This window comes from Brienomyrus brachyistius, unplaced genomic scaffold, assembly GCF_023856365.1.
Source record: "Brienomyrus brachyistius isolate T26 unplaced genomic scaffold, BBRACH_0.4 scaffold27, whole genome shotgun sequence".
Taxonomy (NCBI): Eukaryota; Metazoa; Chordata; class Actinopteri; order Osteoglossiformes; family Mormyridae; genus Brienomyrus; species Brienomyrus brachyistius.
Genome location: NW_026042306.1, coordinates 382953 through 671310, shown reverse-complemented (window position 1 = coordinate 671310; position 288358 = coordinate 382953). Strand labels below are relative to the sequence as shown.

Sequence of the window (288358 nt, the reverse complement as noted above, 5' to 3'; positions counted from 1 at the left end):
ACGCTTTCTTTAACGTGAAACATTTAAAGGCTCATTCTGTTTTGTCGACATTCTTAATTTTATTCAAGTAGCCTCTAATCACCTTACACTTGTTCTATTTTACTGTAGAGTATTTTAAAACAATGTCACTGTAATGTCACAACAACAACAACAACAACAAATTTATTTTTATATAGCGCATTATCACAACATTACATTGTCTCAAAGCGCTTTACAGTATCCTCACCCAAAGCCCCCAGTGAGTAAGCCATAGGCTACAGTGGCAAGGAAAAACTCCCTAGAAGGAAGAAACCTTGAGAGGGACCAGACTCAAAGGGGAAGTCCATCCTCCAGGGGCCGGCAGGGATAGTCAGTCACCACATGTCAAAGCTAACAAGGTAACATGATTGTATCAGCGGAACAAAAAGCCGTCGCCTGGATATGTATAGACAGATCATGTATTGTTCAGCAAATCGACCGCATTATGAAATCTATTTGTATTTAGACAAATATATTGGGAATGAAGTGTCGCGTTTTAAGAGGCAGACATTGAGGCCGAATTTAAGTTGGTCACAAATGTATTTTTCTTCTGCAGCTAGAAACGTCGTCTGAGCCTGATTTTAACTGGCATGTCGGTGTGGGATTCTTATAGTAGAAGTTATGTGAATTGCGGTACTCTGAAATTAAGTGATATGTGTATTAGAATCGTGAAGTGTCATCTTCCTTTTGTTTTAGGTTCCCCCTGGGCATTTTTATGAACTGTATTGCAATATCAGACAGTGTGTCATGAATTTCTGAAGGCATGTTATATATGACCGTTTCTTGGATACGTCTCTTGTACAGTAGTTGCAGTTTGTCAGGACAAGACTGTTTGCCTAATGTGACATGGTGAACAAGTCCTGTGATTAAAGCATGTCTGCTGCTTAAAACATTGTGTTGTATGCTGAAGGTTTCTTGCCGGTACACGTTGAATTACCGTTCCATTAGAATATTCAAGTGTTATTTTTAAATCATTTAATGAAATAGGTATTTATCTCATCATTGATGATGACCGTGGTCCACCTGTATGACAAGTAACCTGTCCCGGACAGAGGTTTCTTCAAGGCCTGTTGTAGGAACCCCATGGTGTAGCATTATGAGAAAGTATACAGGGAGTAGTACAAATGAGCAGTCGCCCTGCCCCTCTTTTACTCATTTTGGATGCTTAAATTACTAAATTGTGTCTTTAATGCTATTCTGTATGATTCTATGGTCTGAGTGAGTCTCCAGTACTACACGAATGGTAAACTTAAAAACTCTACTTCTCTTAGCTTAATAATATTTTCTTTCTTGAGTTGAATTAGTTTGTGTCTAATTTTCATTTTATTGATTTTCTGCACACTTGGATTATTTATTTGCCCCCCTTGTCTTAAAGGCTAGAGGGGGTCCGTGCTTGTGACCTGGCAATTATTTTCGGTGTTTGTCACTAAACTTGCAATATAAAATTTGAAGACAGGTCTGTGACCTGTGCTTGCAACAAAAAACGTCTAAGTGGTAGTAGGCGAAGCACAGCGCTGCCTATACTTTCTGAAAAGGCTAATCTTTTATGGCACAGGCAGGAAAAAGGTGATGATCCACTAGCAGCTCCAAGAGAGAAAATGGGGTTTATTAAAGAAAAACAGAGCACCCTGGGGTAAAATACTAAGCAAAAAGACCGCGAGGGGTCCGAAACAAGCTGGGAGAAATAAGAATGAACTAAAGAAATCATTAAGTAACACAACTAAGGAACTGGGCTAAACAGAGAGCAGGACTAAAAAAACCAAGCACACAGTTCACAACTAACACTGACCACGGACAGACGGACGGACGAACGAATGAATGTGCGTGCACGCGCACACATACATACATACAAACGCACACCCACTGCCACCCCAGTCTTGTCTCTTAACGCACGCGCTTAGGCCTTTTTGGAAAAAACATTAATCACCGCAACCAGATACTTTAACCCATCGCTGTACGTCACCAGCCCTTGCATGTCGCATAAATCGGCCTGCCCCTTTAAAATTGTATTACACATATATACAGTTTTAAAAAAATACTATCGAGGTAGTTTAAAATTGTATTACACATATATACAGTTTAAAAAATACTATTGAGGTAGTTTAAAATTGTATTACACATGTATTTTGTCAAAGATACAGTTTAAAAATACTAAATACAAAGAAATACTAATAAAAAGTGGGTATCAGAGTTTGGCTGTCTATGCAAGACAGTTATACTTTACATAAACTGGCTAAAAAGAATTTCCCCAGGAACAGAGTGTTTGTACCGACAACCATGTGTCAGTGTTAGTTGTGAACTGTGCGCTTGGTTTTTTTAGTCCTGCTCTCTGTTTAGCCCAGTTCCTTAGTTGTGTTACTTAATGATTTCTTTAGTTCATTCTTATTTCTCCTAGCTTGTTTCGGACCCCTCGCGGTCTTTTTGCTTAGTATTTTACCCCAGGGTGCTCTGTTTTTCTTTAATAAACCCCATTTTCGTCTTGGAGCTGCTAGTGGATCATCACCTTTTTCCTGCCTGTGCCATAAAAGATTAGCCTTTTCAGAAAGTATAGGCAGCGCTGTGCTTCGCCTACTACCACTTAGACGTTTTTTGTTGCAAGCACAGGTCACAGACCTGTCTTCAAATTTTATATTGCAAGTTTAGTGACAAACACCGAAAATAATTGCCAGGTCACAAGCACGGACCCCCTCTAGCCTTTAAGACAAGGGGGGCAAATAAATAATCCAAGTGTGCAGAAAATCAATAAAATGAAAATTAGACACAAACTAATTCAACTCAAGAAAGAAAATATTATTAAGCTAAGAGAAGTAGAGTTTTTAAGTTTACCATTCATGTAGTACTGGAGACTCACTCAGACCATAGAATCATACAGAATAGCATTAAAGACACAATTTAGTAATTTAAGCATCCAAAATGAGTAAAAGAGGGGCAGGGCGACTGCTCATTTGTACTACTCCCTGTATACTTTCTCATAATGCTACACCATGGGGTTCCTACAACAGGCCTTGAAGAAACCTCTGTCCGGGACAGGTTACTTGTCATACAGGTGGACCACAGTCATCATCAATGATGAGATAAATACCTATTTCATTAAATGATTTAAAAATAACACTTGAATATTCTAATGGAACGGTAATTCAACGTGTACCGGCAAGAAACCTTCAGCATACAACACAATGTTTTAAGCAGCAGACATGCTTTAATCACAGGACTTGTTCACCATGTCACATTAGGCAAACAGTCTTGTCCTGACAAACTGCAACTACTGTACAAGAGACGTATCCAAGAAACGGTCATATATAACATGCCTTCAGAAATTCATGACACACTGTCTGATATTGCAATACAGTTCATAAAAATGCCCAGGGGGAACCTAAAACAAAAGGAAGATGACACTTCACGATTCTAATACACATATCACTTAATTTCAGAGTACCGCAATTCACATAACTTCTACTATAAGAATCCCACACCGACATGCCAGTTAAAATCAGGCTCAGACGACGCTTCTAGCTACAGAAGAAAAATACATTTGTGACCAACTTAAATTCGGCCTCAATGTCTGCCTCTTAAAACGCGACACTTCATTCCCAATATATTTGTCTAAATACAAATAGATTTCATAATGCGGTCGATTTGCTGAACAATACATGATCTGTCTATACATATCCAGGCGACGGCTTTTTGTTCCGCTGATACAATCATGTTACCTTGTTAGCTTTGACATGTGGTGACTGACTATCCCTGCCGGCCCCTGGAGGATGGGCTTCCCCTTTGAGTCTGGTCCCTCTCAAGGTTTCTTCCTTCTAGGGAGTTTTTCCTTGCCACTGTCGCCTATGGCTTACTCACTGGGGGCTTTGGGTGAGGATACTGTAAAGCGCTTTGAGACAATGTAATGTTGTGATAATGCGCTATATAAAAATAAATTTGTTGTTGTTGTTGTTGTTGTGACATTACAGTGACATTGTTTTAAAATACTCTACAGTAAAATAGAACAAGTGTAAGGTGATTAGAGGCTACTTGAATAAAATTAAGAATGTCAACAAAACAGAATGAGCCGTTAAATGTTTCACGTTAAAGAAAGCGTCTATGTTTGTATGTTAAACACCTGTTGGCATAAGCGCATGCAGTTTACGACCGTATGCTTCTCCATCACCTATCAAACACTAGGCCCGACGGTGCTTAGACAACCACACATAACATGCAAACCAGAAAAATATGCACATGCTTCTGGTGGATTTCAATAGTTTTGTATGTTTATTTTTTATTTATTTAAATGTCGATTAGGTTTTCTTCTAAACCGTGTATGTACTGAATGAAAAATACAGCAAGCTTTAAGACCAGCTAAAGATGTTATTGCTAGCCAGCTCCCTCCTGGCGTTGACCGCAGCATTAAGAGCAAATATACACGAACCTGGCTAAAGTGTCTCGGGGATAGTTAGCCGCATCTTAAAAACGTAAGAGCCCCACTGTTCGCAGCGTTACATCAGCTAGCAGCTCGAGCCACACCGCACACTCCCTCGCGCTCAGTGCCATTGACGTGTCCGACATATTACCGTCTCCATTTCCCTTACTAACCGATAGGTGGTAAAGTAAGAAAATGAAACTTCGCTCACTTTTCGCTCAGAAATCTCACTGCAAAGTGGATGACGACTGGTTCTGTTGAATTAGGACTAAGTTTCATTAAGTGTGACACATGGTGCAGCTCAGTTACCGGTGTTAACATGGCATCCTCAGTAAGCATCTCAAATCAGGCACCCGGATGCTATAAGCATAGGCTTCAGGGGTCACCTTGTAGGAAAGCCAACATTTACTGAAAAGCCATCTTTATTAAAAAATAACTAAGGCTTTATTCTTTAAAGTCTTTAACGTGTTTTAATGCGACTGCTAAATGCATTTTTCTAGCTCGTACTGTTATAAATTAAATGCTGTTAACCAGGTGCACTCGTAGTTACAGCTTTCTCTGGACCTGACCCTACACTGGGTACATGCATGGGGACCATTGCTGACATAAGGATCTAATGCCTAGGTGTCGAGTCTCACGGTTAAAACCCCCAGTCCCCGTGTGGCTCAGGGTTCATCAGCTGGTAAAGATTGGTAGATTCCATGAGAGGTACCCCTTTAAATACGCTTTATTCCCACCACCTCACAAAATTAGTACATTTTAAAAACACAACCGTGGTGCATACATATAACAAAACATATGTACAACTTTTATTTTGAATAATAAAACACCCGGTCATGGTACATTTTAAAAACTCATTTGATAAATGTACATAAACATTTTTGTACAAGCTTGAAAAATACAACACACGTATACATGATACATTTTGAAACACTTGTGCAACTTTGAAAATAAAAAAACTTTATGTTACATTAACAAAATCTCCTTTGATAAAAACCCTACAAAATTTTTACAACTTTGCTTTTGTAAAATAAAAGCCATGTTCATATTAGATTTCAAAACTAATTCACAAAATGAATGCATAAAACTTTGTACATTTTAAAAATACGTTTGTGCTGCAAACAAATAACAGAATGTTTTTGTAAAACACCCCAAACATCTTACATCTTAAAACATCTGTACATCTTACTTTGAAAAACTTTCACGTTACATTTTAAAACATTTGTACGTCTTACTTTGAAAAACTTTCATGTCACATTTTAAAACATTTGTACATCTTACCTAAAAAAATTTCATGTCAGATTTTAAACATTTGTACATCTTACTTTGAAAAACTTTCATGTTACGTCTTAAAATATTTGTGTAACTAAAAACTATGGTCAAGATATATTACCATTCTTTAAAGTTTTTAATGTGTATTTGCATTTAATGTGTAAATGCAGCTTACTGGTTGCTATTAAATGTAATTAAATAAGCATGTACACCTTCTTTAAAATAACAAGACTATATCCTAAATTCTTACACCCTTGCCTGATTCCACAGTTCCTACCCCCACTTATGTGGCCCCCCTCCCACCCTTCCATGACTTGTGAGATAAGGAAAGCACACTTCCCACATTTTAAAACATTTGTACATCTTACTTTGAAAAACTTTGTTACGTTTTAAAACATCTGTATATCTGAAAAACTTTCATGTCACATTTTAAAACATTTGTGTAACTAAAAACTATGGTCAAGATATATTACCATTCTTTAAAGTTTTTAATGTGTATTTGCATTTAATGTGTAAATGCAGCTTACTAGTTGCTATTAAATATAATTAAATAATCATGTATACCTTCTTTAAAATAACAAGACTATATCCTATATTCTTACACCCCTGCCTGATTCCACAGTTCCTACCCCACACTTATGTGCCCCCCCCCCCCCACCCTTCCATGACTTGTGAGATAAGAAAAGCAGACTTCTGCCTGCCTGGTCGGTCATTTCTAGCTGCTATTTAGGTTCTTCCTCAAATCCTGTTGCCTAAATTACTTATATCCCACTCATATTAATTTAAAATTTCGCTATAACAAAACAATTCTTATACATTTTAATAAAAAACGTGAACTATATATGTTTGGTGTTTTTTTGATTGAGCAAACTCTTTTGTGTTTTTGTGTGCGTGTCCGATACAACTGTAGTTTGTATCAACTTTTTTTTTGTTTGACCTCCGGGGTGTGTGTTTGTCCGCATGCGCGTGAATAAACATTTACTGAAAAACATATTTATTAAAATAACTAAGACTTTATTCTGTCAAAGTTTTTAAAAATGTGTTTTGATGCATGTCACTAAATGCTGCTTAATAGTACCTAACCGGGGGTGCTCCCCCAGAGACTGTTGCTAGTCCATTTATTCTTTTAAAGACTACTGATTCCAATTTGGTGCCATATGCTTTTATCTTGTAGGCCGTAGGATAGCTCCATTTCTACCAGCTATAGGCCATGGTACGTCTGGGCTATTATGCTTAAATTCTTTATTAATTAGCGTTGGCTATGTGCTTTATAACACTGCTGATTCAGGTCTCTTGTAGATTTTCTCTTGACCGGTCAGTGCAGTCTCTCTCTTGTACATAGAAAAAACAGAGAATACCTATTATTAGAATGTTATTTTTAATTTAATTTAATTTAATTAATTAGCATTTTTATCACGCGGATAAAAGAAATAATATACTCACCGGGTAAGGCCTGGATGAAACTTGTGGCTCTTTGGCTGGCAGGAAGGGTAAGACCTCGAAGATACTTGTGCCTCTGCCCTAGGAGGAATAGGCCCCCCCGCTCGCCGCAATATTAACCAGGTGCAGTCATATCGTTTCTCTATTAACCCATATGTGTACTGTCATGTATGAAAAACAGGATTTACTGGGAGACAAGGTGTCCAACTTGATGTATGGCCCAAGTCGTTAGAGACGGCCTTCAAAAGTGTGGCACCATAAGCTGATGTAATACAAACGCTTGCGTGAGGAAGAAACACACATACATTGTCAAAACTAGCGCCAAGCGTTTTTATTGGACGACAGACCCTCCACCTCCTCCTCCTCTCATTCTTTGCTCCAACTTTATCATTTTCTCCCAGAGTCTCAGTCTCTCAGAGTTTCTCACAGACTCGCGCAGGGGCACGGCTCTCAGCTCTCCGGCATCGCTCTCTCCGAGGATTATCCGAGCCCGCGGGGACCTTAGCGCAGTACCGCACCAGACACAGGGTTCTAAGGCCTTTGCTGATTCTCCAAAGCCCGGGACCTTACCGCGGTACCGTAACACCAGACACGCCGTACACTCACGCTCCATCAGGTAACCCACCCCCGCTCAGCCCCGGCTGTGCCCGACAAAATAATAACTTATTAAAATAACACACACACTCATAAGCACTCTCCTCAATATAGCACTCTCCTCAATATAATTTAAAAATAAAATAATAATTAAATAAATCATTTAAAATAAATAAATAATTTATAATAATAATAAATAATAATTTAAAATAATAAATAATAATTTAAAATAATAAATAATAATTTAAAATAATAAATAATAATTTAAAATAAATAATTTAATAAATAATTAATAAATCCAACTCCCGTGACGTCACATCGTACCACCACAACCAAGCCCCGCCTACACAAGCCCCGCCCACAAGTGACCTTTTGACCCGACCTGTCAATTTGATGGAACCGGTATTCCATCTCTCTCTCTCCTCTGTATACAGCACACAGTCTCACCCTCACATCCTGTATGACCACATTTCTGCTGTTCACATGGCATTTCTCCAGCTTCCATTGCCCTGCAATGGACTGACGTGCTGTTGAAGGTCTACCTCACTTTACACTTTGCCCATGTCTTGTGTGTATACCCTGTCCGATCCTAACGTGTATTTAGTGTGTGTAAATCTCTCACTGCATCTGCATTTCGCAGTTCAGCTTCTGACAACATTGTGTTTCCCATCTGTGTATTTGGGTTCGGTGCTTGTTGGGTGCCTGTCGTGGTCCTTCTATTTACAATTGTACGCGGGGCATGCTGGGATATGCGCCCCGCCGGTGTTACACTAGTATAAAAAAAGGAATCTGGTCGAGTTTGTTCATTGACCAATTTTTGTTTTTGCAAACCAAATTGTTTGTAGGCCAAAGCATTTGTGAACTGCAAGCACTACTGTACTAATGATAAATTGGTATGAAAAAATGGAGACAATTTCTGAGACACCAGAGCGATCCGTGTACTGTAATATTTATCTTATCAATAACACAGTAAAAATACACATTAGCGCCAATTCATCTTCTTTATTCATCATGAATATTTTAATTCATTAATGCAGGAGTCTGTGATAAATCGCTATCAGCATTTGGTTTATAATGGCCAATTAATGATAACTAAAAAGAAACAGAGAGACTGAAGACAGAACTTTCAACCATGATATGAGTGCTGTTGCTGCATAATTTGTCCACCAGGGGTCACAGCGCAACCCCCATCTCGGCAAGATGGATGACTTGAAATACGTTTCTATATCAAGTTGAATTATTTTTATTTCTATAGCACATTTAAAAACAATCTAGCTGGTAAAGATTGGTAGATTCCATGAGAGGTACCCCTTTAAATACGCTTTATTCCCACCACCTCACAAAATTAGTACATTTTAAAAACACAACCGTGGTGCATACATATAACAAAACATGTGTACAACTTTTATTTTGAATAATAAAACACCCGGTCATGGTACATTTTAAAAACTCATTTGATAAATGTACATAAACATTTTTGTACAAGCTTGAAAAATACAACACACGTATACATGATACATTTTGAAACACTTGTGCAACTTTGAAAATAAAAAAACTTTATGTTACATTAACAAAATCTCCTTTGATAAAAACCCTACAAAATTTTTACAACTTTGCTTTTGTAAAATAAAAGCCATGTTCATATTAGATTTCAAAACTAATTCACAAAATGAATGCATAAAACTTTGTACATTTTAAAAATACGTTTGTGCTGCAAACAAATAACAGAATGTTTTTGTAAAACACCCCAAACATCTTACATCTTAAAACATCTGTACATCTTACTTTGAAAAACTTTCACGTTACATTTTAAAACATTTGTACGTCTTACTTTGAAAAACTTTCATGTCACATTTTAAAACATTTGTACATCTTACCTAAAAAAATTTCATGTCAGATTTTAAACATTTGTACATCTTACTTTGAAAAACTTTCATGTTACGTCTTAAAATATTTGTGTAACTAAAAACTATGGTCAAGATATATTACCATTCTTTAAAGTTTTTAATGTGTATTTGCATTTAATGTGTAAATGCAGCTTACTGGTTGCTATTAAATGTAATTAAATAAGCATGTACACCTTCTTTAAAATAACAAGACTATATCCTAAATTCTTACACCCTTGCCTGATTCCACAGTTCCTACCCCCACTTATGTGGCCCCCCTCCCACCCTTCCATGACTTGTGAGATAAGGAAAGCACACTTCCCACATTTTAAAACATTTGTACATCTTACTTTGAAAAACTTTGTTACGTTTTAAAACATCTGTATATCTGAAAAACTTTCATGTCACATTTTAAAACATTTGTGTAACTAAAAACTATGGTCAAGATATATTACCATTCTTTAAAGTTTTTAATGTGTATTTGCATTTAATGTGTAAATGCAGCTTACTAGTTGCTATTAAATATAATTAAATAATCATGTATACCTTCTTTAAAATAACAAGACTATATCCTATATTCTTACACCCCTGCCTGATTCCACAGTTCCTACCCCACACTTATGTGCCCCCCCCCCCCACCCTTCCATGACTTGTGAGATAAGAAAAGCAGACTTCTGCCTGCCTGGTCGGTCATTTCTAGCTGCTATTTAGGTTCTTCCTCAAATCCTGTTGCCTAAATTACTTATATCCCACTCATATTAATTTAAAATTTCGCTATAACAAAACAATTCTTATACATTTTAATAAAAAACGTGAACTATATATGTTTGGTGTTTTTTTGATTGAGCAAACTCTTTTGTGTTTTTGTGTGCGTGTCCGATACAACTGTAGTTTGTATCAACTTTTTTTTAGTTTGACCTCCGGGGTGTGTGTTTGTCCGCATGCGCGTGAATAAACATTTACTGAAAAACATATTTATTAAAATAACTAAGACTTTATTCTGTCAAAGTTTTTAAAAATGTGTTTTGATGCATGTCACTAAATGCTGCTTAATAGTACCTAACCGGGGGTGCTCCCCCAGAGACTGTTGCTAGTCCATTTATTCTTTTAAAGACTACTGATTCCAATTTGGTGCCATATGCTTTTATCTTGTAGGCCGTAGGATAGCTCCATTTCTACCAGCTATAGGCCATGGTACGTCTGGGCTATTATGCTTAAATTCTTTATTAATTAGCGTTGGCTATGTGCTTTATAACACTGCTGATTCAGGTCTCTTGTAGATTTTCTCTTGACCGGTCAGTGCAGTCTCTCTCTTGTACATAGAAAAAACAGAGAATACCTATTATTAGAATGTTATTTTTAATTTAATTTAATTTAATTAATTAGCATTTTTATCACGCGGATAAAAGAAATAATATACTCACCGGGTAAGGCCTGGATGAAACTTGTGGCTCTTTGGCTGGCAGGAAGGGTAAGACCTCGAAGATACTTGTGCCTCTGCCCTAGGAGGAATAGGCCCCCCCGCTCGCCGCAATATCAACCAGGTGCAGTCATATCGTTTCTCTATTAACCCATATGTGTACTGTCATGTATGAAAAACAGGATTTACTGGGAGACAAGGTGTCCAACTTGATGTATGGCCCAAGTCGTTAGAGACGGCCTTCAAAAGTGTGGCACCATAAGCTGATGTAATACAAACGCTTGCGTGAGGAAGAAACACACATACATTGTCAAAACTAGCGCCAAGCGTTTTTATTGGACGACAGACCCTCCACCTCCTCCTCCTCTCATTCTTTGCTCCAACTTTATCATTTTCTCCCAGAGTCTCAGTCTCTCAGAGTTTCTCACAGACTCGCGCAGGGGCACGGCTCTCAGCTCTCCGGCATCGCTCTCTCCGAGGATTATCCGAGCCCGCGGGGACCTTAGCGCAGTACCGCACCAGACACAGGGTTCTAAGGCCTTTGCTGATTCTCCAAAGCCCGGGACCTTACCGCGGTACCGTAACACCAGACACGCCGTACACTCACGCTCCATCAGGTAACCCACCCCCGCTCAGCCCCGGCTGTGCCCGACAAAATAATAACTTATTAAAATAACACACACACTCATAAGCACTCTCCTCAATATAGCACTCTCCTCAATATAATTTAAAAATAAAATAATAATTAAATAAATCATTTAAAATAAATAAATAATTCATAATAATAATAAATAATAATTTAAAATAATAAATAATAATTTAAAATAATAAATAATAATTTAAAATAAATAATAAATAATTTAATAAATAATTAATAAATCCAACTCCCGTGACGTCACATCGTACCACCACAACCAAGCCCCGCCTACACAAGCCCCGCCCACAAGTGACCTTTTGACCCGACCTGTCAATTTGATGGAACCGGTATTCCATCTCTCTCTCTCCTCTGTATACAGCACACAGTCTCACCCTCACATCCTGTATGACCACATTTCTGCTGTTCACATGGCATTTCTCCAGCTTCCATTGCCCTGCAATGGACTGACGTGCTGTTGAAGGTCTACCTCACTTTACACTTTGCCCATGTCTTGTGTGTATACCCTGTCCGATCCTAACGTGTATTTAGTGTGTGTAAATCTCTCACTGCATCTGCATTTCGCAGTTCAGCTTCTGACAACATTGTGTTTCCCATCTGTGTATTTGGGTTCGGTGCTTGTTGGGTGCCTGTCGTGGTCCTTCTATTTACAATTGTACGCGGGGCATGCTGGGATATGCGCCCCGCCGGTGTTACACTAGTATAAAAAAAGGAATCTGGTCGAGTTTGTTCATTGACCAATTTTTGTTTTTGCAAACCAAATTGTTTGTAGGCCAAAGCATTTGTGAACTGCAAGCACTACTGTACTAATGATAAATTGGTATGAAAAAATGGAGACAATTTCTGAGACACCAGAGCGATCCGTGTACTGTAATATTTATCTTATCAATAACACAGTAAAAATACACATTAGCGCCAATTCATCTTCTTTATTCATCATGAATATTTTAATTCATTAATGCAGGAGTCTGTGATAAATCGCTATCAGCATTTGGTTTATAATGGCCAATTAATGATAACTAAAAAGAAACAGAGAGACTGAAGACAGAACTTTCAACCATGATATGAGTGCTGTTGCTGCATAATTTGTCCACCAGGGGTCACAGCGCAACCCCCATCTCGGCAAGATGGATGACTTGAAATACGTTTCTATATCAAGTTGAATTATTTTTATTTCTATAGCACATTTAAAAACAATCTAGCTGGTAAAGATTGGTAGATTCCATGAGAGGTACCCCTTTAAATACGCTTTATTCCCACCACCTCACAAAATTAGTACATTTTAAAAACACAACCGTGGTGCATACATATAACAAAACATGTGTACAACTTTTATTTTGAATAATAAAACACCCGGTCATGGTACATTTTAAAAACTCATTTGATAAATGTACATAAACATTTTTGTACAAGCTTGAAAAATACAACACACGTATACATGATACATTTTGAAACACTTGTGCAACTTTGAAAATAAAAAAACTTTATGTTACATTAACAAAATCTCCTTTGATAAAAACCCTACAAAATTTTTACAACTTTGCTTTTGTAAAATAAAAGCCATGTTCATATTAGATTTCAAAACTAATTCACAAAATGAATGCATAAAACTTTGTACATTTTAAAAATACGTTTGTGCTGCAAACAAATAACAGAATGTTTTTGTAAAACACCCCAAACATCTTACATCTTAAAACATCTGTACATCTTACTTTGAAAAACTTTCACGTTACATTTTAAAACATTTGTACGTCTTACTTTGAAAAACTTTCATGTCACATTTTAAAACATTTGTACATCTTACCTAAAAAAATTTCATGTCAGATTTTAAACATTTGTACATCTTACTTTGAAAAACTTTCATGTTACGTCTTAAAATATTTGTGTAACTAAAAACTATGGTCAAGATATATTACCATTCTTTAAAGTTTTTAATGTGTATTTGCATTTAATGTGTAAATGCAGCTTACTGGTTGCTATTAAATGTAATTAAATAAGCATGTACACCTTCTTTAAAATAACAAGACTATATCCTAAATTCTTACACCCTTGCCTGATTCCACAGTTCCTACCCCCACTTATGTGGCCCCCCTCCCACCCTTCCATGACTTGTGAGATAAGGAAAGCACACTTCCCACATTTTAAAACATTTGTACATCTTACTTTGAAAAACTTTGTTACGTTTTAAAACATCTGTATATCTGAAAAACTTTCATGTCACATTTTAAAACATTTGTGTAACTAAAAACTATGGTCAAGATATATTACCATTCTTTAAAGTTTTTAATGTGTATTTGCATTTAATGTGTAAATGCAGCTTACTAGTTGCTATTAAATATAATTAAATAATCATGTATACCTTCTTTAAAATAACAAGACTATATCCTATATTCTTACACCCCTGCCTGATTCCACAGTTCCTACCCCACACTTATGTGCCCCCCCCCCCCCACCCTTCCATGACTTGTGAGATAAGAAAAGCAGACTTCTGCCTGCCTGGTCGGTCATTTCTAGCTGCTATTTAGGTTCTTCCTCAAATCCTGTTGCCTAAATTACTTATATCCCACTCATATTAATTTAAAATTTCGCTATAACAAAACAATTCTTATACATTTTAATAAAAAACGTGAACTATATATGTTTGGTGTTTTTTTGATTGAGCAAACTCTTTTGTGTTTTTGTGTGTGTGTCCGATACAACTGTAGTTTGTATCAACTTTTTTTTTGTTTGACCTCCGGGGTGTGTGTTTGTCCGCATGCGCGTGAATAAACATTTACTGAAAAACATATTTATTAAAATAACTAAGACTTTATTCTGTCAAAGTTTTTAAAAATGTGTTTTGATGCATGTCACTAAATGCTGCTTAATAGTACCTAACCGGGGGTGCTCCCCCAGAGACTGTTGCTAGTCCATTTATTCTTTTAAAGACTACTGATTCCAATTTGGTGCCATATGCTTTTATCTTGTAGGCCGTAGGATAGCTCCATTTCTACCAGCTATAGGCCATGGTACGTCTGGGCTATTATGCTTAAATTCTTTATTAATTAGCGTTGGCTATGTGCTTTATAACACTGCTGATTCAGGTCTCTTGTAGATTTTCTCTTGACCGGTCAGTGCAGTCTCTCTCTTGTACATAGAAAAAACAGAGAATACCTATTATTAGAATGTTATTTTTAATTTAATTTAATTTAATTAATTAGCATTTTTATCACGCGGATAAAAGAAATAATATACTCACCGGGTAAGGCCTGGATGAAACTTGTGGCTCTTTGGCTGGCAGGAAGGGTAAGACCTCGAAGATACTTGTGCCTCTGCCCTAGGAGGAATAGGCCCCCCCGCTCGCCGCAATATCAACCAGGTGCAGTCATATCGTTTCTCTATTAACCCATATGTGTACTGTCATGTATGAAAAACAGGATTTACTGGGAGACAAGGTGTCCAACTTGATGTATGGCCCAAGTCGTTAGAGACGGCCTTCAAAAGTGTGGCACCATAAGCTGATGTAATACAAACGCTTGCGTGAGGAAGAAACACACATACATTGTCAAAACTAGCGCCAAGCGTTTTTATTGGACGACAGACCCTCCACCTCCTCCTCCTCTCATTCTTTGCTCCAACTTTATCATTTTCTCCCAGAGTCTCAGTCTCTCAGAGTTTCTCACAGACTCGCGCAGGGGCACGGCTCTCAGCTCTCCGGCATCGCTCTCTCCGAGGATTATCCGAGCCCGCGGGGACCTTAGCGCAGTACCGCACCAGACACAGGGTTCTAAGGCCTTTGCTGATTCTCCAAAGCCCGGGACCTTACCGCGGTACCGTAACACCAGACACGCCGTACACTCACGCTCCATCAGGTAACCCACCCCCGCTCAGCCCCGGCTGTGCCCGACAAAATAATAACTTATTAAAATAACACACACACTCATAAGCACTCTCCTCAATATAGCACTCTCCTCAATATAATTTAAAAATAAAATAATAATTAAATAAATCATTTAAAATAAATAAATAATTCATAATAATAATAAATAATAATTTAAAATAATAAATAATAATTTAAAATAATAAATAATAATTTAAAATAAATAATAAATAATTTAATAAATAATTAATAAATCCAACTCCCGTGACGTCACATCGTACCACCACAACCAAGCCCCGCCTACACAAGCCCCGCCCACAAGTGACCTTTTGACCCGACCTGTCAATTTGATGGAACCGGTATTCCATCTCTCTCTCTCCTCTGTATACAGCACACAGTCTCACCCTCACATCCTGTATGACCACATTTCTGCTGTTCACATGGCATTTCTCCAGCTTCCATTGCCCTGCAATGGACTGACGTGCTGTTGAAGGTCTACCTCACTTTACACTTTGCCCATGTCTTGTGTGTATACCCTGTCCGATCCTAACGTGTATTTAGTGTGTGTAAATCTCTCACTGCATCTGCATTTCGCAGTTCAGCTTCTGACAACATTGTGTTTCCCATCTGTGTATTTGGGTTCGGTGCTTGTTGGGTGCCTGTCGTGGTCCTTCTATTTACAATTGTACGCGGGGCATGCTGGGATATGCGCCCCGCCGGTGTTACACTAGTATAAAAAAAGGAATCTGGTCGAGTTTGTTCATTGACCAATTTTTGTTTTTGCAAACCAAATTGTTTGTAGGCCAAAGCATTTGTGAACTGCAAGCACTACTGTACTAATGATAAATTGGTATGAAAAAATGGAGACAATTTCTGAGACACCAGAGCGATCCGTGTACTGTAATATTTATCTTATCAATAACACAGTAAAAATACACATTAGCGCCAATTCATCTTCTTTATTCATCATGAATATTTTAATTCATTAATGCAGGAGTCTGTGATAAATCGCTATCAGCATTTGGTTTATAATGGCCAATTAATGATAACTAAAAAGAAACAGAGAGACTGAAGACAGAACTTTCAACCATGATATGAGTGCTGTTGCTGCATAATTTGTCCACCAGGGGTCACAGCGCAACCCCCATCTCGGCAAGATGGATGACTTGAAATACGTTTCTATATCAAGTTGAATTATTTTTATTTCTATAGCACATTTAAAAACAATCTATGTTGTGCCAAAGTGCTGTAGGTCAAAATAATATAAATATATAGTAAAAGTAGAGACATTGGCCAATGTTACACAATGTTACACAAAAAATAATCATAATCAGACTGTGGTTTATTGCCAAGTAGGTTGACCCTACAAGGAATTCTTTTTGGTATAATGGTGCTCCATGGAAAAACAAGGCTAAGCAACAACCAAGTTCAAAAAACAGTGCAAAAGTTATACAATAATCTAGTAATAAATATAAAATCACTATAAATGTTAAATACATGATGTGCAAAGCAGAATAGTCAGATTAAATAGATAAATAAAATGTGTTCCTGTGTGTGCAGGGTCAGTACAGAGATGCATCTAATAAGAAGCGGTGTAAGGCTGAATTAGCTCCGAGACGGACTGGGGACCTATGCCATGTATCGCCTTAGAAAGAAATAAGAAATCTTTAAACTGTATTCTCAGAAATTCTCAAAACTTAACAGGTAGCCAAAGCAATGCAGCCAACACAGGGGAAATTTGGTGTCTATTTTTTGTTGAGAGCCTGGTAGCACCGTTTTGAACAAGGTGTAGTCAGAATAAAGATGCTTCTGGTAAACCTGGGTACAGAGAACGGCAGTAACCCAATCAGGATAAAAGCAGGAGTAACTCTCCAGGTCTTTGGCTGAAAGGTGTGGTTTAAGCCAGGCTATTGAACTCAGCTGACAGAAACACCCCTTCACAACAGCATTTATTTGTTTATCAAACTCAGTGATGAATCAAAGATGACACCAAGATTTTTAGTATGTGACTGGAAGTTTTCTGAATGAGGCCCTAATTGTTCTCTGAGATCATGAACAGTGACCAAAACTCATTACCTCTGTCTTGTTTTCATTAATCTGGACGAAAGTCATTGCTGTCCTGTTCTTAATATCCTCCAGACAGTTAGAAAGGGCCACCAGAGAGCAGCAGTCACCAGGTTTTAATGGCAGATAGAGCTGCGTATCACCAGCATAGCAATGATATTTTACATAATAACGTTCACAAATAGAGCCCAAAGGAAGCATGTATAAAGGGAATATGAGAGGGCCTGTATCACAGGACTGGATATGTTTACAAGTAAGGCCATAGTACTGAAGGGGTGTGGCCATCCCACACAGTGACAAGCCCATTCATTCACCTCATCTAGGCCTTTTACTAGGGATTTAAGGTCCTGGTTTTCCTCTCAGACCCTAGAAAAACACTGCCAGGCTCAGATTCCCGATCCCACATCCTGCTGAAGCCCTTCCCAAGATCAGACACTAGTTTTGTTTTCCTTGTTCTTATAGTAAAATGATGGTCTTTGACTTTTATACATCATCACTGTTCTGTTAATTACACATGACCTAATCTAAGTATTACACAAACCAAGCATAATTACTTAGAGATGTCATAAGATGGAAAATCCTTATTCAGTTAATTATTTTCCCCACAGGTGCTGACAGTGTGTCTACAGTGAAATGGGCCTGTGTACAGAGAGGATGATCTGTAACAATCCCATGTTCCTATGGTGACAGATATAAAACTCATGTGAAATACTGGTGCAGAGGGTATAATGTGAGGTCATGTACTCCCATAGTACACACTGACTCTCCACAGGAGGGTAAAGTGTGAGTCAGAGATGATCCTGACCAGCGAGTCTTCACTGTGACCATCAACAATCTGACAGCTGAGGACTCCGATCGGTACTGGTGTGATGTGAAGATCAGTGGAGCCTCTCTGATCAAGTTAATCTGTCAGTCACTGATGGTAAGATGTCTGTACTGCAGACTGTAGCCAATGAGATGCACAGTATGTAACATGTCACTGAGTCAAAAAGGAAGGACCTTAACACAAACACTGATGGAAAAATGTTTTAATATTTTAAAAATCTGCATTTTAATTTAATTCAATATGATAAACGAGACTTGGAAGAAGTAACAGTGTCAGCTAAATCGGGCGACTTCATGAGGTTAAATATGATAAGCAATATGTTAAAAAATGTCAGTTTATTGGCCAAACATTTACATACAGTATGTATGTTGTAATGGGCTGACATTCATAAAACATTTCATTGCTGTGCAAGTCTTTGAGTGTTTTACCTGTGTGTTGAAGTCCTCCAGGGCTGTCAGTGGACAAACAGGAGGTGACGGGTGTGGATGGAGACAGTGTCAGTGTTACTATGGAAACAACAAAAGACAAAGGATGTGGTGTAAGATTGGGGGCTCCTGTGCATCAGAGAGATCAGTGAGTTTGCATGGGAGGCCTGTCCTGATCAGGGATGACACAGAAAATAAAACCTTCATTGTGACAATGAGTGGGCTGGAGAGGAAGGACACTGGCTGGTATTGGTGTGCTGCTGGAATCCTGCAGATTCCAGTTCATATTACTGTTAAACATAAGTAATTGATTTAAATCTGCCTGTGAATTATTTATGCTTGAATATAGATACATACTAATCAACCCAGCAGTTTCACTCACAAAGGGGTTTGTGCTTCTTTGTGGGGATAATCCCCTATTTATCAGCCGTTGTGAAACAGAGTTATTTATTGGGATTATTGTTTCAATGATAGTGGCACGGTGGTCCAGTAGGCGGCGCTGTTGCTTCACGCCTCCATGTTTAGGGGTTTGAATCTGGCTTCTGCTCTGTCTGTGTGGAGTCTGCATGTTCTCCACATGCTGTGTGGGTTTCCTCCAACAATCCAAAAACGCACAGTCAGGCTAATTGGTGTCTTTAATATTGAATGTGTGTCTTCTAGTTTATGATCAGTCTGTAATATGACAAAAATCACAGCGTTTTCCACAGACATACAGCCAGTCACTTGTCATGTATACAAATCCAGACAAATCCATGTAGCTTGCAACATAATTCAGGCATTTTTTCATCTTTGTGAGGATGAATTGTTACTAATGGTGTGCAGACTGACTAACATTTCTGTAGGTGGTTTTTCATTGCAGCGTAGACCAGTGTTACAGTTGTACTCTGTAATATCTGTTCCAGTGCTGCATCCATCCATTGTCTGAAACTGCTTGTCTAACTCAGGGTCCCTGTGGGCGCAAGGCAGGGAACGTCCCATGACAGGGTGCCAACCCATTGCAGGACACGCTCACACTCCATTCCCTCGCACAAGCACACCTACCGGCAATTTGACAACTCCAATTAGCCTCAGCATGTTTTTGGACTGTGGGGGGAAATCAGAGTCCCTGGAGGGAACCCCACAATGACACAGGGGGAGCATGCAAACTCCATACACACGGAACTCCAGCGAAGACTTGAGTACACGTGCCAGAGGAGTGAGGCGACAGTGCAAACCCTGCTTTTTATTAACTATCCTTTCTCCTGTTTCTCTGCACATGATGAAGAAGGAGGGGATAATGAAAAACGGAGGTAAGCATTCAGCAGCATTTACAGTAGCGTGGGGGTCCAGCTAGCAGCATTTACCTGATCACACAGTAATGGGAAACTGTCATTTTAATTTTAAGGGAAAAAAATATTTTTTATTTCATTTTCTTAATAATAAACTTGAGATCCCATCCCATCCAGAGTGAGCCCTTGCCTTGTGCCCTGTGCTGCTGGGGAATGACTGCAGGCCTTTTTTTACAAAATAGTGTAACATGTTGTGTGATAATCTCTAGCTATTTTCATGCTCTTTGTTAATGTCTCCTGTTCCTCACATGTGTCCTGTGTAATAGTACAGATGTGGCTGTACCGTGTTTCTATAAAGCATGTAAGACTTTACTGTTCACATCCACCCTCTTATTCAGCTCTTTGGTCCAGCTGGCTCTGTATGTAGGACTGAGCTGATCGGTGCTGCTGTCGATTATCAAGGTGGTTTTACTTCAGTCAGAACAGATTCACTGTTTTGTTCTTCAGGTTTAAACCCTAAGGAGTAGGTTAAGTCCAGCCTTGGCTTCCAAGCTGACGTTTTTCTACATATGTGCTTGTGTATCATGGACAGTAAGAGGGGGCAGGCAAGGAGAGAATTTCTCTCTTTGGGGATCAATAGAGTGTTGTTATTATAACGTCTAAAACGTATGATGGTCTGTCGATAAATCAATAACAATAACAATGAAGTCAATGTTTATCTAAAGAAATCAGAATGACAGTATATGTTATTTAACAACCTGAACACAACACGAAACGTTAGCAGTAACATATGATGCTCTGCTGCCTTCAGTGAAAGTCCTGACATAATGTCTTTTAACATTTGCTTTCATAGCGCTGTTCTACATTAAACATTTTGAAACGAAGCAGCCGAACTCGTGCCAGCGGTACGAAACGCGTCGAAATTTCCCGACTAGACGCTGGAAAAGGCAAGGGCCGGACTGACTGTAGGGGGCGTGGCCAGAGACAGCCTGGCCACTGTTCCAAATCATGGGTGCATGTTACAAGTCCGGAACATATTTTAACTTAGTACTAACTTAGCATCATATTTGATCTGATTCGACTGAATATCCCAGGTTTCCATCTCTCATGCATCTGGTGTGACGTGTTTTCAGACTCTCAGGCTGGCGCAAAGAAATCTTACGGGAATTGAACGTCTCACTCCGGTCAGCTGAGCAAAGTTGGTAACCTTGGTATTGTGTGTAGGAGATTCGGTATAACTATAATTTCGTTCTCCATTTACATGCCGGAAGTGTCTTTAAGTGTTATGTAGTTTTGCCTGAAACGCAAAAATAAAACAAAGCAATTAAAGCCAAGCAGTTGCTCAAATTCTGCTGTAGCGATTGAAGAACTTTTGTCGGAAGTTGGATTTGAACCCACGCCTTACTTCGGAGAACAGAATACACCTTACTTTGAAAGGCCATTTACGTTGCGTGGGAGGCTTGAGACCGCTCGGCCATGGGGCAGTTTCCAGTTAAACCCTAAGGAGTAGGTTAAGTCCAGCCTTGGCTTCCAAGCTGATGTTTTTCTACATATGTGCTTGTGTATCATGGACAGTAAGAGGGGGCAGGCAAGGAGAGAATTTCTCTCTTTGGGGATCAATAGAGTGTTGTTATTATAACGTCTAAAACGTATGATGGTCTGTCGATAAATCAATAACAATATGAATGAAGTCAATGTTTATCTAAAGAAATCAGAATTCAGGAAAAGCCAGGGGCCGGACCGAGTGTAGGGGGCGTGGCCAGAGACAGCCTGCTGACTGTTCCAAATCATGGGTGCATGTTACAAGTGTGTATTTGGGTTCGGTGCTTGTTGGGTGCCTGTCGTGGTCCTTCTATTTACAATTGTACGCGGGGCATGCTGGGATATGCGCCCCGCCGGTGTTACACTAGTATAAAAAAAGGAATCTGGTCGAGTTTGTTCATTGACCAATTTTTGTTTTTGCAAACCAAATTGTTTGTAGGCCAAAGCATTTGTGAACTGCAAGCACTACTGTACTAATGATAAATTGGTATGAAAAAATGGAGACAATTTCTGAGACACCAGAGCGATCCGTGTACTGTAATATTTATCTTATCAATAACACAGTAAAAATACACATTAGCGCCAATTCATCTTCTTTATTCATCATGAATATTTTAATTCATTAATGCAGGAGTCTGTGATAAATCGCTATCAGCATTTGGTTTATAATGGCCAATTAATGATAACTAAAAAGAAACAGAGAGACTGAAGATAGAACTTTCAACCATGATATGAGTGCTGTTGCTGCATAATTTGTCCACCAGGGGTCACAGCGCAACCCCCATCTCGGCAAGATGGATGACTTGAAATACGTTTCTATATCAAGTTGAATTATTTTTATTTCTATAGCACATTTAAAAACAATCTATGTTGTGCCAAAGTGCTGTAGGTCAAAATAATATAAATATATAGTAAAAGTAGAGACATTGGCCAATGTTACACAATGTTACACAAAAAATAATCATAATCAGACTGTGGTTTATTGCCAAGTAGGTTGACCCTACAAGGAATTCTTTTTGGTATAATGGTGCTCCATGGAAAAACAAGGCTAAGCAACAACCAAGTTCAAAAAACAGTGCAAAAGTTATACAATAATCTAGTAATAAATATAAAATCACTATAAATGTTAAATACATGATGTGCAAAGCAGAATAGTCAGATTAAATAGATAAATAAAATGTGTTCCTGTGTGTGCAGGGTCAGTACAGAGATGCATCTAATAAGAAGCGGTGTAAGGCTGAATTAGCTCCGAGACGGACTGGGGACCTATGCCATGTATCGCCTTAGAAAGAAATAAGAAATCTTTAAACTGTATTCTCAGAAATTCTCAAAACTTAACAGGTAGCCAATGCAATGCAGCCAACACAGGGGAAATTTGGTGTCTATTTTTTGTTGAGAGCCTGGTAGCACCGTTTTGAACAAGGTGTAGTCAGAATAAAGATGCTTCTGGTAAACCTGGGTACAGAGAACGGCAGTAACCCAATCAGGATAAAAGCAGGAGTAACTCTCCAGGTCTTTGGCTGAAAGGTGTGGTTTAAGCCAGGCTATTGAACTCAGCTGACAGAAACACCCCTTCACAACAGCATTTATTTGTTTATCAAACTCAGTGATGAATCAAAGATGACACCAAGATTTTTAGTATGTGACTGGAAGTTTTCTGAATGAGGCCCTAATTGTTCTCTGAGATCATGAACAGTGACCAAAACTCATTACCTCTGTCTTGTTTTCATTAATCTGGACGAAAGTCATATCCTCCAGACAGTTAGAAAGGGCCACCAGAGAGCAGCAGTCACCAGGTTTTAATGGCAGATAGAGCTGCGTATCACCAGCATAGCAATGATATTTTACATAATAACGTTCACAAATAGAGCCCAAAGGAAGCATGTATAAAGGGAATATGAGAGGGCCTGTATCACAGGACTGGATATGTTTACAAGTAAGGCCATAGTACTGAAGGGGTGTGGCCATCCCACACAGTGACAAGCCCATTCATTCACCTCATCTAGGCCTTTTACTAGGGATTTAAGGTCCTGGTTTTCCTCTCAGACCCTAGAAAAACACTGCCAGGCTCAGATTCCCGATCCCACATCCTGCTGAAGCCCTTCCCAAGATCAGACACTAGTTTTGTTTTCCTTGTTCTTATAGTAAAATGATGGTCTTTGACTTTTATACATCATCACTGTTCTGTTAATTACACATGACCTAATCTAAGTATTACACAAACCAAGCATAATTACTTAGAGATGTCATAAGATGGAAAATCCTTATTCAGTTAATTATTTTCCCCACAGGTGCTGACAGTGTGTCTACAGTGAAATGGGCCTGTGTACAGAGAGGATGATCTGTAACAATCCCATGTTCCTATGGTGACAGATATAAAACTCATGTGAAATACTGGTGCAGAGGGTATAATGTGAGGTCATGTACTCCCATAGTACACACTGACTCTCCACTGGAGGGTAAAGTGTGAGTCAGAGATGATCCTGACCAGCGAGTCTTCACTGTGACCATCAACAATCTGACAGCTGAGGACTCCGATCGGTACTGGTGTGATGTGAAGATCAGTGGAGCCTCTCTGATCAGGTTAATCTGTCAGTCACTGATGGTAAGATGTCTGTACTGCAGACTGTAGCCAATGTTTATCTAAAGAAATCAGAATGACAGTATATGTTATTTAACAACCTGAACACAACACGAAACGTTAGCAGTAACATATGATGCTCTGCTGCCTTCAGTGAAAGTCCTGACATAATGTCTTTTAACATTTGCTTTCATAGCGCTGTTCTACATTAAACATTTTGAAACGAAGCAGCCGAACTCGTGCCAGCGGTACGAAACGCGTCGAAGTTTCCCGACTCGACGCTGGAAAAGGCAGGGGCCGGACTGACTGTAGGGGGCGTGACCAGAGACAGCCTGGCCACTGTTCCAAATCATGGGTGCATGTTACAAGTCCAGAACATATTTTAACTTAGTACTAACTTAGCATCATATTTGATCTAATTCGACTGAATATTCCAGGTTTCCATCTCTCATGCATCTGGTGTGACGTGTTTTCAGACTCTCAGGCTGGCGCAAAGAAATCTTACGGCAAGTTTATTTTACACTAGTATAAACGTAAAATCAGCGACACTAAAGGCGTTGGAATAGTTTGCAAAACCTACAGACTATTTAAAAGGTAACACAACTGTTACATAGGTTTTATATCCGTGTGTCTGGGTGTGCAGACTTGTGGCGAATTGAACGTCTGACTCCGGTCAGCTGACCAAAGTTGGTAACCTTGGTATTGTGTGTAGGAGATTCGGTATAACTATAATTTCGTTCTCCATTTACATGCCGGAAGTGTCTTTAAGTGTTATGTAGTTTTGCATGAAACACAAAAATAAAAGAAAGCAATTAGAGCCAAGCAGTTGCTGCTGTAGTGATTTAAGAACTTTTGTCGGAAGTGGGATTCGAACCCGCGGCTTACTTCGGAGAACAGAATACCCTTTACTTTGGAAGGAGTCTGAGTCTGAGACCGCTCGGCCATGGGGAAGTTTCCAGTTGAACCCTAAGGAGTAGGTTAAGTCCAGCCTTGGCTTCCAAGCTGACGTTTTTCTACATAGTAGCATATGATGCTCTGCTGCCTTCAGTGAAAGTCCTGACATAATGTCTTTTAACATTTGCGTTCATGGCGCTGTTCTACATTAAACATTTTGAAACGAAGCAGCCGGACTCGTGCCAGCGGTACGAAACGCGTCGAAGTTTCCAATAATAACACAACAATTGCGCTGAGATCACATATACGTAAAAAAAAAAGATTGAGTCAGATAAATGTACCAAAAATTTTATTATAATTATCATTATTATTTTTTACAACCAGTAATGCCGATAGCCCCATTGCATGAAGAGCAATACACCAAAATATTAGGAACATTATACACTCAGCCTATCCTCCTGCTAATATGAGTAGTCACTTTATGTATTGCCTGTGTCAGAACAGTACGGATTAGAACAATCTGTATTACAATCTGTAATGCGATCCGGGCCCTTTAAGGCTGGCTCGCTGCGAAGAGTGGGTGAGTCCGAGTGTGCGTTAGAGCGGGGTAGCGATTTCAGTCAGAAATTTCAGGGTAATAGCGGCGAAAAAAATGGATCATATTGCCAATGTTGCTCAGAATCGCAGTAGCCTTCCGATGGTATGCGGTGCGTTGCGGTAGATTACTGTGACAAGAAAGCAAACTTTCATTATTACCATTCTGTTTATATTAAATTACGATCTTCCATATTAATCAAGGGATTGTAAAACTGAGAATATTTCAGCTCCAGTAGTTTATATTAAAGTTGCCCGAGTCACAACATGGTCTTTAAATGGCAAAGACAGACATAAATCAAATGTATATGAGCAGCAACATAACTTAGCATCCGGACCCCCCGCGACCCAATAGGATAAGCGGTTTGGAAAATGGATGGATGGATGGAAATGTGATGTGGTGGCGAAGTCGTGCAGAAGTTTTACAACTGCACTATCGATTTATCACTTTATTTAGAAATATAAATTCAGTTCTCATCATTTTTAAAAGTTACTTTCTGTCACATTTGAATTTCAAGGTGTCCCTCACAGTGACACTGAAGGGCGGGGCTACGGGGGGGCGGAGGTGGGGGACGCGGTCAGAATGGTATATTAAGAGGAGACCTGCACATGTAAAGTCACTCTACCTCTGCTTCCAGCGAGACAAGAGCTCCAGATTCTGTTGAAGATTTCATCTTTTGTTGAACAACTTCTCAAGAATGGCTTCCAAGTTGTAAGTTATGATCAATTTATTATTTCATTTGAATCTGTAGAAATTGTGGATAAACTTGTTCTACTTTACTGACACTGTGCAAAAGTCTCTGACCACTGACTGCTATTGTTAAAACTTAAATTGCATCCATTACAAAACTAAAACAATATTTTGAAGCAACTTAAGTTTAATTTAATTAATTAAATTAATTAAAGGCGATTGGCTCTGCTGAGCAGTGCATCAGACAAGCCTCCAACATCCAGTCTCTGTTGAATAGGGTTGTGAAAGCAGATGTAGGTTTTCAGGATATATTTAATCTTTGTGATCACATTGCTGAAACTCAAGATGGCATTGGCAACCATCACTTCAATTTAATTTCACTTGTCTTGCTTTCACAAGTTGAGAGAAGACCATGTGGCAAAAGTACATACTCTCCAACTACAGACCAGCAGTTTGAGGAAGAAACTGTGTAAAATAGTACTGTTATAAGGATACTAAATACTAGACACAGAGCCTCTGTCTTCCCACCCCCACGTCACAGGAAAGACACAGCTTCTGTACTGACACCAGTATATATTGCAGTTCATTGGCTATAGTTCTTGACAAATATATACAAGATGCCTGTGTGTATAGACCTGCCCTGTCTATAGTTATTTTTCCAAAAAGGAGGTAACTGGATGTTCATCTTTCATATTACCGTAAATGTAAAAAAAATAAATAAAGTATTTTCCTTGTCTGGAAAATGTATTGTGTACAGTTCATTGTCTATAGTTCTCTACAAGTCTATACAAATGCCTGTTGCTTTGGATAAAGGCGTCTGCTAAATGCTTAAATGCAGTAACGGTCCTAGCTGATGAGGCGCCCTAGGCGAGCATCAGCGCCGGCACCCCCCCCCCCCCCCAGGTGTAGGGAAACTATAGCGGAACTAATGTTGCGTTTGGGTTTAGGTCTGGTCAGTTTTGCTGGTAACATTTTCGTTTTGCTCAGTTATAAGTGCAGCATTTGTTATGCGGCTGAGAAAGTGTTTTAAGTTATAACGTCAATATTCATGGATATTGCAGTTATTGTATGAGCTGCAGTCATAAGTTAATGGCGTGAGCGAGCTGTAGCCTATTTAGGTTTGTGTTCGGTTATTTTTAGCAAAATGCCTGTGTTTTTACTGATTCATTTTTTGATGTATGTGCTTTATTTTATCTAGTTCTCACGGCATGCTCGACCGGATAGATATGTGAATAAATGCCCGTGATCAGAGATCAACTTGTGTTCATTATTGAGGGAGGTTACAGGGGGGGGGGGGGGGCAGCTCATAAGAAAGTTACGTATCATCATCATCATCATCATCATCATTATTATTATAATAATGTAAATTAACATTTTAGCAGTACAGGTAGAAGGGAGTAACACGTGGTATCATTTGAACCACTGCACTAGAGTACTGCACGAAAGGCAGATAGTCACTGAAAACGACACAGAGGATGCAGCTGCCCTTGACTCAGATGGCCCTGATGGAGGTCCCAGAGGAGCTCCTCAGCTTGGAGAGGAGCCAGTTTCAGAGCAGACTGAGGGTCAAGAGGGAGCGTCGCAAGCAGACCAGCCACTCCAGACAGGACACGAAGCTGTGGGTTCTGGTAGGGCTGACAGCGATGATATTGGTGATGCTAATGATATATCCGGCCCTTCAGGTCTGGGGGCACAGCAGGACCACAGGTCAGGTGAGTTCAGAACAATTGACTTCACTGATTCAGCCTTGTCCTTTTATGCTGAATAACCTCTCAGATAACAATGAGCGAAAGCGGAGAGATAGGGAGGAGATATGGGTGTGAGGAGAGTGAGCAAATTGTAGAATATACCCAGGATGAAGTAGACCTGGATGGGTTAGCAAAACGTATGCTTGGAAATTGGTGGTATAAATAGGCTAAGTATACCGCCGCTTCATTAGGGCAGGAGGGTTGTGTGTTGTGTGCAGGTCCTGACCCTTCAGTTAGAGTAGTCCCATTCCCATACACTAATAAACAGTGTGAAGAATGGGAAATGGAGAGGGTTATAAGATTCTGGAAGAGTCTGTGTCAGGAGGGGCAGGCCCCTGAGAAAGACTGCAGACCCATATCTAACCAGTCAGAGCGCATACCATACTGCCCATATCAGTGTCTGATATATCAGGGAAATTCTAAATATGCGTACAGGATGGAAAAGCATTGTGGGCAGTTTAAGCCCTGGGAAGGGGGACAGCAAGATATTATGGTGAACAAATTGAGTTTTTTCAAGGGACTTATTTATGAGTGTTTTACAAATGATAGGCCAGAGGAGGTAGGCATCTTCTGGGGAATATGTGGAACTGTTTGGAATGTGAAAGGTCCCTGATTACAGAACGGAGAACTATCACGTGTTCTGCTGGATGCGCTAGAAAACCAGAGTGTGCCCCTGGCAGATGTGTGGTGGCTGTGTGGTAAGGAGGGCGGATTGAGGCCTACTCTTCCCTATAATTGGGGAGGCCTCTGCGCTAGGATAATGTTAGTCAGCAAGGTGGATATATATTCTAGAAGACGACCGTCTAGGTCCCGCAGATTTGTTGCAAATTACGAGAATCATCCCAATGTATATATAGATGCAATTGGCCAGCCAAGGGGCATTCCAGAGAAATATAAGGTGAGAAGTGAGATAGCTGCTGGTTTCGAATCGATATTGATTTGGCCTACTATTAACAAAAATGTGGAATGGATAAATTATTTGTACTATAATCAGCAGAGGTTTACCAACTATACTCAGGAGGCACTCGCATCTCTGGGGGAGCAGCTTCAGGCCACCAGTCTGATGGCCTGGCAGAACAGGATAGCCCTGGATTGGCTCCTGGCAGAAAAAGGGGGAGTGTGTGTGCTGTTCGGGGATCAGTGCTGTACGTTTATTTTTAATAATACAGCCCCGGATGGTTCCTTTACTGAGGCTATGAGAAAGTTGCCGGGGTTACAGGATGAGATGGCAAGTAATGCAGGACAACATGATGGGTTGTTTGACTGGTGGTATGATATGTGGGGAAATTGGCAGCAAGCCCTTATGAAAGCACTCTATGTGGGTGCTGTGCTCATTTTTGCTCTGCTACTAATCTTTTGTTGTGTAGTTCCTCTTGTTCGCTCCCTAGTGGGGAGAGCACTGTCCCGGCAGACGACTATAGCTGCAATGTCTAGAGTGGTGGGAGGACCGTTTGGAGCGGCATCCTCCTGGACCAACACGGAAACGGATGGCGACATAGACACCTTGGATGCAGTCCTGCCCATAGCTGAAGTTCGGCCGTACCGTGTGTGAATACTCCGGGCGGGAGACCTGCAGCATGCCTGCCTCCCATGACATCTGGGATTTTCTGATTATGACAGACTGTCCGTTATAGTAGTATGCAATGTTATTAGTTAACCTTTTACTTATCTTTGTATTAGATATATCTGTTTTTGTATTGAGTTTGTAATAGATTTTGTAGTCCTGCTATACATGCAATATATTCATGGGAGGTCATTTTATGGTGATCCTCCCCTCCCTTCCTGATGTACCCCCTGTGCTGCTGTTGGTTGATTCTCAGTGTTAGTAGTTTGTGAGCCATGCCTGCCATGGACCCCGAAGGGGGGGGGGCGCGCCTGTGGCGGGCTGGGAGTGGAATTTCCCTGGGTGATAGGGTTTTTGCCCTCCCTCCTGGGCTGGATGGACAGGATTGTGTGTGGGGGAAATATATGGAATATTATTTAGCACTATATAACGTAGAATACAAGTATTATAATATTATTAAAAAGTATGCCAAATATCCATGATATTATGTTTACAATGTAAACATTATAATGTAATCAACACAATGTAATCAACTGAGTATGTATTTGCACCTTTTGTTAGTCTGAGTTTCTGTTTGTTACTTTGTTAGTCCTGAATCTATGAATATTCACTTTTATTAGCGTATATTTTATCACTATGTTAAAGGACAAATATATTATCAACCTTCTAGTTAGACAATGTGTAACAGGCTGAAACTGCCAAGGTTTACTACTGAAGGAAGGGATTCGCCTGAGTTCACCAGAAGTTCACGGCTGAGCATTTTTAAAAAACCAAGTGGAGCTGCTCGCGCCACCATTATGTTCAGCCGAGAGACCAAATGGTAAAAGAAATGATGGACAAACTTATCACCTAGGGGTGTGGATTAAGGGAAAAAACAATGATTGTGAATGGATGAAGGAATGATGATGCTTAAGTGATGAGATAAGAAGAGAATGAGAATGATAAGAACTTGGTGTAAAACAGTACTGGACACACTTTACGTGTCCAGCCTTGGTTGTAACTTCATTGTTGCAATAAAGACTGAATTCTGGATACTACACAAGCGGCCCTCTGACTTCTGATTTGGCGGGGAAGGAGAAAAACCATGACATAACCCCTCAGAACTGGTGTAAGAATCAACTTTTGGGTGTTTATAGTTTCCTGATTCGGGATACAGCAGTGCATTCTGGGAGCCGTCTATCTCCCACTGTGAAACACCCAGCGAAGTTAGGAAAAGAACTTATCCCTTGTTCTTTGGTAACAGATGGAGGAGTTTCATCATCACGTCCCTCCTTGCATAGGCATAGGATGAAATGATCCACCAGGGATGTCAACTGGGGTACTAAGGGCAGGGCGTAGCTTGGTCTTGGGTCAAACTGTCTGTCACAGACAGATGTGATGTTAAAAGTATAATAATTGCAAAATAATGGTAATACTGCTGTTTTCTGCTAGATGTAGGTGTTGAGGCTCAGAGGGAGGGGGATGAGTGACGTGGAATTGAAGATCCACAGTGAGAAGGCAAGGGGGTCCAGATCAGCGGTCACGATCAGCCTCAGGGGTTGAGACTAGACCTGGTTGCCTTTCACTCTGCAGCAGGTTTGGAGAGCAAGTTAACCTCTAGCTGGGCTTGTGGTTTCGATATCCGGCCCAGCTCTCTGTGGGTGTGATAGATTAATTTTTATTTGAAAGCTGTATCACAGTAGTTTTGAAAAAATAAAACAGTCATTGAGGAAAGCAGAATTCATTTATTAATACATTAATAAATTCATAATTACAAATATAAAATGTCTGATAAAAACAAAGCCTTATTTAAAAAAGGTTAAAATGCCAAAGCTCTGAGAAAAGTTAAAACTTTAAAAATGGGCTGATGGGGTTAAAAGCTTTTAAAGAAAAAAAATGATACCTGCCTTTACATCCATATTTAACTTGCGGTTTACCTGTTGAGCCTTTCAGCTCACAACGGGTTGATTAATTATGTCTGCGGAGGCCGGAAAGGGGAAACTTTCAGCGCGATGCCTCATTCTCAGTAATGCTACCACGGAGGAAGCGTCGTGCCTGGATGTGTTTATTTACATTTCCCCTTTATTCAGGGTGTTACATGGGCAGTTTGCATGGTCTCCCTGTATCCACGTTGGATTCCTCTCAGTTCTCTGGTTTCCTCCCGCAGTCCAAATACACGTGGTTCAGGTGAATTGGTGCCTCTAAAAGTACCCATAGTGACTGTGTGTGAGTGTTTGCCCTGTGACAGACTGGCATCCTGTCCTGGGTGTTCCCCTGCCTTGAGCCCTGTTCTGCCTCAGATCAGCTCCACGCTCCCTTTCTTGTACTGACCCTGTACTTAATAAGAATGTGCAAGATAGATGGCTGAACTAACATACATTGAAATGCTTTTTGTATGTCATGTCAAGTGATTTGTGTTTAAAAAGCACATTAACAAACAATACATGTTGTGCCAAAATGCTGTAAATAGAAAAGCTACAATAAAACCATGAAATACGTAATACAACCAGAGACACTGTACAAAGTTACATAATATATATAATTTTAGTAATTCAATGGGGATAAGATAAAAGCAGGAGTAACTGTCTCCAGGTCTTTGGCTGAAAGGTGTGATTTAAGCCTGGCTATTGAGCTGACAGAAACACCCCTTCACAACAGCATTTATTTGTTTATCAGACTCAATGATGAATCAAAGATGAAACCAAGATTTTTAGTATGTGACCGGAAGTTTTCTGAATGAGGCCCTAATTGTTCTCTGAGATCATGAACAGACCCTGAGTGACCAAAACTCATTACCTCTGTCTTGTTTTCATTAATCTAGACGAAGGTCATTGCTGTCATGTTCTTAATGTCCTCCCGACAGTTAGAAAGGGCCATCAGAGAGCAGCAGTATCCAGGTTTTAATGGCAGATAGAGCTGCATATCACTGGCATAGCAATGATATTTTACATAATAACATTCACAAATAGAGCCCAAAGGAAGCATGTATAGATGGAATAGGAGAGGGCCTGTATCACAGGACTGGATATGTTTACAAGTAAGGTCATAGTACTGAAGGGGTGTGGCCATCCCACACAGTGACAAGCCCATTCATTCACCTCATCTAGGCCTTTTACTAGGGATTTAAGGTCCTGGTTTTCCTCTCAGACCCTAGAACACACTGCCAGGCTCAGATTCCCAATCCCACATCCTGCTGAAGCCCTTCCCAAGATCAGACACTAGTTTTGTTTTCCTTGTTCTTATAGTGAAATGATGGTCTTTGCCTTTTATACATCATCACTGTTCAGTTAATTACACATGACGTAATATAAGTATTATACAAGCCAAGCATCATCACTTAGAGATGTCATGATGTGGAAAATCCTTGTTCAGCTAATTATTTTTCCCACAGTTGCTGACAGTGTGTCCACAGTGAAATGGGTCTGTGTACAGAAAGGATGATCTGTTACAATCCCATGTTTCTATGGTGACAGATATAAAACTCATGTGAAATACTGGTGCAGAGGGTATCATGTGAGGTCATGTACTCCCATAGTACACACTGACTCTCCACAGGAGGGTAAAGTGTCAGTCAGAGATGATCCTGACTAGCGAGTCTTCACTGTGACCATCAACAATCTGACAGCTGAGGACTCTGATCGGTACTGGTGTGGTGTGAAGATCAGTGGAGCCTCTTTGATCGGGTTAATCTGTCAGTCACTCATGGGAAGATGTCTGTACTGCAGACTGTAGCCAATGAGATGCACAGTATGTAACATGTCATTGAGTCAAGAAGGAAGGACATTAACGCAAACACTGAAGGAAAAAATGTTTTAATATTTAAAAAATCTGCATTTTAATTTAATTCAATATGATAAACGAGACGTGGAAGAAGTAACAGTGTCAGCTAAATTGGGTGACTTCATGAGGTTAAATATGATAAGTAATATGTTAAAAAATATCAGTTTATTGGGCAAACATTTACATATGCATGTTGTAATGAGCTGATGACATTCATAAAACATTTCATTGCTGTGCAAGTCTTTGAGTGTTTTACCTGTGTGTTGAAGTCCTCCAGGGCTGTCAGTGGACAAACAGGAGGTGACGGGTGTGGATGGAGACAGTGTCAGTGTTACTATGGAAACAACAAAAGACATAGGATGTGGTGTAAGATTGGGGGTTCCTGTGCATCAGAGAGATCAGCGAGTTTGGATGGGAGGCCTGTCCTGATCAGGGATGAAACAGAAAATAAAACCTTCATTGTGACAATGAGTGGGCTGGAGAGGAAGGACACTGGCTGGCATTGGTGTGCTGCTGGAAACCTGCAGATTCCAGTTCATATAACTGTCAAACGTAAGTAATTGATTTAAATCTGCCTGTGAATCCTTTGTGCTTGAATATAAATAGATAAATACAAATTTTATTTTATTTTTGAAACCCAGCAGTTTCACTCACAAAGGGGTTTGTGCTTCTTTGTGAGGATATTTATCAGCTGTTGTGAAACAATTATTTATTGGGATTATTGTTTCAATGATAGTGGCACGGTGGTCCAGTAGGTGGCGCTGTTGCTTCACACCTCCATGTTCAGGGGTTTGAATCTGGCTTCTGCTCTTTCTGTGTGGAGTTTGCATGTTCTCTACATGCTGTGTGGGTTTCCTCCAACAATCCAAAAACACACAGTCAGCCTAATTGGTGTCTCTAATATAGAATGTGTGTCTTCTAGTTTATGATCAGTCTAATTGTGTGAAGACTGACTAACATGTCTGTAGGTGGTTTTTCATTGCAGCGTAGGCCAGTGTTACAATTGTACTCTGTAATATCTGTTCCAGTGCTGCATCCATCCATTGTCTGAAACTGCTTGTCTAATTCAGGGTCCCTATGGGCGCAAGGCAGGGTACGTTCCATGACAGGGTGCCAACCCATTGCAGGACACACTCACACTCCATTCTCTCGCACAAGCACACCTACCGGCAATTTGACAACTCCAATTAGCCTCAGCATGTTTTTGGACTGTGGGGGGAAATCAGAGTACCTGGAGGAAACCCCACAATGACACGGGGAGAACATACAAACTCCACACACACAGAACTCTGGTAGAGACTTGAGCACACGTGCCAGAGGTGTGAGGTGACATTGCAAACCACTGCACCACCGTGCCACCCTGCTACAATAAATGCATTATAATATGTTAATAAAATCATTTATCTCACCTGTTCACTATCAGTGCCGTGGGATGTGAATACTTTGGTCATGACACTAATTCATTGTTCTCCATCTAATCATTTTCTCTGTAGAATACCTTTCATAATTTATATTTCAGTTTCAAGAGTGACCTTTTCTTTGTCTTTATTGACTAACAGAGCACTGCTTTTTATTAACGATCCTTTCTCCTGTTTCCACTGCTCTCCTTTTCTCTGCACATGATGAAGAAGGAGGGGATAATGAAAAACTGAGGTAAGCATTCAGCAGCATTTACAGTAGTGTGGGGATCCAGCTAGCAGCATTTACCTGATCACACAGTAATGGGAAACTCATTTTAATTTTAAGAGAAAAAGATATTATTTTTTATTTTATTTTATTAATAATAAACTTGAGATCCCATCCCATCCAGGGTGAGCCCTTGCCTTGTGCCCTATGCTGCTGGGGAACGACTGCAGGCCTGTTTTTACAAAATAGTGTAACATGTTGTGTGATAATCTCTAGCTATTTTCATGCTCTTTGTTAATGTCTCCTGTTCCTCACATGTAACCTGTGTAATACAGTACTACAGGTGGCTGTACCGTGTTGCTATAAAGCACGTAAGACTTTACTGTTCAAATCCACCCTCTTATTCAGCTCTTTGGTCCAGCTGGCTCTGCATGTAGGACTGGGCTTATCGGTGCTGCTGTTGATCATCAAGATGGTTTTACTTCAGTCAGAATAGATTCACTCTTCTGTTCTTCAGGTTTAATTGTGATACGTGTGACTGACAGACACACTGATGTCTGACAGGTGGGAGCAGGTTCTGGATGCTGTACTGAAAGCTGGGACTGGTGTGTTTTATCTGATTTGCACCATCATCACCATTCAGCTGCACTGGACCTCCTGTAGAAAGCGGGAACCAATCAGAGAGAAGCAGAGGGTCTCCCTGTGTTAGAGGAAGCTGGCAGAGGAGATGACCTTCGTGGAGCAGAATGAGTCAGACAAGCTGGAAATAAATGGTTATATATATATTTTATATATATATAAGAGAGAGATGCAATACCGCTTTTGTCAAAATGACAGGTCGGGTCAAAGGTCACGTTCAAAAGTTCAGTGGGCGGAGCTTATGTTGTGGTGGGTTGAGCTTGGTTGTGTAAGTGACGCAATAGCATGTGGATTTAATTATTTATTTAAATATTTTTTTTTTGTCTTCTTCCCCGGGGGTTGGTTGTGTAACTGATGCAATGGTATTTGGATTTAATTATTTATTTATTATTTTAAATGATTGTGGCTTAGGGGGCATGGGTTGGTTGTGTTAGTGATGCAATGGTATTTGGATTTAATTATTTATTATTTTAAATGCTTATTTTAAATGTTTATTATTTTAAAATGATATTGAGGAGAGTGCTTATGAGTGTGTATTATTTTAAAAATGATATTGATGAGAGTGCTTATGAGCGTGTGTTATTTGAATAAGTTATTATTATTATTATTTTGTGGGGCGCGGGGGGGGAGTGAGCGGGGCTGGGTTACCTGATGGAGCGCGAGCGTACGGTGTGCGGTAGCGTGGTAAGGTCCCCGGGGTTCGGAGAATCAGCAAAGGACTTATTCACATACTGGTGCGGTAGCGCGGAAAGGTCCGCACGGCTTTGGATAATCCTCGGAGAGAGCGATGCGGGAGAGCTGAGAGGCGTGCTGCTGCGCGAGTCTGAGACAAACTGTGAGAGACTGTGGGATAAAATGGTAAAGTTGGAGCAAAGAATGAGAGGAGGAGGTGCAGGGTGTATCGTCCAATAAAAACGCTCGGCGCTAGTTTTGACCGTGTGTTTTTTCCTCACGCAAGCGTTTGTATCACATCGGCGTATGGCGCCAATTTGTAAAGGTCATAAGTCGAGACATACATCGAGTCTGTCAATTTGTCCGCCAGTAAATTCTGCAGGGCCGTGCCACCTGGCCATCGAGGCGCCCCCCCTACCCGGCCACGCGGGCCATACATCGAGTCTGACACTTTGTCCTCCAGTAAATTCTGTTTAAAGTTTTGTTTTCACATACGTCCCAAATTACAGATAATTTTCTTACACAGGCACGAGTAGCATCATCAAGGCCGTACCACCTGGTCATACATCAAGTCTGACAATTTGGCCGCCAGTAAATTCTGTTTATAGTTTTGTTTGTCATACATGACCGTGCAGATATGGGGTGACAGAGACAATTAAATTGTATTACGTCGAGCGGGGGGCCTTTTCCTCCTCCTAGAGGCACAACGCCTTACCAAAGTTTGTACCAGCCAAAGAACCACAAGTTTCATCGAGACCTTACCCGGTAAGTATATTATTTCTTTTATTCCTGTTATAAAAATGCTATTCAATTAAAAAATAACATTCTAATAATAGGTATTCTCTTTTTTTTTTTTTTTTTCTATGTACGAGAGAGAGAGAGAGACTACGCCGACCGGTCAAGAGAAAATCTGCGAGAGAATCAACAGGTATGGACGGAGCAACACCCCCAGCGGCTATACCCGAAGCCTTATTAAATGAAATAGCCATTATCAACAATGCTAATAATGAAAATGATGCGGATTACTCTGCTCAACACGACTCGCCACCAGCGGCGTCTGCTGAAACACTGGCCCAGGACCCCTGTTTTCTCCCATCCTTAGAGACATTAACAAGCATGTTAAATGAAAGGGGTTCTGAAGCAGAAGCGGGGCTACCCCCCACCGACGAGGTCGCATACGGAGCAACACCCCCAGCGGCTATACCCGAAGCCTTATTAAATGAAATAGCCATTATCAACAATGCTAATAATGAAAATGATGCGGATTACTTTGCTCAACACGACTCGCCACCAGCGGCGTCTGCTGAAACACTGGCCCAGGACCCCTGTTTTCTCCCATCCTTAGAGACATTAACAAGCATGTTAAATGAAAGGGGTTCTGAAGCAGAAGCGGGGCTACCCCCCACCGACGAGGTCGCATGGTCCCCCGCGGATTCTGAATTGTGGGAGGCCTTGTCAGACGTGGAATTTCTTCTCGATGCTGAGGAGAGAAAATCTGCGAGAGAATCAACAGGTATGGACGGAGCAACACCCCCAGCGGCTATACCCGAAGCCTTATTAAATGAAATAGCCATTATCAACAATGGTAATAATGAAAATGATGCGGATTACTCTGCTCAACACGACTCGCCACCAGCGGCGTCTGCTGAAACACTGGCCCAGGACCCCTGTTTTCTCCCATCCTTAGAGACATTAACAAGCATGTTAAATGAAAGGGGTTCTGAAGCAGAAGCGGGGCTACCCCCCACCGACGAGGTCGCATGGTCCCCCGCGGATTCTGAATTGTGGGAGGCCTTGTCAGACGTGGAATTTCTTCTCGATGCTGAGGAGATTGAAAATGAATTTGGGCTGGGACAATTTGAAAATGTTCAACAGGAAGGTGGCGGTGCCGTCGGTGACGTGGATCCCCAGCCTGACGGGGTCCTTCATCGCCGCAGATTCAATAACGTACAGATTAGGCGGATTCTAAATATCCCGCGACCTAGAAACGAAGGCAATTTCCGCGAGTACTATGAAAATGTAATCGAGGGGTTTCAAAATATTGTGAATGAGGCGATTCCTTACGCCGTATGGGGAGCCTATATACAGGTCACCCTGCGCGCTGACTTTTTAAACGACGAGCTGTCGCAAATTGTACGGTATGGGGTGGGGGAGCTGACAGACTTGCAGCAGCTGCTGGATCGCCTGGTACAGTCTAATCAAGAGATTTTAAACGATTCCAACCTAGAAGTAATCGTAGACGTAATAAATATCCCACGCGGCGGTGCGAACAAACGTAAACTACAGACCATGTTAGCTTCAGAAATAATTTCTAAAAAAGCCAGACACATGTTTATCATTAATAACAACACCAACGCGTGTTTCGCCATAAACTTGGCGCACCTGCTGGACGAAAACTTTACTGTTGCCGAGGCTGAAAAGCTCGGCCTGGAGTTACAGGAGAAAGCGGGATTCACCCCCGATCACGCAGTCGCTTTGAATGACATTATCAATTTCGAGAAAATCATTGATTGCAAAGCAGTGGTGTATTATCAACAACCTTATTCAAACAATCTCCAAATTTACCAGACACCCACGCCTAGCGACGGTAGACGGGCGGTGTATTTCTTTTTACACAATCAGCATTTTTACGGCATTAAAAGCGTAAAGGGCTTCTTAGGCGTGGGGTACGTTTGCCCGAGCTGTTTCAAAGGGTACGATTCGCCTCACTCTCATCAATGCGAAAAATTTTGTAGCGTCTGTCAGACTAATTGCAGAGAAGGTGAAAGCACACCGGCGATACTATGTGAGCGTTGTAATTTCAGATGTTTAAATGACACCTGCTTTGAGCGCCACCGTACGCCTAGGGTCTGCCCAGTTAGGGGGGAGCTCGCTACCCCCTGTGACAAGTTCAGAAAATGCAAAGCCTGCGGGCTCAGATACTACCTCACTCCCGAGAACCCAAAACCGCACTCGTGTAAAGCGGAAAAATGTAATATCTGCGACGCTAAACTCCACACGGCTGTGTCAGACATATCCACCCCACATCTCTGCTATCTAAATCCACCCGAGAAGCCTAACATAGGGGAACGGGCCGAAAGGGGTGAGGGGCGTAAAAAGGCCACCGAATATGTGTTTTTTGACTTTGAAACATCTCAGAGGTCGGGTACCCATATCCCAGTGTACGTCTGCGCCATCTCCGATCAGAACGAGACAATGACCGCCGAGGGGCCCAACTGCGCGCTACAGTTTCTCAGACATTTCAGGGCGCCCTGTTATAGAGGCGTCTGTTTCATTAGTCACTACGGTAAGGCATTCGATAATTACATCATACTGAACGCGATGGTGAAGGAAGGCGTGGAACCGCGTGTGGTATCGCAGGGGAATAAAATCATTCTCATCCTGGACAGCCTGTTTGAGCAGAGGTACATCGACAGTCACTCCTTTCTAAGCATGCCGTTGAGAAAAATCCCCGATGCGATGGGATGCTCGACTCAGATGCGAAAAGGCTATTTTCCGCATCATTTCACAGACGTGGAAAACTTTAGTTACGTGGGACCCTACCCCCCTCCCGATCAATTTGGGCCCGATCAAATGTCCACCAAAGAACGCGACAAGTTTTATCAATGGTACGACGCTGTAAAGCACCAGACCTTTAATTTTCACAAAGAGATGATCGCTTACTGTAAGAACGATGTGGAGATTCTGAGAGAGGGCTGCTTGCGCTTCCTGCGGGAGTTTAAAACGCTCACGGGTTGCGATCCCTTCTCCGCGGCCACCATCGCTTCGGCCGCGTTGCTAGTTTACAGGACAAATTTCCTGCCCAGAGATACGATCGCGATCCCGGATGTATGGGATTACAGGAGGCAATACAAAAGTTATTCGAGCGTGTCCATCCAGTGGCTGGAATTCATCGGGCGCGCGCGCGGCATCGAAATTCGACACGCGCTGCGCGGGGGTGAAGTGAGTGTGGGGCGCTTTCACTTAGACGGATACGCCGAGATTGAGGGGGAGAAATGGGCTTTCGAGTTTCTAGGCTGTCAGTTTCACGGCTGTCCTACCTGCAACAACGAACACGATATCTGCCCCCTGACCCGCGAGAGCTTCGGTGCCCTGTACGTTAAAACAAGGGAAAAACTCGAGTCGTTGCGCCAAGAGTTTAATATGAACGTGGAATCCATCTGGGAACACGAATGGGCTCACGCTAAAACTCACGACCCACAGGTACAGCGTTTCCTGTCAGACTTTGAGCCCCCTGAGCCCCTAAGGCCGCGAGAAGCGCTGTTTGGGGGTCGGACGTCGGCCATTCGCCTGCGTTACGACGTCACGGGGCAAGAGCGCGTCCGCTACGTGGATTTCACGTCGCTGTACTCGTACACTCTGGCTAAATGTGAATTCCCCGTGGGGCACCCAGAAATCATTCATTCGAATTTTAAGCCTCTGAATGAATACTTTGGCCTGATCAAAGCCACGGTCAACACCCCGCGCGAGCTGTTTTTCCCCGTCCTACCCAGCAGACTGCCAAATGGGAAACTGGTGTTTACACTGTGCAGGACGTGCGCGATCGAGAACAGACAGGAGGGGGCGTGCGGGCATTCCGACGCAGAGCGGGCATTGACAGGCGTGTGGGTATCTGCGGAGCTCAATCTGGCTTTAGACAGGGGGTACTCGCTCGTTAAAATTCACGAAGTGTGGCATTTTCCCCAGACCAGCGGCGACCTGTTTAGAGATTACATTAAAACCTTTCTCAAAGTGAAGCAGCAGGCTTCGGGCTACCCCGACGACGCGACCGATGACGTGGGTCGCAGGGAGTACATAAAAAACTATCTCGAGCGTGAGGGGATCGAATTGGAGCCCGATCAGATAGTGTCTAATGAAGGGAAGCGGCAAGTGTCCAAACTTCTGCTTAACTCTCTGTGGGGTAAACTGGCGCAGAGGAGCAACATGCTCCAGACATGTATAGTGTCTGACCCGGGGGAATTTTTTAATTTTTTCTGCTCGGACCTGTACGAGATTTCCAGCTTCGCGTTTGTCAACGACGAGGTCGCCCTCATCCGCTGGCGTTTCAAGTCTTCCTACAAAGTGCCGCCGGGAAAGACTAACATATTCATAGCGTGTCAAACTACCGCGTGGGGTCGGTTGACGCTTTACAAAGAACTGGAAAGATTGGGGCGGAGGGTGCTGTATCACGACACCGACAGCATCGTGTACATAAGCAGGCCTGGTGAATATGACCCGACCTTAGGCAATTACCTGGGCGAGCTGACGTCCGAATTAGCCCCCGACGAATACATTGCTTCGTGGGGTGCGCTGGGACCAAAAAGTTACTGTTACCGACTCAACAACGGGAAAACACAAATGAAATGTAAGGGTATAACTCTAAATTACGAAACCTGTCAAAAGGTAAACTTTGACAGTATGATCGGATTGATTGAAAACTACATCGGAGGTTGTAGGAATAACCCCGCTATAATGACGCAGTACAACAAAATCGAACGCGACATGAAAAGCTTTCGCCTGTTTAATAGGCCTCTAGATAAAAAGGTCAGGGTCGTCTACGACAAACGCAGATTGCTGGCTAGCGGGGAAACTCTGCCTTTTGGTTACTGAAATGTAAAACTAGCAGCATCGCAAAAGGGCTTTTAAAGTTTTTTCTAAAAATCAAAGATGTTCATTTGTTTTAAAATGAAAAGTTTTTTTCAAAGATGTTTTTTAAAATCAAAGTAAGATGTACAAATGTTTTAAACTGAGAAATGTTCCTAGTAAGATGTTTTTAAAAATGAAAAGTTTTTTACAAAGATGTTTTCTAAAAATCAAAGATGTTTTTAAAATGATCATAGTATGATGTTTTTAAAATGTTCATAGTAAGATGTTTTTAAAAATGAAAAGTTTTTTCCAAAGATGTTTTTTAAAATCAAAGATGTTTTAAGATGTTTATAAAATGTTCCTAGTAAGATGTTTTTTATTTTCAAACTTGTGTACTGAAATGTTTTGTACATTTATCACAAGAGTTTTTATTAAAAACTTACCCATGCACTCTGTGTCTGTGAAAGCTGACACCCCTCCAGCAGTGGTTTGCACGTGTGTGTGTGTGTGTGTGTGTGTGTGTGTGTGTGTGTGTGTGTGTGTGTGTGTGTGTCCTCGGAAAGATTTAAAAGATTAGGGCAGTATTTACCGTTTCGTCAGTGTGTTTTTTTTTTTTTGCAAAATGATGGGTAGCGGCGTGAGAGAGGTCGACTTTGATCACCGTTTAGAACTCCCGTTTACGGCTATAATCGCAGGGGCAAGTTCTTCGGGGAAAACCTATTTCACTAAAGAAATGCTTTTAAATCAGAGTCACTGTTTCATAGGGGGCCCCGTTAAAAAAATTGTGTGGTGTTTCGCTTCCCATCAGCCGCTTTATGATGAACTACGCGATCGGATCAGCGAAATTGAATTTATACAAGGGATTCCCAAAAGCTGGGAGGATGAGGAGCGCTTCCCCTCAGGCTCCTTGATAATCATCGATGATTTGATGGACAGCGCGTCCGAAAACAAACTCGTGGCAGAAGCTTTCACGAGGTTCAGACATCACCGTCAAATCTCGGTCATCTACCTGGTGCAGAACGTATTTCACCAGGGCAAGTACAGCAGGACTATAGCCCTAAATACGACTTATTATTGTCTGTTTAAGAATGTGCGAGACAGAATGCAAATCAAAGTTTTAGCTCAGCAAATGTTTCCTTGGCAGAAAAAGTTTTTTCTAGATGCCTACCATGAGGCCACAGGGCCCGCGCACGGCTATTTATTGGTCGATTTGAGAGCCACGTGCCCAGAAGAGTTCCGACTCAGGACCGGATTATTACCGGGGTCGTTACCCATCGTCTTTCTACCAGCGAGCCATTGATTTATCACTACTAAGCTATGTCCGAACATCTCAGGAAACACCTGCCGACCCTTAAAGTTTTACAGAGGACGAGGGGGGTGAAACGTAAAAAGATTCTTACGGCTGACCCATCTAACGACATAATTTTGGCTCTCTCCGAAATCTGTCTCAATCTCATAAGAGGTCGCATACCTTTAACCGTAGCTCAATTTACCAAACTCAAGAAACAGAAAAGATTGATTAAACTAGGAAACGCGTGGCAATTCTTCAAAAAGGAGGATTCTTATTACCGCTCTTATCAGTGGCTCTGCCATTCGTTACAAGCCTGTTTGCCGGTAAGACGGCTAACTAGCCTTTTCCAGCAACATGAGCCAAGTCAAGAAAATGTTTATGCTCAGCCCCCAGCAACTGCGTACGCTGACCCAGAGGGCGACCCCGCATACCATCGGGGAATCGGCCCTGGGTGAACTCGAACACCAGATGCAGGGTTTAATAAATCAGCCGGCTATGCATCTGGATGAAAAAGTGAAGAGATACAACCAATTGCTACAGAGGTATCTGAATCTAGCCCGAAAAGAGGAAAATCAGGGGCGAGAAATTGTCCTTACAGAGCGGAAAGAAAAAACGGACGAGGAGGAGGAGGGGAGACAGCCTGACGGCGGCGGCGCGACTGGGGACAAATCTGTACAGGAAGTTATCCAGCAAGTGGCGCCTAGGGCTAGAAAGAACGTGGGGTACATCTTGCATAAACTGCTCGATTCCGACGGGGCGGTACGTTGGACCCAGTCGGGTGAACTCATCATCAGAGATAGACCCATTAAAGGTTCCCATATTTTAGATTTGATGAAAACTTTATCGCAGCCTAAATCCCACGCCGGCGGATATCCTAAAGGCTGGGAACCCTTTTTAAACGTGATATCAGAATTAAACATCCCCCTCACGAGCGTGGGTAACATCCAAGCCAGGAAAGCCCTAAGTCATCTTAAAGATTACGGCGGAAGGGATCCCCCGCCTCCCTCCTCCCCTCCTGTGAAACAGAACCTCGGGAGACGTAGAAAACGTATTGTTGACGACTCACCACCACCGCTTGAGGGAACCCCTCACACACCGCGCGATTCCTCCCCAGAATATCGTTTATGGCCTTTAAAGGGTACTCCTTATGCTCCGTGGATAGATTACAACGATTAAGTGTTTTATATACGTGTGTGAAAAAGAATTAAAACGCCTGTAACGCGTCGGTTAATAAAATGTAAAATTTATTGAATAAAGGGTGTCACGTTTTTATTTTTTCCCCAACATGAATCTAACAAGCATAACAATCTTTAAATAGTTTTAACGAACATACATTTTGCGGCTTTGAAAGTTTATCGGCATTAACACGGCTAATACACTTGTGATATTTCTTGATAAACTCGGATACTAGAGCGTCGTTTTTCCTCAAGTCGTCAGAGTACAACATCATAGTCTCTTGAAATGAAAGTCCCTTGAAGCGCCGGTAGAGGAAAAAGGCGACGTGGGCCCCGCACGTGGAAGAAAAGTCATGTTGAACTTGACGCGTATTATACCTTATTTCGGTAGCGTGCCTCCCCAAGAAGCTCATAAAACTCTTTGGGTAGTAAGGGGAATCGGGGGGATAACCGTAAGAATCAAAGAAGGAGGCTTTACCCTCTTGGGGCTCCAAAATTATCCCGATCCAGTGTTCACCCTCTCTATTCTGGTCATGCGTGTTTGCGACCAGAAAAGCGGGCCTGGTCTCTATGCGGGTGGGTAATAAATCGCTAGGCCACACGCCTCCAAAAGCATCCCCCAGCAGGGGCCGTAAAACGCATTCCAGCTGGTGAGTGTTCATGATGATGATGATTAAAAGTCCACCAAAACCTGTCTCTTGGTGTTTATTTCAATCACGCTGTCGAAGCAGGCGTAGACGATGAGACTCATGGTTCGAGGTAGTGGGGCTCTGAACCTTAAATCCAGACGGCACGTGCCGCTGATGGCGGGTGACAGGGCACCGCCGTCCAGCTCGTCGTCTCGGGAGAGATTGAGAGCAAATAGCGAGTATCCGTTTTCAAAATCCTCGCGGTTGATGCATAAGGGCGAATCCTTTAAATGCCTGTTTGTAGCCAGGAAAAGGTTGTAAAACTCTCTGACCGACTGCCTCGCTCTAAAATCGGGCTGGAACGGTTTGCTGGGTATGTGTCGCCCGTTGACTGAGAGGCTCAGAAATTCCAGGTCACAATGCTGAAACCTGAACGGGTTTCTGTTTCGCGTGCCCACGAACGCGGCGTGGTCCACGATCCCCAAAACGATGTAGCGCGGTAAGTTCCCCAGGAAGAGGTTGTCCTGCGGGCAAACCCGCGATTGTGCGGGCAGCGTATAATTTTTAACGACTACCCTGCTTATAGGGTACAGGGCGTTTGCTTTCATGAGAGCGGCCGAGTGACCCAGTGACACCGCCGGGGAGACCTCCACTTTTTTCACAAACAGGCTGGCCCTCAGTATTTTCAGCTCGTAATCGCTGTCATTTCTACACATGAGACTAAAGTCGCTTTTAGCCTTTACAAACTTTAAGCGTATATCCACGTTGTTTAACAGCATTCGTTCGCTGAAAAAAATATCGGCGTGTATAGGACCCATCAGAGAAAACTCCTGAGAGTTTCTACAGAAGGCGGCTCGCTTCTGTAACCCCACGTTGGGGCCCTGCGCTGAGACGTCCACGCTATCCAAGTCGCCCCCGACGTCTTTGTACCAGAGCCCTGCCGAAAACTGACTCTCTAGCGTATCCGTAGAAAAATTGAGCAGGGTCTCTATGACTGACCTATAGGGGTGCGTGGCCGACGAAGAACTGATCAGGACGTCGTTCAGACTCACATCCAGCTGGGAGAATATGCCGTTTAGCGGGTACTGTATAATACCGCAGGGGTCGGCGTCAACCAGGGGGGCTCCATCGGCCCTAACGATCTTGAGCCTTAGATATAGCAGTGTAGAGTTGAGGTCCACATAGAAATTGCCCGACCCCGGTATTAGGAAATCCAAAACATCCTGATCGGTAATGGAATTTAATGGGTTGATTTCTACATAATTGGTCTGATCTATGGATAATTGCGTCATAGGGGCCGCAAACAGGTCCAATTCAGATTTGGTACATTCAGCCGAGAGCCGGTGAGCTAGAGCCATTCTTGTTTACGCTGCGTTTTCTCTCTCTTAAAATATGTCCCCGGGGGGTTTCCTGTTTCTCTTGGCGGATGGAGACTTGGGAATCCTGACGCCTCTGCCAGATTTTTTTTTCTTTTTTTTTTTATGACCTTGCAGCAGGGCTAGAGGTGCTTGGGCTCTCTTTCTACTCCCCCTCCGAGAGAGGAACAGCAGACCCGACCCTTCCTGCTTGGGGTCACCTGTGTTTGTAAAACGGCCGCTGACTACAGAGCTGACTAGATCCGATCCTATTCCTTTGACCGCCGATTTCAAATGAGGTTTCGCTATATCGACCCCACGCTTAAGAAAGGGTAAAACGAATCTAAAAGCCCTACTGAGCATGGACCCCAACCCACGCCCGTACATCACGGGGCTCCCCGCAAAACCGGGGAGCCCATGTCCCGCCTGACTGGTGTAATACGTAATAAATCTCTGTGGATTGTGGTACGCCATGCTCCCCCCCCAACACCTGCGCTTTCTCTTGTTTTGTTTTTTAAACGGGCCGAAAGTGCAGTTTGACGATCGTTTTTCCGTAGGAGAAATTAATCAGAGTATTCTGATCGTTCTTTATCTCGATATGCAAATTCTGTAGGCTCTGCTTGTTCACCGGTACGTACTGCAGCTTGTGGAACGGCAAAGTGACTACGTCGCCGAACGCACCGTCTATTTTAACGGTTCTGAGGAGCGGGACTACAAATTCCCCCACGTGCTGCGGTTCCACGATGTTACAGTAGACGTACATATTGTAGAATCCCGCGTGAATGTCGCCCGGGTAGGGTGAGGTCGACCCGCTACCTCCTCCTAGGTTATACCACTGACCCGGCTCAAAGCCCAGCATGTAGGCCAGAGTAGGTTTAAATTGGATCTTGTATTTATGGTTTCCCGTCATATTAACCCTTCGTGTAATCTCGCTGTATGAGAAGGAAACTTCGGTACCTAATTTTTTTAACGTAGCGTTGATTTCTGTCACAATCTGTTTCAGAGATTCATAATAGCCCACTTTAATTTTCCGAGGAAAAAGGTAAGGTAGGTCCACTAAAGGATCGGCCTCTCTCTTTGCCTCCGCCTCCGTATCCCGCAATTCAAAAGTATTTTCCGGGTGTGTAACATTTCGCCACGTGTAACAATACATGATTTCAGCCAGAGCTACTTCGTAAGGCCCCCGTAGCTCTATAGGTCGCGAGAGCATCACGGTGTAATCCGAACTCTGGTTATCGGGGAAGATGGAGAGACAAGAGTTTGACGGTAGCGTGAGGTAAAAAGAGGGGCGGGCGTCTATTTTCTTTTTTTTTCTTTTTTTTCTCTTTTTTAAAAAATTAAACCTGTATCAAGTCCGACCGCGGTATCCACGAATCGAACCTCGAGGGCCAACCCTGCCAATGTACTAAAATCCACTTTTTCCCCTTTCTGTCGGTCTTTGAGCCTATAACCTTCTCGACCTTGAACGCGCGTCTCGGAGATATTTTGACTTTCTGCAGCTCCGCTTCATAGAATGTTCCCTCGAGTATTTCACCACTCACGTCCCTCAATTTATATACTGGTGGGGATCTGGGTACACGTTCGCATATGACAAAGTACTCGTCCGTAAATGTCTGCTCGTACTTTTTGTGAAATATCTGACTGTGCTTGGAGACTCTCACAGTGTCCCCTATGTTAAACTTAAAACGTGGCCGTGTGCTTTTTTTCTTCAGGGGACCGTATAGATTATCAAATACTAGATGAGCATTATCGGGCCTGACCTCGGCAGGTTTCATTTTAATAGCGCTGTGAAATGACTGGTTGTACCCCTTTATTAGATCGTCCAACACGTCCACATATCGCCGGGTGTTTTTAGCCGTAAAGTACCTGTACATCCTCTCTTTTAACGTTCGATTAAATCTCTCTACGATGGAAGCTTTAAGTTCACTAGCCGTAGTGAAATGGGTGATTTTATGAGTTTTTAAAAGTTTCTGAAAAGTCCCATTTAAAAACTCCTTACCGGCATCCGTCTGTAGCTTGAGGGGGACGCCCCCCTCGGTTAAAATAGAATCAAAGGCCTGGGTTACAGCCGCACCAGTCTTGTTTCTTAACGCGCGAGCATAGGCTTTTTTAGAAAAAACATCAATCACCGTAAGGAGGTATTTTAACCCGTCGTTGTACGTGGCCAGCCCTTGCATGTCGCATAAATCGGCCTGCCACTGATACATGGCTCTCGGAACAAACACTCTGTTCCTGGGGAAATTCTTTTTAACCGGTTTATGTAAAGTATAACTGTCTTGCATAGACAGCCAGTCTCTGATGTCATCAGCAGCCACTTTTTTCCCCGTATCTTGCTGCACGGCTCTCTGCAGTCTGGAGACACCTCCGTATGACCCCGGTTGGCTGGGGTCATAGTACGAACTGCTCAAGACGCGAGCTGTAGTCTTGGCAACAGACATGCTTTTCACACACTGAGTGGGGGGAGAGCGGGGTGCGGCGTTTTATAGCTGACTGTGGATGGGGGTTGTTAGGAGACTGAGTGAACATCAGTGAAATTTTTGTGTGTTTTTTCTACATTTAACCCATATTGTGTAGTTTGTTTTTTAATTATTATTATTTTACAAAAGAGTTTAGCTGGGGTGGGGATCGAACCCACGCGGACATACGTCCATTGGATCTTAAGTCCAACGCCTTAACCACTCGGCCAACCTGCTCAGCATTTTTACCCGTTATTTACAAAGACTATTACAACGGTATTCAAGTTTTAATTTTTTTTTTATTTTTGCAATTAGTGAAAGATATATATATATATTTTAAAAAAGCTGGTATACAATTTGTGAAGGTTACATTTTCAAAATGCAGGTATACATTTAGTTACACCCGTGACAGTTGTTGAGGTAGATTAGCGATGTCACATGCAGTAAAGTGGATATAGTGGCTTTTTCAACGATACATGTATGTAGAGTAGAAAGCATCTGATTAACATCGATAGGCTGCTTATCATGAAATTTAGAGGTGACTACATCTACTATTAAAGCGTAAAATACAAAAATGTGATTACAGTCAAATTCATTGTCAGGAATACAAGATAGACAAGCGCGTATGAGACTTTCGGGGGGATGTCTTTCTCCCTCTGACATCAGTTGAGTAAGTAAATCCATCCCCCGCTGATAATTTTCTCCGACTTGAGAAATCTCAAATAACACTCTATGAAAGCAGCAACAAGCATAATCATCCCGACAATCGCTTTTATCAATAGCACGCAACAATAGTGGACTAACTTTTTCTAAAAAAACATTTAACATAAACCGCCGTAAGGGTCTGCTGATACCGTTCCCCATCACAAGATGCTTTTTGTTTTAGTCTCGGGCCTCCCAACGAGTCAGAAATTCTTCTTCCAGGATCTGCTTAAACGCTGGGTTCTGTTCAAACAGATCTTGTTCCAGTCGAGTGATTTCCACCATGCCGTTGCGGGCCTCACGCAGATCGTACAGGATAGCTTCCACTGCCCCCTCCAACCTGCAGGCGGCCGCTCGGATGCCCAGGGTCGATAGAACGTGGGTCAAGGCGGGTGTCAGCCGATCGGTCCAGAGGTCACGCAACACAGAGTCAAAGTGTATGTAAAAGTAATTTCTGCCTGGAGGAAACAGACAAGGGTGTTGTCTTTGACTGGGATGATCCACCTCGCAGCCGAAGCAGTTTTTCTGCTGATGCTTCCTGATGACTGAGGTTAAAAGGCCCACTATCATAGCCTTAATACAAGCCAGCATCCCACGGCAGAGAGCCGGTCTGGAGAGAAGCCTGCAGATCTCAGGCGTCGGAGGGTCCTCTCCAGGATCAGAGGGCGGTGATGATGGAGGGGTTGGAAGGAGCTCCCCGGGATCAGAGGTCAGGGTTGCTGCTGGAGCCTCATTGTCCCCGCTTTCACCGTCGCTATAATTTGCTGCTGCTGCTGCTGCCATGATGTTTGTGAAAAGGGGTTGTAACAGAGTCCACTTTATATAGCGACGGCGGGTGAGGGGGTGAGGGGGGTCCTTACGGCGTAGGTTTTGTCATCTCTTGCATCTGCTTACGCCCCCGACTCTCCTTAAACATCGCTTGGTAGTAACCAGACTTTTCTTGAATCATCTGCATCCAAATCACAAACGGTATTCTCAGGCCAAAACAGTCGCATTTAGGCCACTGCCATATATTCACCATTCTCTTGTCCAGCTCCCCGGTCGCGTCCCACTTCATAATGGTGGTACGCTGTTTACGAGCATCTCTATAGTGCATCTCCATTGTTCCAGTCTCGACCTCAAGGTCGGTGCTCTCCTCCATCATCGGGGTAACGACAGTCTTCAAGTTTCCCCATTCCGTTTCGGAAAAAGTCACCAGATACGGGTCGTCTTTCGGGGGGTCTGGGCCGTCTCCGGTGACCTGAAAGACGCGCAGTTCCTCCGCAACGTTGTCAAAGAGGCAGACCAGTTTATTCCCGTTGGGCAGCTCCCAGATAGCCCTCGGGTCTTCCGACGGTCGCATCATAGGTACCCGTCTACGTGCCGTATGAATCTTCCTGGGAGCCCCCGGAGGCTGCATAATGGCCTCCTGCTCCTGTTGAGTCTTAGAAGGTGAGGTTGAATCTTTCATTTCGGAAGTCCCAGACATGTCTGTATTTTTTGAAAAGATAGAGTTGGCCCTGCAGCGCGAAGCTCCCTATATTCTACACGGCCTGCTCGTGGGGGCGTGGTACGGATGAAGATGATGCCTCTAGGAGGAGGAAAAGGCCCCCCGCTCGACGTAATACAATTTAATTGTCTCTGTCACCCCATATCTGCACGGTCATGTATGACAAACAAAACTATAAACAGAATTTACTGGCGGCCAAATTGTCAGACTTGATGTATGACCAGGTGGTACGGCCTTGATGATGCTACTCGTGCCTGTGTAAGAAAATTATCTGTAATTTGGGACGTATGTGAAAACAAAACTTTAAACAGAATTTACTGGAGGACAAAGTGTCAGACTCGATGTATGGCCCGCGTGGCCGGGTAGGGGGGGCGCCTCGATGGCCAGGTGGCACGGCCCTGCAGAATTTACTGGCGGACAAATTGACAGACTCGATGTATGTCTCGACTTATGACCTTTACAAATTGGCGCCATACGCCGATGTGATACAAACGCTTGCGTGAGGAAAAAACACACGGTCAAAACTAGCGCCGAGCGTTTTTATTGGACGATAGACCCTGCACCTCCTCCTCTCATTCTTTGCTCCAACTTTACCATTTTATCCCACAGTCTCTCACAGTTTCTCTCAGACTCGCGCAGCAGCACGCCTCTCAGCTCTCCCGCATCGCTCTCTCCGAGGATTATCCAAAGCCGTGCGGACCTTTCCGCGCTACCGCACCAGTATGTGAATAAGTCCTTTGCTGATTCTCCGAAGCCCGGGGACCTTACCACGCTACCGCACACCGTACGCTCGCGCTCCATCAGGTAACCCAGCCCCGCTCACTCCCGCCCGCGCCCCACAAAATAATAATAATAATAACTTATTCAAATAACACACGCTCATAAGCACTCTCATCAATATCATTTTTTAAAATAATACACACTCATAAGCACTCTCCTCAATATCATTTTTAAAATAATACACACTCATAAGCACTCTCCTCAATATCATTTTAAAATAATAAACATTTAAAATAAGCATTTAAAATAATAAATAATTAAATCCAAATACCATTGCATCACTAACACAACCAACCCATGCCCCCTAAGCCACAATCATTTAAAATAATAAATAAATAATTAAATCCAAATACCATTGCATCAGTTACACAACCAACCCCCGGGGAAGAAGACAAAAAAAAAATATTTAAATAAATAATTAAATCCACATGCTATTGCGTCAGTTACACAACCAAGCTCAACCCACCACAACATAAGCTCCGCCCACTGAACTTTTGAACGTGACCTTTGACCCGACCTGTCATTTTGACAAAAGCGGTATTGCATCTCTCTCTTATATATATATATATATATATATATTCCCTCCACCACCCCCCTCTGCAGAGGACTACTTTATTTCTATTTATTTTTATTTATTTCCTCAAGAGAGGGAGAAGGAGAGAGAGGGGGACAGAAGGACGAAAACGGAGAGGAAGGTAAATAGAGAGGGAGGGAGGGAAAAGAGAAAAACAATTAAGAAGAAAGAAAACCACAGATAATCTGCTTCAATACCTGCTGATGAGAGAAAACAACAACCAACATCTGTACGAATCACAATGAGCATGTTAAGGAGCAACAGCCGATAAAGACAGTGTGTGTTTGTGACAACCTGTTTGTACACCTGCGTGTATCTGTGAGAACCTGTTTGTACACCTGCTTGTATCTGTGAGAACCTGTTTGTACACCTGCTTGTATCTGTGAGAACCTGTTTGTACACCTGCGTGTGTCTGTGAGAACCTGTTTGTACACCTGCGTGTGTCTGTGAGAACCTGTTTGTACTCCTGTTTGTGTCTGTGAGAACCTGTTTGTACCCCTGTGTGCACACCTGTATCTGTGAGCGCGCCGGTCTTCAAAAGGTTTCTCCATGTAAATGTCTAGTAGTGTGTGTGGGGAGCCACAGCCCCATCCCTCAGGACATGAAGCAGACACGGAGGAGGCCCGGACCCCAGACATCCAGAGGCCCCCCAGGGCATGGGAGCCCCCGGAGGACCACCGCAGGGAGAATAGCATCCCTCACCCAGAAAAGGGCAGAGGAGAGCTCCGGAGGGAGGCCATCCGGCAGCCACAGTGCAGGAGCCTCAGGGGGCCGTGGCGCTGAGCCCGCAAGCTCCGCCGGCGGCCGGCCCCACCAGAACAGACCAGGCCCTGGGCCCAGAGATCCAAGGGCCCCCCCAACCCCCAGCAAGGGCCGACAGAGCCACGAGGGCCAGACCCCGCCAGGCAACCGCCGAGGGTGAGCCAGCACCCACCCAAGCACCCAGCCCTGGACATCGAGAACCACCAACGCACCAGCGGCCGGGGGCCCCATCCACCGGCAGGGAGTGTGGCGGCGGGGCCACAGCTCTTCCTCTCAGCCCCCAGCTGCAAATGGCGAACAGAGAACGGGGGTGTGAAAAGACCCCATGCCCCCCTTCGCCCGCTCAGATGTGGTGTTGGTGTGTGTTGTTCTAAAGTGCTTTTAAAACAGGTGAAGGGCATAGCGCTAACCATCCCCTGCCGACCAACAGCTGGTGTTAGCTCAGCCCCTCCCCAGAACCCTCAATGTCTATGTGTGATTAAAACTGAGATGTGGGCCCTGGCACCAGAGGTAAGGCTGAATGAACAGACCGCCCTCTGGATGCCATCTGGATGCTGGAGGCCTCTTTCACTTGACCCTGCTAAGTCTGTACAGTCATAGCAAGAGAGTCAGTTAAACACAGAGAGGTTGATCTGCAGTGTTGGATTATCTGTTGGGAACCTGTACAACCACGTATTGGCCACTTAATCACAAGCGCTTTGCTGCCACCTGCTGGTTAATGTTTAATAATAGTTAACTAGTGAAGGTTAGACTGGATTTTATTAAATTGTCTCTTAATTCTGAAAAAATACGGTACTATCCAAAAGTCTTGGGCTATTTATCTGGGTTCTGTATATTTGCTCAGAACAAAAACACAATTATCATTAAAATATATGCAAATTAAAAGTAACACAATAAAAACTAACAAGAATTTCTTCTTTTCTCCAAAAAGTTACTGATGCCTTGTTGGATCACTAGATGAACCAAGCTTTGGTTACAAAATCTCTCCTCAGGGGCACCTCAGCCATTCCATGTATTTGTTAAATTTCACCACCAGCTCACTTAATTAATTAAATTATTATACAAATGTTAATGATGTCGGGGCGGCATGGTGGTGCAGTGGTTAGCACTGTCGCCTCACACCTCTGGGACCCGGGTTCGAGTCTCCGCCTGGGTCACATGTGTGCGGAGTTTGCATGTTCTCCCCATGTCGTCGTGGGGTTTCTTCCGGGTACTCCGGTTTCCCCCCACGGTCCAAAAAAACATGCTGAGGCTAATTGGAGTTTCTAGATTGCCCATAGGTGTGCATGTGTGAGTGAATGGTGTGTGAGTGTGCCCTGCGATGGGCTGGCCCCCCATCCTGGGTTGTTCCCTGCCTCGTGCCCATTGCTTCCGGGATAGGCTCCGGACCCCCGGCGACCCAATAGGATAAGCGGTTTGGAAACTGGATGGATGGATGTTAATGATGTATTGATTAGCTATAGGACTTGTGTTAATGGTCAAGTCAAAAATATATGGGTGTATTAGATGGTTGGTGCAAATGCTGTACTGACTTAGAAGAGATTTTGAAATGACTGGGCTGCCACTCTTTGATGGACAAAATATTATAATTCTAGACCAAGATGAACATCATTTTATTTGACGGCCCAAGACTTTTGCATAGTTTTGTATATGTCTTTATACTGGTCATTATTTGTTTTAATACATGATTAATAAATTGATACATTACAAAACATTTAGTATTTTTATGAAATTGGTTATTATTAAAAACAAATTTCACAAACTTAAACGGTTTGGGGTTATTAGGTCACGCCTCCTTGTCAGGGCCCACCAATCAGGGACTCTTTTAGAGGGTGATGTATGCATTAAATCAGGACCGCCCACTTATCACTCTGCGTAAAATCACACCAGCTTGTCTCAGCTGACAGCAACCTCACATATCAGCTAAGGAGGAAGACGGCATATCAAAAGTAAAAAGAAAGACAACATCAAATGAAAACATCCCTGTGTTTTCTGCTTTCAATCCCATTAAATGACAGTAAATCTAGTTGCTGTCCGTGGTTCTGAAAACCTGGATCAGTAAATTACAAATGAAACTTCTTTACCTGATTTAATTGTAACATATTTTGTTGGCAATGATGCTTTGTTGAGTCTAGAAAGGCGCAAAGTGGGTTACAGATAATTTAAATGAAGTAGTTTTACTTAAAAACCAGAAAGCTTTGAATAATCAGTTCAGCTTTGGACTATAGTGCTTCACAAATGTAAAATCCATCCAGTTAAATCTCTTTACCTCCAAGTCAAGAAGGAATCAAATGCAGAAGCACATTGTGGGAGATACAAGGTGCAAACACATTAAAAGCACTTTTTTGTGTGAACATTATAAAACAGATTGATACATATTAAGCAGTTTGTAACTTTACATCCAGAGCATGACCAGCCCAACCAGCAGCTCCATCTCTGATTGTACAGAATCCCTTGTCTGAAGTCATGACTAAACTAATTTTTATCTCTGCCATCAGCTTCATCAGAGAGATTAAATTAGGAATTAAACTAAACTAGGAGGGAAATACAGTCAAGCTATGTAAGTAGCTGAATTTTGTTTATCCACTAGAGGGCAGCCACACATAGATTCCCTTATAAATGGTTCTGATGCTTCAGGGAAGCACTGTAGAGAGACCCAGGTATGCCAGTGAGGAGCAGATAAAGAGCAGACGGATCCACCAACTAGCTGTAATATATAGTATTTTCATTGAATTTAAACAAATGAATATAACAGTGTCATAGTGTCAGATCCATGTGACTTTTTATGATTGATGAGCTTTGAAAGCCTGAATATGACTGAGGACGCCCACGGACCCCATTATGTGTAAAACACCATTGTGGTGCTGAGAGAAAGACAAACAGCACTCAGTCTGACAGGACTGCTGATAAGACCCAGATGAAGTGAATCACCTGACTTTGCCCCCCTCCCCCCAGGACACCCCCGCCCCCGTCATACAGACACCTTCCTAATGGACTTCTTGATTTGTACTGATCCACAGATATTAAAAGGACCTACTGCAGTGACATTTTAAAACTGTATAAAACATAATAAAGACTGAAACAAAGGCCTGAGGTCAGACCCTCTGTATGCGGCACACAGTGTTTCTGCAGTCTCACACTCACATCCTGTATGACGACATTTCTGCTGTTCAGAATAAGTCTGATTTCACTGCTCTTTGCTCATTTGCAATATGAGGAAGTAACAGTTTAGAAAAGAACTAGACTTATTTGATTAATTTGTTTGTATCATGTTTCTAAAATAAGATTCTAGATGTAATCAAAATATTTATTCCTGGTAAGAGCAGGACAAAAGCAGCATCAAACTGTTTTCCTTATTACAGACAAGAAATAGAGAGAAAATGTATCAGTGCACAAACAGTTTATTTTTATCAAAGATAGATGGATGATTTTTAAACATTTAAAACCCAAAAAAAGGGAGGCAGTGAAGTTATGGAGAGTCAGGAAGTGAGTGTCAGTCTCCACAGATCTGAGGTCAGCGATACACACTTAAGGCTCCTCTGATGCTCCTCTTCATCCTCTTCTTCACTGATGGGCCTCCAGGTGAGGATCACTTACTCTGGGACAGGCTCTCACTCTCTCTCACTCCACCATTCAGCGTAGTTAAGATGAAGATACATTTTGCACAATATACTTACTACATCTGTATTTTTATATTCATATTGTTTCCTGAAGTTTTATCACTTCCTGATAATAGTCTGTGGCGGTAGCATGTTGACTGACTGATTTTAGAATTGATTGCAGTCTTCCTTGTGTCCACTATGTGGCAGCAGTATACAGGAAATATCTTATTCTGTCACAGCTGCTGGTGTGTGTATAAATTCACATACTCTGATAGTAAGTAATTCTGCCTCCAATTGTTTGTCAGGGATCTGGGCAGGAATGAATTACATGTCAAATGTACATACAACAGAGATGGGCTCCTGGGAGAACTTTGCCATAAGTTGAAACACGACTTTAAGAATGACACTGATCCAGAAGTGGATAGTTTAGGTCCAGAGAGTAAAAATCCAGTCCTGGATTTTGTTTCAAACAACTAGTTGTGTAAAGTGCCACAGACACAGAGTACTCAGCTGGTTGGTTGAAACTAAATCTTGGTCTGGATTTTTACTTTCTGGACCTGAACTATCCACTGCTGCACTGACCCCCACCTTCTTCTTTTTTTTCGCCTTTGTCTTGTCCGGCAGCTTTAGCAGAATCAAGGTCTGAATGCACTGCTGTGCCAAACATGTTTGCTTTACCATGAGGGGCTCTATAAACTCTGTATAGACTTCTCATGTTAATCGATTTCATTATTTTATTTTATTTGATTTTATTTATTTATTTTATTTTGAACACATACAAAATTTTGCAGTGGGTGAGCTGGCCGAAGAGGAGGGACATATTAGGAGGGAAAAAAGAAGGAAAAAGAAAAAAGGAGTAAGTGAGAAACATGTCAAGAGTGGATAAATTCAGAAATGTGAAATTATCCAGAAATGGATGAATTCAGGAACAAACAAAATTAAAGAGTGAAGAAAGTAACACAACTATACAAGCATATAAAATCTTAGTGTGTGCTTGGATGGATGCGTACAAGTATACCTGCATGTGTGCTCAATTGTGTAGGCGAGATGCAGGCTAGTGTGCGTGTGTTGTGTGCTTGTGTTGTGTGCTTGTGTTGTGTGCGTGTGTTGTGTGCGTGTGTTGTGTGCGTGTGTTGTGTGCGTGTGTTGTGTGTGTGTGTTTTCAACATGAAATGGACTAAATAGCAAGGGTGGGAGGCCGCAACCACACCCCACAAGAGCCAGAGGTCGGCGGAGACAGGCCCGGGAGGACCAGGACGTCCGCAGCTCCCAAAGAGCACGGAAGAGCCAGGCCCCACGTCCCAATAACAGCCATGCCTCCACTCCAGTCGGGGGAGAAGGGAGGTCCCAGACGCAGCCCCCGCAGCCAAAAGGGCATGAGCCCCAAAGAACCAGAGGTGGGTTCCCAAATGCGAGGGCGTGGCCACTCCCGTATGAGCTAAGGCCAGGGCCCCTAGGACCCCAGGCGGCCGGGGGCCGACCAGCCCCCAGTAGAGAGCCTCACCCACGCTGGAGAGGCCCGAGCCCCCCCCGGGCCACCAGCCAGTGGAAAGGGGCCAGCAACCATGCCCAGGAGACCAACCGCACCCAGGACGGAGCAGCAAGCACGGACCCAGGCCGCCACCATCCACACAGACACCCCGCAAACACACCTCGCAGCCATGAACATACACCATACACACATCCCCACAACATACACAGACACCCACACACAGAGACAAAAAGACATAGGCCCATTCACTCCGAACTGCCCTCCGACGTGCGGGAGAATGCAACCAGCCGCGACCCCAGGGCGCCACCAGCCCAGCGACCACCCAAGCGCCCCCCCCCCCCCCCACACCCCCGGCAGGAAGCAGGGGAGTAGGAAGACCCTCCCACTCTCCTCCCCCATGCACCTGTGTGAAAGGTAGAGTGTTGGAGGCGTGTGGTGATGTATGAGACTGTATGTAGTGTAAGGGTGAGTATGACAGTTGAGAAACTAAGATGAATTTAAAATTGACGGGGGAAGCGTTGAGGAGCGCTGCTTGTGAACAGCTCTCCTCCACATCTCCTCCCCATCAAGACCCTCAATGTATATGATGTGAGTAAAATTTGGGGGCGGCAGCAGCACAGAGGCGAGTGATACCACCAGCCTCTGAGTAGTGCCCCCGCCCCCCAAGGCCCCGTGTGTATACTGGTATGTGATGACTAAAGTGCAATTAAAACGGGGAGGCAGAAGGCCGCGCAACAGAGTGAGTAAGGCCACGTAAATGGCCCTCCCCACCGTAGTATGCACGGCATACGCCCCCCCCCCCCCCCCAGAGGTCGTACATGTGTGCGTGGCATGTTGTGAATGAGGGGGGAGAGGGGCTAGGATTCATAAGGCCAGGGGGCAGATTATTCACCCCCTGGAAAAAGAAAGCCAGCTAACCAGCTGCCTTAGTAGGCACCCCAGCCCCCCCCGCCGAGCGGGAAGGAGCGGACCTGGGGCCTCCAGGGCACTGCCAGCACCAAAACCCACCCCACCCCTCCCCCACCCTCGGCGGCACCCCGGTGGAAACACAGGCCACCCCGGCGCAGGGAGGCACCCACCGAAGAGATGGCCAGGCCCCAGGCGCCACAGCCTCGAACCCCGTACCGAGGCCTGCACCAAAGAGGTGTTACGATCCTCAGTCTAGGGTTGAGGACCGCCAGAAAGGTAAAGGGAAAGGAGAGGGGAAAATGAGACAACCAGGGTATGGGAAAAGGGAACACGGGACACAAAGGGATCTTTTTTTGTATTTTTTTTATGTTTATTCACAAAGACTTTCACACACAATAGGGCAACAGACTTCGGGAGTGACACCGCCAAAACAATAAACAAAACCCCACTAACGAACACGTCCCAAACTAAGCTAATTCTAAATGAAAAGAAAATGACACAGACTAATCCTAACTCCCTAACCAAAACACAGAATAAGCAACACGTACGCAAAACAAAACAGCCGTCACTCCCTACGCACTTAACAGAAACGGACATACAGAACACCAAAGCCGAAACACAGTATCCGAGGGGCGAAGCAAGAGAGGAGTCAGGAGGAAGGCAATAGATCACAAACCAGAAAGCAGTCAAAACCAAAGGCAAAGGTACAGAGGGATAAGGCAAGAGACGAAAACCGGAAAACCAAAAACTGTCATACACGATCAATCAAAAGAACACAAGCAAATCAATAGCGCAACAACCAACTTTGAGCAGAGCTGCCGCTACTCTCCCGCGCCGGCCTTTTCAATTCACAAACGCGGAAGTAGCGTCGAGGCTCGGGGCATGGCCAGGTCCGGGAGGCGGAGACGAAGGCAGCCGGACAACAATCAGGACAATCCCCCCCAAACCTTACGGCACGTAACAGAGGTCAACCGCCCCTCCCAGGGCCAGCCCCTGCCACCACCAGCACTCCAGACCCCACGCCCCATAACCACCAGTTAGCACCCGCCCAAGCTCCCCCCCACCACCCCCAGCCAGGGCAAACACCCAGACATCATAAAACGGCAGCCATCCCAAGAAGCCACTAGACGCCCATTGCTCGAGGGCCCAACCCCGCCATCCGCCAGGATCCCGAGGAGACGAGACCACAGCCGACCACCCCCCCCATATAATGGAATTGGCCCAGAGAGAGAGTGGACCAGAGAGAATCCAATTCACATAATTGTTTATTTTGGATGGGAGCAGATATTCTCTCCATACTTAAGTGGTCTAACAGTAAATTTCTATGCTGAGTAATACATAAATTATTTTTTGATTTCCTGTTCATGAAGATAGTTTTCTTTGCAATGCCTAAGGCAGTAAGGATTATGTGTGCCTTATTTTCTTTCATATCTAATTCACTTGCATCTCCTAAAATATACAGTGTGGGTGAGATTGGGATATGACAATTAAACCATACTGATAGATCTTCACATATCCTCTGCCAGAACTTCTGCACCGGTGTGCAGGACCATATTGCATGCATGTACTGTAGTTCTCCACAAAGTTACCTGAGCAGTGGGTACATAAGTTTGAGTGTTTAAGGCCTATTTGGAACATCCTTTGTCCTGTGTAGTGTATTCAATGGAGAGTTTTGTATTGTACAAGTTGCAAGTTGGGACTTTTAGTCATTTTGAAAGGGTTTAAACATATTTGATTCCAAACGTTTTGCTCGGGATCAATGGATAGATCTTGCCCCCATTTTGAGGTTGGGAGGGAAATTGAGTCATCTATTTATAGATTTATAATCCCTTTATCACGCCATACAGGAAAGTTCAATGCTTTCTGTTTTTGGCAAATATCTGGATTGTTCCAAATGGGTGTTAGATTACAGGGCTAAGTGCAGACCTGGTTATTTTTAAAAATTCCCACCAGGCTGTCAATGAGGTCTTAATACTAAGGCTTTTAAAACAGTTATAACGCTTCATGCTAGGACTTATAAAGGGTAGATCAGAGATTTTTACTTCTCCACTGATTGCTTGTTCTAAGTCCAGCCATGGACTGTCTACTGGGCTTGATTTAATCCAATTTGATACATACTGCAATCTGCTGGCTAAGATGTAGTGATAGAAATTTGGTAGTTCTAGACCACCATTACCTTTAGCTTTTTGTAAGGTTTTTAATCTTATTTGCGATGGTTTATTCTTCCATAAAAATGATGAGATGCTTGAGTCTAATGATATAAACCAAGCAATAGAGGGTTTATTAGGGATCATTGAGAACAAGTAATTGATTTTAGGCAGGATCTTCATTTTAATGGTGGCAATTATACTCATGAGTGATATAGGTAGAGTTTTCCATCGCATGAAATCCATCCATCCATCCATTTTCCAAACCGCTTATCCTATTGGGTCGCGGGGGTCCGGAGCCTATCCCGGAAGCAATGGGCACGAGGCAGGGAACAACCCAGGATGGGGGGCCAGCCCATCGCAGGGCACACTCACACACCATTCATTCACACATGCACACCTATGGGCAATTAAGCGACTCTAATTAGCCACAGCATGTTTTTGGAGTGTGGGGGGATCGCATGAAATCATCTTCTACCATTTTTAATACTGGAATGTCATTCATCTGTACCAAGTCTGAGAGCCTGGTGGAAAAATGTATGCCTAAGTATCTGAGGTTACCTGACTGCAACGGAGTAGCAGTTGTGTTTTGGAAATTACAATTCAAAGGCAGAACTGTTGGTCTGCTCCAGTTGACGGAGTAGTCTGATATAGATGAGAACTTATCTATAAGTGATATTGTCTTAAGAAGAGAGGCTGGTGAGTTCCTAAGAAAGAGTAATACGTCATCTGCATAAAGGCTTATCTTATGGTCTATTTTTTCTGTTTGAATTCCTTTAATATGTAAATTTTGTCTAATCGCCGCTACTAGTGGCTGAATGAAGATAACAAAAAGCGAGGGAGAGAGCGGGCAGCCCTGCCTGGTGCCCCTCTGCAAACGGAGGCTTCGAGAAAATAGTTCATTTGTCCTAATACGTTCATTTGGAGAGCTGTATAGTGTTTTAATCCAGCTTATGAAGGATGAACCAAATCCAAATTTATGTAGAACGGCAAATAGAAATTTCCAATTTACTTTGTCAAATGCTTTCTCTGCATCTAGAGATATAACCGTGGTTTCTAATTTGTTAATGGAGCAGTAGTCTATAACATTCAATAGTCTACGTGTATTATTGGCTGAGTGTCTACCCTTGATAAAAACCTGTTTGGTCAGGATGTATAAGAAATGGACTAACTTTCTCTAATCTTTTGGCAAGGACTTTGGCAAATTATTTTAAGATCTACGTCTATGAGTAAGATTGGGCGGTAGCTTGATGTCAGCGTTATGTCTTTACCAGGTTTCAGAAGCAGGCTAATAGTATATGTTTGGAGACAGCGAGTGATCATTCTGAATTTGAGTAACCATTCTGATAAAAACGGGTGCTATCGTTGGCCAAAATACTTTGTAGAATTCTGCTGGGAAACCATCGGGACCTGGGACTTTATTATTTGGAAGATGCTGTATGGCTCAGGGTCCGGTGGCAATAGACCCGTCCGCTGACGTACAGTTTGTTGACCGTGATGACAGCACGGGAGCCTCCGTCGATGAATTTTTTCCTCATAGGGAACAGGATCTTCCTTCTTTCCAGGATCTCCTTGGGAAACTGGTCGTTGATGCTAAAAGTTTGTTCCTTTTAATTCCCGGCCGAGGCTTTTAACCAGTTCTTTTTGTTTAAAGTGCTCGAATTTAGCATCTTGCACTGGGTCTGCGTCCGTCGGGTCTCTTCACTCCTAGGTGGTGAACTCGATGGAAGCTGATGGTTTTTACTGTGTCCTCCAGTTCTTCCAGTTTGTTGCGTTTCAAATATATTAAATGTAAGAAAATACAAGAATGTAAATTCCTTGATCCATGTGTATCTCATAAATGCCTTCCCAACTATGGATTTGGATACTTTATGCTGATGTTTCATTCGTGAATATAAAAATTATACTATTTGAAACCAATATTCTTTTTGTCATTCCCATTTAAATGAAAAACCAAGATTTTAAAATATATATCTAGAAAGAAAGTGCATTAAAACATGTTAAAACACGAGGAATTTACAAAATACAGGAACCTGAATGGTTGAACAAGGAATTGCAACTCTACAAACAAGTACTTAAGAACATGTACCACATCACTTCCCCAGATTTAAATCTTTGCACCAGCCCATCTCAGGTAGAGACAAATTTAGGTTCATGAAACCATTCCAAGACTAGGATTACACAATTTTGAGAAAACTAGATTGAAGCTAGTATTTTCAAGACTATAGGAATTTAACTGCACTGGCCCAAATCACATCACGAAACCCTGTTCTATTCAAACACACTGTCCATGAACTATTCCTTCAAAAGTCTTTGAGAAAGTCTGAATATATACACACTACAACGATCTTCACACCGTACCAGTCCTTCAGGAGCACCCCTCTCCGTTCCTGGGCGATACTGGCTACCATAAAGGCCATGGCATGGAGAAAAAGACCTAAAACATCGAGAAGGGTCCAGCTGCAGACGACTGTAGAGTGGAGCTCCACAGGAAACACGTGATTTTTAATAACGCAAAGTGGGGCTAATCTTTACGACGTAAAGTGGAGCTCCACAGGAAACACGCGATCTCCACTCTGTTACAGTAGAACGTCAGTTTTAAAATTCTGGCGAATAAACACATGTTTTTGTTCATTATAGAAAAGTTTATATATGTGTATATGTATGTCAAGATCGGTGGTTGCGATCGTAGGTGAAGCGGGTGATCACACGGGCAGGCGAGTGGGCAGGAAGCAGGCAGGCAGGCGGAATACGGGGAAAAACAGGAATTTATTGACGGGCAGGACCAAAGGGGGCAAAACGCAGGCACTGACATCAACAAACATCAGTAACATCAATGACGGACAATGAACTAAGGCAAGACATGGACTGAAATAGACAGGACTGGGCGAATATAATCGGACACAGCTGGGCAAGATCAGGGAAGCATAATCAGGGGGCGTGGCACACACGAGGATCGGACGAGCCGGGCGTATATATACATATAAAGTCATAAGATATCTTAAGTGTTATAAACATACACATATATATAGAAAATAATTTTTATATATATATAAAATACTTTCTGTGGCTGGATAGTGTAGTGGTAAGATCGCCGCCTTTCACACGGGAGACCGGGGTTCGAATCCTGGTTGTGGCCTACCTCCAGTAGGGGTCCTTAGGCAAGACCTCCTCACGCTATACTGTGCCTACCTCAAATATGAGAGACAAACATAAGAATAGAGTCATGCCGGCTCAGACGTCGCCCGGATTAACAAGGTCTGCGCCAGATGTTGAGGAACCAGGACAATCTGACGATAAGTGGGCTACTGGAACAAGAACAAGACATGCATGGACAAGAGATGAGAACAAGGGACTGTTGGAATGCTACTGTACAAGTAACCCACAGTGAAAGAGGTTACATGAAGCGGATGTGGGACCTATGGATTCTTCGACACCCCACACCAAAACAACTAGTAGCTCAATGTTCCAACATCCGCAAGAAACAACTGCTATCACAACTAGAGATTGATGAGGTACAACACGAATGCTATGACAAGGGGGAACCAGGACGACAGGTCAGGGGGGAGATATCATCATCATCCCCACATTCCGAGATTGGGTACCTAGTAGGCTGAATACAAGAGCAGCTGACCTGAGAAATAAGATCATGGCTAAGCTGGAAACCTGGACCCTCCGACACCGATTACCAAGAATGCGTGAAGTACCCTCAGAAGGTCTACTAGAAGATGTGAATGCAGCACTACGGACAATCCCTACTACAACCATCACTGACACCAACCAGCTGATCTACACCACAGCAACAGTGATCCTTGAGGTGCTTGGCTATAAGATGAACAACAGCCGCAAGGAGCAGTATCCCCCATGGAAGAGAAGGTTAGAGACTAAAATCAAGGCAGCACGGAGGGAAATTAGCCAGCTATCGGAATTACAGAAAGGTGTGATGAAAAAAGAGGTACCTAAGAAGTATAACAAGCTGTCCATAGCTGAGGCCTTAGAAACTGCCAAGCAAAGACTCACAGCCTTGGCTACCCGTCTGAAGAGGTACACCAGAGATATAGAAGCCAGGAGAATAAACCGGACCTTCTCCACTGAACCATCCAAGGTGTACTCTCAGTGGCAGGGTAATAGCATGAAGATAGACCCACCAAGGTCATCAGCTGGAGATTGAGCAATACTGGAAGAGCATATGGGAGAAAGAGGCATCACATAACAACAATGCACAGTGGCTTGTGGAACTAAGAGCAGACCACAGTAACCTCCCTGAACAAGCCCCAGTAACCATCACATTGGCAGACATCCAAGAAAGAGTCTCAAACATGAAGAACTGGACAGCACCAGGTCCTGACATGATCCACGCCTACTGGCTAAAGAAGTTACCTGCACTCCATGAGCGCCTGGCAGCACAGATGAACCAGCTGCTAATGGATGGGACCCACCCGGAATGGCTGACCAAAGGTAGGACAGTCCTGATACCGAAGGACCCCCAGAAGGGACCGGTCCCATCCAACTACCGGCCAATAACCTGCCTCTGCACAACATGGAAGCTCCTATCAGGCATCATAGCGGCTAAGATGAATAGGCACATGGATCAATACATGAGCGAGACCCAGAAAGGAATTGGTAGAGATACCAGAGGAGCAAAACACCAGCTACTGGTAGATAGAGCAGTCACTCAAGACTGTAAGACCAGACATACCAACCTGAGCACCGCCTGGATTGATTACAAGAAAGCCTATGACTCAATGCCTCACACATGGATCCTAGAATGCTTGGAACTGTACAAGATCAACAGGACTCTAAGAGCCTTCATCAGGAATTCAATGGGGCTGTGGAAAACAACTCTAGAGGCCAACTTCAAGCCAATAGCACAGGTTACCATTAAGTGCGGGATTTACCAAGGAGATGCCCTGTCCCCGCTGCTGTTCTGCATAGGCCTTAACCCTCTCAGCCAGATCATCAACAAGACTGGCTACGGATACCGACTACGGAATGGGGCGAACATCAGCCACCTCCTCTACATGGATGACATCAAGCTGTATGCCAAGAGTGAACGAGACATCGATTCACTGATCCACACCACCAGGATCTACAGCAATGACATCGGAATGTCATTCGGGCTGGATAAGTGTAGTCGAATGGTAACAAAGAGGGGGAAAGTAGTCAGAACCGAGGGGATCGTACTGCCAGAGGGCAACATAGCAGACATTGAGGATAGCTACAAGTACCTTGGAATCCCGCAGGCAAACGGGAACCATGAAGAGGCCACAAGGAAAGCAGCAACAACCAAATACCTGCAACGAGTAAGGCAAGTCCTGAGAAGTCAGCTGAATGGGAGGAACAAGATCCGGGCAATCAATACCTACGCCCTACCAGTCATCAGATACCCCGCTGGCGTTATAAGCTGGCCAAAGGAGGAGATGGAAGCCACTGACATCAAGACAAGGAAGCTCCTCACAATGCATGGCGGGTTTCACCCCAAATCCAGCACACTGAGACTATACACTAAGCGGAAAGAAGGAGGCAGAGGACTAGTGAGCGTCAAAGCCACTATCCAGGATGAAACATCGAAGATCCATGATTACATCAGGAAGATGGCCCCGACTGATGACGTGCTCAGTGAATACCTCAGGCAACAGAAACCCAAGAAGGAAGAGGAGCAAGAACAGGAACCATCATGGAAAGATAAACCCCTGCACGGCATGTACCACCGGCAGATAGAGGAAGTGGCTGACATTGAAAAATCCTACCAGTGGCTGGACAAAGCTGGACTGAAAGACAGCACAGAGGCATTAATCATGGCAGCACAGGAACAAGCTCTAAGTACAAGATCAATAGAGGCTGGGGTCTACCACACCAGGCAGGACCCCAGGTGCAGGCTGTGCAAAGATGCCCCCGAGACGATCCAGCACATAACAGCAGGGTGCAAGATGCTAGCAGGCAAGGCGTACATGGAACGCCATAACCAAGTGGCTGGCATAGTGTACAGGAACATCTGCGGGGAGTATGGGCTGGAAGTCCCAGGGTCAAGATGGGAGACACCTCCAAAGGTGGCTGAGAATGATAAGGCTAAGATCCTGTGGGACTTCCAGATACAGACTGACAAACTGGTAATGGCTAACCAACCGGACATAGTAGTGGTGGACAAGCAGAGGAAGAAGGCCGTAGTGATAGACGTAGCAATCCCAAGCGATGGTAACATCAGGAAGAAGGAACATGAGAAGCTCGAGAAATACCAAGGGCTGAGAGAAGAGCTAGAAAAGATGTGGAAGGTGAAGGTAACAGTGGTCCCAGTGGTAATTGGAACACTCGGGGCAGTAACGCCCAAACTGGGAGAGTGGCTCCAACAGATTCCAGGAATGACATCTGAGATTTCTGTCCAGAAGAGCGCAATCCTAGGAACAGCTAAGATACTGCGCAGGACCCTCAAGCTCCCAGGCCTCTGGTAGAGGACCCGAGCTTGAAGGACAAAGACCGCCCACAGGAGGGCGAGTGGGGAATTTTTTATATATACATACATACATACATACATACATACATACATACACACACACACACACACACACACACACACACACACACACACACACACACACACACACACACACACACACTAGTTGTATAAATGATGATCGACATGTAATAATTATATTTAATAAACTGTTAAATTTATTTAGAAGGCAACAACAAACAGGATGAAATAAAAAAATAATAATCAACACACTCATGTGCCAGTAATTTAATCATTCTTATAACAGACAGCATTAATCCGAAGGCCCCGCTGGTCAACACAGGCCTGTAAAAATAATTCCATGTCCTCTTGGACCTGAAAACCAAAGAGGAATGGCTCCTTGGATTCTATGTTGTCTCCATCCAGCACATCCCTTCTGCTGGTTTCTGTCAGAAGCATAGGAAGAAACATTATTATAACACTTTTTCAGAAGTAAAACAATTTACTGCTAAAAGTAAGGTTTAAAGTGTGCACTGACCAGGCTAAGTTCCACAGATTTGCGCTTTCTTAGTCTGAATACAGGTGCATGTTCACCTCTCAGCACAGCCTCTGATTCCTTTGTCCAGTGTGCAAATACCTTCCCATAACTTATAATGGAGAAATACTGATATTAATAATGTGTCTTTAATTTCATTTTTCAGTCAAACTTAACAGATACACACACACACTGACCTTCGGAGATCGAAGTTTTCCATTAGCAGCAGGCACCACCATTTCCGCAATTTCGGCATGTCTAACTATTAAAAATCAATTTAGTGTCATTTAGTGACTTCTTTGCACACATACTTTATTGCTCTCTAAAAAGAGCTACTTACTATGGTGTAATAAAAGGGAGCATCCAGCACCACATATAAAGCAGACTGTCAATTAAAAAATAAATGTCAATGTTCATGACTTATTCTCAAAAGCATCTTGACAGTCCAAAAATATCTGAATGACGAATCTTACCATCAACATGTAGATGCCACAGTCAACCTCAAAGTCTTGGCTTGGAAACCCCTTTATTATCACAATGGGATAAAACACTCTTTAATCACATTTCATCAATATACCTGTATTAGAAAATCTCTATATAATCACACACATGATCACATACCTCCAACTCAAAGCCATTCATTTCAGACCACTCCCCTGGACTGATATTCTCTGCAAGCTTCCTGTTATTTTAAGATATAACATACAGAAATTACTGCTAGTACAAATAAAGTATTAATTGTTAACAACTGTTAACTGTTAATGCTGCAGCAGCATGCTCTTTATAAACAGGCTTAAAAACACAGCCTGTACACAATTAGCAAAATGTGAAAGGGTCAGTCCGTGCCAAATCAACCAATGTCCAGAAAAGTTCCATGCGCATCATTCCTGATTTTGATGAAAACTTGGTATTTTGATCCTTATAGAGAACACTGAAAATTCCCCAAGTTTTATTGAAAAATTCAGATGCAGTCCAAAGTGAACCAAAAACTGATTTTTGCAAGTCCATAGCTTTGAAGTGCTTCCCGTGAGCGTAATTTTAATGCCAGATTCTGAAAGAGCAGGGAAAAGTATACCAGGAGCGCAATTTTCAGCTCTCTAGCATGCTTAGAAGCGAACATATGGTCTCTTGAAAACCCTTACAAATTACATGCGTGATTCGTGAGTGCAAAAAAGGGGCGTGGCACCCAAATTTGAAAGGGCCATAACTTTGGACTGCATCAGAATTTTTCAATAAAACTTGGGGAATTTTCAGTGTTCTCTATAAGGATCAAATTTTAAATACCAAGTTTTCATCAAAACCAGGAATGATGCCCATATGGAGCCCCTGGTTGATTTGGCATGGACTGACCCGAAAGTACATTCATATGCTTAGTCTTGATCAACCTCTACAGAAGTTCTGTAATTTCTGTTTCATCATATTTTAACATTTACAGCATTTAGCCGACACATTTATTCAGACTGAACTGCACTGCCCAATTATAACGACAATTTAATGACATAATTTGGTAACTATATCGGATAAACCAATTCTACTGTCAGAACTCATCTTCTAGGTATTTTAATACTATTATTTAAATATCTGATTTAACATCTGATGTATCACCTTTTAATCAAAAGGCTGTACTCCACAGTACAGGTCTGTCAAGTAAGCATGTGAATTCACTGAATAAACTGAAGACATGCTGAACACAAAATAGATCAGAACGTGATCTAAAATGTACTTAACCTGTAACACTGAACAGGTTCCTGCACACTAACATAAACAGAAAATTGACCTCAAGAGTGACACATATTGGTGGCCACCAAATCATGTCCTTTTCTTAGCACATCATGAGTCGAGAAAGAACATTTCTTTTATACCTGGCTTCATCACCTAAGAGACAGTTACTCAAGGTGTTAAGCAATGCCATTGCAATAACAGTCAGTCAATGATTCACAGTAGTTGCCCATGGCTTAAAATGCGTAAATTAAAGCTGTACCAAGATGTAACTGACACAATTACAATAAAATCTTAAAATCCTAACATCCTCAGACTTTTGGGCTTTTATTCGGTTAAGTGTATTGTATGGTATTGATGTGCTCCTACATACACAAAGCTAAAAATGCCCAGGAGTCCATAGTGGGAACACAATAATGTCCTTCCTCTCTGCATCATTCTGAAATGGAGATCAATATTTTACATGAAGTACTCTTACACTAGTTCTAAATAATAATCACCCTGGAAAATTTGTACTTACAGGAAGGGATTGAAGTGGCTCACAGTTGTAGGGAGGAAGCCAAGTCCGGGTGACAGTGTACCTTGTCCCGGCATGGTAGTGTGCACCGCCGTATAATTTTGTCTGTAAGCAAAAATATACTAGTATAAATCAACTGAATGAAATTATATTTAAGCAATTTATTCCATACTGATAGCATGCATATGAAAAAGGTCTAAGTAAAATATTAAAAGCCTCTAAAATAAACTGAAAACCTGAGACAAACCACAGAGATCAACAAACGATGTTTATTAAAAACAATGCTTATTACTATCTACTTGTCATGTTGGTGAAATTATTAAAAGAATTTGTTATAAAGATTATCGAAAATATGTAGTAAAAATCAACAAACTCACTGCGCATGAAATCGGATGCAACATACCTTGAAAAAGCAAAGCCGCTTTTAAACGGGGATCCATGTTTACAATTTGGTTTATAAAACAATGTTCCTTTTAATGTAATGGCAACTGTAATATCAGAAAACACAATACAAAGTGTAAGGATTACTGCGCCTACGGCTTCTAACTAAATACACGTAACTGTCAGATGGTTAATAAGACTTTGCAGCAAAACGAGCAAAAATACATTTTTTTTTTAAAGTAAACATTAAACGTTTTCATGGAAAGCCAGCTCTATATGACAAGTGCTAAAACAGCTCGTCAAGCAACATAACGTTAGACTCAAATATTGTGTGCACACGATATTATTTTTATATGTTTGTCGCGTCGCTTAACTTACTTCAGGTTCGAAGACTTAGTCCAGACTCTCTCTTGGTACAAACACAGTGTAGATCGCGTGTTTCCTGTGGAGCTCCATTTTACGGCGTAAAGATTAGCCCCACTTTACGTTCTTAAAGATCACGTGTTTCCTGTGGAGCTGACATATTTCCTGTGGAGTTCCACTCTACAGTCTTCTGCAGCTGGACCCTCTTGAAAACATCCGAGAATTTCCCCACTCAAAGTAAGTGTAAACAAAATGGCTGGAAAACGGCATCTGCGCCGAGGGTTCCCGAGTGGTTCCGAATCGACAATCGTCGATGTGGAATGCACGGGAAATTCAAATTTCGTCATTCTTGGGCGTTTTCCATGCGATTTTTACGAAATAAAAATTTTAAAAAATTCGGGTCGGAGGCATTTCGGCGGGTCGGGAGGGGACGAGAACCAATTTTTTTTTAAGTGGCCTAAAGGAAGGGGGAGAACTCAGTACTAACCGGAGCGTGCATCGCCTGGCACTTATCGGGACTCAGTGTTGGTCTCCTGCCTGGACTGAAAGGGGCTCCCCAGTCTGTGTGTGAAGGTGGGTGATGATGGCACGTCCGATTGTGAATAGCTTTGCAGCTGCTGATGCATTTTAATCATTAGAGGGACTTGTGAAGAAGGAGGTGCCGCCTATTAATGTTGCTTGCTTATGGCGTTATGAGCCCTGAGTGTGCATCGGTCAGAATGCATCAGTCCGTCGTTCCACCAGCCTTTATTAACAAGAGCAACTTGCTTTCGTGGGGATATACGTGTGGTTCTGCAACAACCAAATTGAACTCCCGGTAAACATCACACACCGCCAAATAACAGCAATTATCTCGTTCCGGAATGATAAATTAACAGCCTTTTATATTTAAACAATATTTAAATGAGTTAGCACAATAGCTCTGCAGCCGACTTAGCATGGGCTGACTGCACTAAGAACGCAATGTTATGCCATCCTTCATAAATAAGGTATTTAAACATACTTAAAATGCAGAACTTAAATCATAAACATAATAAAGGATTACAGTTAAGGGAGCAAACGTTAACCAAATACAAACGTACGGCTCTTGGACTGAACAAGTATGGAAGATTATAAGCACAAAAATTCAAATGGCAATTCATTTTGCAATTGTCAATTCAATATTCAATCAGAGCATGCATTTCTCATTTCAATATTTAATCTGTGCATGTAATTTGAAAATACATTCTGCAATCGGCATTTCAATGTGCAAAGTGCTTATGAAATCCTTAATTCATTTAAAAATATTTTGAATAACAAATAGAATAACAAATCACTGAATTGCATTTCGTATTACCATGGGCTTGTTGCCTCTTTATTCAAATGGCAATGGCGTCCCCGGGAATTGCATTGCATGTTCGGGAGAAAACTCAATTTGCAATTCCCAACTGTCAGACCGCTCATCAAGGTGGACCTTCATTAACGACGTCACTTCCTTGTGCCCTCAATGGCCACCACAGGTATCTCGATGGCATGTCTCCCCAATCTGCGTGTAACCAACTGCGTGACTTGATGTAACGCCTGAGCTACATTAGTTTGCACCCTTCTCGTATCAAGTCCAGTTAAGATTGTAAGTTCCTCTACCCTCTGTGACAACACAAACGACCTATCAAACGCATCTACTGCTGATACCCGATTAATTTCCATGTCATCTACTAAGGCAGAAATATTTACTGCAAGCTCTTCTGCTGCCATTACTCATTCTAACTAAATGAACAAATCCGTTGAATGCTAACGAGGCCCTAAACAAGGAAGTGACGTCGTTAATGAAGGTCCACCTTTACTGCTAGTACAAATAAAGTATTAATTGTTAACAACTGTTAACTGTTAATGCTGCAGCAGCATGCTCTTTATAAACAGGCTTAAAAACACAGCCTGTACACAATTAGCAAAATGTGAAAGGGTCAGTCCGTGCCAAATCAACCAATGTCCAGAAAAGTTCCATGCGCATCATTCCTGATTTTGATGAAAACTTGGTATTTTGATCCTTATAGAGAACACTGAAAATTCCCCAAGTTTTATTGAAAAATTCAGATGCAGTCCAAAGTGAACCAAAAACTGATTTTTGCAAGTCCATAGCTTTGAAGTGCTTCCCGTGAGCGTAATTTTAATGCCAGATTCTGAAAGAGCAGGGAAAAGTATACCAGGAGAGCAATTTTCAGCTCTCTAGCATGCTTAGAAGCGAACATATGGTCTCTTGAAAACCCTTACAAATTACATGCGTGATTCGTGAGTGCAAAAAAGGGGCGTGGCACCCAAATTTGAAAGGGCCATAACTTTGGACTGCATCAGAATTTTTCAATAAAACTTGGGGAATTTTCAGTGTTCTCTATAAGGATCAAATTTTAAATACCAAGTTTTCATCAAAACCAGGAATGATGCCCATGGAGCCCCTGGTTGATTTGGCATGGACTGACCCGAAAGTACATTCATATGCTTAGTCTTGATCAACCTCTACAGAAGTTCTGTAATTTCTGTTTCATCATATTTTAACATTTACAGCATTTAGCCGACACATTTATTCAGACTGAACTGCACTGCCCAATTATAACGACAATTTAATGACATAATTTGGTAACTATATCGGATAAACCAATTCTACTGTCAGAACTCATCTTCTAGGTATTTTAATACTATTATTTAAATATCTGATTTAACATCTGATGTATCACCTTTTAATCAAAAGGCTGTACTCCACAGTACAGGTCTGTCAAGTAAGCATGTGAATTCACTGAATAAACTGAAGACATGCTGAACACAAAATAGATCAGAACGTGATCTAAAATGTACTTAACCTGGAACACTGAACAGGTTCCTGCACACTAACATAAACAGAAAATTGACCTCAAGAGTGACACATATTGGTGGCCACCAAATCATGTCCTTTTCTTAGCACATCATGAGTCGAGAAAGAACATTTCTTTTATACCTGGCTTCATCACCTAAGAGACAGTTACTCAAGGTGTTAAGCAATGCCATTGCAATAACAGTCAGTCAATGATTCACAGTAGTTGCCCATGGCTTAAAATGCGTAAATTAAAGCTGTACCAAGATGTAACTGACACAATTACAATAAAATCTTAAAATCCTAACATCCTCAGACTTTTGGGCTTTTATTCGGTTAAGTGTATTGTATGGTATTGATGTGCTCCTACATACACAAAGCTAAAAATGCCCAGGAGTCCATAGTGGGAACACAATAATGTCCTTCCTCTCTGCATCATTCTGAAATGGAGATCAATATTTTACATGAAGTACTCTTACACTAGTTCTAAATAATAATCACCCAGGAAAATTTGTACTTACAGGAAGGGATTGAAGTGGCTCACAGTTGTAGGGAGGAAGCCAAGTCCGGGTGACAATGTACCTTGTCCCGGCATGGTAGTGTGCACCGCCGTATAATTTTGTCTGTAAGCAAAAATATACTAGTATAAATCAACTGAATGAAATTATATTTAAGCAATTTATTCCATACTGATAGCATGCATATGAAAAAGGTCTAAGTAAAATATTAAAAGCCTCTAAAATAAACTGAAAACCTGAGACAAACCACAGAGATCAACAAACGATGTTTATTAAAAACAATGCTTATTACTATCTACTTGTCATGTTGGTGAAATTATTAAAAGAATTTGTTATAAAGATTATCGAAAATATGTAGTAAAAATCAAACTCACTGCGCATGAAATCGGATGCAACATACCTTGAAAAAGCAAAGCCGCTTTTAAACGGGGATCCATGTTTACAATTTGGTTTATAAAACAATGTTCCTTTTAATGTAATGGCAACTGTAATATCAGAAAACACAATACAAAGTGTAAGGATTACTGCGCCTACGGCTTCTAACTAAATACACGTAACTGTCAGATGGTTAATAAGACTTTGCAGCAAAACGAGTAAAAATACATTTTTTTTTTAAAGTAAACATTAAACGTTTTCATGGAAAGCCAGCTCTATATGACAAGTGCTAAAACAGCTCGTCAAGCAACATAACGTTAGACTCAAATATTGTGTGCACACGATATTATTTTTATATGTTTGTCGCGTCGCTTAACTTACTTCAGGTTCGAAGACTTAGTCCAGACTCTCTCTTGGTACAAACACAGTGTAGATCGCGTGTTTCCTGTGGAGCTCCATTTTACGGCGTAAAGATTAGCCCCACTTTACGTTCTTAAAGATCACGTGTTTCCTGTGGAGCTGACATATTTCCTGTGGAGTTCCACTCTACAGTCTTCTGCAGCTGGACCCTCTTGAAAACATCCGAGAATTTCCCCACTCAAAGTAAGTGTAAACAAAATGGCTGGAAAACGGCATCTGCGCCGAGGGTTCCCGAGTGGTTCCGAATCGACAATCGTCGATGTGGAATGCACGGGAAATTCAAATTTCGTCATTCTTGGGCGTTTTCCATGCGATTTTTACGAAATAAAAAATTTTAAAAAATTCGGGTCGGAGGCATTTCGGCGGGTCGGGAGGGGACGAGAACCAATTTTTTTTTTTAAGTGGCCTAAAGGAAGGGGGAGAACTCAGTACTAACCGGAGCGTGCATCGCCTGGCACTTATCGGGACTCAGTGTTGGTCTCCTGCCTGGACTGAAAGGGGCTCCCCAGTCTGTGTGTGAAGGTGGGTGATGATGGCACGTCCGATTGTGAATAGCTTTGCAGCTGCTGATGCATTTTAATCATTAGAGGGACTTGTGAAGAAGGAGGTGCCGCCTATTAATGTTGCTTGCTTATGGCGTTATGAGCCCTGAGTGTGCATCGGTCAGAATGCATCAGTCCGTCGTTCCACCAGCCTTTATTAACAAGAGCAACTTGCTTTCGTGGGGATATACGTGTGGTTCTGCAACAACCAAATTGAACTCCCGGTAAACATCACACACCGCCAAATAACAGCAATTATCTCGTTCCGGAATGATAAATTAACAGCCTTTTATATTTAAACAATATTTAAATGAGTTAGCACAATAGCTCTGCAGCCGACTTAGCATGGGCTGACTGCACTAAGAACGCAATGTTATGCCATCCTTCATAAATAAGGTATTTAAACATACTTAAAATGCAGAACTTAAATCATAAACATAATAAAGGATTACAGTTAAGGGAGCAAACGTTAACCAAATACAAACGTACGGCTCTTGGACTGAACAAGTATGGAAGATTATAAGCACAAAAATTCAAATGGCAATTCATTTTGCAATTGTCAATTCAATATTCAATCAGAGCATGCATTTCTCATTTCAATATTTAATCTGTGCATGTAATTTGAAAATACATTCTGCAATCGGCATTTCAATGTGCAAAGTGCTTATGAAATCCTTAATTCATTTAAAAATATTTTGAATAACAAATAGAATAACAAATCACTGAATTGCATTTCGTATTACCATGGGCTTGTTGCCTCTTTATTCAAATGGCAATGGCGTCCCCGGGAATTGCATTGCATGTTCGGGAGAAAACTCAATTTGCAATTCCCAACTGTCAGACCGCTCATCAAGGTGGACCTTCATTAACGACGTCACTTCCTTGTGCCCTCAATGGCCACCACAGGTATCTCGATGGCATGTCTCCCCAATCTGCGTGTAACCAACTGCGTGACTTGATGTAACGCCTGAGCTACATTAGTTTGCACCCTTCTCGTATCAAGTCCAGTTAAGATTGTAAGTTCCTCTACCCTCTGTGACAACACAAACGACCTATCAAACGCATCTACTGCTGATACCCGATTAATTTCCATGTCATCTGCTAAGGCAGAAATATTTACTGCAAGCTCTTCTGCTGCCATTACTCATTCTAACTAAATGAACAAATCCGTTGAATGCTAACGAGGCCCTAAACAAGGAAGTGACGTCGTTAATGAAGGTCCACCTTTACTGCTAGTACAAATAAAGTATTAATTGTTAACAACTGTTAACTGTTAATGCTGCAGCAGCATGCTCTTTATAAACAGGCTTAAAAACACAGCCTGTACACAATTAGCAAAATGTGAAAGGGTCAGTCCGTGCCAAATCAACCAATGTCCAGAAAAGTTCCATGCGCATCATTCCTGATTTTGATGAAAACTTGGTATTTTGATCCTTATAGAGAACACTGAAAATTCCCCAAGTTTTATTGAAAAATTCAGATGCAGTCCAAAGTGAACCAAAAACTGATTTTTGCAAGTCCATAGCTTTGAAGTGCTTCCCGTGAGCTTAATTTTAATGCCAGATTCTGAAAGAGCAGGGAAAAGTATACCAGGAGAGCAATTTTCAGCTCTCTAGCATGCTTAGAAGCGAACATATGGTCTCTTGAAAACCCTTACAAATTACATGCGTGATTCGTGAGTGCAAAAAAGGGGCGTGGCACCCAAATTTGAAAGGGCCATAACTTTGGACTGCATCAGAATTTTTCAATAAAACTTGGGGAATTTTCAGTGTTCTCTATAAGGATCAAATTTTAAATACCAAGTTTTCATCAAAACCAGGAATGATGCCCATGGAGCCCCTGGTTGATTTGGCATGGACTGACCCGAAAGATCATGAAAGAGATGCCAGTGTTGCTAACCAGTAAGTGGGGGAACTGGGTGTCGTTCGGGGAGGGATTGGGTGTTAGTTGGGTTTAGAGGTCCTGGAGCTTACATTTGTGCCCCCCTCCCATCTCTGATGCAGGATTTTGACAGAATGGCTGGAGTCCAAATTCGGTAACTCGGAGAAGCAAGAAAACAGGGAGATGGTCCCCAACGGACACATGCAAACCTTGAGCATCAGCAGCGGCCTGCGGAGCGTGGGGGAGCGCATGCACACAGTGCACGTGTGTGTGAAGGTGTGGCAGATGGGGGGGAACTTGCCGATGAATATCGACAGGCTTCATGCCCCTGTGTTGCATGTTCTGTCATTAATGTTAGTCTAGCATAGCTTAACATAGCCTAGCATAGTCTGGCACTATGTGATATTAGCAGGTCCTGTGGTAACACAGATGTTTGCGAAGGGTGCAAGTGCAGGAAGTGAGGCCATGTTTCTCACTGTGGGTCAGGTGGCCCGCGGGCCCCTCAGCGAGGAAGGCCAGTTGGCATTGGAGAAGCGGAAGGGGCTGATGGGCATGGGCGCCCTGCTGATGCTGCTGCCCTCGGCAGTCAGTCCCGGGGCTGATGAGGAAGACGGGGACATCTTCCTGTTATCCGCCCTGCTGCAACTCCGGCAGATCCAGCAGGCTAATGCCTGGCCACAGGCCCTTCCTCTGGTGGTGGTGGTCCCAGGGCAGGCTGGGCACAGGGCCAGCGATGAACGGCTAGAGGAAGGTGTGACACTAACCGTGTCTATGACAACAGGTGTCGCGTGGGATTCGCTTACTTTACTTATAGCATTTCTCTTGAGGCTATGTTTACGTATGCAGAGCTAATACAGTTGGTTTGTTCCTCCTGTCTGACCATCGGTTTCCTTTCCCTGTAAGACCTGATGCTTCAGACACTCATTGAGGAAGGTTTGATTTCAGAGTACATGTTCGTCCATATCCCCGAGACCACGAACGAACCCCAAGGATCCGAGCAGGTGAGTGTGCATGTTGTCGCTGGCCTCGGTAAGATTGAACCATGCCATTGACCATCACCCCCGTCTCCCCGCAGATCCGCCATGCCGTCAGGTGGCTCGCTGCCCGCTCCACGGCACCAGCCCGGCTCGTCTCGCAGACGTTGGTGCAGGTTGTGGAGGCCGGGCTCTGCCGCGAGTTTGCTAGTAGGCTTCACCGTGATCGGAGGGACCGTGACATGGCGGGACTGCCCTCCCAGGGCCCTGCACCCGTCATCGGCCTCTACAACACTGTCCTGGCTTTCTTGGCTGGCCTTGTGTCGTCCCCGAGTCTGGCTGGCCTCTCCTGGCCCGTGGCAGAGTTCTCGGTGCCAGGGGGTGGTGACTGCCTACCACATCTGCTCTGGAACTCGGCTGAGCACCTGGAGTGGCTCCAGGGGGCAGTCCTGAGCCTGCGGCTGCCCGACTGGCCGCTGCCAGCCGTGGGGGGTATGTCCATGCCTCAGATTCGGAATTCGGATTTCTTGCTAAGTGGCTGCTTCTTAGTCTGTTTCCTTAAATTTCTGCTGCTGCCACCGCTCCCCCCACCCAGCTCCTTGGAGCCAGCTGGTTGCCTCCATCTTCCAGTACGTATCTCAAATCCCATGGTCCCGCCACAGCCAGCCACTCCTTATGTCCCAGTTGGAGAACCTTTTGGAGAGGCTGCGTCAGGACTGTGTGGGCCGAGGTGGGGGGCCGGACAAGGAGCCCACTTTCTGGGAGGTGCCCTGGGACGAAATTGTCATGCTCTGTGTAGAGCACCAACTCCGGGACTGGAACCCTCCTGGGTGCCCCGTGAGTGAAGGTGAGGGGGGTGGGGTGGGTCTGACGTTTGGGGGGGCCTACTGGGGATGCCATGCAGGTGTGAACCTATCCCACCATCTTCAGATGTCATCAGTGACGACGGAGAAATCCCGGTGTATTTCCTGAGCGATGGGCTGCAGGGCTTCATACCGCCGTCCTGCTGGGTGGATGCCGTAAAGCAGACGCACAGGGACAAGCAGCAGGGGAAGGCAGGGTAAGAGCCAGCCAGCCATGTAAATCTAACACATTCCAGATAGACTGTTAACAGTGACCTGCAGATTTAATGAATATTATTTACTATTAAATGGAAGAAGAGGGAAAGCCATCAGCTTCCAGTCTTGCTCATATCCCCAAGAGTGGTGTACAATACTGGCTTCTTATCCAAAGTCTCTGCCATTGCAGGTGTCACCAGAGCATGTGGCCTCATCCTCGACTGGCCAGGCCACGTCTTCAACAGAAGCTGTTTCACAGCATGGTTGAGGACCCTGAGTCCGGATCCGGTGTTGCCCCTGTTTTGGATGCTGCCTCCAGCCCCCAGGACCTCCTGGCTCGCATTGAGGAGGAGAAAGAACAGAGCCGCAGGTCTGACAGAGAACAGACATGCTACACACGTGTACTCTCTCATGTGAGTTGTGGCATAAACATTGAGCCATTTCCTGTTTGACTTGGATCTGCAGGTTCGAGGACCAGCTGCGTACCTGGCTTGACGTCGAGTCCCTGGGCCCTTCCTCTTCCTCCTCACCACTTTTCTTGCCTTCTTCGTTACTGTCTGTACCGGAGATCGTAGTGCCCTCCCCAAAGATGGCTGCCCCACCTGCACTTGCCCTGGTATTGACCCTGTGCCTACACAGTTGCTCACATTTTAAGACCCCAAGTACCCTGTGCTCATCAGTTGAGACTGTTTCTGTGCCCATTTTTGTAGCAGAAGGAGCGCAGTGTCCGCAGTGACCAGGCCAGGGGAGCTGCCAGTTTGTATATTTCCGCAGATGTGACACAGGCGCGGATATAATCTCCCAGGCCGAAGGACGCCGAAATCTACCGCGCTGTAAGAACTCTGTTTCGACTTTTGAAGGCCGTATTTTTGGGCTTTTTACACAATGAATCCGTCTGGGCTTTTCGGCAGAACACAAGGCGGAGCGTTTCAGTCTCCGCGCGCCCCGACCTCGGGGCTCTTTTCCTTCGGCCAGCAGAACGCCCCTTTCGTGCAGCCGCCTGCCCTCGGCCAGGGCACCGGCCAGACCTCGCTCTTCAGTACATCGTCTGCCTTCGGCCAGACCGGATCCCTTTTCGGGCAGCCTGGCGGGACGGCGTCTGGACAGGCCCCGACCTTCGGCATGCCCGGTTCTGGGAGTCAGACCCCGTCGTTTGTACAGAGCGACACCAGGTTCGGCCCGCCGCCCTCCTTCGGGCAGCCGGCCGGGGTCGGTCAGAGCTCTGTCTTTAACCAGAACTCGGCTTTTCCCCAGACCTCTGCCTTCGGACAGACCGGCGGATTTGCTCAGCACACACCCGGCTTCGGCGGCTCTAACGCTATCTCCGCCTCCTCTGTTCCCCCCTCCTCGGGGTCTAGTCAACCACTGAGATTCGGACAGTTGTCCACAGGGTCTTCTTCGGTATTCTCCCCTGGAAGCGTTCAGGGCCGCGGATTTAGCACCTCAGAGTTCAGCTTCAAGCCGTCAGACGCAGCTGTGTTCAAACCTATTTATAGCGCCAGTCCTGAACCGGCTGTGTCCCAGGCTGTGTCCGAGTCTTTTGGTTCCAGCCCATCCAGCACCACCGCTACCAGTATGGACAGCAGTGGGCCTGCTCCTGCTGCCTCTGAGTTCCTTTCTGGAGCATTAGGTTTTAGCTTCTCACAGCCCATCGCAGTGTCCAGCAGCATCCAGCAGCATCCTCCCCACCAAAGATGCACATCCCAGCACCACCCAGGAGTTCAGCTTCTCGAAACCAGCAGCACCCTCCGTTGGTGCTGGCAGTGGCCTGGGTGGGGGGACCTCCCAGGCCGCCTCTGTCTCCAGGTACTCTGCCTCTAGCCTCCATGAGCCCCGGCCACTGTTTGGTGCTGTCAGCTTTGGTCCGCTAAAACCCAAGACTGACGCTGGGGTTGTGTCTGGTGAGGTCCGTGGGGGGGGGCGGTGAGGGGGAGAATGCAGGGGAGGCAGCGGCTAAGGGTACCAAGCGGAAGGAGGAGATGGTGGAGCATTTATCAGAGGAGCCCCAAGTTGGTGCTGACTCCGCCCCCAGGCACCCTCCCAAGAGGCCCCTGGTCCGGGGCCGGGGGCCTGTCAGCAGCATCTTTCGCAGTGCCTTGACCAGCATCCTGAAGACACCGGCCCTACAGACCCGGCGAGAGCCGAAGAGGAGTGAGGAGCCACAGCCAGACTGGGGGGAGGCGGAGCACCAGGGTTCGATGGCACCGACCACCAGCCACTCACCCTCAACGCCGCCAAGGTCACAGGCCCCAACCCGGGAGGTCCTTGAGAGGGCGGAGGAGTTGGGTGAGTACTCCCAGGAAGAAGCACATTGGGTTCGAAGCCAAGTATAGTCTGAAAAACTGAACTCTGTGACACTTGCCACAGATCCCGAAACTGAGGCAGCATCAACAGTGAGACGTGCCCGCCGCCTGGACAGCACAGACAGCCTGGGGGGGATGTCACCCTCCGAAGCCATGGTGCTCCAATGCAAGAACATTCCAGCCAGTCTTAACAGCAAGGACATCCTGGGGGAACATTTCCGCCAGTTCGGACGTGTGCAGCGGATCTTCTGCAGGCCCCAGAAGAACCTGGCCATAGTGCACTTCCACGACCATGTGAGCAATGGCTTTGCACACCTTTGGGGGGGGGGCTTGGTCGCTGTACTCATTAGGCTGTGGTCTCGTCCATGATCTCCCGGGCTTTCCTCACTGACTTTTGGTATCTTTCAGGCTTCTGCTGCCAAAGCCAAGAAGAAGGGCAAACTGCTGCGCAGGCATGAGCTCACCATCTTCTGGCAGAGGAAGAAGCAGAGTGAGTGACTATTACGGTGCTCTCTATCTGTGCATCGAGCCAGGGCGGGGTCTTTGTGACTCGTTGCAGCCTTTCATTCCCATGTCAGCTGTTTCGATGAACTGGTTCTGTGTGTCTCTTAGGTCCAGGAGAGAAGGGCCAAAGGCCTCCAGATGACCCTGATCCTCAGAGCCAGGCAGGAGGCTTTGAGTCAGCCCCTGTCTGCAAAGCCCTCTCCAAATCCACCTCCGGCTGGTCCTCCAGCTCATCCCTATCCAGAGGGTAATCTTGTCTTTAAATCATCATCTTACCGTAAGAGTAAATAACTCAATTTTACAATAAGATGGCCGGGTCTTTATTAAATTTAGTTAGGGAAGAAAATCACCTTTTTGAAACCCAATGCAAGTTCTTTAAAAAAAAAAAAAAATCTGGATCACTCTGGTTTTTTATTATGTATACATTTTGTTTGTTTTTTTTCCAAGCAGCTTGAGTTATGTTAGGTCATCTGGTAATGAAACTCTTTACCTCAGGCTCGGATTCGTGACATTAAAGTCAAACTGAGTTCTTTGGCTGCTATGCCCCCTACTGGCCAGGTGTTCAAAGGAGCCCAGGTTTTGCCAGCTTTTAGAAGCTCTTCAGCCTTTGGTCTGTCCCTCTCAGGTCACCAGCCAAGAAACCCCTGGCGACAAAGGCCCTGCAGTTTGAGAGTGAGCCGCAGATGGAGCCCAGCCCAGACGGCCTCGAATCCGAACATCTAGCCAGCAGCCTCCCCTCTCCCCTCTTCCACCTGATTGGCCAGGTAGCTGAAACCGCAGAGGAGAAGTATCGTCTGCTAGAGCAGCGGGACAAGATCCTGCGACAGGGTAGGTCCCCCTAGGGTCACGTTGCTGAGCCACCCCCCCCTCCCACCCCAAAGTGAATCGCCAGCTGACACGGTCTCCTCTGGCACAGCTCGGCCCAAGAGGACCGACCTGGATCTGTCCAAGGTGTTTGTGGGTACGTGTCCTGACATGTGTCCGGAGAAGGAGCGTTACATGAGGGAGACCCGGAACCAACTGAGCTCTTTTGAGGTCATCCCCAACACGGAGAAGGTATCACCACCCCTGCCCCTCTTTCCTAATGCTTCCCCCTCCCCGCCATGAATTGACAGACCACAGGCTGCAAATCACCCTCTGCACCCCACGCAGGTGGACCACACTGCTGCCATTAAGGAGTACAGCAGGTCCTCTGCTGACCAGGAGGAGCCCCTCCCCCATGAACTGCGGCCCCTTACTGTGCTGAACATGACCATGAACTACCTGGTTACCCAGGTCATGGACCAGGGTGAGGACAACTACCGTGACTGGTATGACTTTGTGTGGAACCGCACACGAGGTATCCGGAAGGTGAGCAACATTAGTCCGTGTCTCATTATTCCTGTGCCCTGCGGGCCTCGCCCTGATCCTTTTTCTGGGCCATCTGCAGGATATCACTCAGCAGCACCTGTGCGACCCGCTTACGGTGTCCCTTATTGAAAAGTGCGCCCGCTTCCACATCCACTGCGCACACCACCTGTGCCAGGAGCCCATGATGTCCTTTGATGCTAAGATCAACAATGAAAACCTGACCAAATGCCTGCAGAGCCTCAAGGAGATGTACCAGGACCTGGCCAGCAAGAACATCTACTGCCCTCATGAGGCAGAGTTTCGGCAGTACAGCGTGCTCCTGAAGCTCAATGATGGAGACATCCTCCGGTGGGTGGCTGGCCGGCAGTCGGTGTCCCGTGTCACCGTGGCACCTCTCCAGCTGACATTTCATTCCCTCCCTACCTGCAGGGAGGTGCAGCAATTCCGGGCGGAGCTCCGAAACTCTCCGGAGGTGAAGTTTGCCGTCCAGGCCTTTGCCGCTGTCAACAGCAACAACTTCGTGAGGTTCTTCAAGCTGGTCAAGGTGGCCTCGTATCTGGCTGGTTGCATCTTGCACCGCTACTTCGACCAGGTGGGGGAGCCGTTGCTCCGCTCCCTACATCCTCATCAGCCCCAATACCTCACTTACCTGGACCGCTCTGGTGCCCCCTACAGGTGCGCCGTGAGGCTCTGCGGGCCCTGAATGTGGCCTACAGCTCCCGTGGTTCCACCACATTCCCGGTCGAAGACCTGGTCCGGATGCTCATGTTCCAGAATGCCGGCGAGGCTTCGGACCTCGCGCTGCAGTATGGGCTCGCGGTCGATGCAGGGTAAGGCTGGGCTGTGCTTCGTTGTCCCTTTTGTGTTGGGGGCAGGGTGGCTTATCTCTGATGGGGGTGCTAATCTATGATGGGTGGTATATTTTATTGAAGCTCTGCCCTCCCCCTAGCATGGTGGAGCTAAGCCGGACAGCGTACCAGGAGCCTGAGATCCAGCCACGTCCAAAGCGCTCTGTGGCCATCGCAAGGAAGCGGGAGGTGCTGGTGGGCCAAGTGGTCAACGGCGCGCCACTGCCCAACCCACCCCAACACACACCCGTCAACAGCTTTGACAGCCGCAACAAGTACCGTGGGGATGGGCAGCCAGCGGAGGCAGGCAGTGTGCCCAGGGCTGGTGCGTCTGCACTCCACCTTCCGCTAACTGTTACGCTTCGTCCACCTTCTGGCCTCTGATTGTAATTTTGTCATTTTTCCTGCCCACGCTGTAGCAGCCTCCCCTCAGAGGCCCCCCATTGAGCTGGATGCGCGGGCCCTCCAGCACCGATCCAAGATGCCGAGCGACCCAGCGGAGTCAGCTGGCCTCCCTGGTAGAGAGGAGAGTGGAGCACTTGGGGCATCTCCGTCGGAGGCACCACCAGTCGCCCCACCTACGCCTCCCCCACCGGAGCCCGTTTACACAGAGCAGGTGATAGATTGCTCATTGCTGCGTGTCAACCCAGTAGCAGTGTGTTGGTATTGCCATAGTAATGACAAATAACCCCCCCCCCCCCTTGCAGGACATCGCCACGGAGGTAGAGGCCATGCTGGAGGAGGTAGTGCAGGCCGAGGTGGCTGACGTGGCTGCCACCGGAGCCGAGTACATCTCTGCTGCACTCAGGTAGGAGCGTGAGCCAGATAGGGAGCAGTGGCCTCTAGAGGGTTGTCACACTCAACCAACACCAGTTTGGTGATGTGGATGGGTTGTTGCAGCATGTGCAACGGCCAGGTGGAGGCAGTGCTGAGTGAGGTGGTGGAGCAGATGCTGCGGGAGGTTTCTGCTGCCGAGATCCAGGCAGAGAGGGAGCATATCGCTGAGGAGAAGCGCAGGATGGAGGAAGCCAGGTAGGCCTCACCTGTCTGGGCTGGGGAGGAGGGGTGGGTGCATTTTGAGGGGATGTGCCATCTGATGGGCCTGTCTCTGTCAGGAGAAAGCAGGAACACGAGGAGCTCCTGGCCCGGCTCAGCAAGACACTGTGTGCCGAGATCACACAGGAGGTGCTGCGCGACTGCATCGTGGAGACTGCCTCAACAGAGATCAGGTACTGGTGAGCCAAGGGGGATCAGAGGTCATAGAGAGTGTTCAGATAACTGTATATAGGCTGAACGCATGCCCCTTCGTGCCAGGCGTGCCCAAGAAGAGCAGGCAAAATGTGTGGCTCGCAGCTCACAAGACGTGTGTGAGGTACTGCTGGAGGAGACGCTGTGTGGTGAGCTCACCCTGCTGGCCCAAGACGTCCTGGAAGCAGAGCTTCTGAGTATACGCAGGTTCATCAAAAGGTAAGGGGACCAGATATTTTGCCCACATGCTCGCCGACAACCGGGCTTCACCCTGTGCATGTGTTGCAGGTGGCGTGATGTGGTGGCCGTGCGCAGGCAGCTGAAGCGACAGATGCGTGATTTTCCTGCTGCCCCTGGCTGTGTGGACCCCCGCTTCAGGCTGCAGGCCTTGGCCCCCAGTGCCCCCCCCTCACCCTGCCTGGACAGGCTGGCCCGGGGCGTGGTCAACCTGGGGCACGCTGGGGACCTCTCTGTTTCCTGCACCAGGTACATCTCTCACAGCATAATAATGCTGACATAATATTCATAATAGAGGTGCACCGATCCCACTTTTTCAGTGCCAATATAATCCTGATACCTGAACATAAGGTATTGGCTGATTATGAGTATGATCCAGTACCAAAGCTCTTTTTTTTTTTCCAAGCTAGTAAATACAAATGGAAAAGAAGTTTTAATTAGCCCACAAGAAACATACATAAGATACTGTTCCACCTCTTTTGTGCATCTTGTATTGAGCATTTTTGAGACATTTTGCAGTTGTTTGAATATCTTCACAAGTACACCCAAGTGGCATGCGTCACTTTTCACTGTGATAGCAGCACCTCGTGTATCAAGCTATAGCGAGTGCGCAAAACAGCCCAAGCTGGCTTCCAAATCCATCGCTTTTTTTCATATTACTTGCATTGCCGTAATTGAGTGCACTATTAGTGGGATTTTCCACTGAATGTTACTTTGTTTTTACAAAGATCGCAAATCGCTGTGCTACTGGTTGTTTCAAGCATAAAATTCTTCCAGGTTTTAGACATGTTAGTTTGCTTCGCAAGCATGCAAGTTGCATTTGCTACCATCACCTGATCCTTCCACTACAAAGGACATGCACATGACGTCATAGCAGGGGAAGTCACTGCACTCACACACACTGAGTGTCAAAAAACCGAGGAAGCGTTAACGTTCAGCTTGAATGCCACAAAAAATAAAAAAGGGGGGAAAGCTGTTGTGCGATTTGATTGTACCACTCAGTATAAGAAGAAATAGACTGGCAATAACTAAATAATTATTGAACATGGATCGGTCACATGTGGCCGATGTCCGATCCGTCTGATTAGGTATCTTGAATATTGGATCGGGGCACCTCTGCTGAATTAGACAGTACTTCCCAAAATGACTTCCGTCCTGTCCGTTTATTTTGCTGGCCATTGATTTGCTATAGTGTTAAGTGTACCGATGCTGACACTCTGCTGCCTTCTGCAGGTTGGCGAAGATGCGAAGGGAAACCGAGCATCAGATGAAGGTCCACTTGTTCTACCAGCAGCTCCTGAGGTATGGTGCTACTGTAGAGTAGCTGTTAGCCATCCATCACTCTCCATGTGCTCATCTACATCTCCATCCACTTCAGCGAATCTGGGGGCCACTGGACCTGCTCAGTCTGGCAGCAAGCGTCTCGAACCCATCTGACACAATCTTCTGGAAGGCAGCCCTCTTGTTGCCAAGTGATCATGAAAGAGATGCCAGTGTTGCTAACCAGTAAGTGGGGGAACTGGGTGTCGTTCGGGGAGGGATTGGGTGTTAGTTGGGTTTAGAGGTCCTGGAGCTTACATTTGTGCCCCCCTCCCATCTCTGATGCAGGATTTTGACAGAATGGCTGGAGTCCAAATTCGGTAACTCGGAGAAGCAAGAACACAGGGAGATGGTCCCCAACGGACACATGCAAACCTTGAGCATCAGCAGCGGCCTGCGGAGCGTGGGGGAGCGCATGCACACAGTGCACGTGTGTGTGAAGGTGTGGCAGATAGGGGGGAACTTGCCGATGAATATCCAATCCCAATCCCTCCCCTGTGTTGCATGTTCTGTCATTAATGTTAGTCTAGCATAGCTTAACATAGCCTAGCATAGTCTGGCACTATGTGATATTAGCAGGTCCTGTGGTAACACAGATGTTTGCGAAGGGTGCAAGTGCAGGAAGTGAGGCCATGTTTCTCACTGTGGGTCAGGTGGCCCGCGGGCCCCTCAGCGAGGAAGGCCAGTTGGCATTGGAGAAGCGGAAGGGGCTGATGGGCATGGGCGCCCTGCTGATGCTGCTGCCCTCGGCAGTCAGTCCCGGGGCTGATGAGGAAGACGGGGACATCTTCCTGTTAGCCGCCCTGCTGCAGCTCCGGCAGATCCAGCAGGCTAATGCCTGGCCACAGGCCCTTCCTCTGGTGGTGGTGGTCCCAGGGCAGGCTGGGCACAGGGCCAGCGATGAACGGCTAGAGGAAGGTGTGACACTAACCGTGTCTATGACAACAGGTGTCGCGTGGGATTCGCTTACTTTACTTATAGCATTTCTCTTGAGGCTATGTTTACGTATGCAGAGCTAATACAGTTGGTTTGTTCCTCCTGTCTGACCATCGGTTTCCTTTCCCTGTAAGACCTGATGCTTCAGACACTCATTGAGGAAGGTTTGATTTCAGAGTACATGTTCGTCCATATCCCCGAGACCACGAACGAACCCCAAGGATCCGAGCAGGTGAGTGTGCATGTTGTCGCTGACCTCGGTAAGATTGAACCATCCCATTGACTATCACCCCCGTATCCCCGCAGATCCGCCATGCCGTCAGGTGGCTCGCTGCCCGCTCCACGGCACCAGCCCGGCTCGTCTCGCAGACGTTGGTGCAGGTTGTGGAGGCCGGGCTCTGCCGCGAGTTTGCTGGTAGGCTTCACCGTGATCGGAGGGACCGTGACATGGCGGGACTGCCCTCCCAGGGCCCTGCACCCGTCATCGGCCTCTACAACACTGTCCTGGCTTTCTTGGCTGGCCTTGTGTCGTCCCCGAGTCTGGCTGGCCTCTCCTGGCCCGTGGCAGAGTTCTCGGTGCCAGGGGGTGGTGACTGCCTACCACATCTGCTCTGGAACTCGGCTGAGCACCTGGAGTGGCTCCAGGGGGCAGTCCTGAGCCTGCGGCTGCCCGACTGGCCGCTGCCAGCCGTGGGGGGTATGTCCATGCCTCAGATTCGGAATTCGGATTTCTTGCTAAGTGGCTGCTTCTTAGTCTGTTTCCTTAAATTTCTGCTGCTGCCACCGCTCCCCCCACCCAGCTCCTTGGAGCCAGCTGGTTGCCTCCATCTTCCAGTACGTATCTCAAATCCCATGGTCCCGCCACAGCCAGCCACTCCTTATGTCCCAGTTGGAGAACCTTTTGGAGAGGCTGCGTCAGGACTGTGTGGGCCGAGGTGGGGGGCCGGACAAGGAGCCCACTTTCTGGGAGGTGCCCTGGGACGAAATTGTCATGCTCTGTGTAGAGCACCAACTCCGGGACTGGAACCCTCCTGGGTGCCCCGTGAGTGAAGGTGAGGGGGGTGGGGTGGGTCTGACGTTTGGGGGGGCCTACTGGGGATGCCATGCAGGTGTGAACCTATCCCACCATCTTCAGATGTCATCAGTGACGACGGAGAAATCCCGGTGTATTTCCTGAGCGATGGGCTGCAGGGCTTCATACCGCCGTCCTGCTGGGTGGATGCCGTAAAGCAGACGCACAGGGACAAGCAGCAGGGGAAGGCAGGGTAAGAGCCAGCCAGCCATGTAAATCTAACACATTCCAGATAGACTGTTAACAGTGACCTGCAGATTTAATGAATATTATTTACTATTAAATGGAAGAAGAGGGAAAGCCATCAGCTTCCAGTCTTGCTCATATCCCCAAGAGTGGTGTACAATACTGGCTTCTTATCCAAAGTCTCTGCCATTGCAGGTGTCACCAGAGCATGTGGCCTCATCCTCGACTGGCCAGGCCACGTCTTCAACAGAAGCTGTTTCACAGCATGGTTGAGGACCCTGAGTCCGGATCCGGTGTTGCCCCTGTTTTGGATGCTGCCTCCAGCCCCCAGGACCTCCTGGCTCGCATTGAGGAGGAGAAAGAACAGAGCCGCAGGTCTGACAGAGAACAGACATGCTACACACGTGTACTCTCTCATGTGAGTTGTGGCATAAACATTGAGCCATTTCCTGTTTGACTTGGATCTGCAGGTTCGAGGACCAGCTGCGTACCTGGCTTGACGTCGAGTCCCTGGGCCCTTCCTCTTCCTCCTCACCACTTTTCTTGCCTTCTTCGTTACTGTCTGTACCGGAGATCGTAGTGCCCTCCCCAAAGATGGCTGCCCCACCTGCACTTGCCCTGGTATTGACCCTGTGCTACACAGTTGCTCACATTTTAAGACCCCAAGTACCCTGTGCTCATCAGTTGAGACTGTTTCTGTGCCCATTTTTGTAGCAGAAGGAGCGCAGTGTCCGCAGTGACCAGGCCAGGGGAGCTGCCAGTTCTATGGCGAGGCGTCTACAGGAGCTGGAGCAGCTGATCTCTGCAAGCCGGGAGGAGGAGCTCGCATGTGAGCTGAAGCTAAGCTGCCTTCTGGACATTGTTGATGACTGAGTGTCATGTGACCCACCTGATGTCTGCCGTTGACTGCCACAAGTTGTCTCTCTTATGCCTGATTTCTGCAGTATATTTAGTTGTGTGGTACTTGTGCATATATTGCTTTGAAGAGTATGATGTACAGTAATTTACACAACATTGGGAGTGTTGTAACTGGGGGAAAAACATGTCATAGGAAATGGACAGTTTTTTAGGGGTTTTTTTTTGTGCAAATTTTAAATATTAAAATGTTATTGTATTTAGAAACCCATGGCTATTTCTTTGTTTTTTTTCCATCATGAAACTTTGTTTATTGTACTTTTAAATTGAATCACAATTTGCTGCAGAATCTTTAAAACCTGTGACGTTATTTGCCCATATTAGACACTCATACGTGGGGTTGTTACTGCTGTTTCTTTAACCTTGTGTATTGTTGGTCAAAATTAACAATTTAGGTAATATCTGCATTGTACACCATTGCAAAAGTATGTCTTTTTTTAGATTCTTAAAGAAATGTCATGCAGCTCAATTATATATTCATGTAATTGAACTGAAGATCACAGCAGTTCACTAAGCAGTCTGCCACTGAGTTCCTTTTATAAACTGGCTGGCTGGTTTTTAAGAAAATATGCCCGTGGATGCCCTACAGGTGGCAGCAGGGAGCCATCTGCATATGTACAGACAGTCTGCTGGTTAAGAATATTCGACTGACTTGATGTAGCTAAGATATTTTGCATTTAAAAGCAGATGGCCATAGATCCTATCATACTAATTTAGTTTAAAACTATTTTTAATATCAAACATATGCATTACTTTATGATGCTCATGAAAACATCACCCTGCTTTATTCTTTCGTGGGCTTGAGGTACAGTACTGTATGCAGTTATTTTTAATATTACTGTACTATAATGTTCTGTAGTATTACTCTTCTCACACCAATAAATTTGACTTTAAGACTGACTTAGGATGGATCTTCTATTCTGGGGACTTCCTGTATTCTGTATGATGTTCATTATGAACTGCTTCCTCTGATAGTTTTCTGCTTGTTGAAATAATGTCTACCTGCCCCTGCGCTCACTGTCATGTAATTCTGTTATGCACTTTTAAATGCAGGGAGCAGATAATCCCTCCCCCCCCCCTGCTGACTGTTCCAAATCATGGGTGCATGTTACAAGTGCGGAACATATTTTAACTTAGTACTAACTTAGCATCATATTTGATCTGATTCGACTGAATATTCCAGGTTTCCATCTCTCATGCATCTGGTGTGACGTGTTTTCAGACTCTCAGGCTGGCGCAAAGAAATCTTACGGCAAGTCTATTTTACACTAGTATAAACGTAAAATCAGCGACACCAAAGGCGTTAGAGTAGTTTGCAAAACCTACAGACTATTTAAAAGGTAACACAACTGTTGCATACGTTTTATATGCGTGTTATCTGGGTGTGCAGACTTGTGGCGAATTGAACGTCTCACTCCGGTCAGCTGAGCAAAGTTGGTAACCTTGGTATTGTGTGTAGGAGATTCGGTAAAACTATAATTTCGTTCTCCATTTACATGCCGAAAGTGTCTTTAAGTGTTATGTAGTTTTGCCTGAAACGCAAAAATAAAACAAAGCAATTGAAGCCAAGCAGTTGCTCAAATTCTGCTGTAGCGATTGAAGAACTTTTGTCGGAAGTTGGATTCGAACCCACGCCTTACTTCAGAGAACAGAATACACCTTACTTTGAAAGGCCATTTAGGCTGCGTGGGAGGCTTGAGACCGCTCGGCCATGGGGCAGTTTCCAGTTGAACCCTAAAGAGTAGGTTAAGTCCAGCCTTGGCTTCCAAGCTGACGTTTTTCTACATATGTGCTTGTGTATCATGGACAGTAAGAGGGGGCAGGCAAGGAGAGAATTTCTCTCTTTGGGGATCAATAGAGTGTTGTTATTATAACGTCTAAAACGTATGATGGTCTGTCGATAAATCAATAACAATATGAATGAAGTCAATGTTTATCTAAAGAAATCAGAATTCAGGAAAAGCCAGGGGCCGGACCGAGTGTAGGGGGCGTGGCCAGAGACTGCCTGCTGACTGTTCCAAATCATGGGTGCATGTTACAAGTCCGGAACATATTTTAACTTAGTACTAACTTAGCATCATATTTGATCTGATTCGACTGAATATCCCAGGTTTCCATCTCTCATGCATCTGGTGTGACGTGTTTTCAGACTCTCAGGCTGGCGCAAAGAAATCTTACGGGAATTGAACGTCTCACTCCGGTCAGCTGAGCAAAGTTGGTAACCTTGGTATTGTGTGTAGGAGATTCGGTATAACTATAATTTCGTTCTCCATTTACATGCCGGAAGTGTCTTTAAAGGGGTACCACCCATCCAGTATAGTTATCACTGGGCTATCACAATGTCATCACAATACTAAAGACTGAAACAAAGCCGTGAGGTCAGACCCTCTGTATACAGCACACAGTCTCACCCTCACATCCTGTATGACCACATTTCTGCTGTTCACATGGCATTTCTCCAGCTTCCATTGCCCTGCAATGGACTGACCCATGAAGGTCTACCTCACTTTACACTTTGCCCATGTCTTGTGTGTATACCCTGTCCGATCCTAACGTGTATTTAGTGTGTGTAAATCTCTCACTGCATCTGCATTTCGCAGTTCAGCTTCTGACAACATTGTGTTTCCCATCTGTGTATTTGGGTTCGGTGCTTGTTGGGTGCCTGTCGTGGTCCTTCTATTTACAATTGTACGCGGGGCATGCTGGGATATGCGCCCCGCCGGTGTTACACTAGTATAAAAAAAGGAATCTGGTCGAGTTTGTTCATTGACCAAATTTTGTTTTTGTGAACCAAATTGTTTGTAGGCCAAAGCATTTGTGAACTGCAAGCACTACTGTACTAATGATAAATTGGTATGAAAAAATGGAGACAATTTCTGAGACACCAGAGCGATCCGTGTACTGTAATATTTATCTCATCAATAACACAGTAAAAATACACATTAGCGCCAATTCATCTTCTTTATTCATCATGAATATTTTAATTCATTAATGCAGGAGTCTGTGATAAATCGCTATCAGCATTTGGTTTATAATGGCCAATTAATGATAACTAAAAAGAAACAGAGAGACTGAAGACAGAACTTTCAACCATGATATGAGTACTGTTGCTGCATAATTTGTCCACCAGGGGTCACAGCGCAACCCCCATCTCGGCAAGATGGATGACTTGAAATACGTTTCTATATCAAGTTGAATTATTTTTATTTCTATAGCACATTTAAAAACAATCTATGTTGTGCCAAAGTGCTGTAGGTCAAAATAATATAAATATATAGTAAAAGTAGAGACATTGGCCAATGTTACACAAAAAATAATCAGAATCAGACTGTGGTTTATTGCCAAGTAGGTTGACCCTACAAGGAATTATTTTTGGTATAATGGTGCTCCATGGAAAAACAAGACTAAGCAACAACCAAGTTCAAAAAACAGTGCAAAAGTTATACAATAATCTAGTAATAAATATAAAATCACTATAAATGTTAAATACATGATGTGCAAAGCAGAATAGTCAGATTAAATAGATAAATAAAATGTGTTCCTGTGTGTGCAGGGTCAGTACAGAGATGCATCTAATAAGAAGCGGTGTAAGGCTGAATTAGCTCCGAGACGGACTGGGGACCTATGCCATGTATCGCCTTAGAAAGAAATAAGAAATCTTTAAACTGTATTCTCAGAAATTCTCAAAACTTAACAGGTAGCCAATGCAATGCAGCCAACACAGGGGAAATTTGGTGTCTATTTTTTGTTGAGAGCCTGGTAGCACCGTTTTGAACAAGGTGTAGTCAGAATAAAGATGCTTCTGGTAAACCTGGGTACAGAGAACGGCAGTAACCCAATCAGGATAAAAGCAGGAGTAACTCTCCAGGTCTTTGGCTGAAAGGTGTGGTTTAAGCCAGGCTATTGAACTCAGCTGACAGAAACACCCCTTCACAACAGCATTTATTTGTTTATCAAACTCAGTGATGAATCAAAGATGACACCAAGATTTTTAGTATGTGACTGGAAGTTTTCTGAATGAGGCCCTAATTGTTCTCTGAGATCATGAACAGTGACCAAAACTCATTACCTCTGTCTTGTTTTCATTAATCTGGACGAAAGTCATTGCTGTCCTGTTCTTAATATCCTCCAGACAGTTAGAAAGGGCCACCAGAGAGCAGCAGTCACCAGGTTTTAATGGCAGATAGAGCTGCGTATCACCAGCATAGCAATGATATTTTACATAATAACGTTCACAAATAGAGCCCAAAGGAAGCATGTATAGAGGGAATATGAGAGGGCCTGTATCACAGGACTGGATATGTTTACAAGTAAGGCCATAGTACTGAAGGGGTGTGGCCATCCCACACAGTGACAAGCCCATTCATTCACCTCATCTAGGCCTTTTACTAGGGATTTAAGGTCCTGATTTTCCTCTCAGACCCTAGAAAACACTGCCAGGCTCAGATTCCCGATCCCACATCCTGCTGAAGCCCTTCCCAAGATCAGACACTAGTTTTGTTTTCCTTGTTCTTATAGTAAAATGATGGTCTTTGACTTTTATACATCATCACTGTTCTGTTAATTACACATGACCTAATCTAAGTATTACACAAACCAAGCATAATTACTTAGAGATGTCATAAGATGGAAAATCCTTATTCAGTTAATTATTTTCCCCACAGGTGCTGACAGTGTGTCTACAGTGAAATGGGCCTGTGTACAGAGAAGATGATCTGTAACAATCCCATGTTCCTATGGTGACAGATATAAAACTCATGTGAAATACTGGTGCAGAGGGTATAATGTGAGGTCATGTACTCCCATAGTACACACTGACTCTCCACAGGAGGGTAAAGTGTGAGTCAGAGATGATCCTGACCAGCGAGTCTTCACTGTGACCATCAACAATCTGACAGCTGAGGACTCCGATCGGTACTGGTGTGGTGTGAAGATCAGTGGAGCCTCTCTGATCAGGTTAATCTGTCAGTCACTGATGGTAAGATGTCTGTACTGCAGACTGTAGCCGATGAGATGCACAGTATGTAACATGTCACTGAGTCAAAAAGGAAGGACCTTAACACAAACACTGATGGAAAAATGTTTTAATATTTTAAAAATCTGCATTTTAATTTAATTCAATATGATAAACGAGACTTGGAAGAAGTAACAGTGTCAGCTAAATCGGGCGACTTCATGAGGTTAAATATGATAAGCAATATGTTAAAAAATGTCAGTTTATTGGCCAAACATTTACATACAGTATGTATGTTGTAATGGGCTGACATTCATAAAACATTTCATTGCTGTGCAAGTCTTTGAGTGTTTTACCTGTGTGTTGAAGTCCTCCAGGGCTGTCAGTGGACAAACAGGAGGTGACGGGTGTGGATGGAGACAGTGTTACTATGGAAACAACAAAAGACAAAGGATGTGGTGTAAGATTGGGGGCTCCTGTGCATCAGAGAGATCAGTGAGTTTGCATGGGAGGCCTGTCCTGATCAGGGATGACACAGAAAATAAAACCTTCATTGTGACAATGAGTGGGCTGGAGAGGAAGGACACTGGCTGGCATTGGTGTGCTGCTGGAAACCTGCAGATTCCAGTTCATATAACTGTCAAACGTAAGTAATTGATTTAAATCTGCCTGTGAATCCTTTGTGCTTGAATATAAATAGATAAATACTAATTTTATTTTATTTTTGAAACCCAGCAGTTTCACTCACAAAGGGGTTTGTGCTTCTTTGTGAGGATATTTATCAGCTGTTGTGAAACAATTATTTATTGGGATTATTGTTTCAATGATAGTGGCACGGTGGTCCAGTAGGTGGCGCTGTTGCTTCACACCTCCATGTTCAGGGGTTTGAATCTGGCTTCTGCTCTTTCTGTGTGGAGTTTGCATGTTCTCTACATGCTGTGTGGGTTTCCTCCAACAATCCAAAAACACACAGTCAGCCTAATTGGTGTCTCTAATATAGAATGTGTGTCTTCTAGTTTATGATCAGTCTAATTGTGTGAAGACTGACTAACATGTCTGTAGGTGGTTTTTCATTGCAGCGTAGGCCAGTGTTACAGTTGTACTCTGTAATATCTGTTCCAGTGCTGCATCCATCCATTGTCTGAAACTGCTTGTCTAATTCAGGGTCCCTATGAGCGCAAGGCAGGGTACGTTCCATGACAGGGTGCCAACCCATTGCAGGACACACTCACACTCCATTCTCTCGCACAAGCACACCTACCGGCAATTTGACAACTCCAATTAGCCTCAGCATGTTTTTGGACTGTGGGGGGAAATCAGAGTACCTGGAGGAAACCCCACAATGACACGGGGAGAACATGCAAACTCCACACACACAGAACTCTGGTAGAGACTTGAGCACACGTGCCAGAGGTGTGAGGTGACATTGCAAACCACTGCACCACCGTGCCACCCTGCTACAATAAATACATTATAATATGTTAATAAAATCATTTATCTCACCTGTTCACTATCAGTGCCGTGGGATGTGAATACTTTGGTCATGACACTAATTCATTGTTCTCCATCTAATCATTTTCTCTGTAGAATACCTTTCATAATTTATATTTCAGTTTCAAGAGTGACCTTTTCTTAGTCTTTATTGACTAACAGAGCACTGCTTTTTATTAACGATCCTTTCTCCTGTTTCCACTGCTCTCCTTTTCTCTGCACATGATGAAGAAGGAGGGGATAATGAAAAACTGAGGTAGGCATTCAGCAGCATTTACAGTAGTGTGGGGATCCAGCTAGCAGCATTTACCTGATCACACAGTAATGGGAAACTGTCATTTTAATTTTAAGAGAAAAAGATATTATTTTTTATTTTATTTTATTAATAATAAACTTGAGATCCCATCCCATCCAGGGTGAGCCCTTGCCTTGTGCCCTATGCTGCTGGGGAACGACTGCAGGCCTGTTTTTACAAAATAGTGTAACATGTTGTGTGATAATCTCTAGCTATTTTCATGCTCTTTGTTAATGTCTCCTGTTCCTCACATGTAACCTGTGTAATACAGTAGTACAGATGGCTGTACCGTGTTGCTATAAAGCACGTAAGACTTTACTGTTCAAATCCACCCTCTTATTCAGCTCTTTGGTCCAGCTGGCTCTGCATGTAGGACTGGGCTTATCGGTGCTGCTGTTGATCATCAAGATGGTTTTACTTCAGTCAGAATAGATTCACTCTTCTGTTCTTCAGGTTTAATTGTGATACGTGTGACTGACAGACACACTGATGTCTGACAGGTGGGAGCAGGTTCTGGATGCTGTACTGAAAGCTGGGACTGGTGTGTTTTATCTGATTTGCACCATCATCACCATTCAGCTGCACTGGACCTCCTGTAGAAAGCGGGAACCAATCAGAGAGAAGCAGAGGGTCTCCCTGTGTTAGAGGAAGCTGGCAGAGGAGATGACCTTCGTGGAGCAGAATGAGTCAGACAAGCTGGAAATAAATGGTTATATATATATTTTATATATATATATATATATATATATATATATATATATATATATATATATATATATATTCCCTCCACCACCCCCCCTCTGCGGAGGACTACTTTATTTCTATTTATTTTTATTTATTTCCTCAAGAGAGGGAGAAGGAGAGAGAGGGGGACAGAAGGACGAAAACGGAGAGGAAGGTAAATAGAGAGGGAGGGAGGGAAAAGAGAAAAACAATTAAGAAGAAAGAAAACCACAGATAATCTGCTTCAATACCTGCTGATGAGAGAAAACAACAACCAACATCTGTACGAATCACAATGAGCATGTTAAGGAGCAACAGCCGATAAAGACAGTGTGTGTTTGTGACAACCTGTTTGTACACCTGCGTGTATCTGTGAGAACCTGTTTGTACACCTGCTTGTATCTGTGAGAACCTGTTTGTACACCTGCTTGTATCTGTGAGAACCTGTTTGTACACCTGCGTGTGTCTGTGAGAACCTGTTTGTACACCTGCGTGTGTCTGTGAGAACCTGTTTGTACTCCTGTTTGTGTCTGTGAGAACCTGTTTGTACCCCTGTGTGCACACCTGTATCTGTGAGCGCGCCGGTGTTCAAAAGGTTTCTCCATGTAAATGTCTAGTAGTGTGTGTGGGGAGCCACAGCCCCATCCCTCAGGACATGAAGCCGACACGGAGGAGGCCCGGACCCCAGACATCCAGAGGCCCCCCAGGGCATGGGAGCCCCCGGAGGACCACCGCAGGGAGAATAGCATCCCTCACCCAGAAAAGGGCAGAGGAGAGCTCCGGAGGGAGGCCATCCGGCAGCCACAGTGCAGGAGCCCCAGGGGGCCGTGGCGCTGAGCCCGCAAGCTCCGCCGGCGGCCGGCCCCACCAGAACAGACTAGGCCCTGGGCCCAGAGATCCAAGGGCCCCCCCACCCCCCAGCAAGGGCCGACAGAGCCAGGAGGGCCAGACCCCGCCAGGCAACCGCCGAGGGTGAGCCAGCACCCACCCAAGCACCCAGCCCTGGACATCGAGAACCACCAACGCACCAGCGGCCGGGGGCCCCATCCACCGGCAGGGAGTGTGGCGGCGGGGCCACAGCTCTTCCTCTCAGCCCCCAGCCCCAAATGGCGAACAGGGAACGGGGGTGTGAAAAGACCCCATGCCCCCCTTCGCCCGCTCAGATGTGTTGTTGGTGCGTGTTGTTCTAAAGTGCTTTTAAAACAGGTGAAGGGCATAGCGATAACCATCCCCTGCCGACCAACAGCTGGTGTTAGCTCAGCCCCTCCCCAGAACCCTCAATGTCTATGTGTGATTAAAATTGAGATGTGGGCCCTGGCACCAGAGGTAAGGCTGAATGAACAGACCGCCCTCTGGATGCCATTCTGTGTGCCCACCCCCAAGGCCCTAAATGTATGTGTTGTGAGAGAGTAAGTAATGAGAGTGTCTACGTTGTAGTGTATGAATGAGGTACATGTGGTCGCGAGGGGACAGAGGAGGGATACTTCCCCTGTATCCCAGCAACGCACCTGCACCTCAAAGCCCTACGTGTGTGGTGGTGTGATGGAGCGGGAGAAGGGAGGCACTTCGGGATGGGGAGGAAAGGAATGGCGGGGGGCCAAATTCCCCCCCCTCTGGAGCCAGCTCCCCCGCTGACCCCCATAGGCACCCCCCCCCCCCCCCCCCCCGAAATCCATCCAAGGTGGGGGGCCCAGGCCCATCCAGACCGGGGCCAAAGGCAGTGGCATCAGCGGGCCCCACAGAGCCCAAGACACCCCACCACAGAGGAAAAACTACCCCCGCCCCAGCATTCAGTCAACTCTCAGACTGCATAAGACAAAAGACATCCAGGTTGAGTCCCTCCTCCTCCTCTATTGGATCCCCCCCCGCAGAGTGGATACCCCAAAAGCAGGGACCCCCTGCGGACAGATGGTAAGAACCTCCCCAACCGGCCGAGGTACACGGTTATGTTAACTGCAGTGAGGCCTCTTTCACTTGACCCTGCTAAGTCTGTACAGTCATAGCAAGAGAGTCAGTTAAACACAGAGAGGTTGATCTGCAGTGTTGGATTATCTGTTGGGAACCTGTACAACCACGTATTGGCCACTTATTCACAAGCGCTTTGCTGCCACTTGCTGGTTAATGTTTAATAATAGTTAACTAGTGAAGGTTAGACTGGATTTTATTAAATTGTCTATTAATTCTGAAAAAATGCGGTACTATGCAAAAGTCTTGGGCCATCAAAGAAAATGTTTAATGCTATTTATCTGGGTTTTGTATATTTGCTCAGAACAAAAACACAATTATCATTAAAATATATGCAAATTAAAAGTAACACAATAAAAACTAACAAGAATTTCTCCTTTTCTCCAAAAAGTTGCTGATGCCTTGTTGGATCACTAGATGAACCACGCTTTGGTTACAAAATCTCTCCTCAGGGGCACCTCAGCCATTCCATGTATTTGTTAAATTTCACCACCAGCTCGCTTAATTAATTTAATTATTAAACAAATGTTAATGATGTATTGATTAGCCATAGGAGTTGTGTTAATGGTCAAGTCAAAAATATATGGGTGTATTAGATGGTTGGTGCAAATGCTGTACTGACTTAGAAGAGATTTTGAAATGACTGGGCTGCCACTCTTTGATGGACAAAATATTATAATTCTAGACCAAGATGAACATCATTTTATTTGACGGCCCAAGACTTTTGCATAGTTTTGTATATGTCTTTTATACTGGTCATTATTTGTTTTAATACATGATTAATAAATTGATACTTTACAAAACATTTAGTATTTTTATGAAATTGGTTATTATTAAAAACAAATTCCACAAACTTAAACGGTTTGGGGTTATTAGGTCACGCCTCCTTGTCAGGACCCACCAATCAGGGACTCTTTTAGAGGGTGATGTACGCATTAAATCAGGACCGCCCACTTATCGCTCCAATCACACCACCATCCAATCCAATCACAAATCACACCAGTTTGTCTCAGCTGACAGCAGCCTCACATATCAACTAAGGAGGAAGACGGCATATCAAAAGTTTAAAGAAAGACAACATCAAATGAAAACATCCCTGTGTTTTCTGCTTTCAATCCCATTAAATGACAGTAAATCTAGTTGCTGTCCATGGTTCTGAAAACCTGGATCAGTAAATTCCAAATGAAACTTCTTTACCTGATTTAATTGTAACATATTTTGTTGGCAATGATGCTTTGTTGAGTCTAGAAAGGCGCAAAGTGGGTTACAGATAATTTAAATGAAGTAGTTTTACTTAAAAACCAGAAAGCTTTGAATAATCAGTTCAGCTTTGGACTATAGTGCTTCACAAAAGTAAAATTCATCCAGTTAAATCTCTTTACCTCCAAGTCAAGAAGGAATCAAATGCAGAAGCACATTGTGGGAGATACAAGGTGCAAACACATTAAAAGCACTTTTTTTGTGTGAACATTATAAAACAGATTGATACATATTAAGCAGTTTGTAACTTTACATCCAGAGCTACATCAGTCAGAAAAAGATGACCAGCCCAACCAGCAGCTCCATCTCTGATTGTACAGAATCCCTTGTCTGAAGTCATGACTAAACTAATTTCCATCTCTGCCTTCAGCTTCATCAGATAGATTAAATTAGGAACTAAACTAAACTAGGAGGGAAATACAGTCAAACTATGTAAGTAGCTGAATTTTGTTTATCCACTAGAGGGCAGCCACACATAGATTCCCTTATAAATGGTTCTGATGCTTCAGGGAAGCACTGTAGAGAGACCCAGGTATGCCAGTGAGGAGCAGATAAAGAGCAGACGGATCCACCAACTAGCTGTAATATATAGTATTTTCATTGAATTTAAACAAATGAATATAACAGTGTCAGAGTGTCAGATCCATGTGACTTTTTATGATTGATGAGCTTTGAAAGCCTGAAAATGACTGAGGACGCCCACGGACCCCATTATGTGTGAAACACCATTGTGGTGCTGAGAGAAAGACAAACAGCACTCAGTCTGACAGGACTGCTGATAAGACCCAGATGAAGTGAATCACCTGACTTTGCCCCCCTTCCCCTCTGGACACCCCCGCCCCTGTCATACAGACACCTTCCTAATGGACTTCTTGATTTGTACTGATCCACAGATATTAAAAGGACCTACTGCAGTGACATTTTAAAACTGTATAAAACATAATAAAGACTGAAACAAAGGTCTGAGGTCAGACCCTCTGTATGCGGCACACAGTGTTTCTGCAGAGTCTCACACTCACATCCTGTATGACGACATTTCTGCTGTTCAGAATAAGTCTGATTTCACTGCTCTTTGCTCATTTGCAATATGAGGAAGTAACAGTTTAGAAAAGAACTAGACTTATTTGATTAATTTGTTTGTAGTTTAAACTGTGAGCATGAATGATTCACTGTGAAGGCCAGCTATCAATAATTTTGCTATGAAATCATGTTTCTACCCCTCCTGGAGCCGACACCTTATCGTGGTGGGGGGGTTTGCGTGTTACAATGATCCCAGGAGCTATGTTGTCTGGGGCTTTATGCCCCTGGTAGGGTCACCCAAGGCAAACAGGTCCTGGGTGAGGAACCAGACGAAGCACGGCTCAAAAACCCCTTATGATGAGAAAAATATTGGAACCACGTTTTCCCTTGCCCGGACGCGGGTCACCGGGGCCCCCCCCTGGAGCCAGGCCTGGGGGTGGGGCTCGATGGCGAGCGCCTGGCGGCCAGGCCTACATCCATGGGGCCTGGTTGGGCGCAGCCCGAACAAGGCACGTGGGTCCCCCCTCCAATGGGCTCACCACCCATGGGAGGGGCCATAGGGGTCGGGTGCGAAGTGATCTGGGCGGCGGCCAAAGGCGGGGACCTTGGCGGTCCGATCCTCGGCTGCAGAAGCTAGCTCTAGGGACATGGAATGTCACCTCTCTGATGGGGAAAGAGCCCGAGCTGGTGCGCGAGGTTGTGAAGTTCCGGCTAGATATAGTCGGACTCACCTCGACGCACGGCTTGGGCTCTGGAACCAGTCTCCTTGAGGGGGGTTGGACCCTTTTCCACTCTGGAGTTGCCCGCGGGGAGAGGCGCCGAGCGGGCGTGGGCATACTTATTACCCCCAGGCTGGGCGCCTGTACATTGGGGTTTACCGCAGTGGACGAGAGGGTAGCCTCCCTCCGCCTTCGGGTGGGGAGACGGGTCCTGACTGTTGTTTGCGCTTATGCGCCAAACAGCAGTTCGGAATACCCACCCTTTTTGGAGTCCTTGGAAGGGGTGTTGGAGAGCGCTCCTCCTGGGGACTCCCTTGTTCTGCTGGGGGACTTCAATGCTCACGTGGGCAGCGACAGTGAGACCTGGAGGGGCGTGATTGGGAGGAACGGCCCCCCCGATCTGAACCCGAGCGGTGTTTTGTTATTGGACTTCTGTGCTCGTCACGGACTGTCCATAATGAACACCATGTTCAAGCATAAGGGTGTCCATATGTGTACTTGGCACCAGGACACCCTAGGCCGCAGTTCGATGATCGACTTTGTAGTCGTGTCGTCGGACTTGCGGCCGCATGTTTTGGACACTCGGGTGAAGAGAGGGGCGGAGCTGTCAACCGATCACTACCTGGTGGTGGGTTGGCTCCGCTGGTGGGGGAGGAAGCCGGCCAGGCCTGGCAGGCCCAAGCGTATAGTGAGGGTCTGCTGGGAACGTCTGGCGGAATCCCCTGTCAGGGAGAGTTTCAACTCCTACCTCCAGCAGAACTTCTCCCATATCCCGGGGGAGGCGGGGGACATTGAGTCCGAATGGGCCATGTTCCGTGCCTCCATTGTGGAGGCGGCTGACCGGAGCTGCGGCCGCAAGGTGGTCGGTGCCTGTCGCGGCGGTAATCCCCGAACCCGCTGGTGGACACCGGTGGTAAGGGATGCCGTCAAGCTGAAGAAGGAGTCTTATCGGGCCTTTCTGGCCTGTGGGACTCCAGACGCAGCTGACGGCTACCGGCAGGCCAAGCGGAATGCGGCTTTGGCGGTCGCTGAGGCAAAAACTCGGGTGTGGGAGGAGTTTGGTGAGGCCATGGAGAACGACTTCCGGACGGCTTCGAGGAGATTCTGGTCCACCATCCGGCGGCTCCGGGCGGGAAAGCGGTGCAGCATCAACACTATTTATGGTGGGGATGGTGCGCTGCTGACCTCAGCTCGGGACGTTTTGGGTCGGTGGAGGGAGTACTTCGAAGACCTCCTCAATCCCACCGACACGCCTTCCAATATGGAAGCAGAGTGTGGGGACTTGGGGGTGGACTCGCCTATCTCGGGGGTGGAGGTCGCTGAGGTGGTCAAAAAGCTCCTCGGCGGCCGGGCCCCGGGGGTGGACGAGATTCGCCCAGAGTTCCTCAAGGCTCTGGATGCTGCGGGGCTGTCCTGGTTGACACGCATCTGCAGCATCGCGTGGACATCGGGGGCAGTACCTCTGGACTGGCAGACCGGGGTGGTGGTCCCCCTCTTTAAGAAGGGGGACCGGAGGGTGTGCTCCAACTACAGGGGGATCACACTCCTCAGCCTCCCTGGTAAGGTCTATTCGGGGGTCCTGGAAAGGAGGGTCCGCCGGATTGTCGAACCTCGGATTCAGGAGGAGCAGTGTGGTTTTCGCCCTGGCCGTGGAACAGTGGACCAGCTCTATACTCTCAGCAGGGTTCTGGAGGGTTCATGGGAGTTTGCCCGACCAGTCTACATGTGTTTTGTGGACTTGGAAAAGGCATTCGACCGTGTCCCTCGTGGGGTCCTGTGGGGAGTGCTCCGGGAGTATGGGGTACCGGGCTCCCTTTTAAGGGCGGTTCGGTCCCTGTATGACCGGTGCCAGAGTTTGGTCCGCATGGGCGGCAATAAGTCGGACTCGTTTCTGGTGAGGGTTGGACTCCGTCAGGGCTGCCCTTTGTCACCGATTCTGTTCATAGTTTTTATGGACAGAATTTCTAGGCGCAGCCAGGGCGTTGAGGGCGTCCGGTTCGGTGACCTCAGGATTAGGTCTCTGCTTTTTGCGGATGATGTGGTTCTGTTGGCCTCATCGAGCCGTGACCTTCAGCTCTCGCTGGAGCAGTTCGCAGCCGAGTGCGAAGCGGCTGGGATGAGAATCAGCACCTCCAAATCCGAGACCATGGTTCTCAGCCGGAAAAGGGTAGAGTGCTCTCTCCGGGTTGGGGATGGGGTCCTCCCCCAAGTGGAGGAGTTTAAGTATCTCGGGATCTTGTTCACGAGTGGGGGAACGATGGAGCGGGAGATCGACAGGCGGATCGGTGCGGCGTCGGCAGTCATGCGGGCGCTGCATCGGTCTGTCATGGTGAAGAGAGAGCTGAGCCAAAAGGCGAAGCTCTCGATTTACCAGTCGATCTACGTTCCTACCCTCACCTATGGTCATGAGCTTTGGGTAGTGACCGAAAGAACGAGATCGCGGGTACAAGCGGCCGAAATGAGTTTCCTCCGCAGGGTGGCTGGGCTCTCCCTTAGAGATAGGGTGAGGAGCTCAGTCATTCGGGAGGGACTCAGAGTAGAGCCGCTGCTCCTCCGCATCGAGAGGAGCCAGATGAGGTGGCTCGGGCATCTGATCAGGATGCCTCCGGGACGCCTCCCTGGGGAGGTATTCCGGGCATGTCCCACTGGGAGGAGACCCCGGGGAAGACCCAGGACACGCTGGAGAGACTATGTCTCTCGGCTGGCCTGGGAACGCCTCGGGGTCCCCCCAGAGGAGCTAGACGAAGTGGCCGGGGAGAGGGAAGTCTGGGTCTCCCTGCTGAGGCTGCTGCCCCCGCGACCCGACCCCGGATTAAGCGGGAGATGATGGATGGATGGATGGATCATGTTTCTAAAATAAGATTCTAGATGTAATCAAAATATTTATTCCTGGTAAGAGCAGGACAAAAGCAGCATCAAACTGTTTTCCTTATTACAGACAAGAAATAGAGAGAAAATGTATCAGTGCACAAACAGTTTATTTTTATCAAAGATAGATGGATGATTTTTAAACATTTAAAACCCAGAAAAAGGGAGGCAGTGAAGTTATGGAGAGTCAGGAAGTGAGTGTCAGTCTCCACAGATCTGAGGTCAGCGATACACACTTCAGGCTCCTCTGATGCTCCTCTTCATCCTCTTCTTCACTGATGGGCCTCCAGGTGAGGATCACTTACTCTGGGACAGGCTCTCACTCTCTCTCACTCCACCATTCAGCGTAGTTAAGATGAAGATACATTTTGCACAATATACTTACTACATCTATATTTTTATATTCATATTGTTCCCTGAAGTTTTATCACTTCCCAATAATAGTCTGTGGCGGTAGCATGTTGACTGACTGATTTTAGAATTGATTGCAGTCTTCCTTGTGTCCACTATGTGGCAGCAGTATACAGGAAATATCTTATTCTGTCACAGCTGCTGGTGTGTGTATAAATTCACATACTCTGATAGTAAGTAACTCTGCCTCCAACTGTTTGTCAGGGATCTGGGCAGGAATGAATTACATGTCAAATGTACATACAACAGAGATGGGCTCCTGGGAGAACTTTGCCAGAAGTTGAAACACGACTTTAAGAATGACACTGATCCAGAAGTGGATAGTTTAGGTCCAGAGAGTAAAAATCCAGTCCTGTATTTTGTTTCAAACAACTAGTTGTGTAAAGTGCCACAGACTCAGAGTACTCAGCTGGTTGGTTGAAACTAAATCTTGGTCTGGATTTTTACTTTCTGGACCTGAACTATCCACTGCTGCACTGACCCCCACCTTCTTCTTTTTTTTCGCCTTTGTCTTGTCCGGCAGCTTTAGCAGAATCGAGGTCTGAATGAACTGCTCTGCCAAACATGTTTGCTTTACCATGAGGGGCTCTATAAACTCTGGATAGACTCCTCATGTTAATCGATTTCTTTATTTTATTTTATTTGATTTTATTTATTTATTTTATTTTGAACACATACAAAATTTTGCAGTGGGTGAGCTGGCCGAAGAGGAGGGACAGATTAGGAGGGAAAAAAGAAGGAAAAAGAAAAAAGGAATAAGTGAGAAACATGTCAAGAGTGGATAAATTCAGAAATGTGAAATTATCCAGAAATGGATGAATTCAGGAACGAACAAAATTAAAAAGTGAAGAAAGTAACACAACTATACAAGCATATAAAATCTTAGTGTGTGCTTGGATGGATGCATGCAAGTATAAGTGCATGTGTGCTCAATTGTGTAGGCGAGATGCAGGCTAGGGTGCGTGTGTTGTGTGCGTGTGTTGTGTGCATGTGTTGTGTGCGTGTGTTGTGTGCGTGTGTTGTGTGCGTGTGTTTTCAACATGAAATGGACTAAATAGCAAGGGTGGGACGCCGCAACCACACCCCACAAGAGCCAGAGGTCGGCGGAGACAGGCCCGGGAGGACCAGGACGTACGCAGCACCCAAAGAGCACGGAAGAGCCGGGCCCCACGTCCCAATAACAGCCATGCCTCCACTCCAGCCGGGGGAGGAGGGAGGTCCCAGACGCAGCCCCCGCAGCCAAAAGGGCATGAGCCCCAAAGAACCAGAGGTGGGTTCCCAAATGCGAGGGCGCGGCCACTCCCGTATGAGCTAAGGCCAGGGCCCCTAGGACCCCAGGCGGCCGGGGGCCGACCAGCTCCCAGTAGAGAGCCTCACCCACGCTGGAGAGGCCCGAGCCCCCCCCGGGCCACCAGCCAGTGGAAAGGGGCCAGCAACCATGAAAGGAGACCAACCGCACCCAGGACGGAGCAGCAAGCACGGACCCAGGCCGCCACCATCCACACAGACACCCCGCAAACACACCTCGCAGCCATGCACATACACCATACACACATCCCCACAACATACACAGACACCCACACACAGAGACAAAAAGACATAGGCCCATTTACTCCGAACTGCCCTCCGACGTGCGGGAGAATGCAACCAGCCGCGACCCCAGGGCGCCACCAGCCGAGCGACCACCCAAGCGCCCCCCCCACACCCCCGGCAGGAAGCAGGGGAGTAGGAAGACTCTCCCACTCTCCTCCCCCATGCACCTGTGTGAAAGGTAGAGTGTTGGAGGCGTGTGGTGATGTATGAGACTGTATGTAGTGTAAGGGTGAGTATGACAGTTGAGAAACTAAGATGAATTTAAAATTGACGGGGGAAGCGTTGAGGAGCTCTGCTTGTGAACAGCTCTCCTCCACATCTCCTCCCCATCAAGACCCTCAATGTATATGATGTGAGTAAAATTTGGGGGCGGCAGCAGCACAGAGGCGAGTGATACCACCAGCCTCTGAGTAGTGCCCCCGCCCCCCAAGGCCCCGTGTGTATACTGGTATGTGATGACTAAAGTGCAATTAAAACGGGGAGGCAGAAGGCCGCGCAACAGAGTGAGTAAGGCCACGTAAATGGCCCTCCCCACCGTAGTATGCACGGCATACGCCCCCCCCCCCCCAGAGGTCGTACATGTGTGCGTGGCATGTTGTGAATGAGGGGGGAGAGGGGCTAGGATTCATAAGGCCAGGGGGCAGATTATTCACCCCCTGGAAAAAGAAAGCCAGCTAACCAGCTGCCTTAGTAGGCACCCCAGCCCCCCCCGCCGAGCGGGAAGGAGCGGACCTGGGGCCTCCAGGGCACTGCCAGCACCAAAACCCACCCCACCCCTCCCCCACCCTCGGCGGCACCCCGGTGGAAACACAGGCCACCCCGGCGCAGGGAGGCACCCACCGAAGAGATGGCCAGGCCCCAGGCGCCACAGCCTCGAACCCCGTACCGAGGCCTGCACCAAAGAGGTGTTACGATCCTCAGTCTAGGGTTGAGGACCGCCAGAAAGGTAAAGGGAAAGGAGAGGGGAAAACGAGACAACCAGGGTATGGGAAAAGGGAACACGGGACACAAAGGGATCTTTTTTTGTATTTTTTTTATGTTTATTCACAAAGACTTTCACACACAATAGGGCAACAGACTTCGGGAGTGACACCACCAAAACAATAAACAAAACCCCACTAACGAACACGTCCCAAACTAAGCTAATTCTAAATGAAAAGAAAATGACACAGACTAATCCTAACTCCCTAACCAAAACACAGAATAAGCAACACGTACGCAAAACAAAACAGCCGTCACTCCCTACGCACTTAACAGAAACGGACATACAGAACACCAAAGCCGAAACACAGTATCCGAGGGGCGAAGCAAGAGAGGAGTCAGGAGGAAGGCAATAGATCACAAACCAGAAAGCAGTCAAAACCAAAGGCAAAGGTACAGAGGGATAAGGCAAGAGACGAAAACCGGAAAACCAAAAACTGTCATACACGATCAATCAAAAGAACACAAGCAAATCAATAGCGCAACAACCAACTGTGAGCAGAGCTGCCGCTACTCTCCCGCGCCGGCCTTTTCAATTCACAAACGCGGAAGTAGCGTCGAGGCTCGGGGCATGGCCAGGTCCGGGAGGCGGAGACGAAGGCAGCCGGACAACAATCAGGACAATCCCCCCCAAACCTTACGGCACGTAACAGAGGTCAACCGCCCCTCCCAGGGCCAGCCCCTGCCACCACCAGCACTCCAGACCCCACGCCCCATAACCACCAGTTAGCACCCGCCCAAGCTCCCCCCCACCACCCCCAGCCAGGGCAAACACCCAGACATCATAAAACGGCAGCCATCCCAAGAAGCCACTAGACGCCCATTGCTCGAGGGCCCAACCCCGCCATCCGCCAGGATCCCGAGGAGACGAGACCACAGCCGACCACCCCCCCCATATAATGGAATTGGCCCAGAGAGAGAGTGGACCAGAGAGAATCCAATTCACATAATTGTTTATTTTGGATGGGAGCAGATATTCTCTCCATACTTAAGTGGTCTAACAGTAAATTTCTATGCTGAGTAATACATAAATTATTTTTTGATTTCCTGTTCATGAAGATAGTTTTCTTTGCAATGCCTAAGGCAGTAAGGATTATGTGTGCCTTATTTTCTTCCATATCTAATTCACTTGCATCTCCTAAAATATACAGTGTGGGTGAGGTTGGGATATGACAATTAAACCATACTGATAGATCTTCACATATCATCTGCCAGAACTTCTGCACCGGTGTGCAGGACCTTATTGCATGCATGTACTGTAGTTCTCCACAAAGTTACCTGAGCAGTGGGTACATAAGTTTGAGTGTTTAAGGCCTATTTGGAACATCCTTTGTCCTGTGTAGTGTATTCAATGGAGAGTTTTGTATTGTACAAGTTGCAAGTTGGGACTTTTAGTCATTTTGAAAGGGTTTAAACATATTTGATTCCAAACGTTTTGCTCGGGATCAATGGATAGATCTTGCTCCCATTTTGAGGTTGGGAGGGAAATTGAGTCATCTATTTATAGATTTATAATCCCTTTATCACGCCATACAGGAAAGTTCAATGCTTTCTTTTTTTGGCAAATATCTGGATTGTTTCAAATGGGTGTTAGATTACAGGGCTAAGTGCAGACCTGGTTATTTTAAAAAATTCCCACCAGGCTGTCAATGAGGTTACTAAGGCTTTTAAAACAGTTATAACGCTTCATGCTAGGACTTATAAAGGGTAGATCAGAGATTTTTTACTTCTCCACTGATTGCTTGTTCTAAGTCCAGCCATGGACTGTCTACTGGGCTTGATTTAATCCAATTTGATACATACTGCAATCTGTTGGCTAAGAAGTAGTGATAGAAATTTGGTAGTTCTAGACCACCATCACCTTTAGCATTTTGTAGGGTTTTTAATCTTATTCGCGATGGTTTATTCTTCCATAAAAATGATGAGATGCTTGTGTCTAGTGATATAAACCAAGCAATAGAGGGTTTATTAGGGATCATTGAGAACAAGTAATTGATTTTAGGCAGGATCTTCATTTTAATGGTGGCAATTCTACCCATGAGTGATATAGGTAGATTTTTCCATCGCTTGAAATCTACCATTTTTAATACTGGAATGTCATTCATCTGTACCAAGTCTGAGAGCCTGGTGGAAAAATGTATGCCTAAGTATCTGAGGTTACCTGACTGCAATAGAGTAGCAGTTGTGTTTTGGAAATTACAAGGCAGAACTGTTGGTCTGCTCCAGTTGACGGAGTAGTCTGATATAGATGAGAACTTATCTATAAGTGATATTGTCTTAAGAAGAGAGGCTGGTGAGTTCCTAAGAAAGAGTAATACGTCAACTGCATAAAGGCTTATCTTATGGTCTATTTTTTTTTTGTTTGAATTCCTTTAATATGTAAATTTTGTCTAATCGCCGCTGCTAGTGGCTCAATGAAGATAACAAAAAGCGAGGGAGAGAGCGGGCAGCCCTGCCTGGTGCCCCTCTGCAAACGGAGGCTTCGAGAAAATAGTTCATTTGTCCTAATACGTTCATTTGGAGAGCTGTATAGTGTTTTAATCCAGCTTATGAAGGATGAACCAAATCCAAATTTATGTAGAACTGCAAATAGAAATTTACAATTTACTTTGTCAAATGCTTTCTCTGCATCTAGAGATATAACCGTGGTTTCTAATTTGTTAATGGAGCAATAGTCTATAACATTCAATAGTCTACGTGTATTGTTGGCTGAGTGTCTACCCTTGATAAAAACCTGTTTGGTCAGGATGTATAAGAAATGGACTAACTTTCTCTAATCTTTTGGCAAGGACTTTGGCAAATTATTTTAAGATCTACGTCTATGAGTAAGATTGGGCGGTAGCTCGATGTCAGCGTTGGGTCTTTACCAGGTTTCAGAAGCAGGCTAATAGTTCAAGTTTGGAGATAGCGAGTGATCATTCTGAATTTGAGTAACCATTCTGATAAAAACGGGTGCTAACGTTGGCCAAAATACTTTGTAGAATTCTGCTGGGAAACCATCGGGACCTGGGACTTTATTATTTGGAAGATGCTGTACGGCTCCGGGTCCGGTGGCAAAAGACCCATCCGCTGACATACAGTTTGTTGACCGCGATGACAGCACGGGAGCCTCCGTCGATGAATTTTTTCCTTATAGGGAACAGGATCTTCCTTCTTTCCAGGATCTCCTTGGGAAACTGGTCGTTGATGCTAAAGTTTGTTCCTTTTAATTCCCGGCCGAGGCTTTTAACCAGTTCTTTTTGTTTAAAGTGCTCGAATTTAGCCACTATTGGTCTGGGTCTGCGTCCGTCGGGTCTCTTCACTCCTAGGTGGTGAACTCGATAGAAGCTGATGGTTTTTACTGTGTCCTCCGGGAGTTTTAGCTGAGTTAGAATGAACTCTTTCACTGTAATAATAATAATAATAATAATAATAATAATAATAAATTTTATTTGTATTGCACTTTATATTTTAGCAATTTCAAAGTGCTAAAATATGCTTTCTCCAGGATGCCTGAAATTACTAAATTGTCTGTCATGCGGCGGGCCTGGAGGTCAATGATAGTTTATTTTATTTTTTAATTTTCCTCCGAAAGGCGCATCATTCCATCTGTGAGGGATTTTACCGATTCCCCGAGGGTCGCATTCTCTGCAGCAAGTGATTCCACCTGTTGTTGGCTGTACTCCACTGACTCACGCAAAGCCTGGAACTCTTTATGGAGAATTTCCATTAGGGACAGACGCGCCTCTAAGCAGGATAGTCGTATATCTATAGATTCCAAAATGTCTGTCACATCGTTGGTATTACGAGAAGCCGCTTCTGGGGAGTCCTCGGGGCGGCTTCTCTTGGAGGACGAGTTATTTTTACAGGTGGAAGTGGTCGGTGTTTTGTCTGATTTCCGCATAGCAATTCTCTCGAAGTACTCGTCTATACAATTTTCTAAACTGTTCAGAATTTCACTGTGCTCCAGGATGCTAAATTTTTTTATGGATACAACTGAAATGAATTTTGATTACCTTTAAGGCTGTCTAGAGATAAGTTGGCGTGGAAAGAATCCGATTGATAACCTTTTTGCAGTCAGCTGCGCACCGCCGTGTTCAATACTGCCGTGCTTCTCGTCGAGGTCTCGCGTTGTTACAGCATCGCCCCTACTCAGTTTTTCTCCAGTTTTCTTGCTGCTCTTGTCTCTCGCACCCCAGTAAAATGGCCGCCGCTTCGTTTTCATTATGCATACCTTGGACAATGACATCAACTTAATGCGACCTATCATATTTTGACTCTCGTTGCTCTAGCTTGTTAGTAGCTGACAGGAGAACAAAAGGATATCAGTTCATCAATTGAAATTTCTCAAGTTCATGACTGTAAGTATGACCACAGTGCATATGGTGCAACTGATAGTTTTGTTACTTCATACCATCTGATGTGGACCCAGGCCGCATGTTAAACATGTCAAGTAAATTGGCGATGCTAATTTCTGTTAGCCTGTTAATGGCAGTTCCCATTAGGTGTTAGCATAGTGCTAATTGTCAATGACGGTAATCGATCTAAAATCATTTTGGAGGCCTACGTGGTCCCACTGTTAAGCAAATAAATTCAGTGAACCAAATCTGAAACAGCACAAAGACGATAACAGTCTTAAAAATGATTAGACTTAGAGCTCTTTCCTTTAAAAACAAATTGAGCTTAGGCTACTTGAAGCCTACATCTAAATGCCTGTGTTTGTGTGTTTGTGTAAGTTCCTGTGATATCCTTCAAGCCCAGTAATCACCACACAATAAATATTACTTGGCTTGTGCCGTTTATTTGCACTACTACAAACAGGCTTAACGGCTTCTGGCTCAACTTCTTGTTCTAGCTAGCTTCCATTATTCCCCAGAACGTTAGCTCCCTCTAGAGGAATTATATGGGTATGCTTTCACATTCAGTTTACCACAGTTAGCCTACAGAAAATCTGTATTGGATCAGTATTTCTGTTTAGCCTACATTTTTGTGCATTACTGTATTTAATATCTTTGACACTAATAGGCAGTGTTGCAGGAAAATAGTAGCCTATAATGGTTAATTTAGAGAATGTGTTTCTAATTACAGAAGTGAGGGAGAGCAGAATCATGTGAAGGAGGTGTACGTTTAAGGTGGAATGGACGATAAATCCTGAGTTCAGGTACTGGATAGGGCATGTGACAGATAATGTACATCGGGCATACTGCAAGATATGCAAGAAAGCTTTTGATGTAGGCAACATGGGCATTTCTGCTGTTCAAAGCCATGCCAAAGGACAGGGACACAAGAGGGTCCTCTCCTTTTGAGCAAGTCACTGGTGTTGTGTTAGACCATAGCTACTTGCCAGCCAGCTTTGGAGCCCTAACTGAGAATGCTCTGGTGTATATCACAGGTTTTGTTGTTAGGCAGGTCGTGAAGAAGCTGAAGTGTGATGTGCTGCAGTAGCTTGGTTAGTACAGCCGTGCCTTCACGTCTCGTCAGAACTATCATCTGCTGACCTTGCGTAACAATGGAGGCCTGCTGATACTAAGCCATGGTACAGTAAAGGTGATTGGCTCAGCTGAGCAGTGCATCAGACAGGCCTCCAACATCCAGTCTCTGTTGAATAGGGTTGTGAAAGCAGATGTAGGTTTTCAGGATATATTTAATCGTTGTGATCACATTGCTGAAACTCAAGATGGCATTGGCAACCATCATTTCAATTTAATTTCACTTGTCTTGCTTTCACAAGTTGAGAGAAGACCATGTGGCAAAAGTACATACTCTCCAACTACAGAGCAGCAGTTTGAGGAAGAAACTGTGTAAAATAGTATTGTTACAAGGATACTAAATACTAGACACAGAGCCTCTGTCTTCCCACCCCCACGTCACAGGAAAGACACAGCTTCTGTACTGACACCAGTATATATTGCAGTTCATTGGCTATAGTTCTTGACAAATATACACAAGATGCCTGTGTGTATGGACCTGCCCTGTCTATAGTTATTTTTCCAAAAAGCAGGTAAACGGATGTTCATCTTTCATATTAAATGTAAAAAAAAAATAAAGTATTTTCTTTGTCTGGAAAATGTATTGTGTACAGTTCATTGTCTATAGTTCTCTACAAGTCTATACAAATGCCCGTTGCTTTGGATAAAGGCGTCTGCCAAATGCTTAAATGCAGTAACGGTCCTAGCCGATGAGGCGCCCTAGGCGAGCATCAGCGCCGGCGCCCCCCCAGGCGTAGGGAAACTATAGCGGAACTAATGTTGCGTTTGGGTTGAGGTCTGGTCAGTTTTGCTGGTAACATTTTTGTTTTGCTCAGTTATAAGTGCAGCATTTGTTATGCGGCTGAGAAAGTGTTTTAAGTTATAATGTCAATATTCATGGATATTGGAGTTATTGTATGAGCTGCAGTCATAAGTTAATGGCGTGAGCGAGCTGTAGCCTATTTGTTTGTGTTTGGTTATTTTTAGGAAATTGCCCGTGTTTTTACTTATTCATTTTTTGATGTATGTGCTTTATTTTATCTAGTTCTCACGGCATGCTCGACCGGATAGATATGTGAATAAATGCCCGTGATCAGAGATCAACTTGTGTTCGTTATTGAGGGAGGTTACAAGGGGGGGGGGCTCATAGGAAAGTTATGTATCATCATCATCGTCATCATCATCATTATTATTATTACTACTTAATAGGCTTTGTTTAGCAGGTAAATTTATGTGGACTTGTTCTTTTCATATTAAGACACATTAATACCAACTAGCTTTAAGAATAGTGGAATGTTACACTTTTTTCTTCCTCCGTTTGTGGCGCCCCCTGGATGAATGGCGCCCTTGGCCCATTGCCTATATTGCCAATGCCACGAGCCGGCCTGCATTCATGTAAATGCATGAGTGGTAACACAATGGGATTTATCATGGAGATTACCAGGGTCTTTCAGCTAACATTGCTGGCCTTTTTTGTGGTGTTTTGTATTTGCATTGTTCTGCACGTAGTAGGAGAGTAGTGTATGTTTATTTCGATTGGAAGAATGAAAAAATACCTATATGCGCATTACATTTTGAACATAAAAGTAGGCTGTGTTAAGAAAAACCGCTTCCCTGTCGATTTACTCGTGGCTCGGTCGTAAATACATGTCTGACATTTATAATGAACCAAGACAATAAAAATCGCTTCTCAAATTTGCCCATTTATGGTTCTTTATTTCTGAATGCCAGCTTGTCCCTGATAGACGTTCATTCATTTAAAAGGAGCTCTACCCCGTCCCAAGATGGCGGCTCTGTTGACGCATTCGCTCCCAAAGACGGCTGTATTCAACGCGACATCCAGTGTTTTTATCTCTGGTACTGATCTAGCTGTAGTTAGATTAAATACAGTACAACTCTTCACGTAAACCCGCATTAGAAACAGAGGTACAGAGAGAGTGTAAGGAAGCTAAACTTCATCCATTATTATAAAAATAATAAAATACATTACTCCAGATTGCAGTGTTAGTTTGGCCTCCTTTGCATATTTTCCTTTTCCTTCACAATTCATTTATAAAAATAGATCCAGAAAAAGGAATAATTGGAATGTTTCCTTATAGAAACAGTGGGACAAGATAACACTGTGGCCGTTATGAAGCCAGGCGCCGAAAGTTGGTGACGTATCCCAGCTAATAAATGTTATTTATGAGAAAACTACAGTAATGTGGATGTCAGTTCTTCTTTATGCGTGAAGGATGGCGCAATGGCCCTGGTGGACGGCGTGGCCAATGCTGCTGACAGCCTTCGGCTATGATACAGTCCCAATGACCGAGCTGGAGCACACTTCCACTTTTAGGATTGGATGGAGAAGCAGCATACAAGATCGACAGCAAGACAACTTCACCTGTCCAGCAAGCCAACCATGCTGAACTGGCCCCTACTAATGGAAGTGAGATGTACTTCTGCAGGGGGTGTTATAGGGGGAAGAACATCCTTGCGTCTGCCGGAGTGCCCCCTCAAGTGGCTGTGACCGAACTCGATGGATGAATTGGACTGCATGTACTATGGCTATGTTAAATGCCAAAATACAACGAAATAATGTTCAACGAATGTTATTGACATCTAATCATAGTGCATGGAAGCAACTGTGGAGTATTAGTTCTACTATGTGGTTACATCTAAAGCCTGAAATACCTCAGTGTAATGATACTTTATGCACTGGGCATGGGGGAATGTATAATGTAGCTACACACCAAGCTCAATGTAGATTCCACGGGTTGTCCATAATAGCTGGAGGGGCATAATGGTGTCGTGGATCGCCCAGGGGAAGCCCCTATGATGTCACGCGGGACTCCCCTGCCACACCCCCGCTGGTTTCCCTAGGAGGGAGTTGAGCAGCGGCCGTAGCGCTTCTACACCTGTCCCGAGAACCGGCAGGACCGGTTACCGTTTGCCCTCCTCTACCAGCTGATGCCCGTCGGGGTAATCGGCGAGCCTTTTTATTCGTGTTTGGCACACCTGCCGGTCTTCAGCCCTCCGTGCTAAGTTCCAGCGTTTATTCCCTGACCTGTCTCCACCTCTGTTCTGCCTCTTCCGCCCTTCGCTTATAGCCTAGCCCTCTCACTGCCGATGCCGATCGCCTGACCACCTGTCTGTTTTCACTACCTCGATTTTGGATTTTTTTTGTCTCTGTCCTGTTGCTCTCTCTCCCGGAGTTGACGGAGAAGATAAATATTGGACTGATCCGCTATAGCGTCCTCCTTATTTTCCGCAACCCCCGCCGTGATTAATGGACTCTACAGGTAAAGGGAGAATAGCTAGATACCTATACTAACAAAAGGTATGATATACGAGATTGTGATAAAACTGATAGAGGATATATATGCTCACTACGAACACGTCATACTAACCCATGTTTTGATACGAAGGGAAACGTGTGCCAATAGTACTATTGGCCCCCCCGAGATATGCTATTTGAAGTCGGTCCTCACATCCTTTGTGTGAGTACCATCCACGTCCATGAACATCTACCATACGTGCCGTATTCCGGATGTTAGAATAACACATATATTTGGAAATGGCAAAACAAAACATATTGGTTAAAAATTCGAACACCTTATGAAAGTATAAACCAAACGCAAATGTCACAAGCAACGCAGTTACTGAATATTTTTGAATGTGTGAAACTAACGTCAATATCTGTCATTACTTGTTGCACATGCTTGAAAATTAGTCAGAAATCTGTCCACTTAAAACTACGTAAATAAATTCTCTACTTGATGGGCTGGTGCTGAATGAATAGGCCAGCTGGCCAACTTGTGTCTGTGCCACTGACTGGCATCCTGACATATAATGACTTTTCCCCCCTCACTGTAAAAAGTCCAGACAGCAAATTAGTTAACAGTAATTAGTAATCATGTGTAGTTCTCATTTATCGTGATGTAAACTTCAAAACCTTTTCTGCACATTTTAATGATTTAATTAATATTACCTAATTTGTTTATCATTTTCTGCAATCACTGTATGTTAAAGCAAGTTTTAAAACTAGCTGTAAAATTATTGATGCTGTTGTTGAGCTGAAATTTGTTGCCGGAGCCTTAGGATATGCCTCTATACACAGGAGTGAGGGGATGGATACACTATTCTATGGATGCCTCTGAAGAGAATAATTATCCCGATTTTATATTGAGAGAGATGGTTAATTCCATTTTAATGCAGACTGGGTTCACAGCCCCTGTTCTGCCCTTGATCTTTTGCATGCATGCTATCATGTATTAGTTTACTCTGAATTTTGATCACATGTCAAACTAAATAAATTTTGGACTGGATTCCATGTTTTTACGCTGTAAGTTACATTTTTATTTCAGCATAATTATAAGATCCCGCAGGTAGAAAATAAGTCTGTTACTTAATAAATGACCATAAAGTAGTTGCTGCTGTATATATTCCATAAATATACTGAACTGGAGTTCTATGCATCCTTACAAAGTAATAACTGTAAGCGTTCTTTAAGTATGAAAGAGTTTAGGACATTGTCACCTGCAGTGGATGGTCACATGTCCCCATAATTATAACTTTAGATTATATTTCTGCATGACTGAGTATTCACTGAGTAACTGGTAGTGTTGGATGGTATTCACGCCTCATATTTACCATTTATATCAGTCTTCAAAGTGTTTAGATTATTAAGGCTGGTCTTGGTTGTTTTCTTGCCTGGAGAAACAGAAGTTTGATGCCATGACGCCACAGCTGCTCGCCGTTCCTGTCAGTACGGTGGAGGTAAGAGTTTGAAACGTTCATCAGCCTGTCAGCTACGCATCTCGCCTGGATACAGGACTCAGCTTTTATTCTTCCGTAATACGCCCTAAGCCCCTCACTCTACTCAATCTCAGTGCTGTTTGGTAGTAAATAAGTCATTGTCACTGACTGCCACAGATTACGGAAATTAAATGGCACAAGTGTAACCCTGTCATTTTAAAGAGGGTAAACTCTGATCAGGAAATTTACGATGTCAGAATAAACTGATTTTTTAAAAGAACTAACTAATGTGCCCTAATAAGGAAATGCATACAATCAGAATAAAATATCTGTGGTTTTTAACAGTGGTACAGTAACAGTCTGATAAAGAAAGGTATCAGATCAATATATCTATAGCATGTAATGGAACTTGCATGAATATATTCTCCCCTCCGGAATTCATAGTTCCAGTAGTTATCAGAAATTGCCGTTATTCGGAAAATTACAGACTATGAACAAAAACGGACATCCATCCATCCATCCATCCATTTTCCAAACCGCTTATCCTATTGGGTCGCGGGGGGTCCGGAGCCTATCCCGGAATCAATGGGCACGAGGCAGGGAACAACCCAGGATGGGGGGCCAGCCCATCGCAGGGCACACTCACACACCATTCACTCACACATGCACACCTACGGGCAATTTAGCAACTCCAATTAGCCTCAGCATGTTTTTGGACTGTGGGGGGAAACCAGAGTACCCGGAGGAAACCCCACGACGACACAGGGAGAACATGCAAACTCCGCACACATGTGACCCAGGCGGAGACTTGAACCCGGGTCCCAGAGGTGTGAGGCGACAGTGCTAACCACTGCACCACCATGCCGCCCCATCAAAAACGGACAATGCAAGAAAATAAAAGAATGTGTATGACGGAACTCTAGAGTATTTTTGCAAGGGTGGGTACTAGCTGGTTTATGTACTAGCTCACATTCAAGAAACACCATAAATGCTACTCATACACAGTTGGGGGGCAGGGGTCAATACATAGACCAAGTCCTTGTGCCTGTAATCGGAAGGTCACCGGTTCAAACCCAGCCTCAGCACGTCTGCGGGTCCTCGAGCAAGGCCCTTAATTCCCCCCAGCTCCCTAGACGCCCCAACAGGTAGCTGCCCTTCACAGACAACTTACTCCACAAAGGGCATGTTGAGGGAGACACAAAAAACGCAATATCCCCACAGGGATTAATAAAGTATTGATTATTATTATTATTATTAGAAGTTGTAGACGATGAATTCCAGCTGAATGATGTTAATTTACACATTGCTGAAACTAAAGTGGAACACCTCAACATAAATGATCTAGAAGCAGGCAGTGTGAAGGTGTCCACATCACATGGCGATGTGGTGAAGGGGCCTCTGCAAACAACGTATGGGAAACAGAAGAAAGGAAAGAACCGGCAAAATTACACCCCACTGTCAAAAATGAGAGCCGGTGGCTGAAGCTGAACATCCTTCTCAGCCTGTTATTTGAATTTGTCAAATTGTTTTTAATCATTGTGGGATTAGCCCCATTGAACCCTTCACATACATACTTACAGCATCTCTAATATACTTTGAATTGTAAACATGTTTCTTCTCTACATCCATTTATCCATCCATCCATTTTCCAAACCGCTTATCCTATCGGGTCGCGGGGGGTCCGGAGCCTATCCCGGAAGCAATGGGCACGAGGCTGGGAACAACCCAGGATGGGGGGCCAGCCCATCGCAGGGCACACTCACACACCATTCACTCACACAGGCACACCTATGGGCAATTTAGCGACTCCAATTAGCCTCAGCATGTTTTTGGACTGTGGGGGGAAACCGGAGTACCCGGAGGAAACCCCACGATGACATGGGGAGAACATGCAAACTCCACACACATGTGACCCAGGCGAAGACTCGAACCTGGGTCCCAGAGGTGTGAGGCAACAGTGCTAACCACTGCACCACCATGCCGCCCCTACATCCATTTATTTCTTACCTATTATGCAATGTAAGGGGAATCTTACTAATGCTAATAATTACAACTAATATTGTAACTGTGTTTTGCTTATGTTTGGAAGTCCTGGGTTAAGGACGAGGAGTTTTGTGCGTGCATGCGTGCCTGCATGTGTGCATGCCTGTGTAAGTACCTACCTGTCTGCGTGCCTGTGTACATGTCTGCCTGTGTGAGTGCATGCGTGCTTGTGTGGGTGCGTGCATTCCTGTGTAAGTACCTACCTGTCTGCGCGCCTGTGTGTGTCCGTGTGTGTGCCTGCCTGTGTGTATATGTCTGTGTGTGTGCATGCCTCTGTGCATGCCTGTGCTTGCGTGCCTGTGTCCGTGCATTCCTGTGTGCTTGTATGCACCTGTGTCTCTGTGTGTCCTTGCATGCATGGGTGCCTCTGAGTGCCTGTGAGCCTACCTGTGTCTGTGCCTGCCTATGTGTGTGTGTGTCTGCGTGCGTGCCTGTGTGCGTACATTTGTGCGTGCCTATGTGTGTGTGTGCCTGCCTGTGTGCGTGTGTGCTTGACTGTTTGGAGGAGTGCCTTTATGCATGTGTGCATACTTGCCTGTCTGTGTTCGCGCGCGCTTGCCTGTCTGCCTGCCTACTTACATGCCTGCCTACTTACATGCCTGCCTACTTACATGCCTGCCTGTGTGCACCATTCACACTCATGGTCAACTTGTTAACTCCAATTAACCGCAGTATGTTCCCAGAGGCGGGTGGCACGGTGATGCAGTGGTTAGCGCTTTCGCCTCACACCTCTGGGATTTGGGTTTAAATGCGGCCCTGAACAGGAGAAGCCCCTGCGGCCCTGAACAGGAGAAGCAGTTTCAGAAGATGGATGGTTGGATGGTCCCAGAGTTGTGAGACAACAGTGCTAACCACTGCACCACTGTGCCATCCCCATGTATGGGATATATAGGAGAAAACCTGTTACAGTTATCCAGTGTGTAACATGTCAAATCATATGACCCAGCCTGTTCCTAAAGGGGACTCGAGAGATTCTGAGTTTAAGAGCCAATAAGGCACAGTTTAAGTCTCTGTAACAACAAACAGTTCTATCAACCTGTATGAAGCATATGCAAAATCAATGAACAATGCAAAAATAAGTGTAACTGTCCTGCACTATGTAGCGTATAGTATAGTCATATATACTTAGTCAGTTAATTTTTAATTAGTTACAATTTTGATACAAATTACTATACATTTTAGAAGAAAAATGTTCTATCTATAATTTCTCATGTGTCAGTAATGGCTGGCTGCTTTTGCCAGGTTCCATGTATAAAGTAAATAAGGCTGAATTTTACTTAAATATATGTAGTGCTGATATTAGGAAGAACCATCATTCTTTAGAGTTCCACATCCTTTTAAGTTTGGTTCTAATTGTGGTTGAGGAATACCTTCTCTTAGCATCCAAGAGATAGCTTCATTTTCGATTTTGTATTTGTCGCTCCCTCGCTCAGACCTTTGTTCTGTAAACTGCTGTTCAATACTCTCAGCTGTAAGCTTTTCGTTGATCTTTGTAAATACCGTTCTGAATACGCCTGGATGGCTCTGGATAGCATCCAGTAGTCCACAGCTACGAAGCCCATCCTGGAACCTATAAAAAATTTTGATACATTGATCAAAAGAGAAAAAAAACATCCACTAATTTTGAATGCCCTATAAACTTTGAACATGGATAATACATGATGAGGAACATGCCTTTCAAAGTGTTTCCTTATCCTGAAGGACAAACCAATTAATGACGTCTTGCACCACTTCATTTTTATTACTGACAGAGATGCTTCGCAGACATCCAGCCAGCATCAGGTGGGTCTCACATCTTTCAACAGCTTTGTTCAGGTTTTTCTTAAACTCTGAAGCCACAACTTGACACTGGATTGAAAACATTTATTTTTACAGTGAATTATTTGTTCATGCAAACATTAATATCAAGCTTTTCAAATGCACATGAGCATAAAGAGAACTGACAAAACGTACTAAAGAATACGTAAACATTGCTATAAACACCATTTTAAAATTGTACAGCAGTCTGAAATGCAATTATTCACGTTCTTCCCCTACCTCTGACAGCAAGCTTTTTAATTCATGATCATGAATGTCCTCAATGTCTGCACTTTCTGCACCTGACACTATGGCTTGATACAAGACTGGAGCAAAGAAACGTGGGGATGGTCCTCCTTGAACTATGCCCATTGCAATCAACTCTCCTGCATAAAAGTAGCTGTTTTCTTTTAAAGCTACCAGAGAAAGATGAGAAATCATGCAATTACATTCTCAACAGTAACCAAAGCCTGACATATATATGAAATGTTTGATGGTTTCCCTCTGCAACACTTACAAACATATATGGCACTCCAAAACTCGCTGGTAGTCAGAACCTGTGAACACTGGGCTCTGCCTTATATGTTGAAATGCAAGTCTGAAGAACTCCCTCATTGGGCCACCCATATAAACTGCTTCTACAGAATTTCCCTCATAAGTGAATTTGGCATCAATTCTCTTTCTGGCAGAGAAATTTGGTCTCCTCATTGTGCGGACAGCACCATCCTAAATGTTCTTCCGGTTGATGTTGAAGCGAAGAGCTTCATCCTTATCAATATTCCTTTTGCAGCATCTGCAAGACATCCTGCAGCCTGAAAAGACAGTCACACAACCAAACATAAAAAAACACTACATAACAAAATTGCGACATTTGAACATTAAACTCACTTGACATTTCTATCAATGACTCTTCTATAGCTCGACTGATTTGTTCATCCTCTGACTCACTCACATCAGAGCAAACAAGGTCCAAATAGTCCCTGAAAAAATTTGCTCATTTGAGGTTGTTCTTACATTTTCTATCTTTCTGAGACCTCATTTACATTAATCATACCTGTATGTACAAACAGATGGACTTTCTGTGTCTATAACAGTGGAAGTTAAAATCTGCGGGGTGATATCAGCTTGGATGTTAGCTAGTGATTGTGAAGTACAAGGTGCTTCCTCTGCCTGGCATCTGGTATCTGGCTGTTGGTTTTGCTTTACAAGAAGAAGAATATAAAGACATTTTCATTTAAATGATACATTAAAATCACTCAGCATACATCTAAATACTTTAACAAATGCTCAGCGAGTTTTAAAGTCCATTTAACACACATTGAAATAATGTCTCAGGTGATGCAAGACAAAAAAAGTCTAAATCATGTATTTTACCTTGAGCACTGTTCAACATGCTGAACTAGAGACTGCATGGGAATATAATTTCTACAGGTCTGACATTTTTCCAGCACCAATGCTTGGCCCTTAAGGTAGAAAGCATAACAGTTAAACACAGCATAATACAAACAAGACATATGTAAATCTCTGAACATAACTCTATTTAGTAATTATTTGTAGTAGTTTAAAGAAATTGAAGATATTTCGTAGGAGAAGTGAGATGCTTTCATGAAACATTTACAAGTGTACAAAAAAGGCAAGATTTTTTGTGACTAACCTCATTAAGCTTACACAATCCATCTGTGCTTATGCTAACTTGGACGGAGTGGACGGATATAGTCGACTGCCTGATTCAAACCACTCTCTGTTCTAAGGTATTTCACGCTATATCCATTGGGTGGTATTGGCAGAGGTTCCAAATATATTGATCTAAAACATGCCAAAATTTGAAATCCTCCAGAAGTATTAAGTGGTGGATAAGCTGCATACAGGACATCTCAGAGGTCTTTGTAATTGCCATTTTTATCTGGGAATGTTATTCGCTTCCTACCTAGGCCACAGTTCTGTAAATGACTATGTTCTTCTGGCAAAGGATGGACATCTTTTTCCGCAAAACAGAAGAAGTCATGTGTCCATGACTCTGTTGTTATACTTGCTCTCTATTTCACCCTTTGGTATGGGTCCCTTTGTCCTCTTAAAACGGTCATACAACTGGAACAGCTGGACTAGATTTCTTTCAATCTGGTCCTGTCTAGATGTGTTAAATTCAGAATGTGCAACAAGTGCAGAAAGACTGGCTGAGGTTGACACCCCAGGTGTTTGATTTGACACCAGTGATGTCGCTTCTGCTACAACTATGTCTGAATTTTCAGACTGTCTCATTAATATCCTTGCAGCTTGATGCAGAAGTCTGGCTAACTTTGGAGACTCGCCACTGGGAAAAAATGCACAATACAGTATGTACTCAGTTATCCAGACATAATTAGTCTAATGTCTGTTTCAGCAAAGAGTAGCTGTAACTGGTGATTGTGATCTCACACACTACTAAAACAAAAGTTTAACGAATAATATAGCATTAATAAAATAATGTCATATTAAAGTGAAAAAAGTACTTTTAAATCACATAGCTTTCTAAATTTTAACGTCAAGATATAGCAAGTTCGACCCAATGAAAAACATAACTTCTAAATACTAAGAAGTGCAGGGTGCTGACTACTTGTCATCTACTTAGATTTCCAAAAGGCTTTTGATGTTGTCCCCCACAAGAGGCTCCTACTTAAACTCAAAGTGACAGGTATTTTAGGTACCGTAGCCACCTGGATTGATAACTGGTTAACAGATAGGAAACAGCGAGTAGTTATAAGAGGCACAATGTCACAGTGGGCTTGCGTTCATAGTGGGGTACCGCAGGGTTTGATTTTAGGACCACTATTGTTCCTAATTTACATAAATGATATGGATACCAATATATACAGTAAACTGGTGAAATTTGCAGATGACACCAAGGTGGGTGGTGTAGCAGATACTGAATTAGTGGCTCAGCAGCTACAGCGGGATCTTGATTTAATTAGTGACTGGGCCGATACCTGGCAGATGAAATTTAACGTCGATAAATGTAAGGTACTCCATCTAGGGAGCAGAAATATAAAGTACAGGTATTTCATGGGTGTCACTGAAATAAAGGTAGCTGATCATGAGAAAGACCTTGGTGTGTATGTTGATGCTTCCATGTCCCATTCTCGCCAGTGTGGGGAAGCAATAAAAAAGGCCAATAGGATGTTGGGGTATATCTCCAGGTGTGTGGAGTTTAAGTCAAGGGAGGTAATGCTAAGATTATACAATTCCTTGGTGAGACCTCACCTAGAATATTGTGTGCAGGTTTGGTCACCATATCTTAAAAAGGACATTGTGGCCTTAGAAAAGGTGCAGCGTAGGGCTACAAAAATGATTCCTGGTCTTAGAGGAATGTCATACGAGGAACGGTTACTTGAGCTAAATCTGTTCAGTCTCAAGCAAAGGAGATTGAGGGGGGACATGATCTAGGTATATAAGATTCTAACAGGTTTGGATGCTGTTCAACCAAATAGTTACTTCAGCATTAGTTTAAATACACGAACTCGTGGCCATAGGTGGAAATTAGCGGGAGAACATTTCAAGCTGGATTTAAGGAAGCACTTCTTTACGCAGCGTGTAGTCAGAGTATGGAATAGCCTTCCTGATAATGTAGTGCAAGCTGAATCCTTGGGTTCCTTTAAATCGGAGCTAGATAAGATTTTAACGACTCTGAGCTATTAGTTTAGTTCTCCCCAAGCGAGCTTGATGGGCCGAATGGCCTCCTCTCGTTTGTATAGTTCTTATGTTCTTATGTTCTGATTACTTCTGTTGCTTAGTTCGATGTTATTTTATTTCCAGGTGTGATGTGCCGAGTATGAAGCTATTCGCCGCATTATAAGTATGAAAAGAAGACAGAATATCAAAAATATCGAGGCAGAATTAATTCAACAAAGTATCAAAAATATTATTCAAGAAAATGAAACACTTCTTGCGACTGAAGGCGTCTGTCGTCGAAAAGCGAAGCATTACTGTCGCCTTTAAATCATGTCACATTTGCGACGTTTTACAGGAGGTAGTTAATCTTAACTTCAGGTTTGTCTGTAAAATATCATTATAAACAAGTAATGTGAGTTTTCAGTTTGCTTAAAGCAAGATAAATGAAGTTACACTTCCTTTAAAATGAAAGATTACAATCCGTGGCAGAGGGGCAGTTTGCAGCACAACACCGGCATTAAACATCAGCATAATTAAAGCCAAACTAAATGAGTTTAGCGTCATTCGGTAATTACATAGCACAATTATATAACTTAATACATACATATAATGTAAGGACTTCCATATATTGCTGACCAGGAAAAACTTTAAGTTCTAACACGCTGTCAGCGCGTGCCTCGGTGTCCCCACAGTGCACCCACAGCCCTTTGCATGCACCGGTGCGCCCTTAAAACTGCAGGAGCCTTCTTACAGGCATGATTTTTATGATCGCGCATTGCATTTGTTTGACTTTATTAGGCTAAAACTTTTGTTCTAACTCAGACTTTCAGTTTCATGATGCAGGCCCCAGGTGCTACACAGTTAATGGTCCCTGAGTGCACCACAGCTTTCGCTATAAAACAATCTCTCTACAGCCATATTTGGGGGCTGCCACAGGGGTGGCCAGAGGTTTCCAAGGAGGGATGTGGCCGCCCCTTGGAGGCGCCCTTGACATTAAGAGGTGGGGAGATACAGTATATTGTCACACTGGGCCTCCTGACCCTTTGGGCCAGTAAGGCCAGTGTCTCTCTCCGGTAGGCGATCACCTCTTTATGGTGTCTTTCATACTGCTCCATCAGGGCTGCCGGTTCCTCCCGGATGCCCCTCAGAACAGATATTTTTTCCACCTTCAGACCTGAGGAGCTCTTCACTACATTGGCAGCGAATGTTTCTGCACCAGTGGGCTTGAGTGCGTGGGGGGAAGGAGGGGCGTGTGGTGACAAGGAAGCAGGATGGTTGGGGTTTGGTGATCTACCAGACTGAAAGGTATTCTGGGGACTCAGGGGACAGTGTCGCCCTGATGTAGAGGGGCCTATAGGAGGGATGGCTGATGTAGAGGAGCCAGGTGTGGAGGTGCCACACATTGAGGAACCCTGGTGATCACACTACAGGGGGACAAATGTTGGTGGGCCAAGAGGAAGTGGCTGGGGAGTAGAAAGCACAGATGTCTGGGAGGTGGGTAGACTACAGAGATTTATGCACCCCGGGACTCCCTCAAGTGCTTCTGAGATCTAGGATGGCCAATACTCGGTCCTCCCCAGGAGTGAGAGAATGCAGACTGGTGCTCCCCCCAGCCCACCTCACCTGCTCCCTCCAGAGTGCTGCAACCATCCTTTTGGTGATGCTGACATCGTCCCTGCACTTCCTCCTCATACCCTCTGCCAGGCGGCAGCAGCCATGGCCCGCAGAATGTATCTTTTTTCTTTCATCTCCTGCTATATATTTTCCTGATATATATTTGTCTTTTGCAAAGTGCATCGTGGTATAGGAAACGTACCCCAGAGCAGGACTTCAGACTAAACCATTTTCGGGAAGGGTAGGTGTGCTTGGGGTGAAAAAACTTTACATTAACTGGTGAGATAGATTAATTTTATCTGTACTTTTTTGAATATGAAGAATTATATTATTTTGGGGGATATCTCCCTATTTTAATGCTGGAGGGAGCCCCTCCCCCCAAATTTATGCCTGACCCACAAACCCACACACTGTTCACAGATGAGAACAGCGCAGACCCTGCACGGTCATGTTTGGCAACTCCTTCCAATTTTATAGCCCAAACCAGGAGTAAAAGATGTCGAAAATCAGACCCTTCATAAACTTTTCTATCTTCAATGATACTCCATAATGCTGCTTAAAATGAAGCAATGCACGCACAAGTTAAAGCTCTTTTCGTTTTAATGAATGAGGAAAGAAATAGTTTTGGATAAAGAAATGAATTAGTCTTTTTTTTCCATGTGAGCATCCTCCTGCAGCCTTTAAATATGGAAAAGTGGCTGATGGATGGACTTCTGAGTGAAACTCATTACCCCAAATTTTCTTAAATTGGCTTATATATTTACAACATGGTGACTGCAACAATAATACACCTACGACTGTGGTGTTCTACCTAGAGCACCACTAGAGGGAGCTCACACATTCTATTGTACTTGCCACAGTAACAACAGTGATGTATAGGAACAGTTAGAAGCCGGTAATTTATATATAAAAAATGTAATTTCATTAATCTGAATGGGTGGGCCCAGCTGTCAATCCCACCCAGGCCTATCCATAGCTCCGCCTCTGTGTCAGTCCATCTCTTTGCAGTCCAAGTTGTACATCTACCAATCTGGACAGCAAATTTACAACCGTTCTGTTTCGGTGGTTATATTTAAGGAATGTCACATTAGTAAATTCACGCTTTACATGAACATCTGAAATGGGCAGAGACAAAATCTGCAGTACAGGCAGACCAATGTCTTTAAAACTCCTTTTTCCTTCAGCACCCTCATACTGCAAAACCTCAATCCAAAGTTCTCCATGTTGTTCATCTCTGTGAAACTGCAACAGGAGAGCTCTCTCCACTGGTTTTCTAATTCACCAAGGGAACAGGAAAGGCCCTCTTTTGGTAGGCTGCCTACTGCAGGTAATCTTACCCGGGGATGTAGCATCTCCAGCTTACTCAAGTGACTCTGGAAGTCGCATTTGATACTGTGTCCAGAAGCAGTCCATGCTGCGCTTAGGAATGACGTCTGTTTCAGTGTAGAATTGACTGTAAATTCCTAGCAAAAAAAACTGCCAGAAAAGTATTGCAAAATTGCTGTTAATCACTGTAAAACCCCCAGCTCCATGGGTGTCCCTACAGGTGGCTGCCCTTTGCTGCCAGGCTTGCTGTCACCTTCGTCTGTGCCCATGTGTCAAGTAGGGCAAAATGGGGTAGGTGAAAATAGAATTTCCCCAAGGGGAGTAACAAAGTACCTTCATTTCATTTAGAAAAGAATTCCAAAATGTCTTTTACAGGTTTTGTCGTATGTAAATTACAGCAATTGTCTTTTTTAAACAGAAAAATAACAATTAACTGTAATCTAGTTTAAAATGTTATCATGTATTCTATTCAAATTATTGAAGTTACCTGGCAACTGGAATTGGCAAATACTATTGATTCCAATGAAACATTTGAAACCACAAAATCACATGAAGAAAACGTACGCTGACCGTTACTGAAACGACCTGGTATCTGTTTCATACCTCACTTTACAACACACAGGACTTTTTTTTAACAATTTAAAGGCACAAGTTATTTTACGTCATGGCCAAGCCACCTTTGCTAGTTTAATGGCAGAAAAATAGTCAAAGCCAGGCGCCTGGTCCACAAGGGATGTACTCAGTCACTGCTGTGTTTATGGTTTAAACATGCTATAAACTAATTTTTTCTAACATTTTCTTTAAGAGCTAGGTGCACTTGCACCTTGGTGGATTGCTATTATATTTGTGGATTTGCCAGGTAGAAGAAAAGAATGCTTCTCTACAGAGATACAGAAACAAATCTGCTTGTACACAATGTGAAAGCGTTTGAGCAGACCATCTACAACAACAGCAGGATTCCACCAAAGTAGAGGTCTGCATTCCCGTAGAATCCATGGCAATTAAGTGCAGGGCAGGACAAACTTTCATTTTTGAATGCAGGAGCACAAGGGAAGTGACTGATATGCTCGCAGTAAAAAGAATGAAACAAGTGCTTTTTGTTATCAAACAATTATTTATTTGCATGAGTAAATAGAAAATTACACAACAAAGTATAGCACGATATCACAACATTACATTGTCTCAAAGCGCTTTAGAGCACCCCCACCCAAAGCCCCCAGTGAGTAAGCCATAGGCGACAGTGGCAAGGAAAAACTCCCTAGAAGGAAGAAACCTTGGGAGGCACCAGACTCAAAGGGGAAGCCCAAACCTCCAGGGGCCGGCAGGGAGAGTGAAAAACACACACATCAGATAACTGCAACAGGTATTCTTCTACATATCCTATACATATGCATGGTACAGTGGTTAGCACTGTTGCCTCACACCTCTGGGAACATTTATCCATTTTCTAAAACCGCTTCTCCTGTTCAGGGATGTGGGGATCAATTTGCCTTTTGGAACAGGCGGTCAGATGGATCCCAGAGGCTACAGGCACGAGGCAGGGAACAACCCAGGATGGGACACCAACCCATCACAGGGCAGGCTCACACACACAGATCATTCACACACACACACACACACAAACACACACACAAAAACTCACCATTCATTCACACACCATTCATAAACACCATTCACACACCAGTCACTCACACAGCATTCACTCACACACACACCATTCATAAACACCATTCACACAGCATTCACTCACACACACCATTCATAAACACCAGACACACACCAGTCACTCACACACCATTCACTCCCCATTCACACACACATAGACCATTCACATACACCATATACTCACACACACCATTCACTCACACACGCCATTACCACTCACACTCACTCACACATGCCATTACCTCACACACACCATTCACACACCTGTCACTCACACACACCATTCAATCACCATTCTCATACACACACCACTTACACACACCATTCACACCCATCATTACCAAACACACTCACATACCATTGACATATACCACATTCCCATTTGATGTGGACACCTTCACACTGCCTGCTTCTAGATTATTTATGTTCAGGTGTTCCACTAATAATTTGTCCACTTTAGTTCCAGCAATTTCCCAATTAAGAGCATTCAGCTGGAATTCACTGTCTACAACCTCTATCTCCACATCCATAATTTCCAATTCAAATTCTGAATTAAAACCCCTCTCTGCAGTCTCCTCCAATTTGACCTCTCCAATTTGTATTTCGACAATTTCAAATTTATCATTTACACCATCTAGCTCAAACTGGCAGAGGTCGACCACTACGGCTCCTATTTTCAGCCTGTCTTGGTGGTCATCTGCAGGCTTTATGGAGACTGTCCTTTCATTTAACAGAAAAACCTCTAACCCATGCATGTCTAACCCCTTATCCCTCCCAGGCTGGTTGATGGGTGGAGTTGCTGGGGAGCACTCTCCTTCTTCACCCCAGCAGATGATCTCATCCCACTTGTCCCAGGCTGCCCAATACACATCATCCGTCCAGCTAACTGCCTTGGCAATTGGCTTTCGGGTGTGTGACACGATGGAACGGTCAGCCTGGTCAGAGGGTGATTCTGCTGGGGAGCACAGCTCTTCCTCATCTTCCCAGTCAATCACTTCCATCCACTTGTCCCAAGTTGCCCAGTATCGATCGTTGCTCCAGCTGACAGCTTTTGCAATTCGTTTGTTTCTGAATGAGGAAAAACACACAAGCAATACAATAGAGCTGTCAGTCACTCCTGGCACATGGAATTCAGTTCTGCACTGACACCTTCGCAATGAACAACTGCATTATAGCATAGGAAACTAGTTAACTTTCACATACAATTTACATATAATCAAGAAAGAAGCCTGGAACAATTTTAAATTTTACTAAATGGCAATATACTGATTTTAGTCACCAAACAAACTTTTCAGGTCTTGCTTCACTACTTTTATCTGTGTTTGTTGCAATACATCTGCCCTCTCCTGGTCTGCTGGAATATCATTGCTGTAGGCAGCACCGAGCGCAACCACCCGCATCCTCTTCCGAATGCAACATGAAAGCGCGGGAAAGCGCACGTGCAAAAGTGAAATATCATCTAGACTTTGCGGCACAGGAAACTAGCCGACTTGCACATAAAATTTAAATATAACCAACACAGTAGCCCGCAACAATATTCACTTTATTTAAAAGCAATGAACTAATTTACTCACAAGCAAGCGCAATTATTTACTTAAGCGCAGTAAAGCGCACGCGGAAAAGCGAAATATCAACTACACTTTGCGCATAAAATTTAAATATAATTAACATTGTACCCCGGAACAAAACACTTTATTTAAAAGCAATATACTGACTTTACTCACCAAACATATTTTGATATACATGCAAATTTGACAGATACTAAATAAGAAAAATTATCCGATAAAATGGGAGCAGAAAAGCAACGTACCTCGTCATCTTGGTGCAGAAAACAAGTGAAGCTGCGTCTTTCAAACCGGCAGCGTCCCACGTGCCGAAGAGTCAAATGTAATCAAGCAACACGGCCCACACAATTAAATAATAATAGCTCTTGTATAATTATTCTATATATTATTCTATAATTAGAGGAACAGACTTTTATAAGTTAACTTGTTCACCGAGAATAGTATACAACACCGTAAGCATATAACCCTTAAAGGATGATTAATTAAAATTCGCACATTCATCCTGCATAACATAAAACAATGACTTAAAGAGACTTAATATGAAATGAACGCTACTGTCCGAGGGCATTTATCTCCACAAATCGCTATGTAACATAATGTCTTAAATACTCTGATTTTCAGAATGACAGAATCTTAACATTTAAAACTTTGTTTTGCGATACCGATACGTAGTGATATTGGTATGTGGAACAACGTTATGTTACACACGCCTCCCACAATTCAAGAAGCTGTAGTTAGATTAAGAGCGTATTCACAATTTACCCGTTTGCCTTTTACCGTGACTGAGCACGATCCCCCACCCCAGCTGGTCTGCATTCCCCACATTGCAATTAACGATCCTGGCCTCAGCGCTTTTGTTACCGTGGGACTTTGTTATGTTGAAGAAAACATTAGAAGGGAACTTCTGTCGCACAACTGAATGAAATTTATGATTAATGCATGGCAGCATTCTCCAAGTACAGTGGGACGGACTCCCCAACGGACCGAGAGTGCTTGTGATGTAAAATACACTAAGATAATTCAGTTCCTTTAAAGAGCGGTTCTTTTAATACTCTGTATTATAATTTTCGTGTGCTGTCCCCTTAAAAAGCATATCACCAGTATTCCTTATTCAAATTGTCCCATTAAAAACTACAATCCCCAAACGTCAAATTGCATGCTTCTGCATGTCACCTACACTTCAGACTTCATCCTCAAAATCAAAGCAGTATTAACACAAGCGACATGTGCCATCACTTAAAGCCAATGTAACTTTTTTAAAATAAAGTCTGTTTCAACTGGATTTTTACCTAAGTAAAACAACCATTTTATGTTCTATTTATCTTAAAACTACTGAAACAAATAATTGGCTACAATGCAGTTCCGCTGTTTTGTTTGGCACCGTAAATTATGTCCTGCATTCTGTGGAAAAAAATGAAGGCTGAGGAATGTTACGTAACACAGTTAAAATGCAAAAGTTCTCTCTGGTGTAATTCACTGCATAAAACCATGGTCTTAAGTGTGGTGTCTTCTTCATAACACTCCCTGACTTTTGTATCCGTGACCATGAGATAGGGTGGGCTGCTTTTCTTCCTTCATTTTACTAGTGTTCCTCCCTTTCCTCCCAGCCTTGGCTGGTGGTTCAGGCAGCATCACCTTCTTTTAATGGACCCAGGTGTCATTTATTTTGAAGTGCAGAAAATGTTCTAGCAGAGGTCTTAGACAATTTCTGAATTACACAGAACTCTGACTTCTTCTGAAGCTGTGAGAAATTGTTCATCTGTAATTGTTGCATTGATATTTGTTGATGTGCGTGTGCCCTCCTTGAGCAGTAAAGGGGAGATCACATGCAGAGCTGATTTTCTGTAGTTTCTTAGTCTAAATAAAAATAAAATATTCTCTTCATATAGTCTGGAAGAGCCAATTAGTTATTTCTAGAAAAATAAATAGAGCCAATGAAGGAACCAGATGTCACAGTAACACAGGTCACTGTCTGTGGTGCTGGGTGTTGGGCTGGCGCTGAAGAAATAGGATAACTGGCCAAAGTGTCCGTGTGCCTCCACTGATTACAGGACATTAGTTAACAGTAATTAGCAATCACTTATAGTTCTCATTTATAATGATGTAAAATTATAAATATATATATATATCCATCCATCCATCCATCCATTTTCCAAACTGCTTATCCTACTGGGTCGCGGGGGTTCCTGAGCCTATCCCAGTTCCCAATGGGCACGAGGCAGGGAACAACCTAGGATGGGGGGCCAGCCCATCGCAGGTCACACTCACATACCATTCACTCTCACATGCACACCTATGGGCAATTTAGTAACTCCAATTAGCCTCAGCATGTTTTTGATTGTGGGGGTACACCGGAGTACCCGGAGGAAACCCCACGAGGACACGGGGAGAACATGCAAACTCCACACACATGTAATCCAGGCAGAGACTCGAACCTGGGTCCCAGAGGTGTGAGGCAACAGTGTTAACCACTGCACCACCATATATATATATATGTAAATATATATATATATATATATATATGTAAATATATATATATGTAAATATATATATATATATATTATGGACAAAATATAATCGTGATTTAATGTATCCCTTCTGCTCTTAAAAAAGCGCAATATGTCTGAATGACGAATATGTCTATTACGTTTTAATAATCTTGTTAATATTTGTTTACCTTTTTTTCTGTAATCACTCTATGTTAAAGCAATTTTTAAATCTAGCTGTGAAATTGATGATGCTGTTGTTATTCTGACTGTCTGAACATAAGTGAGGGGATGGATGCACTATTCTATGGAGGCCTCTGAAGAGAATAAATTATCCCAATATTATATTGCGAGAGATGATTAAATCAGAGCTAGATAAGATTTTAACAACTCTGAGCTATTAGTTAAGTTCTTCCCAAATGAGTTTGATGGGCCGAAAGGCCTCCTCTAATTTGTAAATTTCTTATGTTCTAAGACATACAGTACTGTGTGAAAGTCTTAGGCAGTCCAAAGAAATGTTTAAAGCTGTTTATCTGGGTAGCAAGTGTACTTTGACTTAGAATAAATGACACAATTTAACATTAGAACATGTGCAAATTAAGAGTAACACAATAAAAACTAGTAATAACTTCTTCTGTTTTCTAAAGCGTTACTGATATCTAGTTGGATGGCTAGATGAACACCGCTTCAGTTCCCAAACTTCTCCCCAGCGGCACCTCAGCCGTTCCATGATTTTGTTAAATTTCACCAACAGCTCAATTAAATAATTAATTATACTGGTTTAAAAAGTCAGTGACAGATTGACTAGCTGTACTGTATGAGGTGTGCTAGTGGCCAAGTCAAAAAATACATGGCTGCACTGGATGGTCGTTACAAATACTAGGATGATTTTAGCAGAGGTTCTGAAATGGCTAAGCTGACACACTTTGACAGGCATAATGTAGCTGAAGTTCAGCCTGTAGCTGAAGACCCTGCCCCACTGCAGAAGTTCAAGGGAATTCTGCTTTTCCTTCTCCATCACTTCCTGGATGGCCTCTTTCGAAGACCTCTTCATGCACACCCTAGCCAGATGCACTGAGAGGCTTGGCTGTGTCTTCTTGCACACGGGGCAGAGCAGGAAATGCCTGCTCGAAGCACTGGGGATAAAATAAAATTAAAAAAAGTCATAAATAAAGATTAGATTTGATTCATTACTTTTAGTTGAATAAAGAAACAGTCCAGTCATCATCAACACTGTTCGTTTCACAGTGGTTTGGATAAATAACATTTGCATATCCTGATGGCTCCTAGACTGAGTAAAGTACATAATCACAGCTATTGAAACATGTTAACTAATTACTTACATTTATATTAAAATAAAATTTAATTAATTAAATTAAACTTAAGCTGCTTCAAAATATTATTTTAGGTTTGTAATGTACATAATCATAGCTATTGAAACATGTTGACTAATTACTTACATTTATATTAAAATAAAATTTAATTAATTAAATTAAACTTAAGTTGCTTCAAAATATTGTTTTAGTTTTGTAATGGATGCAATTTAAGTTTTAACAATAGCAGTCAGTGGTCAGAGACTTTTGCACAGTGTCAGTAAAGTAGAACAAGTTTATCCACAATTTCTACAGATTCTAATGAAATGAACAGTCCATTATTGGGATGGCTGAGGTCCTTCACGATCTTCTTGGCCTTGGTCCAGCACCGCCTGCTGTAGATTGAGTGCAGGTCAGGGAGCTCGGTGCAGATGGTGCGCTCAGCTGATCGCACAACCCTCTGTAGAGCTCGTCTGTCCTGCATGGTGCTGTTCCCGAACCAGGTTTCCTCCCAGAGTACGTGCAGATCAGTTGCATTGGGGAGTCCATACTGTGATGCTGAGTGAGTGTAGTAGGAGTTTGAGAGATGAAACTCCTGATGATTTACTCCCTCGGCTAACTAACCAGAACAGGATCATACCAATACCAAAATTATAAGTTTATAAATGTTTTTCACTACCCTGATTCATTCAGTTATTTCTGTTTGTTAATTCCACCCCCCAAGCAAATACATAAACAAACAAACAAACAAATATTGAGGGGGGATGTGTCAGAGGTGATAGAATCAGTGGATGAATCTAAAAAAAAAAGTCATGATTTTTTTCTCTCCAAAACATAATGCACAAAAGTTAGGTAAGACATTGACATGTTATGACAGTAGCATGATGCAGAGGAACAAACAGAAGGAAATATCAAACTAAACCTGAGTCAACTAGGACTAATTACACTAAATTAAGTGGAACACACAAAATACCTAAAACCACTTAATAAACAAACAACAAATATTGCATTAGATAAACTATACTGATGCCTGAGAGAAGTTGTTGTGCAAGCTGCAGCAAGTACGTAAGGCACAGGTGCAGAGACACTACATATAGTGCAAACTAATTTAAAAGTATACAGTACACACAATGATTCCTGAAAAATCAAAATACCGTGGAATACTAATGAAATACTTATCAGGATGATGATGATGATGATGATGATGATGATGATAGAAATAATAAAGAATTAGTTTAAGGTATTATGCAATTGACATGTACAATTAAAAAAGAAATTGCACCAGACATTTCCTGTGGCAAAGAAGGGTTGCTTTGTGGCATGTCGCCGACAGGATGTCATGGGCAGGAGGGTAGGCAGGCAGGGCAGCACAGGCAGAAGGGCTGGCGGGCAGCCAGAACTGTTTTGCCACTGCAGTTTGTTTTACAGTTTCATCTGCATTTGTTTCCCCAAGGTATAACAGCAGCTAATTTATGAACATGCTGCTTTTCAGAAAAGAAGTTTAATTTCCAGGAGCATGACCAGTGCACACATTTAGTGTTGACGGTTCTTTGTAAAATGGATGTCCTGTACTTTTATTGATCTGTCCGTCCGTCCATCCATCCATCCATCCATCCATTTTCTAACTACTTCTGATGAAGTTCCGGGTTATGGCGAATTGAACGTCTGACTCCGGTCAGCTGAGCAAAGTTGGTAACCTTGGTATTGTGTGTAGGAGATTCGGTATAACTATAATTTCGTTCTCCATTTACATGCCGGAAGTGTCTTTAAGTGTTATGTAGTTTTGCCTGAAACGCAAAAATAAAAGAAAGCAATTAGAGCTAACCAGTTGCTGCTGTAGTGATTGAAGAACTTTTGTCGGAAGTTGGATTCGAACCCACGCCTTACTTCGGAGAACAGAATACACCTTACTTCGGAAGGCTGTTTACGTTGAGTCGGGCGAATGAGACCACTCGGCCATGGGGCAGTTTCCAGTTAAGGCTGGCTCGCTGCGAAGAGTGGGTGAGTCCTAGTGTGCGTTAGAGCGGGGTAGCGATTTCAGTCAGAAATTTCAGGGTAATAGCGGCGAAAAAAATGGATCATATTGCCAATGTTGCTCAGAATCGCAGTAGCCTTCCGATGGTATGCGGTGCGTTGCGGTAGATTACTGTGACAAGAAAGCAAACTTTCATTATTACCATTCTGTTTATATTAAATTACGATCTTCCATATTAATCAAGGGATTGTAAAACTGAGAATATTTCAGCTCCAGTAGTTTATATTAAAGTTGCCCGAGTCACAACATGGTCTTTAAATGGCAAAGACAGACATAAATCAAATGTATATGAGCAGCAACATAACTTAGCATCCGGACCCCCCGCGACCCAATAGGATAAGCGGTTTGGAAAATGGATGGATGGATGGAAATGTGATGTGGTGGCGAAGTCGTGCAGAAGTTTTACAACTGCACTATCGATTTATCACTTTATTTAGAAATATAAATTCAGTTCTTATCATTTTTAAAAGTTACTTTCTTTCACATTTGAATTTCAAGGTGTCCCTCACAGTGACACTGAAGGGCGGGGCTACGGGGGGCGGAGGTGGGGGACGCGGTCAGAATGGTATGTTAACTTTGGCTCCTCAAATTTCACCATCCTATGATTCTGCTGCGCGTCCTCGTGACCCAATTTTAATAGTTTTATTAATATTTTTTTTTTTAAATTTGCGAATACAAAAAATGTCGTCTTTACTGCAAAAAGTCATCCCTTATGTGTAATGTAATGCTTTTTTTTGACCACTAGATGTCGACATAGACCGTGGAAAGCCGGTCAAAGTAAGTGCGACTTGTACTTTTTTATGAATTTGGATCTCTTTAGAGCAAACATATTCAAATGGTTTGCTTTTATAACGCTCCAAGTAACTGCGCAAGCCCCTCAAAGTGCTTTATGCCTCTCGCTTCCCATTCATTTCAATGGGCTTTCCCGACATTTGGGTAATTGTTTATTCCAAAGCCTCGAAAACACTCTGAACTGCAATTTGTCATGCAAAATGCATAATTTGTTGTATAAAATATGCTGACTTCTAAAAAACAATTTATTAAAAGAAAATAAAAAGGGCATGCCATTATATATTTGGTTGCTTTTTGCCACCGTTTGACCGTTTTCTGCTCAGTAACTGTGCCTGGTCCTTCCCTGCTGTAAAGCTATTTTTAGTACCTCTTGCTAGCTCACCATTTGGTCACTGACAAAAGATAAAAGAAGCCGACCACCCAGACAGGCAGGCGCCCAGAGTAATTACTGCCATAAAGCTATCACGTGTACGGGGAATGCAAAGAACGAAACTAAATGGATACAAACACCCCAGCCCATTTCAAAACAAAAACATTTCGCTGCTATTTTGCAACATTCTGGATATTTCAGAGCACAATGTTTACCTTCTATGTAAAGAGCTAAATCCCAGATGAAAAGCAAAGTCGCAAAATATTCCTGCATGAGCGCCGAAACCCCCTCCCCCGTTGTTCCCCCCAGTTCAGGAGTGGACGCTTCTGCTCAGAAGCTGCAAGGCTTTTGGCACAGCGTTTGGGGAAGCTCAGGGAAAGCAGCAGTCGAGCCCAGAGGACCCCCCCGCGGGAGTGAATGCGTCTTTTCCGGTGCTACATTGCTTTTGCACGGTGAGAGCGTTTGGAAAGGCCCAGCTCGGCGAAAGCGGCAGCCGATCTCTTTACGGACCCGCCCCCGCTGGAGTGAGAGAGTCTTCCACGGTGCTGCAAGGGTTTTGCACGGTGCTAGCGTTTGGAGAGGCCCAGCTCGGCGAAATACTAGGTAAGTTGAATCCTAGGTCCTTAGGACTCTGAGCGTATTCACAGTGGGCTGTCTTTTCGGAGCCTGCTTTTTATTACAAGTTTAGCTGTTTATTACTAGCTATCATTCTTTCATACCTTTAGCCCCATCCCTTCTGCATTGCCATAGCGCTTTGGTTTCATATCTGATTAGTATTTAGTTGTTTTTTTTTCATGGTAGTTGAATGCAGGCTCCGCTCCTAATCCCATTAAATTTGAATACTGGGTCATTAGGACCCAAAGAGAATCACGGGCGCCATTTTGATGACGTAAACTTTTTTTTTTTTCGCCATTTTGGTATCCTGCCGTCCTGAGATATGCCCCGAAACACACAAAGTCAGCGCGCTGCAACTGAATCCCAACATGTTTTAAAAAAATGCTTCTAAACCGCAAATTAAACTGGGTGACGAGGACCCTGTAAGGTGCCAAAGGAGAGGAGACCTTCACATGTAAAGTCACTCTACCTCTGCTTCCAGCGAGACAAGAGCTCCAGATTCTGTTGAAGATTTCATCTTTTGTTGAACAACTTCTCAAGAATGGCTTCCAAGTTGTAAGTTATGATCAATTTATTATTTCATTTGAATCTGTAGAAATTGTGGATAAACTTGTTCTACTTTACTGACACTGTGCAAAAGTCTCTGACCACTGACTGCTATTGTTAAAACTTAAATTGCATCAATTACAAAACTAAAACAATATTTTGAAGCAACTTAAGTTTAATTTAATTAATTAAATTAATTAAAGGCGATTGGCTCAGCTGAGCAGTGCATCAGACAAGCCTCCAACATCCAGTCTCTGTTGAACAGGGTTGTGAAAGCAGATGTAGGTTTTCAGGATATATTTAATCTTTGTGATCACATTGCTGAAACTCAAGATGGCATTGGCAACCATCGCTTCAATTTAATTTCACTTGTCTTGCTTTCACAAGTTGAGAGAAGACCATGTGGCAAAAGTACATACTCTCCAACTACAGACCAGCAGTTTGAGGAAGAAACTGTGTAAAATAGTACTGTTATAAGGATACTAAATACTAGACACAGAGCCTCTGTCTTCCCACCCCCACATCACAGGAAAGACACAGCTTCTGTACTGACACCAGTATATATTGCAGTTCATTGGCTATAGTTCTTGACAAATATATACAAGATGCCTGTGTGTATAGACCTGCCCTGTCTATAGTTATTTTTCCAAAAAGGAGGTAACTGGATGTTCATCTTTCATATTACCGTAAATGTAAAAAAAATAATAAAGTATTTTCCTTGTCTGGAAAATGTATTGTGTACAGTTCATTGACTATAGTTCTCTACAAGTCTATACAAATGCCCGTTGCTTTGGATAAAGGCGTCTGCTAAATGCTTAAATGCAGTAACGGTCCTAGCTGATGAGGCGCCCTAGGCGAGCATCAGCGCCGGCACCCCCCCCCCCCCCAGGTGTAGGGAAACTATAGCGGAACTAATGTTGCGTTTGGGTTTAGGTCTGGTCAGTTTTGCTGGTAACATTTTCGTTTTGCTCAGTTATAAGTGCAGCATTTGTTATGCGGCTGAGAAAGTGTTTTAAGTTATAACGTCAATATTCATGGATATTGGAGTTATTGTATGAGCTGCAGTCATAAGTTAATGGCGTGAGCAAGCTGTAGCCTATTTAGGTTTGTGTTTGGTTATTTTTAGGAAAATGCCTGTGTTTTTACTGATTCATTTTTTGATGTATGTGCTTTATTTTATCTAGTTCTCACGGCATGCTCGACCGGATAGATATGTGAATAAATGCCCGTGATCAGAGATCAACTTGTGTTCGTTATTGAGGGAGGTTACAAGGGGGGGCGGCTCATAGGAAAGTTACGTATCATCATCATCATCATCATCATTATTATTATTATTATTACTTAATAGGCTTTGCTAAGCAGGTAAATTCATGTGGGCTTGTTCTTTTCATATTAAGACGCATTAATACCAACTAGCTTTAAGAATAGTGGAATGTTACACTTTTTTCTTCCTCCGTTTGTGGCACCCCCTGGATGAATGGCGCCCTTAGCATTTGCCTATATTGCCAATGCCACGGGCCGGCCTGCATAAATGCATGAGTGGTAACGCAATGGGGCTTATCATGGAGATTACCAGGGTCTTTCAGCTAACATTGCTGGCCTTTTTTGTTGTGTTTTGTATTTGCATTGTTCTGCATGTAGTAGGAGAGTAGTGTATGTTTATTTCGAATGGAAGAATGAAAAAATACCTATATGTGCATTACATTTTGAACATAAAAGTAGGCTGTGTTAAGAAAACCCGCTTCTCTGTCGATTTACTCGTGGCTCGGTCGTAAATACATGTCTGACATTTATAATGAACCAAGACAATAAAAATCGCTTCTCAAATTTGCCCATTTATGGTTCTTTATTTCTGAATGCCAGCTTGTCCCTGATAGACGTTCATTCATTTAAAAGGAGCTCTACCCCGTCCCAAGATGGCGGCTCTGTTGACGCATTCGCTCCCATAGACGGCTGTATTCAACGCGACAACCAGTGCTGCTGCCTTCTGCAGGTTGGCGAAGATGCGAAGGGAAACCGAGCATCAGATGAAGGTCCACTTGTTCTACCAGCAGCTCCTGAGGTATGGTGCTACTGTAGAGTAGCTGTTAGCCATCCATCACTCTCCATGTGCTCATCTACATCTCCATCCACTTCAGCGAATCTGTGTGGGGGCCACTGGACCTGCTCAGTCTGGTGGCAGCAAGCGTCTCGAACCCATCTGACACAATCTTCTGGAAGGCAGCCCTCTTGTTGCCAAGTGATCATGAAAGAGATGCCAGTGTTGCTAACCAGTAAGTGGGGGAACTGGGTGTCGTTCGGGGAGGGATTGGGTGTTAGTTGGGTTTAGAGGTCCTGGAGCTTACATTTGTGCCCCCCTGCCATCTCTGATGCAGGATTTTGACAGAATGGCTGGAGTCCAAATTCGGTAACTCGGAGAAGCAAGAACACAGGGAGATGGTCCCCAACGGACACATGCAAACCTTGAGCATCAGCAGCGGCCTGCGGAGCGTGGGGGAGCGCATGCACACAGTGCACGTGTGTGTGAAGGTGTGGCAGATAGGGGGGAACTTGCCGATGAATATCGACAGGCTTCATGCCCCTGTGTTCTGTCATTGTTCTGTCATTAATGTTAGTCTAGCATAGCTTAACATAGTGCCAGACTATGCTAGGCTATGTGATATTAGCAGGTCCTGTGGTAACACAGATGTTTGCGAAGGGTGCAAGTGCAGGAAGTGAGGCCATGTTTCTCACTGTGGGTCAGGTGGCCCGCGGGCCCCTCAGCGAGGAAGGCCAGTTGGCATTGGAGAAGCGGAAGGGGCTGATGGGCATGGGCGCCCTGCTGATGCTGCTGCCCTCGGCAGTCAGTCCCGGGGCTGATGAGGAAGACGGGGACATCTTCCTGTTATCCGCCCTGCTGCAACTCCGGCAGATCCAGCAGGCTAATGCCTGGCCACAGGCCCTTCCTCTGGTGGTGGTGGTCCCAGGGCAGGCTGGGCACAGGGCCAGCGATGAACGGCTAGAGGAAGGTGTGACACTAACCGTGTCTATGACAACAGGTGTCGCGTGGGATTCGCTTACTTTACTTATAGCATTTCTCTTGAGGCTATGTTTACGTATGCAGAGCTAATACAGTTGGTTTGTTCCTCCTGTCTGACCATCGGTTTCCTTTCCCTGTAAGACCTGATGCTTCAGACACTCATTGAGGAAGGTTTGATTTCAGAGTACATGTTCGTCCATATCCCCGAGACCACGAACGAACCCCAAGGATCCGAGCAGGTGAGTGTGCATGTTGTCGCTGGCCTCGGTAAGATTGAACCATCCCATTGACTATCACCCCCGTATCCCCGCAGATCCGCCATGCCGTCAGGTGGCTCGCTGCCCGCTCCACGGCACCAGCCCGGCTCGTCTCGCAGACGTTGGTGCAGGTTGTGGAGGCCGGGCTCTGCCGCGAGTTTGCTGGTAGGCTTCACCGTGATCGGAGGGACCATGACATGGCGGGACTGCCCTCCCAGGGCCCTGCACCCGTCATCGGCCTCTACAACACTGTCCTGGCTTTCTTGGCTGGCCTTGTGTCGTCCCCGAGTCTGGCTGGCCTCTCCTGGCCCGTGGCAGAGTTCTCGGTGCCAGGGGGTGGTGACTGCCTACCACATCTGCTCTGGAACTCGGCTGAGCACCTGGAGTGGCTCCAGGGGGCAGTCCTGAGCCTGCGGCTGCCCGACTGGCCGCTGCCAGCCGTGGGGGGTATGTCCATGCCTCAGATTCGGAATTCGGACTTCTTGCTAAGTGGCTGCTTCTTAGTCTGTTTCCTTAAATTTCTGCTGCTGCCACCGCTCCCCCCACCCAGCTCCTTGGAGCCAGCTGGTTGCCTCCATCTTCCAGTACGTATCTCAAATCCCATGGTCCCGCCACAGCCAGCCACTCCTTATGTCCCAGTTGGAGAACCTTTTGGAGAGGCTGCGTCAGGACTGTGTGGGCCGAGGTGGGGGGCCGGACAAGGAGCCCACTTTCTGGGAGGTGCCCTGGGACGAAATTGTCATGCTCTGTGTAGAGCACCAACTCACAGCACCCTCCTGGGTGCCCCGTGAGTGAAGGTGAGGGGGGTGGGGTGGGTCTGACGTTTGGGGGGGCCTACTGGGGATGCCATGCAGGTGTGAACCTATCCCACCATCTTCAGATGTCATCAGTGACGACGGAGAAATCCCGGTGTATTTCCTGAGCGATGGGCTGCAGGGCTTCATACCGCCGTCCTGCTGGGTGGATGCCGTAAAGCAGACGCACAGGGACAAGCAGCAGGGGAAGGCAGGGTAAGAGCCAGCCAGCCATGTAAATCTAACGCATTCCAGATAGACTGTTAACAGTGACCTGCAGATTTAATGAATATTATTTACTATTAAATGGAAGAAGAGGGAAAGCCATCAGCTTCCAGTCTTGCTCATATCCCCAAGAGTGGTGTACAATACTGGCTTCTTATCCAAAGTCTCTGCCATTGCAGGTGTCACCAGAGCATGTGGCCTCATCCTCGACTGGCCAGGCCACGTCTTCAACAGAAGCTGTTTCACAGCATGGTTGAGGACCCTGAGTCCGGATCCGGTGTTGCCCCTGTTTTGGATGCTGCCTCCAGCCCCCAGGACCTCCTGGCTCGCATTGAGGAGGAGAAAGAACAGAGCCGCAGGTCTGACAGAGAACAGACATGCTACACACGTGTACTCTCTCATGTGAGTTGTGGCATAAACATTGAGCCATTTCCTGTTTGACTTGGATCTGCAGGTTCGAGGACCAGCTGCGTACCTGGCTTGACGTCGAGTCCCTGGGCCCTTCCTCTTCCTCCTCACCACTTTTCTTGCCTTCTTCGTTACTGTCTGTACCGGAGATCGTAGTGCCCTCCCCAAAGATGGCTGCCCCACCTGCACTTGCCCTGGTATTGACCCTGTGCCTACACAGGTGCTCACATTTTAAGACCCCAAGTACCCTGTGCTCATTAGTTGAGACTGTTTCTGTGCCCATTTTTGTAGCAGAAGGAGCGCAGTGTCCGCAGTGACCAGGCCAGGGGAGCTGCCAGTTTGTATATTTCCGCAGATGTGACACAGGCGCGGATATAATCTCCCAGGCCGAAGGACGCCGAAATCTACCGCGCTGTAAGAACTCTGTTTCGACTTTTGAAGGCCGTATTTTTGGGCTTTTTACACAATGAATCCGTCTGGGCTTTTCGGCAGAACACAAGGCGGAGCGTTTCAGTCTCCGCGCGCCCCGACCTCGGGGCTCTTTTCCTTCGGCCAGCAGAACGCCCCTTTCGTGCAGCCGCCTGCCCTCGGCCAGGGCACCGGCCAGACCTCGCTCTTCAGTACATCGTCTGCCTTCGGCCAGACCGGATCCCTTTTCGGGCAGCCTGGCGGGACGGCGTCTGGACAGGCCCCGACCTTCGGCATGCCCGGTTCTGGGAGTCAGACCCCGTCGTTTGTACAGAGCGACACCAGGTTCGGCCCGCCGCCCTCCTTCGGGCAGCCGGCCGGGGTCGGTCAGAGCTCTGTCTTTAACCAGAACTCGGCTTTTCCCCAGACCTCTGCCTTCGGACAGACCGGCGGATTTGCTCAGCACACACCCGGCTTCGGCGGCTCTAACGCTATCTCCGCCTCCTCTGTTCCCCCCTCCTCGGGGTCTAGTCAACCACTGAGATTCGGACAGTTGTCCACAGGGTCTTCTTCGGTATTCTCCCCTGGAAGCGTTCAGGGCCGCGGATTTAGCACCTCAGAGTTCAGCTTCAAGCCGTCAGACGCAGCTGTGTTCAAACCTATTTATAGCGCCAGTCCTGAACCGGCTGTGTCCCAGGCTGTGTCCGAGTCTTTTGGTTCCAGCCCATCCAGCACCACCGCTACCAGTATGGACAGCAGTGGGCCTGCTCCTGCTGCCTCTGAGTTCCTTTCTGGAGCATTAGGTTTTAGCTTCTCACAGCCCATCGCAGTGTCCAGCAGCATCCTCCCCACCAAAGATGCACATCCCAGCACCACCCAGGAGTTCAGCTTCTCGAAACCAGCAGCACCCTCCGTTGGTGCTGGCAGTGGCCTGGGTGGGGGGACCTCCCAGGCCGCCTCTGTCTCCAGGTACTCTGCCTCTAGCCTCCATGAGCCCCGGCCACTGTTTGGTGCTGTCAGCTTTGGTCCGCTAAAACCCAAGACTGACGCTGGGGTTGTGTCTGGTGAGGTCCGTGGGGGGGGGCGGTGAGGGGGAGAATGCAGGGGAGGCAGCGGCTAAGGGTACCAAGCGGAAGGAGCAGATGGTGGAGCATTTATCAGAGGAGCCCCAAGTTGGTGCTGACTCCGCCCCCAGGCACCCTCCCAAGAGGCCCCTGGTCCGGGGCCGGGGGCCTGTCAGCAGCATCTTTCGCAGTGCCTTCACCAGCATCCTGAAGACACCGGCCCTACAGACCCGGCGAGAGCCGAAGAGGAGTGAGGAGCCACAGCCAGACTGGGGGGAGGCGGAGCACCAGGGTTCGATGGCACCGACCACCAGCCACTCACCCTCAACGCCGCCAAGGTCACAGGCCCCAACCCGGGAGGTCCTTGAGAGGGCGGAGGAGTTGGGTGAGTACTCCCAGGAAGAAGCACATTGGGTTCGAAGCCAAGTATAGTCTGAAAAACTGAACTCTGTGACACTTGCCACAGATCCCGAAACTGAGGCAGCATCAACAGTGAGACGTGCCCGCCGCCTGGACAGCACAGACAGCCTGGGGGGGATGTCACCCTCCGAAGCCATGGTGCTCCAATGCAAGAACATTCCAGCCAGTCTTAACAGCAAGGACATCCTGGGGGAACATTTCCGCCAGTTCGGACGTGTGCAGCGGATCTTCTGCAGGCCCCAGAAGAACCTGGCCATAGTGCACTTCCACGACCATGTGAGCAATGGCTTTGCACACCTTTGGGGGGGGGGCTTGGTCGCTGTACTCATTAGGCTGTGGTCTCGTCCATGATCTCCCGGGCTTTCCTCACTGACTTTTGGTATCTTTCAGGCTTCTGCTGCCAAAGCCAAGAAGAAGGGCAAACTGCTGCGCAGGCATGAGCTCACCATCTTCTGGCAGAGGAAGAAGCAGAGTGAGTGACTATTACGGTGCTCTCTATCTGTGCATCGAGCCAAGGCCAGGGCGGGGTCTTTGTGACTCGTTGCAGCCTTTCATTCCCATGTCAGCTGTTTCGATGAACTGGTTCTGTGTGTCTCTTAGGTCCAGGAGAGAAGGGCCAAAGGCCTCCAGATGACCCTGATCCTCAGAGCCAGGCAGGAGGCTTTGAGTCAGCCCCTGTCTGCAAAGCCCTCTCCAAATCCACCTCCGGCTGGTCCTCCAGCTCATCCCTATCCAGAGGGTAATCTTGTCTTTAAATCATTCTCTTACCGTAAGAGTAAATAACTCAATTTTACAATAAGATGGCCGGGTCTTTATTAAATTAAGTTAGGGAAGAAAATCACCTTTTTGAAACCCAATGCAAGTTCTTTAAAAAAAAAAAAAAAAATCTGGATCACTCTGGTTTTTTATTATGTATACATTTTGTTTGTTTTTTTTTTCAAGCAGCTTGAGTTATGTTAGGTCATCTGGTAATGAAACTCTTTACCTCAGGCTCGGATTCGTGACATTAAAGTCAAACTGAGTTCTTTGGCTGCTATGCCCCCTACTGGCCAGGTGTTCAAAGGAGCCCAGGTTTTGCCAGCTTTTAGAAGCTCTTCAGCCTTTGGTCTGTCCCTCTCAGGTCACCAGCCAAGAAACCCCTGGCGACAAAGGCCCTGCAGTTTGAGAGTGAGCCGCAGATGGAGCCCAGCCCAGACGGCCTCGAATCCGAACATCTAGCCAGCAGCCTCCCCTCTCCCCTCTTCCACCTGATTGGCCAGGTAGCTGAAACCGCAGAGGAGAAGTATCGTCTGCTAGAGCAGCGGGACAAGATCCTGCGACAGGGTAGGTCCCCCTAGGGTCACGTTGCTGAGCCACCCCCCCCTCCCACCCCAAAGTGAATCGCCAGCTGACACGGTCTCCTCTGGCACAGCTCGGCCCAAGAGGACCGACCTGGATCTGTCCAAGGTGTTTGTGGGTACGTGTCCTGACATGTGTCCGGAGAAGGAGCGTTACATGAGGGAGACCCGGAACCAACTGAGCTCTTTTGAGGTCATCCCCAACACGGAGAAGGTATCACCACCCCTGCCCCTCTTTCCTAATGCTTCCCCCTCCCCGCCATGAATTGACAGACCACAGGCTGCAAATCACCCTCTGCACCCCACGCAGGTGGACCACACTGCTGCCATTAAGGAGTACAGCAGGTCCTCTGCTGACCAGGAGGAGCCCCTCCCCCATGAACTGCGGCCCCTTACTGTGCTGAACATGACCATGAACTACCTGGTTACCCAGGTCATGGACCAGGGTGAGGACAACTACCGTGACTGGTATGACTTTGTGTGGAACCGCACACGAGGTATCCGGAAGGTGAGCAACATTAGTCCGTGTCTCATTATTCCTGTGCCCTGCGGGCCTCGCCCTGATCCTTTTTCTGGGCCATCTGCAGGATATCACTCAGCAGCACCTGTGCGACCCGCTTACGGTGTCCCTTATTGAAAAGTGCGCCCGCTTCCACATCCACTGCGCACACCACCTGTGCCAGGAGCCCATGATGTCCTTTGATGCTAAGATCAACAATGAAAACCTGACCAAATGCCTGCAGAGCCTCAAGGAGATGTACCAGGACCTGGCCAGCAAGAACATCTACTGCCCTCATGAGGCAGAGTTTCGGCAGTACAGCGTGCTCCTGAAGCTCAATGATGGAGACATCCTCCGGTGGGTGGCTGGCCGGCAGTCGGTGTCCCGTGTCACCGTGGCACCTCTCCAGCTGACATTTCATTCCCTCCCTACCTGCAGGGAGGTGCAGCAATTCCGGGCGGAGCTCCGAAACTCTCCGGAGGTGAAGTTTGCCGTCCAGGCCTTTGCCGCTGTCAACAGCAACAACTTCGTGAGGTTCTTCAAGCTGGTCAAGGTGGCCTCGTATCTGGCTGGTTGCATCTTGCACCGCTACTTCGACCAGGTGGGGGAGCCGTTGCTCCGCTCCCTACATCCTCATCAGCCCCAATACCTCACTTACCTGGACCGCTCTGGTGCCCCCTACAGGTGCGCCGTGAGGCTCTGCGGGCCCTGAATGTGGCCTACAGCTCCCGTGGTTCCACCACATTCCCGGTCGAAGACCTGGTCCGGATGCTCATGTTCCAGAATGCCGGCGAGGCTTCGGACCTCGCGCTGCAGTATGGGCTCGCGGTCGATGCAGGGTAAGGCTGGGCTGTGCTTCGTTGTCCCTTTTGTGTTGGGGGCAGGGTGGCTTATCTCTGATGGGGGTGCTAATCTATGATGGGTGGTATATTTTATTGAAGCTCTGCCCTCCCCCTAGCATGGTGGAGCTAAGACGGACAGCGTACCAGGAGCCTGAGATCCAGCCACGTCCAAAGCGCTCTGTGGCCATCGCAAGGAAGCGGGAGGTGCTGGTGGGCCAAGTGGTCAACGGCGCGCCACTGCCCAACCCACCCCAACACACACCCGTCAACAGCTTTGACAGCCGCAACAAGTACTGTGGGGATGGGCAGCCAGCGGAGGCAGGCAGTGTGCCCAGGGCTGGTGCGTCTGCACTCCACCTTCCGCTAACTGTTACGCTTCGTCCACCTTCTGGCCTCTGATTGTAATTTTGTCATTTTTCCTGCCCACGCTGTAGCAGCCTCCCCTCAGAGGCCCCCCATTGAGCTGGATGCGCGGGCCCTCCAGCACCGATCCAAGATGCCGAGCGACCCAGCGGAGTCAGCTGGCCTCCCTGGTAGAGAGGAGAGTGGAGCACTTGGGGCATCTCCGTCGGAGGCACCACCAGTCGCCCCACCTACGCCTCCCCCACCGGAGCCCGTTTACACAGAGCAGGTGATAGATTGCTCATTGCTGCGTGTCAACCCAGTAGCAGTGTGTTGGTATTGCCATAGTAATGACAAATAACCCCCCCCCCCCTTGCAGGACATCGCCACGGAGGTAGAGGCCATGCTGGAGGAGGTAGTGCAGGCCGAGGTGGCTGACGTGGCTGCCACCGGAGCCGAGTACATCTCTGCTGCACTCAGGTAGGAGCGTGAGCCAGATAGGGAGCAGTGGCCTCTAGAGGGTTGATACACTCAACCAACACCAGTTTGGTGATGTGGATGGGTTGTTGCAGCATGTGCAACGGCCAGGTGGAGGCAGTGCTGAGTGAGGTGGTGGAGCAGATGCTGCGGGAGGTTTCTGCTGCCGAGATCCAGGCAGAGAGGGAGCATATCGCTGAGGAGAAGCGCAGGATGGAGGAAGCCAGGTAGGCCTCACCTGTCTGGGCTGGGGAGGAGGGGTGGGTGCATTTTGAGGGGATGTGCCATCTGATGGGCCTGTCTCTGTCAGGAGAAAGCAGGAACACGAGGAGCTCCTGGCCCGGCTCAGCAAGACACTGTGTGCCGAGATCACACAGGAGGTGCTGCGCGACTGCATCGTGGAGACTGCCTCAACAGAGATCAGGTACTGGTGAGCCAAGGGGGATCAGAGGTCATAGAGAGTGTTCAGATAACTGTATATAGGCTGAACGCATGCCCCTTCGTGCCAGGCGTGCCCAAGAAGAGCAGGCAGAATGTGTGGCTCGCAGCTCACAAGACGTGTGTGAGGTACTGCTGGAGGAGACGCTGTGTGGTGAGCTCACCCTGCTGGCCCAAGACGTCCTGGAAGCAGAGCTTCTGAGTATACGCAGGTTCATCAAAAGGTAAGGGGCAGTGGTAAGGGGACCAGATATTTTGCCCACATGCTCGCCGACAACCGGGCTTCACCCTGTGCATGTGTTGCAGGTGGCGTGATGTGGTGGCCGTGCGCAGGCAGCTGAAGCGACCAGATGCGTGATTTTCCTGCTGCCCCTGGCTGTGTGGACCCCCGCTTCAGGCTGCAGGCCTTGGCCCCCAGTGCCCCCCCCTCACCCTGCCTGGACAGGCTGGCCCGGGGCGTGGTCAACCTGGGGCACGCTGGGGACCTCTCTGTTTCCTGCACCAGGTACATCTCTCTCACAGCATAATAATGCTGACATAATATTCATAATAGAGGTGCACCGATCCCACTTTTTCAGTGCCAATATAATCCTGATACCTGAACATAAGGTATTGGCTGATTATGAGTATGATCCAGTACCAAAGCTCTTTTTTTTTTTCCAAGCTAGTAAATACAAATGAAAAAGAAGTTTTAATTAGCCCACAAGAAACATACATAAGATACTGTTCCACCTCTTTTGTGCATCTTGTATTGAGCATTTTTGAGACATTTTGCAGTTGTTTGAATATCTTCACAAGTACACCCAAGTGGCATGCGTCACTTTTCACTGTGATAGCAGCACCTCGTGTATCAAGCTATAGCGAGTGCGCAAAACAGCCCAAGCTGGCTTCCAAATCCATCGCTTTTTTTCATATTACTTGCATTGCCTTAATTGAGTGCACTATTAGTGGGATTTTCCACTGAATGTTACTTTGTTTTTACAAAGATCGCAAATCGCTGTGCTACTGGTTGTTTCAAGCATAAAATTCTTCCAGGTTTTAGACATGTTAGTTTGCTTCGCAAGCATGCAAGTTGCATTTGCTACCATCACCTGATCCTTCCACTACAAAGGACATGCACATGACGTCATAGCAGGGGAAGTCACTGCACTCACACACACTGAGTGTCAAAAAACCAAGGAAGCGTTAACGTTCAGCTTGAATGCCACAAAAAATAAAAAAGGGGGGAAAGCTGTTGTGCGATTTGATTGTACCACTCAGTATAAGAAGAAATAGACTGGCAATAACTAAATAATTATTGAACATGGATCGGTCACATGTGGCCGATGTCCGATCCGTCTGATTAGGTATCTTGAATATTGGATCGGGGCACCTCTGCTGAATTAGACAGTACTTCCCAAAATGACTTCCGTCCTGTCCGTTTATTTTGCTGGCCATTGATTTGCTGTAGTGTTAAGTGTACCGATGCTGACACTCTGCTGCCTTCTGCAGGTTGGCGAAGATGCGAAGGGAAACCGAGCATCAGATGAAGGTCCACTTGTTCTACCAGCAGCTCCTGAGGTATGGTGCTACTGTAGAGTAGCTGTTAGCCATCCATCACTCTCCATGTGCTCATCTACATCTCCATCCACTTCAGCGAATCTGTGTGGGGGCCACTGGACCTGCTCAGTCTGGTGGCAGCAAGCGTCTCGAACCCATCTGACACAATCTTCTGGAAGGCAGCCCTCTTGTTGCCAAGTGATCATGAAAGAGATGCCAGTGTTGCTAACCAGTAAGTGGGGGAACTGGGTGTCGTTCGGGGAGGGATTGGGTGTTAGTTGGGTTTAGAGGTCCTGGAGCTTACATTTGTGCCCCCCTCCCATCTCTGATGCAGGATTTTGACAGAATGGCTGGAGTCCAAATTCGGTAACTCGGAGAAGCAAGAACACAGGGAGATGGTCCCCAACGGACACATGCAAACCTTGAGCATCAGCAGCGGCCTGCGGAGCGTGGGGGAGCGCATGCACACAGTGCACGTGTGTGTGAAGGTGTGGCAGATAGGGGGGAACTTGCCGATGAATATCGACAGGCTTCATGCCCCTGTGTTGCATGTTCTGTCATTAATGTTAGTCTAGCATAGCTTAACATAGCCTAGCATAGTCTGGCACTATGTGATATTAGCAGGTCCTGTGGTAACACAGATGTTTGCGAAGGGTGCAAGTGCAGGAAGTGAGGCCATGTTTCTCACTGTGGGTCAGGTGGCCCGCGGGCCCCTCAGCGAGGAAGGCCAGTTGGCATTGGAGAAGCGGAAGGGGCTGATGGGCATGGGCACCCTGCTGATGCTGCTGCCCTCGGCAGTCAGTCCCGGGGCTGATGAGGAAGACGGGGACATCTTCCTGTTATCCGCCCTGCTGCAGCTCCGGCAGATCCAGCAGGCTAATGCCTGGCCACAGGCCCTTCCTCTGGTGGTGGTGGTCCCAGGGCAGGCTGGGCACAGGGCCAGCTATGAACGGCTAGAGGAAGGTGTGACACTAACCGTGTCTATGACAACAGGTGTCGCGTGGGATTCGCTTACTTTACTTATAGCATTTCTCTTGAGGCTATGTTTACGTATGCAGAGCTAATACAGTTGGTTTGTTCCTCCTGTCTGACCATCGGTTTCCTTTCCCTGTAAGACCTGATGCTTCAGACACTCATTGAGGAAGGTTTGATTTCAGAGTACATGTTCGTCCATATCCCCGAGACCACGAACGAACCCCAAGGATCCGAGCAGGTGAGTGTGCATGTTGTCGCTGGCCTCGGTAAGATTGAACCATCCCATTGACCATCACCCCCGTCTCCCCGCAGATCCGCCATGCCGTCAGGTGGCTCGCTGCCCGCTCCACGGCACCAGCCCGGCTCGTCTCGCAGACGTTGGTGCAGGTTGTGGAGGCCGGGCTCTGCCGCGAGTTTGCTGGTAGGCTTCACCGTGATCGGAGGGACCGTGACATGGCGGGACTGCCCTCCCAGGGCCCTGCACCCGTCATCGGCCTCTACAACACTGTCCTGGCTTTCTTGGCTGGCCTTGTGTCGTCCCCGAGTCTGGCTGGCCTCTCCTGGCCCGTGGCAGAGTTCTCGGTGCCAGGGGGTGGTGACTGCCTACCACATCTGCTCTGGAACTCGGCTGAGCACCTGGAGTGGCTCCAGGGGGCAGTCCTGAGCCTGCGGCTGCCCGACTGGCCGCTGCCAGCCGTGGGGGGTATGTCCATGCCTCAGATTCGGAATTCGGACTTCTTGCTAAGTGGCTGCTTCTTAGTCTGTTTCCTTATATTTCTGCTGCTGCCACCGCTCCCCCCACCCAGCTCCTTGGAGCCAGCTGGTTGCCTCCATCTTCCAGTACGTATCTCAAATCCCATGGTCCCGCCACAGCCAGCCACTCCTTATGTCCCAGTTGGAGAACCTTTTGGAGAGGCTGCGTCAGGACTGTGTGGGCCGAGGTGGGGGGCCGGACAAGGAGCCCACTTTCTGGGAGGTGCCCTGGGACGAAATTGTCATGCTCTGTGTAGAGCACCAACTCCGGGACTGGAACCCTCCTGGGTGCCCCGTGAGTGAAGGTGAGGGGGGTGGGGTGGGTCTGACGTTTGGGGGGGCCTACTGGGGATGCCATGCAGGTGTGAACCTATCCCACCATCTTCAGATGTCATCAGTGACGACGGAGAAATCTCGGTGTATTTCCTGAGCGATGGGCTGCAGGGCTTCATACCGCCGTCCTGCTGGGTGGATGCCGTAAAGCAGACGCACAGGGACAAGCAGCAGGGGAAGGCAGGGTAAGAGCCAGCCAGCCATGTAAATCTAACACATTCCAGATAGACTGTTAACAGTGACCTGCAGATTTAATGAATATTATTTACTATTAAATGGAAGAAGAGGGAAAGCCATCAGCTTCCAGTCTTGCTCATATCCCCAAGAGTGGTGTACAATACTGGCTTCTTATCCAAAGTCTCTGCCATTGCAGGTGTCACCAGAGCATGTGGCCTCATCCTCGACTGGCCAGGCCACGTCTTCAACAGAAGCTGTTTCACAGCATGGTTGAGGACCCTGTTGCCCCTGTTTTGGATGCTGCCTCCAGCCCCCAGGACCTCCTGGCTCGCATTGAGGAGGAGAAAGAACAGAGCCGCAGGTCTGACAGAGAACAGACATGCTACACACGTGTACTCTCTCATGTGAGTTGTGGCATAAACATTGAGCCATTTCCTGTTTGACTTGGATCTGCAGGTTCGAGGACCAGCTGCGTACCTGGCTTGACGTCGAGTCCCTGGGCCCTTCCTCTTCCTCCTCACCACTTTTCTTGCCTTCTTTGTTACTGTCTGTACCGGAGATCGTAGTGCCCTCCCCAAAGATGGCTGCCCCCCCTGCACTTGCCCTGGTATTGACCCTGTGCTACACAGTTGCTCACATTTTAAGACCCCAAGTACCCTGTGCTCATCAGTTGAGACTGTTTCTGTGCCCATTTTTGTAGCAGAAGGAGCGCAGTGTCCGCAGTGACCAGGCCAGGGGAGCTGCCAGTTCTATGGCGAGGCGTCTACAGGAGCTGGAGCAGCTGATCTCTGCAAGCCGGGAGGAGGAGCTCGCATGTGAGCTGAAGCTAAGCTGCCTTCTGGACATTGTTGATGACTGAGTGTCATGTGACCCACCTGATGTCTGCCGTTGACTGCCACAAGTTGTCTCTCTTATGCCTGATTTCTGCAGTATATTTAGTTGTGTGGTACTTGTGCATATATTGCTTTGAAGAGTATGATGTACAGTAATTTACACAACATTGGGAGTGTTGTAACTGGGGGAAAAACATGTCATAGGAAATGGACAGTTTTTTAGGGGTTTTTTTTTGTGCAAATTTTAAATATTAAAATGTTATTGTATTTAGAAACCCATGGCTATTTCTTTGTTTTTTTTCCATCATGAAACTTTGTTTATTGTACTTTTAAATTGAATCACAATTTGCTGCAGAATCTTTAAAACCTGTGACGTTATTTGCCCATATTAGACACTCATACGTGGGGTTGTTACTGCTGTTTCTTTAACCTTGTGTATTGTTGGTCAAAATTAACAATTTAGGTAATATCTGCATTGTACACCATTGCAAAAGTATGTCTTTTTTTAGATTCTTAAAGAAATGTCATGCAGCTCAATTATATATTCATGTAATTGAACTGAAGATCACAGCAGTTCACTAAGCAGTCTGCCACTGAGTTCCTTTTATAAACTGGCTGGCTGGTTTTTAAGAAAATATGCCCGTGGATGCCCTACAGGTGGCAGCAGGGAGCCATCTGCATATGTACAGACAGTCTGCTGGTTAAGAATATTCGACTGACTTGATGTAGCTAAGATATTTTGCATTTAAAAGCAGATGGCCATAGATCCTATCATACTAATTTAGTTTAAAACTATTTTTAATATCAAACATATGCATTACTTTATGATGCTCATGAAAACATCACCCTGCTTTATTCTTTCGTGGGCTTGAGGTACAGTACTGTATGCAGTTATTTTTAATATTACTGTACTATAATGTTCTGTAGTATTACTCTTCTCACACCAATAAATTTGACTTTAAGACTGACTTAGGATGGATCTTCTATTCTGGGGACTTCCTGTATTCTGTATGATGTTCATTATGAACTGCTTCCTCTGATAGTTTTCTGCTTGTTGAAATAATGTCTACCTGCCCCTGCGCTCACTGTCATGTAATTCTGTTATGCACTTTTAAATGCAGGGAGCAGATAATCCCTCCCCCCCCCCGCTGACTGTTCCAAATCATGGGTGCATGTTACAAGTGCGGAACATATTTTAACTTAGTACTAACTTAGCATCATATTTGATCTGATTCGACTGAATATCCCAGGTTTCCATCTCTCATGCATCTGGTGTGACGTGTTTGTCAGACTCTCAGGCTGGCGCAAAGAAATCTTACGGGAATTGAACGTCTCACTCCGGTCAGCTGACCAAAGTTGGTAACCTTGGTATTGTGTGTAGGAGATTCGGTATAACTATAATTTCGTTCTCCATTTACATGCCCGTAGTGTCTTTAAGTGTTATGTAGTTTTTGATCTGATTCGACTGAATATCCCAGGTTTCCATCTCTCATGCATCTGGTGTGACGTGTTTTCAGACTCTCAGGCTGGCGCAAAGAAATCTTACGGGAATTGAACGTCTCACTCCGGTCAGCTGAGCAAAGTTGGTAACCTTGGTATTGTGTGTAGGAGATTCGGTATAACTATAATTTCGTTCTCCATTTACATGCCCGTAGTGTCTTTAAGTGTTATGTAGTTTTGCCTGAAACGCAAAAATAAAACAAAGCAATTAAAGCCGATCAGTGGCTCAAATTCTGCTGTAGCGATTGAAGAACTTTTGTCGGAAGTTGGATTCGAACCCACGCCTTACTTCGGAGAACAGAACACCCCTTACTTTGAAAGGCCATTTTCGCTGCGCAGGAGGCTTTAGACCGCTCGGCCATGGGGCAGTTCCCAGTTGAACCCTAAGGAGTAGGTTAAGTCCAGCCTTGGCTTCCAAGCTGACGTATTTCTACATATGTGCTTGTGTATCATGGACAGTAAGAGGGGGCAGGCAAGGAGAGAATTTCTCTCTTTGGGGATCAATAGAGTGTTGTTATTATAACGTCTAAAACGTATGATGGTCTGTCGATAAATCAATAACAATATCAATGAAGTCAATGTTTATCTAAAGGAATCAGAATTCAGGAAAAGCCAGGGGCCGGACCGGAGTGTAGGGGGCGTGGCCAGAGACAGCCTGCTGACTGTTCCAAATCATGGGTGCATGTTACAAGTCCGGAACATATTTTAACTTAGTACTAACTTAGCATCATATTTGATCTGATTCGACTGAATATCCCAGGTTTCCATCTCTAATGCATCTGGTGTGACGTGTTTGTCAGACTCTCAGGCTGGCGCAAAGAAATCTTACGGGAATTGAACGTCTCACTCCGGTCAGCTGACCAAAGTTGGTAACCTTGGTATTGTGTGTAGGAGATTCGGTATAACTATAATTTCGTTCTCCATTTACATGCCCGTAGTGTCTTTAAGTGTAATGTAGTTTTGCCTGAAACGCAAAAATAAAACAAAGCAATTAAAGCTGATCAGTGGCTCAAATTCTGCTGTAGCGATTGAAGAACTTTTGTCGGAAGTTGGATTCGAACCCACGCCTTACTTCGGAGAACAGAACACCCCTTACTTTGAAAGGCCATTTTCGCTGCGCAGGAGGCTTTAGACCGCTCGGCCATGGGGCAGTTCCCAGTTGAACCCTAAGGAGTAGGTTAAGTCCAGCCTTGGCTTCCAAGCTGACGTTTTTCTACATATGTGCTTGTGTATCATGGACAGTAAGAGGGGGCAGGCAAGGAGAGAATTTCTCTCTTTGGGGATCAATAGAGTGTTGTTATTATAACGTCTAAAACGTATGATGGTCTGTCGATAAATCAATAACAATATCAATGAAGTCAATGTTTATCTAAAGGAATCAGAATTCAGGAAAAGCCAGGGGCCGGACCGAGTGTAGGGGGCGTGGCCAGAGACAGCCTGCTGACTGTTCCAAATCATGGGTGCATGTTACAAGTCCGGAACATATTTTAACTTAGTACTAACTTAGCATCATATTTGATCTAATTCGACTGAATATCCCAGGTTTCCATCTCTCATGCATCTGGTGTGACGTGTTTTCAGACTCTCAGGCTGGCGCAAAGAAATCTTACGGGAATTGAACGTCTCACTCCGGTCAGCTGAGCAAAGTTGGTAACCTTGGTATTGTGTGTAGGAGATTCGGTATAACTATAATTTCGTTCTCCATTTACATGCCGGAAGTGTCTTTAAGTGTTATGTAGTTTTGCCTGAAACGCAAAAATAAAACAAAGCAATTAAAGCCAAGCCTAGCTAAGCTCAAAATAAATAAATCACAGGGCCCTGATGGCATCTTACCTATAGTGTTAAAAGAGATGAGGGATATTATTTGCCGACCCTTAACTTTACTGTTTCAAAAATCCTTATCTGAAGGTGTGGTACCTTCTGATTGGAAGCACGCCTTCATAACGCCTATTTTCAAAAAAGGGGATAGAAGTAATTTGTCTAACTATAGGCCAATCAGTCTAACTTGTATAACTGGTAAAGTTATGGAGGCTTTAATCAAAGAGAAAATGATAGATTACCTGGACTCCAATAACATTTTGCGGGATAGCCAGCATGGATTTAGGAGAGGTAGATCCTGTTTAACAAATCTGTTGGAGTTTTTTGAGGAAGCTACTCAGGAAGTTGATGATAAGAAGGCCTATGATGTCATCTACTTAGATTTCCAAAAGGCTTTTGATGTTGTCCCCCACAAGAGGCTCCTACTTAAACTCAAAGCGACTGGTATTTTAGGTACCGTAGCCACCTGGATTGATAACTGGTTAACAGATAGGAAACAGCGAGTAGTTATAAGAGGCACAATGTCACAGTGGGCTTGCGTTCATAGTGGGGTACCGCAGGGTTCGATTTTAGGACCACTATTGTTCCTAATTTACATAAATGATATGGATACCAATATATACAGTAAACTGGTGAAATTTGCAGATGACACCAAGGTGGGTGGTGTAGCAGATACTGAATTAGTGGCTCAGCAGCTACAGCGGGATCTTGATTTAATTAGTGACTGGGCCGATACCTGGCAGATGAAATTTAACGTCGATAAATGTAAGGTACTCCATCTAGGGAGCAGAAATATAAAGTACAGGTATTTCATGGGTGTCACTGAAATAAAGGTAGCTGATCATGAGAAAGACCTTGGTGTGTATGTTGATGCTTCCATGTCCCATTCTCGCCAGTGTGGGGAAGCAATAAAAAAGGCCAATAGGATGTTGGGGTATATCTCCAGGTGTGTGGAGTTTAAGTCAAGGGAGGTAATGCTAAGATTATACAATTCCTTGGTGAGACCTCACCTAGAATATTGTGTGCAGGTTTGGTCACCATATCTTAAAAAGGACATTGTGGCCTTAGAAAAGGTGCAGCGTAGGGCCACAAAAATGATTCCTGGTCTTAGAGGAATGTCATACGAGGAACGGTTACTTGAGCTAAATCTGTTCAGTCTCAAGCAAAGGAGATTGAGGGGGGACATGATCCAGGTATATAAGATTCTAACAGGTTTGGATGCTGTTCAACCAAATAGTTACTTCAGCATTAGTTTAAATACACGAACTCGTGGCCATAGGTGGAAATTAGCGGGAGAACATTTCAAGCTGGATTTAAGGAAGCACTTCTTTACGCAGCGTGTAGTCAGAGTATGGAATAGCCTTCCTGATAATGTAGTGCAAGCTGAATCCTTGGGTTCCTTTAAATCAGAGCTAGATAAGATTTTAACGACTCTGAGCTATTAGTTTAGTTCTCCCCAAGCGAGCTTGATGGGCCGAATGGCCTCCTCTCGTTTGTATAGTTCTTATGTTCTTAAGCAGTTGCTCAAATTCTGCTGTAGCGATTGAAGAACTTTTGTCGGAAGTTGGATTCGAACCCACGCCTTACTTCGGAGAACAGAATACACCTTACTTTGAAAGGCCATTTACGCTGCGTGGGAGGCTTGAGACCGCTCGGCCATGGGGCAGTTTCCAGTTGAACCCTAAAGAGTAGGTTAAGTCCAGCCTTGGCTTCCAAGCTGACGTTTTTCTACATATGTGCTTGTGTATCATGGACAGTAAGAGGGGGCAGGCAAGGAGAGAATTTCTCTCTTTGGGGATCAATAGAGTGTTGTTATTATAACGTCTAAAACGTATGATGGTCTGTCGATAAATCAATAACAATATGAATGAAGTCAATGTTTATCTAAAGAAATCAGAATGACAGTATATGTTATTTAACAACCTGAACACAACACGAAACGTTAGCAGTAACATATGATGCTCTGCTGCCTTCAGTGAAAGTCCTGACATAATGTCTTTTAACATTTGCTTTCATAGCGCTGTTCTACATTAAACATTTTGAAACGAAGCAGCCGAACTCGTGCCAGCGGTACGAAACGCGTCGAAGTTTCCCGACTAGACGCTGGAAAAGGCAAGGGCCGGACTGACTGTAGGGGGCGTGGCCAAAGACAGCCTGGCCACTGTTCCAAATCATGGGTGCATGTTACAAGTCCGGAACATATTTTAACTTAGTACTAACTTAGCATCATATTTGATCTAATTCGACTGAATATTCCAGGTTTCCATCTCTCATGCATCTGGTGTGACGTGTTTTCAGACTCTCAGGCTGGCGCAAAGAAATCTTACGGGAATTGAACGTCTCACTCCGGTCAGCTGAGCAAAGTTGGTAACCTTGGTATTGTGTGTAGGAGATTCGGTATAACTATAATTTCGTTCTCCATTTACATGCCGGAAGTGTCTTTAAGTGTTATGTAGTTTTGCCTGAAACGCAAAAATAAAACAAAGCAATTAAAGCCAAGCAGTTGCTCAAATTCTGCTGTAGCGATTGAAGAACTTTTGTCGGAAGTTGGATTCGAACCCACGCCTTACTTCGGAGAACAGAATACACCTTACTTTGAAAGGCCATTTACACTGCGTGGGAGGCTTGAGACCGCTCGGCCATGGGGCAGTTTCCAGTTGAACCCTAAAGAGTAGGTTAAGTCCAGCCTTGGCTTCCAAGCTGACGTTTTTCTACATATGTGCTTGTGTATCATGGACAGTAAGAGGGGGCAGGCAAGGAGAGAATTTCTCTCTTTGAGGATCAATAGAGTGTTGTTATTATAACGTCTAAAACGTATGATGGTCTGTCGATAAATCAATAACAATATGAATGAAGTCAATGTTTATCTAAAGAAATCAGAATGACAGTATATGTTATTTAACAACCTGAACACAACACGAAACGTTAGCAGTAACATATGATGCTCTGCTGCCTTCAGTGAAAGTCCTGACATAATGTCTTTTAACATTTGCTTTCATAGCGCTGTTCTACATTAAACATTTTGAAACGAAGCAGCCGAACTCGTGCCAGCGGTACGAAACGCGTCGAAGTTTCCCGACTAGACGCTGGAAAAGGCAAGGGCCGGACTGACTGTAGGGGGCGTGGCCAAAGACAGCCTGGCCACTGTTCCAAATCATGGGTGCATGTTACAAGTCCGGAACATATTTTAACTTAGTACTAACTTAGCATCATATTTGATCTAATTCGACTGAATATCCCAGGTTTCCATCTCTCATGCATCTGGTGTGACGTGTTTTCAGACTCTCAGGCTGGCGCAAAGAAATCTTACGGGAATTGAATGTCTCACTCCGGTCAGCTGAGCAAAGTTGGTAACCTTGGTATTGTGTGTAGGAGATTCGGTAAAACTATAATTTCGTTCTCCATTTACATGCCGGAAGTGTCTTTAAGTGTTATGTAGTTTTGCCTGAAACGCAAAAATAAAACAAAGCAATTAAAGCCAAGCAGTTGCTCAAATTCTGCTGTAGCGATTGAAGAACTTTTGTCGGAAGTTGGATTCGAACCCATGCCTTACTTCGGAGAACAGAATACACCTTACTTTGAAAGGCCATTTACACTGCGTGGGAGGCTTGAGACCGCTCGGCCATGGGGCAGTTTCCAGTTGAACCCTAAAGAGTAGGTTAAGTCCAGCCTTGGCTTCCAAGCTGACGTTTTTCTACATATGTGCTTGTGTATCATGGACAGTAAGAGGGGGCAGGCAAGGAGAGAATTTCTCTCTTTGGGGATCAATAGAGTGTTGTTATTGTAACGTCTAAAACGTATGATGGTCTGTCGATAAATCAATAACAATATGAATGAAGTCAATGTTTATCTAAAGAAATCAGAATGACAGTATATGTTATTTAACAACCTGAACACAACACGAAACGTTAGCAGTAACATATGATGCTCTGCTGCCTTCAGTGAAAGTCCTGACATAATGTCTTTTAACATTTGCTTTCATAGCGCTGTTCTACATTAAACATTTTGAAACGAAGCAGCCGAACTCGTGCCAGCGGTACGAAACGCGTCGAAGTTTCCCGACTAGACGCTGGAAAAGGCAAGGGCCGGACTGACTGTAGGGGGCGTGGCCAGAGACAGCCTGGCCACTGTTCCAAATCATGGGTGCATGTTACAAGTCCGGAACATATTTTAACTTAGTACTAACTTAGCATCATATTTGATCTAATTCGACTGAATATCCCAGGTTTCCATCTCTCATGCATCTGGTGTGACGTGTTTTCAGACTCTCAGGCTGGCGCAAAGAAATCTTACGGGAATTGAACGTCTCACTCCGGTCAGCTGAGCAAAGTTGGTAACCTTGGTATTGTGTGTAGGAGATTCGGTATAACTATAATTTCGTTCTCCATTTACATGCCGGAAGTGTCTTTAAGTGTTATGTAGTTTTGCCTGAAACGCAAAAATAAAACAAAGCAATTAAAGCCAAGCAGTTGCTCAAATTCTGCTGTAGCGATTGAAGAACTTTTGTCGGAAGTTGGATTCGAACCCACGCCTTACTTCGGAGAACAGAATACACCTTACTTTGAAAGGCCATTTAGGCTGCGTGGGAGGCTTGAAACCGCTCGGCCATGGGGCAGTTTCCAGTTGAACCCTAAAGAGTAGGTTAAGTCCAGCCTTGGCTTCCAAGCTGACGTTTTTCTACATATGTGCTTGTGTATCATGGACAGTAAGAGGGGGCAGGCAAGGAGAGAATTTCTCTCTTTGGGGATCAATAGAGTGTTGTTATTATAACGTCTAAAACGTATGATGGTCTGTCGATAAATCAATAACAATATGAATGAAGTCAATGTTTATCTAAAGAAATCAGAATGACAGTATATGTTATTTAACAACCTGAACACAACACGAAACGTTAGCAGTAACATATGATGCTCTGCTGCCTTCAGTGAAAGTCCTGACATAATGTCTTTTAACATTTGCTTTCATAGCGCTGTTCTACATTAAACATTTTGAAACGAAGCAGCCGAACTCGTGCCAGCGGTACGAAACGCGTCGAAGTTTCCCGACTAGACGCTGGAAAAGGCAAGGGCCGGACTGACTGTAGGGGGCGTGGCCAAAGACAGCCTGGCCACTGTTCCAAATCATGGGTGCATGTTACAAGTCCGGAACATATTTTAACTTAGTACTAACTTAGCATCATATTTGATCTAATTCGACTGAATATCCCAGGTTTCCATCTCTCATGCATCTGGTGTGACGTGTTTTCAGACTCTCAGGCTGGCGCAAAGAAATCTTACGGGAATTGAACGTCTCACTCCGGTCAGCTGAGCAAAGTTGGTAACCTTGGTATTGTGTGTAGGAGATTCGGTATAACTATAATTTCGTTCTCCATTTACATGCCGGAAGTGTCTTTAAGTGTTATGTAGTTTTGCCTGAAACGCAAAAATAAAACAAAGCAATTAAAGCCAAGCAGTTGCTCAAATTCTGCTGTAGCGATTGAAGAACTTTTGTCGGAAGTTGGATTCGAACCCACGTTTTACTTCGGAGAACAGAATACACCTTACTTTGAAAGGCCATTTACGCTGCGTGGGAGGCTTGAGACCGCTCGGCCATGGGGCAGTTTCCAGTTGAACCCTAAAGAGTAGGTTAAGTCCAGCCTTGGCTTCCAAGCTGACGTTTTTCTACATATGTGCTTGTGTATCATGGACAGTAAGAGGGGGCAGGCAAGGAGAGAATTTCTCTCTTTGGGGATCAATAGAGTGTTGTTATTATAACGTCTAAAACGTATGATGGTCTGTCGATAAATCAATAACAATATGAATGAAGTCAATGTTTATCTAAAGAAATCAGAATGACAGTATATGTTATTTAACAACCTGAACACAACACGAAACGTTAGCAGTAACATATGATGCTCTGCTGCCTTCAGTGAAAGTCCTGACATAATGTCTTTTAACATTTGCTTTCATAGCGCTGTTCTACATTAAACATTTTGAAACGAAGCAGCCGAACTCGTGCCAGCGGTACGAAACGCGTCGAAGTTTCCCGACTAGACGCTGGAAAAGGCAAGGGCCGGACTGACTGTAGGGGGCGTGGCCAAAGACAGCCTGGCCACTGTTCCAAATCATGGGTGCATGTTACAAGTCCGGAACATATTTTAACTTAGTACTAACTTAGCATCATATTTGATCTAATTCGACTGAATATCCCAGGTTTCCATCTCTCATGCATCTGGTGTGACGTGTTTTCAGACTCTCAGGCTGGCGCAAAGAAATCTTACGGGAATTGAATGTCTCACTCCGGTCAGCTGAGCAAAGTTGGTAACCTTGGTATTGTGTGTAGGAGATTCGGTATAACTATAATTTCGTTCTCCATTTACATGCCGGAAGTGTCTTTAAGTGTTATGTAGTTTTGCCTGAAACGCAAAAATAAAACAAAGCAATTAAAGCCAAGCAGTTGCTCAAATTCTGCTGTAGCGATTGAAGAACTTTTGTCGGAAGTTGGATTCGAACCCACGCCTTACTTCGGAGAACAGAATACACCTTACTTTGAAAGGCCATTTACACTGCGTGGGAGGCTTGAGACCGCTCGGCCATGGGGCAGTTTCCAGTTGAACCCTAAAGAGTAGGTTAAGTCCAGCCTTGGCTTCCAAGCTGACGTTTTTCTACATATGTGCTTGTGTATCATGGACAGTAAGAGGGGGCAGGCAAGGAGAGAATTTCTCTCTTTGGGGATCAATAGAGTGTTGTTATTGTAACGTCTAAAACGTATGATGGTCTGTCGATAAATCAATAACAATATGAATGAAGTCAATGTTTATCTAAAGAAATCAGAATGACAGTATATGTTATTTAACAACCTGAACACAACACGAAACGTTAGCAGTAACATATGATGCTCTGCTGCCTTCAGTGAAAGTCCTGACATAATGTCTTTTAACATTTGCTTTCATAGCGCTGTTCTACATTAAACATTTTGAAACGAAGCAGCCGAACTCGTGCCAGCGGTACGAAACGCGTCGAAGTTTCCCGACTAGACGCTGGAAAAGGCAAGGGCCGGACTGACTGTAGGGGGCGTGGCCAAAGACAGCCTGGCCACTGTTCCAAATCATGGGTGCATGTTACAAGTCCGGAACATATTTTAACTTAGTACTAACTTAGCATCATATTTGATCTAATTCGACTGAATATCCCAGGTTTCCATCTCTCATGCATCTGGTGTGACGTGTTTTCAGACTCTCAGGCTGGCGCAAAGAAATCTTACGGGAATTGAACGTCTCACTCCGGTCAGCTGAGCAAAGTTGGTAACCTTGGTATTGTGTGTAGGAGATTCGGTATAACTATAATTTCGTTCTCCATTTACATGCCGGAAGTGTCTTTAAGTGTTATGTAGTTTTGCCTGAAACGCAAAAATAAAACAAAGCAATTAAAGCCAAGCAGTTGCTCAAATTCTGCTGTAGCGATTGAAGAACTTTTGTCGGAAGTTGGATTCGAACCCACGTTTTACTTCGGAGAACAGAATACACCTTACTTTGAAAGGCCATTTACGCTGCGTGGGAGGCTTGAGACCGCTCGGCCATGGGGCAGTTTCCAGTTGAACCCTAAAGAGTAGGTTAAGTCCAGCCTTGGCTTCCAAGCTGACGTTTTTCTACATATGTGCTTGTGTATCATGGACAGTAAGAGGGGGCAGGCAAGGAGAGAATTTCTCTCTTTGGGGATCAATAGAGTGTTGTTATTATAACGTCTAAAACGTATGATGGTCTGTCGATAAATCAATAACAATATGAATGAAGTCAATGTTTATCTAAAGAAATCAGAATGACAGTATATGTTATTTAACAACCTGAACACAACACGAAACGTTAGCAGTAACATATGATGCTCTGCTGCCTTCAGTGAAAGTCCTGACATAATGTCTTTTAACATTTGCTTTCATAGCGCTGTTCTACATTAAACATTTTGAAACGAAGCAGCCGAACTCGTGCCAGCGGTACGAAACGCGTCGAAGTTTCCCGACTAGACGCTGGAAAAGGCAAGGGCCGGACTGACTGTAGGGGGCGTGGCCAAAGACAGCCTGGCCACTGTTCCAAATCATGGGTGCATGTTACAAGTCCGGAACATATTTTAACTTAGTACTAACTTAGCATCATATTTGATCTAATTCGACTGAATATCCCAGGTTTCCATCTCTCATGCATCTGGTGTGACGTGTTTTCAGACTCTCAGGCTGGCGCAAAGAAATCTTACGGGAATTGAATGTCTCACTCCGGTCAGCTGAGCAAAGTTGGTAACCTTGGTATTGTGTGTAGGAGATTCGGTATAACTATAATTTCGTTCTCCATTTACATGCCGGAAGTGTCTTTAAGTGTTATGTAGTTTTGCCTGAAACGCAAAAATAAAACAAAGCAATTAAAGCCAAGCAGTTGCTCAAATTCTGCTGTAGCGATTGAAGAACTTTTGTCGGAAGTTGGATTCGAACCCACGCCTTACTTCGGAGAACAGAATACACCTTACTTTGAAAGGCCATTTACACTGCGTGGGAGGCTTGAGACCGCTCGGCCATGGGGCAGTTTCCAGTTGAACCCTAAAGAGTAGGTTAAGTCCAGCCTTGGCTTCCAAGCTGACGTTTTTCTACATATGTGCTTGTGTATCATGGACAGTAAGAGGGGGCAGGCAAGGAGAGAATTTCTCTCTTTGGGGATCAATAGAGTGTTGTTATTGTAACGTCTAAAACGTATGATGGTCTGTCGATAAATCAATAACAATATGAATGAAGTCAATGTTTATCTAAAGAAATCAGAATGACAGTATATGTTATTTAACAACCTGAACACAACACGAAACGTTAGCAGTAACATATGATGCTCTGCTGCCTTCAGTGAAAGTCCTGACATAATGTCTTTTAACATTTGCTTTCATAGCGCTGTTCTACATTAAACATTTTGAAACGAAGCAGCCGAACTCGTGCCAGCGGTACGAAACGCGTCGAAGTTTCCCGACTAGACGCTGGAAAAGGCAAGGGCCGGACTGACTGTAGGGGGCGTGGCCAAAGACAGCCTGGCCACTGTTCCAAATCATGGGTGCATGTTACAAGTCCGGAACATATTTTAACTTAGTACTAACTTAGCATCATATTTGATCTAATTCGACTGAATATCCCAGGTTTCCATCTCTCATGCATCTGGTGTGACGTGTTTTCAGACTCTCAGGCTGGCGCAAAGAAATCTTACGGGAATTGAACGTCTCACTCCGGTCAGCTGAGCAAAGTTGGTAACCTTGGTATTGTGTGTAGGAGATTCGGTATAACTATAATTTCGTTCTCCATTTACATGCCGGAAGTGTCTTTAAGTGTTATGTAGTTTTGCCTGAAACGCAAAAATAAAACAAAGCAATTAAAGCCAAGCAGTTGCTCAAATTCTGCTGTAGCGATTGAAGAACTTTTGTCGGAAGTTGGATTCGAACCCACGCCTTACTTCGGAGAACAGAATACACCTTACTTTGAAAGGCCATTTACGCTGTTTGGGAGGCTTGAGACCGCTCGGCCATGGGGCAGTTTCCAGTTGAACCCTAAAGAGTAGGTTAAGTCCATGCCTTGGCTTCCAAGCTGACGTTTTTCTACATATGTGCTTGTGTATCATGGACAGTAAGAGGGGGCAGGCAAGGAGAGAATTTCTCTCTTTGGGGATCAATAGAGTGTTGTTATTATAACGTCTAAAACGTATGATGGTCTGTCGATAAATCAATAACAATATGAATGAAGTCAATGTTTATCTAAAGAAATCAGAATGACAGTATATGTTATTTAACAACCTGAACACAACACGAAACGTTAGCAGTAACATATGATGCTCTGCTGCCTTCAGTGAAAGTCCTGACATAATGTCTTTTAACATTTGCTTTCATAGCGCTGTTCTACATTAAACATTTTGAAACGAAGCAGCCGAACTCGTGCCAGCGGTACGAAACGCGTCGAAGTTTCCCGACTAGACGCTGGAAAAGGCAAGGGCCGGACTGACTGTAGGGGGCGTGGCCAGAGACAGCCTGGCCACTGTTCCAAATCATGGGTGCATGTTACAAGTCCGGAACATATTTTAACTTAGTACTAACTTAGCATCATATTTGATCTAATTCGACTGAATATCCCAGGTTTCCATCTCTCATGCATCTGGTGTGACGTGTTTTCAGACTCTCAGGCTGGCGCAAAGAAATCTTACGGGAATTGAACGTCTCACTCCGGTCAGCTGAGCAAAGTTGGTAACCTTGGTATTGTGTGTAGGAGATTCGGTATAACTATAATTTCGTTCTCCATTTACATGCCGGAAGTGTCTTTAAGTGTTATGTAGTTTTGCCTGAAATGCAAAAATAAAACAAAGCAATTAAAGCCAAGCAGTTGCTCAAATTCTGCTGTAGCGATTGAAGAACTTTTGTCGGAAGTTGGATTCGAACCCACGCCTTACTTCGGAGAACAGAATACACCTTACTTTGAAAGGCCATTTACGCTGCGTGGGAGGCTTGAGACCGCTCGGCCATGGGGCAGTTTCCAGTTGAACCCTAAAGAGTAGGTTAAGTCCAGCCTTGGCTTCCAAGCTGACGTTTTTCTACATATGTGCTTGTGTATCATGGACAGTAAGAGGGGGCAGGCAAGGAGAGAATTTCTCTCTTTGGGGATCAATAGAGTGTTGTTATTATAACGTCTAAAACGTATGATGGTCTGTCGATAAATCAATAACAATATGAATGAAGTCAATGTTTATCTAAAGAAATCAGAATGACAGTATATGTTATTTAACAACCTGAACACAACACGAAACGTTAGCAGTAACATATGATGCTCTGCTGCCTTCAGTGAAAGTCCTGACATAATGTCTTTTAACATTTGCTTTCATAGCGCTGTTCTACATTAAACATTTTGAAACGAAGCAGCCGAACTCGTGCCAGCGGTACGAAACGCGTCGAAGTTTCCCGACTAGACGCTGGAAAAGGCAAGGGCCGGACTGACTGTAGGGGGCGTGGCCAAAGACAGCCTGGCCACTGTTCCAAATCATGGGTGCATGTTACAAGTCCGGAACATATTTTAACTTAGTACTAACTTAGCATCATATTTGATCTAATTCGACTGAATATCCCAGGTTTCCATCTCTCATGCATCTGGTGTGACGTGTTTTCAGACTCTCAGGCTGGCGCAAAGAAATCTTACGGGAATTGAATGTCTCACTCCGGTCAGCTGAGCAAAGTTGGTAACCTTGGTATTGTGTGTAGGAGATTCGGTATAACTATAATTTCGTTCTCCATTTACATGCCGGAAGTGTCTTTAAGTGTTATGTAGTTTTGCCTGAAACGCAAAAATAAAACAAAGCAATTAAAGCCAAGCAGTTGCTCAAATTCTGCTGTAGCGATTGAAGAACTTTTGTCGGAAGTTGGATTCGAACCCACGCCTTACTTCGGAGAACAGAATACACCTTACTTTGAAAGGCCATTTACACTGCGTGGGAGGCTTGAGACCGCTCGGCCATGGGGCAGTTTCCAGTTGAACCCTAAAGAGTAGGTTAAGTCCAGCCTTGGCTTCTAAGCTGACGTTTTTCTACATATGTGCTTGTGTATCATGGACAGTAAGAGGGGGCAGGCAAGGAGAGAATTTCTCTCTTTGGGGATCAATAGAGTGTTGTTATTGTAACGTCTAAAACGTATGATGGTCTGTCGATAAATCAATAACAATATGAATGAAGTCAATGTTTATCTAAAGAAATCAGAATGACAGTATATGTTATTTAACAACCTGAACACAACACGAAACGTTAGCAGTAACATATGATGCTCTGCTGCCTTCAGTGAAAGTCCTGACATAATGTCTTTTAACATTTGCTTTCATAGCGCTGTTCTACATTAAACATTTTGAAACGAAGCAGCCGAACTCGTGCCAGCGGTACGAAACGCGTCGAAGTTTCCCGACTAGACGCTGGAAAAGGCAAGGGCCGGACTGACTGTAGGGGGCGTGGCCAGAGACAGCCTGGCCACTGTTCCAAATCATGGGTGCATGTTACAAGTCCGGAACATATTTTAACTTAGTACTAACTTAGCATCATATTTGATCTAATTCGACTGAATATCCCAGGTTTCCATCTCTCATGCATCTGGTGTGACGTGTTTTCAGACTCTCAGGCTGGCGCAAAGAAATCTTACGGGAATTGAACGTCTCACTCCGGTCAGCTGAGCAAAGTTGGTAACCTTGGTATTGTGTGTAGGAGATTCGGTATAACTATAATTTCGTTCTCCATTTACATGCCGGAAGTGTCTTTAAGTGTTATGTAGTTTTGCCTGAAACGCAAAAATAAAACAAAGCAATTAAAGCCAAGCAGTTGCTCAAATTCTGCTGTAGCGATTGAAGAACTTTTGTCGGAAGTTGGATTCGAACCCACGCCTTACTTCAGAGAACAGAATACACCTTACTTTGAAAGGCCATTTAGGCTGCGTGGGAGGCTTGAAACCGCTCGGCCATGGGGCAGTTTCCAGTTGAACCCTAAAGAGTAGGTTAAGTCCAGCCTTGGCTTCCAAGCTGACGTTTTTCTACATATGTGCTTGTGTATCATGGACAGTAAGAGGGGGCAGGCAAGGAGAGAATTTCTCTCTTTGGGGATCAATAGAGTGTTGTTATTATAACGTCTAAAACGTATGATGGTCTGTCGATAAATCAATAACAATATGAATGAAGTCAATGTTTATCTAAAGAAATCAGAATGACAGTATATGTTATTTAACAACCTGAACACAACACGAAACGTTAGCAGTAACATATGATGCTCTGCTGCCTTCAGTGAAAGTCCTGACATAATGTCTTTTAACATTTGCTTTCATAGCGCTGTTCTACATTAAACATTTTGAAACGAAGCAGCCGAACTCGTGCCAGCGGTACGAAACGCGTCGAAGTTTCCCGACTAGACGCTGGAAAAGGCAAGGGCCGGACTGACTGTAGGGGGCGTGGCCAAAGACAGCCTGGCCACTGTTCCAAATCATGGGTGCATGTTACAAGTCCGGAACATATTTTAACTTAGTACTAACTTAGCATCATATTTGATCTAATTCGACTGAATATCCCAGGTTTCCATCTCTCATGCATCTGGTGTGACGTGTTTTCAGACTCTCAGGCTGGCGCAAAGAAATCTTACGGGAATTGAACGTCTCACTCCGGTCAGCTGAGCAAAGTTGGTAACCTTGGTATTGTGTGTAGGAGATTCGGTATAACTATAATTTCGTTCTCCATTTACATGCCGGAAGTGTCTTTAAGTGTTATGTAGTTTTGCCTGAAACGCAAAAATAAAACAAAGCAATTAAAGCCAAGCAGTTGCTCAAATTCTGCTGTAGCGATTGAAGAACTTTTGTCGGAAGTTGGATTCGAACCCACGCCTTACTTCGGAGAACAGAATACACCTTACTTTGAAAGGCCATTTACGCTGCGTGGGAGGCTTGAGACCGCTCGGCCATGGGGCAGTTTCCAGTTGAACCCTAAAGAGTAGGTTAAGTCCAGCCTTGGCTTCCAAGCTGACGTTTTTCTACATATGTGCTTGTGTATCATGGACAGTAAGAGGGGGCAGGCAAGGAGAGAATTTCTCTCTTTGGGGATCAATAGAGTGTTGTTATTATAACGTCTAAAACGTATGATGGTCTGTCGATAAATCAATAACAATATGAATGAAGTCAATGTTTATCTAAAGAAATCAGAATGACAGTATATGTTATTTAACAACCTGAACACAACACGAAACGTTAGCAGTAACATATGATGCTCTGCTGCCTTCAGTGAAAGTCCTGACATAATGTCTTTTAACATTTGCTTTCATAGCGCTGTTCTACATTAAACATTTTGAAACGAAGCAGCCGAACTCGTGCCAGCGGTACGAAACGCGTCGAAGTTTCCCGACTAGACGCTGGAAAAGGCAAGGGCCGGACTGACTGTAGGGGGCGTGGCCAAAGACAGCCTGGCCACTGTTCCAAATCATGGGTGCATGTTACAAGTCCGGAACATATTTTAACTTAGTACTAACTTAGCATCATATTTGATCTAATTCGACTGAATATCCCAGGTTTCCATCTCTCATGCATCTGGTGTGACGTGTTTTCAGACTCTCAGGCTGGCGCAAAGAAATCTTACGGGAATTGAATGTCTCACTCCGGTCAGCTGAGCAAAGTTGGTAACCTTGGTATTGTGTGTAGGAGATTCGGTATAACTATAATTTCGTTCTCCATTTACATGCCGGAAGTGTCTTTAAGTGTTATGTAGTTTTGCCTGAAACGCAAAAATAAAACAAAGCAATTAAAGCCAAGCAGTTGCTCAAATTCTGCTGTAGCGATTGAAGAACTTTTGTCGGAAGTTGGATTCGAACCCACGCCTTACTTCGGAGAACAGAATACACCTTACTTTGAAAGGCCATTTACACTGCGTGGGAGGCTTGAGACCGCTCGGCCATGGGGCAGTTTCCAGTTGAACCCTAAAGAGTAGGTTAAGTCCAGCCTTGGCTTCCAAGCTGACGTTTTTCTACATATGTGCTTGTGTATCATGGACAGTAAGAGGGGGCAGGCAAGGAGAGAATTTCTCTCTTTGGGGATCAATAGAGTGTTGTTATTGTAACGTCTAAAACGTATGATGGTCTGTCGATAAATCAATAACAATATGAATGAAGTCAATGTTTATCTAAAGAAATCAGAATGACAGTATATGTTATTTAACAACCTGAACACAACACGAAACGTTAGCAGTAACATATGATGCTCTGCTGCCTTCAGTGAAAGTCCTGACATAATGTCTTTTAACATTTGCTTTCATAGCGCTGTTCTACATTAAACATTTTGAAACGAAGCAGCCGAACTCGTGCCAGCGGTACGAAACGCGTCGAAGTTTCCCGACTAGACGCTGGAAAAGGCAAGGGCCGGACTGACTGTAGGGGGCGTGGCCAGAGACAGCCTGGCCACTGTTCCAAATCATGGGTGCATGTTACAAGTCCGGAACATATTTTAACTTAGTACTAACTTAGCATCATATTTGATCTAATTCGACTGAATATCCCAGGTTTCCATCTCTCATGCATCTGGTGTGACGTGTTTTCAGACTCTCAGGCTGGCGCAAAGAAATCTTACGGGAATTGAACGTCTCACTCCGGTCAGCTGAGCAAAGTTGGTAACCTTGGTATTGTGTGTAGGAGATTCGGTATAACTATAATTTCGTTCTCCATTTACATGCCGGAAGTGTCTTTAAGTGTTATGTAGTTTTGCCTGAAACGCAAAAATAAAACAAAGCAATTAAAGCCAAGCAGTTGCTCAAATTCTGCTGTAGCGATTGAAGAACTTTTGTCGGAAGTTGGATTCGAACCCACGCCTTACTTCGGAGAACAGAATACACCTTACTTTGAAAGGCCATTTACGCTGTTTGGGAGGCTTGAGACCGCTCGGCCATGGGGCAGTTTCCAGTTGAACCCTAAAGAGTAGGTTAAGTCCATGCCTTGGCTTCCAAGCTGACGTTTTTCTACATATGTGCTTGTGTATCATGGACAGTAAGAGGGGGCAGGCAAGGAGAGAATTTCTCTCTTTGGGGATCAATAGAGTGTTGTTATTATAACGTCTAAAACGTATGATGGTCTGTCGATAAATCAATAACAATATGAATGAAGTCAATGTTTATCTAAAGAAATCAGAATGACAGTATATGTTATTTAACAACCTGAACACAACACGAAACGTTAGCAGTAACATATGATGCTCTGCTGCCTTCAGTGAAAGTCCTGACATAATGTCTTTTAACATTTGCTTTCATAGCGCTGTTCTACATTAAACATTTTGAAACGAAGCAGCCGAACTCGTGCCAGCGGTACGAAACGCGTCGAAGTTTCCCGACTAGACGCTGGAAAAGGCAAGGGCCGGACTGACTGTAGGGGGCGTGGCCAGAGACAGCCTGGCCACTGTTCCAAATCATGGGTGCATGTTACAAGTCCGGAACATATTTTAACTTAGTACTAACTTAGCATCATATTTGATCTAATTCGACTGAATATCCCAGGTTTCCATCTCTCATGCATCTGGTGTGACGTGTTTTCAGACTCTCAGGCTGGCGCAAAGAAATCTTACGGGAATTGAACGTCTCACTCCGGTCAGCTGAGCAAAGTTGGTAACCTTGGTATTGTGTGTAGGAGATTCGGTATAACTATAATTTCGTTCTCCATTTACATGCCGGAAGTGTCTTTAAGTGTTATGTAGTTTTGCCTGAAACGCAAAAATAAAACAAAGCAATTAAAGCCAAGCAGTTGCTCAAATTCTGCTGTAGCGATTGAAGAACTTTTGTCGGAAGTTGGATTCGAACCCACGCCTTACTTCGGAGAACAGAATACACCTTACTTTGAAAGGCCATTTACGCTGCGTGGGAGGCTTGAGACCGCTCGGCCATGGGGCAGTTTCCAGTTGAACCCTAAAGAGTAGGTTAAGTCCAGCCTTGGCTTCCAAGCTGACGTTTTTCTACATATGTGCTTGTGTATCATGGACAGTAAGAGGGGGCAGGCAAGGAGAGAATTTCTCTCTTTGGGGATCAATAGAGTGTTGTTATTATAACGTCTAAAACGTATGATGGTCTGTCGATAAATCAATAACAATATGAATGAAGTCAATGTTTATCTAAAGAAATCAGAATGACAGTATATGTTATTTAACAACCTGAACACAACACGAAACGTTAGCAGTAACATATGATGCTCTGCTGCCTTCAGTGAAAGTCCTGACATAATGTCTTTTAACATTTGCTTTCATAGCGCTGTTCTACATTAAACATTTTGAAACGAAGCAGCCGAACTCGTGCCAGCGGTACGAAACGCGTCGAAGTTTCCCGACTAGACGCTGGAAAAGGCAAGGGCCGGACTGACTGTAGGGGGCGTGGCCAAAGACAGCCTGGCCACTGTTCCAAATCATGGGTGCATGTTACAAGTCCGGAACATATTTTAACTTAGTACTAACTTAGCATCATATTTGATCTAATTCGACTGAATATCCCAGGTTTCCATCTCTCATGCATCTGGTGTGACGTGTTTTCAGACTCTCAGGCTGGCGCAAAGAAATCTTACGGGAATTGAATGTCTCACTCCGGTCAGCTGAGCAAAGTTGGTAACCTTGGTATTGTGTGTAGGAGATTCGGTATAACTATAATTTCGTTCTCCATTTACATGCCGGAAGTGTCTTTAAGTGTTATGTAGTTTTGCCTGAAACGCAAAAATAAAACAAAGCAATTAAAGCCAAGCAGTTGCTCAAATTCTGCTGTAGCGATTGAAGAACTTTTGTCGGAAGTTGGATTTGAACCCACGCCTTACTTCGGAGAACAGAATACACCTTACTTTGAAAGGCCATTTACACTGCGTGGGAGGCTTGAGACCGCTCGGCCATGGGGCAGTTTCCAGTTGAACCCTAAAGAGTAGGTTAAGTCCAGCCTTGGCTTCCAAGCTGACGTTTTTCTACATATGTGCTTGTGTATCATGGACAGTAAGAGGGGGCAGGCAAGGAGAGAATTTCTCTCTTTGGGGATCAATAGAGTGTTGTTATTGTAACGTCTAAAACGTATGATGGTCTGTCGATAAATCAATAACAATATGAATGAAGTCAATGTTTATCTAAAGAAATCAGAATTCAGGAAAAGCCAGGGGCCGGACCGGAGTGTAGGGGGCGTGGCCAGAGACAGCCTGCTGACTGTTCCAAATCATGGGTGCATGTTACAAGTCCGGAACATATTTTAACTTAGTACTAACTTAGCATCATATTTGATCTGATTCGACTGAATATCCCAGGTTTCCATCTCTCATGCATCTGGTGTGACGTGTTTTTAGACTCTCAGGCTGGCGCAAAGAAATCTTACGGGAATTGAACGTCTCACTCCGGTCAGCTGAGCAAAGTTGGTAACCTTGGTATTGTGTGTAGGAGATTCGGTATAACTATAATTTCGTTCTCCATTTACATGCCGGAAGTGTCTTTAAAGGGGTACCACCCATCCAGTATAGTTATCACTGGGCTATCACAATGTCATCACAATACTAAAGACTGAAACAAAGCCGTGAGGTCAGACCCTCTGTATACAGCACACAGTCTCACCCTCACATCCTGTATGACCACATTTCTGCTGTTCACATGGCATTTCTCCAGCTTCCATTGCCCTGCAATGGACTGACCCATGAAGGTCTACCTCACTTTACACTTTGCCCATGTCTTGTGTGTATACCCTGTCCGATCCTAACGTGTATTTAGTGTGTGTAAATCTCTCACTGCATCTGCATTTCGCAGTTCAGCTTCTGACAACATTGTGTTTCCCATCTGTGTATTTGGGTTCGGTGCTTGTTGGGTGCCTGTCGTGGTCCTTCTATTTACAATTGTACGCGGGGCATGCTGGGATATGCGCCCCGCCGGTGTTACACTAGTATAAAAAAAGGAATCTGGTCGAGTTTGTTCATTGACCAAATTTTGTTTTTGTGAACCAAATTGTTTGTAGGCCAAAGCATTTGTGAACTGCAAGCACTACTGTACTAATGATAAATTGGTATGAAAAAATGGAGACAATTTCTGAGACACCAGAGCGATCCGTGTACTGTAATATTTATCTCATCAATAACACTATGCCGCTCTTAGTCACAAAGCGAAGTTCCAAGCGTCTTGCACACTGATGTTTAATTACAGCACACTTAGCACTGACGTAAACACCGTAGAACTAAAGATACAGGACAAATACAAAGAAAATACATATTACATATTTGCTAACAATAACATACATACAACGATAAACTCAAAGTACAACATACCACTTTTGCCTGCTTGTGAGCTAAGAGGGAATGTTTGAAAATCCTTGCTAATGGATATTCTCTTAATTTTTCATGCAGTTTACAACTCCAGCGCCGCTCGCAAAACTTATTCCTCTCCCGCCAGCACACAGGAAATGACGTATAAAATATACGTCCGAAACAGTTAAAATATATGCAAAATATTTAAAGGAAACAACCCTTAATCAAATAAAATCCCCTTGCATTCTGTAATGTAAATAATATTAAATATAAATATAACACATATGAAATTAATCAAAAGCAAATGAATCTATTGAAAATTAAGTAGTAATGCCAGCTAATGGTAATAACAAATTAAACCAGATTACAATTTAAAACAAAGCTTACTTCTGTCAGCACACTCCCACCATCACACAATGTGTGATTTTTAACAGAACCTGAGTTAAATTAAGTGTTTTGACAGGAACATTATACAAAATCTCAATGAATGACCGCACTTAAACTACATATGGAAAACTTTATGCTTAAATTTAATCAGCTTCAAGTAACAGTACCGTTTTATGTATAGGTCTTTCAAGATAAACAGGTTTACTTGTGCGTGTGCCCTTACTATCTAGTGTTGTATCACTCATCAATAGTTTAAGCCTTCTGACCCTTCCATCACTTCCTGGGAAGACTTCAACCACCTTGGCCATCTTCCACTGATTCCGTGGTGTAGCATCATCCTGGAGTAGGACAATGTCATTTAGTTTGGTGTTTCTTTGGTTCTTGTTCCATTTACTTCTCTGTTGCAAATTTAAAAGGTATTCTTTCCTCCACCGAACCCAGAATTCATTTGCTAGAAACTGAACTCTTTTCCATCTCTTCTGAAGGTAAAGGTCTTCCCTCACGAACTGTCCAGGTGGTGGTGCGATAATTGAGGATTTCATCGTCAACAAGTGATTCGGTGTTAAGGGCTCTGGTCCTGTCGGATCGTTAAGGTGTTCTGTTGATAATGGTCGGCTATTCACGATGGCCATCACTTCATACATGAAGGTTCTTAATGAGGAGCTGTCCAGTCTTCTGGCAAACTGGTCTAAGATCGCAGTTAAGACGCTCCGTACAGTCCGGATCTGCCTCTCCCAGACACCGCCCATATGGCTGGAAGCGGGTGGGTTCATAACAAAGTTGCATCCCAACTCCTTCACACGTTCTGGTTCCATTCTCTTCATCAATTCCAAGAATTCCTTTCTTGCACCTACGAAATTGGTGCCTTGGTCGCTTTGAAGTTTACTTACATTGCCGCGAATAGCAACAAAGCAGCGGAGCGCATTTATGAAGGCATCAGTACTAAGGTCATCCAATACTTCCAAGTGGACAGCCCTTGAGCACATGCAGGTAAATAGTAGCCCATATTTTTTCAGCTCCTTTCTCCCATCCTTAATGTAAAATGGTCCAAAGCAGTCCATTCCACTATAAGTGAATGGAGGGGTGGCTTCCATCCTTTCTGGTGGTAGGTCAGCCATTTTTTGTTCTTGATTACCCCTTCTCAACTTCCTGCACCTTATGCATTTATAAATGAGGGATGAGACTTCATTGCTACATCCTAGAATCCAAATTCCATTGGAACGTACTTCATTAATGGTCATTCCACGACCTTGATGCTTGACCCTTTCATGGCAGTGTTTTATAAGTAACCGAGACACGTGATGCCCTTTTGGAAGGATGGCTGGGTGTTTAACATGAGGATGGAGTGCGGCTTGTGTTAATCTTCCTCCCACTCTCAGGATACCATGGTTGTCTACAAATGGGTTTAACTTGTGTAATTTGGTTGATTTATTCAAAGATACTTCCTTCCCTTGCTTTAGAGACTTAATTTCATCACTAAATACTTCTCCTTGAACCGTACGAATTATGAACCGTTCAGCATCCATTCTTTCCTCAAGAGTACTAGCTTCATTAGATTTTTGTGTCAAACCCTTTACTATCCTTGCATGGCGTTTGAGTCTTGCTATGGCTTTAATCACCCTCTTCCAATCGGAGAACCTTTTCAGTAGATCTGATAAAGATCTCCTTTCCTCTGCTTCAGTTATGTAAACCTGGGCTCTTTTGAGTTCTGGGTCATCTTCATGAATCTCTCCTGCCTTAGTCTCTTTCTCTTCAGGGAATTCTCTTTGCCACAAAAAATCTGGTCCCGTAAACCAGTTTGACTCTACGAGCTCCCTCGCAGTGAGTCCTCGAGAGGCGTGGTCAGCTGGATTGTTTTCTGAGGCAACATAGTTCCATTGGCTGGGTTCTGTGCTCGACCGGATGCGCTGAACTCTATTTGCCACAAACACGTGGAATCGCCTAGCGTCATTGTTAATATAACCGAGAACAACCTTGGAGTCGGTCCAAAAGTAATCATGGGCATTTTCCAGCTCCAGTTCTTTCTTGAGCAAATCACTCATTCTCACGGTTGCAACTGCAGCTGAGAGCTCCAATCTTGGAATTGTTGTTACCTTAGTAGGGGCAACTCTCGCTTTCCCCATAACAAGAGCACAGTGGACTCCTCCAGACTTTGTCACAGCTCGGAGGTATGAACACCCTCCATAGCCGGACACACTAGCATCAGAAAAATGATGTAGTTCATACTGTTGAACTTCAGTGGATGTGAATGGTACATACCACCTTGGTATCTGTACTGAAGACAGGTTTTGGAGGTCTTGCAGCCAAGCCTCCCAAGGCAGCCTAAGGTCGTTAGGAAGTGGCTCGTCCCAATCCATCTTATCTTGACACATCCTTTGTAGAATCCTTTTCCCAATCAATATGAAAGGGGCTACAAACCCAAGAGGATCAAAAATAGAGGCCACTGTAGACAGCACTCCTCTTCGGGTAAATGGATTTTCCTTCACTAATACTCTAAATTGTAAAGTGTCTGAAGCTATGCACCACTGGACCCCAAGCGCCCTTTCAATTTTGGGTTCTCCTAGAGCCATATCCATGTCAGTTGTGCCTTCTGCGCATTCCTCCCTTGGAATTGTGCTACTTACATCTTTATTGTTGGTGATGAATTTGTGCAAGCAGAGTCTCCCACTGTTACAGAGATCTCTTGCTTCTCTCACAAGCTGGATTGCTTCTACCTCAGAGTCCATACTAGTCAAACCATCATCAACATAAAAATTACGTTGTATAAACTTCACTGTAGCTTGACTAAATTTGTCTTCACCCTGCGCAGCAAGATGCTTAAGGCCAAAATTTGCACACCCCGGGGAAGAGGCAGCGCCAAACAGATGTACCTTCATACGAAACACTGATGGTGGTGCTTCCATGTTGCCTTCCTCCCACCATAGGAATCTGAGGTAATCCTGATCTTGTGGTGCAACATTGAATTGGTGAAACATTCGCTTCACATCACACATAATGGCCACCTTCCCTTTCCGGAAACGACACAAGACCCCTACAAGGGCATTTGTGAGATCTGGTCCAGTCAGCAGATGTTCATTCAGTGATGTATTCTTAAATCTTGCAGAACAGTCGAAGACAACACGGATCTTGCCTGGCTTCTGGGGGTGATAAACCCCGTGATGAGGGATATACCATGCCGGCTGATTGTTTAACTCCATCTCTGGAACCCTTTCAGCATTGCCTTGCACTAAAATATCCTTCATGAAAGCCACATAGTCCTTGTAGTATCGTTCATCCTTTATCAGACGTTTTTTCAAACACTTTAACCGGTGTTCAGCACAAGCCTTGTTGTTTGGCAGATTTGGCCTTTCTTCCTTAAAGGGCAATGGCATCTCATTGTGCCCATCTTGTCTTTGTTTGATCCCTTCTTTCAGCTTTGCTAAAAACTGAATATCTTCTTGTGATATTAAAATTTCACTAGTTCGTTCATTAAAATCTGAATCAATGAGTTTAATTATATCTGTCAGAGCGAACATTTCCCTTATTTGACTTCTAAAGACAAAGTGTACGTCAGACTTGAGCTTGCTAGATGGTGTGATGCTTGGCAAAACTTGTTTGGAGATGATACGGTGACTTACACCTATTTCATCTTCATAGTCATTGCTGGAATTATTGTAACCAACGATACTCCATCCCAACACAGATTTCAGTGCAAACGGCTGGTCTTCTTTGCCACTGATGACATCTCTGGGAAGTAAGGCTTGGGGACAATTATAACCAATTAACAATCCTACTTCACAGTCAAGTTCAGGAGACATTTCATCCGCTAAGTGTTCCAGATGAGGCCAGGATCGTGCCGTTTCACTTGTGGGTATGTGAGATCTATTTACAGGTATGTAATTTCTTGTATAGGTGGTCGGGAGCTTGATTTTTGTTTCAGATTTAATACCTCTAACTTGAAGTCCTTTCATTTTTTGGCATGACACAACCTTTGTTTTTGAAGTTATAGTGGAAATTTTAAGCTTCACACATTCTTTCTTGGCATTCAGCATCTCCGATATGTCCTTGAGGATGAATGCAGTGTCACTCTGGCTATCAAGCAATGCATACACCAGAATTTCCTTATCTGGTTCAGTCACTGTTGAAACGTAAACTGGAACAATTGGTGAGGTATGGGTGTTACCTCTTTCTTGTACAACTCTGTTGGAGGTTGCTTGCTTAGATTCTTGCATTGTTGCTGATTCAGATCCCCTTTCTTTAGACTCTTGGTTCAGCTTTAATTGTTCTTGATAGGTTCTTAGTCCTTGTTCTTTATCCTTCTTCTCACGATCTTGGTGTAGGCATGTGGGGTGACGTTTTGAACATTTTTCACATACGCTTCTGGATGCGCAGCTTTTGGAGTTATGGCCACCCTTCAGACAGCCAAAACATAACTTCTCCAATTGTACAAATTTAACTCTTTCTTCAACTGGCTTACTCATAAGCTTGCGACAACTATGGAGAGTGTGGCCTTGTTTCTTGCAAAAGATGCACATGAATTTTATCCTCTCGGAGGAATTAGTGGTAAACGTTTTGGCACCAAAGTTGCGGGTCCGTTGAGTCCTTTCATGATCCGATGACTTCATCGCTTGCAAAGATGTGATAGGGTTGCACACAATTCGGGCTTCTTTGTTGAGAAATGCTACAAAATATTTTAAATCAGGGAACCTCATGTGTTCATCCTGGAACTTTGTGACTGTTCTGTTCCATCGTGAACTCAACCAATCTGGTAACTTGGATGCGATCCTTTGGTTTTCAATACAGTCATCTAGAGCTTGTAGACCTTGAACGTAGGGCATGGCAGATTCAACGCTGCTCAGAAAATCTACATATTCGCGTAGATCATTACTGTCTTTGGGGTTAATCTTATGCCATAATTGTATCTTGTCTCGATACGACTTGCCAATTACAAATGGATTACCAAATCTTTCATCAAGTATGTCCCAAGCAGCACGATAAGCAGTTTCTGTTCCAACCAGAAAATGACCTTCAATTGCTCTCTTAGCTGGCCCACCAACATACTTACGCAGAAAAAACAGTTTCTCTTGAGTTGGCAGGTTCTTACGATCAATTAGTGTCTGGAAGGACAGCTTCCAGTCATTGTATTTTAGCGGATCTCCTAAATAAACAATAGGTTCAGGAATAGGAATGCGATTAGCTGTAATTGCTTCAGCAAGTGTTCTCACGAGGTCGTTAGAAGATTCATGAGAGGTAGCAAACGTGGCGGATGGTGGGGTTGGAGTTTCTAAAAACCTGTTTCGTTGTGGAGAAGAAACTGAGGTGAACATAGGAGGATGCAGGGAAGAAGCTTGGGTGGGTATAACTGGTTGAGGGAGAAAGACTGGTAAATTTGGTTGAGTAGGATAAACCTCTTGGCTTTGCTGAGAGGGAGGAGGTGGTAAGCTTTCTTCCTCATCACCGTTAATGCTTTCGACATATACTTGTAGCCTTGCTTGTGCCACATTGTGCCTTTTCAATTCCTTCAACTGTTCAACTTCTTTCCTTTTCTCTTCCAACCTCAATTTTCTAGCTGTGCTTTCTGAGATAAATTGAGCTCTTTTTCTTGCCTTCTCCACTTCAATTTCCCTTTCTTCAACTTCTCTCTCTGCCATTAACCTTTGCTCCTCCACCTCAAGATTTCGAATTTCCTCCTCATACTGATGTTGTGTCTTCATTATTTTAATTATTTCTTGCGTGGCTGCTACATCAGCCGCTGCTTGATGTTTTTTCTGTAGTAACTTGTAGAAAGATTGCTTGGACCCCTTAGAACCAGTCCTTGACTTACTGGTAGTTGCAGAGATGACACTGGACACTGTGGTGTCAAACACTGACTCAGCATCAGGCCAGGATAAGATTTCAAAGTCAGAGACTCCATCGAGGTAGCATCGGACCTTTTCGTTGGCAACCCTAGTGATCGCATGACATGTGTCATTTTTTCTTCGGATTTCAGGTTCTGGGCTTGTAATATCTCTGATTTTGTCATAAATATTATCGACATCAGACTGGATGGTATTAATCATGTTCGCAACCTCATTAATCAAATCTGCATCATCATTGTTCTTAATGGATCTTTTCAAACCGTTGACGTGATACTTCCACCTTCCATACATCCTTTCAAAATCCCTTTTTAGATCATTTAATTTGGCATCTAGCAGCTCTTTTCCCTTTTCTGTGAGTTTACGTATGCGTTGGCTTCTCCTGAAATCTGGAATCTGTTGTATGTTAACTGTCTCTGACTGGTGCTGACTGTCTTGAGCAGCTTCTTCAGTATCTTTACTGGGTTCAGCCTGCTGTCGTAGGGCGAGGTGCTCTGCATCGCCACCTTCTGCGGAAGGGCCTTCAAGGCTTACTTGATGAATAGACTGCAGTATTTCCTCCTTAGTAGTTGACATGTTAAAATGTGTTGCGACAAATACCTTAACTACGTGAATTCAGTTGAAATGTGCCCCTTTCAAGTTGCTAGTTGCTTTCAATAAGTGCATAAATATAACTTAAATTGCCTTAGGTAAACCCTTACATAAACATATCAAATTATAAATGCTAGAATTAAATACTTGAAAATCACAATGAATTCTATAAAGGTCAAACAGTGGAAAATGTTAAACATGTCCTTAGAACAATATTAATATAAATGACACACTTGCATGAAGTTATACGAATGATTAAATATTTCACGCGAAAACCTTAAATTGCCTAATTCAGAAATACGGTATTTATGGTTACTTTACTAGTTTGCTAGTTACGGACAACGTAAATATTCACATTTGCCTTTAAGCACAAATAAGATACGGCACAACTGAAACCTTAGCTGCAGTTTACAAGTACTTGCGCTACTTCCAAGACCCAAATTCAAGGTTCTTGCTTTGCCTTCTCTTGTCTGCTTGCTTATTTATTCAAATGTTACCGCTCCAAATGTGGCATTTCCCATGACTTGCGTGCAGCGTCTCTCTCTCTCGGTCGCTCGCCGACTTCTGCACTTCGCGCGTAGCTTCACTGGACTTGCTCTCGGAGCTTTCGCCGAAGCAGAGAAGTGTTCTACTATGCCGCTCTTAGTCACAAAGCGAAGTTCCAAGCGTCTTGCACACTGATGTTTAATTACAGCACACTTAGCACTGACGTAAACACCGTAGAACTAAAGATACAGGACAAATACAAAGAAAATACATATTACATATTTGCTAACAATAACATACATACAACGATAAACTCAAAGTACAACATACCACTTTTGCCTGCTTGTGAGCTAAGAGGGAATGTTTGAAAATCCTTGCTAATGGATATTCTCTTAATTTTTCATGCAGTTTACAACTCCAGCGCCGCTCGCAAAACTTATTCCTCTCCCGCCAGCACACAGGAAATGACGTATAAAATATACGTCCGAAACAGTTAAAATATATGCAAAATATTTAAAGGAAACAACCCTTAATCAAATAAAATCCCCTTGCATTCTGTAATGTAAATAATATTAAATATAAATATAACACATATGAAATTAATCAAAAGCAAATGAATCTATTGAAAATTAAGTAGTAATGCCAGCTAATGGTAATAACAAATTAAACCAGATTACAATTTAAAACAAAGCTTACTTCTGTCAGCACAAACACAGTAAAAATACACATTAGCGCCAATTCATCTTCTTTATTCATCATGAATATTTTAATTCATTAATGCAGGAGTCTGTGATAAATCGCTATCAGCATTTGGTTTATAATGGCCAATTAATGATAACTAAAAAGAAACAGAGAGACTGAAGACAGAACTTTCAACCATGATATGAGTACTGTTGCTGCATAATTTGTCCACCAGGGGTCACAGCGCAACCCCCATCTCGGCAAGATGGATGACTTGAAATACGTTTCTATATCAAGTTGAATTATTTTTATTTCTATAGCACATTTAAAAACAATCTATGTTGTGCCAAAGTGCTGTAGGTCAAAATAATATAAATATATAGTAAAAGTAGAGACATTGGCCAATGTTACACAAAAAATAATCAGAATCAGACTGTGGTTTATTGCCAAGTAGGTTGACCCTACAAGGAATTATTTTTGGTATAATGGTGCTCCATGGAAAAACAAGACTAAGCAACAACCAAGTTCAAAAAACAGTGCAAAAGTTATACAATAATCTAGTAATAAATATAAAATCACTATAAATGTTAAATACATGATGTGCAAAGCAGAATAGTCAGATTAAATAGATAAATAAAATGTGTTCCTGTGTGTGCAGGGTCAGTACAGAGATGCATCTAATAAGAAGCGGTGTAAGGCTGAATTAGCTCCGAGACGGACTGGGGACCTATGCCATGTATCGCCTTAGAAAGAAATAAGAAATCTTTAAACTGTATTCTCAGAAATTCTCAAAACTTAACAGGTAGCCAATGCAATGCAGCCAACACAGGGGAAATTTGGTGTCTATTTTTTGTTGAGAGCCTGGTAGCACCGTTTTGAACAAGGTGTAGTCAGAATAAAGATGCTTCTGGTAAACCTGGGTACAGAGAACGGCAGTAACCCAATCAGGATAAAAGCAGGAGTAACTCTCCAGGTCTTTGGCTGAAAGGTGTGGTTTAAGCCAGGCTATTGAACTCAGCTGACAGAAACACCCCTTCACAACAGCATTTATTTGTTTATCAAACTCAGTGATGAATCAAAGATGACACCAAGATTTTTAGTATGTGACTGGAAGTTTTCTGAATGAGGCCCTAATTGTTCTCTGAGATCATGAACAGTGACCAAAACTCATTACCTCTGTCTTGTTTTCATTAATCTGGACGAAAGTCATTGCTGTCCTGTTCTTAATATCCTCCAGACAGTTAGAAAGGGCCACCAGAGAGCAGCAGTCACCAGGTTTTAATGGCAGATAGAGCTGCGTATCACCAGCATAGCAATGATATTTTACATAATAACGTTCACAAATAGAGCCCAAAGGAAGCATGTATAGAGGGAATATGAGAGGGCCTGTATCACAGGACTGGATATGTTTACAAGTAAGGCCATAGTACTGAAGGGGTGTGGCCATCCCACACAGTGACAAGCCCATTCATTCACCTCATCTAGGCCTTTTACTAGGGATTTAAGGTCCTGATTTTCCTCTCAGACCCTAGAAAACACTGCCAGGCTCAGATTCCCGATCCCACATCCTGCTGAAGCCCTTCCCAAGATCAGACACTAGTTTTGTTTTCCTTGTTCTTATAGTAAAATGATGGTCTTTGACTTTTATACATCATCACTGTTCTGTTAATTACACATGACCTAATCTAAGTATTACACAAACCAAGCATAATTACTTAGAGATGTCATAAGATGGAAAATCCTTATTCAGTTAATTATTTTCCCCACAGGTGCTGACAGTGTGTCTACAGTGAAATGGGCCTGTGTACAGAGAAGATGATCTGTAACAATCCCTTGTTCCTATGGTGACAGATATAAAACTCATGTGAAATACTGGTGCAGAGGGTATAATGTGAGGTCATGTACTCCCATAGTACACACTGACTCTCCACAGGAGGGTAAAGTGTGAGTCAGAGATGATCCTGACCAGCGAGTCTTCACTGTGACCATCAACAATCTGACAGCTGAGGACTCCGATCGGTACTGGTGTGGTGTGAAGATCAGTGGAGCCTCTCTGATCAGGTTAATCTGTCAGTCACTGATGGTAAGATGTCTGTACTGCAGACTGTAGCCAATGAGATGCACAGTATGTAACATGTCACTGAGTCAAAAAGGAAGGACCTTAACACAAACACTGATGGAAAAATGTTTTAATATTTTAAAAATCTGCATTTTAATTTAATTCAATATGATAAACGAGACTTGGAAGAAGTAACAGTGTCAGCTAAATCGGGCGACTTCATGAGGTTAAATATGATAAGCAATATGTTAAAAAATGTCAGTTTATTGGCCAAACATTTACATACAGTATGTATGTTGTAATGGGCTGACATTCATAAAACATTTCATTGCTGTGCAAGTCTTTGAGTGTTTTACCTGTGTGTTGAAGTCCTCCAGGGCTGTCAGTGGACAAACAGGAGGTGACGGGTGTGGATGGAGACAGTGTTACTATGGAAACAACAAAAGACAAAGGATGTGGTGTAAGATTGGGGGCTCCTGTGCATCAGAGAGATCAGTGAGTTTGCATGGGAGGCCTGTCCTGATCAGGGATGACACAGAAAATAAAACCTTCATTGTGACAATGAGTGGGCTGGAGAGGAAGGACACTGGCTGGCATTGGTGTGCTGCTGGAAACCTGCAGATTCCAGTTCATATAACTGTCAAACGTAAGTAATTGATTTAAATCTGCCTGTGAATCCTTTGTGCTTGAATATAAATAGATAAATACTAATTTTATTTTATTTTTGAAACCCAGCAGTTTCACTCACAAAGGGGTTTGTGCTTCTTTGTGAGGATATTTATCAGCTGTTGTGAAACAATTATTTATTGGGATTATTGTTTCAATGATAGTGGCACGGTGGTCCAGTAGGTGGCGCTGTTGCTTCACACCTCCATGTTCAGGGGTTTGAATCTGGCTTCTGCTCTTTCTGTGTGGAGTTTGCATGTTCTCTACATGCTGTGTGGGTTTCCTCCAACAATCCAAAAACACACAGTCAGCCTAATTGGTGTCTCTAATATAGAATGTGTGTCTTCTAGTTTATGATCAGTCTAATTGTGTGAAGACTGACTAACATGTCTGTAGGTGGTTTTTCATTGCAGCGTAGGCCAGTGTTACAGTTGTACTCTGTAATATCTGTTCCAGTGCTGCATCCATCCATTGTCTGAAACTGCTTGTCTAATTCAGGGTCCCTATGGGCGCAAGGCAGGGTATGTTCCATGACAGGGTGCCAACCCATTGCAGGACACACTCACACTCCATTCTCTCGCACAAGCACACCTACCGGCAATTTGACAACTCCAATTAGCCTCAGCATGTTTTTGGACTGTGGGGGGAAATCAGAGTACCTGGAGGAAACCCCACAATGACACGGGGAGAACATGCAAACTCCACACACACAGAACTCTGGTAGAGACTTGAGCACACGTGCCAGAGGTGTGAGGTGACATTGCAAACCACTGCACCACCGTGCCACCCTGCTACAATAAATACATTATAATATGTTAATAAAATCATTTATCTCACCTGTTCACTATCAGTGCCGTGGGATGTGAATACTTTGGTCATGACACTAATTCATTGTTCTCCATCTAATCATTTTCTCTGTAGAATACCTTTCATAATTTATATTTCAGTTTCAAGAGTGACCTTTTCTTAGTCTTTATTGACTAACAGAGCACTGCTTTTTATTAACGATCCTTTCTCCTGTTTCCACTGCTCTCCTTTTCTCTGCACATGATGAAGAAGGAGGGGATAATGAAAAACTGAGGTAAGCATTCAGCAGCATTTACAGTAGTGTGGGGATCCAGCTAGCAGCATTTACCTGATCACACAGTAATGGGAAACTGTCATTTTAATTTTAAGAGAAAAAGATATTATTTTTTATTTTATTTTATTAATAATAAACTTGAGATCCCATCCCATCCAGGGTGAGCCCTTGCCTTGTGCCCTATGCTGCTGGGGAACGACTGCAGGCCTGTTTTTACAAAATAGTGTAACATGTTGTGTGATAATCTCTAGCTATTTTCATGCTCTTTGTTAATGTCTCCTGTTCCTCACATGTAACCTGTGTAATACAGTAGTACAGATGGCTGTACCGTGTTGCTATAAAGCACGTAAGACTTTACTGTTCAAATCCACCCTCTTATTCAGCTCTTTGGTCCAGCTGGCTCTGCATGTAGGACTGGGCTTATCGGTGCTGCTGTTGATCATCAAGATGGTTTTACTTCAGTCAGAATAGATTCACTCTTCTGTTCTTCAGGTTTAATTGTGATACGTGTGACTGACAGACACACTGATGTCTGACAGGTGGGAGCAGGTTCTGGATGCTGTACTGAAAGCTGGGACTGGTGTGTTTTATCTGATTTGCACCATCATCACCATTCAGCTGCACTGGACCTCCTGTAGAAAGCGGGAACCAATCAGAGAGAAGCAGAGGGTCTCCCTGTGTTAGAGGAAGCTGGCAGAGGAGATGACCTTCGTGGAGCAGAATGAGTCAGACAAGCTGGAAATAAATGGTTATATATATATTTTATATATATATATATATATTCCCTCCACCACCCCCCCTCTGCGGAGGACTACTTTATTTCTATTTATTTTTATTTATTTCCTCAAGAGAGGGAGAAGGAGAGAGAGGGGGACAGAAGGACGAAAACGGAGAGGAAGGTAAATAGAGAGGGAGGGAGGGAAAAGAGAAAAACAATTAAGAAGAAAGAAAACCACAGATAATCTGCTTCAATACCTGCTGATGAGAGAAAACAACAACCAACATCTGTACGAATCACAATGAGCATGTTAAGGAGCAACAGCCGATAAAGACAGTGTTTGTTTGTGACAACCTGTTTGTACACCTGCGTGTATCTGTGAGAACCTGTTTGTACACCTGCTTGTATCTGTGAGAACCTGTTTGTACACCTGCGTGTGTCTGTGAGAACCTGTTTGTACTCCTGTTTGTGTCTGTGAGAACCTGTTTGTACCCCTGTGTGCACACCTGTATCTGTGAGCGCGCCGGTGTTCAAAAGGTTTCTCCATGTAAATGTCTAGTAGTGTGTGTGGGGAGCCACAGCCCCATCCCTCAGGACATGAAGCAGACACGGAGGAGGCCCGGACCCCAGACATCCAGAGGCCCCCCAGGGCATGGGAGCCCCCGGAGGACCACCGCAGGGAGAATAGCATCCCTCACCCAGAAAAGGGCAGAGGAGAGCTCCGGAGGGAGGCCATCCGGCAGCCACAGTGCAGGAGCCCCAGGGGGCCGTGGCGCTGAGCCCGCAAGCTCCGCCGGCGGCCGGCCCCACCAGAACAGACCAGGCCCTGGGCCCAGAGATCCAAGGGCCCCCCCACCCCCCAGCAAGGGCCGACAGAGCCAGGAGGGCCAGACCCCGCCAGGCAACCGCCGAGGGTGAGCCAGCACCCACCCAAGCACCCAGCCCTGGACATCGAGAACCACCAACGCACCAGCGGCCGGGGGCCCCATCCACCGGCAGGGAGTGTGGCGGCGGGGCCACAGCTCTTCCTCTCAGCCCCCAGCCCCAAATGGCGAACAGGGAACGGGGGTGTGAAAAGACCCCATGCCCCCCTTCGCCCGCTCAGATGTGTTGTTGGTGCGTGTTGTTCTAAAGTGCTTTTAAAACAGGTGAAGGGCATAGCGATAACCATCCCCTGCCGACCAACAGCTGGTGTTAGCTCAGCCCCTCCCCAGAACCCTCAATGTCTATGTGTGATTAAAATTGAGATGTGGGCCCTGGCACCAGAGGTAAGGCTGAATGAACAGACCGCCCTCTGGATGCCATTCTGTGTGCCCACCCCCAAGGCCCTAAATGTATGTGTTGTGAGAGAGTAAGTAATGAGAGTGTCTACGTTGTAGTGTATGAATGAGGTACATGTGGTCGCGAGGGGACAGAGGAGGGATACTTCCCCTGTATCCCAGCAACGCACCTGCACCTCAAAGCCCTACGTGTGTGGTGGTGTGATGGAGCGGGAGAAGGGAGGCACTTCGGGATGGGGAGGAAAGGAATGGCGGGGGGCCAAATTCCCCCCCCTCTGGAGCCAGCTCCCCCACTGACCCCCATAGGCACCCCCCCCCCCCCCCCCCCCCGAAATCCATCCAAGGTGGGGGGCCCAGGCCCATCCAGACCGGGGCCAAAGGCAGTGGCATCAGCGGGCCCCACAGAGCCCAAGACACCCCACCACAGAGGAAAAACTACCCCCGCCCCAGCATTCAGTCAACTCTCAGACTGCATAAGACAAAAGACATCCAGGTTGAGTCCCTCCTCCTCCTCTATTGGATCCCCCCCCCCCCCCCCCCGCAGAGTGGATACCCCAAAAGCAGGGACCCCCTGCGGACAGATGGTAAGAACCTCCCCAACCGGCCGAGGTACACGGTTATGTTAACTGCAGTGAGGCCTCTTTCACTTGACCCTGCTAAGTCTGTACAGTCATAGCAAGAGAGTCAATTAAACACAGAGAGGTTGATCTGCAGTGTTGGATTATCTGTTGGGAACCTGTACAACCACGTATTGGCCACTTATTCACAAGCGCTTTGCTGCCACTTGCTGGTTAATGTTTAATAATAGTTAACTAGTGAAGGTTAGACTGGATTTTATTAAATTGTCTATTAATTCTGAAAAAATGCGGTACTATGCAAAAGTCTTGGGCCATCAAAGAAAATGTTTAATGCTATTTATCTGGGTTTTGTATATTTGCTCAGAACAAAAACACAATTATCATTAAAATATATGCAAATTAAAAGTAACACAATAAAAACTAACAAGAATTTCTCCTTTTCTCCAAAAAGTTGCTGATGCCTTGTTGGATCACTAGATGAACCATGCTTTGGTTACAAAATCTCTCCTCAGGGGCACCTCAGCCATTCCATGTATTTGTTAAATTTCACCACCAGCTCGCTTAATTAATTTAATTATTAAACAAATGTTAATGATGTATTGATTAGCCATAGGAGTTGTGTTAATGGTCAAGTCAAAAATATATGGGTGTATTAGATGGTTGGTGCAAATGCTGTACTGACTTAGAAGAGATTTTGAAATGACTGGGCTGCCACTCTTTGATGGACAAAATATTATAATTCTAGACCAAGATGAACATCATTTTATTTGACGGCCCAAGACTTTTGCATAGTTTTGTATATGTCTTTTATACTGGTCATTATTTGTTTTAATACATGATTAATAAATTGATACTTTACAAAACATTTAGTATTTTTATGAAATTGGTTATTATTAAAAACAAATTCCACAAACTTAAACGGTTTGTGGTTATTAGGTCACGCCTCCTTGTCAGGGCCCACCAATCAGGGACTCTTTTAGAGGGTGATGTACGCATTAAATCAGGACCGCCCACTTATCGCTCCAATCACACCACCATCCAATCCAATCACAAATCACACCAGTTTGTCTCAGCTGACAGCAGCCTCACATATCAACTAAGGAGGAAGACGGCATATCAAAAGTAAAAAGAAAGACAACATCAAATGAAAACATCCCTGTGTTTTCTGCTTTCAATCCCATTAAATGACAGTAAATCTAGTTGCTGTCCATGGTTCTGAAAACCTGGATCAGTAAATTCCAAATGAAACTTCTTTACCTGATTTAATTGTAACATATTTTGTTGGCAATGATGCTTTGTTGAGTCTAGAAAGGCGCAAAGTGGGTTACAGATAATTTAAATGAAGTAGTTTTACTTAAAAACCAGAAAGCTTTGAATAATCAGTTCAGCTTTGGACTATAGTGCTTCACAAAAGTAAAATCCATCCAGTTAAATCTCTTTACCTCCAAGTCAAGAAGGAATCAAATGCAGAAGCACATTGTGGGAGATACAAGGTGCAAACACATTAAAAGCACTTTTTTGTGTGAACATTATAAAACAGATTGATACATATTAAGCAGTTTGCAACTTTACATCCAGAGCTACATCAGTCAGAAAAAGATGACCAGCCCAACCAGCAGCTCCATCTCTGATTGTACAGAATCCCTTGTCTGAAGTCATGACTAAACTAATTTCCATCTCTGCCTTCAGCTTCATCAGATAGATTAAATTAGGAACTAAACTAAACTAGGAGGGAAATACAGTCAAACTATGTAAGTAGCTGAATTTTGTTTATCCACTAGAGGGCAGCCACACATAGATTCCCTTATAAATGGTTCTGATGCTTCAGGGAAGCACTGTAGAGAGACCCAGGTATGCCAGTGAGGAGCAGATAAAGAGCAGACGGATCCACCAACTAGCTGTAATATATAGTATTTTCATTGAATTTAAACAAATGAATATAACAGTGTCAGAGTGTCAGATCCATGTGACTTTTTATGATTGATGAGCTTTGAAAGCCTGAAAATGACTGAGGACGCCCACGGACCCCATTATGTGTGAAACACCATTGTGGTGCTGAGAGAAAGACAAACAGCACTCAGTCTGACAGGACTGCTGATAAGACCCAGATGAAGTGAATCACCTGACTTTGCCCCCCTTCCCCTCTGGACACCCCCGCCCCTGTCATACAGACACCTTCCTAATGGACTTCTTGATTTGTACTGATCCACAGATATTAAAAGGACCTACTGCAGTGACATTTTAAAACTGTATAAAACATAATAAAGACTGAAACAAAGGCCTGAGGTCAGACCCTCTGTATGCGGCACACAGTGTTTCTGCAGAGTCTCACACTCACATCCTGTATGACGACATTTCTGCTGTTCAGAATAAGTCTGATTTCACTGCTCTTTGCTCATTTGCAATATGAGGAAGTAACAGTTTAGAAAAGAACTAGACTTATTTGATTAATTTGTTTGTAGTTTAAACTGTGAGCATGAATGATTCACTGTGAAGGCCAGCTATCAATAATTTTGCTATGAAATCATGTTTCTACCCCTCCTGGAGCCGACACCTTATCGTGGTGGAGGGGTTTGCGTGTTACAATGATCCCAGGAGCTATGTTGTCTGGGGCTTTATGCCCCTGGTAGGGTCACCCAAGGCAAACAGGTCCTGGGTGAGGAACCAGACGAAGCACGGCTCAAAAACCCCTTATGATGAGAAAAATATTGGAACCACGTTTTCCCTTGCCCGGACGCGGGTCACCGGGGCCCCCCCCTGGAGCCAGGCCTGGGGGTGGGGCTCGATGGCGAGCGCCTGGCGGCCAGGCCTACATCCATGGGGCCTGGTTGGGCGCAGCCCGAACAAGGCACGTGGGTCCCCCCTCCAATGGGCTCACCACCCATGGGAGGGGCCATAGGGGTCGGGTGCGAAGTGATCTGGGCGGCGGCCAAAGGCGGGGACCTTGGCGGTCCGATCCTCGGCTGCAGAAGCTAGCTCTAGGGACATGGAATGTCACCTCTCTGATGGGGAAAGAGCCCGAGCTGGTGCGCGAGGTTGTGAAGTTCCGGCTAGATATAGTCGGACTCACCTCGACGCACGGCTTGGGCTCTGGAACCAGTCTCCTTGAGGGGGGTTGGACCCTTTTCCACTCTGGAGTTGCCCGCGGGGAGAGGCGCCGAGCGGGCGTGGGCATACTTATTACCCCCAGGCTGGGCGCCTGTACATTGGGGTTTACCGCAGTGGACGAGAGGGTAGCCTCCCTCCGCCTTCGGGTGGGGAGACGGGTCCTGACTGTTGTTTGCGCTTATGCGCCAAACAGCAGTTCGGAATACCCACCCTTTTTGGAGTCCTTGGAAGGGGTGTTGGAGAGCGCTCCTCCTGGGGACTCCCTTGTTCTGCTGGGGGACTTCAATGCTCACGTGGGCAGCGACAGTGAGACCTGGAGGGGCGTGATTGGGAGGAACGGCCCCCCCGATCTGAACCCGAGCGGTGTTTTGTTATTGGACTTCTGTGCTCGTCACGGACTGTCCATAATGAACACTATGTTCAAGCATAAGGGTGTCCATATGTGTACTTGGCACCAGGACACCCTAGGCCGCAGTTCGATGATCGACTTTGTAGTCGTGTCGTCGGACTTGCGGCCGCATGTTTTGGACACTCGGGTGAAGAGAGGGGCGGAGCTGTCAACCGATCACTACCTGGTGGTGGGTTGGCTCCGCTGGTGGGGGAGGAAGCCGGCCAGGCCTGGCAGGCCCAAGCGTATAGTGAGGGTCTGCTGGGAACGTCTGGCGGAATCCCCTGTCAGGGAGAGTTTCAACTCCTACCTCCAGCAGAACTTCTCCCATATCCCGGGGGAGGCGGGGGACATTGAGTCCGAATGGGCCATGTTCCGTGCCTCCATTGTGGAGGCGGCTGACCGGAGCTGCGGCCGCAAGGTGGTCGGTGCCTGTCGCGGCGGTAATCCCCGAACCCGCTGGTGGACACCGGTGGTAAGGGATGCCGTCAAGCTGAAGAAGGAGTCTTATCGGGCCTTTCTGGCCTGTGGGACTCCAGACGCAGCTGACGGCTACCGGCAGGCCAAGCGGAATGCGGCTTTGGCGGTCGCTGAGGCAAAAACTCGGGTGTGGGAGGAGTTTGGTGAGGCCATGGAGAACGACTTCCGGACGGCTTCGAGGAGATTCTGGTCCACCATCCGGCGGCTCCGGGCGGGAAAGCGGTGCAGCATCAACACTATTTATGGTGGGGATGGTGCGCTGCTGACCTCAGCTCGGGACGTTTTGGGTCGGTGGAGGGAGTACTTCGAAGACCTCCTCAATCCCACCGACACGCCTTCCAATATGGAAGCAGAGTGTGGGGACTTGGGGGTGGACTCGCCTATCTCGGGGGTGGAGGTCGCTGAGGTGGTCAAAAAGCTCCTCGGCGGCCGGGCCCCGGGGGTGGACGAGATTCGCCCAGAGTTCCTCAAGGCTCTGGATGCTGCGGGGCTGTCCTGGTTGACACGCATCTGCAGCATCGCGTGGACATCGGGGGCAGTACCTCTGGACTGGCAGACCGGGGTGGTGGTCCCCCTCTTTAAGAAGGGGGACCGGAGGGTGTGCTCCAACTACAGGGGGATCACACTCCTCAGCCTCCCTGGTAAGGTCTATTCGGGGGTCCTGGAAAGGAGGGTCCGCCGGATTGTCGAACCTCGGATTCAGGAGGAGCAGTGTGGTTTTCGCCCTGGCCGTGGAACAGTGGACCAGCTCTATACTCTCAGCAGGGTTCTGGAGGGTTCATGGGAGTTTGCCCGACCAGTCTACATGTGTTTTGTGGACTTGGAAAAGGCATTCGACCGTGTCCCTCGTGGGGTCCTGTGGGGAGTGCTCCGGGAGTATGGGGTACCGGGCTCCCTTTTAAGGGCGGTTCGGTCCCTGTATGACCGGTGCCAGAGTTTGGTCCGCATGGGCGGCAATAAGTCGGACTCGTTTCTGGTGAGGGTTGGACTCCGTCAGGGCTGCCCTTTGTCACCGATTCTGTTCATAGTTTTTATGGACAGAATTTCTAGGCGCAGCCAGGGCGTTGAGGGCGTCCGGTTCGGTGACCTCAGGATTAGGTCTCTGCTTTTTGCGGATGATGTGGTTCTGTTGGCCTCATCGAGCCGTGACCTTCAGCTCTCGCTGGAGCAGTTCGCAGCCGAGTGCGAAGCGGCTGGGATGAGAATCAGCACCTCCAAATCCGAGACCATGGTTCTCAGCCGGAAAAGGGTAGAGTGCTCTCTCCGGGTTGGGGATGGGGTCCTCCCCCAAGTGGAGGAATTTAAGTATCTCGGGATCTTGTTCACGAGTGGGGGAACGATGGCGCGGGAGATCGACAGGCGGATCGGTGCGGCGTCGGCAGTCATGCGGGCGCTGCATCGGTCTGTCATGGTGAAGAGAGAGCTGAGCCAAAAGGCGAAGCTCTCGATTTACCAGTCGATCTACGTTCCTACCCTCACCTATGGTCATGAGCTTTGGGTAGTGACCGAAAGAACGAGATCGCGGGTACAAGCGGCCGAAATGAGTTTCCTCCGCAGGGTGGCTGGGCTCTCCCTTAGAGATAGGGTGAGGAGCTCAGTCATTCGGGAGGGACTCAGAGTAGAGCCGCTGCTCCTCCGCATCGAGAGGAGCCAGATGAGGTGGCTCGGGCATCTGATCAGGATGCCTCCGGGACGCCTCCCTGGGGAGGTATTCCGGGCATGTCCCACTTGGAGGAGACCCCGGGGAAGACCCAGGACACGCTGGAGAGACTATGTCTCTCGGCTGGCCTGGGAACGCCTCGGGGTCCCCCCAGAGGAGCTAGACGAAGTGGCCGGGGAGAGGGAAGTCTGGGTCTCCCTGCTGAGGCTGCTGCCCCCGCGACCCGACCCCGGATTAAGCGGGAGATGATGGATGGATGGATGGATCATGTTTCTAAAATAAGATTCTAGATGTAATCAAAATATTTATTCCTGGTAAGAGCAGGACAAAAGCAGCATCAAACTGTTTTCCTTATTACAGACAAGAAATAGAGAGAAAATGTATCAGTGCACAAACAGTTTATTTTTATCAAAGATAGATGGATGATTTTTAAACATTTAAAACCCAGAAAAAGGGAGGCAGTGAAGTTATGGAGAGTCAGGAAGTGAGTGTCAGTCTCCACAGATCTGAGGTCAGCGATACACACTTCAGGCTCCTCTGATGCTCCTCTTCATCCTCTTCTTCACTGATGGGCCTCCAGGTGAGGATCACTTACTCTGGGACAGGCTCTCACTCTCTCTCACTCCACCATTCAGCGTAGTTAAGATGAAGATACATTTTGCACAATATACTTACTACATCTATATTTTTATATTCATATTGTTCCCTGAAGTTTTATCACTTCCCAATAATAGTCTGTGGCGGTAGCATGTTGACTGACTGATTTTAGAATTGATTGCAGTCTTCCTTGTGTCCACTATGTGGCAGCAGTATACAGGAAATATCTTATTCTGTCACAGCTGCTGGTGTGTGTATAAATTCACATACTCTGATAGTAAGTAACTCTGCCTCCAACTGTTTGTCAGGGATCTGGGCAGGAATTAATTACATGTCAAATGTACATACAACAGAGATGGGCTCCTGGGAGAACTTTGCCAGAAGTTGAAACACGACTTTAAGAATGACACTGATCCAGAAGTGGATAGTTTAGGTCCAGAGAGTAAAAATCCAGTCCTGTATTTTGTTTCAAACAACTAGTTGTGTAAAGTGCCACAGACTCAGAGTACTCAGCTGGTTGGTTGAAACTAAATCTTGGTCTGGATTTTTACTTTCTGGACCTGAACTATCCACTGCTGCACTGACCCCCACCTTCTTCTTTTTTTTCGCCTTTGTCTTGTCCGGCAGCTTTAGCAGAATCGAGGTCTGAATGCACTGCTCTGCCAAACATGTTTGCTTTACCATGAGGGGCTCTATAAACTCTGTATAGACTCCTCATGTTAATCGATTTCTTTATTTTATTTTATTTGATTTTATTTATTTATTTTATTTTGAACACATACAAAATTTTGCAGTGGGTGAGCTGGCCGAAGAGGAGGGACAGATTAGGAGGGAAAAAAGAAGGAAAAAGAAAAAAGGAATAAGTGAGAAACATGTCAAGAGTGGATAAATTCAGAAATGTGAAATTATCCAGAAATGGATGAATTCAGGAACAAACAAAATTAAAAAGTGAAGAAAGTAACACAACTATACAAGCATATAAAATCTTAGTGTGTGCTTGGATGGATGCATGCAAGTATAAGTGCATGTGTGCTCAATTGTGTAGGCGAGATGCAGGCTAGGGTGCGTGTGTTGTGTGCGTGTGTTGTGTGCATGTGTTGTGTGCGTGTGTTGTGTGCGTGTGTTGTGTGCGTGTGTTTTCAACATGAAATGGACTAAATAGCAAGGGTGGGACGCCGCAACCACACCCCACAAGAGCCAGAGGTCGGCGGAGACAGGCCCGGGAGGACCAGGACGTACGCAGCACCCAAAGAGCACGGAAGAGCCGGGCCCCACGTCCCAATAACAGCCATGCCTCCACTCCAGCCGGGGGAGGAGGGAGGTCCCAGACGCAGCCCCCGCAGCCAAAAGGGCATGAGCCCCAAAGAACCAGAGGTGGGTTCCCAAATGCGAGGGCGCGGCCACTCCCGTATGAGCTAAGGCCAGGGCCCCTAGGACCCCAGGCGGCCGGGGGCCGACCAGCTCCCAGTAGAGAGCCTCACCCACGCTGGAGAGGCCCGAGCCCCCCCCGGGCCACCAGCCAGTGGAAAGGGGCCAGCAACCATGCCCAGGAGACCAACCGCACCCAGGACGGAGCAGCAAGCACGGACCCAGGCCGCCACCATCCACACAGACACCCCGCAAACACACCTCGCAGCCATGCACATACACCATACACACATCCCCACAACATACACAGACACCCACACACAGAGACAAAAAGACATAGGCCCATTTACTCCGAACTGCCCTCCGACGTGCGGGAGAATGCAACCAGCCGCGACCCCAGGGCGCCACCAGCCGAGCGACCACCCAAGCGCCCCCCCCACACCCCCGGCAGGAAGCAGGGGAGTAGGAAGACCCTCCCACTCTCCTCCCCCATGCACCTGTGTGAAAGGTAGAGTGTTGGAGGCGTGTGGTGATGTATGAGACTGTATGTAGTGTAAGGGTGAGTATGACAGTTGAGAAACTAAGATGAATTTAAAATTGACGGGGGAAGCGTTGAGGAGCGCTGCTTGTGAACAGCTCTCCTCCACATCTCCTCCCCATCAAGACCCTCAATGTATATGATGTGAGTAAAATTTGGGGGCGGCAGCAGCACAGAGGCGAGTGATACCACCAGCCTCTGAGTAGTGCCCCCGCCCCCCAAGGCCCCGTGTGTATACTGGTATGTGATGACTAAAGTGCAATTAAAACGGGGAGGCAGAAGGCCGCGCAACAGAGTGAGTAAGGCCACGTAAATGGCCCTCCCCACCGTAGTATGCACGGCATACGCCCCCCCCCCCCCAGAGGTCGTACATGTGTGCGTGGCATGTTGTGAATGAGGGGGGAGAGGGGCTAGGATTCATAAGGCCAGGGGGCAGATTATTCACCCCCTGGAAAAAGAAAGCCAGCTAACCAGCTGCCTTAGTAGGCACCCCAGCCCCCCCCGCCGAGCGGGAAGGAGCGGACCTGGGGCCTCCAGGGCACTGCCAGCACCAAAACCCACCCCACCCCTCCCCCACCCTCGGCGGCACCCCGGTGGAAACACAGGCCACCCCGGCGCAGGGAGGCACCCACCGAAGAGATGGCCAGGCCCCAGGCGCCACAGCCTCGAACCCCGTACCGAGGCCTGCACCAAAGAGGTGTTACGATCCTCAGTCTAGGGTTGAGGACCGCCAGAAAGGTAAAGGGAAAGGAGAGGGGAAAACGAGACAACCAGGGTATGGGAAAAGGGAACACGGGACACAAAGGGATCTTTTTTTGTATTTTTTTTATGTTTATTCACAAAGACTTTCACACACAATAGGGCAACAGACTTCGGGAGTGACACCGCCAAAACAATAAACAAAACCCCACTAACGAACACGTCCCAAACTAAGCTAATTCTAAATGAAAAGAAAATGACACAGACTAATCCTAACTCCCTAACCAAAACACAGAATAAGCAACACGTACGCAAAACAAAACAGCCGTCACTCCCTACGCACTTAACAGAAACGGACATACAGAACACCAAAGCCGAAACACAGTATCCGAGGGGCGAAGCAAGAGAGGAGTCAGGAGGAAGGCAATAGATCACAAACCAGAAAGCAGTCAAAACCAAAGGCAAAGGTACAGAGGGATAAGGCAAGAGACGAAAACCGGAAAACCAAAAACTGTCATACACGATCAATCAAAAGAACACAAGCAAATCAATAGCGCAACAACCAACTGTGAGCAGAGCTGCCGCTACTCTCCCGCGCCGGCCTTTTCAATTCACAAACGCGGAAGTAGCGTCGAGGCTCGGGGCATGGCCAGGTCCGGGAGGCGGAGACGAAGGCAGCCGGACAACAATCAGGACAATCCCCCCCAAACCTTACGTCACGTAACAGAGGTCAACCGCCCCTCCCAGGGCCAGCCCCTGCCACCACCAGCACTCCAGACCCCACGCCCCATAACCACCAGTTAGCACCCGCCCAAGCTCCCCCCCACCACCCCCAGCCAGGGCAAACACCCAGACATCATAAAACGGCAGCCATCCCAAGAAGCCACTAGACGCCCATTGCTCGAGGGCCCAACCCCGCCATCCGCCAGGATCCCGAGGAGACGAGACCACAGCCGACCACCCCCCCCATATAATGGAATTGGCCCAGAGAGAGAGTGGACCAGAGAGAATCCAATTCACATAATTGTTTATTTTGGATGGGAGCAGATATTCTCTCCATACTTAAGTGGTCTAACAGTAAATTTCTATGCTGAGTAATACATAAATTATTTTTTGATTTCCTGTTCATGAAGATAGTTTTCTTTGCAATGCCTAAGGCAGTAAGGATTATGTGTGCCTTATTTTCTTCCATATCTAATTCACTTGCATCTCCTAAAATATACAGTGTGGGTGAGGTTGGGATATGACAATTAAACCATACTGATAGATCTTCACATATCATCTGCCAGAACTTCTGCACCGGTGTGCAGGACCTTATTGCATGCATGTACTGTAGTTCTCCACAAAGTTACCTGAGCAGTGGGTACATAAGTTTGAGTGTTTAAGGCCTATTTGGAACATCCTTTGTCCTGTGTAGTGTATTGAATGGAGAGTTTTGTATTGTACAAGTTGCAAGTTGGGACTTTTAGTCATTTTGAAAGGGTTTAAACATATTTGATTCCAAACGTTTTGCTCGGGATCAATGGATAGATCTTGCTCCCATTTTGAGGTTGGGAGGGAAATTGAGTCATCTATTTATAGATTTATAATCCCTTTATCACGCCATACAGGAAAGTTCAATGCTTTCTTTTTTTGGCAAATATCTGGATTGTTCCAAATGGGTGTTAGATTACAGGGCTAAGTGCAGACCTGGTTATTTTAAAAAATTCCCACCAGGCTGTCAATGAGGTTACTAAGGCTTTTAAAACAGTTATAACGCTTCATGCTAGGACTTATAAAGGGTAGATCAGAGATTTTTTACTTCTCCACTGATTGCTTGTTCTAAGTCCAGCCATGGACTGTCTACTGGGCTTGATTTAATCCAATTTGATACATACTGCAATCTGTTGGCTAAGAAGTAGTGATAGAAATTTGGTAGTTCTAGACCACCATCACCTTTAGCATTTTGTAGGGTTTTTAATCTTATTCGCGATGGTTTATTCTTCCATAAAAATGATGAGATGCTTGTGTCTAGTGATATAAACCAAGCAATAGAGGGTTTATTAGGGATCATTGAGAACAAGTAATTGATTTTAGGCAGGATCTTCATTTTAATGGTGGCAATTCTACCCATGAGTGATATAGGTAGATTTTTCCATCGCATGAAATCTACCATTTTTAATACTGGAATGTCATTCATCTGTACCAAGTCTGAGAGCCTGGTGGAAAAATGTATGCCTAAGTATCTGAGGTTACCTGACTGCAATAGAGTAGCAGTTGTGTTTTGGAAATTACAAGGCAGAACTGTTGGTCTGCTCCAGTTGACGGAGTAGTCTGATATAGATGAGAACTTATCTATAAGTGATATTGTCTTAAGAAGAGAGGCTGGTGAGTTCCTAAGAAAGAGTAATACGTCAACTGCATAAAGGCTTATCTTATGGTCTATTTTTTTTTTGTTTGAATTCCTTTAATATGTAAATTTTGTCTAATCGCCGCTGCTAGTGGCTCAATGAAGATAACAAAAAGCGAGGGAGAGAGCGGGCAGCCCTGCCTGGTGCCCCTCTGCAAACGGAGGCTTCGAGAAAATAGTTCATTTGTCCTAATACGTTCATTTGGAGAGCTGTATAGTGTTTTAATCCAGCTTATGAAGGATGAACCAAATCCAAATTTATGTAGAACTGCAAATAGAAATTTACAATTTACTTTGTCAAATGCTTTCTCTGCATCTAGAGATATAACCATGGTTTCTAATTTGTTAATGGAGCAATAGTCTATAACATTCAATAGTCTACGTGTATTATTGGCTGAGTGTCTACCCTTGATAAAAACCTGTTTGGTCAGGATGTATAAGAAATGGACTAACTTTCTCTAATCTTTTGGCAAGGACTTTGGCAAATTATTTTAAGATCTACGTCTATGAGTAAGATTGGGCGGTAGCTCGATGTCAGCGTTGGGTCTTTACCAGGTTTCAGAAGCAGGCTAATAGTTCAAGTTTGGAGATAGCGAGTGATCATTCTGAATTTGAGTAACCATTCTGATAAAAACGGGTGCTAACGTTGGCCAAAATACTTTGTAGAATTCTGCTGGGAAACCATCGGGACCTGGGACTTTATTATTTGGAAGATGCTGTACGGCTCCGGGTCCGGTGGCAAAAGACCCATCCGCTGACATACAGTTTGTTGACCGCGATGACAGCACGGGAGCCTCCGTCGATGAATTTTTTCCTTATAGGGAACAGGATCTTCCTTCTTTCCAGGATCTCCTTGGGAAACTGGTCGTTGATGCTAAAGTTTGTTCCTTTTAATTCCCGGCCGAGGCTTTTAACCAGTTCTTTTTGTTTAAAGTGCTCGAATTTAGCCACTATTGGTCTGGGTCTGCGTCCGTCGGGTCTCTTCACTCCTAGGTGGTGAACTCGATAGAAGCTGATGGTTTTTACTGTGTCCTCCGGGAGTTTTAGCTGAGTTAGAATGAACTCTTTCACTGTAATAATAATAATAATAATAATAATAATAATAAATTTTATTTGTATTGCACTTTATATTTTAGCAATTTCAAAGTGCTAAAATATGCTTTCTCCAGGATGCCTGAAATTACTAAATTGTCTGTCATGCGGCGGGCCTGGAGGTCAATGATAGTTTATTTTATTTTTTAATTTTCCTCCGAAAGGCGCATCATTCCATCTGTGAGGGATTTTACCGATTCCCCGAGGGTCGCATTCTCTGCAGCAAGTGATTCCACCTGTTGTTGGCTGTACTCCACTGACTCACGCAAAGCCTGGAACTCTTTATGGAGAATTTCCATTAGGGACAGACGCGCCTCTAAGCAGGATAGTCGTATATCTATAGACTCCAAAATGTCTGTCACATCGTTGGTATTACGAGAAGCCGCTTCTGGGGAGTCCTCGGGGCGGCTTCTCTTGGAGGACGAGTTATTTTTACAGGTGGAAGTGGTCGGTGTTTTGTCTGATTTCCGCATAGCAATTCTCTCGAAGTACTCGTCTATACAATTTTCTAAACTGTTCAGAATTTCACTGTACTCCAGGATGCTAAATTTTTTTATGGATACAACTGAAATGAATTTTGATTACCTTTAAGGCTGTCTAGAGATAAGTTGGCGTGGAAAGAATCCGATTGATAACCTTTTTGCAGTCAGCTGCGCACCGCCGTGTTCAATACTGTCGTGCTTCTCGTCGAGGTCTCGCGTTGTTACAGCATAGCCCCTACTCAGTTTTTCTCCAGTTTTCTTGCTGCTCTTGTCTCTCGCACCCCAGTAAAATGGCCGCCGCTTCGTTTTCATTATGCATACCTTGGACAATGACATCAACTTAATGCGACCTATCATATTTTGACTCTCGTTGCTCTAGCTTGTTAGTAGCTGACAGGAGAACAAAAGGATATCAGTTCATCAATTGAAATTTCTCAAGTTCATGACTGTAAGTATGACCACAGTGCATATGGTGCAACTGATAGTTTTGTTACTTCATACCATCTGATGTGGACCCAGGCCGCATGTTAAACATGTCAAGTAAATTGGCGATGCTAATTTCTGTTAGCCTGTTAATGGCAGTTCCCATTAGGTGTTAGCATAGTGCTAATTGTCAATGACGGTAATCGATCTAAAATCATTTTGGAGGCCTACGTGGTCCCACTGTTAAGCAAATAAATTCAGTGAACCAAATCTGAAACAGCACAAAGACGATAACAGTCTTAAAAATGATTAGACTTAGAGCTCTTTCATTTAAAAACAAATTGAGCTTAGGCTACTTGAAGCCTACATCTAAATGCCTGTGTTTGTGTGTTTGTGTAGGTTCCTGTGATATCCTTCAAGCCCAGTAATCACCACACAATAAATATTACTTGGCTTGTGCCGTTTATTTGCACTACTACAAACAGGCTTAACGGCTTCTGGCTCAACTTCTTGTTCTAGCTAGCTTCCATTATTCCCCAGAACGTTAGCTCCCTCTAGAGGAATTATATGGGTATGCTTTCACATTCAGTTTACCACAGTTAGCCTACAGAAAATCTGTATTGGATCAGTATTTCTGTTTAGCCTACATTTTTGTGCATTACTGTATTTAATATCTTTGACACTAATAGGCAGTGTTGCAGGAAAATAGTAGCCTATAATGGTTAATTTAGAGAATGTGTTTCTAATTACAGAAGTGAGGGAGAGCAGAATCATGTGAAGGAGGTGTACGTTTAAGGTGGAATGGACGATAAATCCTGAGTTCAGGTACTGGATAGGGCATGTGACAGATAATGTACATCGGGCATACTGCAAGATATGCAAGAAAGCTTTTGATGTAGGCAACATGGGCATTTCTGCTGTTCAAAGCCATGCCAAAGGACAGGGACACAAGAGGGTCCTCTCCTTTTGAGCAAGTCACTGGTGTTGTGTTAGACCATAGCTACTTGCCAGCCAGCTTTGGAGCCCTAACTGAGAATGCTCTGGTGTATATCACAGGTTTTGTTGTTAGGCAGGTCGTGAAGAAGCTGAAGTGTGATGTGCTGCAGTAGCTTGGTTAGTACAGCCGTGCCTTCACGTCTCGTCAGAACTATCATCTGCTGACCTTGCGTAACAATGGAGGCCTGCTGATACTAAGCCATGGTACAGTAAAGGTGATTGGCTCAGCTGAGCAGTGCATCAGACAGGCCTCCAACATCCAGTCTCTGTTGAATAGGGTTGTGAAAGCAGATGTAGGTTTTCAGGATATATTTAATCGTTGTGATCACATTGCTGAAACTCAAGATGGCATTGGCAACCATCATTTCAATTTAATTTCACTTGTCTTGCTTTCACAAGTTGAGAGAAGACCATGTGGCAAAAGTACATACTCTCCAACTACAGAGCAGCAGTTTGAGGAAGAAACTGTGTAAAATAGTATTGTTACAAGGATACTAAATACTAGACACAGAGCCTCTGTCTTCCCACCCCCACGTCACAGGAAAGACACAGCTTCTGTACTGACACCAGTATATATTGCAGTTCATTGGCTATAGTTCTTGACAAATATACACAAGATGCCTGTGTGTATGGACCTGCCCTGTCTATAGTTATTTTTCCAAAAAGCAGGTAAACGGATGTTCATCTTTCATATTAAATGTAAAAAAAAAATAAAGTATTTTCTTTGTCTGGAAAATGTATTGTGTACAGTTCATTGTCTATAGTTCTCTACAAGTCTATACAAATGCCCGTTGCTTTGGATAAAGGCGTCTGCCAAATGCTTAAATGCAGTAACGGTCCTAGCCGATGAGGCGCCCTAGGCGAGCATCAGCGCCGGCGCCCCCCCAGGCGTAGGGAAACTATAGCGGAACTAATGTTGCGTTTGGGTTGAGGTCTGGTCAGTTTTGCTGGTAACATTTTTGTTTTGCTCAGTTATAAGTGCAGCATTTGTTATGCGGCTGAGAAAGTGTTTTAAGTTATAATGTCAATATTCATGGATATTGGAGTTATTGTATGAGCTGCAGTCATAAGTTAATGGCGTGAGCGAGCTGTAGCCTATTTGTTTGTGTTTGGTTATTTTTAGGAAATTGCCCGTGTTTTTACTTATTCATTTTTTGATGTATGTGCTTTATTTTATCTAGTTCTCACGGCATGCTCGACCGGATAGATATGTGAATAAATGCCCGTGATCAGAGATCAACTTGTGTTCGTTATTGAGGGAGGTTACAAGGGGGGGGGGCTCATAGGAAAGTTATGTATCATCATCATCGTCATCATCATCATTATTATTATTACTACTTAATAGGCTTTGTTTAGCAGGTAAATTCATGTGGGCTTGTTCTTTTCATATTAAGACACATTAATACCAACTAGCTTTAAGAATAGTGGAATGTTACACTTTTTTCTTCCTCCGTTTGTGGCGCCCCCTGGATGAATGGCGCCCTTGGCCCATTGCCTATATTGCCAATGCCACGAGCCGGCCTGCATTAATGTAAATGCATGAGTGGTAACACAATGGGATTTATCATGGAGATTACCAGGGTCTTTCAGCTAACATTGCTGGCCTTTTTTGTGGTGTTTTGTATTTGCATTGTTCTGCACGTAGTAGGAGAGTAGTGTATGTTTATTTCGATTGGAAGAATGAAAAAATACCTATATGCGCATTACATTTTGAACATAAAAGTAGGCTGTGTTAAGAAAAACCGCTTCCCTGTCGATTTACTCGTGGCTCGGTCGTAAATACATGTCTGACATTTATAATGAACCAAGACAATAAAAATCGCTTCTCAAATTTGCCCATTTATGGTTCTTTATTTCTGAATGCCAGCTTGTCCCTGATAGACGTTCATTCATTTAAAAGGAGCTCTACCCCGTCCCAAGATGGCGGCTCTGTTGACGCATTCGCTCCCAAAGACGGCTGTATTCAACGCGACATCCAGTGTTTTTATCTCTGGTACTGATCTAGCTGTAGTTAGATTAAATACAGTACAACTCTTCACGTAAACCCGCATTAGAAACAGAGGTACAGAGAGAGTGTAAGGAAGCTAAACTTCATCCATTATTATAAAAATAATAAAATACATTACTCCAGATTGCAGTGTTAGTTTGGCCTCCTTTGCATATTTTCCTTTTCCTTCACAATTCATTTATAAAAATAGATCCAGAAAAAGGAATAATTGGAATGTTTCCTTATAGAAACAGTGGGACAAGATAACACTGTGGCCGTTATGAAGCCAGGCGCCGAAAGTTGGTGACGTATCCCAGCTAATAAATGTTATTTATGAGAAAACTACAGTAATGTGGATGTCAGTTCTTCTTTATGCGTGAAGGATGGCGCAATGGCCCTGGTGGACGGCGTGGCCAATGCTGCTGACAGCCTTCGGCTATGATACAGTCCCAATGACCGAGCTGGAGCACACTTCCACTTTTAGGATTGGATGGAGAAGCAGCATACAAGATCGACAGCAAGACAACTTCACCTGTCCAGCAAACCAACCATGCTGAACTGGCCCCTACTAATGGAAGTGAGATGTACTTCTGCAGGGGGTGTTATAGGGGGAAGAACATCCTTGCGTCTGCCGGAGTGCCCCCTCAAGTGGCTGTGACCGAACTCGATGGATGAATTGGACTGCATGTACTATGGCTATGTTAAATGCCAAAATACAACGAAATAATGTTCAACGAATGTTATTGACATCTAATCATAGTGCATGGAAGCAACTGTGGAGTATTAGTTCTACTATGTGGTTACATCTAAAGCCTGAAATACCTCAGTGTAATGATACTTTATGCACTGGGCATGGGGGAATGTATAATGTAGCTACACACCAAGCTCAATGTAGATTCCACGGGTTGTCCATAATAGCTGGAGGGGCATAATGGTGTCGTGGATCGCCCAGGGGAAGCCCCTATGATGTCACGCGGGACTCCCCTGCCACACCCCCGCTGGTTTCCCTAGGAGGGAGTTGAGCAGCGGCCGTAGCGCTTCTACACCTGTCCCGAGAACCGGCAGGACCGGTTACCGTTTGCCCTCCTCTACCAGCTGATGCCCGTCGGGGTAATCGGCGAGCCTTTTTATTCGTGTTTGGCACACCTGCCGGTCTTCAGCCCTCCGTGCTAAGTTCCAGCGTTTATTCCCTGACCTGTCTCCACCTCTGTTCTGCCTCTTCCGCCCTTCGCTTATAGCCTAGCCCTCTCACTGCCGATGCCGATCGCCTGACCACCTGTCTGTTTTCACTACCTCGATTTTGGATTTTTTTTGTCTCTGTCCTGTTGCTCTCTCTCCCGGAGTTGACGGAGAAGATAAATATTGGACTGATCCGCTATAGCGTCCTCCTTATTTTCCGCAACCCCCGCCGTGATTAATGGACTCTACAGGTAAAGGGAGAATAGCTAGATACCTATACTAACAAAAGGTATGATATACGAGATTGTGATAAAACTGATAGAGGATATATATGCTCACTACGAACACGTCATACTAACCCATGTTTTGATACGAAGGGAAACGTGTGCCAATAGTACTATTGGCCCCCCCGAGATATGCTATTTGAAGTCGGTCCTCACATCCTTTGTGTGAGTACCATCCACGTCCATGAACATCTACCATACGTGCCGTATTCCGGATGTTAGAATAACACATATATTTGGAAATGGCAAAACAAAACATATTGGTTAAAAATTCGAACACCTTATGAAAGTATAAACCAAACGCAAATGTCACAAGCAACGCAGTTACTGAATATTTTTGAATGTGTGAAACTAACGTCAATATCTGTCATTACTTGTTGCACATGCTTGAAAATTAGTCAGAAATCTGTCCACTTAAAACTACGTAAATAAATTCTCTACTTGATGGGCTGGTGCTGAATGAATAGGCCAGCTGGCCAACTTGTGTCTGTGCCACTGACTGGCATCCTGACATATAATGACTTTTCCCCCCTCACTGTAAAAAGTCCAGACAGCAAATTAGTTAACAGTAATTAGTAATCATGTGTAGTTCTCATTTATCGTGATGTAAACTTCAAAACCTTTTCTGCACATTTTAATGATTTAATTAATATTACCTAATTTGTTTATCATTTTCTGCAATCACTGTATGTTAAAGCAAGTTTTAAAACTAGCTGTAAAATTATTGATGCTGTTGTTGAGCTGAAATTTGTTGCCGGAGCCTTAGGATATGCCTCTATACACAGGAGTGAGGGGATGGATACACTATTCTATGGATGCCTCTGAAGAGAATAATTATCCCGATTTTATATTGAGAGAGATGGTTAATTCCATTTTAATGCAGACTGGGTTCACAGCCCCTGTTCTGCCCTTGATCTTTTGCATGCATGCTATCATGTATTAGTTTACTCTGAATTTTGATCACATGTCAAACTAAATAAATTTTGGACTGGATTCCATGTTTTTACGCTGTAAGTTACATTTTTATTTCAGCATAATTATAAGATCCCGCAGGTAGAAAATAAGTCTGTTACTTAATAAATGACCATAAAGTAGTTGCTGCTGTATATATTCCATAAATATACTGAACTGGAGTTCTATGCATCCTTACAAAGTAATAACTGTAAGCGTTCTTTAAGTATGAAAGAGTTTAGGACATTGTCACCTGCAGTGGATGGTCACATGTCCCCATAATTATAACTTTAGATTATATTTCTGCATGACTGAGTATTCACTGAGTAACTGGTAGTGTTGGATGGTATTCACGCCTCATATTTACCATTTATATCAGTCTTCAAAGTGTTTAGATTATTAAGGCTGGTCTTGGTTGTTTTCTTGCCTGGAGAAACAGAAGTTTGATGCCATGACGCCACAGCTGCTCGCCGTTCCTGTCAGTACGGTGGAGGTAAGAGTTTGAAACGTTCATCAGCCTGTCAGCTACGCATCTCGCCTGGATACAGGACTCAGCTTTTATTCTTCCGTAATACGCCCTAAGCCCCTCACTCTACTCAATCTCAGTGCTGTTTGGTAGTAAATAAGTCATTGTCACTGACTGCCACAGATTACGGAAATTAAATGGCACAAGTGTAACCCTGTCATTTTAAAGAGGGTAAACTCTGATCAGGAAATTTACGATGTCAGAATAAACTGATTTTTTAAAAGAACTAACTAATGTGCCCTAATAAGGAAATGCATACAATCAGAATAAAATATCTGTGGTTTTTAACAGTGGTACAGTAACAGTCTGATAAAGAAAGGTATCAGATCAATATATCTATAGCATGTAATGGAACTTGCATGAATATATTCTCCCCTCCGGAATTCATAGTTCCAGTAGTTATCAGAAATTGCCGTTATTCGGAAAATTACAGACTATGAACAAAAACGGACATCCATCCATCCATCCATCCATTTTCCAAACCGCTTATCCTATTGGGTCGCGGGGGGTCCGGAGCCTATCCCGGAATCAATGGGCACGAGGCAGGGAACAACCCAGGATGGGGGGCCAGCCCATCGCAGGGCACACTCACACACCATTCACTCACACATGCACACCTACGGGCAATTTAGCAACTCCAATTAGCCTCAGCATGTTTTTGGACTGTGGGGGGAAACCAGAGTACCCGGAGGAAACCCCACGACGACACAGGGAGAACATGCAAACTCCGCACACATGTGACCCAGGCGGAGACTTGAACCCGGGTCCCAGAGGTGTGAGGCGACAGTGCTAACCACTGCACCACCATGCCGCCCCATCAAAAACGGACAATGCAAGAAAATAAAAGAATGTGTATGACGGAACTCTAGAGTATTTTTGCAAGGGTGGGTACTAGCTGGTTTATGTACTAGCTCACATTCAAGAAACACCATAAATGCTACTCATACACAGTTGGGGGGCAGGGGTCAATACATAGACCAAGTCCTTGTGCCTGTAATCGGAAGGTCACCGGTTCAAACCCAGCCTCAGCACGTCTGCGGGTCCTCGAGCAAGGCCCTTAATTCCCCCCAGCTCCCTAGACGCCCCAACAGGTAGCTGCCCTTCACAGACAACTTACTCCACAAAGGGCATGTTGAGGGAGACACAAAAAACGCAATATCCCCACAGGGATTAATAAAGTATTGATTATTATTATTATTATTAGAAGTTGTAGACGATGAATTCCAGCTGAATGATGTTAATTTACACATTGCTGAAACTAAAGTGGAACACCTCAACATAAATGATCTAGAAGCAGGCAGTGTGAAGGTGTCCACATCACATGGCGATGTGGTGAAGGGGCCTCTGCAAACAACGTATGGGAAACAGAAGAAAGGAAAGAACCGGCAAAATTACACCCCACTGTCAAAAATGAGAGCCGGTGGCTGAAGCTGAACATCCTTCTCAGCCTGTTATTTGAATTTGTCAAATTGTTTTTAATCATTGTGGGATTAGCCCCATTGAACCCTTCACATACATACTTACAGCATCTCTAATATACTTTGAATTGTAAACATGTTTCTTCTCTACATCCATTTATCCATCCATCCATTTTCCAAACCGCTTATCCTATCGGGTCGCGGGGGGTCCGGAGCCTATCCCGGAAGCAATGGGCACGAGGCTGGGAACAACCCAGGATGGGGGGCCAGCCCATCGCAGGGCACACTCACACACCATTCACTCACACAGGCACACCTATGGGCAATTTAGCGACTCCAATTAGCCTCAGCATGTTTTTGGACTGTGGGGGGAAACCGGAGTACCCGGAGGAAACCCCACGATGACATGGGGAGAACATGCAAACTCCACACACATGTGACCCAGGCGAAGACTCGAACCTGGGTCCCAGAGGTGTGAGGCAACAGTGCTAACCACTGCACCACCATGCCGCCCCTACATCCATTTATTTCTTACCTATTATGCAATGTAAGGGGAATCTTACTAATGCTAATAATTACAACTAATATTGTAACTGTGTTTTGCTTATGTTTGGAAGTCCTGGGTTAAGGACGAGGAGTTTTGTGCGTGCATGCGTGCCTGCATGTGTGCATGCCTGTGTAAGTACCTACCTGTCTGCGTGCCTGTGTACATGTCTGCCTGTGTGAGTGCATGCGTGCTTGTGTGGGTGCGTGCATTCCTGTGTAAGTACCTACCTGTCTGCGCGCCTGTGTGTGTCCGTGTGTGTGCCTGCCTGTGTGTATATGTCTGTGTGTGTGCATGCCTCTGTGCATGCCTGTGCTTGCGTGCCTGTGTCCGTGCATTCCTGTGTGCTTGTATGCACCTGTGTCTCTGTGTGTCCTTGCATGCATGGGTGCCTCTGAGTGCCTGTGAGCCTACCTGTGTCTGTGCCTGCCTATGTGTGTGTGTGTCTGCGTGCGTGCCTGTGTGCGTACATTTGTGCGTGCCTATGTGTGTGTGTGCCTGCCTGTGTGCGTGTGTGCTTGACTGTTTGGAGGAGTGCCTTTATGCATGTGTGCATACTTGCCTGTCTGTGTTCGCGCGCGCTTGCCTGTCTGCCTGCCTACTTACATGCCTGCCTACTTACATGCCTGCCTACTTACATGCCTGCCTGTGTGCACCATTCACACTCATGGTCAACTTGTTAACTCCAATTAACCGCAGTATGTTCCCAGAGGCGGGTGGCACGGTGATGCAGTGGTTAGCGCTTTCGCCTCACACCTCTGGGATTTGGGTTTAAATGCGGCCCTGAACAGGAGAAGCCCCTGCGGCCCTGAACAGGAGAAGCAGTTTCAGAAGATGGATGGTTGGATGGTCCCAGAGTTGTGAGACAACAGTGCTAACCACTGCACCACTGTGCCATCCCCATGTATGGGATATATAGGAGAAAACCTGTTACAGTTATCCAGTGTGTAACATGTCAAATCATATGACCCAGCCTGTTCCTAAAGGGGACTCGAGAGATTCTGAGTTTAAGAGCCAATAAGGCACAGTTTAAGTCTCTGTAGTGTAAAAATAATGTAACAACAAACAGTTCTATCAACCTGTATGAAGCATATGCAAAATCAATGAACAATGCAAAAATAAGTGTAACTGTCCTGCACTATGTAGCGTATAGTATAGTCATATATACTTAGTCAGTTAATTTTTAATTAGTTACAATTTTGATACAAATTACTATACATTTTAGAAGAAAAATGTTCTATCTATAATTTCTCATGTGTCAGTAATGGCTGGCTGCTTTTGCCAGGTTCCATGTATAAAGTAAATAAGGCTGAATTTTACTTAAATATATGTAGTGCTGATATTAGGAAGAACCATCATTCTTTAGAATTCCACATCCTTTTAAGTTTGGTTCTAATTGTGGTTGAGGAATACCTTCTCTTAGCATCCAAGAGATAGCTTCATTTTCGATTTTGTATTTGTCACTCCCTCGCTCAGACCTTTGTTCTGTAAACTGCTGTTCAATACTCTCAGCTGTAAGCTTTTCGTTGATCTTTGTAAATACCGTTCTGAATACGCCTGGATGGCTCTGGATAGCATCCAGTAGTCCACAGCTACGAAGCCCATCCTGGAACCTATAAAAAATTTTGATACATTGATCAAAAGAGAAAAAAAACATCCACTAATTTTGAATGCCCTATAAACTTTGAACATGGATAATACATGATGAGGAACATGCCTTTCAAAGTGTTTCCTTATCCTGAAGGACAAACCAATTAATGACGTCTTGCACCACTTCATTTTTATTACTGACAGAGATGCTTCGCAGACATCCAGCCAGCATCAGGTGGGTCTCACATCTTTCAACAGCTTTGTTCAGGTTTTTCTTAAACTCTGAAGCCACAACTTGACACTGGATTGAAAACATTTATTTTTACAGTGAATTATTTGTTCATGCAAACATTAATATCAAGCTTTTCAAATGCACATGAGCATAAAGAGAACTGACAAAACGTACTAAAGAATACGTAAACATTGCTATAAACACCATTTTAAAATTGTACAGCAGTCTGAAATGCAATTATTCACGTTCTTCCCCTACCTCTGACAGCAAGCTTTTTAATTCATGATCATGAATGTCCTCAATGTCTGCACTTTCTGCACCTGACACTATGGCTTGATACAAGACTGGAGCAAAGAAACGTGGGGATGGTCCTCCTTGAACTATGCCCATTGCAATCAACTCTCCTGCATAAAAGTAGCTGTTTTCTTTTAAAGCTACCAGAGAAAGATGAGAAATCATGCAATTACATTCTCAACAGTAACCAAAGCCTGACATATATATGAAATGTTTGATGGTTTCCCTCTGCAACACTTACACACATATATGGCACTCCAAAACTCGCTGGTAGTCAGAACCTGTGAACACTGGGCTCTGCCTTATATGTTGAAATGCAAGTCTGAAGAACTCCCTCATTGGGCCACCCATATAAACTGCTTCTACAGAATTTCCCTCATAAGTGAATTTGGCATCAATTCTCTTTCTGGCAGAGAAATTTGGTCTCCTCATTGTGCGGACAGCACCATCCTAAATGTTCTTCCGGTTGATGTTGAAGCGAAGAGCTTCATCCTTATCAATATTCCTTTTGCAGCATCTGCAAGACATCCTGCAGCCTGAAAAGACAGTCACACAACCAAACATAAAAAAACACTACATAACAAAATTGCGACATTTGAACATTAAACTCACTTGACATTTCTATCAATGACTCTTCTATAGCTCGACTGATTTGTTCATCCTCTGACTCACTCACATCAGAGCAAACAAGGTCCAAATAGTCCCTGAAAAAATTTGCTCATTTGAGGTTGTTCTTACATTTTCTATCTTTCTGAGACCTCATTTACATTAATCATACCTGTATGTACAAACAGATGGACTTTCTGTGTCTATAACAGTGGAAGTTAAAATCTGCGGGGTGATATCAGCTTGGATGTTAGCTAGTGATTGTGAAGTACAAGGTGCTTCCTCTGCCTGGCATCTGGTATCTGGCTGTTGGTTTTGCTTTACAAGAAGAAGAATATAAAGACATTTTCATTTAAATGATACATTAAAATCACTCAGCATACATCTAAATACTTTAACAAATGCTCAGCGAGTTTTAAAGTCCATTTAACACACATTGAAATAATGTCTCAGGTGATGCAAGACAAAAAAAGTCTAAATCATGTATTTTACCTTGAGCACTGTTCAACATGCTGAACTAGAGACTGCATGGGAATATAATTTCTACAGGTCTGACATTTTTCCAGCACCAATGCTTGGCCCTTAAGGTAGAAAGCATAACAGTTAAACACAGCATAATACAAACAAGACATATGTAAATCTCTGAACATAACTCTATTTAGTAATTATTTGTAGTAGTTTAAAGAAATTGAAGATATTTCGTAGGAGAAGTGAGATGCTTTCATGAAACATTTACAAGTGTACAAAAAAGGCAAGATTTTTTGTGACTAACCTCATTAAGCTTACACAATCCATCTGTGCTTATGCTAACTTGGACGGAGTGGACGGATATAGTCGACTGCCTGATTCAAACCACTCTCTGTTCTAAGGTATTTCACACTATATCCATTGGGTGGTATTGGCAGAGGTTCCAAATATATTGATCTAAAACATGCCAAAATTTGAAATCCTCCAGAAGTATTAAGTGGTGGATAAGCTGCATACAGGACATCTCAGAGGTCTTTGTAATTGCCATTTTTATCTGGGAATGTTATTCGCTTCCTACCTAGGCCACAGTTCTGTAAATGACTATGTTCTTCTGGCAAAGGATGGACATCTTTTTCCGCAAAACAGAAGAAGTCATGTGTCCATGACTCTGTTGTTATACTTGCTCTCTATTTCACCCTTTGGTATGGGTCCCTTTGTCCTCTTAAAACGGTCATACAACTGGAACAGCTGGACTAGATTTCTTTCAATCTGGTCCTGTCTAGATGTGTTAAATTCAGAATGTGCAACAAGTGCAGAAAGACTGGCTGAGGTTGACACCCCAGGTGTTTGATTTGACACCAGTGATGTCGCTTCTGCTACAACTATGTCTGAATTTTCAGACTGTCTCATTAATATCCTTGCAGCTTGATGCAGAAGTCTGGCTAACTTTGGAGACTCGCCACTGGGAAAAAATGCACAATACAGTATGTACTCAGTTATCCAGACATAATTAGTCTAATGTCTGTTTCAGCAAAGAGTAGCTGTAACTGGTGATTGTGATCTCACACACTACTAAAACAAAAGTTTAACGAATAATATAGCATTAATAAAATAATGTCATATTAAAGTGAAAAAAGTACTTTTAAATCACATAGCTTTCTAAATTTTAACGTCAAGATATAGCAAGTTCGACCCAATGAAAAACATAACTTCTAAATACTAAGAAGTGCAGGGTGCTGACTACTTGTCATCTACTTAGATTTCCAAAAGGCTTTTGATGTTGTCCCCCACAAGAGGCTCCTACTTAAACTCAAAGTGACAGGTATTTTAGGTACCGTAGCCACCTGGATTGATAACTGGTTAACAGATAGGAAACAGCGAGTAGTTATAAGAGGCACAATGTCACAGTGGGCTTGCGTTCATAGTGGGGTACCGCAGGGTTCGATTTTAGGACCACTATTGTTCCTAATTTACATAAATGATATGGATACCAATATATACAGTAAACTGGTGAAATTTGCAGATGACACCAAGGTGGGTGGTGTAGCAGATACTGAATTAGTGGCTCAGCAGCTACAGCGGGATCTTGATTTAATTAGTGACTGGGCCGATACCTGGCAGATGAAATTTAACGTCGATAAATGTAAGGTACTCCATCTAGGGAGCAGAAATATAAAGTACAGGTATTTCATGGGTGTCACTGAAATAAAGGTAGCTGATCATGAGAAAGACCTTGGTGTGTATGTTGATGCTTCCATGTCCCATTCTCGCCAGTGTGGGGAAGCAATAAAAAAGGCCAATAGGATGTTGGGGTATATCTCCAGGTGTGTGGAGTTTAAGTCAAGGGAGGTAATGCTAAGATTATACAATTCCTTGGTGAGACCTCACCTAGAATATTGTGTGCAGGTTTGGTCACCATATCTTAAAAAGGACATTGTGGCCTTAGAAAAGGTGCAGCGTAGGGCTACAAAAATGATTCCTGGTCTTAGAGGAATGTCATACGAGGAACGGTTACTTGAGCTAAATCTGTTCAGTCTCAAGCAAAGGAGATTGAGGGGGGACATGATCTAGGTATATAAGATTCTAACAGGTTTGGATGCTGTTCAACCAAATAGTTACTTCAGCATTAGTTTAAATACACGAACTCGTGGCCATAGGTGGAAATTAGCGGGAGAACATTTCAAGCTGGATTTAAGGAAGCACTTCTTTACGCAGCGTGTAGTCAGAGTATGGAATAGCCTTCCTGATAATGTAGTGCAAGCTGAATCCTTGGGTTCCTTTAAATCAGAGCTAGATAAGATTTTAACGACTCTGAGCTATTAGTTTAGTTCTCCCCAAGCGAGCTTGATGGGCCGAATGGCCTCCTCTCGTTTGTATAGTTCTTATGTTCTTATGTTCTGATTACTTCTGTTGCTTAGTTCGATGTTATTTTATTTCCAGGTGTGATGTGCCGAGTATGAAGCTATTCGCCGCATTATAAGTATGAAAAGAAGACAGAATATCAAAAATATCGAGGCAGAATTAATTCAACAAAGTATCAAAAATATTATTCAAGAAAATGAAACACTTCTTGCGACTGAAGGCGTCTGTCGTCGAAAAGCGAAGCATTACTGTCGCCTTTAAATCATGTCACATTTGCGACGTTTTACAGGAGGTAGTTAATCTTAACTTCAGGTTTGTCTGTAAAATATCATTATAAACAAGTAATGTGAGTTTTCAGTTTGCTTAAAGCAAGATAAATGAAGTTACACTTCCTTTAAAATGAAAGATTACAATCCGTGGCAGAGGGGCAGTTTGCAGCACAACACCGGCATTAAACATCAGCATAATTAAAGCCAAACTAAATGAGTTTAGCGTCATTCGGTAATTACATAGCACAATTATATAACTTAATACATACATATAATGTAAGGACTTCCATATATTGCTGACCAGGAAAAACTTTAAGTTCTAACACGCTGTCAGCGCGTGCCTCGGTGTCCCCACAGTGCACCCACAGCCCTTTGCATGCACCGGTGCGCCCTTAAAACTGCAGGAGCCTTCTTACAGGCATGATTTTTATGATCGCACATTGCATTTGTTTGACTTTATTAGGCTAAAACTTTTGTTCTAACTCAGACTTTCAGTTTCATGATGCAGGCCCCAGGTGCTACACAGTTAATGGTCCCTGAGTGCACCACAGCTTTCGCTATAAAACAATCTCTCTACAGCCATATTTGGGGGCTGCCACAGGGGTGGCCAGAGGTTTCCAAGGAGGGATGTGGCCGCCCCTTGGAGGCGCCCTTGACATTAAGAGGTGGGGAGATACAGTATATTGTCACACTGGGCCTCCTGACCCTTTGGGCCAGTAAGGCCAGTGTCTCTCTCCGGTAGGCGATCACCTCTTTATGGTGTCTTTCATACTGCTCCATCAGGGCTGCCGGTTCCTCCCGGATGCCCCTCAGAACAGATATTTTTTCCACCTTCAGACCTGAGGAGCTCTTCACTACATTGGCAGCGAATGTTTCTGCACCAGTGGGCTTGAGTGCGTGGGGGGAAGGAGGGGCGTGTGGTGACAAGGAAGCAGGATGGTTGGGGTTTGGTGATCTACCAGACTGAAAGGTATTCTGGGGACTCAGGGGACAGTGTCGCCCTGATGTAGAGGGGCCTATAGGAGGGATGGCTGATGTAGAGGAGCCAGGTGTGGAGGTGCCACACATTGAGGAACCCTGGTGATCACACTACAGGGGGACAAATGTTGGTGGGCCAAGAGGAAGTGGCTGGGGAGTAGAAAGCACAGATGTCTGGGAGGTGGGTAGACTACAGAGATTTATGCACCCCGGGACTCCCTCAAGTGCTTCTGAGATCTAGGATGGCCAATACTCGGTCCTCCCCAGGAGTGAGAGAATGCAGACTGGTGCTCCCCCCAGCCCACCTCACCTGCTCCCTCCAGAGTGCTGCAACCATCCTTTTGGTGATGCTGACATCGTCCCTGCACTTCCTCCTCATACCCTCTGCCAGGCGGCAGCAGCCATGGCCCGCAGAATGTATCTTTTTTCTTTCATCTCCTGCTATATATTTTCCTGATATATATTTGTCTTTTGCAAAGTGCATCGTGGTATAGGAAACGTACCCCAGAGCAGGACTTCAGACTAAACCATTTTCGGGAAGGGTAGGTGTGCTTGGGGTGAAAAAACTTTACATTAACTGGTGAGATAGATTAATTTTATCTGTACTTTTTTGAATATGAAGAATTATATTATTTTGGGGGATATCTCCCTATTTTACTGCTGGAGGGAGCCCCTCCCCCCAAATTTATGCCTGACCCACAAACCCACACACTGTTCACAGATGAGAACAGCGCAGACCCTGCACGGTCATGTTTGGCAACTCCTTCCAATTTTATAGCCCAAACCAGGAGTAAAAGATGTCGAAAATCAGACCCTTCATAAACTTTTCTATCTTCAATGATACTCCATAATGCTGCTTAAAATGAAGCAATGCACGCACAAGTTAAAGCTCTTTTCGTTTTAATGAATGAGGAAAGAAATAGTTTTGGATAAAGAAATGAATTAGTCTTTTTTTTCCATGTGAGCATCCTCCTGCAGCCTTTAAATATGGTAAAGTGGCTGATGGATGGACTTCTGAGTGAAACTCATTACCCCAAATTTTCTTAAATTGGCTTATATATTTACAACATGGTGACTGCAACAATAATACACCTACGACTGTGGTGTTCTACCTAGAGCACCACTAGAGGGAGCTCACACATTCTATTGTACTTGCCACAGTAACAACAGTGATGTATAGGAACAGTTAGAAGCCGGTAATTTATATATAAAAAATGTAATTTCATTAATCTGAATGGGTGGGCCCAGCTGTCAATCCCACCCAGGCCTATCCATAGCTCCGCCTCTGTGTCAGTCCATCTCTTTGCAGTCCAAGTTGTACATCTACCAATCTGGACAGCAAATTTACAACCGTTCTGTTTCGGTGGTTATATTTAAGGAATGTCACATTAGTAAATTCACGCTTTACATGAACATCTGAAATGGGCAGAGACAAAATCTGCAGTACAGGCAGACCAATGTCTTTAAAACTCCTTTTTCCTTCAGCACCCTCATACTGCAAAACCTCAATCCAAAGTTCTCCATGTTGTTCATCTCTGTGAAACTGCAACAGGAGAGCTCTCTCCACTGGTTTTCTAATTCACCAAGGGAACAGGAAAGGCCCTCTTTTGGTAGGCTGCCTACTGCAGGTAATCTTACCCGGGGATGTAGCATCTCCAGCTTACTCAAGTGACTCTGGAAGTCGCATTTGATACTGTGTCCAGAAGCAGTCCATGCTGCGCTTAGGAATGACGTCTGTTTCAGTGTAGAATTGACTGTAAATTCCTAGCAAAAAAAACTGCCAGAAAAGTATTGCAAAATTGCTGTTAATCACTGTAAAACCCCCAGCTCCATGGGTGTCCCTACAGGTGGCTGCCCTTTGCTGCCAGGCTTGCTGTCACCTTCGACTGTGCCCATGTGTCAAGTAGGGCAAAATGGGGTAGGTGAAAATAGAATTTCCCCAAGGGGAGTAACAAATTACAGCAATTGTCTTTTTTAAACAGAAAAATAACAATTAACTGTAATCTAGTTTAAAATGTTATCATGTATTCTATTCAAATTATTGAAGTTACCTGGCAACTGGAATTGGCAAATACTATTGATTCCAATGAAACATTTGAAACCACAAAATCACATGAAGAAAACGTACGCTGACCGTTACTGAAACGACCTGGTATCTGTTTCATACCTCACTTTACAACACACAGGACTTTTTAACAATTTAAAGGCACAAGTTATTTTACATCATGGCCAAGCCACCTTTGCTAGTTTAATGGCAGAAAAATAGTCAAAGCCAGGCGTCTGGTCCACAAGGGATGTACTCAGTCACTGCTGTGTTTATGGTTTAAACATGCTATAAACTAATTTTTTCTAACATTTTCTTTAAGAGCTAGGTGCACTTGCACCTTGGTGGATTGCTATTATATTTGTGGATTTGCCAGGTAGAAGAAAAGAATGCTTCTCTACAGAGATACAGAAACAAATCTGCTTGTACACAATGTGAAAGCGTTTGAGCAGACCATCTACAACAACAGCAGGATTCCACCAAAGTAGAGGTCTGCATTCCCGTAGAATCCATGGCAATTAAGTGCAGGGCAGGACAAACTTTCATTTTTGAATGCAGGAGCACAAGGGAAGTGACTGATATGCTCGCAGTAAAAAGAATGAAACAAGTGCTTTTTGTTATCAAACAATTATTTATTTGCATGAGTAAATAGAAAATTACACAACAAAGTATAGCACGATATCACAACATTACATTGTCTCAAAGCGCTTTAGAGCACCCCCACCCAAAGCCCCCAGTGAGTAAGCCATAGGCGACAGTGGCAAGGAAAAACTCCCTAGAAGGAAGAAACCTTGGGAGGCACCAGACTCAAAGGGGAAGCCCAAACCTCCAGGGGCCGGCAGGGAGAGTGAAAAACACACACATCAGATAACTGCAACAGGTATTCTTCTACATATCCTATACATATGCATGGTACAGTGGTTAGCACTGTTGCCTCACACCTCTGGGAACATTTATCCATTTTCTAAAACCGCTTCTCCTGTTCAGGGATGTGGGGATCAATTTGCCTTTTGGAACAGGCGGTCAGATGGATCCCAGAGGCTACAGGCACGAGGCAGGGAACAACCCAGGATGGGACACCAACCCATCACAGGGCAGGCTCACACACACAGATCATTCACACACACACACACAAACACAAAAACTCACCATTCATTCACACACCATTCATAAACACCATTCACACACCAGTCACTCACACAGCATTCACTCACACACACACCATTCATAAACACCATTCACACAGCATTCACTCACACACACCATTCATAAACACCAGACACACACCAGTCACTCACACACCATTCACTCCCCATTCACACACACATAGACCATTCACATACACCATATACTCACACACACCATTCACTCACACACGCCATTACCACTCACACTCACTCACACATGCCATTACCTCACACACACCATTCACACACCATTACCTCACACACACCATTCAATCACCATTCTCATACACACACACACACACACACACACACACACACACACACACACACACCACTTACACACACCATTCACACCCATCATTACCAAACACACTCACATACCATTGACATATATCACATTCCCATTTGATGTGGACACCTTCACACTGCCTGCTTCTAGATTATTTATGTTCAGGTGTTCCACTAATAATTTGTCCACTTTAGTTCCAGCAATTTCCCAATTAAGAGCATTCAGCTGGAATTCACTGTCTACAACCTCTATCTCCACATCCATAATTTCCAATTCAAATTCTGAATTAAAACCCCTCTCTGCAGTCTCCTCCAATTTGACCTCTCCAATTTGTATTTCGACAATTTCAAATTTATCATTTACACCATCTAGCTCAAACTGGCAGAGGTCGACCACTACGGCTCCTATTTTCAGCCTGTCTTGGTGGTCATCTGCAGGCTTTATGGAGACTGTCCTTTCATTTAACAGAAAAACCTCTAACCCATGCATGTCTAACCCCTTATCCCTCCCAGGCTGGTTGATGGGTGGAGTTGCTGGGGAGCACTCTCCTTCTTCACCCCAGCAGATGATCTCATCCCACTTGTCCCAGGCTGCCCAATACACATCATCCGTCCAGCTAACTGCCTTGGCAATTGGCTTTCGGGTGTGTGACACGATGGAACGGTCAGCCTGGTCAGAGGGTGATTCTGCTGGGGAGCACAGCTCTTCCTCATCTTCCCAGTCAATCACTTCCATCCACTTGTCCCAAGTTGCCCAGTATCGATCGTTGCTCCAGCTGACAGCTTTTGCAATTCGTTTGTTTCTGAATGAGGAAAAACACACAAGCAATACAATAGAGCTGTCAGTCACTCCTGGCACATGGAATTCAGTTCTGCACTGACACCTTCGCAATGAACAACTGCATTATAGCATAGGAAACTAGTTAACTTTCACATACAATTTACATATAATCAAGAAAGAAGCCTGGAACAATTTTAAATTTTACTAAATGGCAATATACTGATTTTAGTCACCAAACAAACTTTTCAGGTCTTGCTTCACTACTTTTATCTGTGTTTGTTGCAATACATCTGCCCTCTCCTGGTCTGCTGGAATATCATTGCTGTAGGCAGCACTGAGCGCAACCACCCGCATCCTCTTCCGAATGCAACATGAAAGCGCGGGAAAGCGCACGTGCAAAAGTGAAATATCATCTAGACTTTGCGGCACAGGAAACTAGCCGACTTGCACATAAAATTTAAATATAACCAACACAGTAGCCCGCAACAATATTCACTTTATTTAAAAGCAATGAACTAATTTACTCACAAGCAAGCGCAATTATTTACTTAAGCGCAGTAAAGCGCACGCGGAAAAGCGAAATATCAACTACACTTTGCGCATAAAATTTAAATATAATTAACATTGTACCCCGGAACAAAATCACTTTATTTAAAAGCAATATACTGACTTTACTCACCAAACATATTTTAATATACATGCAAATTTGACAGATACTAAATAAGAAAAATTATCCGATAAAATGGGAGCAGAAAAGCAACGTACCTCGTCATCTTGGTGCAGAAAACAAGTGAAGCTGCGTCTTTCAAACCGGCAGCGTCCCACGTGCCGAAGAGTCAAATGTAATCGAGCAACACGGCCCACACAATTAAATAATAACATCATAATAATTATAGCTCTTGTATAATTATTCTATATATTATTCTATAATTAGAGGAACAGACTTTTATAAGTTAACTTGTTCACCGAGAATAGTATACAACACCGTAAGCATATAACCCTTAAAGGATGATTAATTAAAATTCGCACATTCATCCTGCATAACATAAAACAATGACTTAAAGAGACTTAATATGAAATGAACGCTACTGTCCGAGGGCATTTATCTCCACAAATCGCTATGTAACATAATGTCTTAAATACTCTGATTTTCAGAATGACAGAATCTTAACATTTAAAACTTTGTTTTGCGATACCGATACGTAGTGATATTGGTATGTGGAACAACGTTATGTTACACACGCCTCCCACAATTCAAGAAGCTGTAGTTAGATTAAGAGCGTATTCACAATTTACCCGTTTGCCTTTTACCGTGACTGAGCACGATCCCCCACCCCAGCTGGTCTGCATTCCCCACATTGCAATTAACGATCCTGGCCTCAGCGCTTTTGTTACCGTGGGACTTTGTTATGTTGAAGAAAACATTAGAAGGGAACTTCTGTCGCACAACTGAATGAATTTTATGATTAATGCATGGCAGCATTCTCCAAGTACAGTGGGACGGACTCCCCAACGGACCGAGAGTGCTTGTGATGTAAAATACACTAAGATAATTCAGTTCCTTTAAAGAGCGGTTCTTTTAATACTCTGTATTATAATTTTCGTGTGCTGTCCCCTTAAAAAGCATATCACCAGTATTCCTTATTCAAATTGTCCCATTAAAAACTACAATCCCCAAACGTCAAATTGCATGCTTCTGCATGTCACCTACACTTCAGACTTCATCCTCAAAATCAACGCAGTATTAACACAAGCGACATGTGCCATCACTTAAAGCCAATGTAACTTTTTTAAAATAAAGTCTGTTTCAACTGGATTTTTACCTAAGTAAAACAACCATTTTATGTTCTATTTATCTTAAAACTACTGAAACAAATAATTGGCTACAATGCAGTTCCGCTGTTTTGTTTGGCACCGTAAATTATGTCCTGCATTCTGTGGAAAAAAATGAAGGCTGAGGAATGTTACGTAACACAGTTAAAATGCAAAAGTTCTCTCTGGTGTAATTCACTGCATAAAACCATGGTCTTAAGTGTGGTGTCTTCTTCATAACACTCCCTGACTTTTGTATCCGTGACCATGAGATAGGGTGGGCTGCTTTTCTTCCTTCATTTTACTAGTGTTCCTCCCTTTCCTCCCAGCCTTGGCTGGTGGTTCAGGCAGCATCACCTTCTTTTAATGGACCCAGGTGTCATTTATTTTGAAGTGCAGAAAATGTTCTAGCAGAGGTCTTAGACAATTTCTGAATTACACAGAACTCTGACTTCTTCTGAAGCTGTGAGAAATTGTTCATCTGTAATTGTTGCATTGATATTTGTTGATGTGCGTGTGCCCTCCTTGAGCAGTAAAGGGGAGATCACATGCAGAGCTGATTTTCTGTAGTTTCTTAGTCTAAATAAAAATAAAATATTCTCTTCATATAGTCTGGAAGAGCCAATTAGTTATTTCTAGAAAAATAAATAGAGCCAATGAAGGAACCAGATGTCACAGTAACACAGGTCACTGTCTGTGGTGCTGGGTGTTGGGCTGGCGCTGAAGAAATAGGATAACTGGCCAAAGTGTCCGTGTGCCTCCACTGATTACAGGACATTAGTTAACAGTAATTAGCAATCACTTATAGTTCTCATTTATAATGATGTAAAATTATAAATATATATATATATCCATCCATCCATCCATCCATTTTCCAAACTGCTTATCCTACTGGGTCGCGGGGGTTCCTGAGCCTATCCCAGTTCCCAATGGGCACGAGGCAGGGAACAACCTAGGATGGGGGGCCAGCCCATCGCAGGTCACACTCACATACCATTCACTCTCACATGCACACCTATGGGCAATTTAGTAACTCCAATTAGCCTCAGCATGTTTTTGATTGTGGGGGTACACCGGAGTACCCGGAGGAAACCCCACGAGGACACGGGGAGAACATGCAAACTCCACACACATGTAATCCAGGCAGAGACTCGAACCTGGGTCCCAGAGGTGTGAGGCAACAGTGTTAACCACTGCACCACCATATATATATATATGTAAATATATATATATATATATATATATATGTAAATATATATATATGTAAATATATATATATATATATTATGGACAAAATATAATCGTGATTTAATGTATCCCTTCTGCTCTTAAAAAAGCGCAATATGTCTGAATGACGAATATGTCTATTACGTTTTAATAATCTTGTTAATATTTGTTTACCTTTTTTTCTGTAATCACTCTATGTTAAAGCAATTTTTAAATCTAGCTGTGAAATTGATGATGCTGTTGTTATTCTGACTGTCTGAACATAAGTGAGGGGATGGATGCACTATTCTATGGAGGCCTCTGAAGAGAATAAATTATCCCAATATTATATTGAGAGAGATGATTAAATCAGAGCTAGATAAGATTTTAACAACTCTGAGCTATTAGTTAAGTTCTTCCCAAATGAGTTTGATGGGCCGAAAGGCCTCCTCTAATTTGTAAATTTCTTATGTTCTAAGACATACAGTACTGTGTGAAAGTCTTAGGCAGTCCAAAGAAATGTTTAAAGCTGTTTATCTGGGTAGCAAGTGTACTTTGACTTAGAATAAATGACACAATTTAACATTAGAACATGTGCAAATTAAGAGTAACACAATAAAAACTAGTAATAACTTCTTCTGTTTTCTAAAGCGTTACTGATATCTAGTTGGATGGCTAGATGAACACCGCTTCAGTTCCCAAACTTCTCCCCAGCGGCACCTCAGCCGTTCCATGATTTTGTTAAATTTCACCAACAGCTCAATTAAATAATTAATTATACTGGTTTAAAAAGTCAGTGACAGATTGACTAGCTGTACTGTATGAGGTGTGCTAGTGGCCAAGTCAAAAAATACATGGCTGCACTGGATGGTCGTTACAAATACTAGGATGATTTTAGCAGAGGTTCTGAAATGGCTAAGCTGACACACTTTGACAGGCATAATGTAGCTGAAGTTCAGCCTGTAGCTGAAGACCCTGCCCCACTGCAGAAGTTCAAGGGAATTCTGCTTTTCCTTCTCCATCACTTCCTGGATGGCCTCTTTCGAAGACCTCTTCATGCACACCCTAGCCAGATGCACTGAGAGGCTTGGCTGTGTCTTCTTGCACACGGGGCAGAGCAGGAAATGCCTGCTCGAAGCACTGGGGATAAAATAAAATTAAAAAAAGTCATAAATAAAGATTAGATTTGATTCATTACTTTTAGTTGAATAAAGAAACAGTCCAGTCATCATCAACACTGTTCGTTTCACAGTGGTTTGGATAAATAACATTTGCATATCCTGATGGCTCCTAGACTGAGTAAAGTACATAATCACAGCTATTGAAACATGTTAACTAATTACTTACATTTATATTAAAATAAAATTTAATTAATTAAATTAAACTTAAGCTGCTTCAAAATATTATTTTAGGTTTGTAATGTACATAATCATAGCTATTGAAACATGTTGACTAATTACTTACATTTATATTAAAATAAAATTTAATTAATTAAATTAAACTTAAGTTGCTTCAAAATATTGTTTTAGTTTTGTAATGGATGCAATTTAAGTTTTAACAATAGCAGTCAGTGGTCAGAGACTTTTGCACAGTGTCAGTAAAGTAGAACAAGTTTATCCACAATTTCTACAGATTCTAATGAAATGAACAGTCCATTATTGGGATGGCTGAGGTCCTTCACGATCTTCTTGGCCTTGGTCCAGCACCGCCTGCTGTAGATTGAGTGCAGGTCAGGGAGCTCGGTGCAGATGGTGCGCTCAGCTGATCGCACAACCCTCTGTAGAGCTCGTCTGTCCTGCATGGTGCTGTTCCCGAACCAGGTTTCCTCCCAGAGTACGTGCAGATCAGTTGCATTGGGGAGTCCATACTGTGATGCTGAGTGAGTGTAGTAGGAGTTTGAGAGATGAAACTCCTGATGATTTACTCCCTCGGCTAACTAACCAGAACAGGATCATACCAATACCAAAATTATAAGTTTATAAATGTTTTTCACTACCCTGATTCATTCAGTTATTTCTGTTTGTTAATTCCACCCCCCAAGCAAATACATAAACAAACAAACAAACAAATATTGAGGGGGGATGTGTCAGAGGTGATAGAATCAGTGGATGAATCTAAAAAAAAAAGTCATGATTTTTTTCTCTCCAAAACATAATGCACAAAAGTTAGGTAAGACATTGACATGTTATGACAGTAGCATGATGCAGAGGAACAAACAGAAGGAAATATCAAACTAAACCTGAGTCAACTAGGACTAATTACACTAAATTAAGTGGAACACACAAAATACCTAAAACCACTTAATAAACAAACAACAAATATTGCATTAGATAAACTATACTGATGCCTGAGAGAAGTTGTTGTGCAAGCTGCAGCAAGTACGTAAGGCACAGGTGCAGAGACACTACATATAGTGCAAACTAATTTAAAAGTATACAGTACACACAATGATTCCTGAAAAATCAAAATACCGTGGAATACTAATGAAATACTTATCAGGATGATGATGATGATGATGATGATGATGATGATGATGATGATAGAAATAATAAAGAATTAGTTTAAGGTATTATGCAATTGACATGTACAATTAAAAAAGAAATTGCACCAGACATTTCCTGTGGCAAAGAAGGGTTGCTTTGTGGCATGTCGCCGACAGGATGTCATGGGCAGGAGGGTAGGCAGGCAGGGCAGCACAGGCAGAAGGGCTGGCGGGCAGCCAGAACTGTTTTGCCACTGCAGTTTGTTTTACAGTTTCATCTGCATTTGTTTCCCCAAGGTATAACAGCAGCTAATTTATGAACATGCTGCTTTTCAGAAAAGAAGTTTAATTTCCAGGAGCATGACCAGTGCACACATTTAGTGTTGACGGTTCTTTGTAAAATGGATGTCCTGTACTTTTATTGATCTGTCCGTCCGTCCATCCATCCATCCATCCATCCATTTTCTAACTACTTCTGATGAAGTTCCGGGTTATGGCGAATTGAACGTCTGACTCCGGTCAGCTGAGCAAAGTTGGTAACCTTGGTATTGTGTGTAGGAGATTCGGTATAACTATAATTTCGTTCTCCATTTACATGCCGGAAGTGTCTTTAAGTGTTATGTAGTTTTGCCTGAAACGCAAAAATAAAAGAAAGCAATTAGAGCTAACCAGTTGCTGCTGTAGTGATTGAAGAACTTTTGTCGGAAGTTGGATTCGAACCCACGCCTTACTTCGGAGAACAGAATACACCTTACTTCGGAAGGCTGTTTACGTTGAGTCGGGCGAATGAGACCACTCGGCCATGGGGCAGTTTCCAGTTAAGGCTGGCTCGCTGCGAAGAGTGGGTGAGTCCTAGTGTGCGTTAGAGCGGGGTAGCGATTTCAGTCAGAAATTTCAGGGTAATAGCGGCGAAAAAAATGGATCATATTGCCAATGTTGCTCAGAATCGCAGTAGCCTTCCGATGGTATGCGGTGCGTTGCGGTAGATTACTGTGACAAGAAAGCAAACTTTCATTATTACCATTCTGTTTATATTAAATTACGATCTTCCATATTAATCAAGGGATTGTAAAACTGAGAATATTTCAGCTCCAGTAGTTTATATTAAAGTTGCCCGAGTCACAACATGGTCTTTAAATGGCAAAGACAGACATAAATCAAATGTATATGAGCAGCAACATAACTTAGCATCCGGACCCCCCGCGACCCAATAGGATAAGCGGTTTGGAAAATGGATGGATGGATGGAAATGTGATGTGGTGGCGAAGTCGTGCAGAAGTTTTACAACTGCACTATCGATTTATCACTTTATTTAGAAATATAAATTCAGTTCTTATCATTTTTAAAAGTTACTTTCTTTCACATTTGAATTTCAAGGTGTCCCTCACAGTGACACTGAAGGGCGGGGCTACGGGGGGCGGAGGTGGGGGACGCGGTCAGAATGGTATGTTAACTTTGGCTCCTCAAATTTCACCATCCTATGATTCTGCTGCGCGTCCTCGTGACCCAATTTTAATAGTTTTATTAATATTTTTTTTTTTAAATTTGCGAATACAAAAAATGTCGTCTTTACTGCAAAAAGTCATCCCTTATGTGTAATGTAATGCTTTTTTTTGACCACTAGATGTCGACATAGACCGTGGAAAGCCGGTCAAAGTAAGTGCGACTTGTACTTTTTTATGAATTTGGATCTCTTTAGAGCAAACATATTCAAATGGTTTGCTTTTATAACGCTCCAAGTAACTGCGCAAGCCCCTCAAAGTGCTTTATGCCTCTCGCTTCCCATTCATTTCAATGGGCTTTCCCGACATTTGGGTAATTGTTTATTCCAAAGCCTCGAAAACACTCTGAACTGCAATTTGTCATGCAAAATGCATAATTTGTTGTATAAAATATGCTGACTTCTAAAAAACAATTTATTAAAAGAAAATAAAAAGGGCATGCCATTATATATTTGGTTGCTTTTTGCCACCGTTTGACCGTTTTCTGCTCAGTAACTGTGCCTGGTCCTTCCCTGCTGTAAAGCTATTTTTAGTACCTCTTGCTAGCTCACCATTTGGTCACTGACAAAAGATAAAAGAAGCCGACCACCCAGACAGGCAGGCGCCCAGAGTAATTACTGCCATAAAGCTATCACGTGTACGGGGAATGCAAAGAACGAAACTAAATGGATACAAACACCCCAGCCCATTTCAAAACAAAAACATTTCGCTGCTATTTTGCAACATTCTGGATATTTCAGAGCACAATGTTTACCTTCTATGTAAAGAGCTAAATCCCAGATGAAAAGCAAAGTCGCAAAATATTCCTGCATGAGCGCCGAAACCCCCTCCCCCGTTGTTCCCCCCAGTTCAGGAGTGGACGCTTCTGCTCAGAAGCTGCAAGGCTTTTGGCACAGCGTTTGGGGAAGCTCAGGGAAAGCAGCAGTCGAGCCCAGAGGACCCCCCCGCGGGAGTGAATGCGTCTTTTCCGGTGCTACATTGCTTTTGCACGGTGAGAGCGTTTGGAAAGGCCCAGCTCGGCGAAAGCGGCAGCCGATCTCTTTACGGACCCGCCCCCGCTGGAGTGAGAGAGTCTTCCACGGTGCTGCAAGGGTTTTGCACGGTGCTAGCGTTTGGAGAGGCCCAGCTCGGCGAAATACTAGGTAAGTTGAATCCTAGGTCCTTAGGACTCTGAGCGTATTCACAGTGGGCTGTCTTTTCGGAGCCTGCTTTTTATTACAAGTTTAGCTGTTTATTACTAGCTATCATTCTTTCATACCTTTAGCCCCATCCCTTCTGCATTGCCATAGCGCTTTGGTTTCATATCTGATTAGTATTTAGTTGTTTTTTTTTCATGGTAGTTGAATGCAGGCTCCGCTCCTAATCCCATTAAATTTGAATACTGGGTCATTAGGACCCAAAGAGAATCACGGGCGCCATTTTGATGACGTAAACTTTTTTTTTTTTCGCCATTTTGGTATCCTGCCGTCCTGAGATATGCCCCGAAACACACAAAGTCAGCGCGCTGCAACTGAATCCCAACATGTTTTAAAAAAATGCTTCTAAACCGCAAATTAAACTGGGTGACGAGGACCCTGTAAGGTGCCAAAGGAGAGGAGACCTTCACATGTAAAGTCACTCTACCTCTGCTTCCAGCGAGACAAGAGCTCCAGATTCTGTTGAAGATTTCATCTTTTGTTGAACAACTTCTCAAGAATGGCTTCCAAGTTGTAAGTTATGATCAATTTATTATTTCATTTGAATCTGTAGAAATTGTGGATAAACTTGTTCTACTTTACTGACACTGTGCAAAAGTCTCTGACCACTGACTGCTATTGTTAAAACTTAAATTGCATCAATTACAAAACTAAAACAATATTTTGAAGCAACTTAAGTTTAATTTAATTAATTAAATTAATTAAAGGCGATTGGCTCAGCTGAGCAGTGCATCAGACAAGCCTCCAACATCCAGTCTCTGTTGAACAGGGTTGTGAAAGCAGATGTAGGTTTTCAGGATATATTTAATCTTTGTGATCACATTGCTGAAACTCAAGATGGCATTGGCAACCATCGCTTCAATTTAATTTCACTTGTCTTGCTTTCACAAGTTGAGAGAAGACCATGTGGCAAAAGTACATACTCTCCAACTACAGACCAGCAGTTTGAGGAAGAAACTGTGTAAAATAGTACTGTTATAAGGATACTAAATACTAGACACAGAGCCTCTGTCTTCCCACCCCCACATCACAGGAAAGACACAGCTTCTGTACTGACACCAGTATATATTGCAGTTCATTGGCTATAGTTCTTGACAAATATATACAAGATGCCTGTGTGTATAGACCTGCCCTGTCTATAGTTATTTTTCCAAAAAGGAGGTAACTGGATGTTCATCTTTCATATTACCGTAAATGTAAAAAAAATAATAAAGTATTTTCCTTGTCTGGAAAATGTATTGTGTACAGTTCATTGACTATAGTTCTCTACAAGTCTATACAAATGCCCGTTGCTTTGGATAAAGGCGTCTGCTAAATGCTTAAATGCAGTAACGGTCCTAGCTGATGAGGCGCCCTAGGCGAGCATCAGCGCCGGCACCCCCCCCCCCCCCAGGTGTAGGGAAACTATAGCGGAACTAATGTTGCGTTTGGGTTTAGGTCTGGTCAGTTTTGCTGGTAACATTTTCGTTTTGCTCAGTTATAAGTGCAGCATTTGTTATGCGGCTGAGAAAGTGTTTTAAGTTATAACGTCAATATTCATGGATATTGGAGTTATTGTATGAGCTGCAGTCATAAGTTAATGGCGTGAGCAAGCTGTAGCCTATTTAGGTTTGTGTTTGGTTATTTTTAGGAAAATGCCTGTGTTTTTACTGATTCATTTTTTGATGTATGTGCTTTATTTTATCTAGTTCTCACGGCATGCTCGACCGGATAGATATGTGAATAAATGCCCGTGATCAGAGATCAACTTGTGTTCGTTATTGAGGGAGGTTACAAGGGGGGGCGGCTCATAGGAAAGTTACGTATCATCATCATCATCATCATCATTATTATTATTATTATTACTTAATAGGCTTTGCTAAGCAGGTAAATTCATGTGGGCTTGTTCTTTTCATATTAAGACGCATTAATACCAACTAGCTTTAAGAATAGTGGAATGTTACACTTTTTTCTTCCTCCGTTTGTGGCACCCCCTGGATGAATGGCGCCCTTAGCATTTGCCTATATTGCCAATGCCACGGGCCGGCCTGCATAAATGCATGAGTGGTAACGCAATGGGGCTTATCATGGAGATTACCAGGGTCTTTCAGCTAACATTGCTGGCCTTTTTTGTTGTGTTTTGTATTTGCATTGTTCTGCATGTAGTAGGAGAGTAGTGTATGTTTATTTCGAATGGAAGAATGAAAAAATACCTATATGTGCATTACATTTTGAACATAAAAGTAGGCTGTGTTAAGAAAACCCGCTTCTCTGTCGATTTACTCGTGGCTCGGTCGTAAATACATGTCTGACATTTATAATGAACCAAGACAATAAAAATCGCTTCTCAAATTTGCCCATTTATGGTTCTTTATTTCTGAATGCCAGCTTGTCCCTGATAGACGTTCATTCATTTAAAAGGAGCTCTACCCCGTCCCAAGATGGCGGCTCTGTTGACGCATTCGCTCCCATAGACGGCTGTATTCAACGCGACAACCAGTGCTGCTGCCTTCTGCAGGTTGGCGAAGATGCGAAGGGAAACCGAGCATCAGATGAAGGTCCACTTGTTCTACCAGCAGCTCCTGAGGTATGGTGCTACTGTAGAGTAGCTGTTAGCCATCCATCACTCTCCATGTGCTCATCTACATCTCCATCCACTTCAGCGAATCTGTGTGGGGGCCACTGGACCTGCTCAGTCTGGTGGCAGCAAGCGTCTCGAACCCATCTGACACAATCTTCTGGAAGGCAGCCCTCTTGTTGCCAAGTGATCATGAAAGAGATGCCAGTGTTGCTAACCAGTAAGTGGGGGAACTGGGTGTCGTTCGGGGAGGGATTGGGTGTTAGTTGGGTTTAGAGGTCCTGGAGCTTACATTTGTGCCCCCCTGCCATCTCTGATGCAGGATTTTGACAGAATGGCTGGAGTCCAAATTCGGTAACTCGGAGAAGCAAGAACACAGGGAGATGGTCCCCAACGGACACATGCAAACCTTGAGCATCAGCAGCGGCCTGCGGAGCGTGGGGGAGCGCATGCACACAGTGCACGTGTGTGTGAAGGTGTGGCAGATAGGGGGGAACTTGCCGATGAATATCGACAGGCTTCATGCCCCTGTGTTCTGTCATTGTTCTGTCATTAATGTTAGTCTAGCATAGCTTAACATAGTGCCAGACTATGCTAGGCTATGTGATATTAGCAGGTCCTGTGGTAACACAGATGTTTGCGAAGGGTGCAAGTGCAGGAAGTGAGGCCATGTTTCTCACTGTGGGTCAGGTGGCCCGCGGGCCCCTCAGCGAGGAAGGCCAGTTGGCATTGGAGAAGCGGAAGGGGCTGATGGGCATGGGCGCCCTGCTGATGCTGCTGCCCTCGGCAGTCAGTCCCGGGGCTGATGAGGAAGACGGGGACATCTTCCTGTTATCCGCCCTGCTGCAACTCCGGCAGATCCAGCAGGCTAATGCCTGGCCACAGGCCCTTCCTCTGGTGGTGGTGGTCCCAGGGCAGGCTGGGCACAGGGCCAGCGATGAACGGCTAGAGGAAGGTGTGACACTAACCGTGTCTATGACAACAGGTGTCGCGTGGGATTCGCTTACTTTACTTATAGCATTTCTCTTGAGGCTATGTTTACGTATGCAGAGCTAATACAGTTGGTTTGTTCCTCCTGTCTGACCATCGGTTTCCTTTCCCTGTAAGACCTGATGCTTCAGACACTCATTGAGGAAGGTTTGATTTCAGAGTACATGTTCGTCCATATCCCCGAGACCACGAACGAACCCCAAGGATCCGAGCAGGTGAGTGTGCATGTTGTCGCTGGCCTCGGTAAGATTGAACCATCCCATTGACTATCACCCCCGTATCCCCGCAGATCCGCCATGCCGTCAGGTGGCTCGCTGCCCGCTCCACGGCACCAGCCCGGCTCGTCTCGCAGACGTTGGTGCAGGTTGTGGAGGCCGGGCTCTGCCGCGAGTTTGCTGGTAGGCTTCACCGTGATCGGAGGGACCATGACATGGCGGGACTGCCCTCCCAGGGCCCTGCACCCGTCATCGGCCTCTACAACACTGTCCTGGCTTTCTTGGCTGGCCTTGTGTCGTCCCCGAGTCTGGCTGGCCTCTCCTGGCCCGTGGCAGAGTTCTCGGTGCCAGGGGGTGGTGACTGCCTACCACATCTGCTCTGGAACTCGGCTGAGCACCTGGAGTGGCTCCAGGGGGCAGTCCTGAGCCTGCGGCTGCCCGACTGGCCGCTGCCAGCCGTGGGGGGTATGTCCATGCCTCAGATTCGGAATTCGGACTTCTTGCTAAGTGGCTGCTTCTTAGTCTGTTTCCTTAAATTTCTGCTGCTGCCACCGCTCCCCCCACCCAGCTCCTTGGAGCCAGCTGGTTGCCTCCATCTTCCAGTACGTATCTCAAATCCCATGGTCCCGCCACAGCCAGCCACTCCTTATGTCCCAGTTGGAGAACCTTTTGGAGAGGCTGCGTCAGGACTGTGTGGGCCGAGGTGGGGGGCCGGACAAGGAGCCCACTTTCTGGGAGGTGCCCTGGGACGAAATTGTCATGCTCTGTGTAGAGCACCAACTCACAGCACCCTCCTGGGTGCCCCGTGAGTGAAGGTGAGGGGGGTGGGGTGGGTCTGACGTTTGGGGGGGCCTACTGGGGATGCCATGCAGGTGTGAACCTATCCCACCATCTTCAGATGTCATCAGTGACGACGGAGAAATCCCGGTGTATTTCCTGAGCGATGGGCTGCAGGGCTTCATACCGCCGTCCTGCTGGGTGGATGCCGTAAAGCAGACGCACAGGGACAAGCAGCAGGGGAAGGCAGGGTAAGAGCCAGCCAGCCATGTAAATCTAACGCATTCCAGATAGACTGTTAACAGTGACCTGCAGATTTAATGAATATTATTTACTATTAAATGGAAGAAGAGGGAAAGCCATCAGCTTCCAGTCTTGCTCATATCCCCAAGAGTGGTGTACAATACTGGCTTCTTATCCAAAGTCTCTGCCATTGCAGGTGTCACCAGAGCATGTGGCCTCATCCTCGACTGGCCAGGCCACGTCTTCAACAGAAGCTGTTTCACAGCATGGTTGAGGACCCTGAGTCCGGATCCGGTGTTGCCCCTGTTTTGGATGCTGCCTCCAGCCCCCAGGACCTCCTGGCTCGCATTGAGGAGGAGAAAGAACAGAGCCGCAGGTCTGACAGAGAACAGACATGCTACACACGTGTACTCTCTCATGTGAGTTGTGGCATAAACATTGAGCCATTTCCTGTTTGACTTGGATCTGCAGGTTCGAGGACCAGCTGCGTACCTGGCTTGACGTCGAGTCCCTGGGCCCTTCCTCTTCCTCCTCACCACTTTTCTTGCCTTCTTCGTTACTGTCTGTACCGGAGATCGTAGTGCCCTCCCCAAAGATGGCTGCCCCACCTGCACTTGCCCTGGTATTGACCCTGTGCCTACACAGGTGCTCACATTTTAAGACCCCAAGTACCCTGTGCTCATTAGTTGAGACTGTTTCTGTGCCCATTTTTGTAGCAGAAGGAGCGCAGTGTCCGCAGTGACCAGGCCAGGGGAGCTGCCAGTTTGTATATTTCCGCAGATGTGACACAGGCGCGGATATAATCTCCCAGGCCGAAGGACGCCGAAATCTACCGCGCTGTAAGAACTCTGTTTCGACTTTTGAAGGCCGTATTTTTGGGCTTTTTACACAATGAATCCGTCTGGGCTTTTCGGCAGAACACAAGGCGGAGCGTTTCAGTCTCCGCGCGCCCCGACCTCGGGGCTCTTTTCCTTCGGCCAGCAGAACGCCCCTTTCGTGCAGCCGCCTGCCCTCGGCCAGGGCACCGGCCAGACCTCGCTCTTCAGTACATCGTCTGCCTTCGGCCAGACCGGATCCCTTTTCGGGCAGCCTGGCGGGACGGCGTCTGGACAGGCCCCGACCTTCGGCATGCCCGGTTCTGGGAGTCAGACCCCGTCGTTTGTACAGAGCGACACCAGGTTCGGCCCGCCGCCCTCCTTCGGGCAGCCGGCCGGGGTCGGTCAGAGCTCTGTCTTTAACCAGAACTCGGCTTTTCCCCAGACCTCTGCCTTCGGACAGACCGGCGGATTTGCTCAGCACACACCCGGCTTCGGCGGCTCTAACGCTATCTCCGCCTCCTCTGTTCCCCCCTCCTCGGGGTCTAGTCAACCACTGAGATTCGGACAGTTGTCCACAGGGTCTTCTTCGGTATTCTCCCCTGGAAGCGTTCAGGGCCGCGGATTTAGCACCTCAGAGTTCAGCTTCAAGCCGTCAGACGCAGCTGTGTTCAAACCTATTTATAGCGCCAGTCCTGAACCGGCTGTGTCCCAGGCTGTGTCCGAGTCTTTTGGTTCCAGCCCATCCAGCACCACCGCTACCAGTATGGACAGCAGTGGGCCTGCTCCTGCTGCCTCTGAGTTCCTTTCTGGAGCATTAGGTTTTAGCTTCTCACAGCCCATCGCAGTGTCCAGCAGCATCCTCCCCACCAAAGATGCACATCCCAGCACCACCCAGGAGTTCAGCTTCTCGAAACCAGCAGCACCCTCCGTTGGTGCTGGCAGTGGCCTGGGTGGGGGGACCTCCCAGGCCGCCTCTGTCTCCAGGTACTCTGCCTCTAGCCTCCATGAGCCCCGGCCACTGTTTGGTGCTGTCAGCTTTGGTCCGCTAAAACCCAAGACTGACGCTGGGGTTGTGTCTGGTGAGGTCCGTGGGGGGGGGCGGTGAGGGGGAGAATGCAGGGGAGGCAGCGGCTAAGGGTACCAAGCGGAAGGAGCAGATGGTGGAGCATTTATCAGAGGAGCCCCAAGTTGGTGCTGACTCCGCCCCCAGGCACCCTCCCAAGAGGCCCCTGGTCCGGGGCCGGGGGCCTGTCAGCAGCATCTTTCGCAGTGCCTTCACCAGCATCCTGAAGACACCGGCCCTACAGACCCGGCGAGAGCCGAAGAGGAGTGAGGAGCCACAGCCAGACTGGGGGGAGGCGGAGCACCAGGGTTCGATGGCACCGACCACCAGCCACTCACCCTCAACGCCGCCAAGGTCACAGGCCCCAACCCGGGAGGTCCTTGAGAGGGCGGAGGAGTTGGGTGAGTACTCCCAGGAAGAAGCACATTGGGTTCGAAGCCAAGTATAGTCTGAAAAACTGAACTCTGTGACACTTGCCACAGATCCCGAAACTGAGGCAGCATCAACAGTGAGACGTGCCCGCCGCCTGGACAGCACAGACAGCCTGGGGGGGATGTCACCCTCCGAAGCCATGGTGCTCCAATGCAAGAACATTCCAGCCAGTCTTAACAGCAAGGACATCCTGGGGGAACATTTCCGCCAGTTCGGACGTGTGCAGCGGATCTTCTGCAGGCCCCAGAAGAACCTGGCCATAGTGCACTTCCACGACCATGTGAGCAATGGCTTTGCACACCTTTGGGGGGGGGGCTTGGTCGCTGTACTCATTAGGCTGTGGTCTCGTCCATGATCTCCCGGGCTTTCCTCACTGACTTTTGGTATCTTTCAGGCTTCTGCTGCCAAAGCCAAGAAGAAGGGCAAACTGCTGCGCAGGCATGAGCTCACCATCTTCTGGCAGAGGAAGAAGCAGAGTGAGTGACTATTACGGTGCTCTCTATCTGTGCATCGAGCCAAGGCCAGGGCGGGGTCTTTGTGACTCGTTGCAGCCTTTCATTCCCATGTCAGCTGTTTCGATGAACTGGTTCTGTGTGTCTCTTAGGTCCAGGAGAGAAGGGCCAAAGGCCTCCAGATGACCCTGATCCTCAGAGCCAGGCAGGAGGCTTTGAGTCAGCCCCTGTCTGCAAAGCCCTCTCCAAATCCACCTCCGGCTGGTCCTCCAGCTCATCCCTATCCAGAGGGTAATCTTGTCTTTAAATCATTCTCTTACCGTAAGAGTAAATAACTCAATTTTACAATAAGATGGCCGGGTCTTTATTAAATTAAGTTAGGGAAGAAAATCACCTTTTTGAAACCCAATGCAAGTTCTTTAAAAAAAAAATAAAAAATCTGGATCACTCTGGTTTTTTATTATGTATACATTTTGTTTGTTTTTTTTTTCAAGCAGCTTGAGTTATGTTAGGTCATCTGGTAATGAAACTCTTTACCTCAGGCTCGGATTCGTGACATTAAAGTCAAACTGAGTTCTTTGGCTGCTATGCCCCCTACTGGCCAGGTGTTCAAAGGAGCCCAGGTTTTGCCAGCTTTTAGAAGCTCTTCAGCCTTTGGTCTGTCCCTCTCAGGTCACCAGCCAAGAAACCCCTGGCGACAAAGGCCCTGCAGTTTGAGAGTGAGCCGCAGATGGAGCCCAGCCCAGACGGCCTCGAATCCGAACATCTAGCCAGCAGCCTCCCCTCTCCCCTCTTCCACCTGATTGGCCAGGTAGCTGAAACCGCAGAGGAGAAGTATCGTCTGCTAGAGCAGCGGGACAAGATCCTGCGACAGGGTAGGTCCCCCTAGGGTCACGTTGCTGAGCCACCCCCCCCTCCCACCCCAAAGTGAATCGCCAGCTGACACGGTCTCCTCTGGCACAGCTCGGCCCAAGAGGACCGACCTGGATCTGTCCAAGGTGTTTGTGGGTACGTGTCCTGACATGTGTCCGGAGAAGGAGCGTTACATGAGGGAGACCCGGAACCAACTGAGCTCTTTTGAGGTCATCCCCAACACGGAGAAGGTATCACCACCCCTGCCCCTCTTTCCTAATGCTTCCCCCTCCCCGCCATGAATTGACAGACCACAGGCTGCAAATCACCCTCTGCACCCCACGCAGGTGGACCACACTGCTGCCATTAAGGAGTACAGCAGGTCCTCTGCTGACCAGGAGGAGCCCCTCCCCCATGAACTGCGGCCCCTTACTGTGCTGAACATGACCATGAACTACCTGGTTACCCAGGTCATGGACCAGGGTGAGGACAACTACCGTGACTGGTATGACTTTGTGTGGAACCGCACACGAGGTATCCGGAAGGTGAGCAACATTAGTCCGTGTCTCATTATTCCTGTGCCCTGCGGGCCTCGCCCTGATCCTTTTTCTGGGCCATCTGCAGGATATCACTCAGCAGCACCTGTGCGACCCGCTTACGGTGTCCCTTATTGAAAAGTGCGCCCGCTTCCACATCCACTGCGCACACCACCTGTGCCAGGAGCCCATGATGTCCTTTGATGCTAAGATCAACAATGAAAACCTGACCAAATGCCTGCAGAGCCTCAAGGAGATGTACCAGGACCTGGCCAGCAAGAACATCTACTGCCCTCATGAGGCAGAGTTTCGGCAGTACAGCGTGCTCCTGAAGCTCAATGATGGAGACATCCTCCGGTGGGTGGCTGGCCGGCAGTCGGTGTCCCGTGTCACCGTGGCACCTCTCCAGCTGACATTTCATTCCCTCCCTACCTGCAGGGAGGTGCAGCAATTCCGGGCGGAGCTCCGAAACTCTCCGGAGGTGAAGTTTGCCGTCCAGGCCTTTGCCGCTGTCAACAGCAACAACTTCGTGAGGTTCTTCAAGCTGGTCAAGGTGGCCTCGTATCTGGCTGGTTGCATCTTGCACCGCTACTTCGACCAGGTGGGGGAGCCGTTGCTCCGCTCCCTACATCCTCATCAGCCCCAATACCTCACTTACCTGGACCGCTCTGGTGCCCCCTACAGGTGCGCCGTGAGGCTCTGCGGGCCCTGAATGTGGCCTACAGCTCCCGTGGTTCCACCACATTCCCGGTCGAAGACCTGGTCCGGATGCTCATGTTCCAGAATGCCGGCGAGGCTTCGGACCTCGCGCTGCAGTATGGGCTCGCGGTCGATGCAGGGTAAGGCTGGGCTGTGCTTCGTTGTCCCTTTTGTGTTGGGGGCAGGGTGGCTTATCTCTGATGGGGGTGCTAATCTATGATGGGTGGTATATTTTATTGAAGCTCTGCCCTCCCCCTAGCATGGTGGAGCTAAGACGGACAGCGTACCAGGAGCCTGAGATCCAGCCACGTCCAAAGCGCTCTGTGGCCATCGCAAGGAAGCGGGAGGTGCTGGTGGGCCAAGTGGTCAACGGCGCGCCACTGCCCAACCCACCCCAACACACACCCGTCAACAGCTTTGACAGCCGCAACAAGTACTGTGGGGATGGGCAGCCAGCGGAGGCAGGCAGTGTGCCCAGGGCTGGTGCGTCTGCACTCCACCTTCCGCTAACTGTTACGCTTCGTCCACCTTCTGGCCTCTGATTGTAATTTTGTCATTTTTCCTGCCCACGCTGTAGCAGCCTCCCCTCAGAGGCCCCCCATTGAGCTGGATGCGCGGGCCCTCCAGCACCGATCCAAGATGCCGAGCGACCCAGCGGAGTCAGCTGGCCTCCCTGGTAGAGAGGAGAGTGGAGCACTTGGGGCATCTCCGTCGGAGGCACCACCAGTCGCCCCACCTACGCCTCCCCCACCGGAGCCCGTTTACACAGAGCAGGTGATAGATTGCTCATTGCTGCGTGTCAACCCAGTAGCAGTGTGTTGGTATTGCCATAGTAATGACAAATAACCCCCCCCCCCCTTGCAGGACATCGCCACGGAGGTAGAGGCCATGCTGGAGGAGGTAGTGCAGGCCGAGGTGGCTGACGTGGCTGCCACCGGAGCCGAGTACATCTCTGCTGCACTCAGGTAGGAGCGTGAGCCAGATAGGGAGCAGTGGCCTCTAGAGGGTTGATACACTCAACCAACACCAGTTTGGTGATGTGGATGGGTTGTTGCAGCATGTGCAACGGCCAGGTGGAGGCAGTGCTGAGTGAGGTGGTGGAGCAGATGCTGCGGGAGGTTTCTGCTGCCGAGATCCAGGCAGAGAGGGAGCATATCGCTGAGGAGAAGCGCAGGATGGAGGAAGCCAGGTAGGCCTCACCTGTCTGGGCTGGGGAGGAGGGGTGGGTGCATTTTGAGGGGATGTGCCATCTGATGGGCCTGTCTCTGTCAGGAGAAAGCAGGAACACGAGGAGCTCCTGGCCCGGCTCAGCAAGACACTGTGTGCCGAGATCACACAGGAGGTGCTGCGCGACTGCATCGTGGAGACTGCCTCAACAGAGATCAGGTACTGGTGAGCCAAGGGGGATCAGAGGTCATAGAGAGTGTTCAGATAACTGTATATAGGCTGAACGCATGCCCCTTCGTGCCAGGCGTGCCCAAGAAGAGCAGGCAGAATGTGTGGCTCGCAGCTCACAAGACGTGTGTGAGGTACTGCTGGAGGAGACGCTGTGTGGTGAGCTCACCCTGCTGGCCCAAGACGTCCTGGAAGCAGAGCTTCTGAGTATACGCAGGTTCATCAAAAGGTAAGGGGCAGTGGTAAGGGGACCAGATATTTTGCCCACATGCTCGCCGACAACCGGGCTTCACCCTGTGCATGTGTTGCAGGTGGCGTGATGTGGTGGCCGTGCGCAGGCAGCTGAAGCGACCAGATGCGTGATTTTCCTGCTGCCCCTGGCTGTGTGGACCCCCGCTTCAGGCTGCAGGCCTTGGCCCCCAGTGCCCCCCCCTCACCCTGCCTGGACAGGCTGGCCCGGGGCGTGGTCAACCTGGGGCACGCTGGGGACCTCTCTGTTTCCTGCACCAGGTACATCTCTCTCACAGCATAATAATGCTGACATAATATTCATAATAGAGGTGCACCGATCCCACTTTTTCAGTGCCAATATAATCCTGATACCTGAACATAAGGTATTGGCTGATTATGAGTATGATCCAGTACCAAAGCTCTTTTTTTTTTTTCCAAGCTAGTAAATACAAATGAAAAAGAAGTTTTAATTAGCCCACAAGAAACATACATAAGATACTGTTCCACCTCTTTTGTGCATCTTGTATTGAGCATTTTTGAGACATTTTGCAGTTGTTTGAATATCTTCACAAGTACACCCAAGTGGCATGCGTCACTTTTCACTGTGATAGCAGCACCTCGTGTATCAAGCTATAGCGAGTGCGCAAAACAGCCCAAGCTGGCTTCCAAATCCATCGCTTTTTTTCATATTACTTGCATTGCCTTAATTGAGTGCACTATTAGTGGGATTTTCCACTGAATGTTACTTTGTTTTTACAAAGATCGCAAATCGCTGTGCTACTGGTTGTTTCAAGCATAAAATTCTTCCAGGTTTTAGACATGTTAGTTTGCTTCGCAAGCATGCAAGTTGCATTTGCTACCATCACCTGATCCTTCCACTACAAAGGACATGCACATGACGTCATAGCAGGGGAAGTCACTGCACTCACACACACTGAGTGTCAAAAAACCAAGGAAGCGTTAACGTTCAGCTTGAATGCCACAAAAAATAAAAAAGGGGGGAAAGCTGTTGTGCGATTTGATTGTACCACTCAGTATAAGAAGAAATAGACTGGCAATAACTAAATAATTATTGAACATGGATCGGTCACATGTGGCCGATGTCCGATCCGTCTGATTAGGTATCTTGAATATTGGATCGGGGCACCTCTGCTGAATTAGACAGTACTTCCCAAAATGACTTCCGTCCTGTCCGTTTATTTTGCTGGCCATTGATTTGCTGTAGTGTTAAGTGTACCGATGCTGACACTCTGCTGCCTTCTGCAGGTTGGCGAAGATGCGAAGGGAAACCGAGCATCAGATGAAGGTCCACTTGTTCTACCAGCAGCTCCTGAGGTATGGTGCTACTGTAGAGTAGCTGTTAGCCATCCATCACTCTCCATGTGCTCATCTACATCTCCATCCACTTCAGCGAATCTGTGTGGGGGCCACTGGACCTGCTCAGTCTGGTGGCAGCAAGCGTCTCGAACCCATCTGACACAATCTTCTGGAAGGCAGCCCTCTTGTTGCCAAGTGATCATGAAAGAGATGCCAGTGTTGCTAACCAGTAAGTGGGGGAACTGGGTGTCGTTCGGGGAGGGATTGGGTGTTAGTTGGGTTTAGAGGTCCTGGAGCTTACATTTGTGCCCCCCTCCCATCTCTGATGCAGGATTTTGACAGAATGGCTGGAGTCCAAATTCGGTAACTCGGAGAAGCAAGAACACAGGGAGATGGTCCCCAACGGACACATGCAAACCTTGAGCATCAGCAGCGGCCTGCGGAGCGTGGGGGAGCGCATGCACACAGTGCACGTGTGTGTGAAGGTGTGGCAGATAGGGGGGAACTTGCCGATGAATATCGACAGGCTTCATGCCCCTGTGTTGCATGTTCTGTCATTAATGTTAGTCTAGCATAGCTTAACATAGCCTAGCATAGTCTGGCACTATGTGATATTAGCAGGTCCTGTGGTAACACAGATGTTTGCGAAGGGTGCAAGTGCAGGAAGTGAGGCCATGTTTCTCACTGTGGGTCAGGTGGCCCGCGGGCCCCTCAGCGAGGAAGGCCAGTTGGCATTGGAGAAGCGGAAGGGGCTGATGGGCATGGGCGCCCTGCTGATGCTGCTGCCCTCGGCAGTCAGTCCCGGGGCTGATGAGGAAGACGGGGACATCTTCCTGTTATCCGCCCTGCTGCAGCTCCGGCAGATCCAGCAGGCTAATGCCTGGCCACAGGCCCTTCCTCTGGTGGTGGTGGTCCCAGGGCAGGCTGGGCACAGGGCCAGCGATGAACGGCTAGAGGAAGGTGTGACACTAACCGTGTCTATGACAACAGGTGTCGCGTGGGATTCGCTTACTTTACTTATAGCATTTCTCTTGAGGCTATGTTTACGTATGCAGAGCTAATACAGTTGGTTTGTTCCTCCTGTCTGACCATCGGTTTCCTTTCCCTGTAAGACCTGATGCTTCAGACACTCATTGAGGAAGGTTTGATTTCAGAGTACATGTTCGTCCATATCCCCGAGACCACGAACGAACCCCAAGGATCCGAGCAGGTGAGTGTGCATGTTGTCGCTGGCCTCGGTAAGATTGAACCATCCCATTGACCATCACCCCCGTCTCCCCGCAGATCCGCCATGCCGTCAGGTGGCTCGCTGCCCGCTCCACGGCACCAGCCCGGCTCGTCTCGCAGACGTTGGTGCAGGTTGTGGAGGCCGGGCTCTGCCGCGAGTTTGCTGGTAGGCTTCACCGTGATCGGAGGGACCGTGACATGGCGGGACTGCCCTCCCAGGGCCCTGCACCCGTCATCGGCCTCTACAACACTGTCCTGGCTTTCTTGGCTGGCCTTGTGTCGTCCCCGAGTCTGGCTGGCCTCTCCTGGCCCGTGGCAGAGTTCTCGGTGCCAGGGGGTGGTGACTGCCTACCACATCTGCTCTGGAACTCGGCTGAGCACCTGGAGTGGCTCCAGGGGGCAGTCCTGAGCCTGCGGCTGCCCGACTGGCCGCTGCCAGCCGTGGGGGGTATGTCCATGCCTCAGATTCGGAATTCGGACTTCTTGCTAAGTGGCTGCTTCTTAGTCTGTTTCCTTATATTTCTGCTGCTGCCACCGCTCCCCCCACCCAGCTCCTTGGAGCCAGCTGGTTGCCTCCATCTTCCAGTACGTATCTCAAATCCCATGGTCCCGCCACAGCCAGCCACTCCTTATGTCCCAGTTGGAGAACCTTTTGGAGAGGCTGCGTCAGGACTGTGTGGGCCGAGGTGGGGGGCCGGACAAGGAGCCCACTTTCTGGGAGGTGCCCTGGGACGAAATTGTCATGCTCTGTGTAGAGCACCAACTCCGGGACTGGAACCCTCCTGGGTGCCCCGTGAGTGAAGGTGAGGGGGGTGGGGTGGGTCTGACGTTTGGGGGGGCCTACTGGGGATGCCATGCAGGTGTGAACCTATCCCACCATCTTCAGATGTCATCAGTGACGACGGAGAAATCTCGGTGTATTTCCTGAGCGATGGGCTGCAGGGCTTCATACCGCCGTCCTGCTGGGTGGATGCCGTAAAGCAGACGCACAGGGACAAGCAGCAGGGGAAGGCAGGGTAAGAGCCAGCCAGCCATGTAAATCTAACGCATTCCAGATAGACTGTTAACAGTGACCTGCAGATTTAATGAATATTATTTACTATTAAATGGAAGAAGAGGGAAAGCCATCAGCTTCCAGTCTTGCTCATATCCCCAAGAGTGGTGTACAATACTGGCTTCTTATCCAAAGTCTCTGCCATTGCAGGTGTCACCAGAGCATGTGGCCTCATCCTCGACTGGCCAGGCCACGTCTTCAACAGAAGCTGTTTCACAGCATGGTTGAGGACCCTGTTGCCCCTGTTTTGGATGCTGCCTCCAGCCCCCAGGACCTCCTGGCTCGCATTGAGGAGGAGAAAGAACAGAGCCGCAGGTCTGACAGAGAACAGACATGCTACACACGTGTACTCTCTCATGTGAGTTGTGGCATAAACATTGAGCCATTTCCTGTTTGACTTGGATCTGCAGGTTCGAGGACCAGCTGCGTACCTGGCTTGACGTCGAGTCCCTGGGCCCTTCCTCTTCCTCCTCACCACTTTTCTTGCCTTCTTTGTTACTGTCTGTACCGGAGATCGTAGTGCCCTCCCCAAAGATGGCTGCCCCACCTGCACTTGCCCTGGTATTGACCCTGTGCTACACAGTTGCTCACATTTTAAGACCCCAAGTACCCTGTGCTCATCAGTTGAGACTGTTTCTGTGCCCATTTTTGTAGCAGAAGGAGCGCAGTGTCCGCAGTGACCAGGCCAGGGGAGCTGCCAGTTCTATGGCGAGGCGTCTACAGGAGCTGGAGCAGCTGATCTCTGCAAGCCGGGAGGAGGAGCTCGCATGTGAGCTGAAGCTAAGCTGCCTTCTGGACATTGTTGATGACTGAGTGTCATGTGACCCACCTGATGTCTGCCGTTGACTGCCACAAGTTGTCTCTCTTATGCCTGATTTCTGCAGTATATTTAGTTGTGTGGTACTTGTGCATATATTGCTTTGAAGAGTATGATGTACAGTAATTTACACAACATTGGGAGTGTTGTAACTGGGGGAAAAACATGTCATAGGAAATGGACAGTTTTTTAGGGTTTTTTTTTTGTGCAAATTTTAAATATTAAAATGTTATTGTATTTAGAAACCCATGGCTATTTCTTTGTTTTTTTTCCATCATGAAACTTTGTTTATTGTACTTTTAAATTGAATCACAATTTGCTGCAGAATCTTTAAAACCTGTGACGTTATTTGCCCATATTAGACACTCATACGTGGGGTTGTTACTGCTGTTTCTTTAACCTTGTGTATTGTTGGTCAAAATTAACAATTTAGGTAATATCTGCATTGTACACCATTGCAAAAGTATGTCTTTTTTTAGATTCTTAAAGAAATGTCATGCAGCTCAATTATATATTCATGTAATTGAACTGAAGATCACAGCAGTTCACTAAGCAGTCTGCCACTGAGTTCCTTTTATAAACTGGCTGGCTGGTTTTTAAGAAAATATGCCCGTGGATGCCCTACAGGTGGCAGCAGGGAGCCATCTGCATATGTACAGACAGTCTGCTGGTTAAGAATATTCGACTGACTTGATGTAGCTAAGATATTTTGCATTTAAAAGCAGATGGCCATAGATCCTATCATACTAATTTAGTTTAAAACTATTTTTAATATCAAACATATGCATTACTTTATGATGCTCATGAAAACATCACCCTGCTTTATTCTTTCGTGGGCTTGAGGTACAGTACTGTATGCAGTTATTTTTAATATTACTGTACTATAATGTTCTGTAGTATTACTCTTCTCACACCAATAAATTTGACTTTAAGACTGACTTAGGATGGATCTTCTATTCTGGGGACTTCCTGTATTCTGTATGATGTTCATTATGAACTGCTTCCTCTGATAGTTTTCTGCTTGTTGAAATAATGTCTACCTGCCCCTGCGCTCACTGTCATGTAATTCTGTTATGCACTTTTAAATGCAGGGAGCAGATAATCCCTCCCCCCCCCCGCTGACTGTTCCAAATCATGGGTGCATGTTACAAGTCCGGAACATATTTTAACTTAGTACTAACTTAGCATCATATTTGATCTGATTCGACTGAATATCCCAGGTTTCCATCTCTAATGCATCTGGTGTGACGTGTTTGTCAGACTCTCAGGCTGGCGCAAAGAAATCTTACGGGAATTGAACGTCTCACTCCGGTCAGCTGACCAAAGTTGGTAACCTTGGTATTGTGTGTAGGAGATTCGGTATAACTATAATTTCGTTCTCCATTTACATGCCCGTAGTGTCTTTAAGTGTTATGTAGTTTTGCCTGAAACGCAAAAATAAAACAAAGCAATTAAAGCCGATCAGTGGCTCAAATTCTGCTGTAGCGATTGAAGAACTTTTGTCGGAAGTTGGATTCGAACCCACGCCTTACTTCGGAGAACAGAACACCCCTTACTTTGAAAGGCCATTTTCGCTGCGCAGGAGGCTTTAGACCGCTCGGCCATGGGGCAGTTCCCAGTTGAACCCTAAGGAGTAGGTTAAGTCCAGCCTTGGCTTCCAAGCTGACGTTTTTCTACATATGTGCTTGTGTATCATGGACAGTAAGAGGGGGCAGGCAAGGAGAGAATTTCTCTCTTTGGGGATCAATAGAGTGTTGTTATTATAACGTCTAAAACGTATGATGGTCTGTCGATAAATCAATAACAATATCAATGAAGTCAATGTTTATCTAAAGGAATCAGAATTCAGGAAAAGCCAGGGGCCGGACCGGAGTGTAGGGGGCGTGGCCAGAGACAGCCTGCTGACTGTTCCAAATCATGGGTGCATGTTACAAGTCCGGAACATATTTTAACTTAGTACTAACTTAGCATCATATTTGATCTGATTCGACTGAATATCCCAGGTTTCCATCTCTCATGCATCTGGTGTGACGTGTTTGTCAGACTCTCAGGCTGGCGCAAAGAAATCTTACGGGAATTGAACGTCTCACTCCGGTCAGCTGACCAAAGTTGGTAACCTTGGTATTGTGTGTAGGAGATTCGGTATAACTATAATTTCGTTCTCCATTTACATGCCCGTAGTGTCTTTAAGTGTTATGTAGTTTTGCCTGAAACGCAAAAATAAAACAAAGCAATTAAAGCCGATCAGTGGCTCAAATTTTGCTGTAGCGATTGAAGAACTTTTGTCGGAAGTTGGATTTGAACCCACGCCTTACTTCGGAGAACAGAATACCCCTTACTTTGAAAGGCCATTTTCGCTGCGCAGGAGGCTTTAGACCGCTCGGCCATGGGGCAGTTCCCAGTTGAACCCTAAGGAGTAGGTTAAGTCCAGCCTTGGCTTCCAAGCTGACGTTTTTCTACATATGTGCTTGTGTATCATGGACAGTAAGAGGGGGCAGGCAAGGAGAGAATTTCTCTCTTTGGGGATCAATAGAGTGTTGTTATTATAACGTCTAAAACGTATGATGGTCTGTCGATAAATCAATAACAATATCAATGAAGTCAATGTTTATCTAAAGGAATCAGAATTCAGGAAAAGCCAGGGGCCGGACCGAGTGTAGGGGGCGTGGCCAGAGACAGCCTGCTGACTGTTCCAAATCATGGGTGCATGTTACAAGTCCGGAACATATTTTAACTTAGTACTAACTTAGCATCATATTTGATCTAATTCGACTGAATATCCCAGGTTTCCATCTCTCATGCATCTGGTGTGACGTGTTTTCAGACTCTCAGGCTGGCGCAAAGAAATCTTACGGGAATTGAACGTCTCACTCCGGTCAGCTGAGCAAAGTTGGTAACCTTGGTATTGTGTGTAGGAGATTCGGTATAACTATAATTTCGTTCTCCATTTACATGCCGGAAGTGTCTTTAAGTGTTATGTAGTTTTGCCTGAAACGCAAAAATAAAACAAAGCAATTAAAGCCAAGCCTAGCTAAGCTCAAAATAAATAAATCACAGGGCCCTGATGGCATCTTACCTATAGTGTTAAAAGAGATGAGGGATATTATTTGCCGACCCTTAACTTTACTGTTTCAAAAATCCTTATCTGAAGGTGTGGTACCTTCTGATTGGAAGCACGCCTTCATAACGCCTATTTTCAAAAAAGGGGATAGAAGTAATTTGTCTAACTATAGGCCAATCAGTCTAACTTGTATAACTGGTAAAGTTATGGAGGCTTTAATCAAAGAGAAAATGATAGATTACCTGGACTCCAATAACATTTTGCGGGATAGCCAGCATGGATTTAGGAGAGGTAGATCCTGTTTAACAAATCTGTTGGAGTTTTTTGAGGAAGCTACTCAGGAAGTTGATGATAAGAAGGCCTATGATGTCATCTACTTAGATTTCCAAAAGGCTTTTGATGTTGTCCCCCACAAGAGGCTCCTACTTAAACTCAAAGCGACTGGTATTTTAGGTACCGTAGCCACCTGGATTGATAACTGGTTAACAGATAGGAAACAGCGAGTAGTTATAAGAGGCACAATGTCACAGTGGGCTTGCGTTCATAGTGGGGTACCGCAGGGTTCGATTTTAGGACCACTATTGTTCCTAATTTACATAAATGATATGGATACCAATATATACAGTAAACTGGTGAAATTTGCAGATGACACCAAGGTGGGTGGTGTAGCAGATACTGAATTAGTGGCTCAGCAGCTACAGCGGGATCTTGATTTAATTAGTGACTGGGCCGATACCTGGCAGATGAAATTTAACGTCGATAAATGTAAGGTACTCCATCTAGGGAGCAGAAATATAAAGTACAGGTATTTCATGGGTGTCACTGAAATAAAGGTAGCTGATCATGAGAAAGACCTTGGTGTGTATGTTGATGCTTCCATGTCCCATTCTCGCCAGTGTGGGGAAGCAATAAAAAAGGCCAATAGGATGTTGGGGTATATCTCCAGGTGTGTGGAGTTTAAGTCAAGGGAGGTAATGCTAAGATTATACAATTCCTTGGTGAGACCTCACCTAGAATATTGTGTGCAGGTTTGGTCACCATATCTTAAAAAGGACATTGTGGCCTTAGAAAAGGTGCAGCGTAGGGCTACAAAAATGATTCCTGGTCTTAGAGGAATGTCATACGAGGAACGGTTACTTGAGCTAAATCTGTTCAGTCTCAAGCAAAGGAGATTGAGGGGGGACATGATCTAGGTATATAAGATTCTAACAGGTTTGGATGCTGTTCAACCAAATAGTTACTTCAGCATTAGTTTAAATACACGAACTCGTGGCCATAGGTGGAAATTAGCGGGAGAACATTTCAAGCTGGATTTAAGGAAGCACTTCTTTACGCAGCGTGTAGTCAGAGTATGGAATAGCCTTCCTGATAATGTAGTGCAAGCTGAATCCTTGGGTTCCTTTAAATCAGAGCTAGATAAGATTTTAACGACTCTGAGCTATTAGTTTAGTTCTCCCCAAGCGAGCTTGATGGGCCGAATGGCCTCCTCTCGTTTGTATAGTTCTTATGTTCTTATGTTCTGATTACTTCTGTTGCTTAGTTCGATGTTATTTTATTTCCAGGTGTGATGTGCCGAGTATGAAGCTATTCGCCGCATTATAAGTATGAAAAGAAGACAGAATATCAAAAATATCGAGGCAGAATTAATTCAACAAAGTATCAAAAATATTATTCAAGAAAATGAAACACTTCTTGCGACTGAAGGCGTCTGTCGTCGAAAAGCGAAGCATTACTGTCGCCTTTAAATCATGTCACATTTGCGACGTTTTACAGGAGGTAGTTAATCTTAACTTCAGGTTTGTCTGTAAAATATCATTATAAACAAGTAATGTGAGTTTTCAGTTTGCTTAAAGCAAGATAAATGAAGTTACACTTCCTTTAAAATGAAAGATTACAATCCGTGGCAGAGGGGCAGTTTGCAGCACAACACCGGCATTAAACATCAGCATAATTAAAGCCAAACTAAATGAGTTTAGCGTCATTCGGTAATTACATAGCACAATTATATAACTTAATACATACATATAATGTAAGGACTTCCATATATTGCTGACCAGGAAAAACTTTAAGTTCTAACACGCTGTCAGCGCGTGCCTCGGTGTCCCCACAGTGCACCCACAGCCCTTTGCATGCACCGGTGCGCCCTTAAAACTGCAGGAGCCTTCTTACAGGCATGATTTTTATGATCGCACATTGCATTTGTTTGACTTTATTAGGCTAAAACTTTTGTTCTAACTCAGACTTTCAGTTTCATGATGCAGGCCCCAGGTGCTACACAGTTAATGGTCCCTGAGTGCACCACAGCTTTCGCTATAAAACAATCTCTCTACAGCCATATTTGGGGGCTGCCACAGGGGTGGCCAGAGGTTTCCAAGGAGGGATGTGGCCGCCCCTTGGAGGCGCCCTTGACATTAAGAGGTGGGGAGATACAGTATATTGTCACACTGGGCCTCCTGACCCTTTGGGCCAGTAAGGCCAGTGTCTCTCTCCGGTAGGCGATCACCTCTTTATGGTGTCTTTCATACTGCTCCATCAGGGCTGCCGGTTCCTCCCGGATGCCCCTCAGAACAGATATTTTTTCCACCTTCAGACCTGAGGAGCTCTTCACTACATTGGCAGCGAATGTTTCTGCACCAGTGGGCTTGAGTGCGTGGGGGGAAGGAGGGGCGTGTGGTGACAAGGAAGCAGGATGGTTGGGGTTTGGTGATCTACCAGACTGAAAGGTATTCTGGGGACTCAGGGGACAGTGTCGCCCTGATGTAGAGGGGCCTATAGGAGGGATGGCTGATGTAGAGGAGCCAGGTGTGGAGGTGCCACACATTGAGGAACCCTGGTGATCACACTACAGGGGGACAAATGTTGGTGGGCCAAGAGGAAGTGGCTGGGGAGTAGAAAGCACAGATGTCTGGGAGGTGGGTAGACTACAGAGATTTATGCACCCCGGGACTCCCTCAAGTGCTTCTGAGATCTAGGATGGCCAATACTCGGTCCTCCCCAGGAGTGAGAGAATGCAGACTGGTGCTCCCCCCAGCCCACCTCACCTGCTCCCTCCAGAGTGCTGCAACCATCCTTTTGGTGATGCTGACATCGTCCCTGCACTTCCTCCTCATACCCTCTGCCAGGCGGCAGCAGCCATGGCCCGCAGAATGTATCTTTTTTCTTTCATCTCCTGCTATATATTTTCCTGATATATATTTGTCTTTTGCAAAGTGCATCGTGGTATAGGAAACGTACCCCAGAGCAGGACTTCAGACTAAACCATTTTCGGGAAGGGTAGGTGTGCTTGGGGTGAAAAAACTTTACATTAACTGGTGAGATAGATTAATTTTATCTGTACTTTTTTGAATATGAAGAATTATATTATTTTGGGGGATATCTCCCTATTTTACTGCTGGAGGGAGCCCCTCCCCCCAAATTTATGCCTGACCCACAAACCCACACACTGTTCACAGATGAGAACAGCGCAGACCCTGCACGGTCATGTTTGGCAACTCCTTCCAATTTTATAGCCCAAACCAGGAGTAAAAGATGTCGAAAATCAGACCCTTCATAAACTTTTCTATCTTCAATGATACTCCATAATGCTGCTTAAAATGAAGCAATGCACGCACAAGTTAAAGCTCTTTTCGTTTTAATGAATGAGGAAAGAAATAGTTTTGGATAAAGAAATGAATTAGTCTTTTTTTTCCATGTGAGCATCCTCCTGCAGCCTTTAAATATGGTAAAGTGGCTGATGGATGGACTTCTGAGTGAAACTCATTACCCCAAATTTTCTTAAATTGGCTTATATATTTACAACATGGTGACTGCAACAATAATACACCTACGACTGTGGTGTTCTACCTAGAGCACCACTAGAGGGAGCTCACACATTCTATTGTACTTGCCACAGTAACAACAGTGATGTATAGGAACAGTTAGAAGCCGGTAATTTATATATAAAAAATGTAATTTCATTAATCTGAATGGGTGGGCCCAGCTGTCAATCCCACCCAGGCCTATCCATAGCTCCGCCTCTGTGTCAGTCCATCTCTTTGCAGTCCAAGTTGTACATCTACCAATCTGGACAGCAAATTTACAACCGTTCTGTTTCGGTGGTTATATTTAAGGAATGTCACATTAGTAAATTCACGCTTTACATGAACATCTGAAATGGGCAGAGACAAAATCTGCAGTACAGGCAGACCAATGTCTTTAAAACTCCTTTTTCCTTCAGCACCCTCATACTGCAAAACCTCAATCCAAAGTTCTCCATGTTGTTCATCTCTGTGAAACTGCAACAGGAGAGCTCTCTCCACTGGTTTTCTAATTCACCAAGGGAACAGGAAAGGCCCTCTTTTGGTAGGCTGCCTACTGCAGGTAATCTTACCCGGGGATGTAGCATCTCCAGCTTACTCAAGTGACTCTGGAAGTCGCATTTGATACTGTGTCCAGAAGCAGTCCATGCTGCGCTTAGGAATGACGTCTGTTTCAGTGTAGAATTGACTGTAAATTCCTAGCAAAAAAAACTGCCAGAAAAGTATTGCAAAATTGCTGTTAATCACTGTAAAACCCCCAGCTCCATGGGTGTCCCTACAGGTGGCTGCCCTTTGCTGCCAGGCTTGCTGTCACCTTCGTCTGTGCCCATGTGTCAAGTAGGGCAAAATGGGGTAGGTGAAAATAGAATTTCCCCAAGGGGAGTAACAAATTACAGCAATTGTCTTTTTTAAACAGAAAAATAACAATTAACTGTAATCTAGTTTAAAATGTTATCATGTATTCTATTCAAATTATTGAAGTTACCTGGCAACTGGAATTGGCAAATACTATTGATTCCAATGAAACATTTGAAACCACAAAATCACATGAAGAAAACGTACGCTGACCGTTACTGAAACGACCTGGTATCTGTTTCATACCTCACTTTACAACACACAGGACTTTTTAACAATTTAAAGGCACAAGTTATTTTACATCATGGCCAAGCCACCTTTGCTAGTTTAATGGCAGAAAAATAGTCAAAGCCAGGCGTCTGGTCCACAAGGGATGTACTCAGTCACTGCTGTGTTTATGGTTTAAACATGCTATAAACTAATTTTTTCTAACATTTTCTTTAAGAGCTAGGTGCACTTGCACCTTGGTGGATTGCTATTATATTTGTGGATTTGCCAGGTAGAAGAAAAGAATGCTTCTCTACAGAGATACAGAAACAAATCTGCTTGTACACAATGTGAAAGCGTTTGAGCAGACCATCTACAACAACAGCAGGATTCCACCAAAGTAGAGGTCTGCATTCCCGTAGAATCCATGGCAATTAAGTGCAGGGCAGGACAAACTTTCATTTTTGAATGCAGGAGCACAAGGGAAGTGACTGATATGCTCGCAGTAAAAAGAATGAAACAAGTGCTTTTTGTTATCAAACAATTATTTATTTGCATGAGTAAATAGAAAATTACACAACAAAGTATAGCACGATATCACAACATTACATTGTCTCAAAGCGCTTTAGAGCACCCCCACCCAAAGCCCCCAGTGAGTAAGCCATAGGCGACAGTGGCAAGGAAAAACTCCCTAGAAGGAAGAAACCTTGGGAGGCACCAGACTCAAAGGGGAAGCCCAAACCTCCAGGGGCCGGCAGGGAGAGTGAAAAACACACACATCAGATAACTGCAACAGGTATTCTTCTACATATCCTATACATATGCATGGTACAGTGGTTAGCACTGTTGCCTCACACCTCTGGGAACATTTATCCATTTTCTAAAACCGCTTCTCCTGTTCAGGGATGTGGGGATCAATTTGCCTTTTGGAACAGGCGGTCAGATGGATCCCAGAGGCTACAGGCACGAGGCAGGGAACAACCCAGGATGGGACACCAACCCATCACAGGGCAGGCTCACACACACAGATCATTCACACACACACACACAAACACAAAAACTCACCATTCATTCACACACCATTCATAAACACCATTCACACACCAGTCACTCACACAGCATTCACTCACACACACACCATTCATAAACACCATTCACACAGCATTCACTCACACACACCATTCATAAACACCAGACACACACCAGTCACTCACACACCATTCACTCCCCATTCACACACACATAGACCATTCACATACACCATATACTCACACACACCATTCACTCACACACGCCATTACCACTCACACTCACTCACACATGCCATTACCTCACACACACCATTCACACACCATTACCTCACACACACCATTCAATCACCATTCTCATACACACACACACACACACACACACACACACACACACACACACACACACACACACCACTTACACACACCATTCACACCCATCATTACCAAACACACTCACATACCATTGACATATACCACATTCCCATTTGATGTGGACACCTTCACACTGCCTGCTTCTAGATTATTTATGTTCAGGTGTTCCACTAATAATTTGTCCACTTTAGTTCCAGCAATTTCCCAATTAAGAGCATTCAGCTGGAATTCACTGTCTACAACCTCTATCTCCACATCCATAATTTCCAATTCAAATTCTGAATTAAAACCCCTCTCTGCAGTCTCCTCCAATTTGACCTCTCCAATTTGTATTTCGACAATTTCAAATTTATCATTTACACCATCTAGCTCAAACTGGCAGAGGTCGACCACTACGGCTCCTATTTTCAGCCTGTCTTGGTGGTCATCTGCAGGCTTTATGGAGACTGTCCTTTCATTTAACAGAAAAACCTCTAACCCATGCATGTCTAACCCCTTATCCCTCCCAGGCTGGTTGATGGGTGGAGTTGCTGGGGAGCACTCTCCTTCTTCACCCCAGCAGATGATCTCATCCCACTTGTCCCAGGCTGCCCAATACACATCATCCGTCCAGCTAACTGCCTTGGCAATTGGCTTTCGGGTGTGTGACACGATGGAACGGTCAGCCTGGTCAGAGGGTGATTCTGCTGGGGAGCACAGCTCTTCCTCATCTTCCCAGTCAATCACTTCCATCCACTTGTCCCAAGTTGCCCAGTATCGATCGTTGCTCCAGCTGACAGCTTTTGCAATTCGTTTGTTTCTGAATGAGGAAAAACACACAAGCAATACAATAGAGCTGTCAGTCACTCCTGGCACATGGAATTCAGTTCTGCACTGACACCTTCGCAATGAACAACTGCATTATAGCATAGGAAACTAGTTAACTTTCACATACAATTTACATATAATCAAGAAAGAAGCCTGGAACAATTTTAAATTTTACTAAATGGCAATATACTGATTTTAGTCACCAAACAAACTTTTCAGGTCTTGCTTCACTACTTTTATCTGTGTTTGTTGCAATACATCTGCCCTCTCCTGGTCTGCTGGAATATCATTGCTGTAGGCAGCACTGAGCGCAACCACCCGCATCCTCTTCCGAATGCAACATGAAAGCGCGGGAAAGCGCACGTGCAAAAGTGAAATATCATCTAGACTTTGCGGCACAGGAAACTAGCCGACTTGCACATAAAATTTAAATATAACCAACACAGTAGCCCGCAACAATATTCACTTTATTTAAAAGCAATGAACTAATTTACTCACAAGCAAGCGCAATTATTTACTTAAGCGCAGTAAAGCGCACGCGGAAAAGCGAAATATCAACTACACTTTGCGCATAAAATTTAAATATAATTAACATTGTACCCCGGAACAAAATCACTTTATTTAAAAGCAATATACTGACTTTACTCACCAAACATATTTTAATATACATGCAAATTTGACAGATACTAAATAAGAAAAATTATCCGATAAAATGGGAGCAGAAAAGCAACGTACCTCGTCATCTTGGTGCAGAAAACAAGTGAAGCTGCGTCTTTCAAACCGGCAGCGTCCCACGTGCCGAAGAGTCAAATGTAATCGAGCAACACGGCCCACACAATTAAATAATAACATCATAATAATTATAGCTCTTGTATAATTATTCTATATATTATTCTATAATTAGAGGAACAGACTTTTATAAGTTAACTTGTTCACCGAGAATAGTATACAACACCGTAAGCATATAACCCTTAAAGGATGATTAATTAAAATTCGCACATTCATCCTGCATAACATAAAACAATGACTTAAAGAGACTTAATATGAAATGAACGCTACTGTCCGAGGGCATTTATCTCCACAAATCGCTATGTAACATAATGTCTTAAATACTCTGATTTTCAGAATGACAGAATCTTAACATTTAAAACTTTGTTTTGCGATACCGATACGTAGTGATATTGGTATGTGGAACAACGTTATGTTACACACGCCTCCCACAATTCAAGAAGCTGTAGTTAGATTAAGAGCGTATTCACAATTTACCCGTTTGCCTTTTACCGTGACTGAGCACGATCCCCCACCCCAGCTGGTCTGCATTCCCCACATTGCAATTAACGATCCTGGCCTCAGCGCTTTTGTTACCGTGGGACTTTGTTATGTTGAAGAAAACATTAGAAGGGAACTTCTGTCGCACAACTGAATGAATTTTATGATTAATGCATGGCAGCATTCTCCAAGTACAGTGGGACGGACTCCCCAACGGACCGAGAGTGCTTGTGATGTAAAATACACTAAGATAATTCAGTTCCTTTAAAGAGCGGTTCTTTTAATACTCTGTATTATAATTTTCGTGTGCTGTCCCCTTAAAAAGCATATCACCAGTATTCCTTATTCAAATTGTCCCATTAAAAACTACAATCCCCAAACGTCAAATTGCATGCTTCTGCATGTCACCTACACTTCAGACTTCATCCTCAAAATCAAAGCAGTATTAACACAAGCGACATGTGCCATCACTTAAAGCCAATGTAACTTTTTTAAAATAAAGTCTGTTTCAACTGGATTTTTACCTAAGTAAAACAACCATTTTATGTTCTATTTATCTTAAAACTACTGAAACAAATAATTGGCTACAATGCAGTTCCGCTGTTTTGTTTGGCACCGTAAATTATGTCCTGCATTCTGTGGAAAAAAATGAAGGCTGAGGAATGTTACGTAACACAGTTAAAATGCAAAAGTTCTCTCTGGTGTAATTCACTGCATAAAACCATGGTCTTAAGTGTGGTGTCTTCTTCATAACACTCCCTGACTTTTGTATCCGTGACCATGAGATAGGGTGGGCTGCTTTTCTTCCTTCATTTTACTAGTGTTCCTCCCTTTCCTCCCAGCCTTGGCTGGTGGTTCAGGCAGCATCACCTTCTTTTAATGGACCCAGGTGTCATTTATTTTGAAGTGCAGAAAATGTTCTAGCAGAGGTCTTAGACAATTTCTGAATTACACAGAACTCTGACTTCTTCTGAAGCTGTGAGAAATTGTTCATCTGTAATTGTTGCATTGATATTTGTTGATGTGCGTGTGCCCTCCTTGAGCAGTAAAGGGGAGATCACATGCAGAGCTGATTTTCTGTAGTTTCTTAGTCTAAATAAAAATAAAATATTCTCTTCATATAGTCTGGAAGAGCCAATTAGTTATTTCTAGAAAAATAAATAGAGCCAATGAAGGAACCAGATGTCACAGTAACACAGGTCACTGTCTGTGGTGCTGGGTGTTGGGCTGGCGCTGAAGAAATAGGATAACTGGCCAAAGTGTCCGTGTGCCTCCACTGATTACAGGACATTAGTTAACAGTAATTAGCAATCACTTATAGTTCTCATTTATAATGATGTAAAATTATAAATATATATATATATCCATCCATCCATCCATCCATTTTCCAAACTGCTTATCCTACTGGGTCGCGGGGGTTCCTGAGCCTATCCCAGTTCCCAATGGGCACGAGGCAGGGAACAACCTAGGATGGGGGGCCAGCCCATCGCAGGTCACACTCACATACCATTCACTCTCACATGCACACCTATGGGCAATTTAGTAACTCCAATTAGCCTCAGCATGTTTTTGATTGTGGGGGTACACCGGAGTACCCGGAGGAAACCCCACGAGGACACGGGGAGAACATGCAAACTCCACACACATGTAATCCAGGCAGAGACTCGAACCTGGGTCCCAGAGGTGTGAGGCAACAGTGTTAACCACTGCACCACCATATATATATATATATGTAAATATATATATATATATATATATATATATATATATTATGGACAAAATATAATCGTGATTTAATGTATCCCTTCTGCTCTTAAAAAAGCGCAATATGTCTGAATGACGAATATGTCTATTACGTTTTAATAATCTTGTTAATATTTGTTTACCTTTTTTCTGTAATCACTCTATGTTAAAGCAATTTTTAAATCTAGCTGTGAAATTGATGATGCTGTTGTTATTCTGACTGTCTGAACATAAGTGAGGGGATGGATGCACTATTCTATGGAGGCCTCTGAAGAGAATAAATTATCCCAATATTATATTGCGAGAGATGATTAAATCAGAGCTAGATAAGATTTTAACAACTCTGAGCTATTAGTTAAGTTCTTCCCAAATGAGTTTGATGGGCCGAAAGGCCTCCTCTAATTTGTAAATTTCTTATGTTCTAAGACATACAGTACTGTGTGAAAGTCTTAGGCAGTCCAAAGAAATGTTTAAAGCTGTTTATCTGGGTAGCAAGTGTACTTTGACTTAGAATAAATGACACAATTTAACATTAGAACATGTGCAAATTAAGAGTAACACAATAAAAACTAGTAATAACTTCTTCTGTTTTCTAAAGCGTTACTGATATCTAGTTGGATGGCTAGATGAACACCGCTTCAGTTCCCAAACTTCTCCCCAGCGGCACCTCAGCCGTTCCATGATTTTGTTAAATTTCACCAACAGCTCAATTAAATAATTAATTATACTGGTTTAAAAAGTCAGTGACAGATTGACTAGCTGTACTGTATGAGGTGTGCTAGTGGCCAAGTCAAAAAATACATGGCTGCACTGGATGGTCGTTACAAATACTAGGATGATTTTAGCAGAGGTTCTGAAATGGCTAAGCTGACACACTTTGACAGGCATAATGTAGCTGAAGTTCAGCCTGTAGCTGAAGACCCTGCCCCACTGCAGAAGTTCAAGGGAATTCTGCTTTTCCTTCTCCATCACTTCCTGGATGGCCTCTTTCGAAGACCTCTTCATGCACACCCTAGCCAGATGCACTGAGAGGCTTGGCTGTGTCTTCTTGCACACGGGGCAGAGCAGGAAATGCCTGCTCGAAGCACTGGGGATAAAATAAAATTAAAAAAAGTCATAAATAAAGATTAGATTTGATTCATTACTTTTAGTTGAATAAAGAAACAGTCCAGTCATCATCAACACTGTTCGTTTCACAGTGGTTTGGATAAATAACATTTGCATATCCTGATGGCTCCTAGACTGAGTAAAGTACATAATCACAGCTATTGAAACATGTTAACTAATTACTTACATTTATATTAAAATAAAATTTAATTAATTAAATTAAACTTAAGCTGCTTCAAAATATTATTTTAGGTTTGTAATGTACATAATCATAGCTATTGAAACATGTTGACTAATTACTTACATTTATATTAAAATAAAATTTAATTAATTAAATTAAACTTAAGTTGCTTCAAAATATTGTTTTAGTTTTGTAATGGATGCAATTTAAGTTTTAACAATAGCAGTCAGTGGTCAGAGACTTTTGCACAGTGTCAGTAAAGTAGAACAAGTTTATCCACAATTTCTACAGATTCTAATGAAATGAACAGTCCATTATTGGGATGGCTGAGGTCCTTCACGATCTTCTTGGCCTTGGTCCAGCACCGCCTGCTGTAGATTGAGTGCAGGTCAGGGAGCTCGGTGCAGATGGTGCGCTCAGCTGATCGCACAACCCTCTGTAGAGCTCGTCTGTCCTGCATGGTGCTGTTCCCGAACCAGGTTTCCTCCCAGAGTACGTGCAGATCAGTTGCATTGGGGAGTCCATACTGTGATGCTGAGTGAGTGTAGTAGGAGTTTGAGAGATGAAACTCCTGATGATTTACTCCCTCGGCTAACTAACCAGAACAGGATCATACCAATACCAAAATTATAAGTTTATAAATGTTTTTCACTACCCTGATTCATTCAGTTATTTCTGTTTGTTAATTCCACCCCCCAAGCAAATACATAAACAAACAAACAAACAAATATTGAGGGGGGATGTGTCAGAGGTGATAGAATCAGTGGATGAATCTAAAAAAAAAAGTCATGATTTTTTTCTCTCCAAAACATAATGCACAAAAGTTAGGTAAGACATTGACATGTTATGACAGTAGCATGATGCAGAGGAACAAACAGAAGGAAATATCAAACTAAACCTGAGTCAACTAGGACTAATTACACTAAATTAAGTGGAACACACAAAATACCTAAAACCACTTAATAAACAAACAACAAATATTGCATTAGATAAACTATACTGATGCCTGAGAGAAGTTGTTGTGCAAGCTGCAGCAAGTACGTAAGGCACAGGTGCAGAGACACTACATATAGTGCAAACTAATTTAAAAGTATACAGTACACACAATGATTCCTGAAAAATCAAAATACCGTGGAATACTAATGAAATACTTATCAGGATGATGATGATGATGATGATGATGATGATGATGATGATGATAGAAATAATAAAGAATTAGTTTAAGGTATTATGCAATTGACATGTACAATTAAAAAAGAAATTGCACCAGACATTTCCTGTGGCAAAGAAGGGTTGCTTTGTGGCATGTCGCCGACAGGATGTCATGGGCAGGAGGGTAGGCAGGCAGGGCAGCACAGGCAGAAGGGCTGGCGGGCAGCCAGAACTGTTTTGCCACTGCAGTTTGTTTTACAGTTTCATCTGCATTTGTTTCCCCAAGGTATAACAGCAGCTAATTTATGAACATGCTGCTTTTCAGAAAAGAAGTTTAATTTCCAGGAGCATGACCAGTGCACACATTTAGTGTTGACGGTTCTTTGTAAAATGGATGTCCTGTACTTTTATTGATCTGTCCGTCCGTCCATCCATCCATCCATCCATCCATTTTCTAACTACTTCTGATGAAGTTCCGGGTTATGGCGAATTGAACGTCTGACTCCGGTCAGCTGAGCAAAGTTGGTAACCTTGGTATTGTGTGTAGGAGATTCGGTATAACTATAATTTCGTTCTCCATTTACATGCCGGAAGTGTCTTTAAGTGTTATGTAGTTTTGCCTGAAACGCAAAAATAAAAGAAAGCAATTAGAGCTAACCAGTTGCTGCTGTAGTGATTGAAGAACTTTTGTCGGAAGTTGGATTCGAACCCACGCCTTACTTCGGAGAACAGAATACACCTTACTTCGGAAGGCTGTTTACGTTGAGTCGGGCGAATGAGACCACTCGGCCATGGGGCAGTTTCCAGTTAAGGCTGGCTCGCTGCGAAGAGTGGGTGAGTCCTAGTGTGCGTTAGAGCGGGGTAGCGATTTCAGTCAGAAATTTCAGGGTAATAGCGGCGAAAAAAATGGATCATATTGCCAATGTTGCTCAGAATCGCAGTAGCCTTCCGATGGTATGCGGTGCGTTGCGGTAGATTACTGTGACAAGAAAGCAAACTTTCATTATTACCATTCTGTTTATATTAAATTACGATCTTCCATATTAATCAAGGGATTGTAAAACTGAGAATATTTCAGCTCCAGTAGTTTATATTAAAGTTGCCCGAGTCACAACATGGTCTTTAAATGGCAAAGACAGACATAAATCAAATGTATATGAGCAGCAACATAACTTAGCATCCGGACCCCCCGCGACCCAATAGGATAAGCGGTTTGGAAAATGGATGGATGGATGGAAATGTGATGTGGTGGCGAAGTCGTGCAGAAGTTTTACAACTGCACTATCGATTTATCACTTTATTTAGAAATATAAATTCAGTTCTTATCATTTTTAAAAGTTACTTTCTTTCACATTTGAATTTCAAGGTGTCCCTCACAGTGACACTGAAGGGCGGGGCTACGGGGGGCGGAGGTGGGGGACGCGGTCAGAATGGTATGTTAACTTTGGCTCCTCAAATTTCACCATCCTATGATTCTGCTGCGCGTCCTCGTGACCCAATTTTAATAGTTTTATTAATATTTTTTTTTTTAAATTTGCGAATACAAAAAATGTCGTCTTTACTGCAAAAAGTCATCCCTTATGTGTAATGTAATGCTTTTTTTTGACCACTAGATGTCGACATAGACCGTGGAAAGCCGGTCAAAGTAAGTGCGACTTGTACTTTTTTATGAATTTGGATCTCTTTAGAGCAAACATATTCAAATGGTTTGCTTTTATAACGCTCCAAGTAACTGCGCAAGCCCCTCAAAGTGCTTTATGCCTCTCGCTTCCCATTCATTTCAATGGGCTTTCCCGACATTTGGGTAATTGTTTATTCCAAAGCCTCGAAAACACTCTGAACTGCAATTTGTCATGCAAAATGCATAATTTGTTGTATAAAATATGCTGACTTCTAAAAAACAATTTATTAAAAGAAAATAAAAAGGGCATGCCATTATATATTTGGTTGCTTTTTGCCACCGTTTGACCGTTTTCTGCTCAGTAACTGTGCCTGGTCCTTCCCTGCTGTAAAGCTATTTTTAGTACCTCTTGCTAGCTCACCATTTGGTCACTGACAAAAGATAAAAGAAGCCGACCACCCAGACAGGCAGGCGCCCAGAGTAATTACTGCCATAAAGCTATCACGTGTACGGGGAATGCAAAGAACGAAACTAAATGGATACAAACACCCCAGCCCATTTCAAAACAAAAACATTTCGCTGCTATTTTGCAACATTCTGGATATTTCAGAGCACAATGTTTACCTTCTATGTAAAGAGCTAAATCCCAGATGAAAAGCAAAGTCGCAAAATATTCCTGCATGAGCGCCGAAACCCCCTCCCCCGTTGTTCCCCCCAGTTCAGGAGTGGACGCTTCTGCTCAGAAGCTGCAAGGCTTTTGGCACAGCGTTTGGGGAAGCTCAGGGAAAGCAGCAGTCGAGCCCAGAGGACCCCCCCGCGGGAGTGAATGCGTCTTTTCCGGTGCTACATTGCTTTTGCACGGTGAGAGCGTTTGGAAAGGCCCAGCTCGGCGAAAGCGGCAGCCGATCTCTTTACGGACCCGCCCCCGCTGGAGTGAGAGAGTCTTCCACGGTGCTGCAAGGGTTTTGCACGGTGCTAGCGTTTGGAGAGGCCCAGCTCGGCGAAATACTAGGTAAGTTGAATCCTAGGTCCTTAGGACTCTGAGCGTATTCACAGTGGGCTGTCTTTTCGGAGCCTGCTTTTTATTACAAGTTTAGCTGTTTATTACTAGCTATCATTCTTTCATACCTTTAGCCCCATCCCTTCTGCATTGCCATAGCGCTTTGGTTTCATATCTGATTAGTATTTAGTTGTTTTTTTTTTCATGGTAGTTGAATGCAGGCTCCGCTCCTAATCCCATTAAATTTGAATACTGGGTCATTAGGACCCAAAGAGAATCACGGGCGCCATTTTGAAGACGTAAACTTTTTTTTTTTTTCGCCATTTTGGTATCCTGCCGTCCTGAGATATGCCCCGAAACACACAAAGTCAGCGCGCTGCAACTGAATCCCAACATGTTTAAAAAAAATGCTTCTAAACCGCAAATTAAACTGGGTGACGAGGACCCTGTAAGGTGCCAAAGGAGAGGAGACCTGCACATGTAAAGTCACTCTACCTCTGCTTCCAGCGAGACAAGAGCTCCAGATTCTGTTGAAGATTTCATCTTTTGTTGAACAACTTCTCAAGAATGGCTTCCAAGTTGTAAGTTATGATCAATTTATTATTTCATTTGAATCTGTAGAAATTGTGGATAAACTTGTTCTACTTTACTGACACTGTGCAAAAGTCTCTGACCACTGACTGCTATTGTTAAAACTTAAATTGCATCAATTACAAAACTAAAACAATATTTTGAAGCAACTTAAGTTTAATTTAATTAATTAAATTAATTAAAGGCGATTGGCTCAGCTGAGCAGTGCATCAGACAAGCCTCCAACATCCAGTCTCTGTTGAACAGGGTTGTGAAAGCAGATGTAGGTTTTCAGGATATATTTAATCTTTGTGATCACATTGCTGAAACTCAAGATGGCATTGGCAACCATCGCTTCAATTTAATTTCACTTGTCTTGCTTTCACAAGTTGAGAGAAGACCATGTGGCAAAAGTACATACTCTCCAACTACAGACCAGCAGTTTGAGGAAGAAACTGTGTAAAATAGTACTGTTATAAGGATACTAAATACTAGACACAGAGCCTCTGTCTTCCCACCCCCACGTCACAGGAAAGACACAGCTTCTGTACTGACACCAGTATATATTGCAGTTCATTGGCTATAGTTCTTGACAAATATATACAAGATGCCTGTGTGTATAGACCTGCCCTGTCTATAGTTATTTTTCCAAAAAGGAGGTAACTGGATGTTCATCTTTCATATTACCGTAAATGTAAAAAAAATAATAAAGTATTTTCCTTGTCTGGAAAATGTATTGTGTACAGTTCATTGTCTATAGTTCTCTACAAGTCTATACAAATGCCCGTTGCTTTGGATAAAGGCGTCTGCTAAATGCTTAAATGCAGTAACGGTCCTAGCTGATGAGGCGCCCTAGGCGAGCATCAGCGCCGGCACCCCCCCCCCCCCCCCCCAGGTGTAGGGAAACTATAGCGGAACTAATGTTGCGTTTGGGTTTAGGTCTGGTCAGTTTTGCTGGTAACATTTTCGTTTTGCTCAGTTATAAGTGCAGCATTTGTTATGCGGCTGAGAAAGTGTTTTAAGTTATAACGTCAATATTCATGGATATTGGAGTTATTGTATGAGCTGCAGTCATAAGTTAATGGCGTGAGCAAGCTGTAGCCTATTTAGGTTTGTGTTTGGTTATTTTTAGGAAAATGCCTGTGTTTTTACTGATTCATTTTTTGATGTATGTGCTTTATTTTATCTAGTTCTCACGGCATGCTCGACCGGATAGATATGTGAATAAATGCCCGTGATCAGAGATCAACTTGTGTTCGTTATTGAGGGAGGTTACAAGGGGGGGCGGCTCATAGGAAAGTTACGTATCATCATCATCATCATCATCATTATTATTATTATTACTTAATAGGCTTTGCTAAGCAGGTAAATTCATGTGGGCTTGTTCTTTTCATATTAAGACGCATTAATACCAACTAGCTTTAAGAATAGTGGAATGTTACACTTTTTTCTTCCTCCGTTTGTGGCACCCCCTGGATGAATGGCGCCCTTAGCATTTGCCTATATTGCCAATGCCACGGGCCGGCCTGCATAAATGCATGAGTGGTAACGCAATGGGGCTTATCATGGAGATTACCAGGGTCTTTCAGCTAACATTGCTGGCCTTTTTTGTTGTGTTTTGTATTTGCATTGTTCTGCATGTAGTAGGAGAGTAGTGTATGTTTATTTCGAATGGAAGAATGAAAAAATACCTATATGTGCATTACATTTTGAACATAAAAGTAGGCTGTGTTAAGAAAACCCGCTTCTCTGTCGATTTACTCGTGGCTCGGTCGTAAATACATGTCTGACAATTATAATGAACCAAGACAATAAAAATCGCTTCTCAAATTTGCCCATTTATGGTTCTTTATTTCTGAATGCCAGCTTGTCCCTGATAGACGTTCATTCATTTAAAAGGAGCTCTACCCCGTCCCAAGATGGCGGCTCTGTTGATGCATTCGCTCCCATAGACGGCTGTATTCAACGCGACAACCAGTGCTGCTGCCTTCTGCAGGTTGGCGAAGATGCGAAGGGAAACCGAGCATCAGATGAAGGTCCACTTGTTCTACCAGCAGCTCCTGAGGTATGGTGCTACTGTAGAGTAGCTGTTAGCCATCCATCACTCTCCATGTGCTCATCTACATCTCCATCCACTTCAGCGAATCTGTGTGGGGGCCACTGGACCTGCTCAGTCTGGTGGCAGCAAGCGTCTCGAACCCATCTGACACAATCTTCTGGAAGGCAGCCCTCTTGTTGCCAAGTGATCATGAAAGAGATGCCAGTGTTGCTAACCAGTAAGTGGGGGAACTGGGTGTCGTTCGGGGAGGGATTGGGTGTTAGTTGGGTTTAGAGGTCCTGGAGCTTACATTTGTGCCCCCCTCCCATCTCTGATGCAGGATTTTGACAGAATGGCTGGAGTCCAAATTCGGTAACTCGGAGAAGCAAGAACACAGGGAGATGGTCCCCAACGGACACATGCAAACCTTGAGCATCAGCAGCGGCCTGCGGAGCGTGGGGGAGCGCATGCACACAGTGCACGTGTGTGTGAAGGTGTGGCAGATAGGGGGGAACTTGCCGATGAATATCGACAGGCTTCATGCCCCTGTGTTGCATGTTCTGTCATTAATGTTAGTCTAGCATAGCTTAACATAGCCTAGCATAGTCTGGCACTATGTGATATTAGCAGGTCCTGTGGTAACACAGATGTTTGCGAAGGGTGCAAGTGCAGGAAGTGAGGCCATGTTTCTCACTGTGGGTCAGGTGGCCCGCGGGCCCCTCAGCGAGGAAGGCCAGTTGGCATTGGAGAAGCGGAAGGGGCTGATGGGCATGGGCGCCCTGCTGATGCTGCTGCCCTCGGCAGTCAGTCCCGGGGCTGATGAGGAAGACGGGGACATCTTCCTGTTATCCGCCCTGCTGCAACTCTGGCAGATCCAGCAGGCTAATGCCTGGCCACAGGCCCTTCCTCTGGTGGTGGTGGTCCCAGGGCAGGCTGGGCACAGGGCCAGCGATGAACGGCTAGAGGAAGGTGTGACACTAACCGTGTCTATGACAACAGGTGTCGCGTGGGATTCGCTTACTTTACTTATAGCATTTCTCTTGAGGCTATGTTTACGTATGCAGAGCTAATACAGTTGGTTTGTTCCTCCTGTCTGACCATCGGTTTCCTTTCCCTGTAAGACCTGATGCTTCAGACACTCATTGAGGAAGGTTTGATTTCAGAGTACATGTTCGTCCATATCCCCGAGACCACGAACGAACCCCAAGGATCCGAGCAGGTGAGTGTGCATGTTGTCGCTGGCCTCGGTAAGATTGAACCATCCCATTGACCATCACCCCCGTCTTCCCGCAGATCCGCCATGCCGTCAGGTGGCTCGCTGCCCGCTCCACGGCACCAGCCCGGCTCGTCTCGCAGACGTTGGTGCAGGTTGTGGAGGCCGGGCTCTGCCGCGAGTTTGCTGGTAGGCTTCACCGTGATCGGAGGGACCGTGACATGGCGGGACTGCCCTCCCAGGGCCCTGCACCCGTCATCGGCCTCTACAACACTGTCCTGGCTTTCTTGGCTGGCCTTGTGTCGTCCCCGAGTCTGGCTGGCCTCTCCTGGCCCGTGGCAGAGTTCTCGGTGCCAGGGGGTGGTGACTGCCTACCACATCTGCTCTGGAACTCGGCTGAGCACCTGGAGTGGCTCCAGGGGGCAGTCCTGAGCCTGCGGCTGCCCGACTGGCCGCTGCCAGCCGTGGGGGGTATGTCCATGCCTCAGATTCGGAATTCGGATTTCTTGCTAAGTGGCTGCTTCTTAGTCTGTTTCCTTAAATTTCTGCTGCTGCCACCGCTCCCCCCACCCAGCTCCTTGGAGCCAGCTGGTTGCCTCCATCTTCCAGTACGTATCTCAAATCCCATGGTCCCGCCACAGCCAGCCACTCCTTATGTCCCAGTTGGAGAACCTTTTGGAGAGGCTGCGTCAGGACTGTGTGGGCCGAGGTGGGGGGCCGGACAAGGAGCCCACTTTCTGGGAGGTGCCCTGGGACGAAATTGTCATGCTCTGTGTAGAGCACCAACTCCTGGACTGGAACCCTCCTGGGTGCCCCGTGAGTGAAGGTGAGGGGGGTGGGGTGGGTCTGACGTTTGGGGGGGCCTACTGGGGATGCCATGCAGGTGTGAACCTATCCCACCATCTTCAGATGTCGTCAGTGACGACGGAGAAATCTCGGTGTATTTCCTGAGCGATGGGCTGCAGGGCTTCATACCGCCGTCCTGCTGGGTGGATGCCGTAAAGCAGACGCACAGGGACAAGCAGCAGGGGAAGGCAGGGTAAGAGCCAGCCAGCCATGTAAATCTAACACATTCCAGATAGACTGTTAACAGTGACCTGCAGATTTAATGAATATTATTTACTATTAAATGGAAGAAGAGGGAAAGCCATCAGCTTCCAGTCTTGCTCATATCCCCAAGAGTGGTGTACAATACTGGCTTCTTATCCAAAGCCTCTGCCATTGCAGGTGTCACCAGAGCATGTGGCCTCATCCTCGACTGGCCAGGCCACGTCTTCAACAGAAGCTGTTTCACAGCATGGTTGAGGACCCTGAGTCCGGATCCGGTGTTGCCCCTGTTTTGGATGCTGCCTCCAGCCCCCAGGACCTCCTGGCTCGCATTGAGGAGGAGAAAGAACAGAGCCGCAGGTCTGACAGAGAACAGACATGCTACACACGTGTACTCTCTCATGTGAGTTGTGGCATAAACATTGAGCCATTTCCTGTTTGACTTGGATCTGCAGGTTCGAGGACCAGCTGCGTACCTGGCTTGACGTCGAGTCCCTGGGCCCTTCCTCTTCCTCCTCACCACTTTTCTTGCCTTCTTCGTTACTGTCTGTACCGGAGATCGTAGTGCCCTCCCCAAAGATGGCTGCCCCACCTGCACTTGCCCTGGTATTGACCCTGTGCTACACAGTTGCTCACATTTTAAGACCCCAAGTACCCTGTGCTCATCAGTTGAGACTGTTTCTGTGCCCATTTTTGTAGCAGAAGGAGCGCAGTGTCCGCAGTGACCAGGCCAGGGGAGCTGCCAGTTTTATGGCGAGGCGTCTACAGGAGCTGGAGCAGCTGATCTCTGCAAGCCGGGAGGAGGAGCTCGCATGTGAGCTGAAGCTAAGCTGCCTTCTGGACATTGTTGATGACTGAGTGTCATGTGACCCACCTGATGTCTGCCGTTGACTGCCACAAGTTGTCTCTCTTATGCCTGATTTCTGCAGTATATTTAGTTGTGTGGTACTTGTGCATATATTGCTTTGAAGAGTATGATGTACAGTAATTTACACAACATTGGGAGTGTTGTAACTGGGGGAAAAACATGTCATAGGAATTGGACAGTTTTTTAGGGTTTTTTTTTTGTGCAAATTTTAAATATTAAAATGTTATTGTATTTAGAAACCCATGGCTATTTCTTTGTTTTTTTTCCATCATGAAACTTTGTTTATTGTACTTTTAAATTGAATCACAATTTGCTGCAGAATCTTTAAAACCTGTGACGTTATTTGCCCATATTAGACACTCATACGTGGGGTTGTTACTGCTGTTTCTTTAACCTTGTGTATTGTTGGTCAAAATTAACAATTTAGGTAATATCTGCATTGTACACCATTGCAAAAGTATGTCTTTTTTTAGATTCTTAAAGAAAGTTCATGTAATTGAACTGAAGATCACAGCAGTTCACTAAGCAGTCTGCCACTGAGTTCCTTTTATAAACTGGCTGGCTAGTTTTTAAGAAAATATGCCCGTGGATGCCCTACAGGTGGCAGCAGGGAGCCATCTGCATATGTACAGACAGTCTGCTGGTTAAGAATATTCGACTGACTTGATGTAGCTAAGATATTTTGCATTTAAAAGCAGATGGCCATAGATCCTATCATACTAATTTAGTTTAAAACTATTTTTAATATCAAACATATGCATTACTTTATGATGCTCATGAAAACATCACCCTGCTTTATTCTTTCGTGGGCTTGAGGTACAGTACTGTATGCAGTTATTTTTAATATTACTGTACTATAATGTTCTGTAGTATTACTCTTCTCACACCAATAAATTTGACTTTAAGACTGACTTAGGATGGATCTTCTATTCTGGGGACTTCCTGTATTCTGTATGATGTTCATTATGAACTGCTTCCTCTGATAGTTTTCTGCTTGTTGAAATAATGTCTACCTGCCCCTGCGCTCACTGTCATGTAATTCTGTTATGCACTTTTAAATGCAGGGAGCAGATAATCCCTCCCCCCCCCCCTGCTGACTGTTCCAAATCATGGGTGCATGTTACAAGTCCGGAACATATTTTAACTTAGTACTAACTTAGCGTCATATTTGATCTGATTCGACTGAATATCCCAGGTTTCCATCTCTCATGCACCTGGTGTGACGTGTTTTCAGACTCTCAGGCTGGCGCAAAGAAGTCTTACGGGAATTGAACGTCTGACTCCGGTCAGCTGACCAAAGTTGGTAACCTTGGTATTGTGTGTAGGAGATTCGGTATAACTATAATTTCGTTCTCCATTTACATGCCCGTAGTGTCTTTAAGTGTTATGTAGTTTTGCCTGAAACGCAAAAATAAAACAAAGCAATTAAAGCCAAGCAGTTGCTCAAATTCTGCTGTAGCGATTGAAGAACTTTTGTCGGAGGTTGGATTCGAACCCACGCCTTACTTCGGAGAACAGAATACCCCTTACTTTGAAAGGCCATTTTCGCTGCGCAGGAGGCTTGAGACTGCTCGGCCATGGGGCAGTTACCGGTTGAACCCTAAGGAGTAGGTTAAGTCCAGCCTTGGCTTCCAAGCTGACGTTTTTCTACATATGTGCTTGTGTATCATGGACAGTAAGAGGGGGCAGGCAAGGAGAGAATTTCTCTCTTTGGGGATCAATAGAGTGTTGTTATTGTAACGTCTAAAACGTATGATGGTCTGTCGATAAATCAATAACAATATGAATGAAGTCAATGTTTATCTAAAGAAATCAGAATGACAGTATATGTTATTTAACAACCTGAACACAACACGAAACGTTAGCAGTAACATATGATGCTCTGCTGCCTTCAGTGAAAGTCCTGACATAATGTCTTTTAACATTTGCTTTCATAGCGCTGTTCTACATTAAACATTTTGAAACGAAGCAGCCGAACTCGTGCCAGCGGTACGAAACGCGTCGAAGTTTCCCGACTAGACGCTGGAAAAGGCAAGGGCCGGACTGACTGTAGGGGGCGTGGCCAGAGACAGCCTGGCCACTGTTCCAAATCATGGGTGCATGTTACAAGTCCGGAACATATTTTAACTTAGTACTAACTTAGCATCATATTTGATCTAATTCGACTGAATATCCCAGGTTTCCATCTCTCATGCATCTGGTGTGACGTGTTTTCAGACTCTCAGGCTGGCGCAAAGAAATCTTACGGGAATTGAACGTCTCACTCCGGTCAGCTGAGCAAAGTTGGTAACCTTGGTATTGTGTGTAGGAGATTCGGTATAACTATAATTTCGTTCTCCATTTACATGCCGGAAGTGTCTTTAAGTGTTATGTAGTTTTGCCTGAAACGCAAAAATAAAACAAAGCAATTAAAGCCAAGCAGTTGCTCAAATTCTGCTGTAGCGATTGAAGAACTTTTGTCGGAAGTTGGATTCGAACCCACGCCTTACTTCGGAGAACAGAATACACCTTACTTTGAAAGGCCATTTACACTGCGTGGGAGGCTTGAGACCGCTCGGCCATGGGGCAGTTTCCAGTTGAACCCTAAGGAGTAGGTTAAGTCCAGCCTTGGCTTCCAAGCTGACGTTTTTCTACATATGTGCTTGTGTATCATGGACAGTAAGAGGGGGCAGGCAAGGAGAGAATTTCTCTCTTTGGGGATCAATAGAGTGTTGTTATTATAACGTCTAAAACGTATGATGGTCTGTCGATAAATCAATAACAATATGAATGAAGTCAATGTTTATCTAAAGAAATCAGAATTCAGGAAAAGCCAGGGGCCGGACCGAGTGTAGGGGGCGTGGCCAGAGACAGCCTGCTGACTGTTCCAAATCATGGGTGCATGTTACAAGTCCGGAACATATTTTAACTTAGTACTAACTTAGCGTCATATTTGATCTGATTCGACTGAATATCCCAGGTTTCCATCTCTCATGCACCTGGTGTGACGTGTTTTCAGACTCTCAGGCTGGCGCAAAGAAGTCTTACGGGAATTGAACGTCTGACTCCGGTCAGCTGACCAAAGTTGGTAACCTTGGTATTGTGTGTAGGAGATTCGGTATAACTATAATTTCGTTCTCCATTTACATGCCCGTAGTGTCTTTAAGTGTTATGTAGTTTTGCCTGAAACGCAAAAATAAAACAAAGCAATTAAAGCCAAGCAGTTGCTCAAATTCTGCTGTAGCGATTGAAGAACTTTTGTCGGAGGTTGGATTCGAACCCATGCCTTACTTCGGAGAACAGAATACCCCTTACTTTGAAAGGCCATTTTCGCTGCGCAGGAGGCTTGAGACCGCTCGGCCATGGGGCAGTTACCGGTTGAACCCTAAGGAGTAGGTTAAGTCCAGCCTTGGCTTCCAAGCTGACGTTTTTCTACATATGTGCTTGTGTATCATGGACAGTAAAAGGGGGCAGGCAAGGAGAGAATTTCTCTCTTTGGGGATCAATAGAGTGTTGTTATTATAACGTCTAAAACGTATGATGGTCTGTCGATAAATCAATAACAATATCAATGAAGTCAATGTTTATGTAAAGAAATCAGAATTCAGGAAAAGCCAGGGGCCGGACCGAGTGTAGGGGGCGTGGCCAGAGACAGCCTGCTGACTGTTCCAAATCATGGGTGCATGTTACAAGTCCGGAACATATTTTAACTTAGTACTAACTTAGCGTCATATTTGATCTGATTCGACTGAATATCCCAGGTTTCCATCTCTCATGCACCTGGTGTGACGTGTTTTCAGACTCTCAGGCTGGCGCAAAGAAGTCTTACGGGAATTGAACGTCTCACTCCGGTCAGCTGACCAAAGTTGGTAACCTTGGTATTGTGTGTAGGAGATTCGGTATAACTATAATTTCGTTCTCCATTTACATGCCCGTAGTGTCTTTAAGTGTTATGTAGTTTTGCCTGAAACGCAAAAATAAAACAAAGCAATTAAAGCCAAGCAGTTGCTCAAATTCTGCTGTAGCGATTGAAGAACTTTTGTCGGAGGTTGGATTCGAACCCACGCCTTACTTCGGAGAACAGAATACCCCTGACTTTGAAAGGCCATTTTCGCTGCGCAGGAGGCTTGAGACCGCTCGGCCATGGGGCAGTTACCGGTTGAACCCTAAGGAGTAGGTTAAGTCCAGCCTTGGCTTCCAAGCTGACGTTTTTCTACATATGTGCTTGTGTATCATGGACAGTAAGAGGGGGCAGGCAAGGAGAGAATTTCTCTCTTTGGGGATCAATAGAGTGTTGTTATTATAACGTCTAAAACGCATGATGGTCTGTCGATAAATCAATAACAATATCAATGAAGTCAATGTTTATGTAAAGAAATCAGAATTCAGGAAAAGCCAGGGGCCGGACCGAGTGTAGGGGGCGTGGCCAGAGACAGCCTGCTGACTGTTCCAAATCATGGGTGCATGTTACAAGTCCGGAACATATTTTAACTTAGTACTAACTTAGCGTCATATTTGATCTGATTCGACTGAATATCCCAGGTTTCCATCTCTCATGCACCTGGTGTGACGTGTTTTCAGACTCTCAGGCTGGCGCAAAGAAGTCTTACGGGAATTGAACGTCTGACTCCGGTCAGCTGACCAAAGTTGGTAACCTTGGTATTGTGTGTAGGAGATTCGGTATAACTATAATTTCGTTCTCCATTTACATGCCCGTAGTGTCTTTAAGTGTTATGTAGTTTTGCCTGAAACGCAAAAATAAAACAAAGCAATTAAAGCCAAGCAGTTGCTCAAATTCTGCTGTAGCGATTGAAGAACTTTTGTCGGAGGTTGGATTCGAACCCACGCCTTACTTCGGAGAACAGAATACCCCTGACTTTGAAAGGCCATTTTCGCTGCGCAGGAGGCTTGAGACCGCTCGGCCATGGGGCAGTTACCGGTTGAACCCTAAGGAGTAGGTTAAGTCCAGCCTTGGCTTCCAAGCTGACGTTTTTCTACATATGTGCTTGTGTATCATGGACAGTAAGAGGGGGCAGGCAAGGAGAGAATTTCTCTCTTTGGGGATCAATAGAGTGTTGTTATTATAACGTCTAAAACGCATGATGGTCTGTCGATAAATCAATAACAATATCAATGAAGTCAATGTTTATGTAAAGAAATCAGAATTCAGGAAAAGCCAGGGGCCGGACCGAGTGTAGGGGGCGTGGCCAGAGACAGCCTGCTGACTGTTCCAAATCATGGGTGCATGTTACAAGTCCGGAACATATTTTAACTTAGTACTAACTTAGCGTCATATTTGATCTGATTCGACTGAATATCCCAGGTTTCCATCTCTCATGCACCTGGTGTGACGTGTTTTCAGACTCTCAGGCTGGCGCAAAGAAGTCTTACGGGAATTGAACGTCTGACTCCGGTCAGCTGACCAAAGTTGGTAACCTTGGTATTGTGTGTAGGAGATTCGGTATAACTATAATTTCGTTCTCCATTTACATGCCCGTAGTGTCTTTAAGTGTTATGTAGTTTTGCCTGAAACGCAAAAATAAAACAAAGCAATTAAAGCCAAGCAGTTGCTCAAATTCTGCTGTAGCGATTGAAGAACTTTTGTCAGAGGTTGGATTCGAACCCACGCCTTACTTCGGAGAACAGAATACCCCTTACTTTGAAAGGCCATTTTCGCTGCGCAGGAGGCTTGAGACCGCTCGGCCATGGGGCAGTTACCGGTTGAACCCTAAGGAGTAGGTTAAGTCCAGCCTTGGCTTCCAAGCTGACGTTTTTCTACATATGTGCTTGTGTATCATGGACAGTAAGAGGGGGCAGGCAAGGAGAGAATTTCTCTCTTTGGGGATCAATAGAGTGTTGTTATTATAACGTCTAAAACGTATGATGGTCTGTCGATAAATCAATAACAATATCAATGAAGTCAATGTTTATCTAAAGAAATCAGAATTCAGGAAAAGCCAGGGGCCGGACCGAGTGTAGGGGGCGTGGCCAGAGACAGCCTGCTGACTGTTCCAAATCATGGGTGCATGTTACAAGTCCGGAACATATTTTAACTTAGTACTAACTTAGCGTCATATTTGATCTGATTCGACTGAATATCCCAGGTTTCCATCTCTCATGCACCTGGTGTGACGTGTTTTCAGACTCTCAGGCTGGCGCAAAGAAGTCTTACGGGAATTGAACGTCTGACTCCGGTCAGCTGACCAAAGTTGGTAACCTTGGTATTGTGTGTAGGAGATTCGGTATAACTATAATTTCGTTCTCCATTTACATGCCCGTAGTGTCTTTAAGTGTTATGTAGTTTTGCCTGAAACGCAAAAATAAAACAAAGCAATTAAAGCCAAGCAGATGCTCAAATTCTGCTGTAGCGATTGAAGAACTTTTGTCGGAGGTTGGATTCGAACCCACGCCTTACTTCGGAGAACAGAATACCCCTTACTTTGAAAGGCCATTTTCGCTGCGCAGGAGGCTTGAGACCGCTCGGCCATGGGGCAGTTACCGGTTGAACCCTATGGAGTAGGTTAAGTCCAGCCTTGGCTTCCAAGCTGACGTTTTTCTACATATGTGCTTGTGTATCATGGACAGTAAGAGGGGGCAGGCAAGGAGAGAATTTCTCTCTTTGGGGATCAATAGAGTGTTGTTATTATAACGTCTAAAACGTATGATGGTCTGTCGATAAATCAATAACAATATCAATGAAGTCAATGTTTATCTAAAGGAATCAGAATTCAGGAAAAGCCAGGGGCCGGACCGAGTGTAGGGGGCGTGGCCAGAGACAGCCTGCTGACTGTTCCAAATCATGGGTGCATGTTACAAGTCCGGAACATATTTTAACTTAGTACTAACTTAGCGTCATATTTGATCTGATTCGACTGAATATCCCAGGTTTCCATCTCTCATGCATCTGGTGTGACGTGTTTTCAGACTCTCAGGCTGGCGCAAAGAAATCTTACGGGAATTGAACGTCTCACTCCGGTCAGCTGACCAAAGTTGGTAACCTTGGTATTGTGTGTAGGAGATTCGGTATAACTATAATTTCGTTCTCCATTTACATGCCCGTAGTGTCTTTAAGTGTTATGTAGTTTTGCCTGAAACGCAAAAATAAAACAAAGCAATTAAAGCCGATCAGTGGCTCAAATTCTGCTGTAGCGATTGAAGAACTTTTGTCGGAAGTTGGATTCGAACCCACGCCTTACTTCGGAGAACAGAATACCCCTTACTTTGAAAGGCCATTTTCGCTGCGCAGGAGGCTTGAGACCGCTCGGCCATGGGGCAGTTTCCGGTTGAACCCTAAGGAGTAGGTTAAGTCCAGCCTTGGCTTCCAAGCTGACGTTTTTCTACATATGTGCTTGTGTATCATGGACAGTAAGAGGGGGCAGGCAAGGAGAGAATTTCTCTCTTTGGGGATCAATAGAGTGTTGTTATTATAACGTCTAAAACGTATTATGGTCTGTCGATAAATCAATAACAATATCAATGAAGTCAATGTTTATCTAAAGGAATCAGAATTCAGGAAAAGCCAGGGGCCGGACCGAGTGTAGGGGGCGTGGCCAGAGACAGCCTGCTGACTGTTCCAAATCATGGGTGCATGTTACAAGTCCGGAACATATTTTAACTTAGTACTAACTTAGCGTCATATTTGATCTGATTCGACTGAATATCCCAGGTTTCCATCTCTCATGCATCTGGTGTGACGTGTTTTCAGACTCTCAGGCTGGCGCAAAGAAATCTTACGGGAATTGAACGTCTCACTCCGGTCAGCTGACCAAAGTTGGTAACCTTGGTATTGTGTGTAGGAGATTCGGTATAACTATAATTTCGTTCTCCATTTACATGCCCGTAGTGTCTTTAAGTGTTATGTAGTTTTGCCTGAAACGCAAAAATAAAACAAAGCAATTAAAGCCGATCAGTGGCTCAAATTCTGCTGTAGCGATTGAAGAACTTTTGTCGGAAGTTGGATTCGAACCCACGCCTTACTTCGGAGAACAGAATACCCCTTACTTTGAAAGGCCATTTTCGCTGCGCAGGAGGCTTGAGACCGCTCGGCCATGGGGCAGTTTCCAGGTGAACCCTAAGGAGTAGGTTAAGTCCAGCCTTGGCTTCCAAGCTGACGTTTTTCTACATATGTGCTTGTGTATCATGGACAGTAAGAGGGGGCAGGCAAGGAGAGAATTTCTCTCTTTGGGGATCAATAGAGTGTTGTTATTATAACGTCTAAAACGTATGATGGTCTGTCGATAAATCAATAACAATATCAATGAAGTCAATGTTTATCTAAAGGAATCAGAATTCAGGAAAAGCCAGGGGCCGGACCGAGTGTAGGGGGCGTGGCCAGAGACAGCCTGCTGACTGTTCCAAATCATGGGTGCATGTTACAAGTCCGGAACATATTTTAACTTAGTACTAACTTAGCATCATATTTGATCTGATTCGACTGAATATCCCAGGTTTCCATCTCTCATGCATCTGGTGTGACGTGTTTTCAGACTCTCAGGCTGGCGCAAAGAAATCTTACGGGAATTGAACGTCTCACTCCGGTCAGCTGACCAAAGTTGGTAACCTTGGTATTGTGTGTAGGAGATTCGGTATAACTATAATTTCGTTCTCCATTTACATGCCCGTAGTGTCTTTAACCGGCTGCACAAACTGGATCCGCCTCCATTACGACACAACTTTGCCCTTATTGGCTTAAGAATTTAGTCACATACATGACGTATATCTGCTATTTCTCCCGAGAAGCAGGTAAAGCAGTGGTAACTGCTTTGTAGTTAATTTACCTGGTAAAATTAAGTTTAAATAAATGATATAAATACTGTAATAGTACTCGTGAGCTTTGTTTATTTGTTATTAGTTACTGTAATGTTGCGCTGCTTTATTTGTTTAATCGTCTAGTCTGTGGAGACATTCAAGTTAATCAAATAAGAATTGCACTGTACACTGTACATGACCATAAAAACTTTGTATCCTTGAAATAAATGTTTTTGATCTTTTCCTTGGCAGTTATCTTTTTACACAGGGCCTCTATGTACACGATAGTTTTTTTTTTCACGACTAACAGTATGGATCAGGAGTTGGTTATTGTAAAAGAAGTAATGTGCATGCAGGTGATATTTGTATAGATTTATCCACACCCTTGTAGCAGTGCTGCCATTGCAGTCAGATCTCGCAAACTAGGAGTATTAGTTGTCTTTATTTCTCTTTATTTCTTGACGCCAACCCTCTCCATTAATCCGGGCTTGGGACTGGCACCTACCTGAGCTGGCTTGCTCCCTTAAGTGGCTGGGTTAGGCTAAACTATATATATATATTTACCAAGACTACAATAAAACATCTCGAAATGTGTAGTCTAGCAAAACGCAGTTTAAAGAAGGTAGCCTACCTGGCGAAATTGCAAACAAATTAAGGGCGTTAGGCAGCCTTTAGATCCTACCCATCATGCACTGCAGTTTTTTGCTAATTCCTCAAATGGAAAACTATCCATCCATCCATCCATTTTCCAAACCGCTTATCCTACTGGATCGCGGGGGGTCTGGAGCCTATCCCGGAAGCAATGGGCACGAGACAGGGAACAACCCAGGATGGCGGGCCAGCCCATCGCAGGGCACACTCACACACTATTCACTCACGCATACACTCCTATGGGCAATTTAGCAACTCCAATTAGCCTCAGCATGTTTTTGGACTGTGGGGGAAACCAGAGTACCCGGAGGAAACCCCACGATGACATGGGTAGAACATGCAAACTCCACACACATGTGACCCAGGTGGAGACTCGAACCCGGGCCCTAGAGGTGTGAGGCAACAGTGCTAACCACTGCACCACCATGCTGCCCCCTAAATGGAAAACCATTAAATACAAAAGGAAAACAAAAGTGCTGTAAGACTGTATACTTATGTGTATGTTAGTAAAGGCTGTAGCTGACACAACGGACCCCACTAATTAGAAAGGGGTAATTGTACACATGTGGCATCCAGTATGTTCTTCTATAACAGTTTTTTAAAAAAAAAAAAAAACTCACATTACACAAATTGGCACTATCAAAACGAGGATTATGGGGAAAATGGGGACTGTGATGGAGATTACATACACGTAGGCATGGTATTTAGTTTTTTTTAATCTGGTCACCTTCCAGAGTAATTGTAAACTAAAACCATCTTCACCCTATTTGATTCTTTATAAATGGACAATCAGTCGTGCAGTAAATGGGGGTATAGAGAGACACAGAGCTTGTCTAACAAGAAACCCTGGGAAGCTAACATTAATAGGGTGGGTATGGATAGCAAAACCATTGATACAGATTACAGATTTATATCTCACCTGAACCCTGGCGGGCTCCGTGCCAATAGGGGTTGGGATTAGGGTTAGTTAACTTAAGTAGTAATATTGATGTGTATATTCTCCTATTCTCCAGTCAGTGAATCGTGAAACGTAATGTTAATATGTTTCTATACCTATATGTTCTGCTTAAAAACCCATAAAGGCAAGCACAGTGTTTAGACATTCTGTTACTTAGACTAGTAAACACTAAGATCCTTCAGCTTTCAATTAACCTGACACAACAGTCTAAACAACAAATGTGTGCCATGTCATTTGTCATCTTTACATCTTGTATCCTTTATATGGTAATTGGATTTTCAAGGTGGAATTGCAGGTCGATCATTTTAAGGATCTAGATGTAAACCTCCCTGGTGTTGCTTTAATATTTTTTTTGCACAATTTGCTTCACACACTTCCTCCAGCAGAGAAGCTTACAATACTACACCCCACCAAATGATTGGATGATGCCTTTTTATTTAAGGTCTGGCTGTGAGCCTCGATTACCGATACACTATCTTCAGGCTCCTGCCGGGATCAGTCAGTATGGTGGACCTTTGGAGGAATGGGTACAAAACCATCAGGAAAGTTTGCAGGTGCTTCAAGAGTATGTGAAGGCTTAGTTGGAGGAACAAGCCACACCACGAAATCGGAAACACAATGAGTTGGTTAATGATTAGGGGTTTGATGAAGGTCAGCTGGTGTGTTTGCGGAACCATGTTCGAGGTAAAATACAGGATCATTGGGATGCCTGTTTGTATATGGTAGTTCGGTGTCCCCAAGATCAGGGTGCAGTTTACTCTGCAACTCCAATGGAGGGGGACGGGGTTGTCCGTCAAGTTCACCGAACAGAGTTGCGTCCAGTACCACAGGGGGTTGTTATGTCAGGGGAAGATGTTCTGGTAATGTCTCCTGAGTCTGGGTTGCCCACAGGGGCAACAGAAATGGAATCGGATGAGGACTCTGTGATTTTACGGGGACAGGGCTGGTGGGAGGGGTCGCAATAGAGCATCCACAAGTAGGCCTCGTATAATGGAGGAGGTTATGTCCCCCCCGAGGTGTAGAGACCAGTTAAACGTTCGGTGAGGTCCACCACTGGTCATCATACCAACCCTTATAAGTTACCACGGTCAGTGAATGATCGTTCGGTTGGGGAGGAAGACCAGTGGTTTGGGGATAGAATTCTTAGCTGTGATCGTTGGGTCATCAATTTCATTTTGGGGGATGGATTGTAGCCAGGCAATTATAGGCAGGTATAGGAACTGCAGTTCGGACTGGAGGCATAGCCGGGGCGAGATGGCTGTGCATGTTCCGATGGTAGGGCATATTGGCAAAGGAGCAGGCACGGGAAAGACAGGCAGGGTCCTGATAGATTTGGTGGAGCATCGGCGGGCATATTGAATTTGCAGTGTAGCAGCCTTTCTGTTTGCTTGTTTCAGGGGTGAACAATCTTATCCGCAAAGGGCCGGTGTGTATGCAGGTTTTCGCTGCAACTCCCTAATTAGATTTCTAATTAGAGGACTGATTAGCTGAAGAGTCCTCATACCTGGTTTTGAAGAGCTGACCTAAAGGTTACCTCAAAAACCTGTTTTTTTTTTGTTTGAATGGGGCAGTGAGTCATGGGGTAAACTACTGTTCTTTAGGGGTTTTCAAGGTGGAATTACGGGTCGATAATTTTAAGGATCAGGTTGTAAACCTCCCTGGTGTTGCTTTAATATGTTTTATCTGAGGTTGTATCGTGTATTATCAAGCCAGCCGGCTTAGTGGCCTCGGGAGCGGGGTTTAGTGGGAGCAGCTGGCTAGTTTTATTTTCTTTTTTGTTTGTGTCTTTTTCTTTGTTGTATGTATATTTTGGGTTCATTATTAGGCAGGCTGGGCCTTTTGGCACCTGTAGTCTGGGTGCTGGATTGCCCATAGGGGTCTTTTTTTTTGCTGTGATTTGCTGTGTCATTCACTAGTGTGATTTGTGCTGGATGTGTTTTTAAGGTTGTGCTGTGGCGTGTACCTGAGCAAACTTTGGGCAACCTGTTCTCTTGTTGGCTTTATTGACAAAGGGTGGATTAGTCTAATTACGGCCTGCTACAAATAGCTGCATATAACGTATAAAAAAAATCACCTTATGGGTGCTCCGTAGGGTAGCAAGATCTTGAGTTTTTTTACAGTACTCGGGTACGTTTTAAAATTTTCGACCAATCAGCAAACATTATTCTGACAGCATAGCTGGGAAACCAATGAAAAGTGAGTGCAACGTTCTAGAACTTGACTTCGGGTTGACGCTCCCTATAAAAGAGCTGGGTACTGCTTCAAGGCGTTCAGTTGGCGCTACCTCCTGATAGAGTAGCACTGTACGGCTCTTGTTCCGTAAAACAACATCAAAAGGATGAAAAAAAAAACAATATTTAAAGAAGACGAAAAAAATCAATTTTTAAAGAAGACGAAAAAAACAACGTCTAAAAAAATAAGCCAAAAAAATAATATCCGAAGAAGGAAAAACATGCAAAGTAAAAAAAACAAACAAAAATAAAAAACAATATCCAAAGAAGAAGGAAAAAAACATCCAAAGGGAGAAAAGAAGAACTGAAGGGCCAACGAGGTAGGAGGAAATACAAATTTCGTTTCAGCACCGTTGGAGTGCCAAGCCGTGAAAAGCATTTGGCCAGAAGACAAGGTAAGTGTTGTACCTGTTATTTTAAAACAGCGCTTTTCAAAATGCTGCTTTATAATCGTTTGAGATCGTTAGCCAGTGTGACAGGTGAAGGCTTTTTGAGTTTACCAACATAAAGTTTTATTTCTGTATTAGGACATTGTCAGGAACAATGATGTGTTCATCGCTATGATGTGGTCAAAAAGCGATGCATTGAATCTTAGAAACATTTGTGATTTTTCAAACGATGCTTTTCCTTTTATTTAATCAGTAAAATTTCCATCGGTTTTATATAGTGCCCCTTGAAATATGTCTTTAGCTCATTTTCCGGGCATTTTACTAGAATGCATCCTGAGAAATACACAAGCTCTGCTGCATTTCCGTGCCTCGATGTTTAGTGCCGAGTATAATTGTTGCAGTTGCCTTTTATATATTCCATGAGACCTGTTGGTACCAAGAGAAGTGTGAGACTGTCAGGGTGAATTTATCATACAATCGCACGCATAAATACCTGAGGGTTGCCAGTCCTTTTGCGTTGTTACAGGAGGACTAGAGCTGACGAGTGTGTTTCTACACACTATCAAGGGCATTGTAGTACAGTTTTCTCAGGTGGGAGAATGCTGCCGATCTCCTATTTGACAATACAGCCCTTGATATATTAGAATATTACAGAACTAGAAGCCTTTTGCAAGGAAGAATGTGAGAAAATCCCAAGTACAAGAACTGAAAGCCTTTCAGCTGGCTATAAGAAGCGCTTGTAAGCTGTGATATCTGGCAGAGGAGGTGTTACTAAGTACTGATTACGTAGGGTGCCCAAACTTTTGCAGAGTGCCATAATAATGTTTTTATTTTGTAATTTTGTTCAATTTATGGCATAAAAAGTAACTATTCATCAATGTTTGCTGAAAATATTGTGTATTTTCCCCCCAGTTCCTAAAGAGACTGTATTAACTGATATTGTTGCTTTTGTAATTGAAAAGATGTTATTTGTCAAGGGGTGCCAAACCTTTGCATAAGACTGTACACAGTGTGTGTATGTGTTTATGTGAGTGTGTGTCTGTGTGTGTGTGTGTATATATATATATGTGTGTGTGTGTATATATTTCTGTATATGCATGTGTATATATATATTTATATATAGTTCACACACATTCAAACTTATTTGAATACACATTCAAAATAATTTTTATTATTATTATTTTCGTTTTTTTTTTTTTGTGTTTTAAAATTTTTTATTTTTGCAATGGAAATAAAAATAAAGCAGTCCTCCGTAGAGGAGGGGTGGTGGAGGGAATATATATATACATTTATATAAAATAATTGTCACACAACCTGGGTGACATGCCTTGCCTGCTCACCCAATTTTAGTGCACTTTAGTTATCCATAATGACCATCAATTCTCGATACACCCATGAATATATATGTATATATATATATATATATATATATATATATATATAGTTATTTTTTTTTTTTTGCAATAGACAATAAAAATAACGCAGTTCTCCATAAAGGAGGGATGGTGGATGGAATATATATATACATATATATAAAATAATTAATGTCACACAACCTGGGTGACATGCCTTGCCTGCTCACCCAATTTGAATGCACCTTAGTTATCCATAATGACCATCTAGTCTCGATACACCCATAAATATATATGTATATATATAGTTTTTTTTTTTCGCAATGAACAATAAAAATAACGCAGTTCTCCGTAAAGGAGGGATGGTGGATGGAATATATATATACATATATATAAAATAATTGTCACAAAACCGGGGTGACATGCCTTGCCTGCTCACCCAATTTTAGTGCACCTTAGTTATTCATAATGACCATCTAGTCTCGATACACCCATAAATATATATGTATATATGTATTGTTTTTTTTTTTTTTTTTTGCAATAGACAATAAAAATAACGCAGTTCTCCATAAAAGAGGGATGGTGGATGGAATATATATATACATATATATAAAATAATTGTCACACAACCTGGGTGACATGCCTTGCCTGCTCACCCAATTTTAGTGCACCTTAGTTATCCATAATGACCATCTAGTCTCGATACACCCATATATATATATATATATATATATATATATATAGTTTTTTTTTTCTTCGTAATGGACAATAAAAATAACGCAGTTCTCCGTAAAGGAGGGATGGTGGATGGAATATATATATACATATATATAAAATAATTAATGTCACACAACCTGGGTGACATGCCTTGCCTGCTCACCCAATTTGAATGCACCTTAGTTATCCATAATGACCATCTAGTCTCGACACACCCATATATATATATATATGTATATATATATAGATATTTTTTCTTTTTCTTGTGTTTTTTTTTTCGCAATGGATATTAATAATAAAGCAGTCCTCCGTAAAGGAGGGGTGGTGGAGGGAATATATATATACATATATATATAAAATAATTGTCACACAACCTGGGTGACATGCCTTGCCTGCTCACCCAATTTTAGTGCACCTTAGTTATTCATAATGACCATCTAGTCTCGATACACCCATAAATATATATGTATATATATATAGTTTTTTTTGTTTTTTTTTTTGCAATAGACAATAAAAATAACGCAGTTCTCCATAAAGGAGGGATGGTGGATGGAATATATATATACATATATATAAAATAATTGTCACACAACCTGGGTGACA

At 44.6% G+C, this 288358-nt stretch overlaps 6 protein-coding genes, 1 non-coding gene and 1 pseudogene across 9 annotated transcripts; 5 read left to right on the top strand and 3 right to left on the bottom strand.

Moving 5' to 3' along the window:
• Positions 1-49067: 49067 nt before the first annotated feature.
• Positions 49068-49150, bottom strand: trnal-uaa (transfer RNA leucine (anticodon UAA)). Its single transcript has one exon. It is a non-coding gene; the product is annotated as a tRNA-Leu (tRNA).
• A 26447-nt stretch (positions 49151-75597) lies between these two features.
• Positions 75598-80858, top strand: LOC125720876 (germinal-center associated nuclear protein-like). Its single transcript, XM_048996774.1, has 10 exons — positions 75598-75656; positions 78019-78172; positions 78383-78647; positions 78800-78897; positions 78972-79362; positions 79466-79717; positions 79801-79930; positions 80119-80298; positions 80394-80544; positions 80639-80858. The coding sequence occupies exons 2-10, from the start codon at positions 78080-78082 to the stop codon at positions 80723-80725; spliced, it is 1647 nt and encodes a 548-aa protein (XP_048852731.1). The 5' UTR covers positions 75598-75656; positions 78019-78079; the 3' UTR covers positions 80726-80858.
• Positions 80859-81886: 1028 nt separating this feature from the next.
• Positions 81887-249642, top strand: LOC125720865 (germinal-center associated nuclear protein-like; annotated as a pseudogene).
• Positions 130898-133437, bottom strand: LOC125720894 (uncharacterized). Of its 3 annotated transcripts, XR_007385585.1 has the most exons (3): positions 133212-133437; positions 131644-132469; positions 130898-131481 (listed from the first exon to the last, which is right to left on the bottom strand). XR_007385585.1 is itself a non-coding variant. In XM_048996804.1 (2 exons), the coding sequence occupies exons 1-2, from the start codon at positions 133217-133219 to the stop codon at positions 131752-131754; spliced, it is 726 nt and encodes a 241-aa protein (XP_048852761.1). In that variant the 5' UTR covers positions 133220-133437; the 3' UTR covers positions 130898-131751. The 3 variants fall into 3 exon arrangements, 1 of the variants encoding a protein (XP_048852761.1); XR_007385586.1 differs by having other exon boundaries at positions 130898-132469; positions 133126-133437; XM_048996804.1 differs by having other exon boundaries at positions 130898-132469.
• On the top strand, positions 145255-147377 carry LOC125720890 (germinal-center associated nuclear protein-like). The gene is made up of 4 exons (XM_048996798.1): positions 145255-145409; positions 145598-145777; positions 145873-146023; positions 146118-147377. Exon 4 carries the CDS (start codon positions 146293-146295, stop codon positions 147322-147324), a length of 1032 nt encoding a protein of 343 aa, XP_048852755.1. The 5' UTR covers positions 145255-145409; positions 145598-145777; positions 145873-146023; positions 146118-146292; the 3' UTR covers positions 147325-147377.
• On the top strand, positions 238759-239874 carry LOC125720891 (germinal-center associated nuclear protein-like). The gene has a single exon (XM_048996801.1). The coding sequence runs from the start codon at positions 238790-238792 to the stop codon at positions 239819-239821; it is 1032 nt and encodes a 343-aa protein (XP_048852758.1). The 5' UTR covers positions 238759-238789; the 3' UTR covers positions 239822-239874.
• Positions 249643-258119: 8477 nt separating the features above from the next.
• Positions 258120-259664, bottom strand: LOC125720896 (uncharacterized). Its single transcript, XM_048996806.1, has 2 exons — positions 259657-259664; positions 258120-258913 (listed from the first exon to the last, which is right to left on the bottom strand). The coding sequence occupies exons 1-2, from the start codon at positions 259662-259664 to the stop codon at positions 258196-258198; spliced, it is 726 nt and encodes a 241-aa protein (XP_048852763.1). The 3' UTR covers positions 258120-258195.
• Positions 259665-270479: 10815 nt separating this feature from the next.
• Positions 270480-272896, top strand: LOC125720879 (germinal-center associated nuclear protein-like). The gene is made up of 8 exons (XM_048996778.1): positions 270480-270571; positions 270724-270821; positions 270896-271286; positions 271390-271641; positions 271725-271854; positions 272043-272222; positions 272318-272468; positions 272562-272896. The coding sequence occupies exons 2-8, from the start codon at positions 270729-270731 to the stop codon at positions 272718-272720; spliced, it is 1356 nt and encodes a 451-aa protein (XP_048852735.1). The 5' UTR covers positions 270480-270571; positions 270724-270728; the 3' UTR covers positions 272721-272896.
• The last annotated feature ends 15462 nt before the right edge of the window (positions 272897-288358 follow it).

Excerpts from the sequence above, each read along its gene's own strand:
- LOC125720876 (XM_048996774.1), top strand. The coding sequence starts at position 78,080 with ATGGTCCCCAACGGACACATGCAAACCTTGAGCATCAGCAGCGGCCTG. Across the intron at positions 79,718-79,800 it reads TGGGTGCCCCGTGAGTGAAG|ATGTCATCAGTGACGACGGA; the intron begins GTGAGGGGGGTG and ends CACCATCTTCAG. Across the intron at positions 80,299-80,393 it reads GAGAAAGAACAGAGCCGCAG|GTTCGAGGACCAGCTGCGTA; the intron begins GTCTGACAGAGA and ends TTGGATCTGCAG.
- LOC125720890 (XM_048996798.1), top strand. The coding sequence starts at position 146,293 with ATGAATCCGTCTGGGCTTTTCGGCAGAACACAAGGCGGAGCGTTTCAG.
- LOC125720891 (XM_048996801.1), top strand. The coding sequence starts at position 238,790 with ATGAATCCGTCTGGGCTTTTCGGCAGAACACAAGGCGGAGCGTTTCAG.
- LOC125720879 (XM_048996778.1), top strand. The coding sequence starts at position 270,729 with ATGCTTCAGACACTCATTGAGGAAGGTTTGATTTCAGAGTACATGTTC. Across the intron at positions 271,642-271,724 it reads TGGGTGCCCCGTGAGTGAAG|ATGTCGTCAGTGACGACGGA; the intron begins GTGAGGGGGGTG and ends CACCATCTTCAG. Across the intron at positions 271,855-272,042 it reads AAGCAGCAGGGGAAGGCAGG|GTGTCACCAGAGCATGTGGC; the intron begins GTAAGAGCCAGC and ends CTGCCATTGCAG.